The sequence below is a fragment of the Bos indicus x Bos taurus genome, chromosome 16, assembly GCF_003369695.1.
Source record: "Bos indicus x Bos taurus breed Angus x Brahman F1 hybrid chromosome 16, Bos_hybrid_MaternalHap_v2.0, whole genome shotgun sequence".
Taxonomy (NCBI): domain Eukaryota; kingdom Metazoa; phylum Chordata; class Mammalia; order Artiodactyla; family Bovidae; genus Bos; species Bos indicus x Bos taurus.
Genome location: NC_040091.1, coordinates 60207942 through 60430847, shown reverse-complemented (window position 1 = coordinate 60430847; position 222906 = coordinate 60207942). Strand labels below are relative to the sequence as shown.

General features: G+C 42.0%; 4 protein-coding genes and 1 pseudogene across 14 annotated transcripts; 3 read left to right on the top strand and 2 right to left on the bottom strand.

The window, feature by feature from the left end:
• Nucleotides 1-12368: 12368 nt before the first annotated feature.
• TOR1AIP1 (torsin 1A interacting protein 1) lies at nt 12369-58125 on the bottom strand. Of its 4 annotated transcripts, XM_027565467.1 has the most exons (12): nt 57237-57968; nt 54775-54852; nt 48304-48363; nt 46907-46951; nt 31680-31721; nt 30671-30754; nt 28640-28696; nt 26099-26140; nt 25495-25563; nt 17248-17292; nt 16834-16890; nt 12369-14895 (listed from the first exon to the last, which is right to left on the bottom strand). In XM_027565467.1, the coding sequence occupies exons 1-12, from the start codon at nt 57715-57717 to the stop codon at nt 14108-14110; spliced, it is 1848 nt and encodes a 615-aa protein (XP_027421268.1). In that variant the 5' UTR covers nt 57718-57968; the 3' UTR covers nt 12369-14107. The 4 variants fall into 4 exon arrangements, with proteins under 4 accessions (XP_027421268.1, XP_027421269.1, XP_027421270.1 ...); XM_027565468.1 differs by lacking the exon at nt 46907-46951 and having other exon boundaries at nt 57237-57993; XM_027565469.1 differs by lacking the exon at nt 17248-17292 and having other exon boundaries at nt 57237-57986.
• On the top strand, nt 57318-101890 carry LOC113906816 (torsin-1A-interacting protein 2-like). 3 transcript variants are annotated; one of them, XM_027565474.1, is made up of 5 exons: nt 57318-57399; nt 89995-90138; nt 92066-92575; nt 95424-95528; nt 96339-101890. In XM_027565474.1, exons 2-5 carry the CDS (start codon nt 90105-90107, stop codon nt 97097-97099), a joined length of 1410 nt encoding a protein of 469 aa, XP_027421275.1. In that variant the 5' UTR covers nt 57318-57399; nt 89995-90104; the 3' UTR covers nt 97100-101890. The 3 variants fall into 3 exon arrangements, with proteins under 3 accessions (XP_027421275.1, XP_027421274.1, XP_027421273.1); XM_027565473.1 differs by lacking the exon at nt 57318-57399 and adding an exon at nt 62809-62949 and having other exon boundaries at nt 89960-90138; XM_027565472.1 differs by lacking the exon at nt 57318-57399 and adding an exon at nt 62821-62949.
• On the top strand, nt 62834-78255 carry LOC113906817 (torsin-1A-interacting protein 2). Of its 2 annotated transcripts, XM_027565476.1 has the most exons (3): nt 62860-62949; nt 74360-74453; nt 75642-78255. In XM_027565476.1, exon 3 carries the CDS (start codon nt 76306-76308, stop codon nt 76699-76701), a length of 396 nt encoding a protein of 131 aa, XP_027421277.1. In that variant the 5' UTR covers nt 62860-62949; nt 74360-74453; nt 75642-76305; the 3' UTR covers nt 76702-78255. The 2 variants fall into 2 exon arrangements, with proteins under 2 accessions (XP_027421276.1, XP_027421277.1); XM_027565475.1 differs by lacking the exon at nt 74360-74453 and having other exon boundaries at nt 62834-62949.
• A 5799-nt stretch (nt 101891-107689) lies between the features above and the next one.
• LOC113907106 lies at nt 107690-107848 on the top strand (annotated as a pseudogene).
• A 10527-nt stretch (nt 107849-118375) lies between these two features.
• FAM163A (family with sequence similarity 163 member A) lies at nt 118376-215807 on the bottom strand. Of its 5 annotated transcripts, none has more exons than XM_027565464.1 (5): nt 215480-215807; nt 129038-129128; nt 123548-123568; nt 122489-122603; nt 118376-121689 (listed from the first exon to the last, which is right to left on the bottom strand). In XM_027565464.1, the coding sequence occupies exons 4-5, from the start codon at nt 122579-122581 to the stop codon at nt 121279-121281; spliced, it is 504 nt and encodes a 167-aa protein (XP_027421265.1). In that variant the 5' UTR covers nt 122582-122603; nt 123548-123568; nt 129038-129128; nt 215480-215807; the 3' UTR covers nt 118376-121278. The 5 variants fall into 5 exon arrangements, with proteins under 5 accessions (XP_027421265.1, XP_027421264.1, XP_027421267.1 ...); XM_027565463.1 differs by lacking the exon at nt 215480-215807 and adding an exon at nt 215331-215473; XM_027565466.1 differs by lacking the exon at nt 215480-215807 and adding an exon at nt 214941-215074.
• Nucleotides 215808-222906: the final 7099 nt, after the last annotated feature.

Below are 222906 nucleotides of genomic sequence, written 5' to 3'. Positions count from 1 at the left end.
GTGTATGGCACATACTTAATGCTCAGTAAACATTAGCTATTATTTGCTCCATTTATGGACTACACTAAGCTTAGAGCATGACACAGGAAGGGGTGTCTCTGAGAAGCAGACTATGAAACAAAATTTAGTATGCTGCATGTTTACCAGGGAATGTGCTGGGTATGAATGAACACCTGTGGAAGGGTGGGGAAGGAAGCAGGATGTCACACTATGATAGAGTGCTATAGCCTCAGCCAGGCTCATGGGGGAGCTCTGGATGCAAATGACCAGTCCAAACTCCATTGTCTTGGGCTGAGAAAGCTGAGTCTATATATATTTTCTCAATTAGCCATGGGATGTGCACCCCCTCCCTCTCCCCGGGCATAACCTTGGGTAAAGTGACTCTGCAGCTGAAGCAATCCATGAAGTGGCGGACTGTGAAGTTGTCCATTGGCCACACTCCCAGCATTTGGCACAAAAGTTTTTTCCTTGTAAGGGGGTCTAGGTGGCACATCTCTGTATTTAACACAGAGTGGTCTGTGCAGCACTTGGAAAATAATCTCAACAAACTACAGTTGCTTGAGTAAAAGTAAGGTCTTTAAGGATTCAAGGACAGTGAAGCTGAATAAGCCACGGAAATATGAAAGAGCTATCAATAATATGTGTGAGATGGAAAGCTTTCTCCTTCTTCATAATCTCCCAGATTTGGGGGGAGGATGAATTCTGGTAACTGGAAGCCCTTTGTTTAATGAACATTGCAACGGATTGGGGTTTGTGATGGAGCTGTAAGCTGGAAAGAGCCCACATACTCTGTGTAATAAGGATCACATAGGAGGTAGTAATAGAAGCCAGCCACAGTGGATGCCACACAGAGGGGACGAGGAGAATCCTTTGTAAGAATTTAGGTGAATAAAAGTGGCTAATGTTGTACCCTTTGATGTGCTCAGCACTTTCTAAGTGCTTTGTATGTGTAACTGACTTAATTCTCACAATACCATTAAGGGAGTAGCTATATTACTTCTCCCTTTTTAGAGATGAGGAAACTGAGGCTCAGAGAAGTAATTTGCCAGTGTCACTCATTGAAAAAAGTATGGAACTGGCATTGTAGGGTCTGTGCTCTTAATCATCCTTTTCCAAGAGTTTCTGTGAAATTATCAATTTTTTTTTTGTCTGCCACACCACATGTCTTGCTGGATCTTAGCTCCCCAACCAGAAATCGAACCTGGGCCACCTCCCCCTTCATCCTGCAGTGAAAGCCTAGTCCCTGGACTGACAAGGAATTCCCAAATGACCAATGCTACTAAAGCAAATGGACTCTTCCTTAGGAATTTCAAGAAGTGCTGTCTGATATCAAAGGCTGAGGACAGGCAAAAACAAAGGCTCTGTGGTATGCAGGCACAGCTAACAACTCGGTTGCGTGCAGCTATTTCGAAAATGATGAATTGTGAGTCAACACTTCAGGTTTCCAGTTAAAAAAGCATGATGTCAATGTATGCCAATGTGAGTCAACAGGTAGGACTGTGTGATTGTCTCACTCTACTCAGAATTCTTTAGATCCTTGGTGTGTGCAATACTGGATTCCATGAAGCTGAGCAAGAAGGCAAGAAAGAAAATGGCTTAAAGGAAAATCACAAATAAGAATCTACAAAGTTGGCAAACAATTCAATATCAAAGACCCAACCCAATAAAAAAAAAATGAACAGAAGACCTAAATAGACATTTCTCCAAAGAAGACATACAGATGGCCAACGGGCACATGAAAAGATGCTCAACATCATGAATTGTTAAAAAAAATGTAAATGAAAACTACAAAGAGGTATCACCTCGCACCAGTCAGTATGGCCATCGTCAAAAAGTCTCAAATAATAAACGCTGGAGAGGATGTAGAGGAAAGGTAACCCTCTCACACTGTTGGTAAACTGGTACAGCCACTATGAAGAACAGGAAGGAAGTTCCTTAAAAACCAAAAGTAGTTACCGTGTGTGTGCATGCGCAGGTGTGTCTGATTCTTTGCAACTCTATGGACTGTAGCCTGCCAAGTTCCTCTTTCCATGGGATTCTCCAGGCAAGAATACTGGAATGGGTTGCCGTTTCCTCCTCCAGGGGATGTTCCCGATGCAGGGGTTGAACTGGGGTCTCCTGCATTGCCAGGTTCATTGGTTCTTTACCACTGAACCACATGGGACACCCCAGTTCCACTACTGGGCGTATATCAGAAAAGATAAAAATTCTAATTTGAAAAGACACATATAGTCCAACGTTCAGCACTATTTATAATAACCAAGACATGGAAACATCCCAAATGTCCACAACAGAGGAATGGATAAAGATGTTGTACATATATATAATAGGATATTACTCAGGCATAAAAAAGAATGAAATATTGCCATTTGCAGAACATGGATGGACCTGGAGATTATCATACAGAGAAAAACAAATATCATTTGATATCACTTATATGTGGAATCTAAAAAAGGATACAAAAACTTATTCACAAAATGGAAATAGATTCACATATATAGAAAACAAACATGGTTAAAAAAGGGGAAAGGAAGGGAGGCGGGATAAATGAGAAGTATGGGATACATACCACTATATATGAAATAGACAAAAAACAAAAATTTACTGTATAGCACAGGGAACTATATTCAATATCTTGTAATAATCAATAATGGAAAAGAATCAGAAAAAAATATATATCTGAATCACTTTGCTGTACATCGGAAACTAACACAATACTGTAAATCAACTATAATTCAATAGAAAAAAAAATCTACAAAGTTGGAAAAATACTTTGTATTTTTGAAATACAAAAATACTTGGAGTTGAAATACTCCAACTGGTATAGAGCCTGAATAAACTGGAGGAAAACATATATGTGGTTTTAGAGATTCTCTGCACAGTAGTAAGGATAGGTGTCTTAAACATGGACTGCCTGTGTTCAAATCTCTGCTTTAATATTTTTAACTTGGGTATTCTTAAGTGTCATTTTAGCTTTTCTGTGCTTCAGTTTCCTGATAATAAAGTTGGGGTAATAGTACCACCTTGCAGAGCATATCATGTGAAATGCTGGACTGTATGAAGCACAAGTTGGAATCAAGATTGCAAGGAGAAATATCAATAACCTCAGATATGTAGATGACACCACCCTACTGGCAGAAAGCGAAGAGAAACTGAGGAGCCTCTTGATTAAAGTGAAAGAGGAGAGTGAAAAAGCAGGCTTAAAACCCAACATTTCAAAAATGAAGATCATGGCATCCGGTCCCATCACTTCATGGCAGATAAATGGGGGAAAAAATGGAAACAGTGACAGGCTTTATCTTCTTGGGCTCCAAAATCACTGCAGGTTGTGACTGCAGTCATGAAATTAAAAGATGCTTGCTCCTTGGAAGAAAAGCTACAATCCACCTAGACAGCATATTAAAAAGCAGAGACATTACTCTGCCAACAAAGGTCCATCTAGTCAAAGCTATGGTTTTTCTAGTGGTCATGTATAGATGTGAGAGTTGGACTATAAAGAAAGTTGAGCACTGAAGAATTGGTGCTTTTGAACTGTGGTGTTGGAGAAGACTCTTGCGAATCCCTTGAACTGCAAGATCAAACCAGTCAATCCTAAAGGAAATCAGTCCTAAGTATTCATTGGAAGGGCTGATGCTGAAGCTGAAGCTCCAATACTGTGGCCACCTGATGCAAAGACCTGACTCATTGGAAAAGACCCTGAAACTGGGAAAGATTAAAGGCAGGAAGAGACGGGGACAACAGAGGATGAGATGGTTGGATGACATTACTGACTTGATGGACATGAGTTTGAGCAAGCTCCAGGAGCTGGTGATGGACAGGGAAGCCTGGCCTGCTGCAGTTCTTTGGGTCCCAGAGTCAGACATGACTGAGGGGCCGAATTGAACTGAAATGAACCACCTTGCAGGGTTATTGTGACAAATCAGTTAATACACATAGGGCTGTTGAAACAGTGTTTGGAGCATTAATAAGCACTCAATAGTTAACAAAAACTAGAACGAGGGACAACTTAATATATATTCAAATACAAAAATTTTGATATAGATCTTTTCCATCTTCATTACAGACAAGGTAAAAGAAAGTCCATTGAAACTTTGATATATTAAGAGCACATTAAAAAGAGTTGCTCGTCAAGAAAAGGACATAATAATTATATTTAAATGTTCTCTTATGGGCTATATAGAAAGGAGTGTTTCTCTTCTTGGGTTTAGCCTAAGAATGGTGCTCTCTCAAAGTGGGAAAACAAACTCTTAAAAAAATCAAGTTTGAATCAGGAGTATTTGGTCACTTCCTACCTCACATGCCCAAGAAACAGACTGAAATCTAAAGGAAGCTCGGTGTGCTTGTGAGGGACTTAGAACAAATTAATAATAGCCATTATACATTAAAATAGTAGGTGGGATTTTTTTTTACTGTGCCATTCTTTTTTTCAGCATAGGAAACACTGCTGCTGCTAAGCTGCTTTAGTTGTGTCTGACCCTGAGTGACCCCATAGATGGCAGCCCACCAGGCTCCCCCGTCCCTGGGATTCTCCAGGCAAGAACACTGGAGTGGGTTGCCATTTCCTTCTCCAATGCATGAAAGTGGAAAGTGAAAGTGAAGTCGCTCAGTCGTGTCCGACTCTTCGAGACCCCATGGACTGCAGCCTACCAGGCTCCTCTGTCCATGGGATTTTCTAGGCAAGAGTACTGGAGTGGTTTGCCATTGCCTTCTCCTAGGAAACACTACACAGAAGCAATGGGAAAAATTCAGAACACATTTGTAGCAGAGCTACAAAAAGAACTTGCTTAGGTCAAATTTATCAGACAGAGCCATGACCAGGACTCAGATTTTAAAACTTCATTGTTTCCACTACCTTTAATTTCCTTTCACTGATATATTTTTAAAGGCAAAATGAATGAAAAAGGATAGCATCACATTATATGAAGGCCTATAAGTTTGAGGATGTATTCAGTTGTCTCTTAACTATGTCTGCCCATTTCTTGGCCTGACCTCAGAAGACTGTCCAACTCTATCCCCAGCCCACAGACCCTATTAAAGGGGTAACCTAGGCAGCTATGTTTAATTATACATTCTTTTCAGGGATCACCCCATACACTGGACCAAGCCAATCAGGTTCACTCTCTTGGTGTGTTTAAGTCACAAGGGGGAAGTTGCTGAGGCACAGCAAGCAGGAAGTAGAGAGGCAGAGGGAACGTCCATGAGGTTTCCATGCAGAACAGTCCTCACAGTTCCCATATTTTCCCACCTTGGAGTCTGAGATCTATATTCTTATAATATCCACCTTACCCCTCCTTTTCTCTTTTGTTGATTAGACAGGATTTTTATTAACAATTAAGTAATTCCTGATTACATCTCTACTACAAAATGCTAAAAGTCAACAGAAAGATATGTAGAGATAAGAATTTAGTCTAGCACTGTGTACTTAGTATCTGGGGAGAAGACAGATGAGCTAAATAGACTGAAGAGATATTTTTAGTAGTACAGCACTTTGAAGAGTCCTTTATGAGGTGTTTTTCTCTGTAATATTACATTCAACCACCAACTCTTATCATTTCTACTTCTCAAATATTTTTCTTATCTATCTTCTCTCCACATGAATAGCCATCTCTTATCTAGACTATAATTACTCTCTTAGGCAACATGAAAAGATGTAAGGAAACTTGCTAGCTCTTTTAAGAAAACTTTAATTCAAAAAGATACATGCATACCTATGTACATAGCAGCTATTTACAATAGCCAAACATGGAGACAACCTAAGTGTCTATCTGCAGCTAAACAGATAAAGAAGATGTGTGTATACACATATATTAAAAAGAACAAAATAATGCCAACAAAATAATGCCACTTGCAGGATAGTGTAAACAAGGATAGACCTAGAATTACAGAGTGAAGTAAGTCAGAAAGAGAAATAGAGGGCTTCCCTGGCAGCTCAGTGGTAAAGACTCCACCTGCCAGTGTAGGAGATGTGGGTTTAATTCCTGACCCAGAAGATCCCACATACTGTGGAGCAACTAAGCCCATGTGCCACAACTACTGAGTCTGTGCTCTAGAGTTCAGGAGCCACAACTACTCAGCCTACTAGCCCTAGAGCCTGGGCTCCCCACAAAAGAAGCCACTGCAATGCAAAGCCCACACGCTGCACCTAAAGAGTAGCCCCTGCTCACCATAACTAGAGAAAAGCCTGCTCAGCAACAAAGACCCAGCACACCCAAAAATAAATAAAAATTAAATTGTATAGAAAAAAGAGGAATACAAATACCGTGTTATCACTTATATGTGGAATTTAAAGTGACACAAATGAATATATCCATATCACAGAACCACATTTACAGAGAACTGACTTGTGGCAGCCAATGGGGGAGGAATGGTATGGAAGGGAAGGATTGGGAGTTTGAGATTAGCAGATAAAAACCATTATATAACTGTGGCTTTGTAGTAGAGCCTGAAGTCAGGTAGGTTGATTCCTCCAGTTCCATTCTTCTTTCTCAAGATTGCTCTGGCTATTCAAGGTTTTTTGTATTTCCATACAAATTGTGAAATTATTTGTTCTAGCCCTGTGAAGAATACTGTTGGTGGCTTGATAGGGATTGCATTGAATCTATAAATTGCTTTGGGTAGTATACTCATTTTCACTATATTGATTCTTCCAATCCATGAACATGGTATATTTCTCCATCTATTAGTGTCCTCTTTGATTTCTTTCACCAGTGTTTTATAGTTTTCTATATATAGGTCTTTAGTTTCTTTAGGTAGATATATTCCTAAGTATTTTATTCTTTCCGTTGCAATGGTGAATGGAATTGTTTCCTTAATTTCTCTTTCTGTTTTCTCATTATTAGTGTATAGGTATGCAAGGGATTTCTGTGTGTTGATTTTATATCCTGCAACTTTACTATAGTCATTGATTAGTTCTAGTAATTTTCTGGTGGAGTCTTTCGGGTTTTCTATGTAGAGGATCATGTCATCTGCAAATAGTGAGAGTTTTACTTCTTCTTTTCCAATTTGGATTCCTTTTATTTCTTTTTCTGCTCTGATTGCTGTGGCCAAAACTTCCAAAACTATGTTGAATAGTAATGGTGAAAGTGGGCACCCTTGTCTTGTTCCTGACTTTAGAGGAAATGCTTTCAATTTTTCACCATTGAGGATAATGTTTGCTGTGGGTTTGTCATATATAGCTTTTATTATGTTGAGATATGTTCCTTCTATTCCTGCTTTCTGGAGAGTTTTTATCATAAATGGGTGTTGAATTTTGTCAAAGGCTTTCTCTGCATCTACTGAGATAATCATACGGTTTTTATTTTTCAATTTGTTAATGTGGTGTATTACATTGATTGATTTGCAGATATTGAAGAATCCTTGCATCCCTGGGATAAAGTCCACTTGGTCATGGTGTATGATCTTTTTAATGTGTTGTTGGATTCGGATTGCTAGAATTTTGTTTAGGATTTTTGCATCTATGTTCATCAGTGATATTGGCCTGTAGTTTTCTTTTTTTGTGGGATCTTTGTCAGGTTTTGGTATTAGGGTGATGGTGGCCTCATAGAATGAGTTTGGAAGTTTACCTTCCTCTGCAATTTTCTGGAAGAGTTTGAGCAGGATAGGTGTTAGCTCTTCTCTAAATTTTTGGTAGAATTCAGCTGTGAAGCTGTCTGGACCTGGGCTTTTGTTTGCTGGAAGATTTTTGATTACAGTTTTAATTTCCGTGCTTGTGATGGGTCTGTTAAGATTTTCTATTTCTTCCTGGTCGAGTTTTGGAAAGTTGTACTTTTCTAAGAATTTGTCCATTTCTTCCACGTTGTCCATTTTATTGGCATATAATTGTTGATAGTAGTCTCTTATGATCCTTTGTATTTCTGTGTTGTCTGTTGTGATCTCTCCATTTTCATTTCTAATTTTATTGATTTGATTTTTCTCCCTTTGTTTCTTGATGAGTCTGGCTAATGGTTTGTCAATTTTATTTATCCTTTCAAAGAACCAGCTTTTGGTTTTGTTGATTTTTGCTATGGTCTCTTTTGTTTCTTTTGCATTTATTTCTGCTCTAATTTTTAAGATTTCTTTCCTTCTACTAACCCTGGGGTTCTTCATTTCTTCCTTTTCTAGTTGCTTTAGGTGTAGAGTTAGGTTATTTATTTGATGGTACTGGCACAAAGACAGAAATATAGATCAATGGAACAAAATAGAAAGCCCAGAGATAAATCCACGCACATATGGACACCTTATCTTTGACAAAGGAGGCAAGAATATACAATGGATTAAAGACAATCTCTTTAACAAGTGGTGCTGGGAAATCTGGTCAACCACTTGTAAAAGAATGAAACTAGACCACTTTCTAACACCATACACAAAAATAAACTCAAAATGGACTAAAGATCTAAACGTAAGACCAGAAACTATAAAACTCCTAGAGGAGAACATAGGCAAAACACTCTCTGACATACATCACAGCAGGATCCTCTATGACCCACCTCCCAGAATATTGGAAATAAAAGCAAAAATAAACAAATGGGACCTAATTAACCTTAAAAGCTTCTGCACATCAAAGGAAACTATAAGCAAGGTGAAAAGACAGCCTTCAGAATGGGAGAAAATAATAGCAAATGAAGCAACTGACAAACAACTAATCTCAAAAATATACAAGCAACTCCTACAGCTCAACTCCAGAAAAATAAATGACCCAGTCAAAAACTGGGCCAAAGAACTAAATAGACATTTCTCCAAAGAAGACATACAGATGGCTAACAAACACATGAAAAGATGCTCAACATCACTCATTATCAGAGAAATGCAAATCAAGACCACTGTGAGGTACCATTTCACACCAGTCAGAATGGCTGCGATCCAAAAGTCTACAAATAATAAATGCTGGAGAGGGTGTGGAGAAAAGGGAACCCTCTTACACTGTTGGTGGGAATGCAAACTAGTACAGCCACTATGGAGAACAGTGTGGAGATTCCTTAAAAAACTGGAAATAGAACTGCCTTATGATCCAGCAATCCCACTGCTGGGCATACACACTGAGGAAACCAGAAGGGAAAGAGACACATGTACCCCAATGTTCATCGCAGCACTGTTTATAATAGCCAGGACATGGAAGCAACCTAGATGTCCATCAGCAGATGAATGGATAAGAAAGCTGTGGTACATATACACAATGGAGTATTACTCAGCCATTAAAAAGAATTCATTTGAATCAGTTCTAATGAGGTGGATGAAACTGGAACCTATTATACAGAGTGAAGTAAGCCAGAAGGAAAAACACCAATACAGTATACTAATGCATATATATGGAATTTAGAAAGATGATAACAATAACCCTGTGTACGAGACAGCAAAAGAGACACTGATGTATGGAACAGTCTTATGGACTCTGTGGGAGAGGGAGAGGGTGGGAAGATTTGGGAGAATGGCATTGAAACATGTAAAATATCATGTATGAAACGAGATGCCAGTCCAGGTTCGATGCACGATACTGGATGCTTGGGGCTGGTGCACTGGGACGACCCAGAGGGATGGTATGGGGAGGGAGGAGGGTTCAGGATGGGGAGCACATGTATACCTGTGGCGGATTCATTTTGATATTTGGCAAAACTAATACAATTATGTAAAGTTAAAAAAAAAACCCCATTATATATAGGATGGATAAACAACAAGGTCCTACTGTATAACTACAGGGAACTATATTTAATATCCTGTAATAAGCCATAATAAAAATAACATGAAAAAGACTATATACATAGTTAACTGAATCACTTTAGTGTAGAGCAGAAATTGACACAATATTATAAATCTAATTTCATTGTAAATACAATTTTTTTAAAAATAGGTATAAAAACATCCACTTCTGCTTCATTGACTATGGTAAAGCCTTTGACTGTGGATCACAACAAACTGGAAAATTCTGAGATAGGAATACCAGACCACCTTACCTGCCTCCTTAGAAACCTATATGCAGGTCAAGAAGCAACAGTTAGAACCAGGCACAGAACAACTGACTGGTTCCAAATTGGGAAAGGAGTATGTCAAGGCTGTATATTGTCACCCTGCTTATTTAATTTATATATGCAGAGTACATCATGCAAAATGCTGGGCTGGATGAAGCACAAGCTGGAATCAAGATTTCTGGGATTAATATCAATAACCTTAGATACACAGATGACACCACCCTACTGGCAGAAAGTGAAGAGGAACTAAAGAGCCTTTTGATGAAGGTGAAGGAGGAGTGTGAAAAAACTGGCTTAAAACTCAACATTCTAAAAACTAAGATCATGGCATCAGGTCTCATTACTTCATAACAAATAGATGAGGAAACAATGGAAATAATGACAGGCTTTATTTTCTTGAGCTCCAAAATCACTGCTGTTGGTGACTGCAGTCGTGAATTTAAAGGATACTTGCTCCTTGGAAGAAAAGCTGACAAACCTAGACAGCGTATTAAAAAGCACAGACACCACTTTGCTGACAAAGGTCTGTCTAATCAAAGCTATGGTTTTTCCAGTAGTCATGTATGGATGTGAGAGTTGGACCATAAAGTTGAGCACTGAAGAATTGGTGCTTTTGAACTGTGGTGTTGGAGAAGACTCTTGCGAGTCCCTCGGACTGCAAGATCAAACCAGTCAATCGTAAAGGAAATCAGTCCTGAGTATTCATTGGAAGGGCTGATGCTGAAGCTGAAGCTCCAAGACTTTAGCCACCTGATTCCAGTTGGCGAAGAGCCAACTCATTGGAAAAGATCTTGATGCGGGAAAGATTGAAGGCAGAAGGGGATGACAGAGTTCGAGATGGTTGGATGCCATCGCCGACTCAATGTACATGAATTTGAGCAAACTCCAGAAGATGGTGAAGGACAGGGAAGTCTGGCATGCTGCAGTCCTTGCAATTGCAGAGTCATATATGACTGAGCGACTAGACAACAAATATGGTAGTGGGAATGAGCTAAATGTGGTGTCAGGAGTAATACAGGCTGAACAAAAGCATAAAGAGGCACCTGCACCAGTATTCCATAGTAGGGACTTAAGGAAGGTTTCAGTGAATTTTTGCCTAAAAAAATAAAGGCTTCAGAAAAAGTAAGAATTAGCAGAGCGTAATTAGCAGAGATGAGAGAGAGAGAAGGCAAGATATATGAATATTTCTGAAGTGTTCAAGAGTATGCAGAAAGACAACAATTTGCAAATTGCCAAAGGTTTCTCCTGTTTATCCTCAGATGATGGGTTATATTTCCCCTACCATCCAAAAGAACCTGAAAGCCAAACAGGACTTCTCTGAATCTAGGCCAAAGACAGGCTTAAAGCAGGAGTTTCCTCTTTTCCCAAGTCAGTGGCAAACAATGGAAGACTTCTCAGTTTGGTTTCCCAAACTCAGGACTTACACTTTCATCAAAGGTTGTTAAGGTCAGTAAAAATCTTCGTAAGATTTTACTCTGTGGCCTTGATAAGGACAATGTAGAGAAGTCCACTGGTTTTTTTTGCAGTCAATGAGAAATGTTTCTTCATACTGTGAACATCAAGTCCACTTTCTGATGATCTAAGATCAGAGGTAAATTTGGCTTTACAGCTTCAGTTTAGGTATTAACTATGCAAATTCTAAGTTACGAATTATAATTTCTTAGAAATTCTAAGTTTCTAAATTCTCTTCATAGAATGAAAATCAGGTTTTCTTTCAGTTTTTGTTTTGAAGATTAGAGATTAAGAAAACTTTTTTACAAGTAATATGAGTCATTAAAAGACGGGAAGCAAATTATGTTTACAGTAATCTGTAAGGTCAGCATTGCACTGTGGTTTTCCCTGGGCCCATGTAGTCACCCAAAGTCACAATGGCCTAATTTCTAGAGGCCCAAGTTCCTATTTTCAAGCCAATGATTTATTACAATTTCCCCTCCAAAAGTATTATTGGTAACATGAACAAAACAGTATTTCAGGCATCAATGATCTAAAATACAGATGTTCTTGAGCACCCATTTTTAGTGAGGGCAACAAAATCTTACCCTTCATGTGTATAAAGCATAAAAGTATGTATATGATTCACAGTCTGTATGAAGTATTAAAATTTCATGGGGGTAGATGATTAGGGGGGAAAAAAAACCTAAAAAGGTTCCTTAGGGAGGTGAGAATGAAAAAATTGAGAAACATGGTGTAGATTTTTACCAAGTGAGGAATACTTTAATTCAACTTTCGTGATAATTCAAAATCCCCAGATGAAACAGAAAACCACAGTGATTGTATTTTCTACCAACGTACTTGTGAGCAGCTCCAGTTTTCTCTTTGCCCTTTGTTTCTCCAAGCAGAAGTCACTAAAATTGTTCAAGTATAAAGAAAACCCTAGGAATAATTTTTTAAAAGGTATACGAGTCATTAAACGTACAACACACAGAGTACAAACCAAAAAAGTAAATTTATTTAAATTACTAAAATAGCTTTTAAAGTCATTTACAGATTAGCTGCTACAATTATTTTTCCTGATATAAGTAATATTATTTTAAAATTTTGGTCAATGAAACAGTTAATAAAAACATCTGTTTCTCCGTATAATACATATATGTATAAAATAAGCCTTTTCAAAAATTCTTATTTTAGAATCCTCTATAAATCAAGAATATCTGACTTCTGACAGTGTCGGGAACAAATTATAATAAGTAGTATAAATTTATGAATATTGGTAGTCCTAGTGGGAAGAAATAAGACCATACTCTACCATCAGTTAGGGATCCTCAAAAGGTAAATGAAGAAGCCACTGACAGGCTTTAGTATTCTAAAAACAATATTGTCATTTAAAGGTTTGTAGACAATAAAAAAATAAAGAAAGTTGATCCAGAATTTTAAGATTCTAAGAAAACTAAAGCTGTTGACAGATGAGAAAGCTGTTAAGAGATGCAAAGTTAAAACTGAAATCCTACGGTACAGTTATATACAGCAGTACATCTTAACATCCTTCATATACAGTAAACTTCACTTTCTTTTTGGCTTGAGGCACTCAATAGAATTTATCACGTGCAGAGTAAGTCTTTATACTTGTTACAAGAGTGTCATTAAAGGACGTAGACTGCAACAAATGGACATTCAGAAAATCAAATCCCTCTTCAGTCACTGACAGGTGGTTGACAAAACGGTTTACCAACTTCTGACATTATCTTTCTTAACAAAATTTTCAGGATATGAACAAAATAAACTGCCTGGATTTGCCTGTTCTTAAGAGCCAAGTGAGCAAATATACTAAACCTCATCATATACATGCTTCAGAATCCTTGGGAGGAATAAAAATTTCTTAAAGAAAAATAAAAGTCCCAACAGAATTCACTGAGAATGGAGTTCATACAGCTATGTTTGATGAACCCCTGGTGACAGTGACCTTTTTTTTTTTTAATTTCTGAGTGTGCATGGGGTGGCTTGCAGAATCTTAGCTCCCCAACCAAGGATGGAACCCAGGCCCTTGGCAGTGAGAGCATGGAGTTCCACCCACTAGACCATCAAGGAATTCCCCCAGTGACTTATTTTAATATTTCATCTTGAAGACTTTTCCTCCCCTTTCTTTCTCCATTCCACAACTTTTCCCTGGTCTCCTTTTCCCTGCCCTCCAAAATTAAAGAAAAAAAGAAAGAAACACCCAAACACTCAGATGGCTCTTCATTATTGCCCTTCATTATTTTTGTTCCTATAAGGAGAAGCTGACTAAGGAATTCACATCTAAATGATGTAAAAAGAGAACAAAACAGGAAAGCCCACAGTTGCGTTCAGGGAGCTGTCTTACTAATAACAAACTCTGTGAAAAAAAATCCAAATTAAAAAATTGGGGAGGATTTACAGGAAGGAGCCAAATCCCTCCCACTGGTCATACCACAGCAATAATGACTCACTCCGGAATCTAAGCAGATCCTCTATGGGACTGTATATAATTTATAGTCTGTAGATATCATTTACACAGATCTCAGTGGGAAACGAGTCTCTTAGGTAACAGATAATTAGGCTGAATAAACAATACAGATGTTCTATGTTTACCTAAGAACCTAACCTCCTTTAAAAAGAAAACAGTTCTTTCAAAAAGAACTGAGTGCTGTCTCGTTAAAGTTTGAAAAAATTCTCAGCACTTGAGACTTAATTTTCTCTTCTGTCTTCCTTTATAAGCAGATGCCTTTTTTCAGGTCATTTTCAGGTTGTACAGGCAGGACTAAGTGAGAAATACGGCTCCAGAGCCCACTCAATTTGTCTGGGTCCATATGTTTGTAGGAGTTGGGTGTGTCAGAGTTGGTGAACTTGACTTGGAGGAAATCTCTCACTTTTTCTTCAATTTCCTTTAGGCCTAGACTGGTTCCGAGCGTCTCCTCCTCCAACAAGACAGTTAGGACTAAGGCTACATCTTTGAAGGCTGCACTTTCATGGTCACAATACTTATAGAAGATCAAAGTAGAGCCTGCAGGCAGTGACTCAAAGCGGTGGACCACAGCCGCATTCTGGCCATTTCTGAATCCATTGCTCAGTTCCTGGTCTACTTCTTCTTTGACAGTATCACTGTCTCGAGTAGCTTTGCTGGCCCCATCGATCCGTATGGCAGGAACACTCCGGAAGGAGGAGTAGGCATCAGCGATTTGTTCGCTCAGACACCTGAGCGCTTCTTCAGCATCTCGGGCGGCAGTGAGCAGCAAAATCGCAGGCTGAGGCCGAGATTGAGAACCATTGAGATGTTTTTCCAGGAATGTCTGGCTCCTTTTCCACAGCTTCTCATCTTGACCTTGGTACTTATTCATCAGTTGTTTCATCTGGTTCTGGAATTCTTGAACAGCAGTGGTTTCTGCTTCAGGAGGACGAGTGTACAAAAAACCCCCAATGAGAAGAGCGGCTATCACAGCAAAGGGCCAATAACGCTTTGTCTTGACAGAAGACACACTTTTGGGTTGCCCAGTCATTTCTGTTCGGGAAAAAAAATGACACATACAAATATTATTTTCTTAGGTTCAAGAGCAAGTGACTTTTAAAGCCCACATTAATATTTACAAACATTAGATAAGAGAGGGAGGAATTTAAAGAAGGGAGCTGATAACTTACTTTCTTAAAGAAATAATTCAACACATGTATTTTAAGTTATGTATTTACATATGTATGAGTATGTATATGTCTCTTCAATATCAAAATGATAGGAAGTCTCAGAGGAAAAGTAGAATTTAAGTATATGAAATGGCATATGCAAATTGGAAAGAATATAATTTACAAACCAGAGCTATCATTACTACTGCTAATATTTGGGAGGTAAACAATATTAGAAGACACTTTACAAAATAGTTTTAAATTTAGAAACTAACATGGATTATTCTCCAATGTGAAATATTTAATTATAAAAAGGGATAAACTAAAGGATGCATTATAAATGAAATCTTCCATATAACTGCACTGATGCCTATCTTTTGTGGCATGCAGTTGTTAATATTGGCAAATTTTGTTTGTAACTCACTCCTAATTATTATCGGCAATGATATCAATTTATATTTACCTAGTGCTTTGCAGCTGCAGTTTATAAAGCATTTTCTCATATACCGTATCATTTAACCATTTAAATATGAGAGCAATAATATTTTTACTTCCTATTTACGGACCCTGTAGACCAACAGGTCTCAAAGTATGGCTGGTAGGCTATCTCAAGATCTCCTCAAGGGGATCTTTGAGGTTAAAGCTGTTCTCCTATCTTATTCAACCTTTTCCCCGCCATATTGATATCTGCACCAATGGTGTAAAAAGCCTTGGTAGGAAAAACAACTGACGCTTTAGATGAATCACAGGGCAGTGGCACCAAACTATACTAGGACTGTCTTTGTATTCTTCATGGCCATGTATTTAAGGTTATCAATTTCACCTAAGAACATCCTTCATGAAGCATTCAAAGCTATTTACCTTATTAACACTCAATCCTTGAGTATAACATTCTATGTGAAAAAATGGCAAGTATATATAAAGCACTTTGTGCAATTGAGTTGTCAGCTGAACTAGTGCTTTTTCATAGAATTTTTACTGAAAAGGACAAGTGACAAACTATGGCTAGTCAGACTTCGTATTTGGGAGAAATTTTCTTGAAAAGGAACAGTGTGAGCCTCTTGCCTTCAAGGAAACTGACAATCTTTGTTCCCAGTGGTAAAATTCAAGGTTTCAAGTGAAAATTAGAATTGCAGGATATCTGCCATCATGAATTTAACAGCTCTCAATACTTATGACTTCTTTGTCTTGAGACTGGTGGTGATCTTAACAAATGTGATCTTTTTATATAGTATTAAAAACATGTCAGCATTTGGAAGGTCTATATAACTTAGTGAACCAACCTTTTCCAAATGACCAGTGCATGATACTCAAAGTACAAGGAAGACCAATGGGTTTTAACAGAATGTAAAAATGTAACAGAATACAAAAGTTCATTAATATGGCTTCAGATTTCATATTTCAAATAACATTTAGAAACTAATGTTATCTGAGTTTGGGAGAGTATCAAAAGAGAATATTCACAACTGTCTAAAGACTATTAAAACATTATATATCTGTACAAAGCTAAATTTTTGCAGATACCTCAACCAAAACAATATATGGTAACAGGCTAAATACAGAAGCAGAATGAAATTCCAGCTCATTTTATTAAACCAGGCATTAGAGATTAGAGAAAACACAAAATTACTTAAAAATAATTAACAAACATTAAAAAAAATTTTTTTTCAGCTTTAATCTCTAGGTAATTATAGACAGGTATAACCCTTTTTTTCTCAAAGGTCTCTAGGGATACTTATTAAGGGATACTTATTAACTTTCCTAGTGGAAAGTGGTATTGAGACTGAGACTCATTTAATAAAAGGTGAATAGACAAACTTACGTTGGTTGGAGGTTGATGGAGATTGGTTTCCAAGCTCTGATTTCTGAACACTGTCATCTAAAGATAGGAGTAATAAAGATTATCAATTTATGTTTCATAATTTCAGTATTTCCAATAGAAAAAAGAAAATGTCACCAAGAGAAAATAAGGGAGAGATCAGCCAGAAACAGAAGAAAAAGCAGAAGATTCAGGTGTCTACTAGATTGACAGATGTTTGAGACATAAGACCCATTTCTTTCATAATTATTCATGGCACATAAGAGTCTAGTACAAAGCATACTCTTAATACATTAGTTTTGTGAGAAAGCCTTGAATTGGATCCAAATTATTTAATGGGAGTGGTGAAATTTCCGGGACAAAGGTAAGAGGACAAAGAAAACAAGTACAACTATAACAAAAGGAAACATATTATACCATCTGAAAAACTGCCATATATTGAACGCATGCCTGGTGATGATGCTGTAAAGAGGGAAAGAAGGACAAAATATAGATTATGGATTACTGAGCTATTTGGATGAGGGATTTTTAAGGTAAAACTCAATCTTAAATCTTATTTTCCACCTCAAACTGACTCAATACTGCCTCTGGTGCTTCTGACCATTACAAATATCAGTAATATTTTAGAAATTACACTAAAAAACTTTTCACCATTTCTGTTAATAGACAAGTAATTCTGTTTTAGCTTTGTGGCTAAACAATAGATATAAAAAATAATTTTCTCACAACTCCATCAAATCTCTATTTCCATCGTTACTTTAGAAAATAAATAAAAAACTATCCAGCTCTTTCCTTTTCCCCTCCATCTTTTTTGGCATGGTGACAGATTTTAACATCTAAGAAAACGGAAATGGAAAGACAGCGTTTAGAAGGTGAAGAGGATGAGTTATTCATTTGTATGATCTACATTACCAATATTGTCATCTATCACTTGCCTGGAACTTTATAGCTTTTATGTGTATAAGTGATCTTTCTAGGTATATTTACCAACACTTTTCATTGGAGAAACACTGGACTAAACTGGAGGAATACAATTTATGCTGTTGTTTTTAATAGAAATAGCCTTATTTCTGGTCATATGACAAAAAACCTCAAATGAAACAAAATGACATCAACCGTAACTCTAAACTAATAATTGCTTTGCCATTACAGTTTAGTCTAGGAAATGTCATTATTTAGAAGCTTCAAAGTTAGGTCACCAAAATTAAAATTAAAATTCCACTAGATAATGTTTATCTTAAATACCTTACTCCATGACTGCAAAGATCAAATGAGATAATATATGAAAAATCTGTGACATACATGATGATATTAATAATGGAGAATAGCTAAATTTGTTATTATGAAACATATGTAACATTTATAACTCATAGAACATAGAACTAAGAAAACGAAGTTAACACAAACAGAACTCCCATTTACAACAGCATCAAAAAGAAGAAAATATTTAGGAACAACAGACTGGTTCCAAATAGGAAAAGGAGTACGTCAAGGCTGTATATTGTCACCCTGCTTATTTAACTTATATGCAGAATACATCATGAGAAATGCTGGGCTGGAAGAAGCACAAGCTGGAATCAAGATTGCCGGGAGGAATATCAATAACCTGATATGCAGATGACACCACCCTTATGGCTGAAAGTGAAGAGGAACTAAAAAGCCTCTTGATGAAGGTGAAAGAGGAGAGTGAAAAAGTTGACTTCAAACTCAACATTCAGAAAACGAAGATTATGGCATCTGGTCCCATCACTTCATGGGAAATAGATGGGGAAACAGTGGAAACAGTGTCAGACTTTATTTTTTTGGGCTCCAAAATCAGTGCAGATGGTTACTGCAGCCATGAAATTAAAAGACGCTTACTCCTTGGAAGGAAAGTTATGACCAACCTAGATAGCATATTCAAAAGCAGGGACATTACTTTGCCAACAAAGGTCCGTCTAGTCAAGGCTATGGTTTTTCCTGTGGTCATGTATGGATGTGAGAGTTGGACTGTGAAGAAAGCTGAGTGCCGAAGAATTGATGCTTTTGAACTGTGGTGTTGGAGAAGACTCTTGAGAGACCCTTGGACTGCAAGGAGATCCAACCAGTCCATTCTGAAGGAGATCAGCCCTGGGATTTCTTTGGAAGGAATGATGCTAAAGCTGAAACTCCAGTACTTTGGCCACCTCATGTGAAGAGTTGACTCACTGGAAAAGACTCATGCTGGGAGGGATTGGGGGCAGGAGGAGAAGGGGACGACAGAGGATGAGATGGTTGGATGGCATCACTGACTCAATGGACGTGAGTCTGAGTGAACTCCGGGAGTTGGTGATGGACAGGGAGGCCTGGCATGCTGTGATTCATGGGGTCGCAAAGAGTCGGACACAACTGAGCGACTGAACTGAACTGAATTGAAGACTAATCGAGGAGGCAAAAGAGTTATAACTGAAACTTCTAAAACATTGATGAAAGAAATTAAAGCAGATATAAGTAAATGGAAAAGACATCCCATGGTAATGGATTAGAGAATATTCTTAAAGTGTCCATACTACCAAAAGCAAGCTACAGATTCAGTGCAATCCCTATAAAAATTCCAATGGCATTTCTTTTTTATAGAAAAAGAAAACAATCCTAAAATTCATATGGAACCACAGAAGATCCCAAATAACCAAAACAGCTTTGAATAAGAAGAACAAAACTGGAGGCACCACACTTCCTGATTTCAAAATGTATCACAAAGCTAGAGTAATCACAACACTATGGTACTGCCATAAAAACAGACATAATAGACCAATGGAAGAGAATAGAGTCAGAAATAAACCTAAGATGTGTTCAACTGATCCTCAATAAGGGTGTCAAGAATAAGCAATGAAGAAAAGACAGTCTCATCAAGAAATGGTGCTGGGGAAATTGGATATCCACATATAAAAGAATGATATTGGATCCATATCATATACCACACCCCAAAATCAACTCAAAACAGACTAAAGACTTAAACTAAGAACTGAAATAATACAACTCCCAGAAGAAATATGGGGCAAAACCCTCTTGAAGTTGGCACTGGCAATGATTTCTTGGTTATGACACCAAAAGCACAGACAACAAAAGTAAAATTAGACCAGGGGATGACATCGAACTTAAAAAAGCACAATGACTTACGTGATCAAAATCACAACATCACCTCACATTATCAAATGTATTGTGTAGCTATTACCAAAAAAACAAAAGTGCAAGGTATGTGGAGAACATGTGGAGAAAACAGAATCCCTGTACACTGTTGGTGGGAATATAAACTGGTACAATCTCTAGGAAAAGAATTATGGAGGTTCCTCAAACAATAAAAATGGACAACCATGTGATCTGGCAATCCAACTTTTGGATATATATCCAAAAGAATTGAAATTAGGATCTTGGGAGAGATATATGCACACTTATGTTAACTGCAGTAATATTCACAATAGCCAAAACATGTATGCAAACTAAATGTCCATTGACAAATTAATGGATAAAATGTGATACACACACAAAATGGAATTATTATTCATCTTTTAAAAAGAAGGGAAATTTGCCACTTTTGACAACATGGAAAGCATTATCCCAACGAAATAAGTCCGATCAGTTCAGTTCAGTTCAGTCGCTCAGTCGTGTCCGACTCTTTGCGACCCCATGAATCACAGCACACCACGCCTCCCTGTCCATCACCAATTCCCGGAGTTCACCCAAACTCATGTCCATTGATTCAGTGATGCCATCCAGCCATCTCATCCTCTGTCATCCCCTTCTCCTCCTGCCCCCAATCCCTCCCAGTATCAGAGTCTTTTCCAATGAGTCAACTCTTCGCATGAGGTGGCCAAAGTACTGGAGTTTCAGCTTTAGCATCAGTCCTTCCAAAGAACACCCAGGACTGATCTCCCTTAGAATGGACTGGTTGGATCTCCTTGCAGTCCAAGGGTCTCTCAAGAGTCTTCTCCAACACCACAGTTCAAAAGCATCAATTCTTTGGTGTTCAGCTTTCTTCACAATCTAACTTTCACATCCATACATGACCACTGGAAAAACCATAGCCAGTATGAAAAGGCAAAATGATAGGATACTGAAAGAGGAACTCCCCAGGTCAGTAGGTGCCCAGTATGCTACTGGAGATCAGTGGAGAAATAACTCCAGAAAGAATGAAGGAATGGAGCCAAAGCAAAAACAATACCTAGTTGTGGATGTGACCTTCTATCTATCAGGTCCGATGCGGTAAAGAGCAATATTGCATAGGAACCGGGAATGTTAGGTCCATGAATCAAGGCAAACTGGAAGTAGTCAAACAGGAGATGGCAAGAGTGAACGTCGACACTCTAGAAATCAGCGAACTAAAATGGACCGGAATGGGAATTTAACTCAGATGACCATTATATCTACTACTGTGGGCAGGAATCCCTTAGAAGAAATGGAGTAGCCATCATGGTCAACACAAGAGTCCGAAATGCAGTGCTTGGATGCAATCTCAAAAACAACAAAACGATCTCTGTTCGTTTCCAAAGCAAACCATTCAATATCACAGTAATCCAAGTCTATGCCCCAACCAGTAACGCTGAGGAAGCTGAACAGTTCTATGAAGATCTCCAAGACCTTTTAGAACTAACACCCAAAAAAGATGTCCTTTTCATTATAGGGGACTAGAATGCAAAAGTAGGAAGTCAAGAAACACCTGGGGTAACAGGCAAATTTGGGCTTGGAATACGGAATGAAGCAGGGCAAAGGCTAATAGAGTTTTGCCAAGAAAATGCACTGGTCATAGCAAACACGCTCTTCAACATAAGAGAAGACGCTACACATGGACATCACCAGATGGTCAGCACTGAAATCAGACTGATTATACTCTTTGCAGCCAAAGATGGAGAAGCTCTATACAGTCAGCAAAAACAAGACCGGGAACTGACTGTGGCTCAGATCATGAACTCCTTGTTGTCAAATTCAGACTTAAATTGAAGAAAGTAGGGAAAACCACTAGACCGTTCAAGTATGACCTAAAGCAAATTCCTTATGATTTTACAGTGGAAGTGAGAAATAGATTTAAGGGACTAGATCTGATAGATAGAGTGCCTAATGAACTATGGACGGAGGTTCGTGACATTGCACAGGAGACAGGGATCAAGACCATCCCCATGGAAAAGAAATAAGTCAGATACAGATGTGCAAATACTTCATGATGTCATTTATGTGAGGAATCTAAAATAGTCAAATTCATAGAAGCACGTAGTTTTCAGGGCCTGGGACAGGGGGATATCAGAAGATACTAGTCAAAGAGTACACAGTTTCAGTTAAATAAGATGAATAAATCCTAGACATCTACTGTGGAGTACCTGTATTTATTGTCCTATATATTAAAAACTTGCTAAGAGGGGTAGATCTTATGTTAAGTGTTCTTATCTCACACACATAACAATAAGTAAAGAGGGTGGGAAAAAACTTTTGGAGGTGATACATATGTTATGGTATAGATTATGGTGATGGTTTCACAGATGTATACTTATGTTCAAACTCATCAAGTTGTATACATTAAATACATAAATTGTATACATAAAATGTATGTCAGTTACAGATGAATTGATAAAGATGTGGCATATATATATATATATATATATATATATATATATATATACACATACTTACATAATGGAATATTAGCCATAAAAGAGAATTAAATAATGCCATTTGCATTGGATGGACCCAGAGACTATCAAACTAAGTGAAGTAAGTCAGAGAAAGACAAATACCATATGATATTATATATGTGGAATCTAAAATACAACACAAAATGAACATATCTACAAAACAGAAACAGACTCATAGACATAGACAGACATAGAGAACAGGCTGACCTGCCAAGAGGGTGAGGGTGGGGAGGAGTGGATTGGGGTCTGGGATTAGCAGATGCAAACTATTATGTATAGGCTGGATAAACAAGGTCCCTGTGTGTAGCACAGGGAAGTTAATTTAATATCCTGTGATAAACCATAGTGGAAAAGCATATGATAAAGAATATACATATATATATAAAACTGGATCGCTGTGCTACACAGCAGAAATTAACACGATGTTGTAAATCAACTACACTTCAATAAAATATTCTTAAAAGGAAGGAAATCCATCAAGATGTTTATCTTGAATCCATGGTTGCAAAGATCCAACGTGACAACACATAACAATGTTTTTACATGCCCTTCTATGATGATTTTAAAGATTATGGAATAGCTACTACATACTGTATGAAAATTTACTATTAACAGCTACTATACACTATACGAAATATTTATTTGTAGAATTCAAAGAACACAAACTTAGCAGGGCACATACTGTTGAGGCAGCACACTGTCTAAAAGGTAAACTCTATCTTTCTTATTAAAAATATGTTTAGAGACAGTAATAAAAATTCCTTTAAAAAAGCTCTTTTTAAAAAGATAAAGCTCAGAGTTTTTTTTAGTATGAAGAGTAGGTAACAATCAATCATTCTATAAAGTCAAAAACAGAGGGCATGAATATTTCATAGGTATTACTACTGATTATTACACGTATATAGTTAACAATAAATAAGTATTAATTATGTGATACATGGGGCTTCCCTTGTGGCTCAGCTGGTAAACAATCTGCCTGCAATTCGGGAGACCTGGGTTGGATCCCTGGGTTGGGAAAATCTGAAAGCCTTCCCACTCCAGTATTCTGGCCTGGAGAATTCCATGGACTATATAGTTCACAGGGTTACAGAGAGTCAGACAGAGTGACTTTCACTTTTCATGTGATACATTGAGACCTGAGCTTCCCTAGTGGCCCAAATGGTCAAAGAATCCACCTACAATGCAGGAAACCTGGGTTGGGAAGATCCCTTGGAGAAGGGGATAGCAACCCACTCCAGTATTCTTGCCTGGAAAATCCCATGGACAGAGGTACCTGGCAGGCTATAAAGTCCATGGGGTCAAAAAGAGTTGGACATGACTGAGTAACTAATACACTGAGACTTAAAAAATGTGTTCACATATCGAGCTCATTAGAATAACCCAGTTATAGGTACTACCGTCCCAACTTTTAAGTTAAGAAAATTGAAGTTGACAACAGTTAAGTGACTTTACCGAGATCACTCAATTAGTAAATAGAAGATCTGGGACCACAACCCTGTAGCTCTAATTCCAAGCTCTCCTCTTTTCTCTATACTACTTTCAGAGGCAGGTTCCAAAACATGTATACTGAGGAAGCACAGACTTGGAGGCCTGACTTTCCATGGACAGTTTTCCTTACTCTCACTATTTTATCACCTGGGAAACACCAAAAGTAAAGACAGTGGCTCTATCTTTCCCAAAAGGTTTGGATACATGCAGAAACCTGAACTGGGACCTGTCTACCCAAGAAGCCAGGACTAACAAGGAATAATAACAATCTGAAATCCAAGTTCACATAAATCTAAAAATGAGTATTTTTTTTCTCAAAGAAGCAGAAATTCAGAGTTAAGACAATGAGATTGAAACTCGGAAACCTAAGGAAAATTTTTTCAAATGATCTTAGGTTGAAGAGAAATTTATAAGGCTGTCTAGAAACCACTGCAGTCTTCTACTTTGAAAATTCTTCCTGTTTATTGTTCTTATCTTAAAGTCCTTGTGCAGTCAAAAATCTAAAAAATGTTGTTATCTGCACCTTGATGTACAAACTTCTGCTACATAATTTCTATTTAATTCTGGAAGTCCTATATATAAGGTGGATGGCTATCAATCAGCATATAACTGTTTACGCGATAGCAAATGTACAAACTTAAGACAAAGCAGAAATGCAAACAGAGAATATACTACATAGGAGTTATCAATTTAGTTTAAGGCATGGCATGGATTTTTTTAATACAAAGTTTAATGTGGATACATTGCTATAGGTGTTACGACAGACAATGAATTCAAAGTTTTACAGCACCTATTTATTTCTTAAATAAATATTTCTTAAACTCTATGACATCTACTCTATCTTAAACCTAAACATGAAAATACAATTTGAGGATTTCAGCATTTATAACTGAAAATACAATTTGAGGATTTCAGCATTTATAACTGAAAAATAATGGGCATGCAAAGCTGGTCTAAGTGTTTATTTACATAATGGTAAACAACTGTTTACCTTCCCTGGTGGCTCAGCTGGTAAAGAATCCACCTACAATGCTGGAGACCTGGATTCGATCTCTGGGTTGGGAAGATCCCAACCAGAAGAGAACAGCTACCCACTTCAGTATTCTGGCCTGGAGAATTCCACGGACTGTAGAGTCCATAGGGTCGCAAAGAGTCAGACACTACCGAGTGACTTTCACACAAACAATTGTTAAATATAAAAAAAAAAAACTGGTATTGTCAAAAGATCAGAATTTCATTTTCATGTGCAGATTGTACAACTGCTGGATAGAACTGACAACTTGTCAAGTACAGACGTATCATCCACTGGTTTTCTCACACTACTATCTACATTTTTTACCAGTCCAAACATAAAAATAACTACACTAGCAATCATAATAAAAGTCCTTTATTAATGAGATCACAAACAACTCAAATGCTTATCTGAAGAATTAAACAGCTTTATCTGTTAAATAATCAAGAAAACAGCAAATAAAATTACTTCAATAACAGATTTAAAAATACTTCAATAACAGGTACAGATTTATCAACTTACTTAGCATCCTAGTCCTTATTCTTACGGTTTTTTCAGCCCATTCCTGAGGAGTTTTCTGATATCCTGAGCCTGCAACATATCAAGATATCACTGCACATACTTTGAAAATGTATACTATATCTAAGTGTTATAAGGTACATTTATCAGAAAGGTAAAACAAAGTTAAGGAGGGAAAAAACAAAAGCAATAGGTTCAGAAGTTAACAATAATGTCAAAAGATCACATCCGTGAGGATGAACTACTTCCCACAACAAAAAAGGCAACAAATAAACACATAATCTCCTAACAGACAAAACTATGTACAAGTCCTTTGCTATGGTCTATGAGACTGGGATTGTCAATACTTGAACTTCATTAACTAACACTTTGGTGTTAATTAAGAAGAGAAAGGTTAACCTTTACTTTTGAAAATAAATTATGTTTGGTAAAGTAGTCCTGAGCACATTTCCACATCAGAGCACCAGTATTACATACAGCACCAAGCTGTGGTGGGTTAAAAGGCAAAGGGGTAAAATGACTGTCAATCCTATTCAGAGTTTTGTTGGCAGAATAAAACTGGGTTAGACTTGGTTAACTGATAAAGAAGAGACAACCAACCACTTACTTAGCTTCAATGGTTGCTCATCAAAAGCTGTGAAGTCTCCACCTGAAACAGAAGCCAGAGATAAGGTCATAGAAACCTTGGGGAAAAAAATGAAGATGGCTGGATGCATAGACATGTTGCTTGTTTACTACTGACACCAAAACCAAACAAAAAAATCAAACCTTTCTGTCATCAGTCCCAAACATATACAACCTGTGTTTTCCTTTCCTAAACTTCAAAATGTTCAGGAGTTGGATAATAAGAAGCTAGCTTTAAGAGGAACACCATCAAAATAACGGCTAAATGTACTGACTGCTTAACCAGTACTAAGTATAATTTTATTAATTCTCACACTTTATGTGGTAGATACTATTGTTCCTATTTCACAAATAAGGAAACTGAAAATTTCCCCAAAATTAAATATGTAAAGGTAGTAGGACTGAGATATAAACCCAGCAGTTCATATATGACAGTATATACCACACAAGCAGATTTGTGAACACCGTATAAGCAAAGTAGTGCAAGACGCTACCTTCATGTTTTGGGATGCTATTTAAGGACAACTATAAAATGATGCAAGGGGATAATTAGAAAATGATATTACAATTATAATGTGGTAGATTTCCAAATCTGCCCTGAAGAAACAAGTTACTTCTACCTACTGATACAAGCATCAATATAAATTTATGTTCAACGTAATTTTTTTTCCTGACTATAAATGTAATATATATGCTGGCTGTAATACAAACACACCATTCTAGAAATGCATAACCTAAAAATTCATTAACATCTACTATGTGTCTACTATGTGCAAAACACTGTAGGGAAACTATGATGAATAACACAGATAGACGTATATTCTAGATTTGTTTTCAGTCTATACTAACAAAGAACTCCAAAAAAGTAGACACATGCTTTTTTGTATTGTCTTTCATTGATTCTATGAAGTAATTTTTAAAAAAACACCTTTGCATTAGGGCTGTAACTTACAATCAAGGGTATGACACAGTTTAACTAGATGGTTTTCTTTCTCAGTGACATGTAAAAGCAATGGCATTTTACATTCAATGAAATATATACTGATCACCTAACTCATTTTCCATAACTGTAAAGTATACCATAAGTATAGCATAATTAATATAGGGAGACACATTTCAGAGCTTCCAAACAGTAAAGATTTAGAATAACAAAGGGCAAATATATAAGATGATTCAGAGTAATTTTCCATAAAAGATTGATTTTTGTTTCAGCTGCTTTAAATTCCAAACTTAGAACCTACTAAAAACTAATACATTTATAGTATATATATATACACACACACACATATATATGTATGTATATAGGTTTAGTAGGTTTGTGTATGTATATATGTATGCACACACACACACATATATGTATACTTACATATATATATATATATATATATATATATATATACACACACACACATATATAAAGTGGAATTCTATGAACATATTGATTATAAAACAGATTTCCAAAGCCTTTCTTTATAAAAATAGTCTCATGGCTAGTCTCGTGGCTTCACTGGTGGCTCAGTGGTAAAGAATTTGCCTGTTAAGGCAGGAGATATGTGTTCAATCCCTGATCCAAGAAGATTCCACATTCCATGGAGCAACTAAGCCCATATGTCACAACTATTAAGCCTGTGCTCTAGAGCCCAGCAGTGGCAACTACTGAAGCCCACGTACCCTAGAGCCCAGGCTTCACAACAAGAGAAGTCACTGCAGTGAGAAGCCTGCCACCACAACTGGAGAGTAGCCCCTGCTCTCTGCAACCAGAGAAAAGTCAGTGCAGCAATGAAGACTCAGCACAGCCATAAATAAATAAATAAAATGACATATATTAAAAAACATGTTTCTTTAAAAATATAAAAAGTCTCATTTTTAAAATGGCCATGTGGGAGGAAAACGAAGTCCTTGAAGATTTTACATTCCAGGATATTTTTGATTGATTATTCATTTGAATTTTGGGATTTTACTTAAAAATGGAAAAGAAAAAAACAGTGTAATTTCTGCTTAATCTAAGAAATACATACTCATTATAGATAATCTACAAAATATAGATAAAAGAAAATGAAAAACATCAACAACAGTTTTACTGTCCTGAACACATCATTATTAGCATCTTCATATTACCTCCCAATCTGTGTTACATTTTCTCAACATTTTATTATGAAAAATTTCAAAGTTGGAAGCAAGGCTGTAAGACTGTTATATACACACCAACTAATGTACCATGAACTTTACTATACCTGATTTATCAACAAATGTGTACTGCAAACAAGGACATTCAACAAGCCGCAGAAAGCAGTAGTTTTTTGTTTTTCTTTCATTCAAAAATCAAAGTTGAGTACAGAGGTGATTAACTCAAGAAGCAAATTCAAGATACAAGATGAGTTGTTTTTTTTTTTTTTTTAACATTCACTATACCCTCTTTCAACATTTTACACTAAACTGCAAAAGACAATCTTCAAAAATAAGAATAGCATTTGACCACAATCACATCTAGACTTTTAAGAGTGTAAATTATGGTTTTACCTACTTTGTGATGACTGCCAAAATGATTCTTTATATTGACTTGACGATCTGGTGGTTTGGTCTAAAAACAAAAAAGAAATATAGTATACTATAAAGCACATTTAACTTTCTAAGTGCACATTTACCAGAAAATAATGAATAATCAAAAGAGCAAAAATATTCAGATAAACCTCAGGGAATTCAACACTTGAATGTGAATGTATAATTTATTTAAAAAAATAGTTTCTAAAGGGTCATCATGTTATATCTGAAAAATTAATTATCTGTCTTTTCTTTTTAAAGATAAAAGTAAGATACAGAACATGGCAGGAGATAAAAGAAATAATGACACCTGTGAGTGGGGGAAAATCTTAAAAGTTTACAATAATGGATCTTCCTGGAATCATTACCATCCATTTTGCTTTAAATTTTTCTTGTAAATGATCAAGATGTTATATATTTTAGTCTTCCCTTCTTAAAAATCTTCATTTTTTTTTCATTTACAAGTAGAATTTATAACAAATTATGTTTAAAAGCAATCAGATTGCTATCTTGGGAGCAAAAGTACTTGACATCCAGGCAGTGGCTAAGTAGTTTTGCTAGTGTACTCCTATGAACTAAAAAACTTTTGAGCATCAATCTCCAAAATATATTTTAAATTTATATATAAGCATTACTAAAATAATATTAACTAATGTACATACTATAAAACAAACTAAAATAGACATTTTAAATGGATGAAATAAAAGCTGTAACACACTAAAATCTAATATTTCCCTTCTGCACTCCAGTGGATTTTCTCCCACCTCTGTGGTGACAACAGGCCCAGAAGAGAATCTAGAAACATCAGTATTCTTCCTAATATGCTTCACTTCTTTGTTCTTTAGCTCGAGTTTTCTTCTGCATGGGGTATATGTGGTTCAATAAGAATTTATTAGAATTCAAAAGCGATTACAGAGCCTGTGGTTTATGTGGTTCCAAAGAGTAGCCCTGGTGGCAATGGTATCGAGCTAGCGGCTATACGAATGGCTTACTCAGTCTCTCAGTTTTAGAGCATAGGTGTATGCATATAGGAAAACTAACAACAACTAACAGCAGCACGTAATTTGAGTGTTTACTATTTGCCAGGCACTCTGAGTAATTTAACCTCACAACAAACCAGTGAGGAAACTGAGGAACAGAAAAGTTAAGCAATTGCCTGAGGGCACAAAACCTATCAATAGTACTGGAAGAGTGAAACCCAGTGAAACTCAAGAGCCACGATCTTAACCACTATATTAGAGTCTTGCATATCTCCCTTGGGATTTATGTGTCAAGAAAGGATGGGGAAAAATGACAAAGGATGGGAAATATAAAGAATATCAAATGTCCATAAACTGGCTTCTGAGCTCATTTTGAAAGTAGAATGATTAAGTAAAACATAAACAAATTATAGAAATTCTCGAAAGGTGGGGAAGAGTAAATAGAGATTTAATTGTTAATGGGACTAACATATAAATAAAACTACTCATAAGTTACACTGTTTACAAATTTGATCGGCACTCTCATTAAGCCTCAAGCTGGCACTTCTTTTTCCTCAGTTGATTTTTTCCTTGAATAAACTTAAACATCAATTTTCGTGAACAATCAGAAACTGTTACTGCTAACTTGGTGTGAATTTGAACAATTCAGATAAAAGTAGTAATCTAAGTTTACCAAAACTTCCTAAAACCTAGCTAACACTCCTGACAGTATAGTGAGTCTATGCCAGTGTAATCAGTTTCTCTACCATAAAGTTTTTTAAAAACCACAAATAACTTTTTTTTTGGTGCAAAAAAATATGTTCCACAAATAACAAGGCAAGGTAGAAGTGATATGTTTGTTTAGATATTATATTACTAATCCAGATACATATGTGGAATCAGTAATTTTAATAAATGTTTAAAAGTACACTTTTTAAAAAGTAGTTTTAATACTTTAAAATATTTTTTAAAAAAGCAAATTCAGAGAATACTTTATACTCTACCTAGAACTACAGCTCCTAAGATAAGAGTCATAAAGCATAAAGCAATGTTACCTCCAGACTCAACAGAATCACCGGATCTGACCTTAACAGTAACATCACTGTCAGAGCTGTCTTGATCATTTTCCTCAGTTTCCCCTAAAACAAAATAAAAACACACTATTATAGTCTTTATTCTATGTCTTAAAAAATCTGGATAAAAAAAAATAAAAACAATCTGACATTAAAATGAAGCCTTTTAAATAATCAGATATAGAACTGCTATTATACTTACTATCCTGAGTCACAAAGTTCTAAATAAGCTAAAATTGAGCTCATTTATTTCATGTTCTCTGAAGTACATAATTATATCCCAAATGAATATTCAGTAAGATTGTATTCTAAGGCTTTAGAGTAAAAAAGTAAACAAACGAACATTAAACAGAAGGAAAGTTTTACCTTATGGTGAGGAAAAGTACATACAATTAGTGTACAAATTCATACAAGATTAGCATATGCACTAATGTGTTTACATATATGTGTGTATGTTTGCAAAAAGGGTGTGTATATACATACACCCATACACAAACATTTCAGTATGCAGGGGACTAATCTCAGATTACGGTGAACCTAAAAGCAGACTAACCGATGGCTGATTCATGTTGAGGTTTGACAGAAAACAACAAAATTCTGTAAAGCAATTATATTTCAATTAAAAAATAAATAAATTTAAAAAAACACACTAAATTTTATGGTACTATTCAAATATAAGATTTGGAAAACTGGTTATTTTAATACCATAATCAAAGGCTAGAACATGACAGAAATGGAACATATTAGCTTTGCTTAAATTAATTTCAACATACAAAAGATGCTTAAAATATACATAAGAGCCATCATCACGCATTCTATCCTATTTTACCTGTTCATTTAACAGTTCAGATTTTAAGCATGAATACTTTTTTCTTGAAGAAAAAGGCCTTCTTTACTGTCCACTCTCTTAAATACCTACCACAATTGCTTCTAATCTTAACAACAACAAAAAGATTTAGAAAATACTGCATGGTATTTTAGGCGAAAATACCTTCTTCCAAGAAATTGACCTTCTGTTGGACACTGGCAGCTTCTAGAAAAGAGAAGCATACATGTTGTATATAACATCATAAGCCAAAATTCAGGAATAAATAAGAACATTTAATTTAGGAAAGTGAATATTACATCACACCAATTAAACTTTTTTTCCCCGTTAAATCATAAAAAAGAAAGGATTATTTCCCTTTACACTATATTTCAGAAATAAGTGTGCTACAAACTAGAATCAGAAACTTTGTTTCTTCAGAGAGGTCTATTTGTATTATAAAATGTAACCTGTGTTTGTAGAAAATGTGAAGCTCTATGTTGATAAATAGAGTCCCCTAGGTTGGTAAATAGGTTTACTGTATTCTCTTTCTCATATCTGCTAGATTTCCCATACTCCTTTGAAAAAGCCAACCACAAAAGCGGAGCTGAAAAACCAGTCTTTTAATGCACAGGTGTGTCTACAGAGATTGTAAGAAAGGTAAAGAAACGCTCCTAGTTCCAGCAGGTCCATATATACCACTATTCTCAAGTCAGAGAATTTGGACAAAGATAAATGAGTACAATGTGTCAAAGAAATGCAGTATTTTCACATGGGTTATTCTGATTTTTGGGGGTTTTTTTGGCCGTGTAGCTTGGCTTGTGGTATCTTAGTTCCCCAATCAGGGATTGAAGCTGAGGCCTTGGCAGTGGAAGAGCAGAGTCCCAACCACAGGGAATTTCCTGATTTTTTTTAAATAAAGGAACATATACCCAAATGTTAAGCATTGCACAATTGGGCTAAAATACTGCTGAATGATCATATGAGAATAGAATGAACCAGAATGAAAATTTGTTTCCTTTCAGATCTTCCTCTGTTGACTGTAACTCCTATTTGCTTTTCAAAAGAAAAAAGGATTGTATTGTAGAAGGCAACTACCAACAACCCATCGTACTATGAATGTGGAAATACTTTTTAAAAATCAGTTTAATTAGACTGGTATAACATCAATACTAGCCAAGCTACTTTTACTTGATAGTGCCAAGTGCAAATCGGCATTTGACAACATTTTTGCTATAAAAAAAATTAACTCTGAGAAAACTGCTAATAATACTATGCAATTCTTTCTTTGGGTTTCCCTAGTTGCTCAGCTGGTAAAGAATCTGCCTGCAATGCAGGAGACTCAGATTCAACTCCTGGGTCAAGGTCTCCTGGAGAAGTGTTAGGCTATCCACCCCCAGTATTCTTGGGCTTTCCCGGTGACTCAGAGGTAAAGAATCCACCTGCAGTGTGGGAGACTTGGGTTCAATCCCTGGGTCAGGAAGATCCCCTGAAGGAGGGCATGGCAACCCATTCCAGTATTCTTGCCTGAGAATCATGGACAGAGGAGCCTGGTGGGCTATTGTCCATGGGGTTGCAAAGAGTCGGACACGACTAAGCACAGCACAGCACAGGATTCTTTCTTTAGAAAGACTGTCTTTTCATTTTATCTTCTTTTTCCCAAGCAGAAAACTGGAAAGTCAAACTTGTTTTATCGTTATTCTATTAAAATGTTAATATTTCCATTCACATTAAAAGGTATTGCCCTCTTTGACATTGTATTTTCTAAATTCATAACCATTAACAGTACTTCTTTTTTATACAGCAGTTTTGCTTTATTCATTTATGCAACTATTTACAAAGCATACAAAAAATATTTTAAGAGCCAATGGTCACGTCTTAGTTATTTTAATAATAGTAATCCTTAATATCTTCATGTTGCTAGTTTTCAAAAAACTTCATGTGTTAATCTGATTCCCACAACATCATAAGAGATACTATCATAGGTAAGGCTCAAAGATATCAAGTGCCCTGTCTAAGGGTGTCAAGACCAACAAGTGAAAAAAAGGACTGGAATAGACTCTTCTGATTTCGAGTCTACTATTCTACCACTACATCAGCTTTGTTCATAATAATAGCACATAGTAAGCACTCAGTAATTTAAAAAATTTTATTTTTAAATTAATTTTTTATAGCAGTTGAAGATTCATGAAACTGGGGGAGGGAGAGAGATTGCCCATATGCTCCAGGCCTCTACACATGCATCGTCTTCCCCATTACCAACATTCCTATCACAGTGGCACATTTATTACACCTGATAAACCTACACAGATACATCATAACCCACCCAAAGACCGTAATTTACATTACAGCTCTTTTCTTTCTTTTTTCAGTTCTATCTTGATGCTGCACCTTCTATGGGTTTAGACAAATGTACAATGACATGTATAATACCATTATGGTATTATACAGAATATTTTCACTGTCCTAGAAATCTTCTGTGCCAGACTTATTCATTGCTCCCCCATCTCCTACCCCCAATCCTTGGCAATTACTGATCTTTTTACTGTCTCAAGAGTTTTGCGTTTTCCAGGATGCCATATAGTGAGAATCATACAGTATGCAGCCTTTTCAGATTAGTTTCTTTCACTCGGTAAGATACATTTAAGGTTCTTCCATGTCTCTTCATGACTTGATAGTTCTTAACACAATATTATCCCATTGTCTGGATGTTTATTTAGCCATTCACCTATGGAAAGATACCTTGGTTGCTTTTAAGGTTTGGCAATTATGAATAAAAAGGTGCCACACACGTGTACATGTTTGTGTGTGGACCTAAGTTTTCAACTCCTTTGGGTATATATCCAGGAGTGTGATTGCTGGGTTGCATACTAAGAGTATGTTTAGTTTTTTAAGAAACTATAAAAGTAACCTCAAAGGGGACCACCCTGCATTCCCACCAGCAACAAACAGGACTTTCTGTTGCTACATATTCATACCAGCATTTGGTATTAAGTGTATATGGCACCCCACTCCAGTACTCTTGCCTGGAAAATCCCATGGACGGAGGAGCCTGGTAGGCTGCAATCCATGGGGTCACGAAGAGTCGGACACTTACTGAGCGACTTCACTTTCACTTTTCACTTTCATGCATTAGAGAAGGAAATGGCAACCCACTCCAGTGTTCTTGCCTGGAGAATCCCAGGGACAGAGCAGCCTGGTGGGCTGCCGTCTATGGGGTCTCACGGAGTCGGACACGACTGAAGGGACTGGTGGTAGTGGTGGTAGTAGTAGTAGTAGTAGTATCTCATTGTTTTCAATTGCATTTCCCTGATGACACACAATGGAGAGCATCTTTACCTATGTTTGCCATCTAACTTCTTTGGTGAGGTATCTATTATGCTCTTTGACCCATTTTTAAATTGTTTTCTTACTGTTGAGTTTTGAGAGTTCTTTGTATATTTTGGATAACAGTACTTTCTCAAATACGTCACTTGCAAATATTTGCTTCCAATCTATAGCTTACCTTCTCATTCCCTTGACACTGTCTTTTGCTGAGCAGAAGTTTTTAATTCTAACAAAATTTGGCCTATCAATTATTTCTCTCATGGATTCTGCTTTTGGTTTATACCTAAGAAGGCATCACCAAATCCAAGATCATCTAGGTTTTCTTCTATGTAATCTACAAGTTTTATAGCTTTCTGCTTACGTTTGGGTCTATGATCTATTTTGAGTTAATTTTTGTGATAGGTGTTAAGGTCTATGTGCAGATTCTTTTTTTTTTCTTCATGTAGATGTCCAGTTGTTTCGGTATCATCTGTTGAAAAGACTCTCTGTTCCATTACATTGCCTTCACTCCTTTGTCAAAGATCAGTTGACTATATATGGCTCTACCTATGGGTCTGTACTCTACTCCAATGATGTATTTGTTTACTGTTTTGACAATACCACATTGTCTCAGTTATTCTAGCTTTAGGTTTAGTTTAGCTTGGAGTTCTGTCCTACTTTATTCTTCCAGTATTCTGTTAGTTACTTGGGGTCTTTTGTTTCTCCACATAAACTTTAGGGCTGATTTGTTGATATCCGTGAGTTAACTTGCTGGGATTTTGTTCAGTGTTGCATTGAAGCTACTGATTAAGTTGGGAAGAAATGACATCTTGACAACATTGGGTCCTCCTATCCATAAACATGGAACATCTCCCCATTTACTTAGTAATTCTTTTATTTTACTCATCAAGTTTTGTATTTTTTAAAAATATAGTTCTTATATATATTTTGTTAGACTTATATCTAAGTATTACATTGTGGGATATGCTAATGATAATTATATTGTTTTTATTTTCAAATATATCGTTCATTGCTGGTGTGTAAGACATTGCTTGACTTTTGTGTATTAACCTTGTATCCTACAAACTTGCATGACTGCTTGTAAGTGCCAGGAGGTTTTTGGTCCATTCTTTTGGATTTTCTACATAGACAGTCATATCATCTGTGAATAAAGACAGTTTTAGTTCTTCCTTCTCAATCTCTATACCTTTTATTTCCTTTTCTCTTACTGCACTAGCTAGAACTTCCAGCCTGATATTTAAAAGTGGTGAGCAAAGTCATCTTTGCCTTGTACCTGAGGTTAGTACAAAAGGTTCCAGTTCCTTACCATTATACATGATGTTAGCTGTAGTTGCTGCAGATAGTCTTTATCAAGTTGAGACAGTTTACCTCTATTCCTAATTTTTTATCATGAGTGGGTGTTGGACTCTATCAAATGCTTTTTTCTGCATCTATTGATATTATTGTATGATTTTTCTTTACTCTGTTAATGATTATATGAGTTGATTTTCAAATGTTAAATCAGGCTTTGAACACCTGGAATAAATCCTATTTGGTTGTAGTGTATTCTTCTTGTACTTTCAGTGTCTGTGTTCATGAGAAATATTAGTCTGTAGTTTGTAAAACAGTTTCAAATATTTAAGTAACACTGATCTATAAGTTTCATGCATACAGCATTACATATCTACATCTATGTGCTCACAGTCAAATATTTTATCCCCCTTTACCTACTTCCCCTTCCCCATTGTTCTTTCCCTTTTGATAATCAATACTTTGTTTTCTATATCTACATGCTTACTTTTGTTTGGTTTGTTCACTTATTTTAAATATTAGCTTTTTATATTCTACATATGAATGAAATCACATGTATGTCTTCCTCCGACTTATCTTACTTAGCATCATGCCCTCAAGATCCATACACGTTGTCACAAATGGCAAAATGCCATCTGTTTATTACTGAGTTATATTACACTGTATATATGTTATATATATGTGTCTGTGTATGTATATATATACATCACATCTTCTTTATTCACTTATCTGTTGATAGGCACTTGGGTTGTTTCCATATCTTGGATACTGTACGTAATGCTGTGATGATCATGGAGGTAAGCGGTGATGCAGATATCACTTCAGATTAGTATCTTCATATGCTTTGGATAAATGCCCAGGAGTGGGAAAGCTGGATCATATGGTAGTTCTATTCTTAATTTTTTGAGGAATTTTCATACAGTCTTCCAGTCACTGTATCAATTTACATTTCCACCAATAATGTATGGAGTCCCTTTTTTCTACATCCTTGCCAACACTTGCTTTATCTCTCCTTTTTTGAGAATTCTGACACGTGTGAGGTGATATCTCACTGTGATTTTGATTTGCATTTCCTTAATAACCAGTTATGAACATTTTTTCATGAATCTATTAGCCATCTGTATGTCTCTTAGAAAAAAACATCTATTCAGCTCCTCTGTCCAATTTTTAACCAGGTTGTTTGGGGTTTTTTAATTTTTGAGTTGTATGAGATCTTCATATATTTTTGATATTAACCCCATATTTGATATATCATTTGCAAAAACTTTCTCCCATTCAGTAGGTTATTTTTTCATTCTCTCAATGGTTTCCTTTGCTGTGCACAGGTCTCTTAGTTTGATGTAATCTCACTTGTTAAATTTTGCACTTGTCTCATCATTGACCCAATAGTTGTTCAAACAGTTTCCATATCTGTGACTTTTCCAGTTTTCTTCTTGTAGTTGATTTCCAGTTTCATTCCACTGTGATCAGAGAGGATGCATATGATTTCAATCTTCTTAAACTTACTGAGACTAGTTTTATGCCACAACATATTGTCTATCTTTGAGAAAGCTCTGTGTTCACTTGAGAAGAAAGCATATTCTGCTGCATTTGGACGGAATGTTCTTTAAAAATCTATCAAATCAATCTGGTCTAATGTTTAATTTAAAGTCAGTGTTTCCTTGTTGAATTTCATCTGAAAGATATACTCATTGATGAAAGTGAGGTGTTATGCCCTATTATTATTATGTTGCTGTCGCTTTCTCCCTTTAGGTCTGCTAACAATTGCTTTAATACACTTTGGTGTGCCTATGTTAGATGCAAATATGATAATCATTGTAGTGTCTTCTTGATGGGTTGTCTCATTACTATATACTGTTCATTTTTACATCTTGCTACCTTTTTTGGCTCGAAGTCTATTTTTCCAGATATGAGTATGGAGATAGCTTTCTTTTGGCTGCTATTTGCTTCATGTATTATCTTCCATGCCTTTACTTCTAGCCTATGTTTAGAGTTCTAGCCTCTTTAGAGCCGAGGTCTAGAGGCAACATGTACTTGTTTTTCAACCCATCCAGCCACTCTGTGTCTTTTGACTGGTGAGTACAATCCATTTATATTTATGGTGATTACTGAGAGATAAGGACAGTACTACTATTATATATTTTTTTTTCCTGGTTGATCTATATCTTCATTGTTTCTCCTTGTATTTCTGTTGCCATTCTGGTTTGGTGATTTTCTAAGATATTTTCCACAGGTTCCTCTCATGTTTTGTGTCTCTGCTTAATGTTTATCCTAAGTTTTGCATGAAATATCTCAGTTAAAATAGTCCATTTTCTGTTGATAGCATCTTATCTTCATTCACCTATACAAGTTCTGTCCTTTTCCTCTTTTCCTTTTATGTTTTTGTTGTCTTAAATTATCCCTTTTAAAGTTGTGAGTCTGTTATCAAAGTGAGATAGCTCTATTTATTCTTCTTTTTTCTCCCTTTAATCTTTATGTGATAAAAGATGGTTTAAAAACCTTTTTTGATAGACAGTTGTAATTTTCTGGCTCTACTTATCTACTTATCTGCTCAAAGTTTTGCACATTTTGGCCACTTTGTTTCTGGCTGAAGATCCCCTTTCAATATATTTTGCAAGGCATGTTTAGTGTTGATGAACTCCATCAGTTTTTGTCTGGGAGAGTCTTTTTCTCCTTTATATCTGAATGGTAACTTTGGTGGATAGAGTATTCTTTTGTGACAGTTTCTATTTTTCAGTATTTTGAAAATGTCATTCTATTCCTTCTTGGCCTATAGGGTTTCTGCTGAGAAATTCACCAATAGCCTAATGAGGGTTCCTTTGTAGGTCACCATTTTTTCTCTGGCTGCCTTTAAAATACTGTTACTGAATTTTGAGTATTTAGGACTCCTTCATTTTTAAAACATCTTATTTCTCTTTTCTCATCTACTTGTATCACTTCTAGATTTCTATCTAGACGTCACTACCTCTCTCTTCATTACTTTGACATTACTTTGCCAACAAAGGTCTGTCTAGTCAAAGTTGTGGTTTTTCCAGTTGTCATGTATGGATGTGAGAACTGGACTATAAAGAAAGCTGAGTGCTGAAGAATTGATGCTTTGGAACTGTGGTATTGGAGAAGACTCTTGAGAGTCCCTTGGACTGCAAGGCAATCAAACCAGTTAATCTTAAAGGAAATCAGTCCTGAATATTCATTGGAAGGACTGACGCTGAAGCTCAAACTCCAATACTTTGGCCACCCTGATGCAAAGAACTGACTCATTTGAAAAGACTCTGATGCTGGGAAAGATTGAAGGTGGGAGGAGAATGGGACGATGGAGGATGAGATGGTTGGATGGCATCATCGACGTGATGGACATGAATTTGAGCAAGCTCTGGGAGTTGGCGATGGATAGGGAGGCCTGGCGTGCTGCAGTCCATAGGGTTGCAAAGAGTCGGACACGACTGAGCAACTGAACTGAACTCTCTCTTCATGTGGTCTGCTCTCATTCTAATGAATTCATCTTATTTATTGTGTTCTTTAGGTCCAGAATTTGTTTCAGAATTTTAATGTCTTGGTAAGGTAGTCTTTCTGCCATTAGTTTTATCAGTGAGCTCATTAAACTAAGTTTTATTATATCTTTGAGTATCTTTGAGTATTATATCTTTATTATATCTTTGAGTATCTTCATGATAACTTTTTAATTCTCTAACAGATTACAATATTTCATGACTTTTTGTTTTTGGAGATCTGTTATTTTCTTTTTGTGGTATACTGTTACTGTGGTTCTTCGTGTTGTTTGATGATGAACTGTTACTCTGTAAGCACATTTGATATTAAATGATAGGTTAGCAGTTAAGACTCCTTTGTTTTCCAGTTGGTGGCACTATCACATGGGTTTTGTTTTTCTTACCTGAGCTGCCACTGGTTACATCTATCTGAATGGCATTTTACAGACTCCACCTTCTCTGTAAGAGGTGTGACTGTGCCTTTGTTGTAGTTTTTTTGTGCCACCAGGGTCATAGCTCCTTGCTTGTGCTAGAGCCTTTGTCATCACCAGGATGGTGGGCTCTTTCCATTCCTTGCATCTGGGATCCCCGGAGACACAAGCTCCATCATGAGGGAAGATGATGGAGGGGGCAGAGGGACTGGAGTCACACAGACAACTCTACCTTGTCTGTTATAAGGTTTGCAGGCTCTGCCACTGTGAATGGGAGGTGATGTGGATGTGGGCACCTCAGCAGCTATTGAGGTGCTGCTATTTGGGGTTTTTGGGATCCCAGGCCCCACTGCTGCCGTCGACCAGTTACTTGTGGCCTTGGGTGCCAGGCTGGTTGGTTCGCTCGAGTCATGCGTATAGCCTTTCTTGCTGTTTCTGGGTTCTCTGTCTCTGGGCTCTGCTGTTCCCATCAATGGACCCAAATCGCAGCCCCATTTCCACTATTACCTCAGTTCCCCTTCCACTAAGTGTTACATTTCACCCATCTGTAGATGCACAGATGTGTGGAACTCTCCAGCATCCTGTTGCTTTTAGCAGAGACATCTTTGTTAAGCTGTGGATTTTTCACTGGTTATGGAGTGAAGGGAAGACAAAGGTGGATGTTTCACACTGCTGTGTTTCTGACGCTGGTGGTCTATAGTTTTTTCTACTGTTTTTGTCTGGTTTTGGTATCAGCATAATGCTGGCCTCACAGAATGAGTTAGAAAGTACTTCCTCTGCTTCCATTCTCCAAGAGACTGTAGAGAATTGGCATAATTTCTTCCTTAAATGTTTGATAGAATTCACTAAGAAACTCACTTGGGTTTCATGCTTTCTATTTTGGAAGGTTATTAATTGTTGATTCAATTTATTTAAGAGATATAGAGCTATTCAGATCACCTATTTCGAGTGAGTTTTGGCAGATTATATCTTTCAAGGAATCAGTTACATCTCATCTAGGTTATCAAATTGGTGGGCATAAAGTTGTTCATAATATTCCCATGTTATCCTTTTAATTTCCATAGGATATACAGTGTCCCCTCTTTAATTACTGACATTAGTAACTTGCATCCTACCTTTTATTCCCCTCCATTTTTTTTCCTTCTTTCTTTTTCTTTTTTTCTTAGTTAACTTGGGCAGAGGCTACACCTTTGAAGGATAGGTTTGCATGGTACAATATTCCAGGTTGGTGGGTTTTTTTCTTTGAACACTTTAAATCTTTTACTCTGATCTCTTCTTGCTTGCATGCTTTCTGAGATGTTAGATGTAATTCTGACCTTTATTCCTTTACAGGTCACGTGTTGTCTTCCTCAGGCTTTGTTTAGGTTTCTTTTTTTTTTTTTTTTTTGACTTTTGACTTTCTGTGGCTTAACAAAGATATGCCTAAGGGCATTTTTATTTTTGGCATTTATCTTTCTTGGTGTTTGTGAGATTACTGGATCTGAGTTTAGTGTTTGACATTAACCTGGGAAATTCTTAGTCATTACTGGGCTTCCCAGGCGGCTCAAGTGGCAAAGAATCCACCTGGCAATGCAGACGCACTGGATGCAGGTTCAATCCCGCAGATCAGGAAGACACCCTGGAGGAAGAAATGGCAACCACTCGAGTATTCTTGCCTAAATCCCAAGGACAGAGGAGCCTGGCAGGCAATAGTTCATGGGGTAGCCAAGAGTCGGATGCAACTGAGCACACAGTCATTAATATTTCAAACATTTTCTCTGTTCCTTTCTTCTCTGTTATTCACTGTATGCATACGTTATACCTTTTGTAGCTTTTGCACAGTCTAGCATATTCTGTATTATTTAGTCATTGTTCTCTTTGCTTTTTGGTTTTTAAGGATTCTGTTTTTTAAATTGAGATATAACTGATATTTAACATTGTGTATATGTAAGGTATATAATGTGTTGATTTGATACATTTACATATTGCTGTATTATTATCATCATAGCACTAGCTAATAAATCATATCATATATTATCATTTCTTTGAGAATGCTATTGATATTCTATTGCTAGAGAGTCTAAGCCACGTCCACTCCAATAAGCCCATCAAGATTCTTCATTTCTGTTAGTGTTTTTTTATCTGCAGCATTTGACTCTTAGGATTTCTACTTCTTTGCTGACATTGTTCATCTATTCTTGCATGTAGCCTACTTTATCCATTAGAGTCTGCACCATATTAATCATAGTCGTTTTAAATTCCTGATCTGATAATTCTAACATCCATGCCATATCTGGTTGATACTGCTCTATCTTTTCAAACTGCTTTTTTGCATTTTGTCATGTTTTATAATTTTTTCTTGATATACTGGGTAAAAAGAATACTGCTGTAAATAGGTCTTTAGTAAAGTGGTGGTAAGGTGTTCAGCGAGGGGCAGTATCCTGGGAGAAGGGAAATATCTTCCAGCTCTAGGTGTCCACTTTTTAGTAAGCTCATGCCTCAAGACCATGAACTTCACAACAGTTCAAAGATTTTCCCCTTCCTGTTTAGGTGAAATAGAGAGCTCAGAATTGTCTGGAGTTGGGTTTATTTCCCATCTCTCAAGTCAGCTGGGCTTTGATATAGTAGGTTCAGTTCGGTTCAGTTCAGCCACTCAGCTGTGTCCAACTCTTTGCAACCCCATGAACCGCAGCACACCAGGCCTCCATGTCCATCACCAACTCCCGGAGTTCACCCAAACTCATGTCCATTGAGTTGGTGATGCCATCCACTCATCTCATCCTCTGTCGTTCCCTTCTTCTCCTGCCCTCAATCTTTCCCAGCATCAGGGTCTTTTCCAGTGAGTCAACTCTTCACATCAGGTGGCCAAAGGACTGGAGTTTCAGCTTCAGCATCAGTCCTTCCAACGAACACCCAGGACTGATCTCCTTTAGGATAGACTGGTTGGATCTCCTTGCAGTCCAAGGAACTCTCAAGAGTCTTCTCTAACACCACAGTTCAAAAGCATCAATTCTTCGGCGCTCAGCTTTCTTCATAGTCCAACTCTCACATCCATACATGACCACTGGAAAAACCATAGCCTTGACTAGACGGACAGGCTCCAGTTAAGGAGATTTCCTTGAGGGCTTGTCTTGTTAAGAACAGAATATCCTGACATGTTTCAAAATGCTGCCTTTCTCCCTCTACCTTGCAGAAGTATGAAGAGATTTTTTTTTTTTTTTAATGTGAGCCTGGCTGAGCCTCTGGAGGTAAATTTCACAACACAGTAGGGGCCCGCCATAGACTGGGTCCTGTTGAAATTTTTTAACTCTTCAGACTTGTCCACACAGAACATCCAACAATTCATTAACTGCAGTTCAGGTTTTCCTACCCTGCACTACCTCCCGCAGAGGCTTCCACTTGTGAGTCTCGGCTCCAGCAAGCTATGACTTCCTGTATTTGCCCATTTCTCCAACCTTGGGGGCAGTGATTTGACCTGTGTCATTTCCTCTCTTATGGATCTAAGAAGAGTTGTTGATTTTTCAGTTGTCAGTTTTTGACTTGTTATTAGGCTAAAGTGTTGACTTCCAAACTCCTTACATGTGGAACCTTTTAAAAAGTCTCCGTCAGTAATTTTTTGAGTAAATGAATGAATGCGGGGAAAGCTGAAAAGTGAATTCTTTCTAAAATGAGAGGTTTCAACAATACCTAAATGTAATACAGTAGCTTTGTTAAAATCACATTTATATTGAGGCATTATGTTTTATATAGTTCAAAAATTATTTGTTGTAGCAAAATTTAAGGCTGAACTGATTTTTGAATCTGTATTAATGGAAATAAAAGTATGTTGAAAATTTACATTCATTCACCAAACTATCAGAAAAAACAAATAGTACAGTAATCCCTCTTTTTTCATCCTGATAAAATATATTTCCACAATACTTTTGCAAATCTGTGTCAATTGTCTAGAGCAAATTAACTAATAATCAATCCTTCCTATACCAGGTTGCCTACAGTTCAATCTCCCTTCTTTCAGTTTATGTTAGTTATGTCAATTAGTTTTAATTAGCACAATGAAGGATTTAGAAATATTTTTAAATCAGCTTCTATAAGGGAGTTCTGCACTTACTTTTAATACTTTTAATATGAAGTATTAAATAAATCATGGATTTAATCTATTTTTGAACACTTTTAAGACTTTTAATATAGGGTCTAAAAATCCTTTCTTTAGAATTCCATGTTCCTAACAGTAAATATTTATCAGCACTATGTAAGACATAAATAATAATTTGTCAAGCAAGGCTATCATGGTAACATCATTAAAAACAAAATCAGTATTATTTTGTGCCTTATAATCCAGCAGTATTTTATGAATTAAGACACCTTAAACAATAATACATTTTATATAGTTGACACATACTCTTCACTGTAATAGGCTTTTGTCCTGGTTATATACACATTTTAAAACATAGTTCTCACTCTAGAAACCCAAGTCTACCAACTGAGAATGTCATTCTGAAAATCATTTACCACAAAATAGTTCAAGGAGCTGCAGTTACTCTGAGTGTTGTTTCTAACGTAGAAGAGTTTCTCACATTGCCTGAACTGTAAACGTAAAAGAGTGACGTTCTATTACAAGACAAACTGTAGTATTTATAACTCTCCTTCTCATTTTGCCTGTTCTGCATCCTTCAAAATTCTAATGCCATCGCCATTAAACCTTCCTGACCTCTTCCACAGAGTAGGGCTCTTCTCTACCATATGCATATACCACTATGTTAATGCTTATAACAATTTTTTTACCCAAGCGGCAAAGAATGTATAGATAAATATCCAAATACAATTTGATGATGAATCAGCAGTATCTATGACTATATAGCTTTTAATTTCATTTCCCTCTTTTGTCATTCAGCTTCCTTTATTCTAAACTTCTTGGCTGCTACATGGGGGAAGTTAAAGCATTAAAAAAAAAATTTTTTTTTTTAAAGTATTACTCTTTCCTACACACATGTGAAAACTTTCAAGACATTAGAATTCTATTTGGAGCAATAATATCCTAACCAAAAAAAGGTTATTTAAAAAAAATTACAAAGGCTGTGGCTTTTAGACAAATAGCAGTAATTAAATGTGCTATTAAGGAGATGTCATGTTTCTAACAGTTTCAACCAATTAGGAAAAGGTACTTTCAGAAGTTTAAGGTCTTTCTGTTTGTTATAAAAAACAGATCACTTAAAACCACCTCCTCTGGTGAACATCAACCATTATCTGTATCACTTCCTGTTCACTTTCTTTTGTCTGGTCAGTTTTAAAGAAAAATACAAAGTCCCAGGATATTTCTACTATAGGCTTTCTTATTCCAAGAGATTTATGGAATGTGTTGGTGTGAGGCGTGAAGGGTATTCAAGGAAATACAAACTTCATAATTGTGTTATGTCTGGGGACAAAGGCATGAAGATTCAAAAGTGAGACGATCATGCTTTTTCAAAGAGAAGACAGGAGTCACTGTGTCTCCTTTTTGTGTTGTCAGTAAAACCTAGTGTGGAATGTTCAATCTATGTGTGGACATATATCTATGTCCAGGCAGTTATTTAACTCTCTGAATTTATTCTTAAAACAAATGATAATTTAGGTGATTTGCTGTCTTTAGGTCTGCCATTAATGCAATTAGAGATGGGTAAACTTTCTCCATCAAGGACCAAATAGTAAATATTTTAGGCTTCTCTAGCCACATAAGGTCTCTGTCATATGCGTGTGTATACATATATATATTTATTCCACAAAATGTAAAAATTTTTCTTAGCTTACCGGCTGTATAAAAACAAGACCACATGTCAGGTTTTACTCAGAGGCTGTACTCTGGGGATCCCCGGTATAGATACCTTACTATTCAATGCCAATTATGCTTTGGAGAACAAGAGAGTGGCGCAGCAAGAAGAGAATAAAGAATAGTCTGGAAATATCACAAATGTTCAAGCTCCATGAACAGCCATTTTATACATTTCAAGATTTACTAGCATTACTATTGGGGAAAAAAAAAGGGGTGTCATTCTTTATTGATCTCACAGAAATTTCCTTTAAGCTGGAAAGTACTTTTTGTAAAGTTAGTTTTTATTATAAAGTACTTACAGAAATAATTTCTAAATCTAGCATAGAAAGAACAGAAAAGTATTAGATTATTTCATCTACAAGTTTGCTTCTATTTAAGACTCTATGACTTAAAAAAAAAATCCTTTTTTAAGTTTTTACATAGAGCATTTGAGAAGCTGGTAGGTAAAAGTACAAATGATAAGCTGCATACTACAAGGATCATTTTCAGTACCCAGACACTATAAATTCTGAAGTCTCTAAAAAAAATTGAGCTTAAGTGGAAGACAAATTTAAACCAAGCTGCAACTATTTATAAAGAAAAATGAAGCTTCTCTCCTTTGACTCATCTCCAAATTTAGAAAATTTGTAACTTAAGACTAAGTCCAACCACAATCAATGTAAGTTCACTTAAAGCCACAGATCTTGGTAGCTCAAGTCCTATATCAAGGCAAATCCTGAAAAGAATATAAACCACTTCAACAAACATGGCAAAGGACACAACTTACTACAGAAAAATTTCCAATTCACTTTCTAAAGCAAGAAAAAACTTAATTGGTAAGTTGTTATCTTTTTTCTCGCGATAGTGTTAACAACTGCTAATAAAAACTAAAATATAGGTTATGCATTTTCTTACGTGAACTTAATAATATAACAAAGAACATAATTTCAGAGAATAAAAACCAAGGCTATTGGTCATAAAGACACTGTCCCTCAAGCTGAAATAATGAACAAAGTAATATTTTCAAGCCAGTGACCAAATGAAAGTACTCCTGTATTCTACTGCTAATTTGAAGCCTCAAAGAGAACCTATAAGAATTAGAGATAAACAAACCTAATTCACTCATTTTAGCATTTCCATTTGTTTTGTGTGCCGAATCTGTAAGAGAGATAGCAACAAAATGATTAGTGCTTAAAAGGAAATGCATCATATGGTTCTTTACCACAGGTTCATCATCAAAACCTTAACAGATTTTTATCACTTAAAAGGACAGTCATTTATCAGAAAAAAAAAACAAAAAAACAACCTAACTCTTTTTAAAAGAGAATAACTGAGAAGTAGAAACCTCATGTGAAGGTAAATGTTTCCTTTTTTAGTTCCCACAATAAAGCACCCTTATGGGCTGGGAAACTCTAAAAATGAAGTAGATCTCTTGGAATGACATTCCTAGTTTTCTTTCATAGTCATGAAATCAATTTAAGGGCAATACTCTTCTACGGTCTTAAAGTGAAAGTTGTTCAGTCATGTCCAACTCTTTGTGACCCCATGACTATACAGTCCATGGAATTCTCCAGGCAGGATACTGGAGTGGGTAGCCTTTCCCTTCTCCAGGGGATCTTTCCATCCCAGGGATCAAACCCAGGTCTTCTGCATAGAAGGCGAATTCTTTACCAGCTGAGCCACAAGGGAAGAAATGCCGTTAAGGCAGGAAAAATTTATAGCCCTGAGCCACAAAGCCTCAGTCTTCAATTTTTTATTAGCATTATACTGGGAAGAATAAAAAGTCCCTGACATTAATTTAAAACCATTTTGCTAACAAAAAGAATCATAGCAACATACAAGGACACAACCTCTAAAAAAGAATGAAGAAATTATTTTATACACTTATATGGAAGGATGTCTCAATATATTTTAAGTAAAATCAACAGTAACAAGGTACAGAAAAGAGTAATTATTGGGCTAAAATGTGGGTTAAAAAAGACAGGAAAGGATGATTTATACATGAATTCCCTTATATCTCCATAAAATATCTCTGGAAGACTGCCTAAGAAACTGACAACACTGGTTGCTTAAGGAAACTGGGTGGACAAACAACGAAGGGAGCTGGGAGACTTTCCATCGAATATTTATAGAAATTTTGAATTTTGAACTATATAAATACATGTTCCTGCTGCTGCTAAGTCGCTTCAGTCATGTCCGACTCTGTGCGACCCCATAGACGGCAGCCCACAAGGCTCCCCCGTCCCTGGGATTCTCCAGGCAAGAACACTGGAGTGGGTTGCCATTTCCTTCTCCAATGCGTGAAAGTGAAAAGTGAAAGTGAAGTCGCTTCAGTCATGTCTGACTCTTAGTGACCCCATGGACTGCAGCCTACCAGGCTCCTCCATCCATGGGATTTTCCAGGCAAGAGTACTGGAGTGGGGTGCCATTGCCTTCTCCAATAAATACATGTTAAGTACCCTATTTAAAAATATGAGAAAGCTGAACCAACAGACAAAACAATCTCTTACCAGATCTTGAGCTTCTTAGAGGAGGTCTACGCAGGCTGATTAGAGGATCTTCACTCATCACTAATATGGGAAGAGAAAAAAATAAAATACATATATAAAATTCGAACATATTCGATTTATTATACAATCACCTATTTAGGCAGCAAAGTTTTTTTCTGAGCTCTCCATTATGCTAAGTATGGGAATACAATAATGAACTAGAGAAAGGTTTGCTGCCATGAAAAACATATGGGTTTGATGTAAAATTTGGCAGTTTTTCTCACCAGACCATATTTGTATAAAAAGAAAGGAACATCAAATAAAACTTCTAAATGTCTCAATTAAGAACCAAAATCTGTACCGTAGCACCAACTCAATTATCTATTCCATTGTGGCATACCCTCACTGTGGATTATTTATGTTAAACTTTGATTTGAAGGTTAACTTCCTAAGAGATAATACATTCCCTCCAATTATTTAACCCTGTGTGTTTCAGCAAATACAAGCTCTAATTTAAAAAAATATGTTATCGTTAGCCATAATTTATTTCAGACTGTCTACAGTTCAATGGCACAGGGTTAATGAGGAAGCCAATCCCATTAAATAATAAGTTAATGTTGGCCTAGAAATCCAAGGTGTATGTCCTCAAAGAGCCTCGCACAACATAATATAAAACCCAATCTATATTTAAATTTGGATTATATTACACTTAGTTTCATTTGTATCTATAAAAAAAGCAGTATGTTTGGCTTTGCGTGAGAAGTGCAAAAACCATGCTCTGAACCAGCTATCACTGACCCCTCTCCACTATATTGGCTGCCTATGTTTGTTCTCATAAAACTGACTTAACCCCATTTCCTCTTCACAGTATCAAGAAGAGAAATCCTGAAGGGACATCCATTTATTTGTTCTAAAAATACTTATTGAGCATGTTTTTGTACATTTTAAAGACAGAGATATAGAGAAGTACTTAAGTTGATTTTATGTAGCTCGAAAGGCAGAATTAAGATCAAGAGAAATTTACAGCAAAGTAGCTTTTAGTTCAACGGTAAAAACAAAAGCAACCAAATTATTAGTGCTGTCTCCAAAACAGAACTGATGGCGAGGGAGTGATTTCCACATCACTGCAGATGATCAACAATGCATGAATGGATGTTAACAGAGGGACACCTACACTGATAGAAACTCTGAGTACATGACTCTCCTAAACCTTCCAGCTCTAAGATTCTATGCAATGTATCAGTTGTTAGCATTCTACATAACACATATTTAGAACTTACATAAATAGCTTTAAAAAGAAATACCACATATGTCCGTTACTCTTATTATTACAATGACTTTCCTCTTTTTTTCCCCCTATATTCCCATCCTTTGCAGGTTTAATTAAAACCTAAAACTCAACTTTAATCTATAGATACCAATTACTATTTCAGACCCCATCTTTTCATTTAAGCTTTTCTTGTATGCTCTACCAAATACATAGCCCTATGTAAGAGGGGTTGAAGGACAGAGAGTAGCAGAGAGGGGTATTAGGGAATAAAATAACAAGGATTCTTCTTTCGTAGCAATCTCCTTCCCTTGTTTGCTGCTCTTGCTCACCACTGCACCCCCAGAATCTAGCAACGGAACTAGTATACAGTAGGTGCTCAATAAACATCTGGAGAATGAATGAATTCTGTAATTACAGCAGTCAGAGAATCAAATGTTCATGACGAAATGTTGTTTAGTCACTCGGTCATGTCTGACTCTTCTGCAACCCCATGCAACTAGATGGAGCGCACCAGGCTCCTGTGTTCATGGGATTTCCCAGGCAGGAATACTGCAGTGGGTAGCCATTCCCTTCTCCAGGGGTTCTTCCCAACCCAGGGATCGAACCCAGGTCTCTCACAGTGCAGGTGGATTCTTAAATCAGCTGAGCCACCAGGGAAGTCCCTTGGTATAGGTCATCATTTTTAAGGACATTTTTGGATAAAGTTTTGTCAGACCACACCAGTGGTCCTACATACAATTACACCACGATTTTGAACACCAGAGTTGAATTGAAAGTCTGTGATTCTACAAGGAGGAGGAAGAGCCTATATATTTTTTTTAACTGAAGTACAGTTGATTTACAATGTTGTATTATTAAGTTTCTGGTGTATAGTAAAATGGTTCAGTTCTATGCTGCTGCTGCTGCTAAGTCGCTTCAGTCATGTCCGACTCTGTGCGACCCTATAGACGGCAGCCCATCAGGCTCCCCTGTCCCTGGGATTCTCCAGGCAAGAACACTGGAGTGGGATGTCATTTCCTTCTCCTCAGTTCTATATATATATATATATTCTTTTTCATATTCTTTTCTATTATGGTTTATTACAGGATATTGAATACAGTTTCCTGCGTTATACTGTAGAATTTTGTTGTTTATCTATTTTATATATAGTAGTTTATATCTGCTAATCCCAAACTCCTAACTTATTCTTCCTCTACCCTCCTGCCCCTGTGGTAACTGTAAGTCTGTGAATCTGTTTCCGTTTTGTAAATAAGTTTGTTTGTATCATATTTTAGATTCTATGTACAAGTGATACTATATATACGTCTTTCTCTTTCTGACTTATTTCACTTTAATATGATAACCTCTAGGTCCTTCTATGTTGCTGCAAATGGCAGTATTTCATTCATTTTTATGACTATTATTCCATTTTGCACATGTGTGTGTATACATACACACACACACATACACACACACACACACACACACACACACACACACACACACACACACCACTTTCACGTCTTTATTCCATTCATCTGTTGATGGACATTTAGGTGGCTTCCATGTCTTGGCTATTGTAAACAGTGCTGCTAAGAACCTGTGGGTGCATGTATATTTCTGAATTAAGAGTTTTCTCCTAGTATATGCCCAGGAGTGGGACTGCAGGATTATATGGCAACTCTATTTTTAGGTTTAAGCAACCTCCTAGTGTTTTCCATAGTGGTTGTACCAATTAATATTCCCTCAAACAAGGAAGGGCCTATCTTAAACTTGTACTTAAAGTAGTTTTCCATCAAACTGACTCCTGTTTAAGTAATTCCTCTGCTAGACAGACTTTCAATTCAGTTCAGTTGCTCATTTGTGTCCTACTCTTTACATGGACTGCAGCAAGCCAGGCTTTCCTAACCATCACTAACTCCCGGAGCTTGCTCAAACTCATGCCCACAGAGTTGGTGATGCCATCCAACCATCTCATCCTCTGTCATCCAATTCTCCTCCTGCCTTCAATCTTTCCCAGCATCAGGGTCTTTTCCAATAAATCAGTTATTCACATCAGGTAGCCAAAGTTCTCGAGTTTCAGCTTCAGCATCAGTCCTTCCAATGAATATTCAGTACTTTACAAAGCTTGTAAAGACGGACTTTACAAGCGTTCATTTAATGACTTTCCTAAACATTCTCCTTTTTTAAGAGGAATGACAGAGGAGCAAGACAAGTAGTAGATATAGTATGATTTTTAAAAGCACCTTTTATAGTAAAAGAACCCAGAGTATCTCAAATCTCCCCAAAATGCACATATCTTTATGTCTAGTTATATTGTAGCACAATATATTCCAGGTAATATGTGCATGAGTTCCATCAATCTACCATCTACATTGGGAAATGTTTTGTCTTTTGCATTATCAACCATAGCATGAGCTTTGTCAGAAAAAGAAATGCTTAAGCAAAATTTTATGAACTTCACACTGCCTGCAAAGTGCCGTGAGGGAAAAAAAAACCCCCACCTTATAGCCATATGTTTTACTGTATACTAAGTGATTTTGCAAGTATTGTTTCACTTTTGCAGTGAGCTTGTGAGTTAGGACACGTTAAGTCATACAGATAAAGGCCTGAGGGTCAACATGGCTAGCTAATATGACCAAGGTCCAGTGCTCTTTGCACAACATTACGCAGCCATGTACCTCAATAGCAGTCCTAAAATACAAGCTTAATGTGAACCCCAAAAGACTGTACGAGACATTCTATTGTTTAATAGTTTTATAATGGTCTGTATGGTCTATAGGCTGGTGCTCAACTGTCTTCATTGTATCAATTTACTTAACCCCATAAATTTTATAAATTTATTGTAGATATTATTTATTTTTGCTGTAGATTTTAAAAATGAGAAACTTTTGCTTTTCTAGGCATAAGCGTCATGTAATTGAAGCTACTGTAAATAAAATTTCAAGAATATAGTTTTCTCAAATGGCCTGAAAAATGTGATTATAGAGCCTATCACTCAAAGCATTTTTCTAAAATAGTTTCTAATCTTAACACAGGAACACAGGCTGTTCAAGGAATTAAGCATAAAGGGTGTGTTATTTGGAATTGATCCTTAACCAGATATTTATTTACGCTAAACAGAATAGTTTAAACTACAAAGCAAAATCTTATTAGCAGGAATGGGTAAGGAAGTAAGTCAGGATTTGGGTTAAAAAAAAAAAAAGCCACGGATGATCAGTTTCAATAGCTACAGTCATTATTATTGTGGATTTCCTAATATCAAGAAAAGCAAACTGAAAATAAACAGAACCAAAAAGCAAAGGATACTATGCATTAATAACTGAACTTAATCCTTTCCCTTGCTTTTCAAAATAAGTTTTAAAATGGCTACTATCGTCACCCTGTTTATTCAACTTATATGCAGAGTACATCATGAGAAACGCTGGACTGGAAGAAACACAAGCTGGAATCAAGATTGCCGGGAGGAATATCAATAACCTCAGATATGCAGATGACACCACCCTTATGGCAGAAAGTGAAGAGGAACTAAAAAGCCTCTTGATGAAAGTAAAAGAGGAGAGTGAAAAAGTTGGCTTAAAGCTCAACATTTAGAAAACTAAGATCATGGCATCCGGTCCCATCACTTCATGGGAAATAGATGGGGAAACAGTGGAAAAACAGTGTCAGACTTTATTTTTCCGGGCTCCAAAATCACTGCAGATGGTGACTGCAGCCGGTGACTGCAGCCATGAAATTAAAAGATGCTTACTCCTTGGAAGGAAAGTTATGACCAACCTAGATAGCATATTCAAAAGCAGAGACATTACTTTGCCAACAAAGGTTCGTCTAGTCAAGGCTATGGTTTTTCTTGTGGTCATGTATGGATGTGAGAGTTGGACTGTGAAGAAGGCTGAGCACCGAAGAATTGATGCTTTTGAACTGTGGTGTTGGAGAAGACTCTTGAGAGTCCCTTGGACTGCAAGGAGATCCAACCAGTCCATTCTGAAGGAAATCAGCCCTGGGATTTCTTTGGAAGGAACGATGCTAAAGCTGAAACTCCAGTACTTTGGCCACCTCATGCGAAGAGTTGACTCATTGGAAAAAACTCTGATGCTGGGAGGGATTGGGGGCAAGAGGAGAAGGGGAAGACAGAGGATGAGATGGCTGGATGGCATCACTGACTCGATGGACGTGAGTCTGAGTGAACTCTGGGAGTTGGTGATGGACAGGGAGGCCTGGTGTGCTGCGATTCATGGGGTCACAGAGAGTCGGATACGACTGAGTGACTGATCTGATCTGATCTGACTATCAAATGTAGCCTAATGCCACTTGATACTAAGATGCAAACAGTTCTATACTTTAACATCTCTAAAATTGGGATATATTATACAATCTAAGGCACATTACCCTTAACTGGCAGCATTTCTTCCTCCTAAGTGAAAGTGAAAGACGCTCAGTTGTGTTCAACTCTTTGTGACCAATGGACTATACAGTCCATAGAATTCTCTAGGCCAGAATACTGGAGTGGGTAGCCTTTCCCTTCTCCAGGGGATCTTCCCAAACCAGGGTTAGAACCCAGGTCTCCTGCATTGCAGGCAGATTCTTTACCAGCTGAGCCACAGGGAAACCCAAGAATACTGGAATGGGTAGCCTATCCCTCCTCCAGCAGATCTTCCCGACCCAGGAATCAAACCGGGTCTCCTGCATTGCAAGCGGATTCTCTACCAACTGAGCTATCAGAGAAGCCCAAGAAGAGGATGTATCTTACAACTGATGAGATCCTAGATTTAATAAAATATAGTATCAAATTGAGATTGATTATATTGTATCATGATTTTACTATGCAGACCATTTAATCCATTTTACATGACACTTATTCATTCAACACTTAACAAGCTTTACTGAGCAGCTAATTATTCCATGGGAGAGTGACAGTGAGGTACTTGGGGCAAGTGAAGGGGCTTTGGAGAAGACAAGCCTAGGTCTGAATTTGGCTCAGTTACAAAGCAAGCAATCTTAAGAGAAAAGTCAGCTACTCTGAGCTCCAGTTTCCTCACCAAAAAAGTGGGTACATCTATCCTGACAAATGCTACTATTTAACAATTTAACAACCTAAAAATAAGATTCACTGAAACTTTGAATGAGGTATGATTTGGGACCCCTGATTGACCCAATAATCCAATAACCCAATAATTATAGGCTATAATCTATACATAAAAAAAGCTGACAGGTTAGAAAAAAACAAACTCAACTCTTCTTACCTGGAGTCTCTTGTGTTCTCCTGATAGCTTTCTTTGTGACCGTTTGGCTTAAAACAGTTTGTGAAGGTGGTTCATCCTCTAAAGAATAGACATAACAATTGTAAAATTCACAATATGCAAAGTGAGTAGAGATTATGTATATTAACAGCAATATATAAATAGAAACGCAAATAATTCATTCTGTTATGAAAACTTGGTCTCTCTGTGCACGGGTGCCACATCAAATCCCAGAGACAGAGTTGTGAGTGAAGCAGAAAAGGATAGCTTTACTACTTTGCCAGGCAAAGGGAGACACACAGGCTTCTGCCTTGAAAAACTACGTGTCCCATCCCCGGAGGACTTCACGAGTGTTTTTATAAGTGGGTCAAAGGTGGGGTGTCTGACAAGATACGGGTGTGAGCAGGGTCTGCACTCCCTTACTCTCATCTCAGGTGGTCAGTCTCCTAATCCTGATGATTAATCTGGGCCTTTTAATCTTGCATCAGGTGACTTCTTGGTTGTTCTTCCCTTGATTAGCAACTGTTGGAACCTGCCATTTGGAACTCAGAGAAGGTCATAATGGCTGGCGTACTGCCTCCAAACAATGGGGAGACTCACAGGGGCCCACTCAGTTTCAATCCCTTCAGAAATGTGTAATTAAGGGGTTCCCTGGTGACTCAGTGGTAAAGAATCTGCCTGCCAATGCAGAAGACTCGGGTTTGACCCCTGGGTAGGGAAGATCCTCTAGAGAAGGAAATAGCAACCCATTCCAGTATTCTTGCCTGGGAAATCCCATGGACAGAAGAGCCTAGTGCATTACAGTCCATAGGGTGGCAAAAAGAGTCAGACACGACTTAGGGGACACTAAACAACAAAAAATTAGGTTTACTAAAACTTGGGAATTGAACTAGTAAGAGCTACTCTTTAGGACAACATAAAAATAAACTACTCACCAATGATGCTTTACAAAATAAATATAGAAATATTACTCTAGAAAATTTAAAAGATGGACTAAACAGGAAGACTGAAAAACGTGTAGATTCTCATAGATTTACTAAAAATAGAAGTAAATCCTTTGTGTGTTAAAAAAAAAAAAAAAAAACTAGCTTATACAATTGCACCGGCCTGTGTGGAAGAGTCAATACAACTTAGCATATTCCCTTTGCCTTCCAAAGCATTCTTCTAGCTATTGGAGATATAGAAAGAAGATCAACACTGAAATATAACATGGTCCCTCAAATATATATGTAGGATCTTTGTCTTCACAAGTTTATAACCTTAAGAGAGAGATAAAACATGTATAGGGGTTAAACGGTCTTGCATTGCTACTCCCAACAGTAACTCACATATCTTTAACATAATTTCCAAAATCATCAACACTTCTGTGTCCACATTTTAGGCATCAGCAGGCAATGTGCAGTCTATTACCCAGCTCTAAATTGAAAATCCACCTCCTCTTCATCGTATCCACCAATGGTCTATCACCAACTACGTAATCCCATTATGATTCAAACCCCTTGGTTTTACCTCATAGGTGCCCTACCTGGAGCCAACATGAAACTCCATCTGTGACTCAGTGTTAGATGGGGAAGAAGGGGCAGTGTGGCAAAGGATGCATTACCGGCGTTGATTCATCTGTGCCTTTTCTAAGACTACACAATCACTTTCTCAGTAACCCTGTGGCCCATTTAGATGAAAACTAATTAAAGTCTTGCTTTGTCACGCTACTACTTAACTACTGAGGTTACACTGACGGTCCCCAATATGCGAATTTCTGGCAGAGACCACCACACTAGAGAAAGATCGATCAGTTCAAGTTTATCACACACTGGGAAGCTTCAGGTTCAGGATGACTGCCTTGACCCCATTTCAGTGTAAACATGTGGGTGGGATCTCAAATCAATTCATCAACTACGCTAGTCCTCAAAACGGCCACTCACGAAATTCCCCTTCCTTTCTCCCCACCTGGATAGTGACCGGGAAAGACTGGAAGGTTAGAGGAGGACCAAAAATCTCATTGAAGGACTTCTGGTCTCGGAGTTAAAGGAGGAAATGGAAGTGGCTTAGGCAGAAACATCCGCAGGGTAGAGAGAACCAATTTGAAACCGATGTGAAACTGAACTCTGAGTGATTCAGTGTCCTGCCTTTTGCCTAACTCGCCGCCCCGAAGTGCAGGCCTGCAGAAAACAGGCAATTTCCTGACACCTCTAAATTGATGCCCAGGGAAGCACGCGGCTCCTCGACTCTGCTCAGGTCACTACGCACGACCGCCTTTCCTTCCGGCCCCCCCCGCCCTGCCACTTTCCCGCCAGCCGACGGGGCGGCCCGGAGGAGGGGGCTCACGTCCATCCCGGAGAAGCTCAGAGGGGATGAGCTCAAGGCAGGCACACGCCCGCCCAGGGAGCGCACACCCTTCACGCGTACCCGCCCACGGCACTCCCTCCCTGACTCGCGGCTGACACTGTTACCTCCGACTGTCTCACCTTCGGATGAATGGGAGTCCCGTAATCCTCTTCTGGTCGTAACCGGAGAGGGTCGTAGCGGAGGCGGCGGCGAGTGCGGCTGCTGCTGGAGGAGAGCGGCTCTCCGCGTCTGCATCTCCTCGGCTTCGTGGAGTCGGGGCTGCCTTCGCTGCCGAGACCGAAGGTAATAGGCGCTTTCTCTCACTTCCTCTTTCGCCGAATCGGGACGGAACCCTTCTAGCGGAATCTGTCTTCCCACCCGGGCCTTTTCTTTGGCCGCCCGGGGCTCGAAGTCGCCGTACACTTCGGGCGGCTCTTCTGAGAACCTCACTTCCCGCCGGCCGTGGCGCGACGGCGTAGGAGTTCCGTACGCAGGCACGTCACCGCTGCCGCCATTTTGAGGGGCGAGTCGGGGCCTTCCCTCCCGTAGCGGAGCCCTGGGCGTGACGTACAGCGCCCATCCTTCTCTCTCCGGCTCCGCCCGCTGCCCCTCGCCTGCCATAGTTGTTGACGTAGCTTGAGTCGATCGCGAAGGTGTTTTGCGGTGCCCTTAAGAGTCTCCTGCCGTTGGTGGCGATCGTTTTTCGGGAGTGAAGGGCGGTGGTGTCGGCGGTCAGGGAGGCAGTTGAGCGTCGCCGGGGCTGCCGCCTGCGTCGTCGCTGCTGTGCTGCAAACCGGCCTCTGGGCCCATGGTGTGCTCCGAGGGCTGTGGGAGAGGCAGTGCCTGTGCTGGGTCAGCTGCCGCGGGTCACTCCCGCCTCCTGGCTGAAGGCACTAAAGAGGAGGAGAAGAGCGAGGAGGCGTCGCTGTCCTCGGCCTTCGGGGAGGGAGGGAGGGAAGACGGAGAAGGGACAAGTGGCTGGGCAAATTGCCGGTCCACAGTCCAGCTGCTCCTGGCAACTGCTGCCTGCTCGCAAGAGGCGCTGGGTCGGGCCCCCAGCACAGCGTAGCTGGGAAAGGCGGAGTGAAACGCGGGTGGAGGTTTCGCTCCTCAGCCCCAGGCTGTTGCGCAGTTTTCCCGCAGCCTTTTTGATCGACTCCTGCCTTCGCCGTACCTTTCCAAGTGTCGCTTTGCAGGGCTGATAAGACATATGCGCAGGTGTCATCTTTCCCTGGAGAAAATTTTAGTTTCAAGTTCCTTGGGAAGGCAGTTTACCAGTTTTAGGTTTTAAAAGTCTCGTTGAGTGTACGAAATCGCATCTACAGGCTTACTTGGGTGGATTTCCATTTACAAAACGTACGCAGCAACCAGTATTACTCCTGATTTCGTATAAAGGCTGTACTTCAGCAACACTGTTCAGAGACTTTGTTAGTGCTGTGTTATGGACAGTGAGAAATCAACAAATACTTTGATTAAAGACAGCACTGTAATTTTCAGTTGTGATCCATTATTTTCACTTTGATTCTGAGCATGACTTGATACACTGCATTTGATACAGGGTTTTTTCTGCGTTTAGTTTACTGAATAAGAAAGCATGACAAAGCCATTTGTTTCACTTCTGTGTGGAAAATCTGCAAATATCTAAAGTTAGACACACTGAGGGAATGTTATTGAAAAATCGGTTAATCTTGCCTTCACATACACACAGCCTTCTCGGACGATTTTCTATAATTGATTTTAGTGACTAGACTTAAAAATTTGCAGTTTGGATAGCAGTTACAGTGAATGGGCCTGAAAATTTTGAAGTGAAGTGAAAGTCGCTCAGTCAAGTCCGACTCTTTGGGACCCCATGGTGTACAGTCCGTGGAATTCTCCAGGCCAGAGTACTAGTCTTTCCCTTCTCCAGGGGATCTTCCCAATCAGGATTCGAACCTAGGTCTCCCGTATTGTGGGCATATTCTTTACCAGCTGAGCCACAAAGGTGTTTACTCTTTCAAGTATTTAAAATCACTTTAGAATGTTTTTGAGCAACTCATTGTCCAAACTGGGTACATATTTCATTTTAATGAAATCTTAATGATGTCGTGTTTTCACTAATAGTCCATAAATTTGGTCACAGACCCGAGTAATTACATGCTTTAGAATCACCTAGGTTTTTGCTTGATGGAAGCTCTCGTTTAGTTTTCTGTTTTGTTTTTTTTTTAATTATATACAATATAGCCAAAGAAACTAAAGGAATAGCAACATGAGAGATGCTACTTTTTAAAGAATCTTTTATCTTAGGGAAAATTAAAAGCATGTTCTCCCTTGTCAGCCTGAGTTAGTATATTTGGAAAATTTGTGAGAATTTTCTCTGACAAAATGCTGAGAAGTGTTGATACTTGATTAATATCTGGCTTTTACTGGTTTTAACTAGTGCTTTATAAGGTACCTATTATATTACTCTATTAATATGTAACAGGAAAAGTACTGTAATAGATGAAAAGATATAATAGATTCAAGGATATAATAAAGGATATAATAGATTAAAGGATATAAAACTATACAAGTAGTATTAATAAAATTCATATTATAGTGATAATATTGATACAAATATTAAGCTCTTTAAAACAGTTATGAGGACAGTTAACTTTATAGAAACTTGGATACAGATTGTTAAACAGATTTGGGGGGATGTATTAAAAAGACAGGAGATTCAATACATTAGTACATGTATTGTTGCTGCTAATTTGCTTCAGTCCTGTCCCAGACTGCAGGCCCACAGACTGTACCCCACCAGGTCCTCTGTCCATGGGATTCTCCAGGCAAGAATACTGGAGTGGGTTGCCATGCCCTCCTCCAGGGAATCTTCCCGACCCAGGGATTGAAGCTGCATGTCTATGTCTCCTGCATTGGCAGGCAGGTTCTTTACCACTAGCACCACCTGTGTCATCTTGTAATTAAAAATGCTTGAAGAACTTAGGAATGGTTTTCAAAATCATGAGCTTACGCAGGATCAGAGGAATAGTAACTTTAGCATTAAAACATACATTTTTTTAGGGTTTTCCCTCTTTTGTCTAGGTAATAAGGGTACATAATCCTAGCTCTGCCATACGTGCCTCCCACACTTAGCAACCTGACAAATAACCAACTTTCCTTACCAACTGTGAGGTAAAGCTAAACCCTTGTCGAACCAGATATTCTGCTGTAGATGTTTTCCAAACCCAAGGGTGGCACAAAAGAAGTGACATAGAGACGGTAGACTGCACTAATATCATAAGGGAACTGCTGGACTGCTAATACCGAGAGGAAGCATGAACTCTGAATGTTAAACAGTTATTGTGGGAGTTTGAGATCTGTGGAGGAATTCAATGAATCGAAAGAGAACAAGAGAAGAAATGATTAGAACAAAGAATGCTATGCTATGCTATGCTAAGTCACTTCAGTTGTGTCCGACTCTGTGCGACCCCATAGACGGCAGCCCACCAGGCTCCCCCGTCCCTGGGATTCTCCAGGCAACAACACTGGAGTGGGCTGCCATTTCCTTCTCCAGTGCATGAAAGTGAAAAGTGAAAGTGAAGTCACTCAGTGTCCAATTGTTATCGAGTGTCCGACTGTCAGCGACCCCATGGATTGCAGCCTAACAGGCTCCTCAGTCCATGGGATTTTCCAAGCAAGAGTACTGGAATGGGGTGCCATTGCCTTCTCCGAGAACAAAGAATAGACTCATTAATTCATGTATTTATTAAACGTCTGTGTTGAAACAGAATAGATACTTAATAAATATATGAATTCAATTAAGAGTATTTTTCACCCTGAGGGAATTTGCCATATATTAGGGAAGACAGATATATACAAAATTATAATGCCAATTATATATTGGCATTAATTTAAATACCTATTAGGCCTCAGTCTAGAAATCTAATGTTCTTGACACTGGATTTCTAAGTAAAGCAGCTATTTTAATAAGATAATTTTTGTACATGAGTTTTTTGTTTGCTGTTCTGTTGCTAAGTCATGTCTGACTCTTTGCAACCCCATGGACTCCAGCAGCCAGGCTCCTCTGTCCTCCACTGTCTCCTGGAGTGTTTAGTTCAGGGTAAGCAGAAATCCTGTTATGTAGTGAGAAAGCATTTATCAATTCATTGTACATAGTGTTCACAGTTTTGGTCAGAAGAATAACTGTGGGGTTATATCTTAGTAGAAAAAGGTAACATTGTTATTTTTAATAAAAAGATTAAAATATTAAATAAGAGGAAGTAAAGACATAATAGCCAGCTGCATTTATTCCCCATTCTCACAAGTAATAGAAAAAATATTTTGAAGACAATATAAATGAAAATGTCTTGCTGGAAATGAAGTGACAACAATAAATGGCCTTCCACTTATTCTTTGTTAAATTCGAAATTGCAATTAAACATCTAAAAATGTTCCCAAATCCTGCAACTTCTGCCAAAAAAGGATGATTGAAGACACCAAAAAAATAAGTTATTTACATGAAGAATCATTAACCCAATAAAATTTTGAGCTTGTGCTATGTACTGCTGTCGCTACTGCTGCTAAGTCACTTCAGTCGTGTCCGACTTTGTGTGACCCCATAGACGGCAGCCCACCAGGCTCCCCTGTCCCTGGGATTCTCCAGGCAAGAACACTGGGGTGGGTTGCCATTTCCTTCTCCAGTGCATGAAAATGAAAAGTGAAAGGGAAGTCGCTCAGTGTCGCGTGCGACTCTTCGAGACCCCATGGACTGCAGCCCACCAGGCTCCTCCGTCCATGGGATTTTCCGGGCAAGAGTACTGGAGTGGGGTGCCATTGCCTTCTCCGGTGCTGTGTACTAGGTAAACTCTATTCTAGGTGCTGGGGATATAGCAGAGAAGACTAGACCAAAGACAACCCTCTTTTCTTTCTAGGATTGTATATTCTATGGGAGTCAGATAAAAATCAATGTAAGTAAAATAGTACGTTGGTCAGGAGTTTTATAGGAAAAAATTAGGAAAGGGGAAGTGAGATTTATATGAGCAGATTTCTTCTCTGTTGTCTTGAATGGCCTAGTTCAGGAACAGGACTTTTAGACTCACTTGACAGTTGCCCTTAACCAATTATGTGTTCTTGGGTAAACTGCTTTCCATCTCTCAATTTTCATTTTTATGAAATTAATAGATCAAGAAAACAGATCTTTTATCCATTTAGCCGACACTTTTGTTCATTATCTCATTTACTCACAACCACCTTATGAGGTATGTATGTAGCGTTGTCCGCATTTAACATGGGGGCACGCACCTCATAAAGGTGGCACTCGGTTTCCAAATCATGCCTGACTGGTGCTTGCCATTATCGTTGGCTAGTGCCGCTCACTGCGTAAGTTCCATTGGTTCCTCAAGCCTGTGAGCTTTAGGTCTTTTTAAGGGCTCAGTTCAGTTCAGTTCCGTCGCTCAGTCGTGTCCGACTCTTTGCGGCCCCAAGGGCTGCGCCAGGCTTCTCTGGCCATTCACCAACTCCAAGGGCCTCCAATATGTTGCAGAGATGTCTGCCTTCGGGTCAGAGAGCAGCGCGACTGCGAGAACGCTGGGAGGCTTTGCGGTTCTGTCCCTGCTCTCCCCACGCCTCCAGCTTCCCGCCCCGCCGCCGGCTGGCCGGGGGAGTGGAGCCGGGGGTGACGCCTGGGGGGGGAGGAGGAGGGGCCGGCGCCTACCAGTCCCAGCATTCCGCGGGCGCCTACCCTCCCCGCGGAGGTCGCCATCACGTGGGCAGGGACGGGGCGACGTTCAGTTCGGCGGCGTCCGAGGGGTGCAGCCCCGCATCGTGAAGCAGAAAGAACGCTCGAAAGGCTCTCCTGACGTTGACAGTCGACGGTTTAAAACCTCGCTAGACATTGTAAGTAAAATGTGTGTACAACTTTCCCATGTTTTAATATTTGATCTGATACCTTCTTTTTAAATATCTTTCAGAAAAGATCCCTCCCCACCCCCACCTCCTTACCGCAAAAACCTTAAACGGAGCAGGTTGGAGGTATATTTTTGTTTTGGAGTGAAAAAGAGAATCGCGTAAACATTAAACACAGGAAGGTGAGACTAAATGTTTGGTTTGGACCTTGAGACGAGAAGTAGAATTCCTCTAAGGTTCAAATGTAAACGGGAAATCTACCAGTGCAGGTGTTGGTTACTCTCTTACCTCCGTGTTTGACTGGATTCCATCATTCGTCGTCTTCATCCTTGTAAGATAGTGCCCCGGCCGCCCTCACTCCCCAACTCCTCACTCTTTAACACTCATAATGCTTCTTTCATGTAGGTAGTGTTATTCTATTTTGTGGTAACTAAGAAAATCAGCCTTAGTGGTGCTAAAAAGAGCGAAGTTTGAAGTTTTAATGAGACCCTGCAATTACCAATTCATTACATTATTATATATGTATTCCCAATTGTATTTCATACCCGGTGAGAAAGTTTATCCCCTTTTCGTTCCTTCAAAAAAAATGTAGTGCTTAATCAGTAGTGCTTAATTGAAAGATTTTGTACACAAGATACAAAAATCAGTTATCTTAATCTGATTCAATACACTGTTTTTATTTCAATTTTACCTCTCTTAAGGTTCTAAAACATTTTATTTTGGATCTCTATAAGAGATTCCTTCATTGTGTCTGTTTGTTGAGAGTTAGGGCTGTGACTGTTCTCCATATCTATCAGTTCAGTTTTGTTTTTCAAGCACAGGATTAGTATGTAACTGGCCAGTGGAAAATAATTTTAAAAGGAACTTAATGGTAGAGGAACTGAAAATGTTCCTGGAATCTTTTATGTGGATTAGAATAGTTTGGAAAACTGGCTTTTGCTTTGAAAACTTTGAAAGCCTCTCCTCAGCAATATTTTTTATACTGAACGCAGAGTCCAGAACTTGATTACCAGTTTTGCTTCTGGTTTATCACGTAACCATAAGTGACTCATTTAAGCAGTATTTCACTTGTTTTTTTTTTAACTTATGTAGAGATAATACTAGCCTGAGAGCGTCTGTAATTCACAAATAAAGTAACAAGAATTTATCTAATTATTTGGGGGTTATTGGGTATTTTAATAATATACAGTGCCTTGTATGTAATCTATCTTTGCCGTGGAAGTAGTTTTGAAAGCTGAATGATAATCCACATTCCTCTGAAGTGAAACTTGAATTTCCTGAAGGAAAGTTTGCTCAGAGAAGCTTGGTATGCTTTATGCTGTTTCTCATTTTGCATTTAGAAATTTAATTGTGTTAAAATTTCATTGCTAGTCAATATTTTATGACTATTGTGCCCAGCAAGAGATAATTCAGTACACTGATTATACTTTATCCTAGGTTTTGGACAGCAAATTAAGCACTTGTGAGTAAAGAAAGATGGCTCCCACATTGGTTATGAGCATAGACTTTGGAGTCACAGCTGAATTTAAATTCCTGTCCTGTCACTTTGTAACTTGGGCAGGTTACTTTATCACTCTGAGTCCATGAAAGCAGAGATTTAGAGTTGTTCGGAACATTAAATGGGATAGTTTAAGAACCTAAGTGGAAACAGTTATTGCCAATTGGGCTAATTTTCTCTTTACTAATATTAAAATAAGTGGCATATGGTTCTGATAATCAAAATAGAGTGGAGGAAACTTTACCTGTAATTCCACTACCTCAACAAATCAAAAATTTTAAATTTTTATATACTCTTCTTTAGCATCCGTTCATGGATATAACATAATGTAAATAACATTTTTGCAGATAGGCAAGTTTAAGACATTAGTTTGTAAACTTCTGAAGGTTTTGTCTTAATTATACAAATAGAGCTTTCTGGTTCTGCCTCTCTGATCTACTAGTGATGAAAGAGCAGAACTTTCCTTTAGCACAGTTTCCACTTGTTTTCTTCAGTCCGAAAAGTAACTGTCTAGTTGCACTTTCACTTAGTTAGACTAATAATAAACATTTTCTGAGACTTATTTTGTGGTAAGGACTGCACATTGTCTCTTTAACACTCATAATGCTTCTTTCATGTAGGTAGTGTTATTCTATTTTGTGGTTATTAAGAAAATCAGAGAAACAGGGAAGAGTTCACCAAGTCAGGTGCTGGAGTAGTCATTCAGGCCTAGGCAGTCTGACTTTAGGGGACTGTGCTGCCAGTCTTTCCTATTTATAGATTCACTATATGGATGTCAAGTTGTATGTGTATGCAGGAGATGATCCTGGAGGCTGACTTACAACTTCTTTGTATAAAAACAACAAACAGTATTTGTACCTTACAACAACCATGACCACCACATGTAAAAAAAAAAACAGGAGTAGGGAGGTGTTTAGTGTCTTCACAGTTGAGGCATTCACCTATAGTTTTAATAGTTGTGGTAGTAAAAAATATGATTTATATACCAGACAAGTTATTAAGACTAAAATTTCCCTTTTTTTTTATTAGAGATAAACATCATAAAGTAAATACAGGGTTTCTAGTGAAAGAGAGCTACCTTTTCTTCACTAAAACAGTGTTTATAAGTGTTTTTTAAACTTTATAAGGAGCATCAGACTCATCTGGTGAGCCTCTTAACACAGATTCCTGTACATCCTCAAAGTTTCTGGTCTAATCAGTCTAGGGTGGGGCCCAAGAGTTTACATTTCTAATAAATGCCCAGGTGATGCTAATGATTTCCAGCTAATGAGTTCAGTAAGGAAACAAGTATTAGTGGTGGTTGTCCAAATTGTTGGCCTGATAGTGAAACCTCAGTAGCATTGAGCACCCAGCTCCTGTTTTAAAACACTATCCTCTAATAAAAGGAACCAGAACTTTTTTTGGGGGGAGGGAAGCTCTTGAATCTAGGGCATGGGCAGGGAAAATATAAGAGGAGCCTGAAACATTTTGTGGTGCTGGAAATTAAGGAGATGCTCAAAATGGTTTGGGAGCTCGTTGAAAAGACACAAGAGTGACTTGAAGGAGCTCCTGATTGCCAAAGTTGGAACAACTTGCGTAATAGAATGCATAATGGTAGTACTGGATTTTAACTCATAGAATAAGTGGCCACAAGTCCATACTGACATAGCGGAGTACATAAATAGGATTCAAGAAGGGACAGCTCTTTCTTATAGAAGAATTCCAATAAACAAACATGGCAAGAAGGAAATAGAAAATCACTATTACGCAAAACAGCAGCATAGTAATTATTGCAAACAAAATGTGCCTGTAATGCTGGTAGGTGAAAGTTTGAGGAAATACAGGCTATTTGCGCAGTCTCAGAGTGTCTCCCCAAGATAATTATTAGTAACTTGACAGTGGCGATACCATGATAACCAACTGACCAAGGTTAAAATCTCCACAGAAATAAGGCTTATGGATATCATGAACCCAGTGATGTGATGCACTTAGAAATACATCATTTCTTTGGTATTATTCTTGCCCAAAATGCGTAACCTCTTTATCTTTCTACTCATGCTGCTGCTGCTACTCAGTCGCTTGAGTCGTGTCTGACTCTGTGCAACTCCATAGACAGCAGCCTACCAGGCTCCCATCCCTGGGATCCTCCAGGCAAGAACACTGGGGTGGGTTGCCATTTCCTTCTCCAATGCATGAAAGTGAAAAGTGGAAGTGAAGTCACTCAGTCGTGTCCGATTCTTAGCGACCCCATGGACTGCAGCCTACCAGGCTCCTCGGTCCATAGGGTTTTCCAGGCAAGAGTACTGGAGTGGGGTGCCAGTGCCTTCTTTTCTACTCATGGGAAAACATTATAAACACAAATTGAGGGACATTCTACAAAATAACCAACTGATATTTTTCATAAATATCAAGGTTGCAAAGACCAGGAAAAGTCACAAAAGATAATGACAGAAACTGTCACAGATTGGAGACTCAGGAGAATAAACAACTAAATGCAATGAGGGATCCCAGATTGAACCATTGAACAGAAAAGGAACATTAGTGGAGAAACTGGCAGAATTCTAACAGTCTGTAGTTAATTGACTTCATGTTAATGTCTTGGTTTTATAATAGATACAAAATTAGCTCAAAATAAAATGTTTAATAAAAACGTGCTGGCTTAATGTAGATACTAAAGATGATCAGTGGAGTTGAACTGACACTGGGAATCAGTTGTGCTGCCCACTGTTGGAATCATAGCAAACTCTCTGAACCTTTGCTTTTTGCCTCTACATAAGTCATCCTAAACCTGAGATACAAATCAGAGGAGTTGGGAGGGAGCAGAACGAAGGGTAAGAAGGAAAAGAAGACTTCTGTACTCAAGGAAGGTATATATCTGAACTGCTCCAGGCCCTTGAAAAGAAACAGTTCCCTAGGGAAGTAAGTGGATTGCTTTTTATTTTTAGTGTTTAGTACTTTCTCAACTTGCCTTTTAAAAATATCGGATAAGTACTACCTAGGGAAAACACTGGGAAATAACTTTAATTTGTGATCATAGTAATCCTAACTTATTATGACAATGGATATGGTATAGAGGAGTGGGCAAGACTTAGTTAGGTACTTAGTTTTCAACACAGACATGCGTGGTGTTGGTTGGTGTTCAGTTAGTCCAACTCTTTTGGGATTCCATGGACGAGCTTGCCAGGTTCCTCTGTCCATGGAATTCTCCAGGCAAGAATACTGGAGTGGGTTGCCTTTTCCTTCTCTAGGGGATCTTCCTGACCCAGGGATCCAACCTGAGTCTCCCGCATTGGCAGGTGGATTCTTCATCACTGGTCCACCAGGGAAGCCCAAATTGCTGGTACAAATTCAGAAATACGTAACCTTAGCACTACTAGGTCTCACTATTGAAAACTACGAATTAACTTTTAAAAGTTTGGCTCCTAGTGTGTTAAATTGAAACTGTAGACAGAATTTGAACCATGGACTTGTGTCCATTAGGGCAAAGTAGATTGAAATGCACCAGTAAGTGTCTAAACCAGTTGTTCCCCTTTGTGGAATGCCAGGAATGCACAAACACACCTGGTAAGTTTGTCAGTTCTTCACTTTTTTTTTTGGACTGTACCTCTCGAGGCTTGTGGGATCTTAGTTCCCCAACCAGGGATTGAACCCTGGTCCTCGGCATTAAGAACTCAGAGTCCTAACCTCTGGACCACCAGGGGAATTCTCTTTGTGTCAATTCCTGTGCAACTCAGGATATTTTTTGTTCAGCTTATCTTCTTTCGAAGAGGAATAGTGTGTGTGCCAAATAGTGCCGGAGTGTGCCTTCTCTCTGTGATCTCAAGACTTTGCCAAATTAAAGGTAATTCCTCACACAACAGACTGAAAACGTCTTTCAGGAGCATGTATTTTCATAATATATTTTAAGCAAAGAATTATTTTAGATTATGTGAATTTAAAAAGAAGAGGAATTCTTTTTTTTCATACTTTTTAATCTGTGCTGTGTGTGCTCAGTTGCTCAGTCGTATTCGACTCTTTGGGACCCCTTGAAATGTAGCCCACCAGGCTCCTCTGTCCATGGAATTTTTCAGGCAAGAATACTGGAGCGGGTTGCATTTCTTCCTCCAAGGGATCTTCCCAACCCTGGGATTGAGGCACCTCTTGCATCTCCTGCATTGGCAGGCAGATTCTTTACCACTTTACCTGGGAAGCCTTACTTCTTAACTCTCAACATCTAAATTTAGAACTGTTTAATGAAATAAGAAGCTTTTGAGATTTCACTTTATATGTGAGACTTATAGGGGAAGATACCCTGGAGTAGGAAATGGCAACCCACGCCACTGTTCTTGCCAGTTAATTCCATGGATAAAGGAGCCTCATGGGCTATAGCCCATGGAGTCACAAAGAGTCAGACATGACAGAGCACACACGGTTGAGACTTCTAGAGAAACTGTCTCATACAAAAAATAGTTTTGATTATTGATTAACTTTAGAATAAAATATTCCATGTAAGAAAATATTTAAAATGGAGACTCAAGAAAATTTAGAGCATTTGTATTTTTTTCTGTGTCTGTCTTTTAGTTTTATGTATTATATGAGGACTTGGCTGAACTGATATATTTGCCTGGAGAAGTCGCCCCAACTCTACTCAATCTGAAACATATTATGCAGCCTAAAAAGAATAAGGTGGTTTTTGTCTATCAAAGGCAGATTTAAGCTGTCTAACTAACATGCATTCAGGAAATAGTGATTCTTGATATAGACTCACAATATTTAGAGATGATTATTTAATATATATTGAGCTGCCATTTTTTAGTAGATGTAAATTTCACTGGTTTAAATAGAACTGCATTTTCTATTTTGATGTTAAAGTGCTGTTTTCTAAATTTTCCTCTAATAAAGCTGCAGAAAACATCTCACACACAAAAATTTTGACTTAGGGAGATCCCTGGTAGTCCAGGGTTAGAACTGGGCACATTCACTGCCATGGCCCAGGTTGTTTCTGGTTGGGGAACTAAGCCTCACAGTGCAGTAAAAAAAAAAAAAAAAATCTGATTTGTGTTTTTCTTTTGTAGTGTTGGTCTTCTGTATCTACAAGTCCCATGTCTGTGGATTCAACCAACCATGAATAGAAAATATTTGTGAAAAAAAATTCCAGAAAGTTCCAAAAAGCAAAACTTGAACTTGCTGTGCTCTGGCAGCTATTTACTTAGAATTTACTTTGTATAAGGTATTATAAGTAATCTTGAGATGTGCATAAGTTATATGAAATCCTATGCCGTTTTATATAAGGGACTGGAGTGTTCATCCCTCCGTGTATTTTGGTATCTCTGGGTGATCCTGGATTGAATCCCCCACTTATATAGCATGACTGTATAGAGTTTATGTGGTAAAGAAGCCTTTTAAACTTTGTTTTTTGCTCACTATTGTTGGCTGGAAGGTTCTTGAAAATAAAAACATTCCAACTTCTGTGGGCCTTCCATAATTTTCTGTGATTTCTATAGGTAATCTTTTTATATCCATCTAAAAGCCCTTAAAACCCACCCTGGTGGCTCAGACAGTAAAAGCATCTGCCTACAATGCAGGAGACCTGGGTTCAATCCCTGGGTCAGGAAGAACCCCTGAAGTAGGAAATGGCAATCCCTCCAGTACTTTTGCCTTGAAAATCCCATGGACGGAGGATCCTGATAGGCTACAGTCCGTGGGGTCGCAAAGAGTCAGACATGACTGAGCGACTTAACTTTCAAAAGCCCTTATAAGACCTTTACCTAAAGCATTGATTCCACTCTGGATTCCCTGGACATCTAGAAGTTCTGTAAGGTTTTTTCCTCTTTGTATTTATAATATTTAGCATTGTGCCTACTACATGGTGGTTTCCTCAGTAACTTAATACAATAATCAGTCGAGTACCGGTTGTTCCCTGGGTACTTTCAGCATTTCTACAAGCCTAATGATGCACAGTGGTAAAGATGTGGGTTTGATCTCTGGGTCTGAAAGATCCCCTAGAGTAGGAAATGGCAACCCACTTCAGTATTCTTGCCTGGAGAATTCCATGGACAGAGAAGCCTGGTGGGCTATAGTCCATAGGGATCACAAAGGGTCACAAGTGACTGTGCATGCATGTGAAAATGGTTATCATATATTCACCTCAAATCAACCACTTCTGACTTAAGCTAGTGGTGTTGAGAAAGGAAACAAATCCAGAATGTCTCAGTCTTTCCAACTTTGTTACAGGTGCTTTGAATATTATCTCTGATTTAAAGTATTGAAAATTTCTAAACCAGGGCTATTAACACTGGTTTTTTACTTGTTTTATTAGAAGTTCTGACTGGCAGAGTTACATATCTAATTAATAAAATGTGAAAATGACATCATTACAAGAATGGTGGTAGTTCTGGCATCCTTCCAAAGTGAGATCTGAGGGGGGAGCCTACGAATAAAAATTGCCTTTGATATTGAAATGATTAGGAGCCATTCCTGCTCAATGGTTCTGAACCATTTCAGGTTCCTTTGGGAATCAAAATGTGTGTACAGTTGACTTTTGAACAACCCAGTTTGAATTGTGTGGGTCAACTTACATGCAGATTTTTTCAACGATAAATAGTATGGTACTGCATAGTCTGTGGTTGTTTGAATCTTAGGATGCGGAGGATCCCTGCTTCCACTGCAGGGGGCGCTTCCTTGGTGCAGAACTAAGATCCCTACTTGCCGTGCTGTGTGGCCAGGAAAAAAAAATTATTTCACAGATGGAGGATTACTGTTGAATGCTTGGCCAGGTGAGGCCAGTCGAGGTTCTTTGGGCTTCATCTTGCCTGGAAGGAGAGTGCTTCTTTTCTAATACACACAAAGGCACCATATGAAAAAACAAAGTGCTGCAAAGAGATGCGTGCCTTCATAGAATATGCCAAGATAAACTTTGCTTTCCATTATGTAGCTAATGGAGAAATTAATTCCATTAATTAACATTAGGTAGGGCTTCCCAAGTAGCTCAGCTGGTAAAGAATCCGCCTTCAATGCAGGAGACCCTGTTGATTCCTGGGTCGGGAGGATCCTCTGGAGACGGGATAGGCTACCCACTCCTAATACTCTTGGGCTTCCCTGGTTACTCAGACAATAAAGAATCCACCTGCAATGCAGGAGACCTGGCTTAGATCCCTGGATTGGGGAGATCCCCAGGAGGAGAGCATGGCAACCCACTCCAGTATTCTTTCTTGGAGAATCTCATGGACAGAGGAGCCTGGCGGGCTATAGTCTGTGGCGTCGCAAAGAGTCAGACATGACTGAGTGACTGAACAACAACAAATAGTTGATTTACAATATTATATTTTCTTTTACCTTGTTTTTAGAAAGAGATAGTTGCTTGCAGACACAGCTCTGTGTCTTTCTATAGGGTTCCTCTTCCTCAGTCACCCACCTTGCCTCTGAACAGAATAATTGCTGCTGATCTTGTCCACAGTGTGAAAGTTTGGTTTTGCCTATTAATCTGTTGTTCTAGCCCACTCCTATTTTTGCTCTGCTCTAAAGAGTGGATATATATTTAAGTATAACTGATTCACTTTGCGTACGGCAGAAACTTAACCTTGTAAATCAACTGTACTCTAGTAAAAATTATTTAAAATACAAAAATGAAGATAGAAATAGAAAAAAAATAAAATACCAAATAGAGGTTATGTAAATTGTTAGGATTTGTGATACTGTGACCATTCATGTACCTCCAACCATTCAAAGAAAAAATGTTTATAATTATCTTTGAAATACTCTGCATGCCTTTCCTGACCCCATCTTCTTCCCTCTCCTATCAAAGGTAGTAATTGTCCTTGTGCTTATCTTTTCTTTTTTAGCTTTATTGCATATTTATTCCTAAGCAATATATTGAAACTATGTAAATGGAAACTTACATAAGAGAGAGTGAGTGTATGCTTTTTATAAGAATGTCAGGGTTTTTTAGCCATTCTACTGTTTGTGGACATTTTAGCTGTTGTTTTGCTATTATACAGAGAACTACCATGAATATTTTAATTCATGTTTTTAAATAAACATGTAATTTTCTCTAGGGTAGTTACCTAAGAGTGGAGTTACTGAGTTATAGGAAACGCACATTCTCAGCTTTATTAGATACTGCCCAAAATGGTTATACTAATTTATGTTCCTGTCATTCGGGTATAAGAATTCAAGTTACTCTATGTTCTCTGATATATATTTAATATATCAAAATGGTACATGTTTTATGGGGAGGAGTAGTAAAGAAGGAGAGGGAATATTGTCTCACTGTGCTCAGAGCCATAGGAGATTAGAGACTAAGGGGATGAAGTATAATCAGGAAGCTTTGGGCTCCATGTGGTGATTGACATAAACAGAGGTACAGGTTTGATGGGATTAGGTGGTCCTCATATTTTCAAGCAGATAATGGTAGTGAAGTTGTGGGGGTGAGAAGCGGGAAGGTTTGAGAATCTTGCCAGGAGTATTTTGGGGAAGGCCTCTTCACTCTTCGGGTGATAAGGCTGGGAATGAGTTAGGAGGCTGGTAGTACGTGATCTTGTTCTGAGCATTTAGTGCTTTGGAGCCCCCTTTTAACTCCCTGCTTACCTGTAGAGGCTTGAGGACCAAGGGAGGGTCAGTTTTGTCTGGAACACATGGAACACTAGAGTTCTCTTGGTTTAGGAATACTTGGAGCTCTCAGTTCAGTTCAGTTGCTCAGTCGTGTCTGACTCTTTGCGAGCCCATGGACTGCAGCACGCCAGGCCTCCCTGCCCATCACCAACTCCCAGAGTTTACTCAAACTCATGTCCATTGAGTCAGTGATGCCATCCAACCATCTCATCCTCTGTCATCCCCTTCTCCTCCCGCCTTCAATCTTTCCCAGCATCGGGGTCTTTTCCAGTGAGTCAGCTCTTCACATCAGGTAGCCAAACTGTTGGAGTTTTAGCTTCGGCATCAGTCCTTCCAATGAATATTAAGGACTGATTTCCTTTAGGATTGACTGGTTTGATCTCCTTGCAGTCCAAGGGACTCTCAAGAGTCTTCTCCAATACCACAGTTCAAAAGTATCAATTCTTTGGCACTCAGCTTTCTTTATAATCAACTCTCACATCCATACATGACTACCGGAAAAACCATAGCTTTGACTAGATGGACCTTTGTTGGTAAAGTAATGTCACTGCTTTTTAATATGCTGTCTAGGTTAGTCATAACTTTTCTTTCAAGGAGTAAGCGTCTTTTAATTTCATGGCTTCGTTCACCATCTGCAGTGATTTTGAAGCCCCCAAAAATAAAGTGTCTCACTGTTTTCATTGTTTCCCCATCTATTTGCCATGAAGTGATGGGACCAGATGCCATGATCTTAGTAGTTTTCTGAATGTTGAGTTTTAAGCCAACTTTTTCACTCTCCTCTTTTACTTTCATCAAGAGGCTCTTTAGTTCTTCTTCGCTTTCTGCCCTAGGGGTGGTGTCATCTGCATATCTGAGTTTATTGATATTCTCCTAGCAGTCTTGATTCCAGCTTGTGCTTCATCCAGCCCAGCGTTTCTCATCATGTACTCTGCATAGAAGTTAAGCGCTTAACATATAAGCACTTGGAGCTCTAGTGCTTTCTTAACTCTTGAAGTTGGAGAAACGAAGGTTGGGAGAAGGGTGGATTTATTCTGAGCATTTGGAGCTTTAGGACTTCTTGACTCTGCTATACAGAGATGTGGAGTCATGGTGGAGGGGAGGTCTTGCCTAGGGTGTATAGAGCCCACATTGTCAAACTTGTTAATTTTTGCCAGTCTGGTGGAAATGAAATATGGTATCTTGTGGTTTTAATTGAGTTTCCCCTTTTTACTCTAAAAATTCCAAAATTCTATATCTTCTCAACATCAAACTTAGTCATATAACTTTACCACTAACTTCTGTGTTAAACCCCACAGTAATGTGGGTTTTATTCATCATCTCTTTCATGTACCCAAGATTTCCTGATTCAGCAAGTGAAACTTCTACTATAGTGGCTCCTGACAGCAGACCCTCAGGGCGATCTGCTGTACCCTGTGTTGTCACCACAAAGGTCAGAAATCCTATTTTGTGTTCACTCTTGCCTGAGAGGCTGGATTGGTAGCCTTCACACATTGTCACCTAACCTCATAAAACACATCAGTGTATCAACTCTGGTTCTGTCTCACCCCATCTGGAGCCCCCACCAAAATATTCGCTCCGTGTTGCAGCCCTGTCAGAGGTGGCTCTTCAGTTATCTTTTAAAGTTGCCATTTTAAAAATGAGAATCACAGCTACTGTTGATAGTCTGTAAGGAAAATGCTTTGGCTGATCACAGCTAAGGCTATAACTGCCTCTGCTTTTCAGGCTCTATCTTTATACATTTTAACCCTGTGTAAATGGGACACCCATCTTCCCCAGTGTTCCTTAGTGCTCTCACAGAATCAGGCCTCAATCACAAAAAAATTGCCAGAGAAAGGCAGGCTATATTCTGATGATCTGTGGCACACTGTAGGTGGCTATCTACTGTTCAGCACATCCTACTTTTCCCCACCTTGTTTACTTGTTACATTTAAAGGTCATGAAGGAGTGAAAGATGGTGAAAGTGTCTCTTAATCCCAACTGATTTACTATATATGTCCCAAGAATAGTTCGGGACTGGGCCTTAATTGGCTTAAACTTAAATGTGTATAATAAGCCTATAAAGACGATGTGGGCAGTGAGGCATGTCCCTTATGGTTTCGTTTCCAGCCTTCAAAAGGATTTCACCCAACGTTCTATGCTTGGTTGTTAAGAATATTATCTAATAATTTTGTAAGGTTTTCCTTGCATTGAAGTCTGTTTTAGAAGACTGTCACCATTGTTAACATCCCACTCATTATGGTAATACTATATATATGGCACCCATTTCATGGAAGACAGATAAAAGAAGTATCAAAGTTTTACCATGTATATGATTATACAGACCGTATTATTCCCAGAGTGCAAAAGGAGTAGGAAAAATAAATACATAGTCCTAAAAAATAAATGAGACTAGTACAAATCTTAAATGAACTAGAATCTTCCCTGTTGCCCAGTCGAGCATAAGAATAACTCCCAAAAGATAAGTTGGTTTGAACCCATGTAAAGTTGTCATGGGGAATCCCATGAGACAATTCTTATGCACCTTGACTGACCCAAATGATTTCCAAATGCATGTTTCTAATGATATTATGAGCAACTCAAAGCCCATATGAGTTGTCTGAAGTTTTATTATTTACAGGTATGTGAAGCATTCCCAGAACCGTTCAACCAACTCAGCAGCAGCTACTTCCCTGTGACTGGGTCCTGATTAAGGTCCTCCCAAGAAAGACTTCATTGGATCCACGCTCAAGAGGACACTGCCGAGTTTTCCTGACCCCTCTACATCGCTATAAAGTGCTAAGGCCTTAAGACTTGGGCACTTGTATTACAGCGGCAAGAGTGCCAGCACCCACCAAAGACTCGTTGGACTGTCAGCTTCTGTTTCACCAAACAGACATAATAACTTACCAGCAAAGCAGAGTAAGCCAAGTGCCTCTGCAAATACCACCAGCTGATAACACACAAGAAAAAGTAACTTAGACTAGAACCCTGTCTTTTCTTAAGAAGCTGAGATTTAAAGGAGCTGTTGTGACATCTGTGCTGCTAGTAGTGACTGATAACATAGACTGGATCAGTCCCTGAGTTTGGAGACTGGCTACAAGTGAGTGAAAAATAGACAACGAAATCTTGAAGAATTGCACGGAGGTGCAAGCCAGCTTTTACCCTCTCCAAGTAATGGTGGTTGGACTCAGAAAGTGCTAAACCAAAATTGTAATAGGTCTGGTTACTTGGGTGTCTCTCTTTATTATCATTGTTGCCTCTTACTGTTACATTTGCTTTCTGTGTTGTCTCTCCAGGTCCCAATGTTCTCAGATAATTCACATTGCCCTGACTGTGGGCAGCAGTGGTTCCCTAGTTTAGAACTAGGGCATTGGTTGTACCAAACTGAACTGGTTGAGAATGAATGTTACCAAGTCTTCTTAGACCGTATTAACAGAGCTGATTATTGCCCTGAGTGTTATCCTGATAATCCTGCTAATAGAAGCCTTGTTCTTCCTTGGTCTTTCCCACTTGAGTGGGCTCCTCAAAATCTTACCAGGTGGACCTTTGAAAAAGCTTGCCACCCATTTCTTCTGGGTCCTCCACTGGTTAGAAAAAGAATACATGATTCTAGAGTTGCTGGTTTTAACCCTGCACTACAGTTAATCCTGACGAGGACAGACAAAACCTTAAACAAAAAACTTGGCCAAAGCAAATAACTTCTTAAACAGTCAAGATCTTGGAGACTCTAGAGGATTTTTGTACTAGTAGCCCAAGGAAGATGGAAAAATGACTCCTTTTTAAATCTGATTCAGACTGTCACTGCTTTGGGAAACTGCTAAATTGTTGGATCTGCTTCCAGGGTCTATGCATCTCTTGTTCAGCATGAATTTAATTAGTAGTCCAAGCCAGACTGTTCCTCTGGAACCTGACTAATCCATATTTCCTATGTTTTGGAATTAGCTTGCTCCTCCTAAAAATCTCCACAGCCTAATCATTGATGTTATTATGACAAGGTAGTCCTGAGGAGAAGCCTCATACTGTGTGTACTTTAATTATATTCTAGTAATAACTTTTGTGGGAAAGCATCCTTGTAGCTGAATTCTAGATTATTCCAGTAAAACAATTAGACATTTAATAAGAATCTATATTGTTCTAAATTCCACCTCTTATATATTAATCAGTGATAACTATATATATATATATAAGATTTATTCATATCTAACCAAACATTCATCATTGGCTCTATTTGGTTTATCCTCAGTGTGGCTTTGACATTATTAACTGGTCACTGTCAGAGAAACCACATTCAATCAGGCAACACCTATCTAAGTTACAGAATAATATGCAGAAATGCCACTATCTAGTTACTTGGCTCTACATAAGCAAAGACTATCCTGTCTTTGTGGTGACTGAACTTAGAATGTCCTCCTCTGGAAATGGAAAAGTACCTGTATTAGGAGCTAAGTGACAGAAGGAGTTATCAAACTTGACTCCATATAGATAATGAACAGTTTAGGGGAAGCATTTTTCTTGGAACTAAGAAGGACTTACCTGACATTGGCCTCATTCTGGCCTTCACTTGTTCATAAGAATCATGGAACCAGAGTTTGAGTTAAGAAACTTGGAAAAAGCAGCTGAAAACATCTCAGAGTCCACTTAACAATTTAAAAATTCCACTTAAGATGCTAAATAATCCATTGCTTATGTAGCAACTCAACGATGTTCTCAAGGTCCCAGGTTCTTTCTGTCTTTCCCCTCTGGGATCCTTATTGTATTGGCTTTTTGTCCTCACGGTTTTCTCAGTGAGTACAATATAGCTTGTTGCTGCTCCAGACATTTCAATCTCTCTCAAAGACTGGAAGTAGGGAGCAAAAACCTTTGTTCTTTCAAGTCTCTGTTTTTTATTTGGGAAGAAAATCTTTCTCTCAAAAGTCCCTCAGATTTTTCCTTACATCTCATTACATCAGGGATTTTCCCTTACATCCTTGATTCACAAGGGAGCCTGGAAACCTGACAGAGGGGAATGGAGTTGACATTGCCTGGGTAGGACACATTGTCTCCCCTAATAAAATCAGGGCTCTTCTAGGAAGAAGTGAGGAATGAATGGCTGTTGGTATGCAGCAAATCATGCCTGCCACATGTTGTTAAAAGTCATTTGTTAGTCTGTATAAAGAATGTACCCCAGAGATCTACCCTGTATCTGCCTTATGTCTGTCATGATTGACGTTCTCTTCTGTTCTATTGCTGAATAAATTGTGTGTGGACTGCTATACTGAGTGAAGACTAATTAGTTGATTATTAATCCTTGGTTAAGAACTACACTATCCTAAAGCTTTATCTAAAAAGTGAAAATTTACTTTGAGGTATTGCTTTTGAGGATGGTATTATAGTCAATATTACTGTCTCCTAAACTTTTTTAGACACACACCAAAAAACACTACTTTGTTCAATTCAGGAGAATAGAGAAAGGTCCTTTTGTTTTTGTTTTAACCAATCTCATTCTTAAATAGTGGCTTCCCTGGTGGCTCAGAGGGTAAAGAATCTGCCTGCAATGCGGGAGACCTGGGTTCGATCCCTGGGTCGGGAAGATCCCCTGGAGAAGGAAGTGGCAACCCCCTCCAGTATTCTTGCCTGGAAAATCCCATGGACGGAGAAGCCTGGTAGGTTATAGTCCATGGGGTCTCAAAGAGTTGGACACGACTGAGCGACTTCACTTAGAGAATAGAGAAAGGTCCTTTTGTTTTTGTTTTAACCAATCTCATTCTTAAATAGTAGGACATTAAATGGATTTATACAGTTGAGTTTCAAGTCAGTGCCTCAGTGAGCTTGTCAGAAATGCAAATTTCCTGATCTTACAGAAGTTTTGATTTCCAAGGTTTCTTATGGGGCCCAGGAATCTACATTTTATAAGTAGTGCCTCAGAAGATTCTTATGCAGATGCTCTATGAACCATACCTTGAAAAATACCATAGCAGCATATCCATCATACTTAGTTGCCTAGCTTAAAAGACTAGGAACCAAGAGTACTCATAATACTGTAAGATAGTGGTAGTTATTGTACTTTGCCAGTGACATATAAAGAGGTTTCATAGCAGACTGAAGGACTCTGCTGATATTTCAGGTCATAACTTAGTCATATTTTTCTCAACGGTTTGTGGGGAGGGCTCTATTGTCACCCTTAAATAGTTCTGTAAGGTGTCGTCATAAACTTTGTGAGTATATGGGCAAGAGAAAGGAATCAAAAATACTAATTTTAATATTACATTAAGAAGGGTACTCTGCCTTCATACATGATTATTATCACATACCTGATATGGTCAGCTCTCAGAAATAACATCGTGTGGTAGAGGTCATAAAATGGAGCAAGGGAGAAAATTTAGAAAACTTCATAGCTTTTCAACTTAGGTCTTTAGTAGGACTTCACTGGGTTTAAAACATTGCAGACTATTTTAAATACTCATTCATGGTTATGAATAATGAATTTGAAAGTATAAGTGTATTCCTAAAATTAATTCTTATGACAGATGATCCACTGTTTAGGATGATGTGAACCATATTAAGCTCTACTTCCATCCTCTGGGAGAATTGATAATATTACTTACATGTAATGGTGGCCATTTCTAAAATGACTTCCAGAACTGCTTTCTGTTACTTTAATGCAGACCTAGGAGGAGAAATTTAATGGAAAGTACTAAAGTGAAGGCTATCTTGGGTTGTGGGTGACTGAATTAAGATTCATCTCTAAGTTGTAGCAGAACATAGTCCAGGCAAGCACACATGCAAGAAAGAATTCCATGACATCCAAGGGTAGGTGGCAATCATAATACACATGTCTGTAAAAGTGAGTTGAGAGCCATACCCCTCTATTTCTGGAGTCTCCCCTGGCAGCCCTTGAGTCAATGCAGTCTTTGGAACACAGCTTAAAAACTGCTTGTTATAGAGGAAAAATACTGGCCTTGCAGCCAGCTGACCTGAGTTTGTCTTCTAATTCTGACATTATTAAATGAGCTTGGGCATTTTAACCTTTTTTGTCCAGTTTCATCTGTGAAATAAGTTGTGTAATAATACCTACTTCATACTGTTGTGAGGTTTAAATGTGATACATGTCTATCAGCATAGTAAGTCTTTAGGATGAGGAGAGGTATAAGAGAATGAGGCAAAAGTTAGAACTAGGGATAAGATAGAGTCTCAGTTTTAGAATAAGGATTAAGGCCAACTGTTAGAACTGGATGCTAAATTATCAAAAATTTCTTAGGTCTTTTCTGATGAAGGACAAGATTTATCTTGTAACTGAGGCTAAGCCTGTAGTTGTGTGATTCAATGGTCTGAGATGAAGATTAAGAGGCTTAGAGGGATGAATAACCCAAGGCAGATCCTTGTCACATTTTTTAAGGCCCATTTATAGTCATAATTGTGGTAGATATAACTTATTATATGATTTATTATCACCTGAGACTTTACACAATGCTAAAAAAAGCAATTAGAGAAAAGTTGAATGTGTGTAAATTTACCCAGGTCATAGGTGCTAGAGTCACAATTCACACCTAGATTTGGAGTGCCTTAGTAGGTTTACTATGTGGTTTTATTTTTGTTGTTGTTTAGTATCATGGTTAACAGCTAGGGTCCCACAGTCAGAATACCTGAGTTCAGATCACCTGAGTTCAAATCCTAACTGTCGCTACTAGTTGTGGGTTCTTGGGTAAGATTCTTAGCCTTTCTTTGTCTCAATTTCCTCATCTGTAAAATAGAAGGAATATTAAGTCCATACATCATAAGACTGAAGTTCCCAGGATGGAATAGAGGTTGGGTAAGGTCCTACTGCTCTCCCAGCCCCAGTTTTATTCTTGAGAGTAGCTTTCCTTTGTTCTGTCTCCTCTCAGCTGGTTGTGACAAAATGCATAGGAAACTGTTGTTGAAGCGTGCCTTTGTAACATAAGTTCCCTGTGTGTGGGCTCAGAGTTAACCCTTACAGGTTTTTCATTTTGATTCTTAACTTTTCCTCACAGAAGCTAATACATTACATTTTATTACTCATTTAAAAAATTTATTAACATCAGTCATTTTATAGAAAAGTGCTGAAAATAGTATTCACCTATGCACCCAAATCTAAAATATATTAACATAGGAAAGATGTCCTGTGCTCTTGGATTGGAAGAATTAATATTGTTAAAATGGCCATACTACCCAAAGCAAAGCAGTCTACAAAATGTAATGTGATTCCTTATCAAATCACCCATGACATTTTTCACAGAAATAGAACAAATAATCCTAAACTTTATATGGAACCATAAAAGACCCAGAATTGCCAAAGCAATCCTATGGGGAAAGAACAAAGGAGAAGGCATAACCCTCCCAGACTTCAAGCAATACTATAAAGCTACAGCAATCAAAATGGGATGATATTAGCACAAAAACAGACATACATGGGTCAGTGGTACAGAATAGAGAGCCCAAAATTAAACCCCCACCCCTGTGATCAGTCTTCAACAGAGGAGACCAAAAATATACAATGAGAAAAAGACAGTCTCTTCTGCAGGTGATGTTGGAAAAGTTGGACAGCCACAGGTAAATCTGTGAAGTTGAAACACACTCTCATTGCATACAGAAAAGTAAATTAAAATGTCCTAAAGACTTAAACATTGAAACCATAAAACTCCTAGAAGAGAACATACGCAAAACATTTGACATAAATCATACCAATATTTTCTTAGGTCTGTCTCCCAAGGCAATAGAAATAAAAACAAAAATAAATGGGACCTAATTAAACTTAAAAGCTTTTGCACAGCAAAAGAAGCCGTAAACAAAAAGACAGCCTACAGACTGGGAAAAAATATTTGCAAATGATGCAGCTGACAAAGTCTTAATTTCCAAAATATACGAACAGCTGATACAATTCAACAACAAAAAACGAACCCAAATGAAAAATGGGCAATTTTCATACAATAGTAGGATACAAATTCTACTCAAGTTTTTATAAACTAGGAGACACTGAAACATATACAGGGACATAAAACAGTTGCAAAAATTTCATGAACTAAAGATACTGAAATCATACACTATAAATCTTAATCATGTTGAATTGGTTCATGGTGCTTCTACTTTTCTGTATATTCGTTTTGATAATTTTTGAGAGTTTTATATTGAAACTCCAAATAAAAATCTTAATTTTAGTGGAACTATCTGTAATTTTGTTCTGTATTGTCCAAGTCTCCTGTAATTGTGAAAGAGAAAAAGAAAAATGGGCAGAGACCTAAATAGACATTTCTGAAAGAAGACATATAGATGACCAATAGGCACATGAAAAAGATGTTCAGCGTCACTAATTACAGGAATGCAGATCAAGACTATAATACAGTGAGGTACCACCTTACACCAGTCAGAATGGCCGAGATTAAAAAATGTACAAATGGAATTTTCCTGGTGTGCAGTGAATAAGAGTCTGTCTGCCAGTGCAGGGGACATGGGTTTGATCCCTGGTCTGGGAAGATTCCACATGTTGAGGGGTAACTTAAGACCACGTGCCACAACTGCTGAGCCTGAGCTCTAGAGCCCACAAGCCACAATTCCCGAGCCCACTTGCTGTAACTTCTGAAGCCTGTGAACCCTAGAGCCTGTACTCCACAAGAGAAAGCCACCACAACGAGAAGCCTACACATCGCAAGAAGAGTAGCCCCCATGCTCTGCAGCTATAGAAAGCCCAGCCCACAAAGCAACAAAGACCCAGTGCAGCTGAAAATAAATAAAAATATTAAAAGAGAAAAAGCAGCTCTTCTTAGAAAAAAGGTCTACAAATAGCAAATGCTAGAGAGGGTGTGGAGAAAAGGGAACCCTCCTACACTGTTGCTGGAAGTGTAAGTTGGTGCAGCCGCTACAGAAAACAGTACGGAGCTTCCTCAAGAAAACTAAAAATAGAATGACCATACAACCTAACAGTCCCACTCCAGACAAAACTATGATTCAGAAAGAGGGAATTCCCTGGTGGGTCAGTGGTTGGGATTCTTTGCTTTCACTACTGAGGCCCTGGGTTTAATCCCGGTGGGGGAACATCCTGCAAGGTTCTTGGCATGGCAAAAACAAAAAGATACATATACCTCTATGTTCATAGTGCCAAGGCTGTCCACAGTAGCCAAGACATAGAAACAGTGTAAATGTCCATGGATAGAAGATGATATGTATAATCTAAAATATGACTCTAATGAATTTATGGAAGGGAAAGACTCACAGACAGAGAATGGACTAGTGGTTGCCAACGGGGGAGGGAAGGTAGGGAGAGGCGTGGAGTGGGAGTTTGGGGTTAGCAGATACAGAGTATTATATACAGAATGGATAAGCAACAAGGTCCTTGTGTAGCACAGGAATTCTGTTCATAGATAAAGTATACTAACATTTTGCCACATATACCACATTTTTTAAAAAGTGCTTAACAGATGACAGTTGAAACTCATTCTCATCCTCTTTCTATCCTTTCCTCCACAGAAGCAAACGTATCTTTTCTGATCATGTGTTTAATTTTTATGTACATTTAAACAATGTACATTGCAATAAAAAAGTTGAACACTTTCAACATTTTATTACTCAGTACCAGTTGTATATGAACTGTGTTATGCATCAGTTTGTAAAATCACTCTCACAACTTGTAATTTTGTGTGTTCCAGGCTGCTAAACTTGGTTTTATTACTGCAGTGCAGAGATCATTCTATGTACCAAACAGTGAACAACACCTGCCAGGTTGTCAAAGCATTAACATTGGTACATTGAGACGGAGCAGAAAGGGTGCGCCCTAAAAGACAGAGCCAGGGGACATCCCTGGTGGTCCAGGGGCTAAGACTCCGAACTCCAAAGCAAAGAGCCCAGGTTCAATCCCTGGTCAGGGATCTAGATCCTGCATGTCACAACTAAGAGTTCACATGCCGCAACTAAGACCCAGTGCAGCCAAGGTTAAGGCCAAGTCGCTTCAGTCGTGTCCGACTCTGTGCGACCCCATAGACGGCAGCCCACAAGGCTCCCCCGTCCCTGGGATTCTCCAGGCAAGAACACTGGAGTGGGTTGCCATTTCCTTCTCCAATGCATGAAAGGGAAAAGTGAGAGTGAAGTTGCTCAGTCATGTCCAACTCTTAGCGACCCCATGGACTGCAGCCTACCAGGCCCCTCTGTCCATGGGATTTTCCAGGCAAGAGTACTGGAGTGGGGTGCCATTGCCTTCTCCATCCCTCAGCCTACTCCCTGTTGTATTCTCCATAGACAATAAAACCTTATTACTTGAACCTGATTTGAGCCCTCATGGAGACAGTTAAAGGAAAACAGTAAGTTTTGCTGCAGATTTCAGGATCACAGGGAAGAAAAGATACCTGCCAATGATAAGGCTAAGTTTTATTTAAGTGGGAAAATGAATCATTGTAACCTCTATAAATGGGGCACTGAAAACCAGTATTTCACAATTGAACCTGTAAAGAAGGGATTGACTAAAAGCGAACATCCTCTGTGCTAAGTGAAGCATGTAGGTCTTCATCAGTTTTCTTTTTTTTTTCCTTTCAAGATACCATCAAAGATGGGTGGTGGTGTATTTTGAGATGCTCATGGATGGTTTTTCCTGAAGCTGCAAAAAGTTTTCAACATGTCCATTTTCCATCAGAATGAGGTGCTACCTCAGTTCTGTTATGCAGTCCAGAGGTTTCTAATACGCACATTTCCTGGTATGGATTAGACACAGTTCAAAAAATTGACCTGCCTCTGGAATCTGCCTCCAGGTCTCCCAGATACCCCACCATGTAATTTTTTCTGAAGATACATCAAGAACTTCTGTGATTACATCATTTCTTCCTTGTAGCCTTGAGGGAATACTGGTTCAGCTATGAACAGCAGTGTGTGTCAAAGGGTCTGAGTGAAATGGGCTACAGAAATGATGTGTGCCTTGTGATAAGAAAGGCATATATTGAGCACTTGTAAAATTATAGATGTATCTCTGGTGTTCCTTTGCAGATTACTTACTGACTGCAACCTAGTTTCCAAGTAATATGTTTTTGTTTTTTTTTTAAGCATTCAGTTAGGTTTACATGAAATAAAGTTTATTGAAGATATCCTACATGCAACAAGGTGCACAGATTTTAAGCTTGATGACAAATGTAACCACCACCCCAGTAAAAATATAGAACACTTTAATTACCCCAAAAGGTTTTCTCATGCCCTTTTCAAGTCAGTAGTCCTTACCCTCAGAACCACTTCTGTTTTCCATCACTGTAGACCATTGGCCATTCTAGAACTTCATATAAATGGGATCATTTGGCATATAATCTTGAGTGTGGCTTTTTTCCCTCATCACATTTTTCAGATTCATCCATCTTATGTATCAGTAGTTGGTTCATTTTTTTTCCATTTAATTATTTTTGAATTACTCTATAGTATTTATCAGAGAAGGCAATGGCACCCCACTCCAGTACTCTTGCCTGGAAAATCCCATGGACGGAGGGGCCTGATAGGCTGCAGTCCATGGGGTTGTGAAGAGTCGGACACGACTGAGCGACTTCACTTTCACTTTTCACTTTTGTGCATTGGAGAAGGAGATGGCAACCCACTCCAGTGTTCTTGCCTGGAGAATCCCAGGGACAGGGGAGCCTGGTGGGCTGCCGTCTATGGGGTCGCACAGAGTCGGACACGACTGAAGTGACTTAGCAACAACAACATAGTATTTATAGGCTTCGCAGGTAAAGAATCCGCCTGCCAATACAGGAGACACATGAGACTCAGGTTTGATTCCTGGAGTGAGAAGATCCCCTGAAGTAGGAAATGGCAACCTACTCCAGTATTCTTGCGTGGAAAATTCTTTGGACAATGGAACCTGGTGGGCTATAGTCCATAGGGTTGCAGAGTTGGACATGACTGAGTGCGTGCGCGCACACACACACACACACACACACCCACACACCCACACACCCACACACACACACACACGTAGTATTTTATGCTTCTTAAATTGTATATAAAGGCTTTAATATTGTACATTTATGAATTTTTGATACATAAGTTGTTAATTGCTGTGTATAATATTACATTTAAAGAATATGCCACAATTTAAAAAATCTAGTTCCTTATTTATAGACATTTAAGATTTTCTCAGTTTTTCCTCATTTTTTTTTTAACAATGCTGCCACAAACACCATTGGGCACTTTAGGAAAAGTTGCTCTAAGGTGCATGTCTAAAAGCAGAATTGCTGATTTGTAGAATGTGTGTGTCAACTCCGCATTGCCCTATTGCCCTCCCAGGTTGTAACAGGGGCCTCATTGTCAGTACAGGTCTGCTGCTGCTAAGTCGCTTCAGTCGTGTCCAACTCTGTGCGACCTCATAGACGGCAGCCCACCAGGATCCTCCATCCGTGGGATTTTCCAGGCAAGAGTACTGGAGTGGGGTGCCATTGCCTTCTCCGCAATACAGGTCTGAGTATCTCCAAATCCTCACCAACACTTGGCATTACATTTTTTTTTTCCAATCTGGTGGTCGTGAAATGGTATCTCATCATTAATTTTTGCATTTCCTTGCCTACATTTCTTACCAATTCATTAGACTTTTAAAGTCCTCGTTTTATTTAACTGCTTGTTCATCTCTTTTGCCCACTTAAAAAAACAAAATAGCAGTATTTGTCTCTTAACTGATCTGGGGTAGTTTTTATGTATTCTAGATATTAATCCATTGATGATTATATGTGTTGCTGATAGTTTTCTAGTCAGTGAATTTATCTTTTAACCTTGATTTTGATGATTTGTATAGAGATTTAACTTTTTAAATGTCATCACATTTGTTCCCCTCATCGTTTAACCTTGAGGTTATAATGGTATTCCCCACTTTCTTCTGAAAATTTCAAAGTTTTGCACTTTACCCTTAGGTCTCTAATCTTCAATTGATTTTTGTGGAGGTAGAAATCTAGTTTTTTTCCCATTTGAAAAATCAGTTGTCCCCAAACTGTTTACTCGCTAATCCATTCTTTCTCTTTGTCACTCAGTTTCCTTTACTTAAGTGTGTGCATATTTCCTGGCTGTCTATTCTGTGTTATGTTTGTCTGTTCTAATGCCAGTACCCTATTGTTTTTAATATCTTGATATATCTGGTAAAGATTTCCCTCTTTCAGAATTCTTTTTTCTTCCTTCAGAATTATCTTGACTCTTAATTCTTTACTGCTTTTTGTGAATTTTACAGTCCGCTCACTCATTCCATAAGAAACATATAACAGTACAAAAAAATTGTCTGAAGATTTTGTTTCAAATTGCAATGAACTTACAGATTATTTTGGAGGGAATTGGTGTTCAGTTCAGTCACTCAGTTGTGTCTGACTCTTTGCGACCCCATGAACTGCAGCTGACCAGGCTTCCCCGTCCTTCACCAACTCCCAGAGCTTGCTCAAACTCATGGCGATCATGTCAGTGATGCCATCCAACCGTATAACCCTCTGTCGTCCCCTGCTCCTCCCACCTTCAATCTTTCTTGGCATCAGGGTCTTTTCCAGGGAGTCAATTCTTTGCATCAGGGGGCCAAAGTATTGGAGTTTCAGCTTTAGCATCAATCCTTCCAATGAATATTCAGGACTGATTTCCTTTAGGATTGACTGGTTGAATCTCCTTGCAGTCCAAGGGATTCTCAAGAGTCTTCTCCAACAACACAGTTCAAAAGCATCAATTCTTTAGTGCTCAGCTTCCTTTATAGTCCAACTCTCACATTCATACATGACTACTGGAAAAAACATAGCTTTGACTAGACGGACCTTTGTTGGTAAAGTAATGTCTCTGCTTTTTAACATGTTTTCTAGGTTGGTCATAGCTTTTCTTCCAAGGAGCAAGTGTCTTTTAATTTCATGGCTGCAATCACCATCTGCAGTGATTTTGGAGCCCCCCAAAATAAAGTCAGCCACTGTTTCTACTGTTTCCCCGTCTATTTGCCATGAACTGATGGGATCAGATTGAATGTTGAGTTTTAAGCCAACTTTTTCACTCTTCCTCTTTCACTTTTCATCAAGAGGCTCTTTAGTCCCTCTTCGCTTTCTGCCATAAGGGTGGTGTCATCTGCATATCTGAGGTTATTGATATTTCTCCTGGCAATCTTGATTACAGCTTGTGCTTCATCCAGTCCAGCATTTCTCATGATATAATGTGCATATAAGTTAAATAAGCAGGATGACAACATACTGCCTTGATGTACTCCTTTCCCGATTTGGAACCAGTCTGTTGTTCCATGTCCAGTTCTAACTGTTGCTTCTTGACCTGCATACAGATTTCTCAGAAGGCAGGTCAGGTGGTCTGGTGTTCCCATTTCTTGAAGAATTTTCCACAGTTTATTGTGATCCACACAGTCAAAGGCTTTGGTGTAGTCAATAAAGCAAAAGTAAATATTTTTCTGGAACTCTCTTGCTTTTTTGATGATCCAGTGGATGTTGGCAATTTGATCTCTGGTTCTTCTGCCTTTTCTAAATCCAGCTTGAACAACTGGAAGTTCACAGTCCATGTACTGCTGAAGCCTGCCTTGGAGCATTACTTTGCTAGTGTGTGAGATGAGTGCAATTAGCATTAAATGGCCTTGAATCTTACTGTCGATACACACAGTATATTTCTCTACTTGGGTCCTTTTTATCTTCTTCAGTAAAGTTTTAATACTTTTCTCCCTAAAAGTTCTTTTTTTAAAAAATAGTTTTATTGAGGTATAATTTACATACCATAAGCTTCACCCCACTCCAAAGTCCTTGTATATGTGCTGTAGATTCATTACTAGGTGCCTTGTAGTTTTTATTATGAGGTGCATGCATACGTGCTTGGTTGCTTTAGTCGTGTCCAACTCTTTGCAACCCTATGGACTGTAGCCCACGAGACTCCTCTGTCGCTGGATTTTCTATGTATTTTTAAAGTTTTGCCTCATCTGCTGTATTCACCTGACCTCTTGCCAACTGACTACCACTTCTTCAAGCATCTCGAAAACTTTTTGCAGGGAAAACACTTCCACAACCAACAGAATGCAGAAATGCTTTCCAAGAGTTTGTCAAATCATGAAGCATAGATTTTCATGCTACAGGAATAAACAAACTTATTTCTTGTTAGCAAAAATGCGTTGATTGTAATGGTTCCTATTTTGATTAATTAAGATGTATTCAAGCCTAGTTATAATGATTTAAAATGAAAAAACCCAAACCACAATTATGTTTGCACCAACTGCATATAAGATATAATTGAGTTTTTATTGCTTATAAGTTACCTCTGGTTTTGATTCCTTTTGTATACAGCTTTTAATAATTGATATATATTCTTCTTTGATCTACAGTCCATGTGGTTGCAAAGAGTCAGACATGACTGAGTGACTGAACACAACGACTTCTTTGAGCAGTGTATAGAAGGGCATTGTATAAAGAGAAAACTGTCTCCATGTTTTATAAAAGAATACTGTAAGAGAACCACTCTTAGTGATGAAACTCCAAATGTGTATTTGCTCTTCCTAATACCAAGACAGCCACCTTCATCTGTAGGTCACCCCTGTGCATGTTCCTTGTTAATGAAAAATGGAAGTTTCTGGTAGGCAAACTCTGAGAAATTTGTATGGGACAGAAATTGAAGATATAAGGGAAATCTGCAGTGATTAACTCAGCACTGACTTAAATTTTTACTCTTGGAATTACTTTTTATTTCAGTTTCAAAGGTGTTTCCTTAAAGATTCTGGTCACTTGTTCTTACTTTTTACATCCTTCCAGACACACTAGAATGTATTAGGAGGTTATGTCATCTATACAACGGTTAATAATCTGAAGCTTTTTTTTTTTTTCTGTTTATCGTCTAGGATTTGGAATATGAGCCTCATGAAAGCCAGAAAACATTTTTTATCCACTAGAAAAGTTTCAGAGAGGAAATAGTACTCAAACTAAACAGATTTAGTAAATAAAGATGAACTAGTCATTTTTCCTATGTATGAATAAAAAAGTCTTTTTAATTCTTCTCATTTTATTTTAGTCACTGTATATATGCCTTGTTTCCTGGGTCCACAGGAAGCATGAGCCTGTTGGGACTTGGGAGAAGAAGAAACCAAGACATCTTTACAAGGAAATCCAGATACTAACAGAAAGTACCCCAGAGTCTGAAGAGATAGAACTCAAACATGACCGACAGAGGACTTAGGGATCCTCCAGAGGGTAAGACTCATTTGTACAGCACGAAGTTTGTGCTGTCGGAAACTAAGGCTGTGCTGAGAAAGTCTCTGGTGATTAAAACTGAAGTTTGGAAGTAAAAAAGAAGTTAATTTCTTGATTTATTATGATTCTTATTCTTTGATATTTACTGAATTTTACCATCATACCAGACCCTAATTATGAAGAAGATTAAGTTTTAGAGACTCCTGTAGTATTGGGAAAATACATCTTAAAAAAGTATGATAGACAGATCTTTAGAGTTATATTTTTAAAAGTCAAGTTAGCTGTGATATGCTATATAGAGAGAGCAGGATCTTTCAATTATAAGGAAAGATGAAATTTAAATTCTTCATCCTGCCCAAGTGTATATATAGGAAATATAGGCAAAATATGAAATAGATTTTTTGAAAGAGAAGGGCATATTTAAATATTTTATTAAGGATATTTTTCAATATATAAAAGTAGCACAGTATAATGAAGTCACATGTACTCAACATCTAACTTCAACTTTTACCTACATAATGCTACTCTTGTTACCTGCCTTGAAATATTTAAGTGCAAATCCAAGACATGATATAATTTTGTTAGTACTTTAGTTTACATCTCTTAAACATTTTACATCTCTTTACATTAAAAAAAAAAAAGAACCAAAATAGCTCTGTCACACCTAAAAATAAATTGTTATTCCACACTATTCTTCATATATACAGCCAATATTCACATTCTCCAATTGTCTCATAATCTCTTTTTCTTCACAGTTGGGTTTCTAATTTTTTTTTCTTTACATTTGGGTCACAGACTGCATTTCATTGATAAGTCTTTTTGGTTGCTTTTTTTTTTAAACTTTATTATGGAAAATTCAAACATATATAAAGTAGAGAGATGAAATGAATTCCGTGACCCAGCTTCATCTGCTGTCAACATATGACTAATGCTGTTTCATTTATACTCTCTTACTTCTCCTTATACCCATATCATTGTATTGAAGCAAAATCTAGATATCATATAATTTTAGCCAAAATACTTGAACACTTATCTCTAAATGGTAAAGATTCCTTTTTAAAAACATTACCCCATTCCTTTATCATACCTAGAAGATGAACCAATAATTCCTTAGTCTCATCAAATAGCTGGTATTCAGATTTTCCTGATTATCTCATTAATACTTCTTTAAAAGTTGGTTTGTGGGACACTGGATCTATAATGTGGTCCACACATTGTGGATGTGTCTCAAGTATCTCAATCAATCGGTCACCCCTCCTTTTTTTTATCTTTTCTTGCCATTTATTTTTATTTCTTGCTGTTACTAAAGAAACAGAGTCTTTTGTCTCTTAGAATTTCAATCATTTTGAGTTTTTCTGATTACATTCCTGAGGCATAATTTAATGTATTCCTCTATCCCTGTGTTTCTTGGAAACTGGTAATTAGCTTTAGAAGCTTGATCAGATTCTGCTTCAGTTTGGCAAGAATACCTCATAGGTAGTATAGTGTACTTCCTATTGCATTGAATTTGGGAAGTTAGAAATGTCTGATTTTCCTTCTTTTTGTGGTATTAAGATTCATCAGTGGGTTCAGGAATTGTCAGCCAGGTTCATTCATTATAAAATTCCTCTTCAGTCTTTCGAATAATGGTTTCAGTTGCTATTGATGATTATTGCCTAGGTTGTTTCATTAGGGAAGAGGATGTATTTAATATTACCAAAAGTTGGTTTGCCATTCAAAATAGTTTTCAATTAATATTATTTGTTAGATTAGCATGATAATAAATTTGGGTAATCAGTCACCTTTAGTGAAAGTCAAGAGAAATAATGTTTAGGAAGAGTGCCTCTTAAGCCATAAAAATCTATATAAATATTTTTATTAATCAGGGACCTTGTTGAAATAAAAAATATAGGGAAATTTTTAAAATTATAAATTTTTGTCTCAATAGACCCTCAAAAGGATTTGGAAAATGATCCATCACTAAATACTCAGGAGGCTACAGTCACTACAAGTACCACTGAAGAAGCTCAGACCCCAGACCCTGCCCCTGGGCTTAACAAAGACCACCAAGAGATAGAAACAGTTGGCCCAGGAAGTACAGATACAGATGCTCAATCAGAAAATCCAGATGAAACAGATTGTGGGAAGTATCTAAAGGATACAGAAGGTGAGAACAGCCAGAGTTTTCAGGGTGGAGAACAAGGCCATCAGCTCCCTTCAGAGAGTCTGAGTGAAGACCCTGTGGATCCAGAAACCAAGTGTTCTCCAAGTGACAAGGTAGGAAGAACAGACGCACACATAGTGGGCAGCTCTGCAGCCCTCCCTGAGCACGTCAGTGATGGACCCGGAGCATCTCAGGAGCCGCCAGTCGTTGACCCTCAGGATGCCCAGAGCCCTGGCCATTCCAGTGCAGGGCTAGAGAGCCAGCACACACTGAGGAGGCGACTGCTGGCACCAGGTGAGAGAAGCCCTGAGCCTGTGCTGTTGTGTACTGTTCTGTCCTGGGAACACAACATAGGTGGGACCCTTCTTTTCAGAGAGCTTTTCTTTACTTCATAGGATTAAGGCCTTTGCATCTTGCCCAAGCTCACAAAGAGATATGACTACATTGAGATTAAATGAGGTTTCTTATCTCCTAAGACTTCCCTGGTGGCTCAGAAGGTAAAGTCTCTTCCTGCAATGTGAGAGATCCAGGTTCAATCCCTGGGTTGGGAAGATCCCCTGGAGAAGGGAACGCAACCCACTCCAGTATTCTTGCCTGGAGAATCCCATGGACAGAGGAGCCTAGCAGGCTATAGTCCATGGGGTTGCAGAGTCAGACACAATTGAGCAACTAATGCTTTCGCTTTCAAGCTAGCTCATTCTGCTCACTACATTAAGATGCTTCCCACTTATACATAAGCTGCATTTTCTAACAGTTTCTATTTATTTACTGTATGTATGATTTTTTTTATTTTTTACAGGTATGACTTAAAAATTTCGCCCCTGGCCTTTTCTTTATTTCTTACGGGCATATTTTCGCTTTCACTTTTTAAAATCTTTTATTTTGGGGGAAACTAAATGCTACATAAATCAAGAGATAGGTATATTTAAAAACCAGCATCAGTGGTATAGTACCCTTGAAGTGAAGTGTTAGTCACTACAGTCTGTGTCTAATTCTTTGTGACCCCATGGACTGTAACCTGCCAGGCTTCTCTGTCCATGGGATTCTCCAGGCAAGAATACTGGAGTGGGTAGCCATTCCCTCCTCCAGGAGTTCTTCCCAACCCAGGGATTGAACCTGGGTCTCCTGCATTGCAGGCAAATTCTTTACCGTCTGAGCCAGTACCCTTAACTCAGTCATATTTCAGTTTTATAGGACTTTGAGCAAATTAGTTATTTCTCTGTACTTGATTTTCCCCACCTGTGTATTCAGGAGAACAGCTTCCTCACGAAGAATAGTTGCAGTGTGCTCAGTCTTTAACTGGAACTCAAGAGATATGGATTCTAGTTGCAGCCCTACCACTTCCTAACTTGGGTGACTTTAAGCAAATCTCCCAACTTCCTGGTACTTCAGTTTCCTATTTGTAAAAATGAAGAAGTTGAACAAGATGATATCCAGCTGGTTTCTTCCAGCTTTTACCTTCTGTGATATTATGGAGTTGGATTGTGTGGATTTGTGTTTTATAAGTACTCTAAAAGCTCAGCCTGAAATGCCTATTTGCCAGAGCAAAGGAATATAAAATGTAAGACATTGTTTTTGTTGGACTTAAATGCGGACTAGAATTCCATGTTTCAGTGTAAGTCAATGACTGATCTCAAATATGCATTTCATTAGTTTACTATTAACTTGAGTGAAGACAAGGGCTGTGTCTCACTCATTGTGTTTCTGTGGCTCTTGGCACAGAGAAGTGACTTTATGAATATTTGTTAAATGAGCAAATGATAGGATTTGTATATGGACCAATATGTGCCATCAGAATTTCAGTGGTATGCAGGTTCACTGAGTAGGGGAAGAAAACATCGTTTTAAAAATGCAGTATAATGTGTGAGAAGCAGCTTAATATAATGGAATGAGCTTATCTAATCCCATGGACGGAGGAGCCTGGTGGGCTGCAGTCCATGGTGTCGTGAAGAGTCAGAGACGACTGAGCAGCTTCACTTTCACTTTTCACTTTCATGCATTGGAGAAGGAAATGGCAACCCACTCCAGTGTTCTTGCCTGGAGAATCCCAGGGATTGGGGAGCCTGGTGGGCTGCCGTCTATGGGAACGCACAGAGTCGGACACGACTGAAGCGACTTAGCAGCAGCAGCAGCAGCAGGTGATAAGAAACCTCTTTCTAATCTCACTTTGGCCTTGGGCAAAGCCCTTGACATCTCTGGACCTCTTGTCACAGTAGGTAAGGTAGGAGGCTAGAGTAGGTGATCATTACAGATCCTTTCAGTCCTTAAATTCTGTGACATATTTTAAAAACCCATATTTTGGTGTGATCTGACTAAATGAACTATTCTTTATAGGTGAAGATGACTGTACTCCTTTATGTTAATAGGGTATGCTATTTGAGTTATTTCTGTAGTAAGGATTATGGGCAGTAGTCAGCTGTCATTGTTATATGAGGTGCCTGGCTGGGGTCAGGCACACATTTTGACTCTAGAGGGATTTAGCTCAGAGTCTACAAAATACTGCCTCCTTTTCACCAACACATTTTAAGATTGATATCACACCCCATACCTGCAATTTTATATAGTTCATAAATTTTCTTAACCTTGTCGTCCTTGTTTCATATACCTCTCATTAAGTTTTAGGCTTGCTTTTTTGTAAGCTATTTTGCAAAATAAGCTATTAGTGTATAGTAATCTCTTCTGTCTTTAAACTTAGTGTCTATTATTTGCATATTTGGGAGTTGAGGAACCTTCTGAAATATAAATACTGAAATTAGAGCATCATTGCCCTGTGATGTTGAGTCTTGTGTATAGTTAACATTTCTTAAATTCCTTCTTAGTTCTGTACATTTTGTCAAATCACATATAGGTTTGGCTGCAATCTTGTTTCTTGGTCCTTGATGTAAGGACTAGTGAAGAATTATGGATGTAACAACAGTATCCTTAAGTGATTTCACAGCATTTTATTTTATTCTTCTAAGTAGAATGAAGTAGAATAGTGAGCCTTAAGTAAAAGACAGGAAAAATAATTAGCTTTGTACAAAACAAACTTTTATGAAGTATGGCATCCTCAGTCAAATTCTTTGCTTTGATAAGAAGTATAAAGGAATGCACATTCTCCTTAGTGTACTGCCTAATAATAATGTTTTGTTTTGTTTTCCAGAGACTGAGACACATCAACAAGAAACACAAGAATTGGAAGAAAACAAAGAGAAGAATGCCCAGGGTACCATAAGAAGGATTGATAAAAAGGATTTTTTGAGCTATGGTGAGAACAAAAGTGGTCTTACTGCAGTAATTCACATTCAGAAATCTGCAGAGAAATACCCAGAAAACTAGCAGATTTAACAGCTTTAGCATTGTTTTAAGTTTTTTTTTTTTTTTTTTTTTTTAATGTTTGATAGTAATATTAGAACAAAGCAATTGAGTTTTAGGGATTTTTTCTTTAGGTGTGTTAGCCAATATTTTGCCATCCTTAACAAAATGGGAATCCCCAATGGAGGAAGGTCTTTTCATAAACAAGAAACTGAAACATTTTTTTGATCGAAGTAAACCTGATTTACAATGTAGTGCTAATTTCAGGTGGGCAATAAAGTGATTAGTTATATATATGTATATTTTTTCAGATTATTTTCCATTATAGTCTATTAAAAGATATTCAATATAGCTTCCTATTAAAGCTGCCTCTTCAGTGAGAAAGAAAGTATTAACTTTTGAAGTGGCATTTTTACATTTTGACCATTTAGGAAAAAATGGCCTATAGGTAGTAGATACTTCTGAGAAGGTATTAATAGAAGAATATGCTGATAGTTCGTTTCTAAACACATCATTAGATATAGAAAAATATACATAAATTATATTTTACCTTTTAACAAAGATATTGTATCTTTAAATAATTTAAGAAATTAAAAAATTTCTGATAGATTTCAACAGCTAAAAATTATAAGGATTTAGGCAAAAGAAACACAACGCAGTCAGTAAAATCTGACAGTGTATCTGCCTCTTTTTAGTTTGCCACAGGCTTTATTTCTGACTCATTCTCTCTAATTTTGTCTTTTATTTTCTCTTTCTCTGACAGGCTCCATCATTTTTTGCTTCCTGGTTCTTATCATAGTTTTGCTAAGTTCTGTTAATAGCAACTATTCATCTCCAGCCCAGCAAGTCCCCAAAAATCCAGCTTTGGAGGCTTTCTTGGTTCATTTTAGCCAACTGAAGGATAAATTTCCAGGCCAGAGTTCCTTTCTGTGGCAGAGAGGACGAAAATTTCTCCAGAAGCACCTCAACGCCTCACACCCCAGTGAGCCAGCCACCATCATATTCACAGCAGCCCGAGAGGGAAGAGAGACGCTGAAGTGCCTCAGCCACCATGTCGCGGATGCCTACACATCTGCCCAGAAGGTCTCTGCCATTCAGATTGATGGGGCTGGGAAAACCCTGCAGGACAGTGATAAGGTCAAGCATTCAGTTGACAGGGAGCTGAGCTCTGGATTTGAGAAGGGCCAGAAGGCAGCTGTGGTCCATCACTTTGAATCCCTTCCTGCAGGCTCCACCTTGATTTTCTATAAGTATTGTGACCATGAGAATGCTGCCTTTAAAGATGTGGCCCTGGTCCTGACCGTCCTACTGGAGGAGGAAACATTAGAAGCAAGCGTCAGCCCAAGGGAAACCGAAGAGAAAGTGCGAGATTTACTCTGGGCGAGGTTTACCAACTCTAACACTCCCAGCTCCTTTAACCACATGGATTCAGACAAATTGAGTGGGCTGTGGAGCCGGATTTCCCACCTGGTGCTGCCCGTCCAGCCAGTGAGGAGCATAGAAGAACGAGGCTGCTTTGTATAAGCTAAGCGCAGAGGTGGTTATGGTCGGCATGGGATTATTAGAAAGTTAGTTGAAAAGCCTTTTTATGTGGAAGGAGGTTGATGAATGTGAGGAAATGCCTGGAAAGCACAAACAAGCTTATTTTAGAAAAGAAATTTTCATTTTTTACTTTCTGTAAAATCTTTCTAATCTAAGCTTGGCAAAGCTAAAAGTTGACCTGACTTTCTTTCCTTGCCTTTCAAGTGAATCAGGTATATACAACTGAGGAATTTTTTCCAATCCAAAAATAGAGCGACAGAATGATTAAATGGGAAGATAATCTTCTCACAGTAACTACAGAGTGATTTTTGTTTTCTTGAGACTCTAAGGAGCCTGTGGATAGTATTTGGACTCAGATTAAAGTAATTACAGTTATAAAGCAGTTAAAATTTTTAAAAATTTTCTATTACATGTTAAATATTTTTAAAACTCATTTTAATAACGTAGTTGCAGGACTACATCTTATGCTTTTTTGCACTTTTGAATAGTATGAAAAAGGAAATAAGAATTCAAATACTTATTTACCTAAATACTATATGTAAGGCAGTATGTTTTTCTTCCGTTAATGAGCTCTAAGGGAAAAGCAGCCTGTGCTCAAGAAATGTTCTTAAAAATTGGAAGTGATGGGGGAACTGTTTATAATCATTGCAAATGAATAAATTGCAACTGGCTGTATCTTTGCTTCAATTTTCTGATATAGAGCAGTGATTTCCAAGCCGTCTACTGGCCCCTCTCCCTTTTGTATCAAAGAAGTTCTTTTTTTGCCCATTTTACATATTGGGATCCTACATAAGATTTAATTGGAATAAAGAGTTCTGCTGATAAGTTTGAAAATCACTGATTAAGGGAAAAGACAGCTTGGAAGATAGGAAATGGGTAGAAAGAAATGAATTAAAACTCATGAGTAGTTAGAAGATGATATACAAGTTTATCATAGAGACATGCTATTTATGAAGAATACAAAGACCTACAGATGATTAGCAGAATGTGTAAACTTGTATTTACTAGCATATTTCTATGCGTTTGTTAATTTGTTACTCAGCATTTCTGTCTCTCCTGATGAAATTCTGTAATTGTCTAAGATGCGTTTGAATGCTTTATGCAGAACTGATTTTAATAACCAGTTGAATAGTAGGTTTTTATATGGGTACGTTGGCATAACTTTACCATACTGTTTACTTATTGTACAGTGATGGAACATTATATAATGTAGTTCATTTCTTGATCTTCTAGTTAGAAGAACCAGTAGGTTAACAATTAGAAAAATGCAGGAGATATTATACTTAGTGAGAGGAAGTAGAAATGGTAGGTAGATTCTAAGAGGTTTTAACAGCTAGTATTAATTGTTGGATCATGTTCTGTGATTGTAAGAAAGCTCTAGAACAGTGTTTATGGAGACAGTGATTATTGATTTGCATTTCACCCCTAAAGCAGAAACTTTAGTAAAATGATCTTGACCTAGTGAAGGATCTAACCCATTACATGGCATACCTAGGAACTATCACCATGAACCTCGAATATTTCAGCTAGGTTTTGACCTCCAAAGTCAAGTGACTAAAGGGTAGAAGGTTTTTCAAAAACAGTAATCAGATATAGGGGTCTTTATTGATACCTATAGAGAGATAATAAAGATATGGGAGGAAGAATCTGTTTGAAAGTGTTTGTCACAGGAAAAACGTATAAATCTGTTCCAACCAAGACCTGACACTGTGCTCAATTGAGTGTAGGGCCACATACCTAAAGGAGCTGTTTTCACTGGGGCCTTTGTGAAGGACTCTTCTGCTAGATTTGAGGCGAGACTTTCCTGAACAAATAGTTAAAACATAGTGTATATGAGATCAATATCAATACAGTATAAAATCAATAGAAATGGAAGGAAAATCTATATACCATATTCAATTTTTTTTCAATATTTCTAGATCTCAGATGCTAGCATTACATCACTTTCATTCATTCACTCACAAAACCAGTGGTGCCTTGTAGAACTGATGCCTGCTGACCTGTGCTACTTTGGATCTGTAAAGAGCCGGTATGGAGTATGTACGTGTCATCAGTGACTCAGATCACAGACAAAGATTGTTTCTTCATTCAGTTGAATATGGTGTTTCCTCATTTCCTTTCAGTATAATTTAGAAAAACATTTCCAAATGTCACTTTTCTTTAAAAAAACAAAAACAAAACTCTTTGGTCTTTGTTAAAAACAGCTTCCCTGGTGGCTCAGCTGGTAAAGAATCCACCTGCAATACGGAGACCTGGGTTTGATCCCTGGGTTGGGAAGATCTCCTGGAGAAGGGAACGGCTACCCACTGCAGTATTCTGGCCTGGAGAATTCCATGGATTGTATAGTCCATGGGGTCGCAAAGAGTCAGACATGACTGAGCGACTTTCATTCACTCACTCACTTCGTTAAAAAAAGTCTCCTTCAATGTGAAAGTGCAGTCAGCTGAAACTGTTGTCAGTTTTCTATCCACTATTTCAAAAATCATTTTTAAAAGAAGCAGTATGTTAGCTCTGAGTCTTCTCATGAATACAATGATTTATTCTTAAAGCATAAAATTTCATATTTTTTAAATGTACAAATAAAATCTATTATATAATGTACTCTAATTTCTATTCAGTTGTACTTTTTTTTTTTACATTTTTCAAGTTTTCAAATTTTCTTTTATGTTCATCTTTCATTACTGTGATAGTTTGTTTGACTTCGAACAATGACTTGTGGGCATACGATAACCATGCATGATATCCAAGCATTGCCGTTTAATTATTATCACAGAACAATTCTCATTATGTTATACATTAATGTAAGTCACTTCTTTGAGTGATATCAGAGTTCTGGAAGCAACTGGTAGAACTATAGACCGTCTCTAGACTTAAGTGTCTTTCCCCATGGGGTAAATTTTGAGTTTCCCAGTTCCCACAGGTTAGCAGTGAAGTTCTAGGGATTCATAAAACCAAAGGTAGCAATGCTGTTGTTTCTATTTCTAATTTTTAAATCAATTAAGTAATTTAAATATTATTTCATCTGAAACCTGCCAAGCTTATGTGGTGAGTAAGGTACAGCAGGCCTGTGACCCACCATCCTCCAGGTAAAGACCCAGGTAAACAGTGTTAGCTGCTGAGGTGGGTTTGTCCCTTTCACAGTTTTTAATTGTTTGATTTATATAGGAAGCGTAAGGAGCACTGATGTTAAAAATACAACGAATTCATCATGTGGAAGTAGTAATTCAGCAAGGTAGTCTTCACTGGGACTGTATTTGCATACATCTGACCAGTTTTTATGCAGCATAATCAGGTGTCCAGTACTTCAGGACCTAAGCAGAAGATATAATCATTATATCTGATTATCATTTAATGGGAATAAAGCTTATATACAGTTTACTGATAGAGAAGGACTTTCAAATAGGAACCTGACACCTTATTTATATCATCTGGAAATAAAAAATAATTATAAAAGTAAGACATCTTTATAAAGCCTTCGACATCATTTTATAAAAGCAGTTTTTAATCTATCTGTCATGTTGAATATGTAGTTAAATACTAATCTTCATTTTAATATTTTGTCAATCAGCATAATATATTTCACTTTGAAATTTATTTATTGAAAAGTCATAGTGGTTCTATTTTCTGTTTGTGTTTTTCCAAAATTAAAATACCTTGGACACTATATCACTTGCTCAACGGGACTGTTGATATTTGTCTTTATATGTGTATTATGATTATTATTAATGATTACAAATACTATAATCCATAGAACTATGATGAAATGATTATTTTAAAATATTTTCAGGGTTCTATGAGTTTATGAAATACTGAGGCTTGTGAGTCACATGGGAAATACTTGTTTTGAATAATACATTTACAAAGAAGGTATTACCAATTCTAGAGAGAACTAACTAAAAATATCTGTGTAAAACAGTTTTTCCAGATGACTTTAAAATATCCCTTATTCCTATTATGTTAAGTTTTAGGCTTTAGGCTGTAAAGTAGCTGATGATGTGGGGCCTAAATTTGCCTCATTCAGAGACTGGGCTATGGAAACTCATTTCCAAAATACTGCCCTATCAGATCTGTATATGGCAATGCTCCTCGACTGGTTTTAAAAATTTACTAACTAGTTAAGAGCACTATAGCCTTGTCTAAACGGCCTACAACCAGTATCCCCTAATGTGTAAATAATTGGTAAAGGTACAAATAATTTAGTCTTCAATGCCTTTCCTTCCAGGGTTACATGCTGTGTTTACTTCAGTTTGTTTTGATGGCTTTAAAAATCCATAGATTGGTTCCTATACTGAGAAATGATCTCCCACTTTTCCTTATTGAGGCTCATAAACTAAATTTGTCCTTGGCTAAGAGCAGTCACCTGAACCAGAAAGAACATTTTGGACTTGGGAAGCAGCGGGCTGAGTAGGCAGGAAGATGCGCTGCTTGGCACCCCCGCCCACAGCAGTCAGAACCTTCTTTCTGTGCCCACACTGGCCTCTGCCTTCTAAAGCCCAAAGCTCCAGGCAGTTGCTTCTGGTTGGTCAAATTACAGGAGATTAAAATATGTTTGTCATCCCTGTCATAAAAGAAGCACACATTGACCTTCAAACAACTGCATTTTGCTTTTTTTCTACTTAACATAAATGGCCCATATTAATGTCTAAATTCTGGGTATTCCCCTTCTTCCTTATGTAACCATGATTGTGTTTTCATTTGTTTTTCATTGATGTTGACGAATGTGCCTTATTCAAATTATGTGGTTTTACCAAAAATAAATCTCCTTAATTTTTCTCTGTTGACTAATTCTTGATTCTGTTTCTCAAAATGGCAAGTTTGTAGAAATGGGTATATTGTCATTGATGATGGGAAGGGAGACGGCCCTCATTTGGTAGTAAGTTCAAGAGCCAAAGAATCCTGTGAATGTCAGGTGGCTCTTGGCCATCAGTTAGTGGCCTCTTTGGGCATTCTACATGTGCTCTTTTTACTTAACAAGGCTTTCTTGAGTAAGAGAGAAACAGGACTTGGCTTAATAAGTAGAGCTCAGGGAATTGCTCCTAACCTTGGTGTGCTGATTGGGAATTGTGTTACTCTTAAGGGCAGACATCTTTCAGTGTGTTGGGGTTGGGTGAACTGAGTTTTGAAAATCTGAGATTTATTCTTACAGTTCAGAATAATAGAAACTCTTGGGAATCAGCATGTCTTAAAATAAGAGCTTTCCATGGAAAGAGCTAAAGTCAAAGGATAAGTCGAGCCTGAAGGTAAAGAACATTCAGTTCTGCAAACAACCACAGTGGGTTTGTAGCAACATGATTTTTTGATTCTTATTCATAAACTCACCACTAGAGGATGTTAACATACTTTTCCAAATATATTGGAACAGACTGAGGCATCAGTACTGTGAAAATTTTTAATAAGGAAAAGATGTGCTATGAATTATTTGGTTACTGTAGAAATTGTAATTTTAAATGTATACTATAAAAATGATGTCTGAAGTTGCATTCTGGATCATGGTATATTTGATACAGAAGCTGACAATGATTCTTTGCTTGCCCAAACTTTAGTCAGGCTCCTGAATATCTTCCTAGGCCTATCTGTGTACTTCAGAATGAATATCTTCCTAGGCCTATCTGTGTACTTCAGAAAATAAAGTTTTCACAAGAATCCCAGTTTAACTAGGACCCTCCACCCTCAGTATCTAACCTGTTTCCTCATCCTTCAGCATCCCTTAGTCAGTGGTCCGCAACCTTTTTTGGCACCAGGGACTGATTTCATGAAAGACAGTTTTTCCACAGACAGTGGGTAGGGACATGGTTTGGGGATGGTTCAGTTTAGTTCAGTCGCTCAGTCGTGTCTGAATCTGCGACCCCATGAATCACAGCACGCCAGGCCTCCCTGTCCATCACCAACTCCCGGAGTTCACTCAGACACACGTCCATCGAGTCAGTGATGCCATCCAGCCATCTCAGCCTCTGTCGTCCCCTTCTCCTCCTGCACCCAATCCCTCCCAGCATCAGAGTCTTTTCCAATGAGTCAATTCTTCGCATGAGGTGGCCAAAGTACTGGAGTTTCAGCTTTAGCATCATTCCTTCCAAAGAAATCCCAGGGCTGATCTCCTTCAGAATGGACTGGTTGGATCTCCTTGCAGCCCAAGGGAGTCTCAAGAGTCTTCTCCAACACCACAGTTCAAAAGCATCAATTCTTCGGCACTCAGCCTTCTTCACAGTCCAACTCTCACATCCATACATGACCACAGGAAAAACCATAGCCTTGACTAGATGGACCTTTGTTGGCAAAGTAAAGTCTCTGCTTTTGAATATGCTATCTAGGTTGGTCATAACTTTCCTTCCAAGGAGTAAGCGTCTTTTAATTTCATGGCTGCAGTCACCATCTGCAGTGATTTTGGAGCCCAGAAAAATAGTCTGCCACTGTTTCCACTGTTTCTCCATCTATTTCCCATAAAGTGATGGGACCGGATGCCATAATCTTCGTTTTCTGAATGTTGAGCTTTAAGCCAACTTTTTCACTCTCCACTTTCACTTTCATCAAGAGGCTTTTGAGTTCCTCTTCACTTTCTGCCATAAGGGTGGTGTCATCTGCATATCTGAGGTTATTGATATTTCTCCCGGCAATCTTGATTCTAGCTTGTGTTTCTTCCAGCCGAGCATTTCTCATGATGTACTCTGCATATAAGTTAAATAAGCAGGGTGACAATATACAGCCTTGACGTACTCCTTTTCCTATTTGGAACCAGTCTGTTGTTCCATGTCCATTTCTAGCACATTACATTTATTCTGCACTTTCTAGTCTAATGCCACCACTGATCTGACAGGAGGTACGGGTCTGCAGCCCGGAGGTTGGGGACCCCTGCCCTAGGTGATGTCTCATCACCCTGGCCTGCCTTCTGCAAGAATTCCATTAAGTCAGTTTAGCCAGAACCCCTGTTATCCCTGGTGTTTCCTCTTAGTTGTTTTCTATCCCTGCACCTTGGCTCTAAATTCCCTCTTGCCCAAGCTGTGTTTGGAGTTGAACCCTGTTTTTCTCCACACTGTAACATCCCATTGCAGTGGTCCCTATACCAGCATTAATGTCCTGGATGAAGTCTGCCTTATCATTTTTAGCACATGTCATTGAATATTTTTTCTTTAACAAGTAGCTTCATCAAGCTAAACTAGGGAAGGAACTTAGCTACTGAAGTCCTTAGCTACTTTAAGAAAAAGGAACAAATCCTGTTTCATATATGTGCAGGGTACTCTTTACCAAGGAATCCACCCACATGATATATGAATTTAGGGCCTGCAGAAGGCCTTCATACACACACACACTACAAATGAGACACAAGTCATTTTTTTTGACTTGTAGCCTGACACCTTTTAGGATCTCTAATTTTCTAATATACAAACCAGTACTTAAGATGAACCCTCAACTTGGTAATGCCTTTTATTATAATACCAAAGATGCCATTTTAAGTTCTCACTTTAACATCTTTTTGTAACTCTGAACATGTAACGATAATAGATAAAAGAAATTCAAGAGAACTTAAAAAAAACAGAGCCATCATCATTGCTAATTATTAGAGAAATGCAAATCATAACAATTTAATGAGGTACCACTTCACACCAAACAGAATGGCCATCATTTAAAAAGTCTACAAATAACAAATGCTGCAGAGGCTGTGGGAAAAAAGGGAACCCTCCTACACTGTTGGTGAGAATGTAAGTTGGTGCTGTCACTATGGAAACCAATATGGCGCTTCCTCAGAAAACTAAAAATAGAGCTGCTGTATGATCCTGCAATCCCACTCCTGGGCATATACCCAGACAAAACTAAATCAAAAAGATACATGCACCTCGATGTTCATAGCAGCACTATTCACAATAGCCAAGACTTGGGAACAACCTAAATGTCAATTGACAGGTGAATGGATAAGGAAGATGTGGTAGATATATACAATGGAATATTACTCAGCCATAGAAAAGGATGAAGCATCATTTGCAGAAACATGGATGGACCTAGAGATTATCATACTAAGCTAAGTAAGTCAGATGGAGAAAGACAAATACCATATGCTTGCCTGTGAAATATAAAATGACATGGTCTGAAAAACAGAAACAGGCTCACAAACTTAGAATACAGAATTGTGGTTGCCAAGGGGGAGGGGGGTGGGGAAGGGAAGGATTGGGAGTTTGGGGTTAACAGATACAAGCTATTATATATAAGACAGATGAACAACAAAGTCCTCTTATATAGCACAGGGAACAATATTTAATATCCTAAACTATAATGGAAAAGAATATGAAGAATGTATATATAACTGAATCACTTTGCCACATAGCAGAAATTAATGCAATGTAAATCAACTATACATCAATAAAATTAGAAACAAAACAAAGCCAGGTTCAAAAGCAACAGATGCACCTTTGAGGATCAGAAACTGTGCAAACAAAGTGGTAAGTGGGGCTGAAGCCACAGGCCTGCTGGGCCCTGCATCCAGTCAGGCAGAGGCTTCTGGGTGCTTAGAACCAAGTGCCCCATGTGAGGCGCACCAGGTTAGTTGTATAAACAAGACAGCTGATAGCCAAGCCCTGCAAAATTGGTATTGTTGTCCACAAAACAGAGTAATTCTTTGCTTCAAGCAGCTTTTTAAGAAAACACCTTGTTTGACTGCCTCTTATAAGTGCACTGCCAGTCAGTTTCATAATTTCTTATATTCCATGTAGTTTGACTGGAGAAAGTTAATTTAAAAAGTCCCCACTATCTTTCTGATTATAGCCAGTAGTTCCATTACTTGATGTGGGGCTATAATTATTCATCAGACACATTACTGAACAGTGTGAACAAAAGCTACACACTTCTGGTTACTAAATCACCATCCTGGTCTGTTGTCAGCGATATGGCATCACATTTTATCAATTTTTCATTCATTTATTTATGAGTTTCACAGAGATGGTAAGCCACATGTAGAATACTCCCCAGGTAAAATCTAGAGCAAATGGTTTTTAGAAGAATGTCAATACATTCTCTGGAAACTAGAGAAAAAGTAACAAAACAAAAACTTCAACAATTACATTTAATTTGAAAATTTTATACAGCAGCAATCAGAATGAACAGGAGCTGGGACTTCCCTGGTGGTCCAGTGATTAAGAATCTGCCTTCCAATACAGGGAACATGGGTTCAATCCCTGGTTAGGGAACCAGAATCCCACATGCCACGGGACAACTAAGCCAGCACACCACAGCTACAGAGCTCTTGCGCTCTGGAGCCCCCATGCCGCAACTAGAGAGCACCCGGAACACTGCAGGGAAAGATCCCACCTGCCGCAACTGAAGACCCAACACAGCCAAATAAATTAAAAATATATATACAGGAGCCACAATAGAGGAGCTGGTGCCATTTTTTTAAAAATTTATATTATTGGTAGGTACAGGAAGAGAAACTATTTTCCCTCTTTCTTTAATTAAAAATCAGATCAGATCAGTCACTCATTCGTGTCTGACTGTTTGCGACCCCATGAATCGCAGCACGCCAGGCCTCCCTGTCCATCACCAACTCCCGGAGTTCACTCAGACTCATGTCCATCGAGTCAGTGATGCCATCCAGCCATCTCATCCTCTGTCGTCCCCTTCTCCTCGTGCCCCCAATCCCTCTCAGCATCAGAGTCTTTTCCAATGAGTCAACTCTTCGCATGAGGTGGCCAAAGTACTGGAGTTTCAGCTTTAGCATCATTCCTTCCAAAGAAATCCCAGGGCTGATCTCCTTCAGAATGGACTGGTTGGATCTCCTTGCAGTCCAAGGGACTCTCAAGAGTCTTCTCCAACACCACAGTTCAAAAGCATCAATTCTTCGGCGCTCAGCCTTCTTCACAGTCCAACTCTCACATCCATACATGACCACAGGAAAAACCATAGCCTTGACTAGATGGACCTTTGTTGGCAAAGTAATGTCTCTGCTTTTGAATATGCTATCTAGGTTGGCCATAACTTTCCTTCCAAGGAGTAAGCATCTTTTAATTTCGTGGCTGCAGTCACCATCTGTAGTGATTTTGGAGCCCCCAAGAATAAAGTCTGACACTGTTTCCACTGTTTCCCCATCTATTTCCCATGAAGTGGTGGGACCAGATGCCATGATCTTCGTTTTCTGAATGAGTCCTCAATAATTACTCCATGTGAACTCAAGGTAATAGTCTTTCTATAGAGTTGTCTTTAAACTTCATGCCTGAATTAGCAAATTTAAACAAAGAAGGAAAGTACGTTTTAGAATAGCCATCAGTTTGGTGGGTTTTATTTAGTGATGAAAGTTTGGGGCAGATTTACCAAGAGGTTAGCCATTCCAATTACCAAAAAAAAAAAAAAAACCCAGCATAGATAAAATGTATATTTCTTCAATCAGATTTTTACCATAATGCTTCCTGAGTGAGATCAGGAATCCTCAGAAATTTCTCAGAAAGCAAGAAAAGCAGAAGCACAGATGAATTCACCATCAGTCCACCATGATGTCAAAACCACTAAGGATTCTTTTCATATGACCAAATGTCCCCTTGTATTATTAAATGAGTATTATTTAATATTAGTTAGCATTTATATTGTACTTCTACTGCTTCTCGGCCTTTTGGCTAAGATCAAGTGTAGTATATTGTACTTCTGTGCATCATATACCTTGTCCTTTATTATATCTGATTCATAGGTGTTTTATACATAATTTTGGAATTATTTCCTTCCCATAATACTTCAATGTAGCAAAGTTGACATCTTATTTTTAACACATCTGTGCAAGATGTGAAAAATTCCTAGTAAGTCTAAAAGAAAAAAAAAAAACAAACAAAAACTCTTGACCTAAATGGAAATAAATACCTGTTATCAAGTCCAACTTCATACTGCTAGCTGCACGACAGGCCAATAGGCTGAGAGATGAGCTGTTGGGGCAAGGAATAGTGACTTTATTCCCAAAGCCAGAGACTAAGATAACGAACTCATATGGCAAAAAACTATCTTACCTGAGTTAGAATCAGGCTTCTTTTATACTAAAAAGGGAGGGTGTAAAGTCAAGCACTTCCTGGTTCCCATCAGCCTCTGGAGGGGACGTGTTAATTTCTTCCTCCCTGCAGTCATTCACACGTGGACCTGGTCAGGATGATTCCTCTGAGCTAAACAAAGGTGTTTTAGCTTAATGCTCATTATCTGGGAGGCAAGGTTGCCAGAGTTGGGCCATTATGTGTATTTAAGCTTATAGGCAACATCCCCTTAGTGATTAGTTTATAAGAGAACACAAAGGTTCTTCCCTATTACACACCTAAAAATTAAATGTAGTTTTTAAAGACTAGGTTGTTAACTAATAGCACCCCAAATAATCATAGGAAGATAGAATAGTAGAATTACGATATCTAATCTCTCATCTGCTTTGAATTACTTACATTTTCCCCAGGTTTATGAGGTACAATTGGCAAATAAAATTATATATATTTCAAGTGTACAACATGATAATTTGATATATGTATACTGTGAAATGATCACCGCAGATCAGATCAGTCACTCAGTCATGTCCGACTCTTTGCAACCCCATGAATCGCAGCACGCCAGGCCTCCCTGTCCATCACCAACTCCCGGAGTTCACTCAGACACACGTCCATCGAGTCAGTGATGCCATTCAGCCATCTCATCCTCTGTCGTCCCCTTCTCCTCTTGCCCCCAATCCCTCCCAGCATCAGAGTCTTTTCCAATGAGTTAACTCTTCGCATGAGGTGGCCAAAGTACTGGAGTTTCAGCTTTAGCATCATTCCTTCCAAAGAAATCCCAGGGCTGATCTCCTTCAGAATGGACTGGTTGGATCTCCTTGCAGTCCAAGGGACTCTCAAGAATCTTCTCCAACACCACAGTTCAAATGATCACCACAAATCAAGTTAATTAACATATTCATGACCTTACATATTCACCTTTTTTGTGTTACGAACACTCAAGATTTACTCTTTTAGAAAATTTCAAGTATACAATGCAGCGTAAGCTACAGTCACATACTGTATTGGATTTCCAGAACTTACATTTTATAGCTGAAAGTTTGTACCTTTTGACTAACATTTCCTTACTATTATTTACATTTTAATAAGTGGTGTTTATCTTAAAAAGAATGTAATGTTATTCTCCTAAAGGTTTAGTTTAGTTGCTAAGTCGTGTCCAACTTTGTGACCCCATGGACTGTAGCCTGCCAGGCTTCTCTGTCTATGGGATTTCCCAGACAGGAGTACTGGAGTGGCTTGCCATTCCAGGGGATCTCCCCAACCCAGGGACTGAACCTGCGTTTTCTGCTTGGTAGGTGGATTCTTTACCACTGCACCACCAGGGAAGCCCCTTAGTTCCCAGTGTGTATGTGTATGTTAGTTGCACAGTCGTGTCCAATTCTTTGCGACCCTGTGGACGTAGCCCGCCAGGCTCCTCCGTCCATGGGATTTTCCAGGCAAGAATACTGGAGCGGGTTGCCATTTCCACCTGCACCCCATGCAGTGGAAGCGTGGAGTCCTAACCACTGGACTACCAGCGAAACCCAAAGAGCGTGCATGTGTATTTTTTTTGCTGCACCACACAGCATGAGGGATCCTAGTTCTCTAAACAGGGATCACATCTGTGTCCCCTGCAGTGGAATCACAGATTTTTAATCACTGGACCACCAGGGAAGTACTCCCTGCCAGATGGTTTCTAATGGTTGATGGAAGAAATTTTCACATATTGAGATTTGAGGAAGTCTTCCTAGCTTGTACATGATTTGGCTTGAACTTTATGCCAGTTAGGACATTCTGTCTGTGGTCCATCACACGTATATTGTACAGCTGCTCTAACCATTAAAGAAAAGGGTGTGCTGTCCAGAAGTAAAGAATGTCTGTTTTGAAGACAGAGATAAATGCCCCACTTCCTGGGACATCAATGCAAGTATTCCTTTGATGATAAGGATCCCTTCCCGGCACCAAGGTCGTACTGACTCACTGGATGTGCTAATCTGTCTTTTTTTTTTTTTTTTTGAAAACTTGAAGGAATGTACCCCGGTCATGTTTGATGTTCTTTGTTCTGATAAGATACAAAACTGCTGAAAACCATGCTTCTCTGGGGTAAATTCCCAGAGCTACTAAGAAGCTGTCTTCTGGGCTATAATTCTCAGTTTGGCTTGAATAAAACACCCCTCTATTTTTAGATTGGTTATTGATTATTTGCATTGACAGTACATTGAGGTGAGGGTGATTATGTGATCTCTGACTGCCCTCTATCCCTAGGACTCTGATCCTCACAATGGTATTAACTCTTCCAGTCTATCTTTTTTCTTCTCTCTTTAATTTACCACATTATGTATCTCCATCTTCTCAAGGCTCTAGCACATCCTCTACATATCTGTGCCCACTCTGGTTGAATTTCAATTTGTGTTTACCACCTAAAAATTGCCTTGATTAATGGTTTATGCCCCAGGGACCTAGGACCCATCTGCTATGGATTGAATGCTTTTGTCTCCCCCAATTTTACATATTGAAATCCTACGCATAGTGTGATAATATTAGGAGGCACAGTCTTTAGGGTGTGATTAGGTCATGAGAATGGAGCCCTCCTGATAGGATTGAAGAGGCCCCAGAAAGCTCTCTAGTTCCTTCCACAATATGAGGACACAGTGTAAGATGGACATCCATGAACCAGGAAGCGGGCCCTCCCCAGACATCAGATTTGATAGTACCTTGATCTTGAGCGTCCCAGTCTCCAGAACTGTGAGGAATAAATGTTTACTGTTTAAGCTAGCTATCTATGGTAATTCGTCAGCCCGAGCTAAGACACTGTCCTTAGCAATTTCACTCTTTCTAACATGAGGACAAAGTCTGGCAGGAAAGAAACGCTGAGGCTGCTATCTACTTCCTAAAGTAACGAAGCCACATTTGACAGGCGGATGGACGCCCCTGCCCGGCTTTGACCATGCCAATATGAAGACAATGGACTCCATCTTATACTCTTTGAGTATCCACTCGACTTTTTGTCTTTTTTAAATTTTTTGGCCATGCTACATAGCATGTGGGATCTTAGTTCCCTGATCAGGGATTGAACCCATGCCTCCTGTATTGGAAGCATGGAATCTTACTTAACCACTGGACTGCCAGAGAAGTCCCTCCACTCTGTGTTTTAGTTAAGGGCAAGTAAATACCTGGAAAGTTTAGTATTTTACCTGTGAAATATGTGTTAATTTTCTATCCTAGAATATAACCCGCTTGAGGACAAGGGTGGTACTTTTCATTTTTCTCTCTCTAACTCTTAGCACAATGCTTAGCACCTAGTGCTCCATCCCCAGCAAATGGTAGTTGAATGAAGAGTTTTGCCTATGTTAGCCCTGCTCTCTCATGACTGTTTTCCTCCATTTGTGCTTTTTTCCCACCTAGCTCAGCCTGGGAGCACTTTGGTCGGAGTTGGAGTTGGAGTTGGGTCACACAGCTCAAAGCTATGGACATGGCTGCAGAGCGAAGCACTTGGCTCACCAGAGAATAGTTTCTGGCCCCTTGCCTTCATTTAGAACTTTCTGCCACATACTGATTTCTGAAGGTTACAAATGTGTCAGATTTCTGACAACCAGGAAATTTTGTCTTTGCTGAAATGTGAATTCACTTGAATGGATTTAGATAACCAGTAGGTTCCTTGCATTTTGGCTTTGAGTTTCTTTGCCTAGAATCTCCTTAAAAAGTGGACTTGAATTACTAAAACGAAATGAATGAAATAATTGTATAGTCTAAATAGTCTAAATCCCTCATTTTACAGATTAGGGAACTGAGGGACTAAGTGACCACTTAAGGATATGTGTTTACTAGTGCAAAACTGAGACCAGAACCCAGATCCTGCTCCCTTGGCCCCACTGCCCTCTCTAGGGGAGAAACCTAGCAAATGAACTAGAGAAGCACAGTGTTAAAAGAACCTACTGTGACATCAAAAATATAGCATGTGGCACTCAAAGCCAGTGCACTGGGACAACCCTGAGGGATGGGATGGGGAGTGAGGGTTCAGGATGGGGGACACATGTACACCCATGGCTGATTCATGTCAATGTATGGCAAAACCCACTACAGTATTATAAAGTAATTAGCTTCCAATTAAAATAAAATAAAATATCACAAAAAATATAGCATGTTGGGGTGAGAGGTGGTGGATAAAAAGGTAGAGCTTTAGCATGCATTTGAACTTGTCATCAACTTAAAAAAAGTTAAATTTGCAGTTATGAGATAAAAAGACCTGGAGATGTAATGTGCAGCATGGTCACTACAGTTAATAATTATGTATTTTAAAAAATTACTGAGGACTACCCTGGTGGTCCAGTGGCTAAGACTCTGCGTTCCCAATGCAGGAGGCCCGGGTTCAATCTCTGGTCAGGCAGCTAGATCCCACATACCACAACGAAAACCCAGTGAAGCCAAATAAGTATTTTAAAAATTACTGTATTGCATTTGGGAAAGTTGGTAAGAGAATAGATCTTAAAATCTCATCACAAGAAACAACAAATGTGTCGCCATATGTGGTAATGGACATTAAATTTATAGCAGTGATCATTAAATTATGTTGTACACCTAAAACTAATACAGTGTTATATGTCAATTATATCTCAAATAAATAGGTAAATAAATAAATCCACTATTGAACTAACACCACTGAATTGTATACCTCGAAATGTTTAAAACTGTAAATTTTATGTTATAGAAAATTTACCACAACAGAAAGCAATTCAAAAAATATTTATCTGATATGAACCTATGTGAGTTGACACTGTTTTTCCCTTTAGTCTTCTGCCTGCTGGTCTTGTGGAGAGAAAATTGCTCCAAACTTGTAGCACAGAAGCCCCTTTGCCTGTGGAGAGCCGGCACGCATGAGCCGTGACCCAGCCCCAGAGCTGGGAGAGTCCAAACTCGGCAACATCTGAAGAGACTCCTGACCACTTGGCATCTCTTCAGATCTGAGCACAGGCCTCAGCAGGCTTGCCCCAAGGGCTCTGCTCATAGCCAGGTATGTACCTGCATATGACTGCCCGGAGGGTACTTGCTATTCTCAGACAGTCTGGTATAATTTAACTGAGAGAAAACACTTTTCAAAATATAAAGTTACCAGAGGAAAGTAACATAACCAGGTATATATTCAAAGAGGCTTCCCAGGTAGCGCTAGTGGTAAAGAATCTGCCTGCCAATGCAGGAGACATAAGAGACATGGGTTTGGTCCCTGAATCGGGAAGATCCCCTGCAGGAGGGCATGACAACACACTCCAGTATTCTTGCCTGGAGAATCACATGGACAGAGGAGCCTGGAGGGCTACAGTCCATAGGCTCACACAGCGTGGGTCACGATTGAAGCAACCTACCACGTGCGTACACTGGAAAGTTTTGTTTCTGCCTTCATCTCGCCAATTCCCTCTCCCTTCCAACAGGAAGCCATTTTCCTGTGTGTGTGTGTGCGTGTGTGCGTGTGTGCGTGTGTGTGTATTCCTCCAGTGTCAGACATTTTATATTACCACTTTTTTCCCTCTCCGAAAATACTCGATTCTTAATTTTTCTCTTTTGAGTTCCTCCTCATTCACTGACACCAGCTCACGACTCCTTCCTAGATGCGAAGACAAGGGACCACAGGCAGTGGGAGGGAGGCAGAGGAAGGGGAGGGTGAGGGGGCTGGTGAGACCCTTGATCTCTATGTCGGGGTCTGGGGTTTAGGTCTTCTGATCATTCTAGGTTCCTTGGTTGGGCCCTACATGTTTGCAGAAAGAACTCAGATGTTGTGAGGAGGGTTAGGCCTCAGTTATGAATTTAGGAGATTTGATTAGACCCAGAACATGGATCTTCTCAGGGGAAAGATCTTTTGTTAGGAGTAAGGATGTAATTCCCAATGGGTAGAAAGAAAATCTCTGGCCTAAGGCAAAACCCAGCCCAGGAGGATATATAGATACTGTGATGGGTTGGCGTGGGTGTGGGGCCTGACCTGTACCTGCAGGCAGGCCAGCACTGGAGCTCAGATGTCCAGTCCCCCAGTTTCTGGACGTTCACCTCTGTGAAGACTGAACCTGTCCTGCCCACTGGGTGGAGCAGGCCTGGGAGCCAGTGAGCTCAGGGCAATGGCTGCCTTGCCTACCTGCCAGCTCCAAGCTATGGCTGGGGTTCCTTGCTGGTGGTAGTGATGGTGTGTGTGTAAGAAGGAGTCAGGGGTTGCTTCATGACAGGATGGAGAGGAAATTGGGGAGTCAAGTGCTCTCCTGGAGGCCTGGGCAGATTGTCCCCCTGAGACCAATTACCCTTGGAAAAGGACCATCCTGGGAAGCAGGCTCACTTAGGATTGTGGGGGGCAGTTTGATGGAGAAAGGGGGACTTCCGCCAAGTTTAGGGCTGGGACTCTGCATGGATGTTCATCTCCTAAGTTTCAGGAAGAGTTCATGGCTGCCCAACAAATGGATTACAAGGCAGAAAATATTATCCTTAAGAATATTCATGAGAAGTGTGTTATTCCTGGATGCATTTGAACTTTTTTGTTAGACAATGCTTTCACAGATTTGGTGAGTGTTGAAATTTTTCACAGCCTGTGTGTGGTTGTTTTTGACGATCTTGCCTTTTAGACATTAGAAGGTGGAGGTGCCATTCTCTACCCTCCTTCCACCCTCCACCTCAGGAGGTGGATTCCTGCCAGAAGGAAAGTTCAAGACACTCCCTCCCTGCAGAGTAAGCCATGGCCTCCTCACTACACTGATATTGTGGGCAACAGCACTGATTGGTTATCTGGAGAAGATCTGTTCCCTGGTTGGGTCCTATGTTTGGGAAGAGTTCAGAGAACTTTGTGAAGAGGGTCAGGCTTCTGTTGAACCTTGCGTTGTTTAGTTAGGTCCAGAACAGAACTCGTGATTAAAGTGTCAACATTACTTCCCTGGTGGCTCAGCTGATAAAGAATCTGCCTGCAACACAGGAAACCCAGGTTTGATCCCTGGGTTGGGAAGATTACCTGGAGAAGGGAATGGCTACCCACTCCAGTATTCTTGCCTGGAGAACTCCATGGACAGAGGAGCCTGGTGGATTACAGTCCACCTGGTCGCAAAGAGTTGGACACGACTGAGCACCTAACACTCACTTTTTTACACTCATAGGTTCTCTTTCCTCCCATCTAAAAGTACCCTGTAGGGACTTCTCTATTGATCCAGTGGTTAGGACTCTGTGCTTCCATTGCAGGGAGAACTGGTTTAATTCCTGAGCAAGGAATTAAGATCCTGCATGCCACATCCAAAAAAAGATAAAAGGTACAGGATTGTAAGCCCCTGATGTAAAGGATGTATTTTTGCTTTACTTTGGTTACCTGATGCAAAGAACTGACTCATTGGAAAAAACCTTGATGCTGGGAAAGACTGAAGGCAGGAGAAGGGGATGACAAAGGATGAGATGGTTGGATGGCAACACTGACTCAATGGACATGAGTTTGAGCAAGCTCCAGGAGTTGGTGATGGACATGGAAGCCTGGCATGCTGCAGTCCATGGGGTCGCAAAGAGTCGGACACAACTGAATGGCTGAACTGAACTGAAGCAAAGGGAAAGGGAGGAAAGCAATATGATCTGGCCTGATGAAGCCTTTTCGCACTTGCATCCACAGCAAGACACAGAGGAGGGATGAAGGCAGGCAGGGCAGGAGGTGGGTGGGTGGTGCTTGGTGGCTGTCTGGATCTGGCTGGCCACCCCCCTCTAAGGATGCATGTGGAAGTGGGGCATGGGAATGGTTTGATGCTCTTTTACAGAACTAGTAGAGTTAGGTCCCAGAGTCTTATTTCTCAGCTCTCAGTCTCCTAGTGCCAGTCAAGCGGCCTTAGCTCATTTTGAAGTGGAAACAAGTCCATGGATACATTTCCCCAAATAACTTAGAATTACATGAATAACTTCCCTAAAGTCACGCTTTAAGTGTTATGACAAAAACAGATGAACAGGAGCGCAGCAGGTTTGCAGAGTTGGCTTAGCCTTTTGGAAGCTAAATAGAGAAAGAGGACTTTGATTTTATTTCTTAGGAATTCTCCCTGACCCACCCCCCAGATAGGAGGGATTAGAAATGATGATATGGTGGTTAGCCAGGGAAATAGAGTCCTTCGTGGCCTGTGGGTTATGTTGCAGAGCTCAGCTGTCATTTCCCTTTGTTCTCTGTGGGTTTAGGCAGAACACAAGGAGGGGGATTCAGAGTCGAGTGGAGGTGGTTCCTATAGAGCCCACTTCGAGAGGCAATAGGGTGGGGCAGGTCCCATTCTCCTCTGGTTTCCCGACTCTGTGACAATGCAGATGGTGTCCTACAGAAGTGCATTCCTGTCCCTCCCAGCCAGATGTTGTGACTCCCTCCCTCTACTCTTTCTCCCACTCTCACCTCCCCACCAACACCTGGAGGCCTTCGTCCACGCCTCGACAGAGAAGCCAGGATGTCTAGCAGGTTCTGGGTGAGACTCAGCAGGGCCAGGGATGGACAATTTGGGGAGTCCAGGCTCAAGAGGAAGGGCTGGAGGGGTCCCCTGGACCCCTTCTGACCTGACTTTTGAACCCAAGCCTTGAACTTGAACTTGGAAGCCAATGAAATAAGCACAGAACCCAGCTGAGAGCTGAACTCTTGTATGTATGAATATTCTCTCCCTTATTTGTATAGTTTACTGGGGCAAATGTGAGGCCAAAAGGCAGTCCTAGGTTGATGGGGGCTTCCCAGGTAGCTCAGCTGGTAAAGAATCCGCCTACAATGCAGAAGATCCCGGTTCAATTCCTGGGTCGGGAAGTTCCCCTGGAGAAGGGATAGGCTACCTACACCAGTATTCTTGGGCTTCCCTGGTGGCTCAGGCAGTAAAGAATCTGCCTACAATGTGGGAGGACTGGGTTTGATCCCTGGATTGGGAAGATTCCCTGGAGGAGGGCATGGCAACCCACTCCAGTATTCTTGCCCAGAGAATCCCCATGGACAGAGGAGCCTGTCGGGCTACATGCCATGGGGTTGCAGAGTTGGACATGACTGAGTGACTAAGCGCAGCACAGCACAGGTTGATGGGACCCTGGGTCCCTCCAAGAGTCACAGGCAGTTATGGGGAGAGAAGTTCCAAATGAAGGGAGAGGCGGTGATGGGCAGAGAGATGGTCCAGCAGTGTCTGGAAGAGACAGAGAGAGGTGGCGATGGAGGAGAGGCTTCAGAAGTCTTGGCGAGGAGCAGAGATGAAAATGAGCCCAGAGGAGCTTTTCACCCAGATGCCCAGAGTGATCCCAGCTGCCTCCACAGCTCCAATTTGAGTCCCCGCCAAATCCCTCTAATGACAATGGCTACTGTGCGTGCCGGGCTCACTCACTTTTCAAAGCAATGGAATAAGGTAGGCATCACAAGCTCAATTTTATGGATGAGGAAACTGAGAAGCAGAAAAGTACACCCTGTGGCCTGAGATGCTGGGGAGAGGCGGGGGGTGGGTGAGGGTGTGTGTGGCTGCTCTGTGGGGAGTGGAGGAGGGAGGTGCTCAAGCCTGGGGTGGCTGCCTCAGGTTTTTTGTTCCCAGGGGACAGCTGGTGACAGAGCTGTAGCCAACTGCCCCCTGGCTGAGTGTCAAAGGCCTGCCGGGGCAGAGCACCCTGACTCCAGGGGCCTGGGTGCTGCGTGACTCAGGCCAGGTTGCCCGCTGCCCCGCGGGCTGTGTGGTCCTGGGACGAGGCGTGGGTGTCTCTCTTTTTCTCTCTTACACATGTTCACAGACATGTGCACAGCTCCAGCTTCACCCTCGTCCTCCCAGAACACTCCCTTTCGCCCAGAAAGAACCTCCGCCCTGGCTCTCTGGTCCTCACCACACGCCTCTCACGATATCACCATCCCTGCTGAGCTCAGGAGCGGGTCCCCAGACTCTCTGGCCTTCCCTCCTCAGGCTGTCAGGGTCTCCTCAGGCATCAGAGTTGGGGACTTAAGGCAAACTACAGGGGGGGACACCGGGGCCTGGACAGTGAGGCTTGGGGGGCAGGCTGCTCCCCAGGGAGACTCCCCACCATCAGCCGAAGGCTCCTTCCACCTCAGGAGGCAGCAGCAGCTATGCTTCAATCCCCTTTCCCAACACATGACACATCCCTCCTGGAAGTGAGCTCTGATTAGGGCAAGAAAAGGGATGGGGGGTGGCAGGGGGCACAGCAGAGGGAAGCCGGAAGGGAGAGGAAGCTGGCAGATCTCAGTGCAGAGAAAGGACGCTCTGGGCGCTGAGAAGGGGGTGTTCAGTCTTCAGTCCGTGCCCCGCTGCCCCTTCCCCCAGGTAAAGTACCGAGGACCCTGCGGGGGTTTCTATTTCAAATTTCTCCTTTATTTTGGACATTTGCTTGGTTGTGACTCCAAGTTATCAAAGATGCAGGGCAAGAATTCTGTAGCAGGAGCAGTGAAGTGGAGAGAAAAGTTGGCGGGAGCAGGGGTCTCTGTCTCTCCGCTTCCTCTTTAGGGTGCAGTTTGAAAAGTGTCCAAACAGTGTCCCAGAGCACAGACTCGGTGGCCAAAAAGTACAGTGCAGTGGAGTGGGGTGAGCTTCCTCTTCCACAGGCAAGGTCCTTGCAGCTGCTGGGAGGCTGGCGGGCAACCTCGAGGCTGTGCCCGGAGCAGCGTTGCGCAGTCGGGGCAGGGGGAGCCGCGGCCACCATCTCTCCAATGCCCCAAACTCAGATGTTGACTTGTGGGTTGACTGAGGCTGGGGAAGCTCTGGGAGGAGAGAGGGACTGCACGAAGATGCTTTTCACTCCAGGATCTCAAAGAATGAGGGCCAAGAAGCACGTTAAGAGTTGACTGGGTCTTGACTTCTCTGAAGGTGGGAGGTACTAGAATTTTGGGGGTGAGGAGGGACAGCCCCTGATGTGGTTGTGCAACTGTGGAATCCCATGGCAGCAAGACACTGGGGCTGGCCATCAGGAAGAGCTAGGGTGGCCAGGCCTAGCAGCTCACATCAACGGGTGTGCTTAGCCCAGGAAGGGCTGTCAGTGGGATGGGTGTGGGGATGTGAAAGCCACTGTCCCTAAGCTGGTCCCTCTGGGCTCTGGGAGACAGAGCTGATTACCCCCACTGAAAGCTGCTTCCTAGTAGCAGAGAACTTGAAGTCACCCAGTAGGAGGGTCAAACGTGTTGGCTTTTTTCTGATGTTAAAATTGTTTTGCCAGCTAACCCTGCAATGTACTGTGGTCTTGGATCCATCAACATGCATCCGTGCACACGGGATCAGGCAGTTGGAAAGTGTATCCAGCCCCCTGCCAGGACTAGGGTGAGAGAGAGTGGTCTGGCTGGCAGGACTTTTCGGGGAATCCTGGTTTCCTGGAGCACTAAAGGGCCTTCAGAGTCCATCTGGGCGAGTCCCATTTCCCTGGAGGAAATGGGGTCTCAGAGGAGATAAGGGACCGGTCCTCAGAGGACCCAGAGTAACCCAAATGTGACCAGACCCTAGGTCCTCTGGTTCTCAACCCAGTTAGCCTTGATTCCAGATTGAGATGCAAGGTGAGAAGTGCCCAGAGGGATGCAAAGGTGTGGCGAATTCTCTTCCCCTTCATGCCTCCCCCAGCTGCACCCTCCCTTTCTCAGATGCAAAAATCAAAATTCAGCAAAAATTGGCCAAGGGGCCTGCTCCCTTCTTGTCCCACACACTGCAATGACTCAAGAGAGGCTGGGGGTTACTAATGCCCTTAGGAGAGGGTGGGCAGCCATCCCTTACATCAACTGGGACACTCATCAGATGCAGCCACACAAACAGCATAAGGCCACAGCTGAGTTATATCTGGGATCTGGACTTGGGGCTGGAGCGACCCAGCAATAAACAGGCCTTCGTTCAGAGACTGAGGGTTGGGTCAGCAGAGGGAGGGTGGCCAGCGTGGAATCTGATTGCTGAGTCAAATCTGCTCCCATCCTCGGAGCCAGCGCTGCCATCCCTGATGGGAAGATGGGGTGCTGGTCTACGGCCTCACGGCTGGATGCCCAGGTAGGATACTGGGTCTCTGGAGGGGCTTCCACGTGGCAGGATCGTTTCACGGGAGACTCCGCAGGCGCTTCCTGTACCCATCAGTGGCTGCTGTGGCTGCCACCCTGATCACCTGTCACTCCTGCTGTCTGGAGGCTGACTTTCTAGCTGCCACATCACTCTTCTGCTCTGCGGTTCCTGAAGGTGGCAGAGCCCTGGTGAGCGCTGGTGATGGTGGTATGTGTGCACACACCTGGTGGTAACAGGCGTGTGTGTGTGTGTGCACACACACCAGGTGGTGATGTTTGTACACACTTGGTGGTGACAGATGTGTGTGTGTATACACCTGGGAATGCACAGGTCCTTGCAGGGCCGCATCGAGGCACCACACTCAGCGTGGTGGACCAGGGCCCCAGACACCATCGGCAGGCTCTCCCTCACTAAGCTACTCAAACTCTAGTAACAAAACTTGGAAAAGTTTCAACAGCCGGGATAGCTGGTTCCCAAGGCAGAGAAAGAGGATTTGTGGGGAGACAAGGCTAGACATCCATGTTGGGTGCATTCCCTGCAAATAACCTCATGCCACGGCCTTTAAAGTCTAGTCGCTATGTTCCGTGAGGATGGGGGCAAATACAAGCGTGCTCAGGAAGTAGCATCTGTGTTGGAACAGCTACCGGAACTGCAGTCTCTAGGAAGCTGAAGTACAAAACGAGATGGTGAACTAGCTCCTGGATTCATTGTGGCAAGCAGGTCCCGAAAAAGCCCTTCAATCCTTGCCCACCCTTCTCGAGTTCTGCCAAGGCCTCAGGTCTGGCCTCTCCCCTTGCCCTCACCCCCGACTTTCTCCTTTCATCCCCCAAGGACTCTGGAGACCTCCGGAGCCCTTGCTTAGCTTTCCCTGGGCTCCTGCTCGTCTCCTCAGAGTCTGGCAAAGCCAGGGGACAGAGGTAAGTGTGAGGGCTGTGGCCACGCTGGCCTGGCCGGAGAAAAGTCCCAGCAGAGACACCGGCCAGGCTGCCAACATGACCTGTCAGGCCCCCTTCCTCTGGGCCATGGGGCCAGCCCCTGCCCTGGTTCTCAGTGCCCTCAACAGCCTGAATCCAGGTGAGCCTTCCACTGTGGGGCAAGGAGAGCCAGAAAAACTGAGAAGGTCCTTGCAGGCTGTGGGAGGGGTCGTCCACTGTCCCCATTGATGATCCTGGGTGGGGAGCAGCCATGTTGGTGTGTGTTGGGGGCGGGTCAGGGGTGAAAGGGGTTACACGTCTGTACTAATAGCCCTTGGATTGGTGAAGGCCTCGCGCCCAGAGCCTGGCCACGTCACCGGGTAACTCTGGGGCGCTGCCACTTGGAGAGATGGGGGTCCCCCCTCCTTGTAGTAGGTGGGAGCAAAGGAGAGCCTCTCGCCTCCGCCCCCGTTGGGCACCATGTCAGCCGTCCGTATGTAAAAGGGGGAGCTGTATGGGGAGCAGGCGGTGCAGTGGCCGGCCGCCACCCTGCACGGCTGGCCGCAGGGCTCGCCGGGGACGGGCGCCAGGCTGCCTCGGCCGTCCAGAGCCTGGGAGCTGCAGGCATTGCAGGCGGGGCCTCTGGGGTGTGTGGGCAGGTCGTGCTCCTCCTCCCCTTCCTCGTCTGCATCCTCCGCTCTGCTCTTCTTGCAGCAGTAATACTGAGGGGAGAGAGGGGAGGGCTGCCTGAGGGCGGGGTGCTCCCCTCTGAGTATGCGCAGATACCCGCGCCCCTGCTCCGCCGAGGACCCTGCCCAAGCCCTTGGTCAACCCTGGATATACAAGTCAACACCAGGAGCCCACGGTCCACAGCGAAGTCCTCCCGGCCCCGCAAGATCAGTTCTTCTCGCTTCCTCCACCTACTTCCTGTGTATTAACTCCAGGTGGCTGTTGAGAGGCTTCCCAGCTGGCGCTAGGGGTAAAGAACCCACCTGCCAATGCAGGAGACTTAAGAGATGCGGGTTCGATCGCTAGGTGGGAAAGATTTCCTGGAGAAGGAAATGGCAACCCACTCCAGTATTCTTGCCTGGAGAATCCCATGGACAGAGGAGCCTGGCGGGCTACAGTCCATGGGGAAGCAAAGAGTCGGACACGACTGAGCAACTTAGCATGCACGTGGTTGAGAGAGGCGGGGAGGCAGAGAGGGAGGGACATACAGATTCCACTGAGCCCAGGCTGGGGTGCTGGGAGCTGCTTTCAGTCTCCCCACAGCGGTGTCCTTCCCACTAATCCTGAAATCTCAGACCTCTGGGAGACACCACACAAGGAGCCGGTGCTTTCCCAGCTCACTGTCTCGGGTGCCCAGAGTATGCAGGCTGAAGAAAAGCTCCTTTCTGACCACCCTGCAAGGTCCAGCCCCCTCAACATAAGCCTCCCGCTTTCTAGGCTTGGGGCTTTGTCGCCTCCACGCTGGGGAAGTGGTTTGCTGGCGGCCTGTGGCCCTGGGCCCCGGGCACTGACCTGGAGCCTACAGTAGCACAGGACGGCAATGATGCAGAGGAGGATGACCGTAGCTAGGATTCCGCCAGTGATCACAACTGTTCCCGCTGTCATCCGCCCGACGCCCCATCAAACTCTGCAAAGACACGTGGGGGAGAGGTGAGGGCAGCTGACCTTCCTCAGCTGGAGGCATGGTGGGGAGCGGGGACCTGAGAGCAGGGAGGGCCCCGGGGGTGGGACGCCAGGAGCTTCCTGCAGACTCAGCGGCCAGGCCAGCCTAACCTGGGACTCACAGCTGCGGGAGGGAAGAGAGGCGGAGGAGAGCTGACTGGCGGTGTAATTCTGCTCCCTGTTTCCATCTAGTTTCAAAGGTTCTTGCTGTCTTTCTGCTTTAATTCTCCTCTCCCCATGCCCCCCACCCCATGGGACTAAGACACGGAGAATAAATAGCTTCTGTTTCTGAGGGCTTAGCCTGTGTGAGGCACTGTGCTGAGCACGCCCCTGGTTATCTCAGTTAATCTTCAAAATCACCTTTCGAGATAGTTGTTAATTATCCCTGCTTTACTCACAATGAGCTGAGGCTCTACTTGGTCTGGCTGAGAGTCCACCCAGCCTGGTTCACCCCCAGTGGCCAGGCTCTTGATCACTGCCCTCTGGGGCACAAACACCCATGGTCCCCGAGCCCTTGACGTAGGTGGAAGGCACAGGGTCTGAGCCTCAGAAGTTCCACTTGGTTCTGCCCTGGCTCCAACCCACACTCATTCGGGTGGCATCTGTCCTCTCTTTCCAACTCATACAGGAAACAAGGGCAAGGTGAGCTCAGAGGGAGCCGGCAGGCACATTCCAGCTCCTGGAAGGTTGGGGAGAGGCTGGGGAGACAAGTCCTGCTAAGGGGGGCTGGGTGGGGCAGAGGCATGCTCTGGATGTGAGGCTGTCTGATGGCTGACTCCCCTTTCAGGTCACTGGACAAAGATTCTCGATCCCCCCAGGCACAGAGGGACCAAGGCTGACTCTGCCAATGGAGCAGGAGGATGGGAGGAGACTTGGCATCTTGAGGACAGAATGACCGCAAGCACTTACGTTCATAAAGGGAACGGTGACCTGCAAGACAACAAAAGAGACGGAGATGATGTTAGAAGAGTGTCATCCTGAAAAAGGCCCCAAGGGTTAGATTAGTCGCTGGGCTCCACCTCACCTCACCCGGCTCTCCCGGGTGCTCTGTCATCAGTAGGCCCACTGGTCCCAGATCTGAGTCTCCAGCTTGCAGCTTGAACCCAATTGTGACAGGCCAAGTCATTACCCTGTCTTCCAGTGGGCGCCCCCACCTCTGCCGACCTCTGAGTTACCGGTTCTACTGGAGCTGCCACAAAGGGTTTTACAGGTTGTTGCTCTCTCAAAGGGCAAGCGGGGGCTGGAACACCAGCTGCTCAGGAAGTCGTGTGGTCTGCTGTATCCACCTGGGGAAGGGGTGCCTTTCCTCACCCAGAGACACCATCTGCTCTTCACCATTGTGCTCCTGGAGCCTGGCAGGCACTGGCACTGCTTCTAACTCACTCAAAGATGCTCACAGTGTGGTCTGTGGATCAGTCCAGGCAGCACCTGGGAGCTGGTTAGATACGTAGCATCTCAGGCCCCTCCACCAGCCGAAGGAGTCAGAACGTGTGTTTTAACAAGGCCCCAGGTGATTATCTGCACATTGGAGTTTGACAAGGTTGTGGCGCATTCCCCTAGGTGCCCAGAGTTTCTTCTTTTAAAATGTTTATTTGTTGATAAATAAATAAGCATTTCTTTTTAATGTTTAAAATAAATGTTAAACACTCTTCGTTGCTGCACACGGGCTTCCTCCAGGTGCGGTGAGTGAGGACTTGTCTTTGTTGCGGTGCACAGGCTTTTGCTGCCATGGCTTCTCTTACTGCACAGCATGGGCTCCAGGCACACGAGCTTCAGCTCAGCAGTTGTGGCACACAAGCTTAGCTGCTCCGTGGCGTGCGGGATCTTCCTGGACTGGGGATGGAACCTGTGTCCCCTGCATTGGATTCTTGACCACTGGACTACCAGGGAAGTCCTTGCCCAGACTTTCAAATCCTCCAATTATTTGGCTTCTTCCAATCTTCTATTCTTCACAGCAATTATGACTGTATGCTGCATACCTGCACTGGTGCAATGGGTTCCTAAAGGATTTCACTGGTTTTGTCTTCACATGACCTACAGTCAGCCCTTCACCATGCCCTGCACCCCTCTTACTCCAGAGCCTTTCTGGCACCGCGCTGCCTTCAGGACACATTTATCTGGATGCAGACTTAATTTAGACTGAGCTTCAGTGGCTTTTCCCTCCCCGACTTCCCTCCATGCTCACCACCGATTTATTTTCCCCTTCTCACTGCCCATTGTCCTTCCCTGCCCCTCTCACAGGAATCCTCTGCACATCAGATAGTCCCAGTTCTTAAGACACGTATTGCCTAGTGATGAAAAGACACTTAATAAACCTTAAGAACCAGAGATGCACAGACCAGGGGCTGTGAGAACACAGGGGAGGGGGCAGCTACCTACTTGGGGAAAATTTCCAGAGAACATGTTATGTTCCATGAGCAGACTTCTAAAAGCTGTGTGGGGGCTTGTCCAACAGACAAAGTGCAGAGGGTAGAATGCACAGTCAAGGAATGTGAAAGAACACAGAGGTAACATACAGTTCTCAGCAACTGTAAGGATCCAGGAAGGCTGGGGTAGGCATGAAGCAGGCAAGGAGATGGGATTTAATGCTTATGGAGACAATGGGGGCTCCTGAAGGGTTTCTGTAGGGGAGACCATAATCTCTCACCTTCTCCATCTGTTTCAATTCTGCCCATCCTTCAGGGCTCTGAGAAGCCTTCCCCAGCTGCCTCATAGTGATGCAACCTCTCTTTCTGCACTTCTGCTGTAACGCCTTTCCATGTGCCACTTTTCAGGTCCTATCTTGGTGCAATGCTTGTCAACTTTCATGTGGGAACATCGTGACTCCTGCACTAAATTATGAGTCCTCTGGGGTCAGGAGTTGCATGTTATACTCTATCCTATCCTGAAGCTTTATACATAGTGCCTGGCACACAGCAGGCACTTAATAAAAGTAATCACTTCCCCATATGGGCTTCCCTGGCAGCTCAGATGGTAAAGAATGTGCTTGCAATGCAGGAGACCTGGGTTTGATTCCTGGGTTGGGGAAGATCCCCTGCAGGAGGGCATGGCAACCCACTCTAGTATTCGTGCCTGGAAAAGCCCATGGACAGAGGAGCCTGGCGGGCTTCAGTCCATAGGGTCGCAGAATCCGACACAACTGAGCGACTAACACATCCATATATATCCTTCCCCATACGGCGCTTCTTTTACAGGCCTGGCAGTAATGACCCTGATCGACCACCAGAGGGCAGTGTATCTCTAGCCACTTGAGTCTCATCTGCAGGCAGAGCATCCTTGTTGGAAACTGGTTTGACTGCTGAAATGTGAGGTGAGCCATGCTTCAGGGTTCATTGGAGTGTTTGTTGGGAGTTGGGGTGAGAAGGTGAACCTCAGCCTTGGGAGGACTTATACACCATCACAACAACATCACTCCTCCTTCTCCTGCTTCACTGGCCTGTTCACCCCTGAGATGGCTCAAAAGACAGAGAGACTCTAGCAACCTGAGGTTGCAGGAGCCAGCAGTGGTCCACTCTCCTGAAAGTCTTGGCCTGGTCTCCCAGGATATGCCCAGGCTGCTTTAGGAAGCAGGGAATTATGAAACCATACAGGGAGAGCATCCTTCCTTCTCTGCCCTCCATGCCTGGCCTCCCTCTTTCAGCACCGTGAAGGCTGCACAGCAGAAGTGGCCTGTAAAGGGGAGCACAGCAGTATAGGCGGAGCCATGGGGCTGAAGGGCCATTCAAAGCCCAAATGTGCCACTTAGCAGGCACCCCATCTTGGAAGCTGGCCTTCTTTTTCATTTGTAAAAGAGAGATTACAAAAAAACGCAGCTTACTAGTATGACCGTGAATAAAACGATTCACATATACAATGGCCCCTTGTAAACTCTAAGATACCCTTCAAGCATGGTTATCTGTACAGAAAAGGGAGACCCAGACATTTCGTGACCGCTTAAGTCTGGCCTCACAGTCGTAAACCTAGAAGGGACATGCAGAGTGCATGTGGTCCTGGCCAGCCGCCTGGAGGCTCCAGTCCTGGTGGTGCATAGCATTTCAATTCTGCGTTTATGGTTTCAGGTGGGCTTGTTTTCTCTTTGCAAATAGATGTAAATACTCACAATAACTCCCTGAACCTAAACAGCTTTCATTCTACAGTTTACTGTAAGTCTGAAATGGCAACCCACTCCAATATTCTTGCCTGGAACATCCCATGGACAGAGGAGCCTGGTAGGCTATAGTCCGTGGAGTCTCAAAGAGTCGGACACGACTGAGTGACTTCACTTTCTTTCTTAGTCTTTTCTCCTACATATGAATGCCTTCTATTCTGAGAGCACGATAATTAAGTCCAATTTGCTCGTTAAGTCCCACAAAGTTAGCCTAGGTACTCAACTAACACAACTGGCGATATAGTAGTGTACTGCAATAGGTTTATAATACTTTTCACATAAATAATATGTAAAAACAAACACAAAACATTTTTAATCTTAAACTACAGTAGCTTGAAAACTACAGTAGTAAACAGCTGGCATTCAGGGGCTGGCATTTATGGAACAGGCAAGAAGATTACTGACTGGAGGAGGGAGAGGAGATGGGAGATGGTAGAGCTGAAGGACTGTCAACAATAGGAGATGGAGGGCAAGCTACAGTTTCACTCATGCCTGATGTTGATGGCACAGGTTCTGGTTCCTTGCTGGATTCAATTCTATCTGTTGTTCAGTCACTGAGTTGTGTCTGACTCTTTGCGACCCTATGGACTGCAGCTCACCAGGCTTCCCTGTCCTTCACTATCTCTTGGAGTTGGCTCAGACTCATGTCCATGGAGTCAGTGATGCCATCCAACCATCTCATCCTCTATCACCTCTTCTTCTGCCCTCAGTCTTACCCAGCATCAGGGTCTTTTCCAATGAGTAGGCTCTTTGAATCAGGTGGACGAAGTATTGGAGCTTCAGCTTCAGCGTCAGCTCTTTCAATGAATACTCAGGGTTAATTTCCTTTAGGTTTGCAGGTTTGATCTTGCTTTCCAAGGGACTCTCAAGTCTTCTCCAACACCACAGTGTGAAAGCATCAGTTCTTCGGTGCTCAGCCTTCTTTATGGTCTAACTCTCACATCTAAACATGACTACTGGAAAAACCATAGCTTTGACTATATGGACCTTTGTTGGCAAAGTGATGTCTCTGCTGTTTAATATGCTGTCTAGGTTGGTCATAGCTTTTCCTATAAGGAGCAAGTGTCTTTTAATTTCATGGCTGCAGTTACTGTCCAAGGTCAATTTGGAACCCAAGAAAATAAAGTCTGTCACTGTTTCTATTTTTCCCCTATTTGCTATGAAGTGATGGGACCAGATGCCATGATCTTTATCTTTGGAATGTTGAATTTTAAGCCAGCTTTTTCATTCTCCTCTTTCACCTTCATCAAGAGGTTCTTTAGTTCCTCTTCACTTTCTGCCATAAGGGTGGTGTCATCTGCATATCTGAGGTTATTGATATTTCTCCTGACAACCTTGATTCTAGCTTGTCCTTTATCTAACCTGGCATTTCTCATGATGTACTATGTGTATAAGTTAAATAAACAGGGTGACAATATACAGCCTTGACGTATTCCTTGACCAATTTTGAACCAGTCTGTTGTTCCTTGTCTGGTTGTAACTGTTGCTTCTTGACCTGCATACAGGTTTCTCAGAAGGCAGGTAAGGTGGTCTGGTGTTCCCATCTCTTTAAGAATTTTCCACAGTTGGTTGTGATCCACACAAAGGCTTTAGTGTAGTCAATGAAGCAGATGTTTTTCTGCAATTCCCTTGCTTTTTCTATGATCCAACAAATGTTGGCAATTTGATGTCCAGTTCCTCTGCCTTTTCTAAATCCAGCTTGTACATCTAGTTCTTAGTTCACATACCACTGGAGCCTAGCTTGAAGGATTTTGAGCATGACACTGTGTGAAATGAGTGAAATTGTGTGTAGTTTGAACATTCTTTGGTATTGCCCTTCTTTGGGATTGGAATGAAAACTGACGTTTTCCAGTCCTGTGGCCACAGCTGAGTTTTCCAAATTTGCTGCCATATTGAGTGCAGCACTTTAACAGCATCATGATGATTTGCCTAAAGTCATAATAGCAAATGTCTGAGTCAGGACTGAAGTCAGGACTGAAGGGCCAGTGCTATGGAGTTTCTGCCGCATCTCTTACCGGATTAATTTCCGAGGCTTTGAGAAGAAGGTCCCTATGTACCCTCGCAGGGCCTGGACAGAATGGATTCAGTGGGGACCAACTCAGGGGCTGAGGACAGCCAAAGAGAACAAAGGCTGTTGCCAACTGCAGAGCCCCGGGCCCACCCTCTGTGACCAGGACTTTCTGGAGCTCCCTCTCCACCAGCACCTCTCTTCACCCAGGATCCAGGTACCTTCTTCCGTGCCTCACACTTACGTGAACAGCTGGATCAGTGACAGCCGAGTCACGCCGGCTGTGCCTGAACAGATAGCAGCTGGGGGCGCATCATGGCCAAGGGCATCAGTTCCTGCCAGAGAAGGGAGGGGAAGAAGGTCAGTGAGAGCTGGTGGGGGAGGCTGAGAGGACGGATGGGTACACGCTGGCATCTGGCTGTGACTCCAGGACTCTGGAGTGGACACCCCCAAGGGGCTTGTTTCCTGACCTCCGTGACTGCCTTGGTCTGAGGTCCCCCCAGCCTGAGAACCTAGGCTCAGACCTCTAAGGCCACATCCTATCCTGTCCTTGTTTCCTTCCCTCAGTGTCACTGCCTGGAACCCTCTGCCCAACACGGCATCAGGACAAGAGCAACCTCCTGCTCTGGGAAGCGAGGCTCAATGGCGGAAGGGAGTCTGGCTCCTCTTTCATGCTCCTGCTGGAGCATGCTGCCCTGTTCCCTGGTGGATGTGTCCCTTTTGGCTGCAAAGCTGATCCCTCTCACTCTGGCCCCATATACTTCTTTCCCATCCCCTTACCCCATTCTTTCCTGGAACTGTCTGTATTTCCAGTGCCCAGAGCTGCTCACACCTTTCTCTTACTCCAATACCCTGACCCCTCAGGCCAACATGCCAACCAGACACTTGGATGGATAAGTTCATGCTGATGGAGGTGGAGGAAGTGAGATCCACTGAGGAATCCAGTGTAGGCAAATTATTGGGCATCCCTTCAAGCCAAAATTCTTTATCCACTCAACCTTATTTAGAGGAGCATCTGGGCCCAACCTAGGAATGGGGTGTTGGGGGCGGTGGGGAGAGGAAGGGTGCCCCCGATGGTGATGCTGGGCTGCTGCTCACTGTCCCGAGGAGAACCTGCTCCACTGGGTGTGTGTTTTCACTAGGGAGGGAACCTAACCATGAATGGGATGTGCTGAGCCACCTTCCACAGGGACAGGGCTGACAACCTCAGGATCTCTGGCTCAGCAGGAAGCTGGAGGTCAAAGCACAGACATTTTCAGGCCTCAAGGACTGCACCCATCTGAGTTCAGCAGGTCTCAGGAACAGAGCTCCCAGAGAAGTTGAGAAGGCAGTTGGTCACCTGCAGAGGTGCTCCATCCCCGCCTCCACCTCCTTCTAGATCTAGGCCTTAACAATGTCTTCAGTGCCTGCCTTGGATGTTCTGGACACTCAGGCTTTCTCTTCTAAGAGATGTTTTCACTCATATGAAAATGTATGTTGTATGTAGCTGGATGTCAGAGTGGGACTCTTCCCACCTAAGTGTTGATTGAGATGCCAATGGGTTGACATCAGAAGACTAAAGTGAATTTGGAATAGGTCCCTCCTCCCTGGCCATGTGAGGGGAAATATACATGAGGATGCAAATCTGCTTCAGGATTCATGCTGTTGTTCAGGATTCATGCTGTTGTTCAGTCGCTAAGTCATGCCAGACTCTTTGTGACCCCATGGACTGCAGCACACCAGGCTTCCCTGTCCTTCACTGTCTCCTGGAGTTTGCTCAGATTCATGTTCATTGAGTCAGGATTCATGAGTGCTTTGTAAAAGAGAGATGGGTCAATAATCTGGTGAAGATTTGGTGAGGAAGATTTCCTTGGCAAGAGCTGTTGCTGAGCCGTGAATCTCTCACTCCAACCAGCAAAAGAGGCGGGAGGGCCATGGAACTGGCAGGGCTCGTTGTCTTGAGTCCTGCTCAATAGTGCCACCTGGAGGCGTGAGAAGACCCCAGTTGAGGAGGCCAGGCCTCCAGATGCCCCAGGGGCTGAGCAAGGAGTTGCCAAAAAGGCCAGGAATAGAGATGATGTGTTTGCCTGGGTTAAGGAACCATCAGGGAACCTCAGAAGAGCCCCAGAAAGCATTCACAAAAGCAGGAACCAGTCTAAAGCTACTCTCTGCTCTCTAACCAGTAAGAATTCTCTATTTCGCAGCAGCTCTTGAGGATAGTGGGAGGGAGGGTAAGAGTGGGGGGAATGTAGACAGCAAGGGATTTTGCCCAATGCCCCAGTTGCAGCAGATCCAAACTGGAGAATAGGAGAAGAGTAATGCTGTTGGGTGGGGAGTATTTTGATTATCACTCATGACTGACACTCTAATTTCTGAGTTGAAACTGTATCTATAACTTAGAGTGACTATGAGACTATCACCTAGGAGGGAATGAAAAAGCAATGGGCCTGGCATAAGTTTTACTCTAGGGGCAGGGGCAGATTTCTCCCACTGAATACATTTTAAACTAAAGGGTACTTGATCGTACACCATGATCAAGTGGAATTTATCCCAAGGATGCAAGGATTCATCAATATACATGTATCAATTAGAGTAATACATGACATTAACAAACTGAAGAATAAAAACCATACAATCATCTCAGTATATGTAGAAAGGTTTTGACTTTCAACACCCATTTATGATAAAAATTCTCCAGAAAGTGGGCACAGAGGGAACATAACTCAACATAGTAAAAGCTATATATGACAAACCCATAGCTAACATTCTCAAGGGTGAAAAACTGAAAGCATTTCCTCTAAGATTAGGAACAAGACAAGGATATCCACTCCCACCACTTTTATTCAACATGGTTTTGGAAGTCCTAGAGACAGTAATCAGAGAAGAAAAAGAAGAAAAATAAATTCAAATTGGAAAAGAAGTAAACTGTCACTGTTTGCAGATGATGTGATACTATATATAGAAAATCCTAAAGATGCTACAAGAAAACTACTAGAGCTCATCTATGAATTCGGTAAAGTTGCAGGTTACAAACTTAATACACAGAAATCTACTGCATGTCTATACACGAAAAATGAAATATCAGAAAGAGAAATTCAAGAGACAATTCCATTTACCAGGCATCAGAAAGAATAAAATACCTAGGAATAGAGCTACCTGAGGACACAAAAGACTGTACTCTGGAAACTCTAAGACACTGATGAAAGAAGTAAAAGATGACACAAACAAATGTAGAAATATACCATGTTCTGGGATTGGATGGATTAATACTGTGAAAATGACTATACTATACCAAAGCAATCAACAGATTCAGTACAATCCCTATCAAATTACCTATAGCATTTTTCACAGAATTAGAACAAAAAATTTTACAGTTTGTATGGAAACACAATAGAAGACCCCAAATACCCAAAATAATCTTAAGAAAGAAAAATGGAGCTGGAGGAATCAGCCTTCCAGATTTCAGGCTATACTATAAACTACAGTAATCAACAGTATGATGCTGGCACAAAAACAGAAATTAGATCAATGAGACAGAATAGAAAGTTCAGAGATAAACCCGTGCACCTATGGTCACCTAATCTATGACGAAGGAGTCAAGACTATACAGTGGAGAGAAAACAGTCTCTTCAACAAGTGGTGCTGGGAAAACTGGCCAATACAAATAAAAGAATGAAATTAGGATACTCTCTAATACCATACACAAAATAAACTCAAAATAGATTAAAGATCTAAATGTAAGGCTGGGGCTATAAAGCTCTTAGAGGGAAACATAGGCAGAACGCTCTTTGACATAAATCACAGCAAGATCTTTTTTGATCCACTTCCTAGAGTAATGAAAATAAGCAAAAATAAATAAATGGGATCTAATTAAATTTAAAAGCTTTTGCACAGCAAAGGAAACCATAAACAAAATGAAAAGACAACCCACAGAACAGGAGAAAACATCTGCAAATGAATTGACCAACAGGGATTAATCTCCAAAATATACAAACAGCTCATGCAACTCAGTATCAAAAAAACAACACAATCAAAAAGTATTTATATATGGTAGAAACCAACACAAATATTATAAAGCAATTATCCTCCAATTAAAAATAAATAAAATTTTGAAAAATGGGAAGAAGATCTAAATATACATTTCTCTAAAGAAGATATTCAAGGAGGCTGAAAATCACATGGAAAGATGTTCAACATCCTAATTATCAGAGAAATGCAAATCAAAACTACAATCAAAACTATCATCTCACATAAATTAGAATGGCCATTATCAAAAAAATCTACAAATGAGAAATGCTGGAGAGGGTGTGGAGAAATGGGAACCCTCCTACACTGTTGGTAGGAATGTGAATTCATATAGCCATTATGGAAAATTAATATGGAGAGTATTAAAAATCTAAAAACAGAACTACCGTATGACCCAGCAATCCCACCCCTGGGCATATACCCAGAGAAAAGACATAATTCAAAAAGATACATGCACTGCTATGTTCCCAGCAGCACTATGCACAATAGCCAAGCCATGGAAGCAACCTGAGTGTCCATCAGCAGAGGAGTGGATAGAGAAGATGTGGTGCATAGATAATGGAATATGATTCAGTCATTTGTTGTTGTTATTTAGTCACTAAGTCGTGTCTGACTCTGTGAGACTCTGTGGAGTCCACCAGGCTCCTCTGTCCATGGGGTTTCCTAGCCAAGAATACTGGAGTGAGTTTCCATTTCCTTCTCCAGGGGATCTTCCTGATTGAACCCATGTCTTCTGCTTGGCAGGCGGATTCTTTACCACTAAGTAACCTGGGAAGCCCTTACTCAGCCACAGAAAAGAACAAAATAATGCCACTTGCAGCAACATAGATAGACGTAGAGATTGTCATAGAGTGAAGTAAGTTAGACACAGAAAGACAAATATCATACCATGTCGTTTTATATATATAATTTTTTTAAAAGAGTACATACAAATGAATTTAATTACAAAACAGAAGTGGAGTCACAAATGTAGAAAACAAATTTATTGTTACTAGGGGATGTGGAGGGGAGGATAAACTGGAAATTGGGATTGACATATATACACTCCTATATATAAAATAGATAGCTAATAAGAACATGCTGTATAGCATAGGGAACTCAACTTAACACTCTGTAATGAACTATATGCGAAAAGAATCTAAAGCCCCTATGCTGGGAAAGACTGAAGGCAAAAAGAAGGGGGCGACAGAAAATGAGATGGTTGGATAGCATCACCAACTCAATGGACATGTTGCTGTTGTTATTCAGTCACAAAATTGTGTCCAACTCTGCAAACTGCAGGCTTCCCTGTCCTTCGCTATCCTCAGGGGAGTCTGGTATGCTGTAGTCCAAGGCGTTGCAAAGAGTTGGACACGACTTAGTGACTCAACAATAACAACAACAAATAACCGATTCGCTTTGCTGTACGGCAGGAACTAACAGAACACTGTAAATCAACAATATGCCAACAGAAAGTTTTTAAAAAATAAAGTGATAGACCTCCTAGATTTTGATCCATGAAAGGGAGACAAAACACAAGTTACAGACTAGGAGAGATGAAAATGGAATATTACCACATACGCTGCAAACATAAGGAAACTAAAGGGTATTAAAAACAACTTTATGCCAATCTAAAAATACAGATGAAATGAATACATTTATGGAATAATGTAACCTACCAGTATTTCCTCAAGAAGAAATAAATTACTTGAAAGATCTTATAATGTGAAGAAATCAAATCATCAGAAGTTGACTTTCAAAATAAAGAAGGAAAAAATAAAACACGTAGGCCCAGAGAGCTTCACCAGAAACACCTACCAAACACTTAATAAAGAAACCATCCTATCTCACACAAAGCATTCCAAGAACAGAAAAAGAAGAAACGCTCTAAGTCATCTTACTATCACTTTTCACTAGCAACACAGAAAACGTAATTTTAAAGACATCATATAAAATAATGAGAAAATTATTAAGTCCTATCAGAGAAGACAATGGCACCCCACTCCAGTACTCTTGCCTGGAAAACCCCATGGACGGAGGAGCCTGGTAGGCTGCAGTCCATGGGGTCGCTAAGAATCAGACACGACTGAGCGACTTCACTTTCACTTTTCCCTTTCATGCATTGGAGAAGGAAATGGCAACCCACTCCAGTGTTCTTGCCTGGAGAACCCCAGGGACGGGGTACCCTGGTGGGTTGCCGTCTATGGGGTTGCACAGAGTCGGACACGACTGAAGCGACTTAGCAGCAGCAGCAGCAGCAGCATTAAGTCTTAGGTGTATATGATCCCCTGGAGTAGAAAATGGCAACCCATTCCAATATTCTTGACTGGGAAATTCCATGGACAGAAGAGCCTAGCAAGTTACAGTCCATGAGGGTCTTAAAGAGTCGGACACAACCGAGAGCACACACACATAAAATACAAGCTGTATAGGAGATGACAGAGGATGAGATGGTTGGATGGCATCACTGACTCAGTGGACATGACTTTGAGCAAGCTCCAGGAGATGCTGAAAGACAGGGAAGCCTGGCGTACTGCAGTCCGTGGGGATTGCAAAGAGTTGGACACAATTGAGCAACTGAACAACAATATAGGGATTTTTTTTTTAGAAATCTTTAAAATTTTACGGAAAGACTTAAAGATGCCTAAATAAATGGAAAGTTGTACCAAAAAGATAAAAATAAAATAAAAAGTAAAGGGATATTTGAAGAAAAAAAATCAAAGTTGCTTTTTGGGCATAAATCATACAACATGCTTGCTTAACCAGTTACTTTATAGAAAAATGGTCCGTGGAAATGGAAGAACTCTAAAAAATTTGTCCCAACATCTTTACTTCTCTAGAAGAAGAAATCAAGTTCAGAGAGGACAAGTGACTTACTTAACCACACACAGCAAGATAGAGATGGGACTGGAGAGGCACTGGGAGCAGAGCCTCCTGGCCCCTGCTGTCTCTCCTCCCAGCACATCTGCTCTTATCTCACCAGGAGCTAAGGTGTCCCTAAAGCTGGATTTCTCACATTGGCTTGACAGTAACAATCCACCTGAGCCACACATTAAGGCAGAGACTCCAGATCTCCTGAAGCAGCATCTCCAGAGGAGGGACCCAGAATCTGCATCTTTAACAGGTTTGAATCTTGCGATCTGGTACTTTTGGGAAAAGATGCAGGAATGAAGGTCTTTGGGAGGATTTCAGGCTGGAGGCAGCAGGGGAGGTGGGTGACCTTGTGGAGCCTGTGGCATCATCTGCTGCCCATAACAAGGCTGAATCTGGATTCTGTGTCCTCAGGGCACACAGGCCAAAAGGAGGACAAGGGGAGTGCGGGGAGAACCAAAGGTAACATGGTGTCTCTGGGTGGGATGGAGCCAATAGAGGTCAAGGTGGGGAACCTTAAGTCCATTCTTCTAGTGAAAGCTGGGGGAACATAAAAGCCACCCTGATCTGATCTCATTTACAAAGCAGAAAAAGAGACACAAACACAGAGAACAAATGTATGGATACCAAGGGGGAAAGGAGGGTGGGATGAATTGGGAGATTAGGATGGACACACACACACTACCATGGATATAAAAGATACCTAATGAGAACCTACTGTATACAGCACAGGCAACTCTACTCGGTGCTCTGTGGTGACTTAAGTGGGAAGGAAATCCAAAAAGGAAGGGATGTATGTACACGTATAGCTGATTCACTTGGCTGAAGAGCAGAAACTAACACAACATTGTAAAGCAACTCTACTTTAAAAAAAAAAATAGCCTCCCTGATAGAATCTGCTGGAAATGGGTTTCCCAGTCCCCATAAGGCCAGGGGTCTGTGCTCTCTCGGAAGGACCCCTGCCCTCAGTGACTTCAGCACCCAGAGGCGGGTCATCTCCCTCACCGCCTGGACCAGCAGTGACAGGAAGCTCCTGCCGCAGCTGGCACCAGCCCATGTAATTAACGATCAGCTGCCCCCTGCACCCTGCTTGGCCCCCTTTGGAGCACAAGTTAATTGAGCAGGGCCTAAGCACCGGCTGATCTCAATTTCTTCTGATGCAATTAAGCCTTCTCCAGTCATTTATTAACTCATGAAATTGACACAGCAGGTTAGCAGCTCCTAAGAAGAGCAGTTTTTTTCCCCTTGTTCCCTGTCTCCTCAGACATCAATGCTCTGGCATGGCTGGCGGAGGGAATCAGACAAAGGGGCTCCTTTTACTCTGATTGTGCTTATGGCCATTACCAAGCCCTGATTCCCAGGATGAGGGTGGGAAGACTTGGTGGTCAGATTGGTCCCTTTGTCCCAGAGGAAGTACCACAGCAGCAGAGAGGTGTGTGCTGTTTGAGTAGGGGCCTCTCTGAGAGATACAGGGAAACTCAGCAAATCATCAAGGGAAAAGAGAACCTCAATATAATAACGATAGTAAACAGGCAGTTTATAAAACAGAATCAAAAGGCTAACAAGAAAATGAAGAGATGCCCAAACTCAACATAATCTAGGAAATGCAAATGGAAACCATAGTGAGCTATCCCTCTACACTGGTTGACTAGCAAAAATTGGTGGGGATTTAGGGGCACTGCTGGTAGGGTGTAGTTATAACAGCCGTTGAGGGAGAGACTTACCACTACTTGGTCATATTAAGTTCAGACCCCATGAGACAGCAACTCTGCTCCTGGGTCTGTGTCCCCCAAATTTCTCAATATATCCATATGGTGCCACGTGTGAAGATGTTCATCCCTGTGTTTTTTATGGTGGCAGAGAACTGGAAGCAAGCTCAGTGATCATCACTGGAGAGTATAAAGTCAGGTAGACATACACCTCAGAGGATAATGCAACTGCTGAGAGCAAGGACCAATCGGACCAGAGTAACACAGAGTGACAGGGATAAATGTTAGCAGAGGGCTAGGTTAAAAAAAAAACACACACACAAACAGAATTAGACGTATAAAGATGTATAACACTGCTTATATAAATTTAAAATACAAGCACAGGTCCAGCAACCGGGTTAAGAATCCTCCTGCCAAAGCATGGGACACAAGTTCGACACCTGGTCCAGGAAGAACCCACATGTCGTGGGGCAACTAAGCCCATCTGCCAAAACTACTGAAGCCCTCAGGCCCTAGAGCCTGAGCCCCATACGAGAAGCCACCACAGTGAGAAGCCTGCACACCGAAACTCCAGAGCAGCCCCTGCTCACCCCAACTAGAGAAGAGCCTGAGCAGCAATGAAGGCCCAGCATAGCCAAAAATAAACAAATCAAACTGAAAAAAGAAAAGATCCCACAATCACCAAACTATGCTTTAAAAAAAAGAACACATACCGAAACAAAAACAACAACCCCCTCACCCAAGTTCATAGATACAGAGAACAGGTTGGTGGTTGCCAGAGGTAGGGAGTGGAGGAGGGAGAAATGGGTGAAGAAGGTCAAAAGGTACAAACTTCCAGTTATAAAATAAGTAAATAAGTCATGGAGAAATAATGCACAGCATGGTGACTATAATAAAACTCTATTGTACTTGAAAGTTTCCAGGAGAGTAGACCTTAAGAGTTCTCATCACAAGAAAAACATTTTTTGGCCACTGGTCACAGGTGATAAGTAGACTTATTGTGGTGATCATTTTGCAATGTATACAAATATGAAATTACTATGTGATATACCTGAAATCAATACACTGTTATCTGTCAATTTTACCTCAATAAAACAAAATCCAAAATACATACCCCAAAATGTATATGCATTAAACATGTTAGAATGGCTGACTGTGGAAGGAGGAGAATGAAAACAGGAATAAGAATAAAAGAGAAAAAAAAATAATAGAGAAGAAGGGCCTTGCCCAGACCAATGATGAATCATATTGTGGACTATCTGAGAAGTAATACTGATGAGTATAATTAACTTAACATTCTACATCTGAGGTCCAACCCAAACAAAAAGGAAAGGGGTCTCTCACCACCCCAAGGAGGGCCTCCGTGCTGCACACTTCTATCTGACCTTCCTATCTGTTCTCAGGTAACTGTATTGTTGCCACACTGGGGTCAAGTAGGTATATTTTGTTTTCTTCTTAAAATGACAGACCATTTAAGGGCATTGGAATCTTGTGTCTTCATAAAGCTCCACTCCAGTGTTCAGCACATTTTAGACTGTGGGATGGCAGATCTAATGGGGAAGCTGCTTTGCATGCAGAGCGTGGGCTGTTTTATGCAGATGACACTTGTCTCTGTGGCTCTTGGGGTCAGGATTCCCGATTATGGGCCTGTTCTCTCTGCTTCAGAGAGATGACTGTGGAGGTCAGCAAGCGTTTTAAAGGCTTGGTTCACCTTGGACTCAACTCTCTTTCCCTTTCTGCCTTTCAAAACAACATTCGTTACTTCTGACAGAGTTTTCCTGTGTGCATCTTGTTTGATGTTCAGACACGGCAGTTTTTTCACTTCTCTTATTTCACAGAAAACATAAAGCTCAGAAAAGCAAAGTGGCTCAGCCAAGGTCACACAGCTATTTTGGGGAGAGCCAGGGCACCCTGCCCTCACCATTCTTCCATGCCCAGTGTAGTTCTTGCTCTGCAAGGAACACATGCCCTGTGCCATGGCCCCATTTCCATGTCACCCCAGCTTTTCGGACTCCACGTTCTATTTCCTGACTCACCACTCGCAGGAGGGACGGGGCATCACGGCCTGTGTGTTGGGAAGACTCATTGGTCTATATGGTTCACTGGGATTTCTCTCCATCTGTATTTGATCTCTACTGGCATTTGGGAGGTGTTCCGAGATCCCTAGGCAGCAGGCCTCCAGCCCGCTGACTGTGAACATGCTTGTTAGGAAAGGCAGAAGCCTCTGTGGGGTTTGTTTCTCCTTGCTGGAAAGACATCAGCAGTCTGGAAGAGATCCAGGTGAGAACGCAGGCCATTGAAAGGAAGTAAAGTTTCAGGCCAGATGGTGATAAGGAGAGGCAAGGCGCTAGGATAACAGGTGGACCAGAAGGAGCTAACCTGTGAGGGATGGGTCTCAGGACCATAGAGCCATCTAACTCAGAGTAGCAGAAAGGGGGAGGCTTGCTCAAGCTGTCCAAGGGACGGATGTGAAGTAATGGGATAAAAGGAGACCAAAGACGTTGAGACCAAATTAAGGCAAATCTCACAGGACACAAACAAATGTAACAGTGAGATTTGAAATCTGTCAACCTACATTGCACAGGGAGGCTTGGGGAGCATTACGGAGCTGCTCCGTCTCCTGGGTCAAATCTAGAGACCTGGCCTATTCATGCTGCCGGTTGGGTTTGACTGGGCCAGGGTGAGGATACAGCAAGGATGGGACGAGGCAACTTCTGGTTTTGGGGGGCTTAACAATTGCACCAGGATTTATTCAGGATACTTAATCACTTCAATGAGAACATTCTAAAATGGGCAAAAGAGCCCTGAGGAGGACTTCCCTGGTGGCCCAGGGGTTAAGAATCTACCTGCCAATGTAGGGGACACAGGTTCGATCCCTGGTCTGGGATGATCCCACATGCTGCAGAGCAACCGAAGACCAAAGACCATGTGCCACAGCTACTGATCCCCGCTCTAGAGCCCTTGAGCCTTTACTGCTGAATCCTGTGTGCCTAGAGCCTGTGCTCCACAGCGAGAGAAGCCACTGCGATGAGAAGCCTGTGCACCGCAACTAAAGAGTAGCCCCTTTTCACTGTAACTATAGAAAGCCCAGAGGCAGCAACAAAGATCCAGAACAACCAAAAAAAAAAAAAAAAGAAACCATATATATATATATATTTATTTAAAGGCCATTTGCAGGTAATACAGCAATGGTGACAGCAGGCCTTTGGCAGGTGGGGCAACACTTCATGGAAACCATGGGAGAGCGCCTGGTAGAATCCTGTGGGCTTAGTGAGCAGAATGGGAAATTTACATCCAAATATGCCTCCTATTCTTAATAGTTCACACACACTCACACACACTCAAGTCAACTGCATGCCACAATATATATGGCTCCTATTTCATATTCTGGGTTTGCTAATTCTCAAGTAATTCTTTGGGTGTCTTTGTGGCGTTCCGTTAAACTTTTCTAAAAATTGACCTACATGATTTGTCAATATCATCTTGGGCAGAGGGAGCAAAACCAAGGAAACAGGGTTTGTATCTTGATGAGTTGTATTTCTATCTGTTACATGCACTGATTTCTCTGGCCGCGAGAGTGGCCTGGGATGGCTCTTCCAGCTGAATCTTTATCACTTTGCACCCTGTGGATGGGGTAGGCAGGCTTCCCCAAGAAACCCTGGGGCTTCCAGCTCCCCACAAGAAGTGGAGATGGAGATTGTTTCCCATTTCATCCACTGGTCCCTGAGGGCTGAAGGGTTGAAAACTGCTTGTGGCCAGATTACTCATCAGGGAAAGCTCTAGAACAGACTGGATACAGATAAGCCATGCTCTCTCAGAAAACAGGTTACAAAAGAGCAACTTTACATTCGTGTGTGTGTGTGTGTGTGCAATAGGAAAACATATTGCATAATAGGGAAACATACACTATTTATAGCTTTCCCCCTCTTCTGCTTTCTGCTAATCTGTGTCTACCAGCTCATCTGGACTGGAGAGTAAAAGGTAAATCGGGAGACACCATTCTATTTGAATAGATATGACCTGACCTGAATATACTTAGACAATGAAAGGAGAAGAGGAGAAATTCAAGAGCTGGCATGAAAGGTACTTGAAAAGCATTCTGGAGAGACTGCAAAGAGGAGGAGACGAGGTGGCTGCCATGTGCATGAGACACTGGGAGAGGTGGAAATGGGAAAGAGGTTGTTGTTCAGTCGCTCAGTTGTGTCTCACTCTTTGCGACCCCATGGACTGCAGCATGCCAGGCTTCCCTATTCTTCACCATCTTCTGGAGCTTGCTCAAACTCATGTCCTTTGAGTCAGTGATGCCCTCCAACCATCTTGTCCTCTGTCATTCCTTTCTCCTCCTGCCTTCAATCTTTCCTAGTATCATCAGCCTTTTTTAATGAGTCAGTTCTTTACATCAGGTGGCCAAAGTATTGGAGATTCAGCTTCTCCATCAGTCCTTCCAATGAAAACTCAGGATTGATTTCCTTTAGGATTGACTGGTTTGACCTCCTTGAAGTCCAAGGGACTCTCAAGGTAAAGAGGAGTTTTGAGTATTTTATATATTATGAATGAAATTTATTCCCTTGGGATTTCCCAAACACTTCAATAAAGGTTTACATTCCTTTCCACATAGGTTTTGCATATTGGATTGAGTTTAAATAAGACACCTTGAGGAGACTGAGCCCACAGGGCAACTTTTCCGTTTTTTTTTTTTCACAGGTTATCATCATAAAGGAGGATGATTTGTCCAAAGAAAGATAATTGGAGGAGAAGACTTTTGAGAGTCCCTTGGACTGCAAGGAGATCCAACCAGTCCATCCTAAAGGAGATTAGTCCTGAGTGTTCATTGGAAGGACTGATGTTGAAGCTGAAACTCCAATACTTTGGCCACCTGATGTGAAGATCTGACTCATTTGAAAAGACCCTGATGCTGGGAAAGATTGAGGGCAGGAGGAGAAGGGGATGACAGAGGATGAGATGGTTGGATGGCATCAGTGACTCAATAGACATGGGTTTGGATAAACTCTGGGAGTTAGTGATGGACAGGGAGGTCTGGCGTGCTGCAGTCCATGGGGTCGCAAAGAGTCGGACACAACTGAGTGACTGAACTGAACCGAACCAGTAACTCTTGGGCTTTCCCTGTGGCTCAGCTGGTAAAGATTCTGCCTACAATGTGGGAGACCTGAGTTTGATCCCTGGGTTGGGAAGATCCTCTGGAGAAGGGAAAGCCTACCCACTCCAGTATTCTGGCCTGGAGAATTCCATGGGCTGTAAGTCCACGGGGTCACATACAGTCGGACATGACTGAGAGAATTTCAGTTTCACCAGTAACTCTCAGAGGTGGGAGGATGCCAATTTAGGTCAAGTTGGAAAGAGATATAGAGATTAGTGTTTATGAACTTCCTAAGTAGAAAGACAGAGAAGATAGGGATTTGGTAGGAAGTATGAATGATAAACAATTCCCCAAAATATTCCTAGTAAGTAGTCCCTCTGGGACCAGCCAACATGAGCTCCAGGCTATGGCCAAGCCTGCATCTGGGTCTCTGACCCTGGGGGGCCATGGTGATGTTTTTAAAAAAATCTCCTCTTATTTGAATGACCACTCCTTAATTTTATACACTTTTCCTACTCATTACTTTGTGCTTTTCTTATCAGTCTCTTTGAATATTACCAGTTAGGCATATTAACACTTGCAGTGTCAAAACTACTGTAAATGTTTTCCCCAGTATGAACTCCTTTACAGTGTAAAAGTTTTAAACTTTTAGGGAGCTAAATCTTTCATCACTTTTTGTTCCCTACTTGGCTTAGGAAGTTTTGCACACAGGGTTATGTAAGAAATGTTTCACTTAAAAAATTTAATTATTCATCTTGCAGGGATCTGTTTTTGTGCTCTTAGGGTTTCAGTTTTAGTTTTTTTTTCCTTAGATAGAAAGCCAGTTCTGCCAGGTAAGCCGAATTGTCTTAGACTAAATTATCGTCTTTAGTACATATTAATTTCAGATCTATTTATGTGTGGATCTATTTCTAAATTCCCTATTCAATTCTACTTACCTACAATTATTCATATGCCCCACTGTTTTAATTAACTTGATTTATCATAAATTTTTAATGACTTGTAAGATTATATATACTTTTATTGAAGTATAGTTGATGTGCAATATTATATGTTTCAGGTGTACAATAGTGATTCACAATTTCTAACATTTAATATTCCAATCACAATTATTATAAAATATTGGCTATATTCCCTGTGTTGTATATATTCTTGTAGCTTATTTATTTTATACACAGTACTTTGTACCTCTTAATCCCCTACCCCTATCTTGCCCCTCCCCTCTGCCCTCTCCCCACTGGTAATCATTAGTTTGCTGTCTGTATTTGTGAATCTGTTTCTTTTTCTGTTAAAATCACTAGTTTGTCTTATTTTTTAGATTCTACATATAAGTGACATCATGCAGTATTTTTCTTTCTCTATATGACTTATTTCACTTAGCATGCTGCTGCTGCTGCTGCTAAGTCGCTTCAGTCATGTCCGACTCTGTGCGACCCCATAGACAGAAGCCCACCAGGCTCCCCCATCCTTGGGATTCTCCAGGCAAGAACACTGGAGTGGGTTGCCATTTCCTTCTCCAATGCATGAAAGGGAAAAGTGAAAGGGAAGTCGCTCAGTTGTGTCCGACTCTTAGCGACCCCGTGGACTACAGCCTACCAGGCTGCTCCTTCCATGGGATTTTCCAGGCAAGAGTACTGGAGTGGGGTGCCATTAGCATAAAACCCTCCAAATCCATCCATGTTGTTACAAGCAGTAAACTATTTTTTTCAGCTGAGTAGTATTCCAACACACACACACTTGTGTGTATAGATATATGATATATATATATACATACACATCTTTATCTCTTCATCTGTAAATGGACACTTAGCTCGCTTCCATATTGTAAGACTACTTTTTAACTTTTTATTACTGTGTAACATATAGTGAAACTGTTAGTTGCTCAGTCTTGTCTCACTCTTTGTAACCCCATGGGTACCTACCCACTAGGCTTCTCTGTCCATGGAATTCTCTAGACAAGAATACTGGAGTGAGTAGCCATTCCTTCTTCAGTGGATCTTTCTGGCCCAGGGATCGAACCCAGGTCTCCTGCATTGCAGGCAGATTCTTTACCATCTGAGTTACTAAGGAAGTCTGTGTCACATATAGAAAGGGCACAAATCAAATTTTCTCACTGCGAACACATCCATGTAACTTGCCCCCTAGAAGTCTCCCTTAGGGTTCTGGCTTACGAGTCTGTCTTTAACTCCTGGGCAGAGCTCTGGTGATTGGCACATGAGTGTAGACTTTCTCATGACCACTTTCTCATGACCACTGCTGGCTCCTGGGCCATAGCTTCTTACAGAGTGGCTCAGGGCCTTATAACCAGAAGCCAAGGTGGAGAAGATTGCTGTGGCTGGACTATGATGAGGAGAGAGATGTGAACTTCTTCGCCCGAGCTTTCCCACCTGGAAAGGGCACTGAACCGTGTCATCTGTCAATGAGCAAAGAGGCAAAGCAACTGAAGCCTGAAGTCTCTCAGTTTCTTCTCACCAACAGCAGGAAGAGCTGGGCTATTCCCTTTTCAAACTCCACTGTCCAGGTGGTGGAACCGGGAGGATCTGGGACACAGGCCCCTTGAGAGGGTGGGTGCAGGGGCTGCTACTCCTTTCTCTGTGCAGAGAGCCCTCAGGGGAGGACATCCCACTCCAAATCAAAGCTGCCCTGCGTAATACCGTCTACTGAGTTCTGTTCTGTGGACAGGGAAACCTTTATGGGTGATGCTCTGTTAGGGAAAACTTTTCCTTCATTTGGATTCAGACTAAACTGTCTCAGAATTATTTGGCCTTGGGAGACATGTGGTATGAATGTGCGTGTGTGCACACACATGCTCAAACCAACACCAACCCTCTGGAGAACCGCCATACGCAAACCCGCGCATCACACTACCTGCGAGAGAGACAGGCAGACAGGGAGGGTCAAAGCCCAAATTGGACTGACCTGCAATGGTGAAGACTCTCCCTCCCCCAAATGCCCTAGGTGATTCTAGATTGGTGAGCTCAGATACTGGGAAATGGACTTCGAGCATACCATGTCCCCTGTATTGCCATGGAGAGAGAAGGCTGGCAGATCCTAAGGAACAAACAAAGCCTGTGGGTCATGGACCCAAGAATGGTCCCCTCTGAGAAAGTGAGGAAGAAAAAGAGGAAAAGGGAGATAACTCACTTGCTGTCTTGCTTGATGCTATAGGACTGGCCAGGCTCCATATCCAGTTCAGTGTTTTCCTCCTGGCAGACTACACCCCTCTAATTATTCCCGACCTGCCAATCAAACCTGTTCCTGCAGAAGTCTTGGCAGGGATGGGAGATTGGAGAACTAGGCCACTAAAGGCAAACGTGATTTCTCTATCCCACTGCTCATTGGAGGCTAATACAAAAAGGGCAGATCCAACCAGAAGGTGAGGGACTCCCAGATGAAAAACAACCAAAGCGTTGCTGAGAGTGGCAAGGAGAGGAAGAGAAGGAGCATATTGTGTGGACATGCTGATCCCCGCATGGCCTGCTTCCTTGTTTTCTTAAATTTTCTGGAGAAGTAGGGGGAATGGGGGAGAGGTAGAAAGATGACACTTGAGTAACAAATAATAAAGGAAGAGATGAGTGGAAAGCTGCCTCTGTGTAACTCTCACCTGTTCAAGCTGGTTTGCCTTCAAGGGTCATTTATGATGGATCCCTCTCTCTGAAAGACAGTCTTCTCAACATCTCAAGACAGATAGCATGCCATATATCAATGCTCAGTTAGCTGGCATAAAAGAGAAGTCCCCAGACCTGGGGCCTGGGTATTGGGCAGGGAGCCTTGCACGTGGGGGACCCAGGATCCTCCCATTTTGGGCCTCTTTGCCTCCAGCCATCAGACAGAGGATGCGTGGAGGATCATGAGAGGAAGGGTTTTGTGGGTCAGACCTCCAGGAGTGCACGTCACTTCTACTCCCATGCCATTGGCCAGACTCAGGCCACACCTAAGTGCAAGGGAAGCTGGGAGACGTGAAGGGCTGAGTGCCCGGGAAAGAGCAGGACCAGGTTGTACAGCGCAGAGGCATCTCTGCCACAGCCCCTACCTTCTAGTCCAGTTTTAGTCTTTGGCATTCTCTTTGCACTTTTGCTCCACTAATACTGAAATGCATGTCTTTCCCTAGTTAAGCCGTCCTCTCTTATATCTCTTCATCCTTATATACACTGTTCCTTCATCCTAGGCCACCTTCTTCCCACCTGTATCTATTTGGCAATTTTTTTATTACTCCTTTAGGAATCAGCTTGAGAAGAACTCCGGCCCCTTCCGGCATTCCATAACTCCTCTAGGCAGGCTTCACACTTCCTCATTCTGTACCTTATGGATCCCTCCTTTGTAGCACTTGCATAATTTATAATCCATAATTTATCATTGTTTTGCAGTGGGCCCATCTCCGTTACTAAACTGCAAGCCCAGTTCTGGCAGGAATGGCACCTGCTTAGCAGAATGCCTGGGACAAAAAGGACTCAGTAAACACTTAGTGATTGAATGAACAAAAGACAGAGCATCTGCCCTGGTTTTCTTTTTTCCAGGCTAAATGTTCTCATTTCCTTTTACCTTTCCCCAGGTACATGGCTTTGAATCTCTTTATTATCCTTGTCCCTGTCTTCAGAATGAGCTCCAATGTATCAAATTCATCATCAAATTGGGAGCCCCACATCTGAATAGGGCTCTCTGGGTTTGAATTGACTGGTGCAGGCTTCACTGGACAGGCTTTGCCCCCTCGTCCAGTGGCAAAATTCATGGCTGGCATGGGACAGGGCCTCAACTATGGTCATAGTCGCTTCTTTCCTCTCGGAATACTTCCCTCCTCCCCGAGCCATGCACATCTAATATTCCACTCAAGAATCATCTCTTCTGATAGGACATTTTAAAGATCTAAGGGGAAGGGCATTAAGTTTAGATGTGTAAGTATTGCTGGGTTATGTGGGCTTTTCAAATTTATTCCAGATGTTTCTATGTCTATAGATAGGGACAGTCACTGTGCCACACTTTCTTTCTTAGCAGGGGAATCACCTGTGTAGCCTCTTTTTGTCATGTAATTATAAATAACTGGTATGGTGGGTTGGAGTGTAATATCTAGTCCTTCCTCCTCTTGCCTGTCTTACTGCATTGCAGAAGCTAGAACTCTAAAAGTGACATTTTCCAGATTCCCTTTGCGGCCAGGGTTCTGGTCATGATTTAAGTGGGGCCAATCAGATGCATCCCCTCTCACGTGGCTCGGTGGTAAAGAATCCACCTGCCAATGTGGGACATGCAAGTTCACCTGGGTCAGGACGATCCCCTGGAGGAGAGCAAGGCAACGCACTCCAGTATTCCTGCCTGGGAAATCCCAAGGACAGAGGAGCCTGACAAGCTACAGTCCATGGGGCCTCAAAACAGTAGGACAAGACTTAGCGACTAAACAGGCAGGATCTGTGTGGCTCTGGAGCCAGTCATTATGGTGGCAGCTTCCTGACCTCTAGATTACAGCTGAGGCCATGTGTTCCTATGGCCAGTAGCCACAGTCTTAGCTTTGTGATCCCTCAGCTTCCTGATACAGTGCTATTGTTTCAGGGATCATTTGTAGGGGCTCAGCCTAGAGCCTGCCCCTTAGATCTTCCAAAGACTTGTAATCACCTAATCCCCTGTGTCAAATATACTTACTCTTAACATAGCTGAAATGAAATGAAGCAAAAATAAAAACTAGGAAAAAATAATTTAAAAGATAGGTAGAGTGACTTTTAGTATCTGCAACCTGACCAGTAAGAGCAGGCACCCATTGACCTCCAGGAAAAGTCATCCAAAGCTTTTGTGGCTTGATGAAAACTGTACTTCTCTTCTTGAGGCCATTTGGTATGCACAGAGCTGAAAAAGTAATGTATGAAATTGTATAAGGATCCCAAGATCCTTCTGAGAGGGCAGAGACCAAGACTTCCATTCCTTCCTAAGATCCAAACTTAGGGAATCCTGGGGAGTGGCCCTGACCAAGATCTGCTGGAAGTAAAGAACTCCAGGGGAGCAGAGGGTACCTGTGAAGGTGATGGCTGGTTCTGGCCTGTCACGTGACTTGAGTCAGATGCTTCTTCTTTTAATTTCAGCATTTTGATTATTATTTTGGAGTATAATTGCTTTACAATGTTGTGTTACTTTCTGCTGTACAACAAAGTGAATCAGTTATATGTATACATATATCCCCACCCTTTTGGCCCTCCTTCCCATCCCACTCCCATCTCACCCATCTAGGTCATCACCAAGCTCTGAGCTGAGCTCCCAGAAGTCTCTCTCTCTCTTTTTAAAAAAATTTTTAATTGGAGGAAAATTGCTTTAAAATGCTGTGTTGGTTTCTGCCATCCAATAATGCAAATCAGTCATAATTATATATATCCCCTTCATCGTGAGCCTCCCTCCCCACTTCTATCCTACCTCTCTAGATCATCACAGAGCACCAGGCTGGCATAGCATGGGGCTTTGGGGAGCAATGGCTGTGTGAGCACCAGGAGATATTTAACCTAGGATCAGGGCTGTTCAGGGACCATGTCAGCAGAGAAGATTTTGCGACAGCAGCAGACAAATGTGACAGAGCCAAAGCTAGCATTCAGTAGCACATCCTGGAGACCAACCAAACACAGACTGACCAGAATTCCTAAGTTTCTTTCTCAGCTTTGTACCTGGAAACAAGAACAACTTCCTCTGGGCTGAAGAAGATCCTTAAGGTTTGGAGGGAGAGGGTAAAGAGGTCTCAAGAGGGAGATACTGAACTTTTTGGTAATAGGAACCTTTGAGGAGTTGAAAAATTCATTGGATAAATAAGAATTATGAACTTATTTGTACCCCAAACTGGTGAAGTGGGTCGCCCAAGTTACAGGCACAAAAGAAAAACCTAACTACATTCAAAATTAAAATTCTATGTGTACATGAACCCAGGACAAAAATTAATTAAAAGGTAAATAATAGATTGGGGAATTACCTGCAATAAATAGGAGAACTTATTTAGATGATAAAGGAATATATTAAGACCACATAGGTGAATAAGCAAAACACAGAAATGGATGATTTACCAAGGATGAAATGAATTAATAAATATATGTAGAACTATCCAACCCCACTAAAAGTCAAAGGAATGGAAACTGAGACATATTTCTTCTTTCTACTAAATTATAGGAAATTATTATATTAATACCTAGTGTTGATCAGGTTGGGGTTTAATACTCTTCGTTTCTAGGTGAAAATTTGTAAAACTCTTTGGGCAAATATTTGGCAATATTTATTTTAGAAATGTATATAGCAAAGGTTTCTAGTTTTAAATGGCTTATCAAAATCTGTATTTATCTTTCCTACCCCGCACAACATCCTATTGAAATAATAAGAAACAATAAACAAATTTACAGCAGCCCTGAAAAATCAGAAAATTGTGTCTCCAACTGAAGCTTCTGTATGAGAAGAAGCTGTTGAGGGCAGATTCATGGTGAACACCAAGAACCCATGGCCCCATAACAGATGGCAGAGAAGACATCCACAATGGTAAGTTTTCCTACCAGAAATACACATATGCACAGATACAAGTATATTCTTTGTAGTATTATTTGTGATTGCAAATATTTGATAAATACCCATCAGTAGAGGAAATGTTAAGTGAATTACATCCGCAGCAGTGGATGAATACGTCCGTCAGATAGTGTCAGAGCTTGCATTCAATAGCACACGACGTGAAAAGGAAAGTGAACCTCAATCAGCCGTGTCTGACTCTTTGCAACCCCATGGACAATACAGTCCATGGAATTCTCCAGGCCAGAATACTGGAGTGGGTAGCCATTCCCTTCTCCAGGGGATCTTCCCAACCCAGGGGTCAAACCCAGATCTCCCACACTGCAGGCAGATTCCTTACCAGCTGAGCTACTAGGGAAAACCTAGCACACTACGTAGCACCAACCAAATGCAAGCAGACTGGCTGGAATTTCTACGTTTGTTTCTCAATGTTGTACCTGGAAACAGTAGTAGCTTCCTCTGGGCTGAATAAGATCCCTAACATTTAGAGGGAGAGGGTAAAGAGGTCTCAAGAGGGTGAAAATGAACTTTTTGCTAATAGGAATATTTGAGGGGGGTTGATTAATTAATTAGAGAAATAAGAGCTATGAACTTGTTTGTACCCCAAGCTGAATTACATGTTACATGAATTACAGTTCTTCCACGGAATACTATGAAGTTGTTAAAGAGAATGAGGTAGAGTAACATTCCATTTATATTAAAGATTGTATGTATGAAATTAACATCTGAAAATGTTCATTTGTTTAATGCAACATTCCTATTTCTGGTAATATATTCAGAAGGAAATGAAACAGAATAAGGCAACACTGGAATCAGAGAAATATTCACCATAGTGTTATTTATAACAGAAAAAATGGAAATAAGTAAACTGCTAATGATACAGGAATCATTATTTTATTCATAGTACAGGGACTCAATGACACATTGGATAACCATGATGGTGTGGTCACTCACCTAGAGCCAGGCATCCTGGAGTGTAAAGTAAAGTGGCCTTAGGAAGCATTACTACAAGCAAAGTTAGTGGAGGTGATGGAATTCCAATTGAGCTATTTCAAATCCTAAAATGAAGAACTAAAGATCCTCTTGATGAAAGTGAAAGAGGAGAGTGAAAAAGTTGGCTTAAAGCTCAACATTCAGAAAACTAAGATCATGACATCTGGTCCCATCACTTCATGGCAAATAGATGGGGAAACAGTGGCTGACTTTATTTTTCTGGGCTCCAAAATCACTGCAGATGGTGACTGCAGCCATGAAATTAAAAGACGCTTACTCCTTGGAAGGAAAGTTATGACCAACCTAGACAGCATATTAAAAAGCAGAGACATTACTTTGCCAACAAAGGTCCATCTAGTCAGTTCAGTTCAGTTCAGTTGCTCAGTCGTGTCCAACTCTTTGCAACCCCATGAATCCCAGCATGCCAGGCCTCCCTGTCCATCACCAACTCCCAGAGTTCACCCAGACTCAACGTCCATCGAGTCAGTGATGCCATCGCCATCTCATCCTCTGTTGTCCCCTTCTCCTCCTGCCCCCAATCCCTCCCAGCATCAGAGTCTTTTCCAATGAGTCAACTCTTCGCATGAGGTGGCCAAAGTACTGGAGTTTCAGCTTTAGCATCATTCCTTCCAAAGAAATCCCAGGGCTGATCTCCTTCAGAATGGACTGGTTGGATCTCCTTGCAGTCCAAGGGACTCTCAAGAGTCTTCTCCAACACCACAGTTCAAAAGCATCAATTCTTCAGTGCTCAGCCTTCTTCACAGTCCAATTCTCACATCCATACATGACCACTGGAAAAACCATAGCCTTGACTAGACGAACCTTTGTTGGCAAAGTAATGTCTCTGTTTTTCAATATGTTATCTAGGTTGGTCATAACTTTTCTTCCAAGGAGTAAGCGTCTTTTAATTTCATGGCTGCAGTCACCATCTGCAGTGATTTTGGAGCCCAGAAAAATAAAGTCTGACACTGTTTCCACTGTTTCCCCATCTATTTCCCATGAAGTGATGGGACCGGATGCCATGATCTTCGTTTTCTGAATGTTGAGCTTTAAGCCAACTTCTTCACTCTCCTCTTTCACTTTCATCAAGAGGCTTTGTAGTTCCTCTTCACTTTCTGCCATAAGGGTGGTGTCATCTGCATATCTGAGGTGACTGATATTTCTCCCAGCAATCTTGATTCCAGGTTGTGTTTCTTCCAGTCCAGCGTTTCTCATGATGTACTCTGCATAGAAGTTAAATAAGCAGGGTGACAATATACAGCCTTGATGTATCTTTTCCTATTGGGAACCAGTCTGTTGTTCCATGTCCAGTTCTAACTGTTGCTTCCTGAACTGCATACAGGTTTCTCAAGAGGCAGGTCAGGTGGTCTGGTATGATCAACATTATCCATTCCTTTTTTCAAAGTTAAAACTGATGTATTAGTTTCAGGTGTACAACATAACGATTCCATGTTTGTATACATTGTGAAATGATCACCACAAGAAGTGTAGGTCACATCTGATACTACACATGGTTATAATTTTTTTTCTTGTGATGAGAACTTTTAAGATCCACTCTCTCTTAGCAACTTTGGAATATACCATTTTTCTATAATTAAATTTATTTATTTTTAATTGAAGGATAATTGCTCTACAATATTGTGTTCATTTCTGCCAAACATCAACATGAATCAGCCATAAGTATACATATGTCCCCTCCCTCTTTAAGCTCTCTCTCACCTCCCCATCCCAGCCCTCTAGGTTGTTACAGAGCCCTACGTTGAGTTCCCTGAGTCACACAGCAAATTCCCACTATCTATTTTATATATGGTAATGTATATGCTTCCATGCCACTCTATCCGTACATCCCACCCTCTCCTTCCTCCCCCTGACCCTGTGTCCATAAGTCTTTTCTCTATATCTGTGTCTCCATTGTGCTTAGTCACTCAGTCATGTCTGACTCTTTGAGACCCCATGAACTGTAGCCCACCAGGCTCCTCTGTCTGTGGGTTTTCTCCAGGCAGGAATACTGGAGTGGGTTGCCATGCCCTTCTCCAGGGGATCTTCCCAACCTAGGGATCAAAACCAGGTCTCCTGCATTGCAGGTGGATTCTTTACTGTCTGAGCCACCAGGGAATCCCCATGTGTTTCCACTGCTGCCCTGCAAACAGGTTTATCAGTACTGCTTTCAAATTCCATATATACGTATTAATATACAATATTCATTTTTCTCTTTCTGACTTCACTCTGTATAATAGGTTCTATGTTCATCCACCTCACTAGAACTGACTCAAATGCATTTGTTGTGATGGCTGAGTAGAATTCCATTGTATATATATACCACAGTTTCTTTATTCACTCATCTGTCGATGGATATCTAGGTTGCTTCCATGTCCTAGCTTTTGCAAATAGCGCTGCAAGGAACCCCAATGCAATGGGGTATGTGTGTCTTTTTCAATTATCATTTTATCAGGGTATATGCCTAGTAGTGGGATTGCTGGGTCATATGGTAGTTTTATTCCTAGTTTTTTAAGTATTCTCCATATTGTCTTCCATAGTGGCTGTATCAATTTACATTCCCACCAACAAGAGGGTTCCCTTTTCTCCACACCCTCTCCAGCATTTATTGTTTGTAGATTTTTTGATGATGGCCATCTGACCAGTGTGAGGTGATTTCTCATTGTAGTTTTGATTTGCATTTCTCAAATAATGAGCGATGTTGAGCATCTTTTCACGTATTTATTAGCCATCTGATATGTATGTGTTCTTTGGAGAAATGTCTGTTTAGGTCTTTTTCCCACTTTTTGATTGGGTTGTTTGTTTTTCTGGTATTGAGTTGTATGAGCTGCTTGTATATTTTGGAAATTAATCTTTTGTCAATTATTTCATTTGCTATTATTTTCTCCCATTCTGAGGGTTGTCTTTTGCAACACAGGATTAACTGTAGTCACCTGTGCTACATATTCATCTCCACAGCTTATTTACTTTGTAACTGGAAGTTTGTACCTTTTAACCACTTCCCCCTTTTCTCCCACCCTGTAACCCATGCCTCTGGCAACCACCAATCTGTTCAGTTTCTACCAGCACATTATTCAGTCTTGCCATCTTAACTGAAGGCCCAGTCCCAGTGAGGAGGGACATAATTAGCACCAGTACATAGCAGCTTGCTTGTTATTATTATACTTTTTCTCATAGGTAAGAAGGTGGCATTCAACCTGGAAGACCAGAGAAGTTGTCTGTAACCCCACTTACTAGTGGTGTGGCCTTAGGTGAGTCACCTCTTCTCTCTGAGCCTTGGCTACCTCATCAATGAAATGGAGTTGATGATGGCCCCATCATTTCACAGAGCTCTTATATTAAAAAACTCCTATCAAAAAATTATTTTTCACTTATTCATTCTGTGACATTCATGAAAGATCTATTCTATGATAAGTGCTGAAATAGGAAAGTGTGACCCGGCCCCTACCGTGGTGTTGGAGAAGACTCTTGAGAGTCCCTTGGACTGCAAGGAGATCCAACCAGTCCGTCCTAAAGGAGATCAGTCCTGGGTGTTCATTGGAAGGACTGATGTTGAAGCTGAAACTCCAATCCTTTGCCCACCTGATGCGAAGAGCTGACTCATTTGAAAAGACCGTGATGTTGGGAAAGATTGAAGGCAGGAGGAGAAGGGGATGACAGAGGATGAGATGGTTAGATGGCATCACTGACTCAGTGGACATGAGTTTGGGTAAACTCTGGGAGTTGGTGATAGACAGGGAGGCTTGGCGTGCTGCGGTTCATGGGGTCGCAAAGAGTCAGACACAACTGAGTGACTGAACTGAACTGACCCAGCTCCTGCCCTCAAGGACCCCACACTCTAGTGAACAAGACAAAGAGATAATAAGAATTTTTTTAAAAAGAATATAGTGTGGTAAATTCTGGCAGTCTGATGGAGGAGACAACTGGCTCTATCTCAGCAAGGTTTCATGAAGGAAGTGGCACTTGAAAGAGATGGAGGCAGTGGGGAGGGGGATATTATGAAAAAGAAAGTGTGGAGTCACATTGATTAATGGAAAAAATGCAGCACAAAAACAGGTCTTTAAGAGACAGGTCTTCAGATATTGACAAAAAACTATCATAGCCTGTCCTCTCATGCTTTCTCCAACATCTTCTCCCAGGCAAACTCAACAAGCCCAGTGTCTTCAACCATTGTTCACTTGGTTGGCTGTGAACACGGTCCATTCTCTTTATGCCCCAATGACTTACAAGTCTACATATGTCACATAATCTCTATAACCAATTTATTAACTATAGCATAATTAATACCTTATTTTAAAGCCATTTATACTTTCTAAAATTCCAGGAGTCTGTAAGATACACTACAAATCAGAAGTCTCATCGTCCATTGACATAGTGATGTATGGGCTTGTCTCATGGACATGGAAAAAGTATGTCTGGGAAGAGAGTATAAGGCATAGGAACGTGTACTTGCTCATGAAGAGATTCTGTGCACTGCTGGTTTAATGTTATTAGGAGACAGTGAAAACCTCAACTCTAGATGGCGTCTTATTAAATCTCAAGGGATCCTGGTGGGTAGGTCAGAGACTAGGTCAGATATCATTTTTTAACTCTCTTAGGCTCAAAGTTTTCAGAACTGACTTTGATGGAACTGAGTGCTTTCCTGTGATTGTAAATTAAAAGGAAAAGCAAAATGAACAAAAGCAAAGTTCCCCTGGAAGGAAACAACAGCCCAGCCACAGGAGTTGGAGGTGCTGCTGCTTAAATACCACACTGGGCATCAGGCAGACGGCAGAGCCTCACCACACTCTAGGTGGCTATTGTTGGCCCCAGGCTGCTGACTGCTGTTCATTCTCACTCTTGAATATGGGCATTATTTGGATGAATGAAGTCGCCTTTAAAGCCCCTTCTGTGGGTGAAAAGAGCCTGGCCCTTGGAGGATAGCTGGAGGGGGACGCTGGCCCCAGGGCTGTCAGTTTCATTCACCGTGGCCACAGCCAGCATCTGTTAAGGTAGCAGGGGGGCGCTGCGGGCCAAGTCCCACCTAGGACACCAGCTGTCCTAGCTCTCACACTCTCAGTTGTCTTCTGCATCTGCCTAGCACAGCGGTAGTAGTGTTATCTCCTATTCAGCCTATCACTTCGGGGCCTTGTCCTTGTTGTGGCCCACTAGGGAATTAAAGGAGGGAAGATGCCTGATTCCCACAGTGTTGGGAAAACTGGACGAACACATGCAAAAAGAGAAAAGAAACTGGACCACTATCTTATACCATATGCAAACGTTAATTCAAAATGAATTAAAGACAAATGTAAGACCTAAAACCACAAAAACTCCTAAGAGAAAATAGGCGATAAGCTCCTTGACAGTCTTGGAGATGACTTTTTGAATCTGACACCTACTGACTATGCCAAAGCCTTTGACTGTGTGGATCACAATAAACTGTGGAAAATTCTGAAAGAGATGGGAATACCAGACCACCTGATCCGCCTCTTGAGAAACCTGTATGCAGGTCAGGAAGCAACAGTTAGAACTGGACATGGAACAACAGACTGGTTCCCAATAGGAAAAGGAGTACGTCAAGGCTGTCTATTGTCACCCTGCTTATTTAACTTATATGCAGAGTACATCATGAGAAACGCTGGGGTGGAGGAAGCACAAGCTGGAATCAAGATTGCTGGGAGAAATATCAATAACCTCAGATATGCAGATGACATCATCCTTATGGCAGAAAGTGAAGAACTAAAGAGCCTCTTGATGAAAGTGAAAGAGGAGAGTGAAAAAGTTGGCTTAAAGCTCAACATTCAGAAAACTAAGATCATGGCATCCGGTCTCATCACTTCATGGCAAATAGATGGGGAAACAGTGGAAACAGTGGCTGACTTTATTTTTCTGGGCTCCAAAATCACTGCAGATGGTGACTGCAGCCATGAAATTAAAAGACGCTTACTCCTTGGAAGGAAAGTTATGACCAACCTAGACAGCATATTAAAAAGCAGAGACATTACTTTGTCAACAAAGGTCCGTCTAGTCAAGGCTATGGTTTTTCCAGTGGTCATGTATGGATGTGAGAGTTTGACTATAAAGAAAGCTGAGCACCGAAGAATTGATGCTTTTGAACTGTGGTATTGGAGAAGACTCTTGAGAATCCCTTGGACTGCAAGGAGATCCAACCAGTCAATTCTAAAGGACATCAGACCTGGGTGTTCATTGGAAGGACTGATGTTGAAGCTGAAACTCCAATCATTTGCCCACCTGATGTGAAGAGCTGACTCATTTGAAAAGACCCTGATGATGGGAAAGATCGAGGGCAGGAGGAGAAGGGGATGACAGAGGATGAAATGGTTGGATGGCAACACTGACACAATGGACATGGGTTTGGGTGGACTCTGGGAGTTGGTGATGGACAGGGAGGCCTGGCGTGTTGTGGTTCATGGGGTCGCAAAGAGTCAGACACAACTGAGTGACTGAACTGAACTGAATGTTGATCATAGATATTCATTATCCATTACAATCCTGTGAAGTGGGAATTATTATTTCCACCTTACAAATGAGGAAACTGAAGGTCAGGGAACTTGCCCAAAGCCACACATTTCCTAACTGGCAGAATTAGGGTTTGGACCCTGATCTATGAGGCCCCAAAGCTCATTAATCTCAGCACATTACTGCTCAGCAGAGTAAGCCTTTATTTAGGACTACTAAATGTTATTTCTGGAACAGGAAGATGGGCTTTTGATGGAATTTTCACCCAGGGGCACTTTTGGGAAGTGAGAAGCTGCTGAAACAGAGCAGTCTAGTGACTTGGGAGGCAGAGAGACCAATACCAGTCATGACTGGAGGTGTTCAAGCATTTGATGGGAACCCAAGGTTTTTATCCTAGTTCCTCCAACATTTGTGGGGCCCAGGGCAAGATGACAAGTGGAGGTCACAGACTATATGTATAAATATCTCAAAATTAAAAATCAGGCTGCTGCTGCTACTGCTGTTAAGTCGCTTCAGTTGTGTCCAACTCTGTGCGACTCCATAGATGGCAGCCCACAAGGCTGCCCCGTCCCTGGGATTCTCCAGTCAAGAACACTGGAGTGGGTTGCCATTTCCTTCTCCAATGCATGAAAGGGAAAAGTGAAAGTGAAGTTGCTCAGTCGTGTCCGACTCTGAGTGACTCCATGGACTCCATGGGATTTTCCAGGCAACAGTACTGGAGTGAGGTGCCATTGCCTTCTCCAAAAAATCAGGCTAGCACCTGTGAAATAAAAATTTCTATCCTCCTGCCTTGATAAATATACTTTGTAACACCTGGACATCCAGGCTCAATTGGAGACTGCCAAGACTACTTGGAACTTCACACTGAAATGAGGCAGCCTGCAGAGAGCTGGCCCAGTAGCCAGTCTGCAGCCCAGTCCCCTCCTCTTTCTACTGCAGACCTGCTCTGTACCCATGAGGGGCCTCATGTACATGGAGTGTGGACTCTCCAGGCTGAAAGTCCAGGCTCCATTCACTGTCCCTGAAGAACTGCCTCTTGGTCACCTGCACAGAAGGATGCATACCTGTGGAAGAACAGACAAGGGAGAAGAGGCCTGAACAGGTCCCAGAAGCACCTCATGGCTGTTTGGAAAGGGCATAGGAATGATTTAAAAGAGAAGGCACAGACCCCTCCTTTGGACCCCCACAGACTTGTCTGCTCATCGGAGATGGCATGGCCGAGGAAACCCAGCACCAGGGCCTCTCTTGCCTGGTCTAAGGGCTTCTTCCAATATGAGAGTTCCATGATGTTAAGTTCCTCGGGTCTTTCCTGTCTTTTGGATGTTTATATTATCTGAGTTTAAGACCAAATCCTCTGTCTGGGACCAAGATATCTAGGATGGATAATTCTGAGCTGGGGATTAGGGAAGCTTTGCTATTGCTGTTAGACTTTGAGTGCAACAGCCTAAAAAGAAATATTGCTGGAGAAACCCAGACAAAACAACTGGTGGAAATAAATTCATCTCTTTTTGTTTTTTGCACTTTTCTCCCTGCCTGGCTGCCCATACAAAGTCCTTTACTTATCAGAATGTTCTGGGCTTTTGAGTATTTTCCTCCTCTATCCTACAAGTTTCTTCCACTGATCTCTCTCCTTATTCTTTTTTTTCAGTTGAAATATAGTTGATTTGTAATGTGTGCCCAGGTCTGCTGTACAGCAAAGTGACTCAGTTATACACATTTATAAATTCTCTTTTTATATTCTTTTCCATTATGGTTTACCACAGGATGTTGAATATAGTTGCCTGTGCTGTACAGTAAGACCTGGTTGTCTATGCATTCTAAATGTAATAGTTTGCATCTTCCAACCCCAAACTCCCAGTCCATCCCTCTCCCTCCCCTCAGCCCTTGGCAACCACAAATTTGTTCGCTAAGTCTACGAGTTCTGTTTTGTAGATAGGTTCGTGTCATATTTTAAATTCCGCATACAAATGATATCATATGGTGATATGATATCACTCTTTCTCTTTCTGACTTATCTCACTTAGTATGATAATCTCTAGTTGCATCCTCTCCTTATTCTATAACGTTCCAAAGGCCAATACCTTCCCAAGTCTGTCCAGGATCTGAACTAGAGTTGCCTTCTCCACCTCCCACCCACCCTGCCTAGACCTTTTCTATAATAATCATCTTAAACAGAAAACCCAATCTCCTTGAGGGATGACGGTCTGATCAGCAGAAGGGTAAACCTGCTCTCTTAGTGGTGACAGCAGCTACAAAGGCCAGGTGTGCCTGCTCACCAAACCGACTGTCCTTGTGTCCCGGTTTATATCTGCAGGTGGGTGGAAAGTACTGTTCAGCGCTGGGTTAAGAATGTGGATTCTAGAGACTGTGAGCTAAACTTGGGTTGAAAAACTGGCCCACAGCTTATTAGCTTTGTAATCTTGGGCTTCATAATGACTTCAGTTTTTCCATCTCTAAAATGGGGATGATAATTTTAACTATGTGACAGGGCCATTAGGAGGACTTAATGAAAAAATCCCCCCAAATCTCTTAATTTTGCAGTGGCTAGTAGATTCCAGTTTCTCAAAAAAAAATAAGCTGTTATTAATAATACTTCCTACTTCTGTTCATGGTACTCATTCCACTCCAAGGCTTGGAGCCTTGGCATTATTTCTGATACCCTTTAACTGTCTCTTGTATTTAATCTGTCTCTTTCTTTCTATGTCAACTACCACAATCTGAGTTGAGGGTCACATTTCAAATAGTTTGTCCCCATTTGCAGCAACATGGATAGACCTAGAGATTATCACACTAAGTCAAGTCAGAAAGAGAAAGACAAATACCATATGATGTCACTTATAAGTGGAATCTAAAATATGACACAAATTAACATATCTACAAAACATAAACAGGCTCACAGACTTAGAGAACAGACTTGTGGTAGCCAATGGAGAGGGAGGACAGGGAGAAGGATTAGCAAATGCAAACTCATATATAGGATGGATAAACAACGAGAGTAGTTCCCTGCTATATAGTACAGGGAACTGTATTCAACATCCTGTGATAAACCACAATGGAAAAAGAATATATATACATCAATGTATAACTGAGTCATTTTGCTGTACAGCAGAAATTAACACATTATAAATCAACAATGTGTGTGTGTGTTAGTCGCTCGGTCGTGTCCGACCCTCTGCAACCCCATGGGACTGTAGCTCTACAGGCTCCTCTGTCCATGGAATTCTCCAGGCAAGAATACTGGAGTGGGTAGCCATTCCCTTCTCCAGGGGATCTTCCTGACCCAGGGATTGAACCCAGGTCTCCCCCATTGCAGGCAGATTCTTTACTGTCCACCAGGAAAGCCCAAATCAACTATACTTCAATTGTTTTTTTTAAAGAAAGAAATCAAATAGTTTGTCCCTTTCCTACCAATCTCTTCTTTCCATCAATTTTTGTGTGCTGCTACATTCACTTTCCTAAAGCATTCCTTGGTCAGGTCTCTTCTCTCCTCTGAAGAATTCTGAGACTCACCATTGCCCACTACATAAACACAACTTGCCTGTCCAGCCCTCTAGAATGTAGCTCCAGTCTTCCTCTTCACCACTATTTCCCATCACCTAAAATACGAATCTTCGGTTCAAGCCACATTGGTGAATTCTGCTGGCAGATACCTTGGGTTTAAACCCAGTATGTGCCATTTATCAGTTGTGTGACTCTAGACAGGGCTCTCAGTTGTTTTCAAGCCCATGTTGTCATCTTGCAGAACGAGGGTAGTAATACACCTTTGTTACTGAATGACTTTACCTTCCTCCTAGGGCAGCTGTGTGGATCGACTAAGATAATGTGACAGCACTTTGTAAATTTAAATCACTCTGCAAATATAAAATTTTTAGTCCATGCAGGTCTCGTCTAGGATACTCTCTGTCCTTCTTTTGTAAGAGACAACTCAAGGCAAACTTCCTCCCAGCTGGCTGGTCAAACTCAGGACTTAATAATGTTTTAAAATGAGAAAAAGGAGGAGAAAGAAAAAAAAGAGGGTAGTAGAAGAAGAGGAGAGAGAAGAATCTGATCTCCTCTCCCAGGAATGCCTTGGAAGATTTTTGAGATGAAGTAACTGGAAGTTTTCACTTCTTTTAAACTGATCTGATGACTTACCAGAGCCATCTTTGGGCTCATAGAGGGTGTTTTGGTGACATAAGTGTCTACAAGGAGACCATGCTGTCAGGCTGAAGGGTCGGGCCTTGCTGGGAAAGCACTGGCAGAGCCAGACTGCTTTGTCTGCAGACTTGCTGAGCCTTTTCACTTACTGTGACATCTCTCTTCCCAAAAGCTGCAACTCTGTAATTCCGTATTCCTACACATGACGTGCATCACTTCATTCCATTCTTATATGATCCCTGGGATACAGGTCTTATTTCCCCCATTCTAGAGATGGTGGAATTGAGGTTCAGAAGTTTAAATTTACCCATTCAAATACATGCCACTGGGAAGAGAAAGGACCTCATATACCACATCAAGTTTATCTGGACTCAGCCCATTAGAGAGCTTATGAGCTTTGGCGGGTACATGACAGTAATAGGGTCAGTGGAAGAGCAGGTCTTGGCCAGAGCAGGCTTTCCCTGTGAGGCTTAGGTCAAGGAAGTCCCCCGGGAGGAGGTAAATGGACTCTGAATGGTTAACAAGAGCAGTCTGAGAGTATAATAATAGTCTTATTTAAAAGCAGAGGAATATCATTTGAATTTCCCAAATACACGAACAGGTGAGTTGGTGGTGGGAAAGAGAGAGGATTATTCACTGTCAAAGTGGTTCCCTTTTTGTATCCCTTGGCTGGAGAAGAATTCTTTTTTTGCCTGGACTGTTAGAGGCTGGAGGACCAGAGAAACAGATACAGTGCCAGAGACTGAAAATCAAACCTGCCCCTGATTTCACACCAAGAGAAGTGAAATGGTGGTATTTGGTAAAATTACTTTTACACAGAAAATCCTGAGAAATGTATTGCTCATGTTTGCACGGCATTTTATAGCTCACAAAGCCTGCATGTTAACTGGTCTCCTAGAATCTCCAAGCTGGAGGACACCCCAGCCAGTAGTTCCCAAGGTGCCACCAGCATCACCTGGAGAGTTTTGGTCCCACCCAGGTCCCCAGATTCTGTCCAGACCAAAGGACTCAGAACTCCTCAGGTACATGGTTAAATGTAACCACAAGGCTCCCCACGGGGAGCTGGGTTTGGGCACTGCTGATACCAGCCTGGCCACTGCCACCCATGTCTCTCACCTGGGCCCTGCATTGCTGGGCTCCTGGCCCCAGTTCTTCCCCTCCCAGTCCCCTTTCCACTCTACCGCCAGACTGAGTTCCCTAAAACCCATCTGATCAGGTCCCTCCCCTGCTTCCATTTCCAGCTCCCTCAGGCCACATCCTGGAACTTTGGGGGAGCTATAGAGTGGGTGTCCACCCCCACTCTCACCCTCACCCCACTCCACGTGCAAAGCTCCTCTGTGAAGTGTTCCCTGAGTTCCAGGCCTGCAGCAGGTGCTGTGTATCTTCTATTAGCACTGCTCTTGGGGTTATGGAGTTATTTGATTACAGATACATTTAACTGCACAAGAATGTTGGGGAGGCAGCCTTTGGTACAAGGCTTCATTTCTGAATCCCTCATGGCTGATTAGGGACTGGCATGTGGCAGGGGCTCGATAAACACCAAATGAATGAATGAATAAATGTATACATGCATGCAGGCACCTTGAGCTGTCATTTATATTCATCTTAGATCAAGCAAGTTTCAAGAATAGACATGTTTATGAGCTCTCCTGGCTCAAAGAGAGGAGAGCTCTCTTAACACAGCTAAATAGCTGACTGTATTTACTACAAATTAAGAGGAGCCTTGGGCTAAAGCTATTGCTTAGGAAGAAGACTCTGCTGTGGGTTTGATACCACTTGTTCCATGAGCACTTAATGTTTCTGAGATAATCTCATTTCAAACATTATTAATAATATTGCTTTGTAAGTCAAAGGATGTCAAGGTTCGCCTAATGGACTTTATCTAATTCATCCTCTCACAGCCCTGATGGTTATGGAGGTCTCTCTCCCTTTTCCTGGCAGCAGGCCTGATGTGGCTGGGGTGCAAGCCGAGCTGGCAGGGGAGGGGGTTGCCAGCGACGGCTCAGGCACCCTGCTTTCCCAGCCAGACCTTTGAGAAAGAGTTCCTGGGTCCTGAAAGACAAACACGTAAGAATGAGGGCAGTGATGCTGGGCTGAGAAATGTCAGGGGCCAGATATGTTATAGGTCACACTGGAAATGTTTAGTATTTTAAAGTCTAAATTTAAATCCTAGTTCTCCTTTTGACCCCAGAAAAATTGCTCAATCCTTCTGAACCTTAATATTTTCTTTTTTTTTAAAAAAGAAAACTATGTAATTATTTTCAGCTGCATTGGGTCTGAGTTGCCACACTTGGGCTTAGTTGCTCCGTGGCATGTGGGATCCTAGTTCCCTGACCAGAGATTGAACCTGAGTGCCCTGCACCGGAGGGTAGATTCTGGACCCCCAGGGAAGTCCCTGAACCTTGATGTTTTCATTTGTAAATGGGGATACTTTTTGTATCTTCCTTGAGGGGTTGTCTTGAGGATTAAATGACACAGTTATCAATATGTCAAAGGGCTTAGCAGATGGTTACATGCTGCACACACATGTGGCTGATGAGACTGAGCCCCAAGACCCCTCTTGGCAGCCGAACTGAAGTCTCTGCTGGGAAACAAAGGAGCCAGCCCCGGGCCCGAGCCCACAGCCTCGGTTACGTTCCCATTCAGAGCTGTGCTTCACTGTGCCTGTGACTTGCAGGCCTGCGGCCCAGGTGCATGGCTGGAGCATCGTTTTTCTTTGAGATGATCAGGACTGGGACTCTTTAGATGCCCTGCTCGGGACCTGCCCAGGGGGAATCTGGGACCTGGGTGCTGTCACCGCTACCCTCCTGAGGGTGAGGACCTCTGAAGGCCTCAGCAAATTGGGGAGGAAGAAGCATCCACTCCAGGCTAAGCTCCTGGTGGTTCTGGGAGATCTGTGAGGTGTTCAGTTCAGTTCAGTCGCTCAGTCATGTCCAATTTTTTGCGACCCCATGAATTGCAGCACGCCAGGCCTCCCTATCCATCACCAACTCCCGGAGTTCACTCAGACTCATGTCCATCGAGTCAGTGATGCCATCCAGCCATCTCATTCTCTGTCGTCCCCTTCTCCTCCTGCCCCCAATCCCTCCCAGCATCAGAGTCTTTTCCAATGAGTCATCTCTTCGCATGAGGTGCCCAAAGTACTGGAGTTTCAGCCCCAGCATCATTCCCTCCAAAGAAATCCTAGGGCTGATCTCCTTCAGAATGGACTGGTTGGATCTCCTTGCAATCCAAGGGACTCTCAAGAGTCTTATCCAACACCACAGTTCAAAAGCATCAATTCTTCAGTGCTCAGCCTTCTTCACAGTCCAACTCTCACATCCATACATGACCACAGGAAAAACCATAGCCTTGACTAGATGAACCTTTGTTGGCAAAGTAATGTCTCTGCTTTTGAGTATGCTATCTAGGTTGGTCATAACTTTCTTTCCAAGGAGTAAGCGTCTTTTAATTTCATGGCTGCAGTCACCATCTGCAGTGATTTTGGAGCCCAGAAAAATAAAGTCTGACACTGTTTCCACTGTGAAGTATTAGGAGGTGCTAATTGGCTTTTAGATTAAAACCACATGACATCTTTTTTCAACCATACACAGTGGTCAAGATTTTAAAAGATATCTGTCAATAGTCAGGGTAAGGGGCAAGGGTATGGGGAAGTGGGCACAAGCATATGTGGGGGAAGTGGAAACAGGTTCAATCTTTTTCCAGAAGGCAACTTGGTAACATGTAGCAGTCTTAAAAATTACAGGTCAAGCCATGTCACTTTCCATATTTACCCAAAAGAAGTCATTAAGGCTCTATGCAAACTTTAAGTCAATAATGTTACCTGCAGCATTATATATGAGGGATGATCTGGAAGCAATATAAATGCTTAACAGCAGGAGAAAGTTAAATACATTCTGGTACACAGAGAATACCAGGGATTCCCAGGTGGTGCAGTGGTAAAGAATCTACCTGACAAAGTATTCTTCTTGCCTTGGAAATTCCAAGGACAGGACAGAAGAGCCTGGCAGGCTACAGTCCATGGAGTCACAGAGTCAGGCACAACCGAGCACGCACACACAGACACACACACACACACAGAATAGTGGCTTGCTGCTGCTGCTAAGTCGCTTCAGTCGTGTCCGACTCTGTGCGACCCCATAGACAGCAGCCCACCAGGCTCCCCCGTCCCTGGGATTCTCCAGCCAAGAACACTGGAGTGGGTTGCCATTTCCTTCTCCAATGCATGAAAGGGAAAAGTGAAAGTGAAGTCGCTCACTTGTGTCTGACTCTTAGCGACCCCATGGACTGTAGCCTACCAGGCTCCTCTGTCCATGGGATTTTCCAGGCAAGAGTACTGGAGTGGGGTGCCATTGCCTTCTCCAGAATAGTGGCTTAGCAGTAAAGGATCCACCTGCAATGAAGGAAACGCAGGTTCAGTCCCTGGGTTGGGAAGATCCCCTGGAGGAGGGCACGGCAACCCACTCCAGTATTCTTGACTGGAGGGTCCCATGGACTGAGGCGCCTGGAGGGCTATAATCCATAGGGTCAGAAAAAGTTGGACACGACTGAACTGACTGAGCACACACTAATGGAAAAATATCTTTAACATAAATATTGCTGAGCAAGCAGGCTCCAAAACAATATCATTAAATAACACATTTTTGTGAGGAAAAACAAATATGGAGATACGCTGGAGAAGGCGATGGCACCCCACTCCAGTACTCTTGCCTGGAAAATCCCATGGATGGAGGAGCCTGGTAGGCTGCAGTCCATGGGGTTGCTAGGAGTCGGACGCGACTAAGCGACTTCACTTTCACTTTTCACTTTCGTGCATTGGAGAAGGAAATGGCAACCCACTCCAGTGTTCTTGCCTGGAGAATCCCAGGGACAGGGGAGCCTGTTGGGTTGCCGTCTATGGGGTCGCACAGAGTCGGACACGACTGAAGCAACTTAGCAGCAGCAGCATACATATATCTCCTTATTTGTTATATATATATATATAGCCAAGGGGGAAAAAGCATGGAATAACATATCCTAAAATGTTAGATTTGTTTTAAGGGGTAGAACTATGGGTTATCTCCCCGTTGTGCTTTTCACTATTTTCCAAGTTTCTACCTTGAACCTATATACGTTTTATGCACTGTGAAGAAATGATTGTTATGAAGAAAAACAAAACTGGGAGTCTAGCTAAGGTGTCTGAGGCCTGCAGTTCCTCCAGAGCTCAGGTCCACTCCAGCCGACAGGCCGCAGAATTAAAGGCACCAGGGGTGCCTTTCTGATCCTGGACGTGCTCTCTGTTCATCAGAGGCAAGCTTCAGCTGGAAGACGTGGGTGTGGAGGAGAGAATGGGCTTCAGACTGACTTGCACTCACAGGTTAGAAACGCCTGTATTTATAGCCTGTGCACTGACCTTCCGAGTCAACCGCAATTTATGGTTTCTTAATTGGTTTTCTTGAAACAAGTTGTAGTAACTTATATCCCAAGGCAAGGGAGGAGCGAATCTCATCAGAGGCAGCTAAGGTGAGGGCTAAGGGGTGGGGAAGAGGGGATGTGGCTGGGGTTGGGGGGAGGCAGGAGGGGTTGGATCTGTTCTCTTCCCAGCCTCCCTGACACACCGAATTACGGCATCTTGAATTGATCTGGTGAATCACAGCAGGGCGATGTTGGAGGAGCAGGGCTCTAAATGAATAACCCCTTCATGTTCTATATTTATTTGTCTTCCTGCAGTGACGTCTGTGGCCAATTTCTAAGGCTGGGCAGCTTTTTATTTCCCCACATTTGAGACCACCTGCCTGGTAGCCAAGCAACGGAAGAGTCTAGTTTGCTGGGCAGAATTGAAGGGACAGGGATGGGAGGATTCAAGTCACTTACATCAGTGAAATAAAATAATCACAAAGAAAGGAGACCAGAAGGGATGCCCTAAAGCCCCAGCATTGAGTTCCTGTACCCTGTGAGTGTCTCAATTCTGGGCTATCTTCTACATCAAAGCATTGCAGCATCTTTTTTCTTTCTCTGTACATAATAAGAATTGTCTGCATATAGCCTACTTTTCTTTCTAATTTTGTGTTTCATACGTGGAGGGGTTTTTTTTGCCTTCACAAGATAATAAGTCCCTCAAGAGACGACGCCACACCATGTTTTCTCAAGTTTGGGTATGCAGGTGTGTAGGGCAACGCCGGACACAGACCATGCAGACGGTTACAGCAGAGGGATGGCTTTGATGTGCCGGGCACTGCGGTAACTGCAGACTTAGTTCATCCTCACAACAAATCCTGTGATGCACGTTTGTCTTTATTTTCACACAAGCATTTCAGAAAGATTAAAGCAACTTTTCGCCCAGATCACTCCACTGGGAAGTGAGATGGGCTGTGAACTTGGCAGTGAGGCTTGGATCTCACACTTACTCCTCCACCACTGCTCTCAAAGAGGAGGCATGACCCGAGGGGAGGACAGGGACATGTAAGTGGAGAGGACAGGAGGTTCTGGAAGGCCCAAGGTTCTGGTGGGTGTAGAGCAGTGCTGTGTGCTGTGCTCAGTCGCTTCAGTCATGTCCGACCTTTGAGACCTAGGACCTGTAGCCCACCAGGCTCCTCTGTGCATGGCATTCTCCAGGCAAGAATACTGTAGTGGATTGCTGTGCCCTCCTCCAGGGGATCTTCCCGACCCAGGAATCAAACCCGTATCTCTGGCATCTCCTGCATTATAGGCAGGTTCACTGAGCCACCTGGGAAGCCTGGGAAATCTGCCCAGCCTTCCAGGAATCCTGCAACCTGGTCACTGCAGACCAGAGCCAACCTCTGGCTCCTCCATAGATGGACAGGCCTTAGTGAGCCCCAGAGGAGGGGGGCTCACTTGCACATCTCTCTTTAGGAACTTTCATTCTAAATGTGGCCTTGAGGGTAAAAATGGCCAATGTCTGAGCAAATTGCAGAGTCAGGAAATATGATCAGGGAGATGTTCTTTGCAGCCACCAAGCCTAGCCCATCAGGAAGTACAATTAGGTTTTTTTATATGCTCATTGTAGAAAATTTGGAAAGTATTTTAAAAATGCAAGGCACATAGCAGTCCCTCACAGTGGTTGAAGGTTCATATGGATTTAGGATCAGACTCTAGATTTGCTACTTAATATTAATACTTAATATCCAGTACCAGACCACCTGATCTGCCTCTTGAGAAATTTGTATGCAGGTCAGGAAGCAACAGTTAGAACTGGACATGGAACAACAGACTGGTTCCAAATAGGAAAAGGAGTTCGTCAAGGCTGTATATTGTCACCCTGTTTCTTTAACTTCTATGCAGAGTACATCATGAGAAACGCTGGACTGGAAGAAACACAAGCTGGAATCAAGATTGCCGGGAGAAATATCAATCACTTCAGATATGCAGATGACACCACCCTTATGGCAGAAAGTGAAGAGGAACTCAAAAGCCTCTTGATGAAAGTGAAAGAGGAGAGTGAAAAAGTTGGCTTAAAGCTCAACATTCAGAAAACGAAGATCATGGCATCCGGTCCCATCACTTCATGGGAAATAGATGGGGAAACAGTGGAAACAGTGTCAGACTTTATTTTTGGGGGCTCCAAAATCACTGCAGATGGTGACTGCAGCCATGAAATTAAAAGACGCTTACTCCTTGGAAAGAAAGTTATGACCAACCTAGATAGCATACTCAAAAGCAGAGACATTACTTTGCCAACAAAGGTTCATCTAGTCAAGGCTATGGTTTTTCCTGTGGTCATGTATGGATGTGAGAGTTGGACTATGAAGAAGGCTGAGTGCCGAAGAATTGATGCTTTTGAACTGTGGTGTTGGAGAAGACTCTTGAGAGTCCCTTGGACTGCAAGGAGATCCAACCAGTCCATTCTGAAGGAGATCAGCCCTGGGATTTCTTTGGAAGGAATGATGCTAAAGCTGAAACTCCAGTACTTTGGCCACCTCATGTGAAGAGTTGACTCATTGGAAAAGACTCTGATGCTGGGAGGGATTGGGGGCAGGAGAAGAAGGGGATGACAGAGGATGAGATGGCTGGATGGCATCACTGACTTGATGGACGTGAGTCTGGGTGAACTCCGGGAGTTGGTGATGGACAGGGAGGCCTGGCGTGCTGCGATTCATGGGGTCGCAAAGAGTCGGACACGACTGAGCAACTGATCTGATCTGATCTGATCTATGTAACTTGGGAAAATTTAAAAACCTTTCTGTGCCCTGTTTTTCTCATCTATAAAACAGGATAGACATCTTGGAACGAAGTCAGGTGGGCCTTAGGAAGCATCACTATGAACAAAGCTAGTAGAGGTAATGGAATTCCAACTGAACTTTTTCAAATCCTAAAAGATGACACTGTTAAAGTGCTGCACTCCATATGCCAGCAAATTTAGAAACTTCAGCAGTAGTGACAGAACTGGAAAAGGTCCGTTTTCATTCCAATCCCAAAGAACAGCAATGCCAAAGAATGTTCAAACTACTGACAACTGGGCTCATTTCACATGCCATCAAAGTAATGCTCAAAATTCTCCAAGCAAGGCTTCAACAGTATGTGAACTGAGAACTTCCAGATGTTCCAGCTGGATTTAGAAAGGGCAAAGGAACCAGAGATCAAATTGCCAACATCCATTGGATCATAGGAAAAGCAAGAGAATTCCAGAAAAATATCTCCTTCTGCTTCATTGACTATACCAAAGCCTTTGACTGTGTGGATCACAACAAACTGTGGATAATTCTTAAAAAGATGGGAATACCAGACTACCTTATCTGCCTCCTGAGAAATCTGTATGCAGGTCAGAAGCAACAGTTAGCACCAGGCATGGCACAATGGACTGATTCCAAATTGGGAAAGGAGTATGTCAAGACTGTATATTGTCACTGCTTATTTAACTTATATGCAGAGTACATCATGTGAAATGCTGGGCTGGATGAAGCACAAGCTGGACTCAAGATTGCTGGGAGAAATGTCAATAACCTCAGATATGCAGATGACACCACTCTTATGACAAAAAGTGAAAAGGAACTAAAGAGCCTCTTGATGAAGGTGAAAGAGGAGAGTGAAAAAGCTGACGTAAAACTCAACATTCAAAAAACAAAGATCATGGCATCTGGTCCCATCATTTCATGGCAAATAGATGGGAAAACAATGGAAACAATGACAGGCTTTATTTTCTTGGGCTCCAAAATCACTACAGATGGTGATGGCAACTGCAGCCATGAAATTAAAAGATGCTTGCTCCTCGGAAGGAAAGTTATGACCAACCTAGATAGCATATTAAAAAGCAGAGACATTACTTTGCCAACAAAGGTGTGTCTAGTCAAAGCTATGGTTTTTCCAGTAATCATGTATGGATGTGAGAGTTGAACCATACAGAAGTCTGAGAGCTGAAGAATTGATGCTTTTGAACTGTAGTGTTGGAGAAGACTCTTGACAGTCCTTGGACTGCAAGGAGATCAAACCAGTCAATCCTGATGGAAATCAATCCTGAATATTAATTGTAAGGACTGATGCTGAAGCTGAAGCTCCAATACTTTGGCCACCTCATGCGAAGAGTTGACTCATTGGAAAAGACCCTGATGCTGGGCAAGTCTGAAGGCAGGAATAGAAGGGGACGACAGAGGGCAAGATGATTGGGTGGCATCACTGACATGAGTTTGAGCCAGCTCCGGGAGATGGTTAAGTACAGGGAAGCCTGGTGTGCTGCAGTCCATGAGGTCACAAGACTCAGACAAGACTGAGCGACTGAAAAACCAATAAAATAGGATTATCTCTTCCCTTTTCTTCTATTATTTCAATGGAACATTGGGGAATAGGAAAGATAGAAATAGGGAGGCCTGGACTGCAACCCTTCACAGACTCTATGAACTACATGGTCTCTCAGGCAACTTCCTAAACTTCTCTAGGAAACAATTTCCTCCTCTGTAAAAGGAGGGTGTGGACTCAGGACCTGTAAGGAGCTCAGTGATGCTCATCATGTTCTCAAACCAGCAAGAAGGTTGCCTGGTGGTGCAGACCTAGTTCTGGGGGTTCTAGAAAAAGAAGGACATGACACCAGCTGCAGGTCCCTCAGAAGGCAGATGGGCACAGGACAGTGTCCCCAAACCCTGGCCATAGCCTTTGAGAATCCAGTTCCCCACAAGCTGAGCACCCAGAGCACCCCCACCCCAGGCAGCCCTATCTGTACCAGAGGTGGCTCTGTGCCCCACCCCCATGCCTGTTTGCACAGCTTTCTCGCCAAACAAGGACACATTGAAAAGCAGCCCCTTGACCGCATGGCCAGGCCTCACTGTGTGTCCCTGCCAACCTCCCCACTTCCGGTCCCCATCGCTGCTCCATCCTTGCTCCAGCATCACTCACATCAGCACCCTTCTCATCCCCCCTCCACTGGCTAATTCAATGAGTGCGGGTCTGTTCAATTAAGCCCACTGCTGCCCCTGCCAGAATCCTCTAACAGCCCTAATTGGAAAAACGCCTCGGCCTCTGACCATCAAAGCTGATTATATCTGCGAGCAGAGGGGCCTGGTCCTTGTCTGCGATGTTCACTCCCCCAGGCCCCTGAGCTCATCCCGCCAGGTTCCCTGGGGCTGTCTGCGGCTGGCAGGACTCAGCCCAGGAGAGGCGCCTTCTCCACGTCAGGGCGGCGCAGCAGCTGGCCTCCCAAGCCCTGCCTCTGACGGCATAAACAGATTTGTGCTCCCCACAGGGAACCGGAAGCAATTTGGCTCTCAAAGCAATGTCATTTTCCTTTAACCTTTGTTCACTCCCCCCACACCCCCACCCCCATGATCACAGTGGAATCTCTGGAACTAGAGGTGAGGATTTACTCCAAGAAAAGGTACACTTGCCTCGGGGACCACAGCCCAACCACATTAAATCCCCTGGTGCCTGCTCATCTGAACCCCTTTCTTAGGGGTCAGAGCAGTCAGTCAACTAACGGAGAGCTCTTTGAGCATCTACTACGTGCCCTGTGTCAAACTGCAGCTGGGTGTGGGAGAAGGGAAAAGAAAAAAGAAGGATCATTACTTCTCCACTCAAACCACCAGTTTTTAAAACATTTTTGGAAATAAAATTCACATAACAAAATTCAAATTTTAACCACTGAAAAGTATATAATTCAGTGGTGTTTTAGCAAGGTCACAATATTATGCAATCATTATAATTACTATCTAATTCTAGAATATTTTCATCACCCTCCAAAAGAAATCCCCTGCCATTCTCTTCTTCAGGGCCTGGAAAATCACCAATCTATCAATACTTTCTGTCTCCATTAAATCACTGGGTTTAAGAGCCATCCTGCACACATCCTCCCCATCTCTACATTTTCTTTCATAACTGGATACCAAGAGACCTTTGCATGAGGCCCATCGGTGCTTTTACTTCTGAGGTCTCAAGGCACTTACATGCTGCAGGGAACTGGCCGCACATTGCAATTGACAAGTGCCCCCTGTCTTCTCACCACTGCCCTCCTAGTTCTTTGGTGTAAGTCTGGGAATAAAGTTGTAGGCTAGGTGATATCCTTAGTGTTAGAAGTTTAACCAACATGGAAAACCTCAGTTATTTTGGCATGAAGAATAAGGCATTTTAAGGAAACACAAGAAACCACAAAGATAATTAATGCCAACTGTTTGGGGGCTGGTACCTGTACAAGAATTACACAAACTTTAGCCAACATCAGAATCCCCTGGAGAGCTTGTTACAATGCATGGCTGCGAGTTTCTGATTCAGCAGGACTCCGGTAGGGCTTGAGATAGTGCATTTCTAATTAGTTCTCAAAGGGCTTCCCAGGTGGGTGAGCAGTAAAGAATCCACCTGCGAAGCAGGAGAGGAAGGTTCAATTCCTGGGTCGGGAAGATTTCCCAGAGACTCCAGTATTCTTGCCTGGGAAATCCCACGGACAGAGGAGCCTGGCAGGCTACAGTCCCTGGGGTTGCCGCAAAGAGTCAGATGCGACTTAGGGACTAACAACAACAACAAAATGAGTTTCCAGTGACGCTGATGCTGCTTGACCAGGACACAACTGGAGAACAGCTGACACAGTACGGGCATGGTTACCACCTCTACATCAAGTAACGGCCATGGCAAAGAAGAAGAATCACCCATCTCGTGCATTTGGCTTTGTTTATATGTCACTCCTTCAAGCCAATTAAGCTGACATCTTGTCTCGAATATAGCCGTTGGTGAATAACATTGTTCGCATTTTCGTAAGTATGTTTTATGGTCAGAGTTTTCCATTTCACACTAGGGAGCCAAGATTAGCCATTCTTAATATGCTTGCAAAGGGCATAATCAAATAGCAAATAGTTTCCTTTCTGAATAGAAGCATGACCGTGAATTTATAGATTATACTCTCCTACTAGTTACAGTCACCTTTGAGATGTTTACCCACAACATAAATATATATGCGCATAATCCTGGCGGGCCCCTTTTGGCCCATTATCTCCAGGGCTCTCCTCTGAACCTGTGTGTCATGGCCTGTATCATAAAGCCAAGGGAGCCTGCTCAGCCTCAGCCCCTCAGGTGTTTTACTTCAGAGATGGAGCTAAGATGAGACTGTTTAGGTCATGACTAGGCATGTTTACAGAGAAGGCAATGGCACCCCACTTCAGTGCTCTTGCCTGGAAAATCCATGGACAGAGGAGCCTGGTAGGCTGCAGTCCATGGGGTCGCAAAGAGTTGGACACGACTGAGCGACTTCACTTTCCCTTTTCACTTTCATGTACTGGAGAAGGAAATGGCAACCCACTCCAGTGTTCTTGCCTGGTGAATCCCAGGGACGGGGGATCCTGGTGGACTGCCGTCTATGGGGTCGCACAGAGTCGGACACGACTGAAGAGACTTAGCAGCAGCAGCAGCAGCAGGCATGTTTAGGGGCATGCACTCTTTGTAAAAACAACTATATTTGGAGAAGAAATAGTAATATTCATAACAGTAACTACACACACATACACACGAACACATGCTTATATATGGCTCTTTATATTTTATGCAGTATTTTCACATCATCTACTGTAAAGCTTCCCTGGTGGTTCAGCAGTAAAGAATCCGCCTGCAATGCAGGAGACTTGGGTTCAATCCTTGGGTCGGGAAGATCTCATGGAGTAGGAAATGGCAACCCATTCCAACATTCTTGCCAGAAAAATCCCATGGACAGAGGAGCCTGGCAGGCTACAGTTCATGGGGTAACAAAGCGTCAGACACGACTGAAGCAACTGAACACACACACACACACACACACAGTAAAGCTCAAGCAACCTGGCAACATAAGGAATGATATTATTATTCTATTTAACACAAAAATAAACTGAAACTCCATTTACTGAGATGATTTTCCTAAGACCCCCAGCCAGTGGTGAAGCCAGGCCTCTACACAAGGTCATGGCCACATATCATTGCTTTATCATTCATGTGGACTCCTAGAGTTAAAACTCCACCTGTCATTAAGAAGGCCTTGGGATCTCCACTTGAAAACAACAAAATCTGTTTATCTACAGGAGGAGAGCAAAAACCAATGGGGGCAGAGAAGCAGGAAATGTGAATGCATATTAGTACATGATTTTTAGACTCAGATGCCCGGAATGCATGAGTATGTTCCCTGGAACATCTCAGTCTATTCATTTAGCTGAGACATCATCTCGTCACTGCCCAGGCTTCTTCTATGAGACCTACTAACCAAGTCCCACTGGGGCTTTTAAGGCCTTTGGGAGGAAGCAGCTCTCTGTGCCAGCTAAGAGGCACCACAAGCCCCAACCCCAGTAATTCTCATTAAATTCCCGGGGAAGCAGGGACACTGGAGGGCCAGGGGGGCACCTGGGCTCTCCAGACGCTGTTTTTCCACAAAGGAAAGGCTCATCCTGTCTGCTCCAGCCCCTGTCCACTCATACTCTTTCTCTCTCTCAACTAGGCTAACTCCCACTTTAAAAAACGCTCACATCCACCTACTATTTTCTACTTCTGCTACCAACGTCCTGGTGTTCAGAGCCTTGTGACCCCTCACAGATTATCGTCCATAAAAATATTTTAGGGACTTCCCTAATGATCCAGTGGTTACGACTTCACCTTCCAGTACAGGGGCATGGGTCCCGTCCCTGGTTGTAGAGCTAAGATCCCACGTGCCTTGTAGCAAAACAAACAAACAAACAAACAAATAAAACAAAACCATAAAGCAGAAACAATATTGTAACAAATGCAATAAAGACTTTAAATTTAAATGGTCCACATTAAAAAAATCTTAAAAATAAAATTTTTCTAAAAAAAAGCTTTAAAAATAGTTTAAATGTTTAATTTTGCTATAACTTTTACTTACTCCTTTTCTAATACTATAAACATAAGATAAAAAAGTATAAGGAAAATAAAAACCACCCAGATTCTTAATATCTGGGATAATAATTGCTGCTAATATTTTTCTATCATTTTCAACACATGAGTGTATATTAAGAGCATTGTTTTGTTACTTTCTAAAATACAACTACATTGCCCTCCTGCCTAAATCTTTTGAAGGCTCCTCCTGCTTCTAAGATAAAACCTAAACATCCCTTGCCTTCCTGGGTCCATCTTATCTCTCCTTATGAACCTCCGGCCTAAGCCCTGTGACCCCAGCCTGGAGCCTGAATCACACAGCCAGCAGATGTGTGTCTTGCTGGTTGTCATGCCCCACAGTGTTTGAAAGGACAGTGTTACTAGGTGGAGTGGGTGGTACCTGGCTCCACTACAAGCCCCTCTGCACTTCCTACCACGCACACACGCACACACACGCACACACACGCACACACACACACACACACACACATGCCTTATACATGCACGTTAACTGCACATCCCTGCAAGCCTTTGAGTTTACAGTCTGTGCATCTACTTACACTGATCTACACAGCTTCTCCCACATCTGCCTATGCTCAAGTATTCCTGCTGCCTAGAATGCTACTGTCCTCCCAACCACCACCTGTCAGAAAACCCAGAACAAATTATCATTCTTTCAAATCCCATGGTCAGAAAACTCTCCTCCTCACCTTGCTCCTGGGGTATATAATACTCTGCTCCATTTCTAACTACTAACCACAGTCATTAATGCCCACTCTGTCTTGCCTCCTAGAATTCCTAGTGGCCTGAGATCATCCTTATGTTGTCTTTTATTCCATAAAGTGCTGCTCACAAGCAGCTGCACAGGCGTGGCTGAACAGAAATTGATGATGTATAAGGCCTTGGGCCCACCCACCTTCACCTGATCTGTCCGGTGGGGGCTTCTCCTCCTTGGAGTCAGGGCCAGTGGGGTGCAAGGGAGCTGTTGTGGCCTCCTCGTGATCTAATTGGGGTTCTACTGACAGGAGGACATGTATACTCCTGACCAGCAAGATGAAAAAATGACTGTCTTAACCTCAACCCCCAAATAATTTTAAGTGCATCAGAAATGCATACCATCCAGTTGAGTAAATATTAAATAAAGACAGCAAGAAGGGTTAGCATAACAATGCCTGACTAATCATAAAATTGATACACGGAATTGTTGGATGTGGACTGCAAATTTACCTCTGAGCTTCTTAGCAACCAAAGCAAAAAGGGAAACGAGAGAGTTAAAACAAATCTCAGCTTGTGTTTCCAGTAAGCCTTGAGAGGAGTTTCATCCAAGGACCCTCTTAAAGGGGAGGCTGAGATCTAGATGGGAAGGCTGTTATTACCTCATTCTGTGTATTAAAAAGCAGCTTCTTGGGACTTCCCTGGCGGTCCAGTGGTTAAGACTCAGTGATTCCAATGCAGAGGGCCCAGGTTTGATTCCTGATCAGGGAATTAGATCCCACATGCCACAACTAAAGATCTTGTGTGCTACAAGGAAGACTTGGCACAGCCAAATAAAATTTAAAAATTTAAAAAAAAATCAGCTTCTTACTGTATCTCCTAAGACCCAGGGACACCTCTCTGAAAGAGAGAGTCTGACTTTTTGTGATTCCACGGACTGTAGGCCTCCAGGTTCCTTTCTCCATGGAATTCTCCAGGCGAGAATACTGGAGTGGGTTGCCATTCCCTTCTCCAGGGGATCTTCCTGACCCAGGGATCGAACCCGGGTCTCCTGCATTACAGGCAGACTCTTGACCATCTGAGCCATCAGGGAAGCCTACAGGTGGCATGTTTAAATCTGCAGCTCTCTGAAGGGGGAGCTTGATCCGGAGCCTAGAGCCTCAGGAGCCACAGTACTGACAGCTGCTGTCCAGAGCCTCGGAGGTCCGGGGAGCCTCCCTGGGTCTTGGGTGGTGAGTGAGGCGCTGTATTGTACGAAGGCTGATCTCACAGAGCCTCTGGTCTCACCTGGCTCACACAGAGCATCTCTGCTTTTCTGTTTCATTAGTGTTTGGGGTCAGCTGTTTGACAAAAGGATTTCCCATCAAAAAACTGAAGCTTAAAAACCTATCACAAGTGATATTTCTCCTTACTGAGCTTTTGATAAGCATTTGCCAGCAGATTTTAAATTCATGTTTAATTTTGGGGGCAAAAACTTAGAACAGGGGTCCCCAACCTCTGGGCCGCAGACGGATATCTCCTATCAGGTCAGTGGCAACGTAAGATCAGAAAAAAAGTGTACAATAAACGTGATGCCCTTGAGTCATCCTGAAACCACACCCCCCCACCCTGGGTCCATGGAAAAATTATCTTCCACAAAATCCATCCCTGGTGCCAAGAAGGTTGGGGACTGCTGACTTAGAGGGCTTCCACTACCAGGTATATACCCGGAAGAAATGAAAACAGGTACTCAGATACAAGTGCACGTGTGTTCACAGAAGCACTATTCATAACGGCCAAAAAGTGTAAACAGTCCGAATATTCATCAAGTGATGAATGGATAAAAATTGTTCTATATACAGAATATGAAATATTATTCAGCCATAAAAAGTAGACATGCTGACACACGCTACAATATGAGTAAACCTCAAAAACACTGTCAAGTGAATGAATGAAGCCAGACACAAAAGTTTATGTATTGCATGATTCCATTTACACGAAATTTCAGAACAGGCAAACCCATAGATGCAGATTGGGAAGAAATTGCTTAATGGGTACTGGGTTTTCTTTGGGATTGATGGAAATGTGGAATTAGATAGAAGCAGTGATTACCCAATACCGTGAATGTACTAAGTGCCACTGAAGTTTACATTTTAAAATGGTTCTGTGAATTTCACTTCATTAAATTAAACTGAAAAACCTGAAGAGCGGAGCACCAGCATTGCTGGTTAAAGGCCATTTCACTATTTGACAATAGACTGAGCAGAAGGCAGGGCTGATGGCCTCAAGCAAAGGACAGGGCTTCACCAGGGCCAAGATTCACTGTCCTCTCGTAGGGCAGAGGTGAGAGGCAGTGAGTGTGAGGGTGGTGAAGTTGGAGGTTCTTTTCCTTCCATCAGCTCCTGCCTTGGGTTTATACTGCTTGTACTTCTTCAGCATCCCACCCACAATGAGTAATCCTAAAATGCGGTCTGCTTAACTAGACCACAAATAAGTAGGCTTCTGTTTTGAATCCATGACTCAGCTATTTCACTCACCCTCAGATGTAACTATTTCCCTAATGTTTCCCCACCCCATCAATTTATTCAGCCTCTTCTGCTTTTGAATGTATAACATGCAAAGAATTAATGAGAAGAAATCTTCCTGCCAAGGACCCCACAGGATATATCTTGTAGGTGGAATTAGGCCTCACCTCAATGGAGTGCCTTCGAAAAGTCAGACTCATCTTTCTCCTATTCTTTCCTGCTGGGTTAAAGGTCAGCCTCTGCTGTTTTTCTGAGCTCGGAGCCTCAAACTATTCCCTGGGTGTCATATCCTCACCTGTAAGGCAACACACTCTTACATTTTTATTTATCCATCCATCCAATTAATATTTATTGAATATTGAGTGACTATCATATACCAGATGCTGGGCCAGGCTACTGCTGGGGCTACAACTGTGGATAAGAGGAGGGCTCCCTGAAGAGGGAATGACAGACACCAGGCACAGTGACCAGTGCTGGGGCTTCGACAGGCAGGTACAGGTGGGTTAGGAAAGGTCTCTCAGTGGAACAGACCGGTCTGGGCTCTCAGGGAAGGTCTGCCTGAGCTTGAGGGTTTCACTCTGCTGAGATAAATGATTTGATCAGGAGGAGTCAGCCTGGACAGGGGCTGCCCCAGGGCCTGCGGGTGGAAGCAGGCCATCCTGTGTCCTGGCTGTGATTTCTGCCTGGACTGAGAGCAGGCCAGGACGTGTATCCCCACAGGGGAACTGGGAGGATGAGTGTTGCCTGTACTGACTGCCTATAAGCCACAGCTTAGTACGTTTTTTAAACATTTTATTTTGTGTCAGGGTATCAATAACCTCAGATACGCAGATGACACCACCCTTATGGCAAAGTGAAGAGGAACTAAAAAGTCTCTTGATGAAAGTGAAAGAGGAGAGTGAAAAAGTTGGCTTAAAGCTCAACATTCAGAAAACAAAGATCATGGCATCTGGTCCCATCACTTCATGGGAAATAGATGGGGAAACAGTGTCAGACTTTATTTTTTGGGGTTCCAAAATCACTGCAGATGGTGATTGCAGCCATGAAATTAAAAGACGCTTAATCCTTGGGAGGAAAGTTATGACCAACCTAGATAGCATATTCAAAAGCAGAGACATTACTTTGCCAACAAAGGTTCGTCTAGTCAAGGCTATGGTTTTTCCAGTGGTCATGTATGGATGTGAGAGTTGGACTGTGAAGAGAGCTGAGTGCCGAAGAATTGATGCTTTTGAACTGTGGTGTTGGAGAAGACTCTTGAGAGTCCCTTGGACTGCAAGGAGATCCAAGCAGTCCATCCTAAAGGAGATCAGTCCTGGGTGTTCATTGGAAAGACTGATGTTGAAGCTGAAACTCCAATACTTTGGCCACCTCATGCGAAGAGCTGACTCATTGGAAAAGACCCTGATGCTGGGAGGGCTTGGGGGCAGGAGAAGAAGGGGATGACAGAGGATGAGATGGCTGGATGGCATCACTGACTCGATGGACATGAGTTTGGGTAAACTCTGGGAGTTGGTGATGGACAGGGAGGCCTGGCGTGCTGTGGTTCATGGGGTCGCAAAGAGTCGGACACGACTGAGCGACTGAACTGAACCAAACTGATAGCCAATTAACACTGTTGTGATAGCTTCAGGTGGACAGCGAAGGGACTCAACCATACTTACACATATATCCATTCTCCCCCAAGACCCCTCCCACCAGTTGGTACTTTCTCACCGGCTTTTCTGCTCTGGCTCCTTCCCTGTTCCACCTGGCCCTTACCTACAACTTCCTTACAACTCCACCCTCCAAAGCTCCCTTTCTTCATATCACTGGTCACATTCTCGGCTCTGAGCAGCACATGGCTCTTTTTGAGAGCCTGATGTAAGCCATGGCCACTCTTTCTAAAGAAAAAAAGCATATGCTCACACAGAATCATGCCTACCAGTTCAGGGAATTCATGGAACACCCAAAGCCCATCCCTGAACCCTCCTGAGAGCCTGTGGCTCAGGGTCAGGATGCCCTGCCCTGTAGGCCAGGAGGCTTCTCCATAGCAGGCAGTCTCTGCCTTGTACTGTGCTTGTCCCTCAGGGCTGAGGACAGCTCTGCTAGGCAGGCCCCCAGGTTCTCTTTACAGGCCCCTAATGTTTCCTCTGCCTGACTCCATCCCTCCTCCTCACTCTCCAGGCCTGTGCCTGCTTCCCTTTATTCTTCCTCGAGGTGCCTTCCCTCTTTCTCGTCAGCATCTTTCTGCCACTGAGGCACCCTTTTCCCATGGGGTGGATCCTCTCCAAGCCCTGTACCCTCCTCCTTCACTCCCTCCTCAGCACCTTCCTTTGCCCCTTTTGGGGCAGCTCAGAAAGCTGTTGGGAAAAGCCTCTGGGCAGGATTCTGGTTGAGCATAAGCTCCTGACGAGCAGCTTAATTCCTTCCCATGGGGGCACAGTCAAGTTCAGCAAAGCTGCCCAAGGGTGAGAAAGCAGCTGGTGCTGGGTAATGCCTTCAGGAAAGAGCACCAGAACATGGAGAAAGACGACAGGATGAAATTCTTTAGAAGTCCTTGTAAAATATGCTTCAGTACTTCCTGCTCTCACTGTAGTCACTACAGCAACATATGGATCTAAAAAAAGTCCTTCTTTGCTGCTCACTGCCCCTGCTCACCGGACAACAGCCATTTTCATTCTGTCAGGTTGGCAACACACCTAAGGATTTTGGTGCTTTCTCCAAATGGAGGCTCCCGAAGGGGAGAAAATTACCTGCTTCATTGGCTCTAATCAGGATCATGTAAGTGAAGAGATAAGTGCTTCATAAATACCCTTGGGGTCTGTTTTCTATGTTTCAACACAAACAGCATAAACCTAATGGAGGAGTTTATGACAGGCCACTCAAAATATGTCACACTGCAAAGCTACAGTCATCAAAACAGTATGGTACCGGCACAGAACAGACTCATAAATCAGTGGAACAGAATGGAGAGCGCAGAAATAAACCTCCACACCTATGGTCAACTAATCTATGACAGAGGAGGCCAGGCTACACAATGGAGAAAAGACAGTCTCTTCAACACGTGTGCCAGGAAAACAACAGCTACGTGCAAAAGAATGAAATTAGAACATTCCCTCCCACCACATACAAAATTAAATTTAAAATGGATTAAAGACCTAAATGCAAGATCAGAAACCATAAGACTCCTAAAAAAAAAAAAAAAAAAAAAACCTGCAGAACACTCTTCGACATGAATTGTAGCAATGTTTTTTTGACTTAGTCTCCTCATGCAAAGGAAACAAAAGCAAAAATAAACAAATGGGACTTAATTAAACTTAAAAGCTTTTGCACAACAAAAGAAACTATCAACAAAATGAGAAGACAACCTACTGAATAGGAGAAAATGTTTGCAAATGGTATGTCCAATGAAGCTTTAATATCCAACATATATAAACAGCTAATACAATTCAATATTTTTTTGAAAAAGCCAAACAACCTGGCTATATTATGGGTAGAAGACCTGAATAGACAATTTTCCAAAGAAGCCATATAGATGGCCAGTAGACACATGAAAAGATGCTCAACATCACTAATCATGAGGGAAATGAAAATCAAAACCACAGTGAGATATCACCTTACACCTGTCCTGTCAGAATGCTAAAACTAAAAAGACCACAAATGACAAATGTTGGCAAGGATGTGGAGAAAATGGAACCCTGGTACACTGTTGGTGGGACTATAAACTGGTACAGCCACTACGGAAAACATTAAGAAAGAGCCTCAATAAACTAAAATAGAGTTACCATATGATCCAGCAATTCCACTCCTGGGTATATATCTGAAGAAAACGAAAACACTAATTTGAAAAGATACATGTACCCCAATGTTCATAGCCGTACTATTTACAGTAGCTAAGATATGGAAGTAATCTAAGTGTCCATCAACAGATAAATCAAGAGAGATGTGGTACACACACACACAGACACACAGGAATATTACTCAGCTATTAAAAAAGAATGAAATTTTGCAACAACATGGATGGATCTGGAGGGTATTCTTACTGAAATAAGACAGAGAAGGACAAATACTGTGAGTTCTCACTTATGTCTCCTGCATTGGCAGGCAGATTTCCACTGAGCCACCTGGGAAGCCATTCTCTGTTTTCCATTTCTATACTTCTGACATTCAGAGAATATTATATAAATTGAATCATACAGTATGTAACTTTTGAGAGAACCTCAATTTTTAGCTGGGCATTTTACCACCCAGAACAAAAACTGTATTTCCCAGTTTCCTTTGTATCTAATATGTGGAAAACGAACTGTGGAAAATTCTTAAAGAGATGGGAATACCAGACCACCTTACCTGCCTCCCAAGAAACCTATATTCAGGACAAGAAGCAACAGTTAGAACCAGACATGGAACAATAGGCTGTTTCAAAATTGGGAAAGGAGTACGTCAAGGGTGTATATTGTCACCCTGCTTATTTAACTTCTTTGCAGAGTACATCATGAGAAATGCCAGGCTGGATGAATCACAAGCTGGAATCAAGATTTCTGAGAGAAACATCAATAACCTCAGATATGCAGATAATACCACTATAATGCCAGAAAGCAAAGATTCCTGAAGAGCCTCTTAATGCAGGTGAAAGAGAAGAGAGAAAAAGCTGACTTAAAACTCAACATTAAAAAAACTAAGGTCATGGCATCCAGTCCTCTCACTTCATGTTCAAATAGAAGAGGAAAAAGTGGGAATAGGAAAGATTTTATTTTCTTAGGCTCCAAAATCATGCAGATAGTGACTGCAGCCATGAAACTGAAAGACGTTTGCTCCTTGGAAGGAAAGCTATGACAAATCTGACAGTATATTAAAAAGCATAGACATCACTTTGCTGACAAAGGTCCATCTAGTCAAAGCTATAGTTTTTCCAGTAGTCATGCACGGATGTGAGACTTGGACCATAAGAATGCTGAGCGCTGAAGAATTGATGCTTTTGAATTCTGGTGCTAGAGAGTCCCTTGGACTACAAGGATATTATACCAGTTAATCCTAAAGGAAATCAGTCCTGAATATCCATTGGAAGGACTGATGCTGAAGCTCCGATACTTTGGCCACCTGATGCAAAGAGGCAGCTCATTGGAAAAGACTGATGCTGGGAAAGATCAAAGGCAAAAGGAGAAGGGGGCATCAGGATGAAATGGTTAGATAACATCACCGACTCCATGGACATGAGTTTGAGCAAACTCCGGGAGATAGTGAAGGACAGGGAAGCCTGGTGTGCTGCAGTCCATGGGGTCGCACAGAGTCGGACACGACTTAACCACTTAATAACAGCAGTCTCTGGATAGACAGTGTCAGAATCGGGTTGAATTGCAGAACACTCAGCTGGTGTGTGAGGATTGCTTGATGTGGAAAAACAAATACCTGATACTTGGAAATTGGAGCAAAAGCAACAGATGTGACAGGTAGAGCTCTAGCAGCCATCCCGGACCACAAGAGCCATGTTCCAGGAGTTGAAACAGAAAGCTGGGACCTTGGGTTCCAGATGATACCATGGAGCTGCTACACCCCTGCGCTATCCATGGCCAGGGGCTTCCCAGGTGGTAAAGAATCCACCTGCTAATGCAGGAAATGTGGGTTTGACCCCTGGGTCGAGAAGATCCCCTGGAGAAGGAAATGGCAACCCACTCTAGTATTCTTGTCTGGGAAATTTCATGGACAGAGCAGCCTGGCAGGCTACAGCCCATGGGGTCACAAAAGAGTCACACACAACTTAGGCACCAAACAGCAACAATGATCCATGGCCAGACTTCTTTTAAGTGAGGGAGATATACATTTCTATCTTGTTTAAGACTTTTAAAAAGTAATATCCGCTGAATCCTAACTAAACAAAATGCTTAGGTTTTTCAACAGAGGAGAAACTTGCTTAGTGCGGTTTTGGTCAGTGGTTCTTTTGCACATAACTTTGAGATATGTCAGAATCGTCCCACACTGTTGCTGGGCCCCACCCAGATCATTTCTGAACCAGGAGAACCTGGATCAGAGCCTGAGAGTATGTGATGTGGAAACTGCTGTTCCTGGAGAACAACTTCTTCAAATGCATGGACTTGGCAGCAGAGTATACATTGGACTGGAGGCACAAAGACTGGAATAAAAGGATCTGGGGGAGTAGGAAGGGCGACGGTTTCTGCCAGTGGCAGAGAGACCTAAACCAAGGTGAGGTAGGAAAAACTCAAAGGAGACGGATGTGAGAATCCTGGGGACAGCATGACTGACTGAGCTAGAGGCTGATTGGGCGTGAGCAGAGGATGGTACCAAAGGTGGCTGAGGGTTTTGAGTCTGGGGGACCAGAGAATAACAGTACTGCTGACAGAGAAAGTCCAGAAGAGTTGCTCACTTAGAGGAGGGCAGTTTGAGTTTTGCCTTGTTCAGCAACGTTGAAATGCAAACCAAGAGCGGGAGAGATGTTTGGAGACCACTTCGAGGGGTCTTTTGAAGCAGCTGGGTAGCTGGTGTGGGCAGAGGACAGAATCTCAACAAAACTTACATTTAGAAGTTGGGAAGATGGGAGCATGCCAGCAGATGAGTCAGAAGGTGTGACCAAGGACAGAAGCCACGGCAGGCCAAGACCATGCCAGGCAGCTGGAAGACAGTGCCCTAGAGAAGAGGCTGCCATCGACGCCCAAGGCATCCGTGAGGTCAAGGTGACCACTTAGGACTTGTGGCTAGATGGGCACAGGAATGGCTTTGGTGACAGTGGTGGGACCAGAGTGGTTGAGGAGTGAGTGGAGACCTGTGATGACAGAAGTGGTGAGAAGGCACCGGTGAGGAGAGGGAGCAGAGAGCCAGGATGTTAACTTATGGGGGTCAGAGGGTGGGGGATTTTATATGAGATGGAAGCCCAAGCGCAGGAGTAGACAGAAGGAAAGAACATAGGGGAGAGGGCGACGGACCAAAGATACTGGGAAAAGGAGGGCAATGATGGCATAAGGTCCTGAAGGAGGAAGCAGAGGATGGGCTTGGGAGCACAGGTCAGAGGGATGCTTCAGAGAGAAGAAGAGAGAAGAACAGTGATAGCAGATCTTGCAGAAGCAGTGCAATGAGGCCCAGAGGTCAGAGAGTGCAGGCTGATGGAATCTGAGCATCTCAGGGGCAGGAAAGGACCCCACTGATGGGTGAGGCTCCGTGGCCGCAGGGCGGGGCTGCAAGCACAGGACATGTGTCCAGGCAGGAATCTCCACTAGGGCTGAGGCTCTGGGGCCACTGGGCAGACCAGCTGGGAACGTCCAGCTCCCCTGGTGAAAGGTGGGGTGGCTGGAGGGTGTCGGGCTGGTCTTGTGCGGTAGTGGCCTAGAAGTGAGGAGGGTGACAGGCTCTGTGGAATGAATACCTGAAGAGGGTAAGGTCACACAACAAGCAGGTCCCGACAGCAGAGGGCAGCACCATGGACTGAGGCAACTGGAAAACTTTCGGTGACCAGGGGCTATTTGTGGGAATATCAGGTCAAGGAATATTTGTGGGTTGATTGAGAGATCACAGAGTATCTGAGGATACTATAACCTGCTGGTTGGAATATACTGTTGTTGTTGTTCAGTCATTAAGTTGCATCTGACTCTTCGCGATCTCATGGACTGCAGCACTTCAGACTTCCCTGTCCTTCACTATCTCCTGGACTTTGCTTACACTCATACCCATTGAGTCGGTGATGCTATCCAACATCAACATGGTTGTAATATATATTTTTAAATTTTCTATTTCTTTCAAATCAAATTTGTTCTGTCAGTTCAAAAAATATTTTTAGAATACCTCCAAGTGGAGCTAAGTGCGATGATGAGAGAACTACAGGATGACCTCAGAGCAGGAGTACCAACTGACTGGGTCAAGGAACACCTCTAGGAGGCAGTGAGCATTAGATGACACCTGGGGGATGAGGAACAGTTACCCAGAGGAGGTGGGGCCAGGGAGAGCATCCCAGGAAGAAAGACCAACATGTGCAAAGGCCTGAAAATGAGAACGTGCATGCTGTTTTGAGGAACTGAAAGAATTTCAGGGGGGCTGGGGCACTGGGAAAGAGAGGGTGGGGACGAAAAATGAGACTGGAGAGGCAATTAGAGTCAGGTCCCAAGGTCTCTGGAAGGCATCACTGGGGTTTGGACTTCATTGCAGGGGCACTGGGAGGACTTTCTGGGTTTTAATTAAGAAGGATGAATGAAAAAATCTGAAGAACACATGGAAAGGGAAAGAACAGGATAAGAGTGGTGATAAGGAAAGCAATTAAGAGGTGTTAGAATAACCGAGCTATGGATGTCAGTGGGGTGGATGAGGGGCGTGGCCATGGCTATGGGTTAAAGTGAGCTATGGGTTAAACATAGAAGACACTTAGAAGGCAAACTCAAACACAGATGGTATTGCTTGGACGTGGGTGGTTAGAAAAGGGGATGAATTGGAGATGGGCAGAAGAATGAATGTGTAAACAACTGAACAACAGACAAACATATCTGCTTCATACCATGGCCAAATATTCAAAAGTTGGGAAGCTGCGGACTGCTGACAGAAGGGTCTGGTGGAGAAGCTCCTCAGGTCCAGGATGAGAGAGCAAAGTCTAGAGCCTGTGATGTTCTGGTGGTGAAATCTGAACCCCTCATGCCACTGACCCTCAGCCACACGGCTGTTTCTGGTGTCATCTCCACATCCTGCAGGGCTTGTATGTTCATTTTTACATTATTTGCCCAATGATGGCAGCATTTTATTCTGTGCAATATACCATTGAAACTAGTCAAAAGTGCTATTTCAGTAAGAATCTAAGTTCCAGGAAAGTGGGCATATATCACCCTATCCAAATGTAAGAAGAAAAAAATGCTTTTCAAAGAATAAAACTTTAAACTTTTAATCTATATATATATAAACTATGGTTATATACAGTTTCTGTATGGTTATACAGAAAGCAAAAGTAGAGAGTGGTATAACGAGCCCCCAGCCTGTCCCATCCATACCTTCTCCTGATTATTTTGTAGCACACCCTAAATCACCATGCATTTAATTTATAAACATTTTGGTATGCATTTCTAAAAGTGGTTCTTGTTAAAACATATAACACAATAACATTAGCACTCCAAAACAAATGAACAAGAATTGCCTAATATCATAAAAATCCAGAGTCCATATACCTAGGGCATTTGACCACACCAAAGTCAAACATTCTCATAGGTTCACAGTCATTAGAACTTGCCTGGATGCCATTACCTGCCTTGGCAGTCGGTTAAAATCCTAGAAGGTCTATCCCAGTAGTGCCAAGTTGGACCAGACCTCCCCAAATGCAGATTCCAAAATCCAGAAGACAACGATAAAATCCTAACCAAACAGACATCTGATTGGCTGTGTGGTTGTGGGCAAGTCATTTAGTTTATGTGGGTGACTGGTTGCAAAATAAAGAGTTGAAAACCCAAGAAAGAAACCCAATTGTCTATCAGCAGATGAAAAGATAAAAAAAAAAATGTGGTAGATACACCCAATGGAATAGCACGCAGCCTTTAAAAGGGAAGTCACCCACAGATCACAACACGGATGAACCTCAAGGACATTATGCTGAGAGAAATAAGCCAGTTGCAAAAGTGAAGATACTGTGTGATCCCACTCTTATGAAGCATCCAAAGTAGTCAAAATCATAGAAACTGAAGGTAGAAAGGTGGTTGCCATGGACTTGGGGTAGGGAGAAGGGGAATTAGTGTTTAGTGGGTATAGAATTTGAGTCTTGCAAGATGAAGAAGTTCTATAGAGATCTATTCCACAACAGTGTGAATATACTCAATGCTGCTGAACTGTTGCCTGGAGAATCCCATGGACGGAGGAGCCTGGAGGGCTGCAGTCCATGGGGTCGCTAAGAGTCAGACACGACTGAGAGACTTCGCTTTCACCTTTCACTTTCATGCATTGGAGAAGGAAATGGCAACCCACTCCAGTGTTCTTGCCTGGAGAATCCCAGGGACGGGGAAGCCTGGTGGGCTGCCGTCTCTGGGGTCGCACAGAGTCAGACATGACTGAAGCGACTTAGCAGCAGCAGCAGCAGCAGCTGAACTGTACACTTAAAAATGGCTAAGACACCTGGGAGTCCAGTGGTTAAGACTCTGTGCTTCCAGTGCAAGGGTATGGGGTTCGATCCTTGGTCAGGGAACTAAGATCTCAAATGTCAAGGGGCCAAGAAAAAAGTTACTTTAATGGCTAAGACCTTAAACTTTGTTATGTTTTTCACCAGGATTAAAAACAACAATCCCACTGCTGGACATACACACTGAGGAATCCAGAATTGAAAGAGACACGTGTACCCCAATGTTCATCACAGCACTGTGTATAATAGCCAGGACATGGAAGCAACCTAGATGTCCATCAGCAGATAATGGATAAGAAAGCTGTGGTACATATACACAATGGAGTATTACTCAGCCATTAAAAAGAATACATTTGAATCAGTTCTAATGAGGTGGATGAACCTGGAGCCTATTATACAGAGTGAAGTAAGCCAGAAAGAAAAACACCAATACAGTATACTAACGCATATATATGGAATTTAGAAAGATGGTAACGATAACCCTGTATGCGAGACAGCAAAAGAGACACAGATGTATAGAACAGTCTTTTGGACTCTGTGGGAGAGGGAGAGGGTGAGATGATTTGAGAGAATGGCATTGAAACATGTAAAATATCATATATGAAACGAATCACCAGTCCAGGTTCGACGCATGATACTGGTTGCTTAGGGCTGGTGCACTGGGATGACCCAGAGGGATGGTAAGGGAAGGGAGGAGGGAGGGGGTTTCAGGATGGGGAACACGTGTATACCTGTGGCGGATTCATGTTGATGTATGGCAAAACCAATAAAATATTATAAAGTAATTAACCTCCAATTAAAATAAATAAATTTATATTTTAAAACAACAACTTCTGGGGGTCCATTCCGGTTGCAGGAAACGGAGGCACATACTACAATTGCTGTTACTTTGATCTGTGTTGGGAGGTGTCTCAGAACACCATTGCTCTCTTTCAGGGAGCCACTCAGGGAAATGGGGTGAGAGGGGAGCTCTCAGAAACTTGGAAAACTTAAGAACTTCTGTGGGATCCCTCACAAGGCATGTGGCTGCATTCCACCAGGCTGAAGGTAGGGGGCGCCAGGGGGCCCTTACAGACTCCAGCTGTAAGGCTGGAGTTGGGGGCTGGGATTCACCAAAGAGAAACAAAAGAAACTGGAAGCCGTTATCACGGGCCGGGCTGTCCTGGGGGAACGTTCTGGGAAGAAAGGAGAAAGCCCCGCTGGCTGGGAGCAGCCATGCGGGGGGGATCTGAAGTGACAGATACAAATGTGTAATACACTCGGCAGACGTGTGGGAGATTAAAAGCGCGGGTGCTGAGAGTGGCGGTGGAGGGGAAGGCGCTGAGAAGAGTGAATCCCCCAGTCTCTTCCCTGGCCACCGGGGTCTGTGGAGTGCTTTTAAGGCTCATTATCATAAGGCCATTTTTCAAGTTAGCACAAGTCTGGCCTCGGGGAAGCCAGGCAGCAGCTGGCAGATTTGGTATTCCGGCGCCTTTTCTCTGACCTCTCCTGGGAAGGTTCCTCCCGCATCTATTGAGGCGGGAAGCAAAGAATGTATTCACTGCACTGGATGGTGATCCTGTCTTGGTGCCTGATACAGTCTGAGAGGGAAGACGGAGGGCAAGGGGACTCCTGCTCAAGGCTTTGGAGAAGGAATAAAGGCTCCTCAGATGTGAGGGGTTTGCTGTTTATGCTTATTTTGGTACTCAGATCCATCTATTTGGATGTCTATCCAAAGTGGAGGTGGAAGATTCAGACTCATGTTCTGAGGTGACTGAGGAAGTTTTAGACCCCTCCCAGGCAAGGTGACTGAGGGGATATTGGGTGGGACACCAGAGTCCCAGGTTTAGGGGCTCCTGTCTCTTTAGGCCAGTAGTTCTGAATCTTTCTACAGCCCCATGTCACTCTCCATGTGTGATTTCTGGGCAGTGGTGGGGTACTCTACCATTTAAGAGAGGAAACCCATGGACACGAGTGAGTGAGGAGGTCAGATTACAGCAATAGTCTCGAACCAGCTCTGATGCTGAAAATAAGCAAAAAATTCCCATCCCAGCCCTCAGGCCTGCGGGCTTAGTTGCTAAGTTTTGTCTGATTCTTTGTGGCCCCATGGACTGTAGCCCACCAGGCTCCTCTGTCATGGGATTTCTTAGGCAAGAATACTGGAGTGGGTTGCCGCTTCCTTCTCCAAGGGATCTTCCCGACCACAGAACTAATTCTCTAATCTCAGGAATTTGTTGGGCATGAATTTCATAGGCTTGGTTAATTGAAGCATAATTGATTTACAATGTTGTGCCAATCTCTATCTGTTGTACACCAAAGTGACTCAGTTATACACACATAGACATTCTTATATATATATATTTATATATGTGAAATCTAAAATATGGCACAAATTAACCTACCTACAGAACATAACAGACATAGAGAACAGACTTGTAGTTACCAAGGGGGAGGCAAGTAGGGGAGGGAAGGACTGGGAGTATGGGATTAGCAGATGTAAACTATCATGTCAATATACAGGATGGACAAACAACAAGTCCTGTTGTCTAGCACAGGGAACTATATTCATCTTTTGCTCAGACTCATGCAGGCCGACATTCAATGTGGCCTTGCTCTCACACTGTGGACCTTGGATCGGCAGCATCACCTGGGAGCTTGTTAGAAATACAAAATCTTGGGCCTCACCTGGACCGGCTGAATCAGAATCCACGTTTAAGAAGGCTTAACAAGATCCCTAGGTGTTCTGTGTGCACATTCACAATCGAGAGTTACCACTCCTAGCCATCACACCCCACACCCCTGCCACCAGGTATAGCGGAGTGGCATCCACTCAGAGGCTGAACAAACTAATCTCCACCAGCAGCAGCTGTCACCACTGTGGGGAGACACAGAAAAGGGGCACAGACTGGGGTGGCTACGATGTGTGAATCACATTTAAATTTGGGGGTCACTGAGATGAAAACTTGGGGTTACCAGGTAGCGCTAGTGGTAAAGAACCTGCCTACCAGTGCAGGAGACATAAGAGATGCAGATTTGATCCCTGAGTCAGGAAGATCTCCTGGAGGAGGGCATGGCAACGCACTCTAGTACTCTTGCCTGGAGAATCCCATGGACAGAGGAGCTTGGCAGGCTATGGTCTCTAGGTTCGCAAAGAGTTTGACGCAACTGAAGCAACAGCATGCACACACGAGATGAAATCTAAGAGGGCTTCCTATCGATTCTGAGTTCCTGTGATCTTTGACATTCATTAACAAAATAACTGCAACTAACAGGTAGTTTTAAATAAAAGTGCTTTACATGTGTTGCTTTATATGATTTCACATAGCAATGCTTTAAGGTATGGATTACCATTATACCCATTTCTCGGATGAGGCAACCAAGGCACAGAGAGGTCCAGTGACTTGCCCCAGGTCTGGCATGGATGCGAGTCAGAGCCAGGATGTGCACCCTGGCCATGTGCCCAGAGCCCACACCTTTAACTACCATATGAGACCGCCTCCAGAAGAAACCTGGAGACACACTCTCCCTTCATAGGAGTTTCTCTTAAAGCAATGACATACCTTTAGGGTGACCAACCATCTGGGTTTCCCTAGGACTGCAAGAGTTCCTTGGAGGTGAGATTTTCAGTGTTACAACTGGAAGGCCTGGGCAAGTTGGTTGCCCTACCAATGCCTGATAACCTCACCACCCACAGAAGAGTAAAGGAAGAGAAACAGAATGAAAGACAATTAAATGTAATAGGAAAATTTTGAGATTATAGAATTTGAGCTGTTGGAGCACAATCAGAGTGTGGGTAGCCTGTTTCTAGTTTAGGAACCCCAAATCCTGTCCATAGGAAATTTTTTAATATTTATTTTTATTTATTTGTTTATCTGGCTGCACAGAGTCTTAGCTCAGCACCTGGGATCTTCAATCTTCATTGCAGCATGTGGGATCTTTAGTTGTGGAATGCAAACTGTTAGTGTGACCTGCAAACTCTTACTTGTGGCATGTGGGATTTAATTCCCTGACCAGGGATCAAAGCCAGGTCCCCTGATTGGGGGCTTGGAGTCTTAGCCACCACGGAAATCCCTGCTTGTAGGAATTTCAGCAGGGCTCGTTCTCCATCTGTGGCTCACGTGGGCACCCTCTCATCTGCCCTGCCGTCTTCCCCATCTCATCTGCCCAGGTGTTATGAGAAGAAGCAGGAGCCTGTTGCTAGTGCATCCAGCAGCATCAGTGTCCTGAAAGAAAGAAGGCGGATCAAAATACCAGCTAGTATTTCCTTTGTCAAGGTCACCCCACACCCATGTGGGGGTCTCCATCAGCTCTATTTTCTGCAGTGCTGCCAGCCAGTTCTGTGAATCTTGTTTCTTTGGAGCCCCTGGGGAACTTATTTGATTGGTTCAGGTTTCTATTCAGTCTAAGAGTCATTTATGATTTCCTGAATAAAATACAAAGAGCTGACTTGGTGTGTATATGTAGGCGTGTGATCTTTTAGAGATAATTTTTAAAAGCTGTTCCCCAATCCAAATTGGGGCTGGATGGGGCTGGTAAGGAAGCACCAGGGAAGATCAAGGAGAGGGATTCAGATTCTCCCATACACCTGGGGAGGCCTCTGGGAAAGTGCCTCTTATCCAAAAGGGAAGGCACCTGTCCTGCAGCCACTGCACAGGTCCAAGCATTAGGATTTCCCTGCCATTCTGGGGGGACGTGGGGAAGTCTGGCCTTCAGTTTCCACATCTGCAAAGTGGTACTTGCCACAGCCTACCACCAGAGACCGTGCATCTCCTCTCAGGCTCAGATACAGTTCTCAAAGTGTCCTATGAGAAAGTGCCGTTTCTCAGAAGTTAGCGCCTTCAGGTCTTCCCAGATTAACCTCATTAGGTGTGTGATTAAAGAAGTTAACATTCTTAGAGCAAAAAAAGAATAGGAAAAAGCAGAGTCCATCCCAACTGCCTTCATTTTTTCATAAGAGGAAACTAGCCAGTCCAGGGTTCTGCAGCCCCTCCATTCACAGGCTTTTCATCATTACTCCAATCCCATTGCTCTGTGATCTGAAGCTGGTGGACACTCTCTTTCTCAGGAAGCTATGAACTCCTTAGAAGACAAAGACCTTCGAGTTGCCCAAAGTATTTCTCTTCTAGGCTTCCACAGTGGTCTGGATACAAGGGCCTTTGTTCCTGCTGCTGGCTGACTAAGGCAGAGCTGGAAAAATGAAGGTGTGAGCCTCTTCCACGCAGAGCAAGCAAGATGACTCAGGAGATAAGACATGTGAACCAACGCTTCCTTCATTTTCTACTTGCTGACCCAATAACTGATGTCGTGCGTTCCTAAAGCTGACAGCACACACACGGAGAAAAACAGCTCTTCACTTGAGCCAAGAGAAAGCTGTCAGTTCAGCACCACCTTGACAAAATAAAATAAAGCTGTGCTTCCTATGAAGCAGTGCTGTTTGGGTCTCCTTACTGCCCTGTGTTCCGAGACCATGAGAGTAGAGTAAGGCAGGCAAACTGCTAGAACACAGTAGGACCACGGTAACCAGTCTGCAAAGGAGAACAGCAGACATCTAAGCTTTGTTCACAAACTCGGCCAAGCCAGCACCTCTCCTCCCCAAGCTGTGACAGGACTGACTGACCCACATCCCCAGCAGGGTCCCATTTCTCTCCAGCATTCGAAAAATGTCTCTCCTGATGATTACAGGCATAGACTTGTAAGTCTCTGGTAGAGAACAGACAGACCTATAGTATCCTGGTCACGTCCATTTGTAGAGACTGTGGGTGTTTCTAATGTGATCATTTCTCTCTGCCTTTGTATGATTGTTAAAAACCATTCTTTCTTTGTCCATCTGTCCAGCCACCCACACCTTCATCCATCCATTCAACAAGGGCATTTGGCATCTACTTGATGCTAACTTCTAAGTAACTTCTAAGCCAAAATCAATAGAAAATTTCCCAAGCTTTAAAATCCCCTGCCTTTAAGCAACATCCATTAAGTAGGGTGGGGGTTGTGGGGGAGTGGGTATTTCATTGAAGAAACAGCTATGTTAAAAATTAAGCTCTTATTAACCAGTTCTTCATCCTCTCTGAGTCTCAGTTTCAGCAGCTCTAAAATGGGAATAATTCCTTATAAAACTGCTGCAAAGGTGACAGAAGCACACTCAACGCCTGCACAGTAAAGTCATTATTCAATAATCGTTAACTTAAAGAAAGCGACCCACGGATCCAGTTTGCTCCTCGGCACACTATTCTCCTAACCCCTCACCAGCCCTTGTCAGTATCTTTCAAGCTCATTTTGCTTCCAAGGACCATGTTCTTGTAGTTTTAATCCTCGGGTGAGACAGCCTTGTCTTTCTTCTGACGGATGGGCTGTACCAATTTGAAAATGTGATCTGTATCAAAGTCAGCTGTGAGGCTCCTGGAACTGGTGGGAGGATGGATACATAAAGTCCTGTTAATAAATAAACACACAGACATCAAGGCTACTGGCTGTCGTAGTAACGAGACTTTATGCTTTCCTGGTTTCTGTCATCTTCAGGACTGAAAGCACTTAATGAATTAGTCTCGCTTGCAGTCCTCCTGGAGAAAAATACTGCTGTGTCTACAAGGAGCAGTCAGGGTAACCAGCCGGAGGTCAGTCACCCTTGGGAACATGGCCAGCCATGTCCCCAGAGCAGCTTTGTTTGTTGTTTATTTCTTATTGTAAAAGTAATAACTGTGTATTAGAAATGTTTAAAATATAATACATAAGTCAAAAGACAAAAGTTAAAATCTCCTGTAACTGTTCGCTTGGAGATAAGACCTGTTGACTTTTTCCTGTACTCTCATAGTGACATATACCCACATGCTTACTAGAATTATACTGCGTACATGCCACTTTGGGCTCCAAAATCACTGCAGATGGTGACTGCAACCATGAAATTAAAAGATGCTTACTCCTTGGAAGGAAAGTTATGACCAACCTAGATAGCATATTCAAAAGCAGAGACATTACTTTGCCAACAAAGGTCCGTCTAGTCAAGGCTATGGTTTTTCCAGTGGTCATGTATGGATGTGAGAGTTGGACTGTGAAGAAAGCTGAGCGCCGAAGAATTAATGCTTTTGAACTGTGGTGTTGGAGAAGACTCTTGAGAGTCCCTTGGACTGCAAGGAGATCCAACCAGTCCATTCTGAAGGAGATCAGCCCTGGGATTTCTTTGGAAGGAATGATGCTAAAGCTGAAACTCCAGTACTTTGGCCACCTCATGCAAAGAGTTGACTCATTGGAAAAGACTCTGATGCTGGGAGGGATTGGGGGCAGGAGGAGAAGGGGACGACAGAGGATGAGATGGCTGGATGGCATCACTGACTTGATGGATATGAGTTTGGGTGAAGTCCGGGAGTTGGTGATGGACAGGGAGGCCTGGCATGCTGCGATTCATGGGGTCTCAAAGAGTAGGACACGACTGAGCGAATGAACTGAACTGAACTGACATGCCACTTTATAATTTAGCTACAGATCATATGTACCTTTTCATGTCAAATATGTTTCTACATCATTTTTTTAAAAAATTTGGCCATACCCCGAGGCATGTGGGACCTTAGTTCTCTGACCAGGTATTGAGCCAGGAGCCCTTGCATCGGAAGGTGGAGTCTTAACCACTGGACTACAAGGGAAGTCCCTACGTTATTTTAAGTGGCTGCTAGTTTACTGAGGAATCTTCTGATTAGTAAACATTTCTGTCATATTAGTTATTTTACCTGTGATGATAATCTTGTGCTCTCTTTTTAGGATTCTTTTAGTTGTGAATGAGGGCACATGGTTTGTGGAAGAGACTGGGTTTGGTAAAAGTCACTTGGAGTGGCAGAAGCTGAGTAGAGCGAGGACACCTGGGAGCCGCTGTGGGGAACTCTGTGGGACACAGAATATGAGAGAACTTTGAGAGGTCTTAAGCAGATCTAGACTTCAGAGAGTGCTCTGGTAGCAAGCGGGGGATGCACTGGAGGAGACTAGATCGGAAGCTGGAGAGCGCATGCCTCCCATCCGCTCCTGTTCTCACCTCAAGACCCAAAGGTTAATTCATGGTCAGGCTCTTGCCGACCCCTGCAGCCTCCTCTCTCTCCTGCTCCTGCCCTGGTTTTTATGCTTCTGCCCTCCCATGCATACTTTGCATCCTCTGGGTTTCCACTGGGTCGTGCTCGGCCTGGCATGCCTGTTCCCCACCCCACCACTTCACTTGGTTAACTTATTTTTTTGTGAGTCAGTTTAGCTGTCCCCTCCTCCAGTCCTCCCCTGACTCTTCTCCCCCTAGACTGGGTTACCTCCCACTCCACAAACTTCCATGCTTCAAGAGACATGGCACCTCCACACTCTGGGATCGTATTGTGTGTCCCTTTCCCTACTAGACTTTGGGCTGCCTGGACGAGTGTCTTACTCACTGGGTGTGCAGCGGGCACTCAGCTAATGCTACTGAATAAAGGCAAGGTGGTCCCTGCACCAGTACTGCCAACCCTTGGATATGACCAGAATATGTGAGGCACCAGGAACAGGCAAGGCACATGCGAAATCCATCCACACCTCTCCATCTCCATGGCCCTGATCCAGGCCACCCCCAGTCTCTTGCCTGGGACCACTGGCATCATTTCCCAACTGGCTGCCACTCAGCACACAGATAATCTTCAGACATTAACCTGTGCATATCTCTTGTCTACTTAAAACACTGCACAAATATTTGGGGGTACTCTTAGCACACCATGGTTTATAAGGCTCTCATAATCTAGCTCCTGACTACTTCTCCTCTCTCATCTTGCATCATTTTTCCCTTTGGTTCCTAGGCCCCAGTCAACAAGTCTTTTTTTTTTTTTTCTGTTCTTCAAACAGCAAAAACCTTTTGTTCAGCCCCTTATTCCTCATGTGACTGGCTCTTTCTCATCCCCCTTCAGTTCAGTTCAGTTCAGTTCAGTTCAGTAGCTCAGTTGTGTCCGACTCTTTGCGACCCCATAGTCTGCAGCACCCCAGGCCTCCCTGTCCATCACCAACTCCCAGAGTTTACTCAAACTCATGTCCATTGAGTCAGTGATACCATCCAACTATCTCATCCTCTGTCGTCTCCTTCTCCTCCCACTTTCAGTCTTTCCCAGCATCAGGGTTTTTTCAAATGAGTCAGTTCTTCACATCAGGTGGCCAAAGTATTGGAGTTTCAGCTTCAGCATCAGTCCTTCCAATGAATATTCAGGACTGATTTCCTTTAGGATGGACTGGTTGGATTTCCTTGCAGTCCAAGGGACTCTCAAGAGTCTTATCTAACACCACAGTTCAAAAGCATCAATCCTTTGACGCTCATCTTTCTTTGTGATCCAACTCTCACATCCATACATGACTACTGGAAAAACCATAGCTTTGACTAGACAGACTCTTGTTGGCAAAGTAATGTCTCTGATTTTTAATATGCTGTCTAGGTTGGTCAAAACTTTTATTCCAAGGAGCAAGCATCTTTTAATTTCAAGGCTGCAGTCACCATCTGCAGTGATTTTGGAGCCCCTCCTACAAAAAGTCTGTTACTGTTTCCAATGTTTCCCCATCTATTTGCCATGAAGTGATGGGACCAGATGCCATGATCTTAGTTTTCTGAATGTTGAGTTTTAAGCCAAATGAGGCTTCATTAATGAGGCCTTGATTCATATAATCAAACCTAAAGTCTCCTTTCATTCTCCATCGTGGTATCTGCTAATTTTTTTTCAGAGCATCTTTGTACTTTGTATTTTTCTTTTCGTGATCAATCATTTGATAATACCTTTCATCCTTTCAGTGGGGAAGGAGCGATGCTTTGGCCTCAAGGGGACATTTGGCAACGTCTGTTTGTATTTTGGGTTGTCACAATTAGGGGAGAGATTGCTATAAGCATCTAATGGGTAGAGGACAGGGATGCTGCTAAACACAACAGTGTGCAGGAAAGCTGCCCGCAGTAAAGAGTTATCAGGCCGTCAGCTGCGATGAGATGAGAAACACTGGTCTAGACTATAGGTTTCACAAAGGCAGGGACCTTGCCTGCCTTGTTCACCACGGTATCTCAGCACCTGGCCCAGTGTCTGATACACAGTAAGCCTCAATCCAGAAAAACAACGGGTAGGACCCATGATGACCAATCAGTACTGGTGTCCAGAGCAGCCCTGGGCTGGGAAGAGGAGTCCCTGCTGTGCCAACATTACCCCTTTGGTTGCTGGACTGTGGGGAAATCTGGGAGTCTTAAGAGAGGGGCTAGAGAAGGCAATGGCACCCCACTCCAGTACTCTTGCCTGGAGAATCCATGGACGGAGGAGCCTGGTAGGCTGCAGTCCATGGGGTCACGAAGAGTTGGACACGACTGAGTGACTTCACTTTCACTTTTCCCTTTCATGCATTGGAGAAGGAAATGGCAACCCACTCCAGTGTTCTTGCCTGGAGAATCCCAGGGACAGGGAAGCCTGGTGGGCTGCCGTATATGGGGTCGCACAGAGTCGGACACGACTGAAGCGACTTAGCACCAGAGCAGCCCCAGAGGTGGGGGACTCAAGGAATTCCAGAAAGGAATAGGAAAAGTATATAAAAAGGAAAGTATATCAAATAAAAGTATATAAAAACTATAATGACCTGCATGGCTCTATCAATAAATGCCTGCTAAAAATCAGGGTGACGGGTAGACAAAAGGCCAGGAACACCGGTGAAGTAGTTAGTGAGCTGAAGAAGGAAAGAGACCATAGCTTTGACTAGACAGACTTTTGTTGGCAAAGTAATGTCTCTGCTTTTTAATATGCTGTCTAGGTTGGTTACAACTTTTATTCCAAGGAGCAAGCATCTTTTAACTTCATGGCTATTTACCGCGTCTGCATAGTCATACAGTCCTGTAGCCTCACACTTACTCAAACTCACCTCGTGAGAGGAGGCACAGGGAGTGGCTAAAGCATGAGCAGACATGAAGATGGGGCTAAGGAGAGTGTTAGCCTTTTTTTTTTTTCTGTTGTTTTTCTCTTAAAGTGTTAAAAGAGTTCTATCTGTTTCAGAGAAACTGCAGTCTTTTGTCCTCAAATAGTTTAGTAAAATGTGCTGTATGTGTTCAGTTGCTCAGCTGTATCTGACTCTTTGTGAACCCACGGACCATAGCCCGTTAGGCTCCTCTGTCCATGGAATTCTCCAGGCAAGAAACTAGAATGGGTTGCCATGCCCTCCTCCAGAGAATCTTCCTGACCCAGGGATCAAACCCGTGTCTCTTACGCCTCCTACATTGGCAGGTGGGTTCTTTACCACTGTTGCCACCTGGGAAGCACTTTTAGTAAAATACCTTTATTTATTTATTTGGCTGCGATGGGTGTTTGTTGCTGCACGTGAGCTTGCTCTAGTTGCGGCAAGCGGGGGTTCTCATTGCAGAGGCTTTTCTTGTTGCTGAGCCTGGGCTCTAGAGTGCAGGCTTTAGTAGTTGTGGCTCAGGGGCTTAGGTACTCGGTGGCATGTGGGACCTTCCCAGACCAGGAATCAAGTCCATGTCCCCTGCACCGGCAGGTGGATTTTTAACCTCTGGACCACCAGGCAAGTCTATAAAATATCTTCTTTTAGATTCAAAAAGATCCAGAAGATACAGTTACTATTTGTCTGTCAGGAGGGAAATATTTGGGAAGATGACCTGGATTAAGGAAAGCTCTGACATCCAGATAAGCATTCTTTCTCAAGGCGAAGCAGCATGTGCTCTGATCCAGGCTTTGTTAACAGAGACAGAAAGAAAGAAAATACTACAAGAAGCATTCTCAACCAACCTACCTTTTCCCATATGACCTTTCAATTAACAAGGCATTAAGAGTCCAATAACAACACCAACATCTGTGGACCCATATCACTTGGTGCTCAGAGACTCTCTTGCAGCATGACAGTATGACCTTAAAGCTATATACCTGGGCCGAATGCTCCTTGAGTTTCAGACTCGCACCGCCAAGTGGCTCCTAGACTCTGTATGCTTAGCTATTCCACAGGAATCTCTGATTCGAATGTTCCCAAACAGGCCTTATGGTTTTACTTGCTCTTCTCTGCAAAGTGTTTTCCTCTTGCATTTCTCCTTCTAATTAATGGTACCACCATCTAACTGGACCTCCCTGGTGGCTCAGACAGTAAAGAATCTGCCTGCAATGCAGGAGACCCGGGTTCAACCCCTGGGTGGGGAAGATCCCCTGGAGGAGGTCAGGGCAACCCACTCCAGTATTCTTGCCTGGAGAATCCCATGGACAGAGGAGCCTGGCGGGCTATGACTAAGGGGACACAGCTGAGCAATTAAGCACACATGCACCATCTACCCAGTCCCCATGCCTAGTAACTTGTAAGTGATCCCAATCTCTCCCTCACATCTGATCACCAAATCTTATCCATTTTTGCCTTAACTATTTCTAAAGTATGTGCCTTCTTCATCTTTTTATTACCATTGTCTTCATTTGGCTCCTCCTGTTTTTTTTTAATTTTTTTTATTGAAGGATAATTGCTTTACAGAATTTTGTTGTTTTCTGTCAAACCTCAACATGAATCAGTCATAGGTTGACATATATCCACTCCCTTTTGAACCTCCCTTCCTTCTCCGTATTTGGCTCCTTGTGTTTTTAGGCTGTCCTGCGTGGCTTGTGGGATCTCCGTTCCCTAAACAAGGATTGAACCTGGGCCACAGTAGTGAAAGCATGGAATCCGAACCACGAGGCTACCAGGGAACTCACAAAACATCTATTCTTGATGCCTGCTCAGAACTTGCCATTTCATCAACGTAGACAAATGAGACCCACATCTGTCTACATCTAAAGAAGCCTACAAACTCTCCATTTCCAAATCAGAGGTCTTCATCGATTTCCTCTATTGAATTTCCTATCTTTGTGAATGGTACCACCACTTCTCAAGCCTCCTCCCTCATCCAAAAATTGGAAGATTTTTTCCAGATTCCTTGTTTTTGTTTGAAGCGAAGTCGCTCAGTCGTGGCCGACTCTTTGCTTCCCCATGGACTGTAGCCCCCCAGGCTCCTCTGTCCATGGGATTTTCCAGGCAAGAATACTGGAGTGGGTTGCCATTTCCTTCTCCAGGGGATCTTCCCGACTAAGGGACTGAACCCAGGTCTCCGGCCTTGCAGGCAGATGCTTTACCATCTGAGCCACCAACTCTTGACTAGATAGCTCAATGCCCGTACCTCCTTTCCTGACTGTCTGGACACAGCCTCTTACTATTGCTCTTAATACTCCAGGTATACCAGTCTGACTTTTCTAATTAGAGTGATTCTTGAGGGCATGGACCATGTCTGGTAGTTTTCTGAATCCTCCAATGTGCCCAGCACAGCCGAGGTACAGAGTGGATGCCCAACAAAGCAGTAAGTTGGCAATGAAACCCATCTGCCAAGAGAAGGCAGGTGTTGAACAGCCAGAACCTTGAGATGAGGGAGGCAGTTTGCCCAACTCCTTTGCTCCAGTGGGAGGACAAGACCTCAGCAAAGAGACTGGAAATGTTCTTTGAGGGATTGGGAAAGGGACTCCACCAAGGACAATATCTTGGCTTGTGGAGTCATCATGCCCACTCAGCTGACTTCTGAGATCTTGAACCTGTGGGTGCCCATCTGTAGTGTTGCATGGTGTCCTCCAGCAGTGGCCTGGAACCTTGGAAATATATCCTGTTTTATGATGGCTGCCTCATCTTGGACACAAGCAACAGTTAAAATCTTCCATGAGTCTATTCTGCTCTCCAGGAGTCTAGAGTGTTTGATTTCCATTATCTTGCAAAAAAACAATTATTCCTTTGAGATCTCTATGCTATTTGATTATTCTTCACTCTATTCCCTGCCCCATCACTGAGGCTCCCTCACTCACTGAGGACTTTAGCAATTGTCTCCTCATCATCTAAGCTTCCACCATCATCCCAGAAAGTTTCAACATATACGAAGATGACCTCTCTAACAGCCTAGCCTCAAATTTCCGTGACTTCCTTAATGCCAATGGCTTTTAATTTCTTTTTATTCATGCACCAAGGTGACTGTACCTCAGACCCGTGTCATTGAAACTTGTTCTCTGGTCAGCCCTCACCTCGACTACCACTACTGTCTCCTGACCAGTCACTCTGCCTCTATCAAAAATCAACAGTGGCTGCACATCTCCTACTGGGGCAAGTCAAGGTCCTTAGCCCAGGAGGCAGCATGCCAGGCTCCATCCAGTCTCTCAACTCATCTTCATAATCTAACATTTCCTTTTCTGACATTACTGGATTATATGCGGCTTCCAGTTCCTCCTGCCATCTCTTGAGACTCCTGGGCCTCCCTCGGCCTGCAAGGCCTCCTTCCTTGTCTACAAAGATGTTCTCTTCTTGTCTGCAAAGACTTTCATCTTCTCGTTCTAGCTCAAACACTACCTGTTCTGGAAAGGCTTCCCTTCCTTGTCTGGGCACAGCTATGGGCTCTTTCTCCTGTGTTCCCAGCATGTGACACAGTCATTATAACATTTATCTGATCAGATTAATAGGAGGAGAGCAGGAACCATTCCTATTCATCTCTATCTCAGTCTGGATGCAGGCCTGATGCAAAGCTGGCTTCAATAGACATTCTGAAAGGAATGAAGGAATGAGTTCTCCAGATGCTCTGTCCTCTGGATATGAATGAGGTTGGAGGAGACTGGGCTCTTGAATTAATTGAACTTCTCTTTTCACCCTGGCCCTGTGCCCTACCCATATGATTAAATCCCCTAATAGAATCTGCCCTGGCTAAGCACCATGTACAAATCCCTCAGCGTTAAGCAAAGTAGAAAAGCTTCCAAGTGCTTGGAGAAGAAAGAGTTGGGTGCCTCAGAGATGGGATGTGAGACAAGCAGGAGACGGACAGGTGGCCATCTACCTCTGAGCTACTAACTACCTGGGAGTATTGATGACTATTTCAAACTAAAACCAATTACCATGCTAGCCACTGTTCAGCACTGTGCTAGCCACTGACAGTGAGGATAAAAGTTAAAAGAGTAGCTTGCATTTACTGACCACTTTCTATGTGCCAGGCACAACTCTATGGAGGAGGCATCATGGTTATTACCCTCATCCTACAGGTAAGAAAACAGGCTCAAGGTCACACAGCTAATAAGTGCTTCGATACGATCCTCTTTCTCTACTGTCATCACCCTTTCTCTCTTCACTGTCCTCATCACGCCCATTCTAATAGAATGCCCTTCTCCCGTCTCCCCTCTATCCACTCTTTCTTCTCATTATCAATGGCAACATCCTCATCTTGCCACCAGCACTCACAAGCATTCTAACATCCACTCTTATCCTACCCTCCCCCTCTTCAGTTACCTCCAAGAGTGGCCCCTCTCCATCCCAAGGCCAGTCCCTCCACCTGCACATTCAGCGCTGTCCTCTCATCTTCTAGGAACCTCACATTGTGAATTATCCTTCCTGTAATGTCTAACTTCTCCATTCAACTGGCCCCTTTCTAACTTTTTTTTTAATTTTATTTTTAAACTTTACAATATTGTATTGGTTCTGCCATATATCGAAATGAATCCGCCACAGGCATACATGCGTTCCCCATCCTGAACCCTCCTCCCTCCTCCCTCCCCATACCATCCCTCTGGGTCATCCCAGTGCACCAGCCCCAAGCATCCAGTATCGTGCATCAAACCTGGACTGGCGACTTGTTTCATATATGATATTATACATATTTCAATGCCATTCTCCCAAATCATCTCACCCTCTCCCTCTCCCACAGAGTCCAAAAGACTGTTCTATACATCAGTGTCTCTTTTGCTGTCTCGTATACAGGGTTATCGTTACCATCTTTCTAAATTCCATATATATGCGTTAGTATACTGTATTGGTGTTTTTCTTTCTGGCTTACTTCACTCTGTATAATAGGCTCCAGTTTCATCCACCTCATTAGAACTGATTCAAATGTATTCTTTTTAATGGCTGAGTAATAATCCATTGTGTATATGTACCACAGCTTTCTTATCCATTCATCTGCTGATGGACATCTAGGTTGCTTCCATGTCCTGGCTATTATAAACAGTGCTGTGATGAACATTGGGGTACACGTGTCTCTTTCCCTTCTGGTTTCCTCAGTGTGTATGCCCAGCAGTGGGATTGCTGGATCATAAGGCAGTTCTATTTCCAGTTTTTTAAGGAATCTCCACACTGTTCTCCATAGTGGCTGTACTAGTTTGCATTCCCACCAACAGTGTAGGAAGGTTCCCTTTTCTCCACATCCTCTCCAGCATCTATTACTTGTAGACTTTTGGATCGCAGCCATTCTGACTGGCGTGAAATGGTACCTCATAGTGGTTTTGATTTGCATTTCTCTGATAATGAGTGATGTTGAGCATCTTTTCATGTGTTTGTTAGTCATCTGTATGTCTTCTTTGGAGAAATGTCTATTTAGTTCTTTGGCCCATTTTTTTATTGGGTCATTTATTTTTCTGGAATTGAGCTGTAGGAGTTGCTTGTATATTTTTGAGATTAGTTGTTTGTCAGTTGCTTCATTTGCTATTATTTTCTCCCATTCTGAAGGTTGTCTTTTCACCTTGCTTATAGTTTCCTTTGTTGTGCAGAAGCTTTTAAGTTTAATTAGGTCCCATTTGTTTATTTTTGCTTTTATTTCCAATATTCTGGGAGGTGGGTCATAGAGGATCCTGCTGTGATGTATGTCGGAGAGTGTTTTGCCTATGTTCTCCTCTAGGAGTTTTATAGTTTCTGGTCTTACGTTTAGATCTTTAATCCATTTTGAGTTTATTTTTGTGTATGGTGTTAGAAAGTGGTCTAGTTTCATTCTTTTACAAGTGGTTGACCAGATTTCCCAGCACCACTTGTTAAAGAGATTTGTCTTTAAAATGGATTGTCTTTAATCCATTGTATATTCTTGCCTCCTTTGTCAAAGATAAGGTATCCATATGTGTGTGGATTTACCTCTGGGCTTTCTATTTTGTTCCATTGATCTATATTTCTGTCTTTGTGCAACTGGCCCCTTTCCATTGGCATTTAAACGTGCTCAACTGCCTCCTCCTAAAACAATGAAACGACCCTCTCTCTCCATCACAGCCAAACACCTGGAAATACATTTATATAAGCTGTGTCCATTTCCTCACTTTCCACTTTTTCCTCCATCAACTACAATCTGACTTTTGTTTATCACATCACTGAAGTTCTTGCTTAAAATCACTTATGATCTCCATGTTTCTAAAGCCAATGGACCTTTATTGGTGCTCATGTTAACTCACTTCCCAGCAGCACCTCTGCTTTCTCTTTTCTTCAGGAAACACTCTGCTTTTGGCTTTCATGAAGTTTTCACCTCCTGGTTTTTGTCCTATCTCTCTGGATCATCCTTCTCTGTTTACTTTTCAGAATCATCCTACTCTACTTGAAGTTAGTCCCAGGCCTTCTCTTCTGGGCCCATCTTCAGTCCCTAGGCAGCCTCATCCATGCCATGGTTTCTATGACCCCCAGATGTTGATGACTTACAAGAGGCATATTTCCTGCCCAGACTTCTCAAACCTCCTGCTTCAGATGATTCAAAGGCTTCTCAAGTACAGCACGGTTGAGGTTGAACTCATGATGTTTGCCCTGAAGTCTTGTCCTCCCCCACTATATCCTGTCTCAGGAAATGGTACCACTGTCCACCACACAAAACTGGGAGCCTAGGACTTATCCACAATACTTTCCTCTCAACGCTCACATCCAAACCACCACTTCCCGTTCCTTTTACCCTCTAGACCTCTCAAATCTGCCTGCTTCTCTCCACGTCTACTACATACAGCCCAGTCTAAACAACTGTCATCTTTCACCTGGACTACTTCACGAGTCTCCTGATTGATCTCACTGGATATACTCTTGACCACTTCGAACAGACGATCCACATCATGCAACCAGAGAGATCTCTTTGAAATAGAAAATCTGACTATGTCGCCCTCCTGCTTCAGTGACTACCCACTCCTTTAGAAACATCAAATCCTTACCTGTGGCCAATCAGATTCTGCATGTTCTAACCCCTTTCTGCCTCTCCTGATCACCTCATGTGCTTGTCCCTCTCTCTCTCTGCACCCCAACCCACTGGCCTTTGGCATCTTAACATACCATGTTCCCTGTAGCCACAGCCTTTCTCCATTTCTAGAATACTCTCTCCCAGTTCCCAAAGTCCCCTCACATCCTTAACTCCTGCTTACTCTTCAGGTTTCAGCTCAATCAGCATTCCCTCAGGATGACTTTCCAGGTCCTCCTTGAGTGGCCTCAGACCATCCATGAAACCCTCTTATAATGTACCACGTGCCTCTAGTGACGGTGGTTTAGTTGCTAAGTTGTGTCTGACTCTTGCAACCCATGGACTATAGCCTGTCAGGCTCCTCTGCCAATGAGATTTCCCAGGCAAGAATGCTAGAGTGGGTTGCTATTTCCTCCTCCAGGGGATCTTTCTGAACCAGGGATTGAACTCAGATCCCTGGCATTGCAGGTGGATTCTTTATGACTGAGCCACCAGGGAGCTTACCATGTACCTCTGCTTTACAGCTTTTATCACTGTGTCACTTTATACCGCCCTTGTGAAAATCTGTTTCCTCCCAACGACTTCAAGCTCCATGGGGACTGGGGCTTTGACTGTTTTGGTTTTTCTCCCCACTCAACATGGCATCTGGTCCCATCACTTCATGGCAAATAGATGGGGAAACAGTGACAGACCTTTTTGGGAGGGGGGGCTCCAAAATCACTGCAGATGGTAACTGCAGCCATGAAATTAAAAGACACTTGGTCCTTGGAAGAAAAGTTATGACCAACCTAGACAGCATATTAAAAAGCAGAGACATTACTTTGTCAACAAAGGTCCATCTAGTCAAAGCTATGGTTTTTCCAGTAGTCATGTATGGATGTGAGAGTTGGACTCTAAAGGAAGCTGAGCACTGAAGAATTGATGCTTTTGAACTGTGGTGTTGGAGAAGAGTCTTGAGAGTCCCTTGGACTGCAAGGAAATCCAACCAGTCAATCCTAAGGAAATCAGTCCTGAATATTCATTGGAAGGACTGATGTTGAAGCTGAAACTCCAATACTTTGGCCACATAATGTGAAGAACTGACTCATTAGAAAAGACCCTGATGCTGGGGAAGATTGAAGGCGGGAGGAGAAGGGGACGACAGAGGGTGAGATGGTTGGATGGCATCACCAACTCAATGGACATGAGTTTGAGCAAACTCTGAGAGTTGGTGATGGACAGGGAAGCCTGGTGTGCTGCAGTCCATGGGCTCGCAGAGTCGGACACGACTGAGCGACTGAACTGAACATGGTATCCCCTGTGACATTCAATAAATACTTGTTCACATCTCGAAAACGCGATCCTCACTTTTCAACTCAACTCTAACTAGCTTCTGGCCACGTCACTCCTCCGAAATTGCCCTTGTTAAAGTCATCCACAACCTTCGAACTGCCAAAACCACGCTCCTGTGGAGGCCTGATGTTCTACCAGCTGGACTGAGGGTTTCCTGCACTAAAATAGAAACCTGGCAGTCATTCCTCAATTCTCAGGGAGAAAAAATGAGCTGACAGAATATTCTCAATTTAAAGTTTTTGTTTCAGAAAGTTTTCTTAAAATGTGACACCTACAATTCTGTGCCTGTGATAGAGTCTGGCATAGGATGCTCTCGGATTTAGTTCAAAATTATGCATTCAGCCATTTTACTATATAAATATTTCATGGGGTTCTTTAAAGAGCACCATGATTCCCATGGGTTTTACTACCTGAACGAGTATTTGAGACCCACTGAAAGTTTTTAGTTTTCTGATTTGTTCTCTTGGAGGTATCTCATACAATTTATCAGGTTGTTATTCATTTTAGCAACTAGCCTCTCCCATTGCCCTTTGTCCCTATTTTTATATTTATCACCTCTTCCTATGATCTCCTCCATGTACTTCAAGTCCCTGGAGGGTACAGGGACCATGGCTTTTCCTTTTCTTTCCCCCTTTCTCTTTCTCTCTCGCTCCCTCCTTCCCTTTCCTTCCCTCTCTCTCTCTTTCTCTCTCCCCCATTCCTACCTCTCCCCAGTGATCCCAGCATGTGGCCCAGGCACATGGATCATGTTTGTTGAATGAAGGAATAAATGGATGACTGAATAAATGAATAAACAAAATAGTGAGACAGAACCTACATCCTTGGTCCCAGTACTCTTCCTTCTATGCGCCACTGCCTCCCAATTGAACAACTCAGTGACTCAGCGGTGCGGTACAGCAGAAACGTAAATTTCACATATGGAAAATACCAGCCACTGTACTTTCTTTAAACTACAATGAATCTGATACAAACCTATTATAGCTTTACAAGTCTTGTCCTTGTGAGCTTCACTTCTAATATCTAATCCATCATCAAGCCCTGTTGATTTTACCACCAAAAAAGAACAACAACAACAAAAAATCATAGTGGGCACCTATTTAATGGGGATATAGAGTTTTATTCTCTAAGTATCTGAAAATGCTGTGCCTGAGGCAGAAGCTGGGTAAATCATGATGTTTTACTGATATGAGTGTATCTCTGAACATTCCACATTCTATCATAATCCTGTGCCTTTGCCCAAGCTGTTCTCTTAGCCACTTCTGCCCTTTCTCCTGAGCTTATCTGTCAAAATCATACTTCACCTTCAAGGCTCGGTTCAAAACTCACCTCCTCCAAAAAGACCTTCATAATCTATCAGAATTACCGTGGCAGCCTGACTCACCCTAGCCCCTGCATGTGACAGCATGTCGCCTGTTCCTCTGCTTGGCGTTGACTTCTTTGGTCTGCAAAGTCCTACTGCTGACATGAATGTTTCTCTCCCAGATTGCCTTGCAGGCAACTCAGATCTGGGGACAAGACTGTGCTCACCTTTCTGCCTCCTCAGAAAACAATAGGCATTTTCTGAATTGAAGTGTGTTAGGCTGATCATCCACTACTCGTACGTATGTAAATAGCATCTTTGTGCTTGTCATAAGGTGACTTTTTGAAAATATCCATAGATGGGGTATCTGGCTTTCCCGCCTTCTGGCTGGCTCCCGACCGCCTTAGCTGAGACTCCCATCCAGCTTCTTGCTCTCACTCCTGCTGGCAACTGCAGCATAGAGAAGGAGCCTGTGTGCTCCAGAATTTATTTGGAGAAAAATTCAAGCTGCTTCTTTTTGAAGTGGAATGGGAGTCAGAGGTGAGCCCTAGCCAGTAAGCTGCGTGGGAGAAGAAAGGTTTGCCATGAGCAAGCCTCTCAGCTCTCAGGCTGTTGTGTTTTTTTTTTTTTTTTCCCCAAACAGCAGACAGACTCCCAGCACAGATCTAGGGCTCAGGGGCCACTCTGCTCATCTCCCTCCTTGACTGCAGACCTCGGGCCTCCCAAGCACATCCTCACAGCCCTCCACACCACTGGTATCTGGACTAAAGCAGAGACAATCCCTCCTCCTCCCTCCATCCCCGGGGAACATCGCACTCGCAGTCCACTCAGCCCAGCCCTAATGCACACACAGAGACAGAAACAAGAAAGATGAAAATCCAAACCAAGAGCACTGACTGCTTTGTCCCTGAACCCTGCTTTATACAAACCTATCCAGCCTGCACAGATTCCAGCTCATCCATCAAAGCGTGGAATGCTCAGCCACATGCTGTTATAACCCAAACTGAGTCTGCAAGCGCTTCTGTGATGCCGCTATGCCTGTGTTGCAGGTTACCGGGCAGAGATCGGAAAAGCCATTGAAAGGAGAGCATAAAGTTGTCGTCGCTTGATGGCAAAAGGTTTTCACATGTACCTGATCAAGAGGTTAAATGAGATAATGTAGGCAGAACGCTCAGCAGAGTAACTGAACAGAGAGAGCTCCCAATGAAAGCTTCCCACCTAACAGTGCAGGAGGGCCTCTTCTCATGTGATTAGAAGCAAGCCTTTCTTCCACTGGTTCTGCTATTCTACAGTCTGTCCTACCTGAAGGAGGGAAGTCAGTGCCTAATACCTGCCCCCAACCACCTTCATGCATCTAATGGCTTCTAGGCTGCATGGGGGGAAAAACTGAGCTGTGCATCTGTGCAGATGGGGAGCACCCAAAGGGGCTTCTGGGGACACATTGATTGATGCACGGACAGCTGCATCAATATCTTTCCTTCCTCTTCTGGGTCTATAATACATTCCTAGATCCCAGAACAATTTTCAAAACTTTTCTTTCAAGCATATCTCCCTTCCTCTCCTTTCTGAGGCTCAAATGCAACACCAGAAACAGACCTCTTCTGCCCTTTCTGAAGTCCAACCACAGTGTTCCTCCCCTCCCTTGTTTAATGCTATCCAGGTGCTGATGCTTTATCCTGTATAGAGGAACAATCGGGCAGTACCATCCTGAGAGCTCTCCCAGGTGGCTCAGTGGTAAATAATCCACCTGCCGATGCAGGAGATGTGGGTTCAATCCCTGGATCAGGAAGATCCCCTAGAGGAGGAAATGGCAACTCACTCCAGTATTTTTCCCTGGGAAAACCCATGGACAGAGGAGGCTGGTGGGCTACAGTCTATGGAGTCCCAAAGGGTCGGACACGACTTAGAGACTAAACAACAACAAATATGGCAGTAAAAAGGATAGTTGGTATTTCTTCGTGTTGTTTTCAAGGCTGGAGATATCCTATCTCCCCTACCCAGTTCAGAGAGGCTAAAACACCTCTCATCCCAACTTTCCAAGCAAAACCTGCCTGAAGTCAAAAGAATTTTAGATGGCCCAGAGCCTATGGGCCCTGTGCGGTCTCTCAGCACTTTTGCTTTTATCCAAAAGGGAACCAAGCAACTCTAGGGGGAATATTGCCCCACCCCGTTCAGCTGGAGAAGAGCTTGAGGGACTATGTCAGACACAGGGCAAGGAAAGAGGTTTTTATTAAGAATAGTTGATGCATTCACATGATTCAAAAGTAAAAATGTATAAGAGAGTTTACAGGGCCACTCTCCCTGGAGGCAACAGATATTATTAGCTTTTGTATATATGGTTATGCAAATACAAGCAAATATCTTGAACTGCTTCTTCTTTCTTCTCTTTTATAGTGTGAACAGTAGCTTATTATACACACCCTATGCATGTTTTCCACTTAGCCCCTATCTTGAAAACTGTCCTATATCAATTATATATTAATAGTAAGCTTCCTAAATTTTTTTTTTTTTAATGGAGGAACAGAACAGTATTCCACTATCTGGAAGTACTACAAGTCCCCCTTTAATGAGCATGTAGGTTGTTCTTTCATTGTTCAAACAATACTATAAAGGATACATGTCTATGTGGCCACATGCGAGAACAAGGGCAAATTAGATTCTTAAAGTTGGAATCACTGAGTCAGATGGCATGGGCATTACTAATATTGATAAATGCGTCTAAAATGCTCTCCAAAGGAGTACTACCAGTTTACTCTTTGACCAGCGATGTATGAAACTGCCTGTTTTCTCAGAACCTCATCAGCAGTTTGTCCATCTTTTTGATGTTTGCTAACTGAATGGTAAATAAATGTCATCGCCGTTTATACTTTACATATTAAAGAAATTAGTCTGTTTTGTATGAGTTAAATGCCTGAGTTCTAGAGGGAGAAAAGAGCATCCCGTTTTACCAGGACAGCACGTCCTCTGAAGTCTAATGGGGTCACAAACATCCCTTGGACCTACAAATAACAGTCTTTATTCACAATGTTCTGTATTTTTAGCTCCCACATGTGTGTCTGTTCTTAGGGGGAGGAGAGTTGCCCTGTGGAAGGAGCAGAGACAGAATCAGACAGACCTGGGTTCCAGGCACAGCTTTGCCACTGACGAGCTTTACGATCTTAGCAAATTGCTTAACCTTTCCTAAATATGAAATTTCATATTTCCATGAAATATGGGGATCATAATACTGATCTTTTGCAAAGCCTTATCTCTGGTACACAGAAGGTAGTTAGCAAACAGCAGCAGCTTTCATTAGTGTTAATAACCATCAGGCCAGATTCTAAACCTCAGGGCACTTTTCACAATTGACAGGTCCTGAACTGCCCACCCCGGGAAAAGGCTCTTTTGTTAAATGGCCACCCAGAGGATTCCCAACTCCTTCCTGTAAGTCACCCCAGGCTCCTTCCAAAGTTATCAGGAGAGCTCACTAAAATCCCCTTCAGAGCCTCTGGGTGAGGGGTGGGCTGTTTCTGTGCCAGGCTCCTCTGCTGCCAGATGACGTTTGTATTCAGGCTGAGGGCTCTCTGGTCTAGGCAGAGCTCATTTCCAATTACAGATGGGCAAGTCAGAGACAAAACAGAGATTCTTGAGCAAAACATGAAGGACTTGCTCTCATCAGCAGCACAGGCCCATCTTAGCTTTCCCAAACACTATTTTTGATGAGGTCAACTACATGCAGATTTCTAGCTTTGGCAGGAATCTCAGTGATGTTTACAGCTGGGCTTCTATCTATGCATATAATACCCCTTCCTCCCAAGGAACTTGAGACTTTTCCCATTCAAGGTCCTGTCTCATTTCATTACCCCCAACCCCTAGCATGGCAGGAATTATGACAGTGAGGGAACTGTGAGGAGGACCTTGCTGCTGATGTCTAATGCCCCGGCTGAACCTCAGGAAACCACATGAGTGCCGACCTGAACCTACATGTCTGTATTCTGTTGGCTTAGATCTCCTGCGTGGGAGCTGGACCCTCCTGGGAGACGTCTGAGAAATTACAACTGCTTTCAGAAAATGTTCCTTTGCTCTTTCCTCCCCCTAGGTCCAACTCTGTCAGTCTGAAGGAAAGGGGCAAGATTCAAATGTGATTTCAAGTACATTCATTAGAACAGAAATAAAGCGGCCTTTCGCACCCCCCACCCCCGCCCAAGACTCCAGATCCCAGGGGATCGCAACAAAGTGAACTTGCTGCATCTGGAGTCCAACATCGTTTGTCTCTCACACGGTATAAAACGTGCCGACCCACGGGAGGGGGGGGGGCGGGGAGACCTGGCAGAGCACAGAGATCAGACTGTGTAGACCGCGACCCGTGTCAGTTACACTGCAGCCTCCTTAGGATCGCAGCAGAGTCCTGCTAGTGGAAACCACCTTCCCCGCAACCCAGGTCCTCCCGGTCCGCAGCAGGGCGGATTGGAAAGGACGAAAGAAAGTGCCTCAGCTGATGCGGGGGCCCCCAGCCTGCGCGCTGGACACCGGCCCCCCAATCCGCATCTCCGCCACATTAAAGTAGTTGGAGCAAACTTGCAGGGCCCCAGAGAAAAGCAATGCCCAGATGAGGCAGAAAAGCATGGATGGTGTAAATAGCCCAAAGACACCGACAGAGAAGACAGCTCTCCACCCCTGCCCTCCTTCGCCTCCTTGGGAGGCGCAGAGTAGCCAGGAAGCCCTCCACCCCCGCGGTGAGGGTCTCGCACGCGCCGCGCTGGGCGCTCTACTCGCCCATACGAGCCGGATTTCCGAGTTAGTGGAGCGCGAGCAGCAGAATGGGGGGAATCACCCCGACACTGCTTTCCGCTCACCTCCGGATCTCTCTATCAGAGCCAAACCCTCCTCCCGGCCGCTGAGCCGAGTTCCAATGTGGCTGGCGCCTCCAGTCAGACCTGCCGCGCCCTCCTGCCCGCGCGCTGCCCGAGGGATGCGGGGCTGGACGCCCGCCCTGGGCCCCAGGACGAGGCGGACAGAGGGCCCGGGTGACAGTCCGATTTCTCTGTCCCCGAGGCAGGCAGTCAGCCCCCGGCAATCCTGGACCGGCGAGGCCGAACAGGCTTCGCGAACGCACCTCCGCCCGACTTATTTTGAAAAACTTCAGGAAAACCATCAGCACATCGAGCCCAAATTGCAAGGCTGGCCCGGGGGCGCCCGCGCGCTCGGACCCACCCGGCCGCGCGGACGGACAGTTCCCATCCACCCCGGGTCCTCAGTCCCCGCCCCGAGCCCCGCTCACTCACGCGCGCCGGGCCAGACCTCGCGGCCAGCCGTGTCGCGGGCCGGGGCAGCCGCATGGTCCCTGGGAGCTCGCGTGCGCCAAGGCGCAGGAGCCGCGTCCGTGTGGGGGTCCCGCCGGGCGGAAAGCGCCGCGGAGCAGGTCGGCGAGGCCAAGCCGAGGCGGGCGGCGGACGTGCGGCCGCGGGCAGGGACCCGGCAAGGCCCGCCCCGGGGCGGGGACCTCAGGACCCGGGGGCCTGGCCACGAAGCCGGAGACATTCCCCCCACTCCCCACCCCCACCTCCTCGGAGGGAGCTGCTCTGGGGCCGAGAGGGAGAGGCGAGCGGGTGCCCAGAGCCAGCAGGGCATGGCCACGGCCAAGGCCAAGATAGGGATCGGCAGAGGGCGGCGATCCAGGGGCGCGCTTACCCGGCTTCGGAGGCGCCTTCGAAAGCACGCGCTGGCCGGGAGCATCCCAGCGCAAATCCGGGAGCCCCGCGTGGTCCTCCGCCCGCCGCGCGCCCTCCCTTCTGCCTCCTTCGGGGAACCTCGGCTTGGATTAACGCCTTACTCTTTACCTCTGCTGAGCGGCTCCCCTCCGGCGGCGGCTCCGAGGTTGGGCTCCCACGGGGTCTGCGCGCGTCCTTCCGGGCGCCCCGGGCTGGAGAGGCCCACGTGAGGCTCCTCCGCCCTCCCCGGCACTCGGAGGACTGGCGCTGCCCGGAGCCGAGAACCTCATCGCCCCTCCAGGTGCTGGCACTGGGGGCAGGTGCCGAGCGCCCTGATTGGCGCTGGCCCGCATCCTGGGAGAATCCCCAGCTAGAGAGGCTGCCTGCTCCAGGGCGAAGGGAAGAGATGGAACAGCGCAGGTGGTTGCCTTCCAAAGAGGCTTCCCCGCCTTTTTGCCTAAAAAAAAAGGAAACTCGGTGTCGGGCGCCTTAGGAAGGCTGGCTCAGGGGACTTGGTATGAAACGTACAGATTGGGTCCGGCGCGGAAAACCCTGGGAGAATGACAGTCGTAAGGGCCGGGGTGTGTCGCTGTCCACTGGGCTTGGCCTCGAGAGCCGCCTGAACGGCTCATTTTTCTAACTCCTAACTCCGGTCCGCACTGGTCCCTGAAGCCCCAGTGACACCTGATGTCCCCGCCATTGAGGGGTACCCGGTCCTCGGGCTGGGCAGGGAGGGAGTCAGTGTGTGATCAGAGTTGGGCTGGCAAGATTTGGCAGGAAAAGACAGGGAAGAAGAAGCAGAGCTCTTCCCCACAACACAAGGAGAAAACGTTAAGGGTGCTCGAGACTCTCGTTAAATCATCCTCTTATAAAGTTTTTATAGGAGCTTCCCTGGCAGTTCAGAGTTGAGATGACGGGCTTCCCTGGTGGCTCAGACCGTAAAGAATCCGCCTGCAATGAGAGAGACCTGGGTTCCATCCCTGGGTTGGGAAGACTCCCTGGAGGAAGGCATGGCAACCCACCCCACTATTCTTGCCAGGAGAATCCCCATGGACAGAGGCCCCTGGCAGTCTACAGTCCTTGGGGTCACATAGAGTCGGACATGACTGAGCGACTCAACACAGCACATAAAGCTTTTAAAGTTGCTTCTGTGCTGTACTTCCAGACAATGAATTTTGACATCAATAGTTCAGGAGATCTGCCTGGAGAACCTGACGGAATGAGACAGAAGGAAAGTGTCCCTTTCCAGGACTTCCAAATTTGGGAAACTTTTACCTGATTTGGTCTGTTTATCTTTCTCCTGACCCTGTTCCCATCTTGCTTAAACTGAGGACTGGGGAGGAGAGAGGGATGGGGTCACCCGTCTTCATGCTCAAGGAGGGAGCCTTTCTGTTCCACGTCAAATGTTTTCCTCTTCTTGCCCTGGATAGCCTGGAGGATTCAAAGCCAAGGTGAACCAAATACAGTTTGGAAAAAAAAAAAAAAAAACTATAGTCCCTCAGCTCAAGTCCAACTTGTAACAGAGGGGATTAAGAAATTTAGCACTTTAGAGCAAACTTTATTATTCCTAAGCATTGAGAAAACAACAACAACAACAACATCCATAGGCAATCTACCCACTTCATCAACCTAGCGGGTCTGCCATTTCCTCAACACTCCATTTCCCGCCCCCCGTCTCTCTTGACAGGTTCTAAATTTTGACCTCAGACTCTCCTGCACTGCCTTTTCTCACACAGTCAAACCTCACACCTACATTCCTCCGTCCTCATTTCTTCTCAAAGTCGAGACAGTGAAATATGAAGGGATGCGTTATTTTCTCATAAACAATTACACACAGAGAAAAATACACTAAACTTTGTAATAACCACCAGGACATTGCCATCAACTCAGATCCCATTGTTTTTCATAAGTCCTTCCCCCTAAAGCAACAACTATCCTAAGTGTATGGTAATTACTTCCTTATATATATTTTATAGTTTTATCAGCTTGTTACTCATCTCTAAACACTGTAGTTTAGTTCTTGAACTTTCTGTTTATGGAGCAATATAGCATGAGCATTTTGTTGTGTGTCTGGCCTCTTCTTTCACTGCGTTATGTTTATGAGGTCATCTGTTTTGTTGTGTGCAGTTGTAGTTGGGTTATTACAAATAATGCTGCTAATAATGTTCTTGCATGTATCTATATATTTCCTGGCATGCAAGGGCAAACTTTTCTTTAGTGTATATATCTTGGAGTAGAATGGCTAAGCTATAGGGTATACTTACATTTAAGTCTTTCAGAGAATACTAGATTGTTCTCCAAAGTGGTCATAAAGTTTACACTCCTAGCAGAGATGGATGATTGTTCCAATTACTCTACATTCTTGCCAAAACATAACATTGTCAGACTTCTTCATTTTTGTCAACATTACTGAGATAGATACTCGGGAGAGCAATCTCTGAATTGTGTGGTAGTTGCATTTGCATAATGGTATCAAAATTGTGATCTTTATTTCATATACCTAATTATTTGGGTTGGCCAAAAAGTTTGTTTGGATTTTTCTGTAACATCGGATGGAAAAACCCAAACGAACTTTTTGGCCAACCCAATACAAATGAGGTTGCGCACTTTTACATGTGTTTATAGACTAATCAAATTTTCTGTTTTGTTAAACGCCTTTTCAAATCTTTACTCGCCACTAGAATCCTTCAGGTTTCCCTGTAAAACCACACCTGCTTTCGCCTGGCACCCCTTCCCATCCCTCCTGGAAACCATGTGTCTATTTATCATTTCAATAAATTGTGTAATTTCAAGAATGATATACTGTCCATTATAAATAAAAAAAACTGTCCAGTCCACAACTTTTTGGATTTTTTTCCTCACTGACCATAATTCTTTGGAAAATCATGCAGGTTTATTTATTGGATGGTATGAATGTACCGTGGTTTGTTTAACCATTCACTTACCCATTGAGAGACATCTTCCCTCGCCCCCCAGTTTTTTGAGCTATTATAAATAAAGCTGCTGTAAACATTTGCGCACAGGTTTTTTGGTCTAAATAGTTTTCCTATTACTGAGATAGATACCCAGGAGAGCAATCTCTGAATTGTGTGGTGGTTGCATGCTTGGTTTTTTGGAACTGCCAACCTGTTTTACAGAGCGTTGTTCAGTCGCTCAGTCGTGTCTGACTCTTTGGACGCCATGGACTGCAGCACACCAGGCTTCCCTGTTCTTCACCATCTCCTGGCGTTTGCTCAAACTCATGTCCATTGAGTCAGTGATGCCATCCAGAGTAGCTTACCATTTTTCCATTCCACTAGCAATGTATGACGGACCCCATTTCTCCACATTCTTGCCAACATTTGGTGTTAATATTGTTTTTGAGATTTTAGCCGTTTTGATAGATCTGCAGTGATAGCTCACGGTGATTTTAATTTACCTTCTCCTACTGGCTAATGATGTTGGACATCTTTCACATGCTTATATTTCCATCTGTATGTTCTCTTTGGTGAAATGTCTGTTTATATCTTTGGGGCATTTTCTAAATGGATTGTTTATTTTCTTACTGTTGAGTTTTGAGAGTTCTTCGTATACTCTAGTTCCTAGTCCTTTTGTGTATGTGTGGTTTGAAAATATTTTCTCCAGTCTGTAACTTGTCTTTTCATCCTCTTTACATGGATACTTTTTTTTCCCTTTGCAGAGGAAATGTTAAATTTTAATAAGGTCTGGTTTTTCAGTTTTTCCTATTATGAGTCTTGATTACTGTAGCTATATAATAAACCTTGAAATTGGGCAGACTGATTCTACCCATATTTGTTCTTCCTATTGAAAATTGTTTTAAATCTTCTAGTTCCTTTGCCTTTCCATTTAAACTTTAGAATAATCTTCTCTATATCTACAAAGAACCTTCCTGATATTTTGATAAGAATTAGGGAGAGAACATTCAATCTTTTCCTCATTAAGTATAAATTAGCTGTAGTTATCAACTTGGCAAATTTGCCTTCCGTTCCTATTTTTGTGAAAGTTTTTGTCACAAAAGGGGGTTGAATTTGGTCAATCATTCTTATACTGATTATATAACCATGTGATTTTTTTTTTCTTTTTAGCCTGTTAATATGGCAAATTACATTGATTGATTTTTATAAATTGATCCCACCTTGCATCTCTGAAATGAAGCCCACTTGGTCATGGTATATAATTCTCTTTATACGTTGCTAAATTCTATTTGCTCATATTTTCTTAAGCACATTTGTGTCTATATTCATTAGATGTATTGCTCTGAAGTTTTCTTTCTTTGTATGGTCTTGATCTAATTTTCATATCACAGTAATACTGGCTTCATTAAATGAATGGGGAAATGTGTCCTCCTTTTCCATTTTCTGGAAGAGATGATGTAGATTTGATGTCGAATCTTCTTTAAATGCTGGTAGAATTCTCTGGTGAAACTATCTGAGCCTGGAGGTTTCTTTTTTGGAAGTTTTTAAATTACAGATTTAATTTCCTTAATAGTTACAGGTTTGTTAAAATTGTCTACTTCAGTTTGGGTGAGATGTGGTACTTCATATTTTTCAAAGAATTGGCATTTCATGTAAGTTGTCAAATTTATGTGTGTTCACCATATTCCCTTGGTATCTTTTTGAAGTCTGCAGGGTCTATAGTATATTTCCTGTTTTGTTCTTGAAACACTGGTGATCTGTGTTATCTCTTTTTTTCCTTTGTCAGTCTTGCTAATTTTACCGATTCCTTCAAAGAAACAACTCTTTCTTTCTTGAATTTCTCTATTGTTTTTCTGTTTTCAGTTTTATTTGTTTCTAATCTTGTCTTCCTTCTTAATACTTTAGGTTTATTTTGCTCTTTTTCCTAGGTTCTTGAGGCAAAAGCTTAGATCATTGGTTCAAGACTTTCTTCTTTTCTATTTACACCCACTTAATGAAATAAATTTTTCTCTCAGTCCTGCTTCCTCAGCATCCCATAAATTTTGATATGTTGTATTTGAACTTTTATTTTATTCAATAATTTTTTTTAACTTCCCTTGAGACTTTCTTTTTTGATGAAATGATAATTTAGAAGTATGTTGTTTGGTTTACAAGTGTTTGGAGATTTCCTTTTATCTTTCTGTTATTGATTTCTACTTTGATTCATTGTGGTCAGCCTACTTCACTCCACATTTCCGGTCCTGGCTAGAGCCTCTAGTGAAATATTGAATAGCAGTGGAAAGAGCCGACTTCCTTGTCTTGTTCTTGACCTTAGGGGGAAAGCATTCAGTCTTTCACCACAAAATATGTTAGCTATGGGTTTTTGCCTAGATGTCCTTTATCAGGCTGAAGAAGATACCTTTTATTCCTAGTTTGTTGAATGTTTCTTGTTTTAAAAAAGAATGTTGGATTTTACCAAATGCCTTCTACAGCTATTGATGTGGTCAAATGGTTTTGACTTTTATTCTGTTCAAGTAGTGTATTATAGTTGTTGATTTTTGGATGTTAAAACAATCTTGCATTCCTAGGCTAAATCTCACTTGGTCCTGCTGAATAGGAGAATGCAATGGCGACCCACTCCAGTACTCTTGCCTGGAAAATCTCATGGATGGAGGAGCCTGGTAGGCTGCAGTCCATGGGGTCTCAAAGAGTCAGACACGACTGAGCGACTTCACTTTCACACATTGGAGAAGAAAGTGGCAACCCACTTCAATGTTCTTGTCTGGAGAACCCCAGGGACGGAGGAGCCTTGTAGGCTGCCGTCTATGGGGTTGCACAGAATCGGACACGACTGAAGTGACTCAGCAGCAGCAGCCTGCTGAATAATCCATTTTATGTGTTGCTGGATTTGATTTGCTGGTATTTTGTTGAGATGTTTTGCATCTATATTCATCAGGTATATTTATCTATAGTTTTCTTTTCTTGTAATGTCTTTATCTGATTTTGGTATCAGGGTAATACTGGTCTCAGAATGAATTGAGAAGTGTTCCCTCCTCTTCCATTATTTTGGAAGAGTTTATGAAGGAAGAATTCATCTTTCAACAATATAAAATTCTTTAGTGAGGCTATCTGGGGCTAGGCTTTTCTTTGTGAGTAGTTTCTTAATTACTAATTAAATCACTTTATTTGTTATAGGTATATTCAGATTGTTGTATTTCTTGTGGAGTCAGTTTCAGTAGTTCACATCTTTTAAGGAATTTGTCCATTTTATCTAGATTATCTAATTTTTTGGTATACAATTATTCATAGTACTCCTTTATAATCCTTTTTATTTCTGTAATGTCAGTAGTGATTAGCTTTTATTCTTGAGTATAGTAGCTTGCCATGGGGCTGCAAAGAGTTGGAAATGACTGAGCAAATAAAATAACAAATAGTAACTTAAGTCTCCTCTTTTTTTTTCTTGAGTGGTCTAGTTCAAATTTGGTCAATTTTGTTGATTTTTTTTCAAGTCACAGTTTTTGGCTTTGTTGATTCTCTATTGTTTTTCTATTTTATATCACACTTATTTCTACCCTAATCTTTATTATTTCCTTCTTCTTGCTTTGGATTTAGTTTGCTCTTTTTTCTAGTTTCCTAAGGTAGAAGTTTAAGTAATTGATTTGAGGTCTTTCTTCTTTGTTAATATATTGATGGCTCTTTATAGGTATGCACCTCTCCTTAAGCACTGCTTTCACTGTATTCCATAAGTTTTGGTGTGTTATGTTTTCATCTTCGTTCATCTCAAATTTTTAATTTTCCATTGGATTTCATCCTTGACCTATTGGTTATCTTGAAGTATGTTGTTTATTTCATATTTGTGAGTTTCCCAAATTTATTTATGTTAGTATTATCTAATTTTATTCCATTCTGGTTAGAGAACATGTTTTCTTTGATGTCACATCTATAAAATGTACTGAGACGTATTTTATGACCTAATGTACGGGCTGTTCTAGAGAAGGTCATGCGCACCAGAGAAGATTGGTGTTGTGGGTGGAGCATCCTATAGGTGTATGTTACACCTAGGTGTTTTATAGTTTGTTCAGGTCTTCCATATCCTTGTTGATCTTCAGTTTAGAGAACATAATGCTTAGGGAAATGTTAGACAGAGAAAGAAAAATACTACATGATATCACTTATATGTGGAATCTAAAAATAATATAAGTGAATGTATATACAAAACAGGAATAGAGTTGCAGATACAGAACAAACTTGTGCTTACCAAAAGGGAGAGGAAAGAGAGGAGAGACAAATTAGGGGTATGGGATTAACAAACTACTAAATAGAAAATAGATAAGCAACAAGAATATACTGTATAACACAGAGAATTATGCCCATTATCTTACAATAACCTATATAATCTGAAAAAAATACTGAATTATTATGCTGTACACCTGAAACTAATACAATATTGTAAATCAACTACCTGTTCAGTAAATTAAAAAAAATTTTTTAAAAAAGAAACCCAGGGGACTTTCTTGGTGGTTCAGTGGTTAAGACTTAAGACTTCATATGTCCACTGCAGGGAGCATGGGTTCAGCCCCTGGTCATGGAACTAAGGTTCCCACATGCCATGCACCTACCCCCCCCCCAAAAAAAGAAAGAAACAGGGATGAAAGCTCATGT

What these genes read in the sequence shown, in the direction of transcription:
- TOR1AIP1 (XM_027565467.1), bottom strand. Translation starts at nt 57,717, where the DNA reads ATGGCAGGCGAGGGGCAGCGGGCGGAGCCGGAGAGAGAAGGATGGGCG. An exon ending in AATAAGGACTAGGATGCTAA is followed by an intron (nt 17,293 to 25,494) that starts GTAAGTTGATAA and finishes CCCTCTTTACAG; the next exon opens with CATCATCACCAGGCATGCGT. An exon ending in ATATGGCAGTTTTTCAGATG is followed by an intron (nt 16,891 to 17,247) that starts GTATAATATGTT and finishes TCCTATCTTTAG; the next exon opens with ATGACAGTGTTCAGAAATCA.
- LOC113906817 (XM_027565475.1), top strand. Translation starts at nt 76,306, where the DNA reads ATGTTCTCAGATAATTCACATTGCCCTGACTGTGGGCAGCAGTGGTTC.
- LOC113906816 (XM_027565474.1), top strand. Translation starts at nt 90,105, where the DNA reads ATGACCGACAGAGGACTTAGGGATCCTCCAGAGG. An exon ending in ACTTAGGGATCCTCCAGAGG is followed by an intron (nt 90,139 to 92,065) that starts GTAAGACTCATT and finishes TTGTCTCAATAG; the next exon opens with ACCCTCAAAAGGATTTGGAA. An exon ending in GAGGCGACTGCTGGCACCAG is followed by an intron (nt 92,576 to 95,423) that starts GTGAGAGAAGCC and finishes TTTGTTTTCCAG; the next exon opens with AGACTGAGACACATCAACAA.
- FAM163A (XM_027565464.1), bottom strand. Translation starts at nt 122,581, where the DNA reads ATGACAGCGGGAACAGTTGTGATCACTGGCGGAATCCTAGCTACGGTC. An exon ending in TGTGCTACTGTAGGCTCCAG is followed by an intron (nt 121,690 to 122,488) that starts GTCAGTGCCCGG and finishes CTCTCCCCTCAG; the next exon opens with TATTACTGCTGCAAGAAGAG.